At 39.3% G+C, this 288358-nt stretch overlaps 1 protein-coding gene across 3 annotated transcripts; it reads right to left on the bottom strand.

Annotated features, from left to right (window-relative positions):
• Positions 1–69633: 69633 nt before the first annotated feature.
• On the bottom strand, positions 69634–266610 carry MPPED2 (metallophosphoesterase domain containing 2). Of its 3 annotated transcripts, none has more exons than XM_060176652.1 (7): positions 266555–266610; positions 259705–259953; positions 210768–210949; positions 158854–159079; positions 77411–77526; positions 73723–73836; positions 69634–71097 (listed from the first exon to the last, which is right to left on the bottom strand). In XM_060176652.1, exons 2-7 carry the CDS (start codon positions 259830–259832, stop codon positions 70979–70981), a joined length of 885 nt encoding a protein of 294 aa, XP_060032635.1. In that variant the 5' UTR covers positions 259833–259953; positions 266555–266610; the 3' UTR covers positions 69634–70978. The 3 variants fall into 3 exon arrangements, with proteins under 3 accessions (XP_060032635.1, XP_007530563.1, XP_060032634.1); XM_007530501.3 differs by lacking the exon at positions 266555–266610 and adding an exon at positions 265847–265977; XM_060176651.1 differs by lacking the exon at positions 266555–266610 and adding an exon at positions 263936–264035.
• Between the last annotated feature and the right edge of the window lie 21748 nt (positions 266611–288358).

The raw sequence follows: 288358 nt of genomic DNA, 5'->3' as shown, positions 1-288358 counted from the left end.
ACTACTTGAAGTAAATAAGCTATAGATTGCTTAAACAATCCATACTCCCCTGTGCAGGTGTAATTAATTTTATTCAAATATTTTGCAATTGTTATTAGTACTGAGTGAATTTGTGACTGTGAGTTTATCTACTGCTGGACTTACATATTCAGAATAGATTCCTAGAAGAAAAACTATTGGTCCAAAAGCAAGTGCATGGGTAGTTTTACTAAGTATTGGCAATTTTTCAAGAATGATTATATCAATTTTTGTTCCCCCCAGCTATTGTAAGGGAGCTTTTTTCCACAGTCTTGCCAAGAAGAATTGTTGCTTATTATGCAGCTGTTAAGAACAATGAACCCACCTTCTCTGACCCTTCTTGGATGGAGCTAGAAGGAATTATGTTAAGTGAGCTAAGTCAGAAAGAAAAAGAAGAGTATGAGATGATCCTAATCATAAACAGAAGTTGAGGAAGAAGAACAGAAAGGGAAACTCAAAGCAAGATTTGACTGAGTTTGGAGTAGGGCACCAGAATAAAAATCTCTGGGTCCAGGGTGAGGGTGGATGTTCAGCTTTACTGGGGGATGGGTCGGGGAATGGGATGGGACACAGTCTTTTGGTGCTGATGGTGTTTATGTACACTCTTATTAACTTATAGTCATATAAATCACTATTTATTTAATATGAGAGGGGAAAATGTGATTGAATGTCTCAAAATTTTTAATGCACAGACCATAAGCTGAGTCTTTGAAATGCTGACTCTCTTAAAAGCTTAAACAAGGGAGAACAGAAGCAACCAGTAGTGTTACTGTATAAAATACACATATATATATACATATATATATATATATGTATATGTATAGCAGGACAAATTACGGCGAGGTCTTGTGTGATACAGCAAATCCTAACAATGGGATTTTCAAAGTCAACCCAATTGCCAAATAATTTGATTTATAGCAATAACTATCTATTGCCTACTTAGACCCTAAGACAGCAGGAAACTCCCACTTCCTCTATAAAGCCCATATTTCCCCCAGTCTTGGAACCTCTAGGGTGGGGCTTACTTTCCTGCATGCTTCTCTCAACTCATACCAAATGATATTGCATCTGCTGATCCCAGCCTAAATAATACAATGAGTACCACCTAAGCATACTTCATTTTAGACTGTGTCCAGAGATGTCAGGCATGGAATGTCAGCCCTTCACCCTCATTACTTGGGTGAGACCTTTCCTCTCATAGGGTTCTCTAATTCCATTTCAGGTGGTTGACTTCCCAGCAAAAATCCAAACCCTAGTTATAGAACAGGTCCCATGAGATAGGGCGTATGCTCACATGTATCCATAAATTAGGGCAAAATATATAACTGAGAGCAAAAGTGCCCAATAGTCTGCAGTGAGTCAGTCTATTCAGCAAGCAAGTAGAAAGACCTAAAAAGGCACCATAAAGTTCCTAGTGAAATAGTGTCTACTTAGACTTAGATACCCTCCTTACCTACTTCCTATTATACTTCCCTCAGTCACTCCAAAGCTATCCTTATCAAAGTAAGGACTGCAAAAGCTGAATAAGGGCAAGAGACTGGCATACTTTAACGATGACTCTTTAGTTACTATCAGGCTACCCCATCAGCTGGGTCCCTATTCAGGGAGTCCTGAGATTCCCAAACAGACATGATGGACATAGACCTCGAATACATCCCTCTCTCCATTGTTACAGGTCATCTCTATCAGGAAGAACACAATAGACCCCTTTATGGGCCCCCATAGGACATTGTGCTCAACTTGGATGAACAATGGTAGAGAATGTTCCATCCTCCAAAGGAAGGATGGACAAAATACTCTATATTCCACCTGAGGAAGATAGGTCCTGATATTGGGGCAGCTTGAAACATTCCTACTCATGATCACAGAATGTGAGCTCATATCTACAGGGATGCAGAGGTCACATAGACTCCTAAGCTGAATATTAGCCCTAGATGAGATCAAATCGATGGGGTTTACAGTCAAGGATATTTATATACCTTTCCCATATTTGGGAGCTATTCTCTTCCCTGATCCAGCTTTCTGGTCCTTTTTTTTCAGCCATGACATCATCTCCCCAGGCAATAACTTGGATCCACCTGCATATCAGATGTCAGGCTCAAAAAAACAACAAAACAAAAAAAACCCCACAAAAACTAGTATAGTCATGGGCACTTTGGAATATAACTAATATAGGCCTACGATCTATGTACAAAATGTAGACCCCCCAACTCTTCATCTGAACTATCTAGCCTTTAGGTTCATGATTAGTCAACAATTTGTTTGGATTATATGTTAACTTTTTTTCAGCCACCAGGTTCCAGATGCTAAGATGTTGCCAACTAGACTTCCCTGGCACATGACCCCACCAATGTGTCCTGGAGCCCTGCTTCCCTAGAGCCCTGCCCCACTAGAGAAAGAGAGAGACAGGTTGGGAGTATGGATTGACCTGCCAATGCTTATGTTTAACGGGGAAGCAATTACAGAAGCCTGACCTTCTACCTTCTGCATCCCATAATGACCGTAGGTCCATACTCCCAGAGGGATAAAGAATAGGAAAGTTATCAGGAGAGGGGTTGGGATACAGAGATCTGGTGGTGAGAATTATGTGGAGTTGTACCCATCTTATTCTTTAGTTTTGTCAGTGTTTCCTTTTTATAAATAAATTATTTTTAAAAAAGAATTATTACTTATTAATTTTCAGCAATGAAAATTAATGATAAGAAAAATTATGAAAGTTAGATATTGCTTTAATTTGCATTAACATTTTCTCTTGCAGCCTTCAGGATCCTGTCTTTATCCTTATTCCTTTCCATTTTAAATATGATGTGTCTTGGTGTCTTTAAGTCTGGGTTAATTCTGTTTGGGACCCTCTGGGCTTCTTGAATCTTTATGTCTTTGATGCTGTCTAGACTAGAGAAGTTTTCAGCTATTATGGCCTGAAGAATGCTTTCTTCCTCTCCCTCTCTTTCTTCCTCTGGTAAGCCAATAATGCGCATATTGTTTCTTTTGAAGTCATCCCATAGGTCTCTGTTGTTGTTTTCAGCATCTCTTAATCTCTTTTGAGATCTCTTACTTCTTTTTTAGTTGTCTCTAATTTGTCCTCGATCTTGCTAATTCTGTCTTCAGCCTCATTGATTCTATTCTCTCTGCCCTCTACTGTTTTCTGGAGTTCATCTATTTTGTTACCCTGTTCTGATACTGTTTTAGCTTGTTCAGCTAGTTGTGTTCTTAGCTCAGCTATTTCAGCTTTCAGCTCTCTAATAACTTTGAGATAGTTAGTGTTTTCTTCCAGAGTCTCATTTGTTGTTCCTGTATTTCTAATTACAATTCTTTCAAACTCTTTACTCACTCCTGTGATTATTTCCTTAGCTAATGTTTGGATGTTGACTTCATTATTTTGTGCTTCACCCTTTGGGGGGCTTTAGCTGTACTGTTGTCCTGGTTAGTTTCTCCATATTTCTTCTTGTTGGTTTACCCATTTCATATATTATGTTATAAGTTCCCTCTCTTAGTACTTTTCAAATTACTGATCACTATTTCCTGGATTGACTTGTGTCTAAGTAAGGTAATTAAAGGGTTCACAGTCATTTGCTTCCATCATTTTAGTGGTAAGACCTATGGCAAGCATTTAACCCTTTAAGACTTTCATATATATATATTATTATTATTTTTACCAGAACACTGCTCAACTCCGGCTTATGGTGGTGTAGGGAATTAAACCTGGGACTTTTGAGCCTCAGATGTGAGAGTCTCTTTGCATAACCATTATGCTATCTACCCCTGCCCAGAATTTAACCCTTTGAGCTTCCTTATCTGTAAAATGAGATGGTGAAACCTATCTTGTGTTTTCTGGTTTTTAACATTTGGCACTAGAGAGACATTTTACTATTATTATGTTCATCGATACATCTAATTTTAAGTGATGGTTCAATGAAAACTTCCAAATATAGAACAAACTTTTATGTTTGTTCCATATTTGAAATATAGACTTTATGTTTGTTCTTAGCACTGCCTCAACTTTATTACTCCTATAAGAGCAACAACAAAAAAATTTAAAGATTTTCACCCATTCCTCTTAGTTTGTCACTTACTTTCTCTTTGACTTCTGAAGTACTAAATGTTTCGATATGCTAATATGTCTCCTCCTTTTTGAAAAGAGTTATCTGTTTACTTATTTTTATTAGAGATAGACAGTTGAGAGAGGGAGGGAGGAACACCAGAGCACTGTTCAACTCTAACATGTGGTGGTTCTGGGCACTAAACTTGGGGCCTCTGTGGCCTCAAGTGTGCTCTTATGTTGAACTATATCCTCTGGCTTATGTCTGTGACCTTTAAGGAATTCAGAGAAACATTACAAAAATGAAAGGGCTAACATCCATGAGACAACTGAGCAAGTTAGCAGATGAGAACAACAAAGTGAGTTCCAGAAAGGATTCTAATTAACCCTATTTATTATCACCTTATCTCTCCTAAGTTTTTTCCTGCCTCCAACCCCAAGTTCAAAGTTTTGTGGTCAGTCCCGAAGGACACATATTCCACAGTACTAGAAATCTTCAGCTGACACTGGTTATTGTCAGTGCCACAAAGGTACTCAATGAATTCCTGTTGCCAAATATGCTGTGTTCTGAACAGGCAATTCCTTTTCAGTTTCCTTGTGAAATGAAACAGATGCCCATAGGGAAGTCTGATGTCATCTTTTGTTTTTCATACCATCCAAAGCAAACTCAAGCAAGACCATCCCCCTAATCCTTTGGCAGCTGCTTCTAAATTACTTGAACATGATGATGTTCCTATGGATCAGTAAGTTCATTAGGTGTGTCCTTATATAGTACAGATGTCTTACCTCCTGTGGATGGGGATGGATTTTCCTTCTAATTAGGTAATGTTTGTTTTTCTCATTGCCCTATCCCCTGCAAATGGGTGATTTGGACATAGTTGTCTTCCCACTCTTTTATAATTCCTCAGTGACTGCGGACAACTGATGTTGGCAGGAAGAGGGGAGGAGAATGAAAATGGGAAAAGAAAGATAACTTGCTGCATCAGCAAAATAGCTCACTTGATTAGTGTGCTGCTTTGCCTTGTGGGGCTTTGAGCCCAGCCTTCACTGCATTAAAAAAAGCCTCAGTGCTGTTGATTCTTTTACTCTCTTCCTCTCTGTCTCTGCAAACAAACAAACAAAAAAGAAAGCAACTGCATAATATTATTTCATTCAAATCAAAACCCCAGTAAGATATCACTTCTTACCTCTGAGAATGACCTGTAGCAAAAGGACTAGAAATAACAAGTGCTCACTAGAGTGTGGAGAAAAATTATCACAGGGGGCCAGTTGTTGGCAAACCCAGTCAAGCACACATAGTACTAAGTGCAAGCACACCCAAAAGGATCTAGGTTTGAGCCCCTGCTCCCCACCTGCAGTGGGGAGGCTTCACAAGTGGTAAAGTAGGTCTGTAAGTATCTATCTTTTTCTCTCCCTCTCTATCTTCCCCTTTTCAATTTTTCTCTGTCCTATCCATTAAATGGGAAAAAACCCAACATGTCCTGGAGCTCTGCTTCCCCAGAGCTCCGCCCCTCTAGGGAAAGAGAGGGACAGGCTGGGAGTATGGATGGACTCGTCAACGCCCATGTTCAGCGGGGAAGCAATTACAGAAGTCAGACCTTCCACCTTCTGCATCCCACAATGACCTTGGGTCCATACTTCCAGAGGGTTAAAGAATAGGAAAGCTATCAGGGGATGGGATGGGATATGGAGTTCTGGTGGTGGGAATTGTGTGGAGTTGTACCCCTCTTATCCTATGGTCTTGTTGGTGTTTCCATTTGACATGTGATATGGACTTCCTATGTTCTGGGACATTTATTTCTCCACTATTGCATTCCAAGGGCAGGAGTTACACCTTTATTTATTTATTTTTTTATTTATAAAAAGGAAACATTGACTAAACCATAGGATAAGAGGGTTACAACTTCACACAGGGGGTGAAGTCTCACAAGTTGTGGGGCAGTGCTGCAAGTCTCTCCCCTCTCTCTCTGTCTCTCTCTTGCTCTTTTTCTCTCTCCCTCCAGTCATTTATTAACTAAAAATAAAAGAAAAACGTCATCAGGAGCAGCAGAGTAGTCATGCCAGCACAGAGCCGCAGCAATAATGTTTGTGGCAAAAAGGAACTAAAATCAAATCCACCATGTGAACCAGCAACTGCACTCCTAGGTGTCTATCTAAAAATATATAAAAATATTGAATCTGAAAAGGTCTTTGCACATCTACATATATCCACCACTTGTGAAACCTTCCCTATCTGTGGTACTCCCATGTTGTGACTGGAGGCTCAAACCCTCAGCCTCACACATGGTCAGGTGTGTGCTTCACACCTGATGTAAGCCATCTCTTGGCCCCTCAAAAATGTACTTTTAACACTCTTGGGGATGCATCCCCAAGTATCTAATGATATGTGAGTGGATAAAGATGATGTGATACCTGTGCACAAAGGAATATTACTCAGCTCTTTTAAACAAAATGAAATCTTGCTATTTGTGACAACATGGGTAGAATTTGGAAATTATTTTTCTTGAACTAAATCAGAAGGTAAATGACAAATATCTCATGATGTCATTCATAGGTGAAACACAAAGTAAAAAAAAAAAAGAAGAAGAAACAAGCAAATCGGACTCTTGGAGTCTGACTCTATAACTGAAATTACCAGGGGAGGAGAGTAGGGACAAAAAGGTGGAGGAGGTTAAGGAACAAGAGACGGAGTGTTGTTGATATGTTGATGGGCGTGGTGTGGACTCCTAAATTATCCAGTGATGCATGTCAGTGTTACCCACATAAAACTAAAATAGTATAAAAAGGATAGTGATGTTTCAGTGGCATTTAGTCAAGAAGGCACCGTCCCTGTAATATAAGGTTCATATCTTAAAAGTGCCAAGGCCAGGCAGTAGCCACCTGGGTAAGCACTCACATAGCAGTGCACAAGGATCCAGGTTCAGCCCCTCCCCTTCACATTTTCAGGGGGAAGGCTTCATGAGTGATGAAACAGAGTTCAGGCCTCTTTCTCTTTCTAACCCCCCTTCCTCTTTGAATTTCTCTCTGTTTCTATCCTATAATAAATCAATAAACGTATTTAAAAATTTTTAAAATAGAGTCCAACTCTAAAGAAAAAGAAGTGCTGATTCCCACCCAAGTGGAGTGGCTTTACTTAGGACTCAGGCCATGATGCAATTTTATTGGGGATTATTCACACCACAATAGTCTAAGCATATCCATCACTTGGCAGTAAAAGTGAGAAAGGCTGTGAACCTCTTGGCAAGGCTCAGGAGACTCACATTGGGAGTAGATGATGCTCAATCCAGAGAATTCCTGGCAACATCCATTCACAGGAAAGGAGGTTTTTCAGAGTGAAAGTCTCCCCTGTGGTTTTCACCAAAACCTGGAGACAGCCTCAGGACCATGGGTAAAAAGTTCAAAAGACATCTCAGATTGACTTATTTCAGATCCTATAGTTATACTGGCTTTACATGTATGTTATTAGGGCCACTTGGTTTTAATTATAATAAATTTAATTGAAATTATATTTTAATTAAAATTTAATTTTGATGCAGTTTTCATTTAGGCGAGGCTTCTTAGCACAGGTGTATGTTATCTGTGTCTTCCACATGTTTGTTTATGTGAGTATGTAAACAATTGCTTTTCAAAAATTTTCTTATTCATTTTGGTTTTTAATAAGAGAGATAAAGAGAGAAAGACAAGAGAAAGAGAGTAGAGCACTGCTCAGCTCTTGCTTATTATGGTGCTGGGGATTGAACATGGAAGCTCAAGAGTTTCAACCATGAAATTCTTTTGCATAACATTATGCTGTCTCCCAGCTTTCTAAATAAGAATTTAAATTACCTAATATCTATGAAACTATCTCTGTTTCAATGCCCCTACTTCTCTGTAAGGGTAATTTACCATATCAATAACATAACCTGTCAGACAACCAGGATCATTATAGTAAATACATATAAGAACCTGCCAACGGTACTTCGAAAAACTGTAGAGTCACTTTTTATTGTTCTAAAAATCGAAGAGTAGTAATGATATCTATGAAGTGCTGTGGTACAATCATATATATATATATATATATATATATATATATATATATATTTGCTCATTGTACAAATGTACTCAGGTACAGAGTCCCTAAAAGGCTCTGAATTTCAAAAGTAGTAAGGGTGTTCTTATAAGGCCTAGGAAATAGCTTACCTATTAATGCACATACTTGACCATGCCTGAGGACCAGGACTCAAACTCCCAAACACTACATAGGAGCACCTTGAAAAAAAAGAAGCTTCAAATTAACACCATTAAAATAAATATACTACCCAGAGCCATATACAAATTTAATGCAATCCCCATCAAGATCCCAACCACATTTTATAAGAGAATAGAACAAAAGCTACAAATGTTTATCTGGAATGAGAAAAGATCTAGAATTGCCTAAACAATCCTCAAAAGAAAGAACAGAGCTAGAGGCATCACACTCCCAGATCTCAAATTGTATTATAGAGCCATTGTCATAAAAACTGTACTGGAACATGAATAGACATACTGACCAGTGGAATAGAACTGAGAGCCCAGAAGTAAGCCCCCACACATATGGACATCTAATCTTTGACAAAGAGTCTCTTCAACAGATGATGTTGGAAAAATTGGGTTAAAACATGAAGAAGAATGAAACTGAATCACTATGTTTCACCAAACACAAAAGTAAACTCCAAGTAGATCAAGGACTTGAATGTTATACCAGAAACTATCAGATACTTAGAGAAAAATATTGGCAGAACTCATCTCCATATAAATTTTAAGGACATATTCAATGAAACAAATCAATTACAAAGAAGATTAAGACAAGAATAAACCAGTGGGACTACATCAAATTAAAAAGTTTCTGCTCAGCAAAAGAAACCACTACCCAAACAAAGAGACACTTCACAGAATGGGAGATGATCTTTACATGCCATAAATCAGACAAGAGACTAATAACCAAAATATAAAAAGAGCTCACTAAACTCAACAAGAAAACAAATGACTCCATCCAGAATGGGGGGAAATAATATGAACAGAATATTCACCTCAGAAGAGATCCAAAAGGCTGACAAACATACAAAAAAGTGCTCCAAGTCATTGCTTGTCAGAGAAACGCAAATAAAGAAAACAATGAGGCACCAATTCACTCCTGTGAGAATGACATGCATTAGAAAAGATAACAGCGGGAGTCGGGCGGTAGCAGCAGGTTAAGTGCACGTGGCGCAAAGCGCAAGGACCGGCGTAAGGATCCCGGTTCGAGCCCCCGGCTCCCCACCTGCAGGGGAGTCACTTCACAGGCGGTGAAGCAGGTCTGCAGGTGTCTGTCTTTCTCTCCCCCTCTCAGTCTTCCCCTCCTCTCTCCATTTCTCTCTGTCCTATCCAACAACAACGACATCAGTAACAACAAAAATAATAACTACAACAACGAAACAATAAGGGCAACAAAAGAGACTAAAATAAAATACAACAAAAATAAAAAAAAGAAAAGATAACAGCTTTGGAGTAGGGCACCAAAATAAAAATCTCTGGGTTGAGGGTAAGGGTGGATGCTCAGCTTCGGGGGGGGGGGGGGGTGGATAGGACACAGTCTTTTGGTGGTGGGAATGGTGTTTATGCACACTCCTATTAACTTATAGTCATGTAAATCACTATTTAATTAATATGAGAGGGGAAAATTGATTGAATGTCTCAAACTTTTTAATTCACAGACCATATGCTGAGTCTTTGAAATTGACTCTTTTAAAAGGTTAGACTAGGGAGAACAGAAGCAACCGGTGATACTACTCAATAAGACACAGCTATATACAAATAATGTCAAAGGATATAAATTATGGTGATGTTGTGCATGATACAGCAAGTCCTAACAAAGGGATTTTCAAAGTTAACCCAATTGCCAAATAATTTGATTTACAGCAATAACTATTGCCTTCTTAAACACTAAGACAGCAGGAAACTCCCACTTCCTCTATAAAACCCACATTTCTCCCAGTCCTGGAATCCCTAGGGTGGGGCTCACTTTCCTGAATACTTCTCTCAATTCATACCAAATGATATTGTATCTGCTGATCCCAACCTAATCAACACAATGAATACCACCTAAGCATACTGTGTCCAGAGACATCAGGCATAAAATGTCAACCATTCAGCCTCATTACTCAGGTAAGACCTTTCCTCTCATAGGATTCTCTAATTCCATTTCAGGTGGTTCACTTCCTAAAAAAGTTCCAAAACCTAGATATAGACAAGGTCCCATGAGATAGGGCATATGTTCACATGTATCCACAAATTAGGGCAAAATATATAACTGAGAGCAAAAGTGCCCAATAGTCTGCAGTCTGTGCAGCAAGCAAGTAGAAAGACCTAAAAAGACACCATAAAGTTCCTAGTGAAATAGTGTCTACTTAGATACCCTCCTCACCTACTTCCTATTATACTTCCCTCAGTCACTCCAAAGCTAACCTTATCAAAGTAAGGACTGCAAAAGCTGAATAAGGGCAAGAGACTGGCATACTTTAACGATGACTCTTTAGTTACTATCAGGCTACCCCATCAGCTGGGTCCCTATTCAGGGAGTCCTGAGATTCCCAAACAGACATGATGGACATAGACCTCGAATACATCCCTCTCTCCATTGTTACAGGTCATCTCTATCAGGAAGAACACAATAGACCCCTTTATGGGCCCCCATAGGACATTGTGCTCAACTTGGATGAACAATGGTAGAGAATGTTCCATCCTCCAAAGGAAGGATGGACAAAATACTCTATATTCCACCTGAGGAAGATAGGTCCTGATATTGGGGCAGCTTGAAACATTCCTACTCATGATCACAGAATGTGAGCTCATATCTACAGGGATGCAGAGGTCACATAGACTCCTAAGCTGAATATTAGCCCTAGATGAGATCAAATTGATGGGGTTTACCGTCAAAGATATTTATATACCTTTCTCATATTTGGGAGCTACTCTCTTCCATGATCCAGCTTTCTGGTCCTTTTTTTTCAGCCATGACATCATCTCCCCAGGCAATAACTTGGATCCACCTGCATATCAGATGTCAGGCTCAGGAAAAAAAAAAAACTAGTGTAGTCATAGGCTCTTTGTAATATAACTAAACTAGGATTACTATCTACAAAATGGAGATACCCAACTCTTCATATGAACTATTCCAGCCTTTAGGTTCATGATTAGTCAACTGTTTCACTCTATATGTTAACTCTTTTCAGCCACCAGGTTCTAGGCGCTAAGATGATGCCAACTGGACTGCCTGGGCAGACGACCCCACCAATGTGTCCTGGAGCCCCACTTTCCCAGAGCCCTGCCCCACTAGGGAAAGAGAGAGACAAGACAGGAGTATGGATCAACCTGCCAATGCCCATGTTCAGTGGGGAAGCAATTACAGAAGCCAGACCTTCCATCTTCTGCATCCCACAATGACCCTTGTCCATTCTTTATCCCAGAAGGATAAAGAATAGGAAGGCTATCAAGAGATGCGATGGTATATGGAATTCTAGTCGTGGGAACTGTGTGGAGTTGTACTCCTCTTATCCTATGGTTTTTGTCAGTGTTTCCTTTTTATAAATTAAAATTTTAAAAAAGCTAAAAAATAAAAAAGATAACAGCAACAAATTCTGAAGAGGTTGTGGGGACAAAGGAACCCTCCTGCTCTACTGATGGAATGCCAATTGGTCTAACCGCAGTGGAGAGAAGTCTGGAGAACTCTCAGAAGGCTAGAAATGGACCAACCATATGACCCTGTAATTCTGTGGAATTGTACCCCTCCTATTCCTATGGTCTTGTCAATATTTCTATTTTATAAGTAAAAAACAAAAATTTTTTAAAAAGGAGGCCAGGTGGTGAACACCTGGTTGAGTGCACATGTTACAGTGCACATGACTCCCCCATCCCTACCTGCAGGGGGAAAGCTTCACAGGTGTCTCTCTGTCTCTCCCTCTCTATTTCCCCCCTTCTCTCAATTTCTGGATATCTCTACTCAATAAATAAATAAAGATAATAAAAAATTAAAAAAATAAAACAAGGAGCCCACCAAGAGTGGTAGAAGTATTCAGGCTTGAATCCAAAAGGAAAAATCTTTGTAGAAAATAATAATAATAGTACTAATAATAATAATTTATATTTGTATTCTAATGAGATGACTCTTGGGAGGAATAGAATGGGAATATAGAGATGGCTTGGGGTTAGGAGCCCTAAATAACATCAGGAAGGGCTTGGAATACCAGAAATATCAGCCATGATTACTGGGTGAAGACTTTAGGCCCTGACTTCATGCTATGCAAATCAAGAAAAGACTGTACTTTATACTGTGTTCTATATTTTAGTTGGTAATAGAGCTCATATCTATTAGCCTGCACTTGGCACATACATGGTGAAAATTGTAGTTGCAAGCATCAGATAAATTCTTTATGTTGTCTTGTGTAGCTTTGCTTAAATATTCACAAATTATTACAAAGCACTTTCCTCTTGTATGCTTTTTTTGTCACCTATGTGCCTTATATTGATATTTTATCAATATAAAATTGTGTGGCTGAAGATTATGCTATTTATGAATTTTATTTCAGAATAGTAAGAAGGATATAGTAAAACATTCACAATAAAATTGCAACACTTGTTTTAAGATGGTTGAGATTCATTAGCTCCTCCAGACAATTTTGAGAAGTTCACTGCTGAGGTTCATTTTATAGTCTCACAATGACTAAGTTACACAGCTAGTGATAAAGCTAAGGCTCAGATTTTTGCCATTTGAAGTTCTAAATTCAGTCAGAATTAGAGAACAAAGGACAGATGATGGAACTAAGGAAGAGCAGAAAAAGAAAAAATGTACATAAATTATGCAAGTCAACTTTTGTCTCAACTGTTAAATTCCTTTGAATAATCTAAATATATATGAAAGGTTCTTTGTGCTAACCAGGGCTTGATGTCCAGTATATACATTGTATATTAAAAACACAAGTAATACACAAATAATTTAAGCATAAGGAACAACTATATCCTTGAGAAACTTGTAGTTGGGAAGATAGTTTACATTTATTTTGAAAAATAGTATGATCTAGTAGAGAAGGAGAGGGTCAGCATTGTCTTCTTATCTAAATGCAAAACCAAGTTTCTAGATACTTTTTCCTTTCTCTGTCCATAGAAAAAAAAAAGGCAAGTTAAATGGTTATAGGCCCAGTGAAAACTTTATGTGATAGGCACACAAAATGACCCTTCCTCATAAAAGTTGATTCTCAGTTCCGAGGTTGACTCTAACTTGAAAAGACACAATTTGTCAACAGTTTTCCTTTCTATGGCTGATGTCTGGATAAGGATATATGGATTTTCACTGGAAGACAGTACCACAGCCCCCACAATGAGGATTATTCAAGCTGCCAGTAACTACATAAAGTTTTGTGTTACATCTCAAAGCCAGAGTCACTATAAGGTAGATGAGTAACCCACTTCCCGATTCTGTGTGATGCTACTGTTTCTCTGTTCTCTTATCAAGATGGGTCTATGTGGGATTATTCTCTTTGTCTCAGGCTGATCCTTTTCATTGGAGGATTCACAGGCAGAAACAGATTTCTGTGAAACTAATTGGGATCAAGATTCTTGACCCCTCATTTCTGCAGGTCTCTCTTAAGCCAAGATCATATGTTTTGTTATTTGCAAAAGTAAATTATAACTCCACTTAATTAAGTCCATTATCTTTTCCCAAGTGGTCTCCCTTCTCTGCCATACTGCTTTATGTCAAGATGGCATTGGAGTGGCAATGGATATATATATATATATTTTTTTAACTCCAATTAGAGTACTTGAAACAAGGATACAATTGTTTGAATGCACAATGTTTTGCATGTGTGTGTGTGTGTGGAGGGGGGCTCATGCTCAAGTTATTTTTTAAAATGACTTTTTCTTTTTTAAAAATCATTTACTTATTTGATAGAGCTAGAAATTGAGAAGGAATAGTGAGAGAGAGAGCGAGAGAGAGAGAGAGAGAGAGAGATTTGTGCTCCTACTTCAACACTTGAGAAGAATCTACCACTGCAAGTGGGACTGGGGGCTTGAACCTGAGTCCTTGCACATTATACCATGTGTGCTCAACCAGGTGTGTCAATACTTGGCGACTCAAGTTTTTTTTTTTTTTTTTAATATTTTTAATAATTTAAAAGGATTTTTGTTGTGTGGTTTTCATCAGACTTTTACCACTTTTACCACTATGTGCTAGCCCTTCCTTCCTTTCTTCCTTCCTTCCTTTCTTCCTTCCTTCCTTCCTTCCTTCCTTCCTTCTTTCCCTCCTTTCTTCCTTCTTTCTTTCTTTTCTTTCCCACCTTTCCTTCCTTCTTTCTTTTATTTGTTCTTTCTCTCCTTCTCTCTCTCTTTCCTTCTTTCTCTCTTTCCTTCCACATAACTGCTTAGCTGTGGCTTATGGTGGTACATGGGTATTGAACCTGGGACCTTGGAGCTTCAGGCATGAGTCTTTTTTCTCAAGTGTTATAATGTTTTGCTAGCCCTTAGCCTGAATTTTCAGATGAAAGAAGAGATAGTAGAGGGGTTAGAACCTGGCCTGCACAGAAGGAAAAGCAGGTAGCCACCCACCTGAGTTATCTTACCAGCCCTTAAGAACTATTGAGAGAGAGAGAGAGAGAAGCAAAATACCACTCAGCCACTTTAAAGGGTGTTGGAGATTAAATTTAGAGTTTCATGCATATAAAGTAAAGGTATGTGCTCTTTTGCTAAGCCACCTCTTCAGCCCCTTGTTCAACTAAAAATTTAAAATCTTGATTAGTATGCATCTTTTATTTATTGTAGATACATAGCTGATATAATATCAACACAAATATATAACATAACTACTTGATACATGTAGACATTGCAAAATGATCACTCACTTCTGTGCACATAACTTAGGCTAGTGATAAAAACTGTTTCCAGGAATATTCCTCTTACTGATTATGCTGGCTCACCATGTTCAATCACGTCATAAAGATATGAGACTGGGGACTATATGGCACTATAAAAGTGTCACATAGTGCCTTGAATCGGGTGTTTATAGGTAATGTTGAGAAGGTGTAAAGTGTTTAGAGCCAGAACATTCTCTGAAAAAAATTACAAATCTTAGAGCTTATATATAAAAGAAACTTACAGAGGCTTTTCCAAACTTGAAAACAATCTTAAACAAAACTTTATCGTTATTATACATCACAGCTAGTATAGCTGGAAAAAAAAAAAAAACCTTAAACTTTTCTAATCACTCAAAAATAAAAGACATTTTGATGACAGAGAAGACAAATTGAACTATTATTCTCTTTTGAGCACCCAGTTTCAACATTTGGCAGGGGTTTCCCCATACTATCTAGCAATTTTCAGCTACCATAAGATGTCTTACAATTCAACTCAATTCTGATGCCAGAGATGACTCCCCCCTCCCTGACAGTGGGGAGAGGGAGAAACTGCAGCACTGAAATTTCCTTTAATTAATTTGTGTGTGTGTGGGGGGGGATGACCTCAAACCTAGGTCACACACATGGCAAAGCAGTGGACTATCCAAGTAAGCTATTTTGCTGACCCTTGGATAATACCATATCCCACAAGTAAATTTCAGTTATAAATTGGTAATTGAACTCAACCACCATCCTCTATGCCTTCCTTGGAGCTTGGGGATTGAACTGACATTTCCAGCCTTCTAAATATCACTTAGTTCTTTCTCAGTCACCATCACGCCATCACTGAGTATATTTCAAGTAAGTGCCAGGTCTTACACAATTTGAATTGGTTGACTATTTTTCACAAGTGTTGTTACACAGGAATTGTTGTTGGGTATGGTACTGGAGAGGTATAATTAGTGATGAATTACAAGAAAATAGTTCTGAAGTTAATATAAAAATCATATTTCCATATTCTTATTCTATATTTAGAGTCTCTTCCTAAGACAAAGAGATAAGCCTGAGCTTGTTTTGATTTTCATGACAGAGGAGTAATTTAAGAGCTGTATTATCATTCAGCATGGCTATTGATGGCTGGGTTTGGATGGGCAATGCAGAACTCAGAAAGGTGGTTGGATGCAATGAACTTTTAGAAAAACTTCAATGTATTGAGGCTCTGCTTCTTCCTTTTTGCAATTGCCTCAGACCATCCTAGTACCCCCAACATTCTCTCACATTAAGCTCTTAGGGAGGGCAATGAGACAGTTGGGAGTAATGAGGGCAGAGAGGCAGGAAAACAACAGTCTTTATGAAGGGGAACTGAGGACTCTAACATGAAATTAATAGCTTCGTATGTTCAGCAGTTGAGAGGGAATCCACAGCAGAAAGTTTCTAGAAATACCTGCTACAGGCTTTCTAAAGACCTAATCACGTCCTAAGGGAAAGGCTCAGCTTCTCACTAACTATGGAGGCCCATTAACCTTTTCAAAGGGTCACTTCCACATCATGAGCCCAACACACCACTCAGAAAATGTAACTGAACATCAGTTTTGCTTTTCTTCTTGCTTAACTGTTTTAAATGTCCTTGAACTGCATTTCTCCACCAGGCTTAATTTTATGGATTGTGGATTACATTTACTGCTCAGCACTTCTTGCTCAACCCTGGACAATCGCAGACCTACCAAGTTGTTAACTTACACGGTCAGCATTAATGTCTGAGACTAGTTATGCCAAATGACTGTAGCATAGCACAATTAACACCTGGCCTTAGAGCATCCCAATGAAATCAGCACTTTGGTTCTTTTTGTTGTTGTTGTTTTGTGTCTTTTTTTTTTTTGCTTTTCCATCCAGCTAAAAAACCCAGAAGGAATATACAAGTAATGGTTTGGGCTAATTATGCTTATCTTCCAAAGAGTTCAGATTTCTACCTCAAAGTTACACATTGTATTGCCTTACTTAAAAAAAAAAAAAAAAAAAACTGTATTTGGATTACAAAAAAAAAAAAATCTCAATAGGAGATTTCCAGAGGCATGGCTGTGGAATAGCAGCAGCCATGTTTGGCTCTTCCCTGACAACTAGAAAAAGCAGTGAAAAATTACCTGAAAAATCAACAAAATACAGCCATGAAACTCCAGAAACCCATCAAGCCACAGATGAATACAGACATATGAGAAATTCCAAGTACTAAAATGTATTCAGATATGGCAAGCACTAAACTGGGAGAGTGATAGCTGAGATGCACCACTTCAGAGTCTAAGTCAAGAAATCAACTGTTAAAAAAAAAAGAAAAGAAAGAAAAAAGAAAGCCACCTAAGTCACAGGTGACTACAGATATGTTTGGCTTGTGGACTGAATGGAGGTGAGTAAGCAATTGTCAGCGCTAAAAACCAGTGATCAAGGATGGATAGCACCAAATTGCGAGACTGGTAGCTTAACTGCACCACTTCCAGGTCCAATTTTAAGCTACAAAAAACTGTTAAAAAATACCTAAAAACTCATCATTTTACAACTATGAGTTCTTGAGTTATCAATACTATTGCCCTACAGAGGCTAGAACAGCAGCAAGGATACCTTATATTGACATCAGGGACACTGACCCAGCCTGCTGACTCAGGATAAATTTTCCCTCCCCCCATCAGGATATATAAACAGGGAAGGCTAATGCCTTAGCCACAGCACCTCCATCAACAAAAAGAGCACTAAATGCAGAAATTGAGAAATACACAGACAGCAATGACAGAAAACCCAAATGACCAGACAGACACAGATCTAGAAAAAAATGACAGAGTTTATGAAACTCATGAAATCAGCTCAAGAAAATAAAGTTAAGATTCAATAACTCAGTGATAATTTTACAAAAGAATTGCAAAGTACAGGAAAAAAAAAAAAACTTTCCAAATGAACAGCTGGGCTTAAATGACACTATGAATGCAGTTCAGGTTGATATAAGAGGTTTCAGAGGTAGCCATGATCAGGTGGAGGAGAGAATATCAACATTAGAAGACACAATCAACACACTATGAATTTTAAACTCTTGGAAAGGAAAGGTTTAGGAAAAATGAAGCACTACTATCTGAAATAGTAGACTCCATCAGAAAGATCAACATCAGAGTTATTGGGATCCCTAAGGAAGAGGATAGGGAGAAAGAAGTAGAGAACATCTTCAAAGAAATTTTAGCAGAAAAATGTCCAAACCTGAACAATGTTATAGGGAATCCAAGAAGGTGAATGGACACCTAAATTTTTGAATCCAAAATGACATAAACCAAGACATATCATTGTAAAACTATCCAGAACCAGAGACAAGGGGAAAATATTGCAGGCTGTCAAGGAAAGGAACAAAGTTACATACAATGGCAGAATCATCAGGTTTTCATCAGATATTTCTTCATGAACCTTAGAGGCTTGGAGGAAGTAGAATGGAATACTCAAAATATTAAAAGATAGGAATTGTCAGCCATTAATTCTGTCCTATCTCTCTGTCCTATCTAACAACAATGACATCAATGGCAACAATAACAATAAAAACAACAATAAGGGCAACAAAAATGGGGGGAAAAGATGGCCTCCAGGAGCAGTGGATTTGTGGTGCAGGCACCAAGCCCCAGACATAAGCCTGGAGGCAAAAAAAAAAAAAAATAGAGAAAACACATAGAAGTGGAAGAATATTCCTTGTTCCTATATTGAAAGAATAAACATTATTAAAATGGCCATTTGACCAAAAACAATCTATAATTTTAATACAATCTCTATCAAAATTCCAATGACATTTTTCAAGCAATTTGAACAACTTGTCCAAAAATTCATGTGGAACCATAAAAGGCCATGAATTGACAAAGAAATTCTGAAGAAAAAGAAAAAAAATGGAGTTATCACACTCACTAACTTCAGTTTATACTAAAAAGCAATAGTAATCAAAGTAGCATGGTACTGGAATAAAAATGGACGTTTGGATCAATTGAACAGAATAAAAGCCCAGAAATAAACCCACACATGTACAACCATCTAATATATGATGAAGGGGCCAGAATCATTAAGTAGGATAAAGAAGTTCTCTTCAACAGACAGTTCTGGGAAAATTGGACCACCACATGTGGAAAAGTGAAACTAGACCAGCCCATAACACCATATATCAAGGTCAAGTCAGATAATCTAGATATTAGACCAGAAACTCTAAAATTTATAGAACAAAATATTGGTGAAACTTTGCAGGACCTTAACATCAGATATGTATTTGGAAACTTAACCCCTTGGGCATGGGAAATGAAAACAAGAGTAAATAAATGGGATTACATGAAACTAAAGAGCTTCTACACAGCAAAAGAAAATTATACAAGGATAACTAGGCAACCAAGTAAATGGGAGAAGGTATTTGTACATTACACATCAGACAAGTAACTTACCTTAAACCAATTCATACAGAATTGGTATAGATCTACAAAAGAAGCAAAAACAACCCAACTAAAAAAAAGTGGGCCAAAGAACTAAACAGTTTTCTAAAGAAGAGATAGACATGGCCCAAAGACATATGAAGAAATGCTCCACTTAACATATCATTAGAGAAATGCAAATTAAAACTACACTGAGATGTCATCTCACACCTGAGAGAATGGCTAACATCAACAAATCAGAAAATCACAGGGGTTGGAAAGGTTGTGGAGACAAGGGAACTCTCTTTCACTGGTGGTGGGAATGCAAACTAGTATAGTCCCTTTGGAAGACCGTATGGAGAGTCCTTAAACAAATAAAAATGGAAATAACTTATGACCCAGCAATACCACTCTTAGGCATTCATCCAAAAGACACTCAAACAATAATTCAGATTCATAGCTGCATTAGTCACAATAGCCAAAGAGTGAAAACAGCTTAGATGCCCATCATCAGACAACTGGCTAAAGAAGTTATGGGATGTATATTCCATGGAATGCTACTCTGCAATCAAAAAAGACAATATTGTGTCCTTTGGGACAAAATGGATGGAACTGGAAATGATTATGCTTAATAAAATAAGTAGAGACGAAAGACAACTACCAGATAGTGTCACGCATATGTGGAATCTAGAGATCTGATTTACATGAACTTGCCAAGAAAAAAAAATCCAAACAGAAGCAAACAAACTGTAAGACGTATAAGAACTATGGCAGTTATCTTTGTGAGGTGGGAAGGTGGCGATACAGAATTTTGGTGGTGGGTGCTGTGTGGAACTATACATTGCAACCTTATGGCTGTATGGAACTATACATTGCAACCTTACAATCTTGTAACAAACTATTAATAACAATACATAAACAAATAAAACAATATGCAAGGACACTGGCTCAACCACCCCACCCCACTCAATCCCTACCTGCAGGGGGAAAGTTTTGTGAGTGGTAAAGCAGCTTTGCAGGTACACTGTCTCTCTCCTTCTCTGCCACCTCCTTCAAATCTTCATTTACGGCTATCTCTATCCAACAAAAACCAAATATATAAATAAAAATTTTGAAAACATTAAGAAACTGAAGAAATTTGCCACTCCCAAACCTGCCTAGCAAGAATTACTGAGAGGAGCCAAATATGAAAAGAAGAAGCAAAGTAATTCCAACTTTGAATGAGATATTCATTATTAGAATGGAACCAGGAACACAACAACTCCAGGGAAAACCAGACACAGGAGAGGGGAGAGCAAACAGAGTGGCATGGTCCAATGTTGGTGAACCAACACCAACTTGAAAAAGACTCTTATAAATATTGTAAATTAGGCAGAATATTCAAGATGACCACAAAACAAAATATAGCACAAAGACAAATGGAACATGTATCCAGTAGCCAAGACCATTATAGAAAAACAACCACATAAAACAACAAACAGAAACAAACAGGAAATGAGTCCACAAGAACATAAAACAACCTTGAAAAAAACCAGAATGGCTCTAAGCACACCCACATTTACCAATAATCACCCTAAATATGAAAGGCTTAAATCTGCCAGTCAAAAGATTTAGAGTGACTTAATGAAAAAAAAAAAAAAAAGCAAAACCCAAACAGTTAATGGTATTCATAAAATTTTCTCATATTTGGGAGGTACTCTCACCCTATTTCAACTTTCTGGACCTGTTCTAAATTGACACCAACTTCCCAGACAATATTTTTAATCCACCTGCAGGTTAGCTGTCAGGCTCTGGCAAAATTACTAAAGTCACAGGCCCTTTGGAACATATCTAAAATAGATTTCCTAGCTTCTTCCCAAAGGAAGACCTCTAATTTCACTGTAATATTCCTACCTTTGGGTTCCTGTTTATTAAACAAATTGTCCTGCTTTATATCTTGCCACCATTCAGCCACTATCTTTCAGATGCTACTATGATTCCATCCTGACTTTCCTGGGCAAGACAACTTCACCAGCGTATCCTGAAGTCTTACCTTTCCAGAGCCCTACCTCATTAGGGAAAGATAGGTTGGGGATATGGATCATTTTTCCATGCCAACATCCATGGTGCCACGGACCACCACAGCGGATGAGCAGCAGGAGGGTCAGGGGTCTCGAAGGCAACCTCCCCAGTGGGTCGGGAGTCGGCGCGAGGGAGAACAGATAGACACCACACTCTATTGGAGGGTGAATCTGGACTCATTTTAATAGTGAAATTTTAATAGCTTTTATACTTTTTTCAGGTTACATTCAGGTTGCCTAAGCAACTAGCTCATAAGGAAGTAACAATAACAGCATAGTTTTGTGGTTTTGGTTGGCTACATGTTACTCCCCTATAACTGTAAAGAATGGTACAATACTTAGTATTGCCCTATTCTCAGGGGAGGTCATACCCAGAATTGTTTTTGACTTTTGCTGAGGGCTATTTCTATCATTAATCTTCTATGGGGGCCATACAGATCTTTGCCTAGTCGTGGACCACTGCTCATCTAGATCTGGTACAGTTTAACCATTAATCTTTCTTTGTTTCAATACATCAACTTGTACCTGGGAGGCCTCAATCTCTGCATTCTTTCTATGAGGGCAAGTCATAACATGACTTCTTTTGTCCGTCTATGTTGACCCACCTTCCCCACTTTCATAATGTAACTTTCAAATATGCCCCTGTGTAAGGGAGAGGGGGTACTTCTGACTCTCCATTCCCACCAGGCACTGCCAAAGCATTATTAATCAATTGTGACAGTATAATTATTTGTAGCAATAATGGGGGGAGAATGCGTCGACCCATTCTTGTCCTCCTGCCCAGCTTCCTTGAAGTCTGAATGCAGGTCCAGAGGAGATGACCCTGTCAGGCTCCCTGGCGATCGTGTTGGGGCACCCCACCATGGCCAGCAGAAAAGCAGTTACAGAAGTCAGACCTTCTACCTTCTGCACCCCATAAAAATTTTTGGTCCATACTCCCAAAGGGTTGAAGAATAGTGAAGTTTCCTATGGAGGGGATGGGACACAGAACTCTGGTGGTGGGAACTATATGGAATTATACCTTTGTTATCTTACAATATTGCTAATCATTATTAAATCAGTAATAATTTTTTTTTTTTAAAGCAAGACTCATCTATTCTGTGTCTCCAGGAAACACACATTCAAAAGAAAGACAAAAAGAAGCTCCAGGTGCCAGGCTGGGACAAAGTATTCCAAGCAAATAATTCAAACAAAGGGCAGGAACAGCTATCCTAATATCAATCATTAGATCAGTCTTTCAGGCAAAGAAGGTGAAAAGTGACAGACAGGGACAGCACATATTGGTCAGAGGATAAATTCAAAAGGATCGTCAATATATATACACATGTTCCCATTATGTGTGCACCCAAATTTGTAAAAAAAAAAAAAGTACTCACTAACCTTACAGGAGACATGGACATACAGCACAGTATTGGCTGGATATCTTTGTCTTTTTCAATGATATCATTTTCTCTTTAGTACTTTTTATTTTTCTCCTTTTTTTTTTTTGTTGCTATTTGTTTTTCTCATCCTTCTTATCATGTATAATACCCTGGGATTCTTTAATTTGGTGTTTGTGTTCATGGAGTCTTGTTGTACTTTATATCTCACCAAATGACCTGCATTTCTCAGAACAATAACTACTAGGTGGTTTTGCTTCTACATACAACATAAAGAAGCAAATGAATTTGAGCCACCTGCAGGGAGAATGCTTCATAAGTGCTAAAAGAGGTTTGCAGGTGTCTGTTTCTCTCTCTCTCTCTCTCTCTCTTCTCTTACCTCTCAATTTCTTTCTGTCCTATTGAATAAAAAATAAAGTAGAATATATAAAAAAAATAAAGTAAATTTTGGGGAAAAAATGGTTGCCGGGAGTCATGCATTGAGCCCCAGCGATAACCCTGGTGGCAATAAATGGATAAAATAATAAATAAATAAGAGCATAAGCACATGAACTTCTTAAAAGAAGAAGGAGGAGAAGGAAGGGAGGGGGAGGGGGAGAAGGAGAAGGAGAAAGAGGAGAAGGAGGAGGAGAGGAGAAGAGGAAGGAGAAGGAGGAGAGGAGAAGAGGAAGGAGAAGGAGGAGAGGAGAAGAGGAAGGAGAAGGAGGAAGAGGAGAAGGAGAAGGAGAAGAAAAATGTAGTCAAACCTTCAGGAAGATTTTGTGAAAACTGTGGTGGTTATTTTTGGGCGTGGTGTTGGAGAGCCAGGAGGATTAGGGAGGAACAGGAGTGTGGTGGTGGGTGCATTGTGGAATTATTCCTTGTAATCTTATAAGCCAATATTAAATAACTAATAAAAAGTTTTTTAAAAAATAGCATTTGAAAGCTCCAGGATGATCACTTTTCCTACCATGCAGGATGGTTATAGAATTCTAGAAGTAGTTTTTTATTTCTTCAAGATCACATGTAAATTTCCTAGGTTACTCTGTTTCAATCCACCCCCAACCCACCCCACTCACACACACACACACACACACACACACACACACACACACACACACACACGCTTTAATTATTTGGGAGAAATACAAAATGTTGTGAGAAGTATAAAAACTCTTTGGAATTATAGAGTACTCACTTTGAAGGGGATTCAAAAAATATTTGTTATTGCATTTGTGATGAACTTGTGACTGCATGAGTTCCAGGTGAAGCCACCTTATCTATGGATTAGGATGGAAACTTCACTCCTGCCTGATGAATGAAGCCAGGGAGTAAATTGTAGTGAGCACAACTAGTTTCTGAGGGGCACCTGAAGGCATCCCTAGTTGATAGCTAATGACTATGTCAATTTTTTTTTTTGGATCTTCTCATTTTGCCCATTCCATTCAGTGCAGCTTGTTGTTCTGTGCTAGTGTGACAAGTGTCAGGATGTTCAGGTTAGAAAATGTCAGCAGTTCTATTCAGAAGGAAGATGATCTTCAGTAGCTGAGCTCCCCCCACCCCCCAGGGGACAATTCTGAAATGTCTTTTCCGGATTCACTCTAACTGTCCCTCCCACCACTCCCACAAAGGGGAGGTTGACAAATTCCCAATATCAAAACCAGTTGTCAGAACAACATAGGGTAATAGCTGTCCTTGTCAAATGCACCAATTAATTCACTTGACTGTCAATGCTGGGATAATTGATAGACTCTGCAATCTGACTGAGTAATGAAAGTGGAAGGCATTACTGAGTCCATTTCACCTCCTAACAAGTCTTGCAATGGAACTGGTACTGTCAGAGCTGGACAACATCAATAAGCCTCTGAAAAAAAAAGAAAAAAATGTAGCTTGATTATTTTTTTAATTATTTGTGCAAACAGGGCAAAGAGACTTCCTAATAAACTGTGTCTATTACTATGCAACTGGGTTCCTAAGAATATTGTCAGAAAATACTCAAAGGAAAACATGGCAGATAAATAAACAGGTGTATGGTTTATTGCTGTGTTTGTTTGCATATAAACATCTTGAGGCTTAGGGACTTAAAGATTGTAGTCACCTGGACTTTTTGTATTACTTTGAGAGTAGAGGAAAATTAACATTTAGATCAATAGCAGTCTAACCAAAATAATATCTGGTAGGGAATATCGCTTGTCCTTATGGTTAGATAATCAAAGGCTACCATACAAATATGAACATGCTCTCATAAAATAGAGATTTTTGTTGAATCACAAAGCATTATAGAATTCTAGGGTGATAGCCATGGTTAAATAGTTCTGCGGGAGGGGGGAGGGGAGAATAAGGTACCAAGAAAGTTAAAGATCTGGTAGATTCTAAGAAGTTAAAAGTTGTTCCAAAGAGGCTGACAAAGAAGAGCCCCACCCCACTAGGGAAAGAGAAAAACAGACAGGGAGTATGGATTAACCTGTCTATCCCCATGCTCAGCTGGGAAGCAATAACATAAGCCAGACCTTCCACCTTCTGCACCCCATGATGACCCTGGGTCCATACTCCCAGAAGGATAAATAGGGAAGCTATCAAAGGAAGGGATGGGATACGGAGTTCTGATGGAAATTGTGTGGAGTTGTACCCCTCTTATCCTATGGTTTTTGTCAGTGTTTCCTTTTTATAAGTGAAAATTAAAAAAAATAAATAAAATAGTACATATATTAAACAAACACTGAAAAAAAAAGAAGTTAGTATGATAGATCAAGGCAGGCAGCATGTCAAAAGACCAGATATATACATGAAGTCAGACTGTAATATGTAGCATGATGGCTATAGTTAATAACTCTATATTGCACATTTTAACATCACTAAGAGAGCAATGTTTAACATTTTTCATAAGAAAAAGTCTAATTTTATGTGGTGACAGATGTTAACTGGATATACTGTGTTTATTTCCTAATGATACAAATATTATTCTGTACATTGGAAACTAATATAAAGTTATATGTCAGTTATACCTCAATTTAAAAAGTGAACTATTGGGAGACAGGCACATCTGGTTAAGTACAATAGTCCTGTTGGTATGCTTCTAAATTCTGCTTATAAGACCTTCTGTTTTGATCATCATGTTAGGTTCACTTGTATTACTTAACTCTGTGGTCTATTTACATAATTGTTGTTTTCATTGGTTTAAACCTCACTGGTTGGCTTTTTCCTTCTCCCCACCCCCTATCCTATGTACTTCCTCTTCCTGACACTTTCGCCTCAGAAGATATATAAGGACAGGATTGTGATTAGAGCTAGCTAGCTTGCACTGCATGCCCGCTCATCAATAAAGATTGAACTGCGTCCCACTCACCCATGAGTCCATGGTTGTCTCTCTCACGCCTGCGAAGCTAGACCGGCAACTGGCACCTGAAAAGGGACCCGCAAAGTCCCATGTACAAGAACCTTGCTTCCAGGCCCCATGCCCCACCTGCAGGGAGATACTTCAGGAGCAGTGAATCAGGTCTGCAGATGTTTTTCTCTTTCCATCTCTATTTCCTCCTCCCTTCCCAATTTTTCCTCTGTCCTATCCAATAAAATAGAAAATTTAAAAAAAAAAAAAGGGAAAAATGGTAGGCTGTGGGCAACAGTGAATTCATAGTACACAATAACCCTGGTGGCAATTAAAAAATAATAATAAAATAAAAAGTAGACTGAGATAAAAAAAAAAAAAAGCCCTATATTAGTGAGCAAGAGTCAACCCGGGCCTATGCATTCTAACTTTATATCAATTTTCTAACACTAAAATTATTTTTAAATAGTATGAGCATGTATCATTTATAGCTGAGTTAATAGTAGCAACAAGAATACAATATATTGAACATTTCAAGTTAAAACACCTTGCTTTATTTGTATATGCATTATTTTATTTGATTTTCATAACAGTCTTAGGAGGCAGATATAACTAAGTAAACATTTTAATGTTTGAAGATTTCAAGCTTTCCACAAAGAGATATATAATTACACCTTAATTTCTCCTATCTTACAATGTGGGAGACTTTTCTCACTGAAAAGATGGCTAAACACTAACTATAAAAGACTTATAGTGGGGGATACTAAGGAAAGCTGATAGAGATGGGGGGTGGCTTAATTTTCCTACAATATTTGAGGAGACTCAGAGGAGCTGCAGAGAATTTAAGTGGGTGGGAAAATATAAAGACTGTAAATATTGGTGGACCAAGTATTTAAATTCTCTTTTATCTTTAAAAAAATTTTTTTGTTGTTTTTATTTTACCAGAGCACTGCTCAGCTCCAGTTTATGGTGGTGCCGGGGATTGAACTTTGAACTTCAGTGCCCCAGGCATCTTTGCATAACCATTATGCTAACTACTCCTGCCCAGTATTTAAATTCTTTACAAAGTCCTTTGAAGGATGCCAGCAAAAAGTGAGATATCCTGTCAACTACTTTTGAACTGTTGGAATCAGTGCTTATTACACTTGTGACAATGCTCTTTTTTCCATTTTTTTATTTGTGATTAATAGTCATTTACAATATTGCAAGATTACAGGGTATAGTTCCACACCACACCCACCACTGAAGTTCTGTGTCCCCACCATGCCACCTCTTAAAGATAACTACCAGAGTTCTCACAAAGTTTTAGAAATAGTTTGTTTGCTTCTGTTTTTCTTTTTTCTTCTTACTTCATGTGTATTGGTTCTATAGATTCCACATATGTGTGAAACCATCCAGTGGTTGTCTCTCATCCCTTTACTTATTTCTCTAAGCATAATCACCTCCAGTTCCGTTCATTTTGTCCCAAAGGACACGATAATGTATTTTTATTGCAGAGTAGTATTCTGTGGAGTATATATCCAATAACTTCTTTCTTTCTTTCTTTCTTTCTTTCTTTCTTTCTTTCTTTCTTTCTTTCTTTCTCTTTATTTTCCCTTTTGTTGCCCTTGTAATATTCTGTGGAGTATATATCCAATAACTTCTTTCTTTCTTTCTTTTTTTCTTTCTTTTCTTCCTTCCTTCCTTCCTTCCTTTCTTTCTTTCTCTTTATTTTCCCTTTTGTTGCCCTTTTTTTTTTAATGTTGTTGTTACTGATGTTGTCGTTGTTAGATAAGACATATAGGAGGAGAGAAAGACACTTGTACATCTGCTTCACTGCTTGTGAAGCGACTCCCCGGCAGGTGGGGAGTGGGGGCTGGAACCGGGATCTTTAGGCCTGGCCTTGTGCTTTGTGCCACGTGTGCTTAACCCACTGCATTACCGCTCTACTCCCTCCAATAACTTCTTTAGCCAGTCATCTGTCAGTGGGCATTTTGGCTACTTCTACTATGGCTGTTGAACATAGAGGTGCATATGTCCCTTCCAATTAGTGCTTGCATGTCTTTGTATAAATTTCTTAGAGTGGCATTGCTGAGTGCTTGTGTTACATCCTGGTTTGTAATGGTAATGTATCTGAATAAACTAGTGAAGGGAAATGTCCAGTAATAGTGAGCAGTGAATCCTAGACAGGCTGGTACAGGCATACCAGTGTTAGAGATTAGCTTCCAGGGAGGCAGTCCGCAATTTGGATTTGTCAGGATCAGAGAGATTTGCTTTCTTCCGTTAGTATGAGGCTCAGAGTGTAATGTTTGTTCACCTTGACTATATTCTTTAAAGTCATGACCATGTTTCTCAAGCCACCAGCTAACAAATACATAGATTAGTATGGTGTCTTCCAGTGGAAGTGGTTTCTCTTGAAAAAAAAAAAAAGTAAAACATATTTTTCCTTTCTCTACTTCAGCTGGCATGATGAGATAAAAAAAAACAAATAAAGGAAAAAAGAAGAATAACAAAGATCTTTCTTGATTTCTCCTTCAAGAATCAGGCCACATGATCTAATTGAACAGGGGTCCTCAGAGGGATAAAGAATAGGGAAGCTTCCAAAGGAGGGGATGGAATACTGAACTCTGGTGGTGGGAATCATATGGAATTGTACCCCTCCTGCCCCACAATCTTGTTAATCATTATTAAATCATTAAAAAGGACTATAAAATTTTAGTGATTTATCACTCATTTTATGAAATATTTAAATAAAATGACATATCAAATTCAAAAAAATTAGGTATTTGGGGCCCAGTAAATATATCTCTTCTCCCCCATCACCCCAACTCAGGAAGTTTCCCTTCTCCTTTATTTATTTTTACATTGGCCAACTAAAGCTGTCATGTTCAGCTAAATGTGTTGTCCTGCGTAGGCATCACATCCATCAATTAACGTTTCTGCCTTCTGTGCTAAAGGAATTATCTCCGAGTTCATCTTGATGAATTTTCTCTCTACCTCATTACCCAGGCTAGACACAGTAGAGACTTTTCATGTTTAATGGCAACTATCTCACACACATTTTGATTCTTTTGAATGCACACATGACTATTTATAGAGGCCCAAAAGCATCCCATTGACTATTTCTGCATTAAAAACACTTAAATTACTATAGCCATGCAAACCCCTTATAAAATAAAATCAAGCATTATAGACATGTTTTTTAAAAAGTGAAATTTCTTGAATAGAATCTCCATTTAATGTACAACCAAAAGGCAAATCATGTGTGTGTGTGTATGTGTGTGTGTGTGTGTGTGTGTGTGTGTGAGAGAGAGAGAGAGATTTGGTTGTTTTTCTTAACCATTTTTAAAATCTGAATTAGTGGTAGTAAGATAGGCATTAATAACTGACAGTTTTCTTTATACCTTTTATTACTAAAAAAAAAAAAGAAAGAAACTCTTACATTTTTAGAGTGCACTTAACTTTTACAACACATTCACATTTAATGTCTTCACTGCTCCTTAGGTGAACCTATGAGGTTTTATTAGAGAAAACCCTTAACCACAAAGATTCCTGAATTAGTTCCTCATACATTTTTCTGTTTACTCACTTTATTTCTGTTTCTCATAGCTGAATGAAAATATTGTGAGTGTAAACAAGTTATCTATATGATGACTGATTTCTCCTGGGACAATATGTGCTCACCCAATGTTCGTGTAAAAATAAATCGTAAGTACTCTACCCTAAATAGTTTTATTTCCTAGATAATTGAACTTTTTTGAAAACAGATAAATAAATCATTTTATTTAATAACTGAAAAGATAGTCCACAGGGAAAGATGTGTGCCTTATCATGCACTTGGCCCCAGTTCTAGTCCAGCTCTACGTGGAAACATTACAGCACTGGAAGTTGTAGAGTCTCTCCCCTCTCTGAATGAAAAAGTTAGCCAGAGATAGTAAAATTGTGAATTTTCTTGACCAAAATAAAAAAAATAGAAAAATTACATTTATTGTTGAGATGTATGAAGATCTTTCTTGATATTTATTTATTTTTGCCACCAGTTTTATTACTGTCTACATGTCAGTGTCTACATGGAGGCTTCAATTCTCCCAGAAGTCATTCTTCTTCTCCTCCTCTTCTTCTTCTTCTCTTTTGATAGGACAGAAAGAAATAGAGGAGGGAGAGTCAGCAGGGGGAGGGAGAAAAGCGAGAGAGAGAGAGACAGGGGGAGAGAGAGAACTTCAGCACTGCTCTGTTGCTTGTGAAACTTCTCCTTTGCAGGTGGAGACCAGGGACTTGAACTGTACCCAGGTCCTGGTAATATGGTAACTATCATGTCCTTCTTCTTTGGTCTTTAATATAAAACACAGCCTACAATGTAACTATTTCTTGGTGCCATATGATAATTCTTTAGTTGTTGCCAACAACTTTACTATGTTATCATCACAATTTTAGAGTTCAAGACATCTCAGGTGTTTTGTCTCTACTTTAGTTGGTTTAGGCATTGATTTCATTTATTTGAATTTTTGACTTGTCTAAGAAACAGTGAAGAGGACATCACCTTCATTTCAGCAAGCATGTATATTGGATGTCTATTATAGTCCAGATTTCATAATGATTACAAAAACAAAGACAGAATTTCAATACCTACAGGTCATGGATGCCATTTTTTAGTGTCAGGGCACAGAAATCCTCATCTTGGTATATACTGTATACTGTTAGTCAGTGAGTACAGCAATTTATAACCAAATGTGTTAGCAACATGTATGAACGATGATAAAGTAGGTGTAGAAATAAAGCAATCTTACTGGTATTTCCAGGAGATCATGTATATGAATTTTTTATCTAGCTCAAAGTTTACAAAGGACTTTAAAAAATTGATTCTCACCCATATTTATGGAAACTGAGTTCTCTTTGTATGTGGAATTATACCATCTCCAAATGACAGAAATGAAAAAGAGACCTGAAAGAATATATATCTCCTCTAAATTTGCATTGCTAGCTAGAAATAGAAATAAAACAAAACTTTATATTTCTCAGTGATTCTTTATTCTCCCTACCAGACCAGACTGATAGGAATTTGCTAGAGTGGTAAGCAGTGGTGTTAGCCTTGTATACATCTCTGTGTAAATCTCCCTGTAGTTTTTCAAACTAGGAGATGGGAGTCACTTCCCTTCTTTCCTATCAGTTGTCGTATGTGGATCTGTTCATTTCAAATTACATGAGAGCAGGGAGTTGGGCGGTAATGCAGCAGGTTAAGCGCATGTGGCACAAAGCACAAGGACTGGCATAAGGATCCCGGTTCGAGCCCCCAGCTCTCCACCTGCAGGGGAGTCACTTCACAAGTGGTGAAGCAGGTCTGCAAGTGTTGAAACAGGTCTGCAGGTGTCTATCTTTCCGCTTCTCTGTCTTCCCCTCCTCTCTCAGTTTCTCTGTCCTATCCAACAACGACGACATCAAGAACAACAATAAAACAACAAGGAAAACAAAAGGGAATAAATAAATAAAAAGTATTTTTAAAAGAATTACATGAGAGTAAGGAGTAGATGTGGTTTTTCCATGTGTGTCTCAGGAACTGGAAGTTGGGGGAAGGGAAATAGCAATAGACATATCAGCAAGTCAAAAGACAATTAGGCATAATCTCTAGCTATTTTCAAAGTTTAAGCTTTTAGGCTTTCCTACGGTTTTCATTTAGATGGAGCAAAAGCTTGTCTAGAATGCACTGCCAACACACTTTCACTTCATGTGAGTTCATCTCCAGCACAAATTTTCCTTGAATGTCTCTTATATATATATATATATATATATATATATATATATATATATATATTTTTTTTTTTTTTTTTTTTTTTTTTCTGGAGCTGGGTCTCTTGTGGCTCACGCTGCCTCTGTCCTGGATTATTCTTGGTAAGTGGAGGCATTTAAGCTGCCTAATGCTGTGATGACTGTTCATGCAAGTATACTCTTACTCAGCTTAGTAGCCAGAAGCATCTTCCCAACATACAAATCAAATCATCCTTTTGGCAATGCAAAACCTTCTACTATCTTTCTATGGCAATTAGAATCTATGCTAAATTAAAATTGGTGGTGAGGAGGACATGTTCATATGTATGTGCATAAATGTGGGTCAGGTGATGGACGTGGTAATTATTTAGAAAGAATGCTTTCACAATATGAATATGTAGTAAATCATTATGTGGGGTACTGGACCAGATGGTGGTGCAACTAACTGAGTTCACACTTTCCCATGCACAAGTATCAGGTATTGAGCCCCTACTCCTCATCTGCAGGGCAGAGACTTCACGAGTGGTGAGGCATATTTTCACCCTCTCAATTTCTCTTTGTCCTATCAAAGAAAACAGAAAGGGAGTAGGAGAAGGCCTCCAGAAATGACAGATTTATAGTGATGGTACCAAGTCATAGTGATCACCCTGGTGGCAACTAGAAAAAAACTAAAAGTATTATAATGTAGTTAGTAAGACCTACAATTTTATTTGTTTGTTGTATCTCCATCAAATTAAAAAAAAAATTGACTTCCTAACTTACCAGTACTTGCAAGTTTTCTGGTAATTTAGCACTGTCTTTCCACCTCTGTCTTTTCTTACCACTATGCTCTGGCTACCTGGCCTTTGTTCTGCTCTTTCTTTCTAGAAGCTCTGTGCTTGCTGTTCCCTCTGCTTGAGCAGTTTTCTCCCAGAACTTGATGTGGCTGCCTTGTTCTTATCACTTCACAAAGGAATTTTCATATGAGAACTTTTTCTTTGGCTACTCTCCTAATGTCACCCACCCACCTAACTCAGTTAATTTCTAAAGGCATAAAAGTTTACAGTCAATAATATTTATACACCTTTTCCATATTTGAGAGCTATACTCTTCCCTGATCCAGCTTTCTGGTCCTTTTTCCAGGCATGACATCATCTCCCCAGACAATAACCTGGGTCTATATGCATATTAGATTTCAGGCTCAGGAAAAAGAAAACAAACAAAACTAGTATAGTCACAGGCCCTTTGGAATATAACTAAAATAGGCCTACTAGCTATCTACAAAACAGAGACCCCTAACTTCATCTGCACTACTCCAGCTTTTAGGTTCATGATTACTCAACAACTTGTTTGGCTTTATATGTTAACTCTTTTCAGCCACCAGGTTCCAGATGCCAGCATGATGCCAACCAGACTTCCCTTGAAAGACAACCCCACCAATGGGTCCTGGAGCTCAGCTTCCTCAGAACCCTGCCCCACTAGGAAAAAGGAGAGGCAGGCTGGGAGTATGGATTGACTTGTCAATGCCCATGTTCAGCAGGAAAGCAATTACAGAAGCCAGACCTTCAACCTTCTGCATCTCACAATGACCTTGGGTCCATACTCCTAGAGGGTTAAAGAATAGGAAAGCTATCAAGGGAGGGAATGGGATACGGAGTTCTGGTGGTGTGGAGCTGTACCCCTCTTATCCTATGGTTTTGTCAGTGTTTCCTTTTTAGAAATAAAAAAATAATTTTTTTTTTGTCACAGGGTTGATCACATTTGGACTTATGCTTATAATTTATACTTTACCATTTCCCTCTCACCCCCAAAGGAGTCTTAGTTCTACAGGAACAACGACATCTACTTTTTTGGCACTAGGCTTTGCACTTACACAATTACACTGCTCTCAGAAGACACCCCCTCCCGTTTTTTAAGTTTAGAGACAGAAAGAGAGAGAGAAAGAGAAGCACCACAGTACCACTCCACTGTTCACGAAACTTCTTTTGGTACCATGCATTGTGCTCCCATATGGTGCCAGGAACAGTGGGTCTTTGTTTATAAATAGTGTGTACTCTACTGGATGATCTGTCTCCCAGCTCCTGGATGGGTTTTTGTTTTTGTTTTTAATTTTTATTATCTTTTATTTATTGAATAGAAGCAGTCAGAAATTTAGAGGGAAGGGAGTGATAGAGAGGAAGAGAGACAGAGAGATACCTTCAGCCCTGCTTCACAACTCATGAAGCTTTCCCCCTGCAGGTGGGGACTAGGGGCTCGAACCTGGGTCTTTGCAGTACACTGTAATATGTGAACACAACCAGGTGTGCCACAGCCCAGTCCCCTTCTCAATGGTTTTCAATTCCTGATTTACTGCTCCCTTCCCAGAACCTACTGCATAGTCTGTAATTTCCTCACTCTGAATTTGGATTGTGAATAGCTTGCAGAATAATAAGTCTTGAATCAGGGCTTTTGCTGTCACCACTGCCTGGTATATCCTTTATCTTGACAGACCTCTAACTTCTGGACACTTTCCCTTTCCAGTGATGCACCCCCTTCACATTTCAAATCCCAGCTCCAGAGTCAGGCTTTCTCTGTAACTTTGCTGTCGGAGTTATACAGAACTCCAGTGAGGCCCCGCACACTGTGTTGTGTTGATGCCTCTGTGGTCTGCCCCACTCACTCATCCCCTTCTCCACACTGAAATAACTGACCCAAGGGCTACTTTCTGTATCCCCCACCTCAACACAGTGCCTGCAGAGTTGTCCTCAGTGAATGCTTATTGTCTTGAAATTGAAGTTAATGAGGTCAGAATTCAGGGAGGCAAAGTTATTCAATATGATTTATATTGTAAAGCGCTTAAAGATATATTAAGTGACTCAATTTGGAAAAACATATAGGGATAGTAAGGGCTCCTAATTTGATTGTTGAATAAATGAGTGAACAGAACACAGATTAATGAACTTCAGTGACTCTCCTCACTACTCAAGTACTGCTCTCAAGCTCATTCACAGCAGTCAAGTCCCTCTGATTGACTGTGCTGACTTACAGTCAATAATTCTTGTCTGTATTCGCATCAGTTAGATCATGTGAGAGGTCATACTAATAAATGCCTTTATGGGTCACACACATAACAACAGCAAAAGTAATAATAATAATAACAATAATAATAATAACAGCAACAATGCTGTTACTGAGAATGTGCCAAATACTGGACACTGAACCTTTTACACAATGACATACTGCCTCTAGTTTGTTGACAAGTCATTTGTCTGGAGCCCCAGTGGCATAATCAGTTAGCACATGGTACTTGTACAAAAGGCATGTGTCCTACTTGGTGAGATCTCTATCTCTCTGGCCACTATACTTTTTTTTTCTATTTTATTTTTTCCTCTTTTACTTTTTCTTTTTTTAAAATTTATTTATTTATGTATTCCCTTTTTGTTGCCCTTGTTGTTTTATTGTTGTAGTCATTATTGATGTCATTGTTGTTGGATAGGACAGAAAGAAATTGAGAGAGAAGTGGAAGACAGAGGGGGAGAGAAAGATAGACACCTGCAGACCTGCTTCACCACCTGTGAAGTGACTCCCCTGCAGGTGGGGAGAGGGGGCTTGAACCGGAATCCTTACGCTGGTCCTTGTGCTTTGCGCCACGTGTGCTTAACCTGCTACGCTACCACTCAACTCCCCTCTTTTACTTTTTCTATACAACACACACACACACACACACACACATACATACACATGGGGGGCAGCAAGGGGATGATAGAGAGGTAGAGAGAAAGAGAGATACTTCTAGCACTGCTTCATCACTTATGAAGTTTACCCTCTGCAGGTGGGAAGCAAGGGCTTGAACTCCAATTCTTGAGCATGGTAGCATGTTCAGTCAGCCAAATGCACCATCACTTGGCTAGCCCTCATCAAAGTCCTGTGAAGAAAGTGGTGGAATCCAGATTTTACCAGCAGGATAACAAGGCTGCATTATCATCATGTCTCTAATTTACCTTCATACTCCCATGTTCCTTCCAGCAGGCTTACCAATGCTTATTGAGAAACACCTACCCTAAGAAGATCTGTTGTCAGGAACTGGTGACAAAAGAGGTTTTCAGGGAGGCACAGAAAAATGAGGGTAGTCTCAGAACTGCTGACCCCATGAGTCTGGGCAAACACTGTCCCCTTGCTCAGCTCCAGCCAGCAAGTGACCTGACCAATTGTTGGGGCACAGTGTAGGACACACCCCAGAACAATGGAGGGTTAGTTAACTTCCTTTTAGGGAATTCCCAGTAGCTTGCTAAGCATGTCAGTTTCTTTTGGGATTCCATCATGGCCAACCCCAACCCCTTTCCTGTTTGTAGTGAACAGTCTAATCCGCAGAAGACATTTTCACAGTGTTTCCCTTCCCACCCCTTTTCATCAATTCAGTTCATTGGGTCACAGTGACAGCCCTAATACCAAGCAAATACCCAGACCTGGCCCTTTCATAGTTCAGAGGTGGGGCCCAGGGGGAGGGGCGGCCACGTGGTGTCCTTGACAGATGCCCAGCATTGATGTGGGCAGAGGGCTTTGTGGGAGGAAGGTGGGAGCCCGGGGTATGCCCAGCTGGAAGCCGCCCGTAATTTAACACTCGCAGATGGAGACTGAGGGTGATATGATACCCCCAGCTGTCTGCCTCTGCCTCCTTCCAGGCCCCCCTCGGCTGCCTGGGACTTGGGATGCCTTGGGAAGGGCCTGGTGCGGGTGGGGGCGGCCTAATAAAGCAGCTGGTCTATTAGAAGATAAGCTTTGTGGAGAATCACACAATCATTCCGAATCCCCCTAATCCCAAACTTTATTGCCCTAGATAATAAGCTTTGGTGGTGACGCTGAATTGAAATATGGAATTGTCTGCAGGCTGGAGGCACCTGCTGTGTCACTCAGCTCTGGGCCTGGCAACTGCAGAGCACAATTCAGGGGCAGGTGCATGCCTGCGTTGACTCCCTGGGCTCTGGGCTCCCAGAGGGAAGGGGGACAGCCAAGGAGGCCAGCCTGTCACACTTCCACTGAAGATTCTAAATATTCGGTGCCCAGGACACCTGGATCAAGCTTGAGAATGTACTCTCTTGTGCATTACACTATCTGGGGGAACTTGAGAGTGAGAGAGAAACATTTGTCTTTGGGGGACACTACGGCTTAGCAACCAATGTTATTTACAGACCGTGATCGGGCTTAGTCTCTCCCTCCATCCTGTGACCTCTCTTTGCAGTTGCCTGATGTCCCCTGAGTATAGGCGACTTTCTTTTCTGATAAATCTTTGCCTTCTTACCTGATGGCCACCTGATGAATCTTTGTGTCCCCTGCTGCATGATGTCTTCTATTCCCATGCTAAGAAAGTGTGTCTTCTGTTTGTCTCTACTTCTTGATTTGTGCATACAGTATTAACTAATAAACTCAATTAACTACTTCTATGCCTGTCTTGTTCATTTGACTAGAAAGTTAGAGCATGGAAAATGTCTTATTCAAATTTTTGTCTTCTCTTTCTTGGAGATGCTTAAAGAGTTTTTTTTTTTTTTTGTAAAAAAGACTGATAGCCTGAATGCATATAGAATGGGATACATTGTAGTCACTAAAAATAATGAGGTACATTTATACATACAAAGAATGGCAACCAAATGTATTGTTGAATGAAAATAGAGCGAGGTGTCAAATATCGCCAATAATGATAATGGGGGAAAAAAGATTCTGGTGACTATGATTCTGTCTGAAAATGTTACTTGGAAAGGGGCTACGATGGGAGAAAGGGAGACTTACAGAACACTTTAAACTCCTTTCTAAAACTGAAAATTCTAGAATGTGTGAATATTAGTTAATTGTGTCTTTTTTAATATATGTTTTTAAATTATTACTTTTAGGGCAATGCCAGGGTCTCATACATATACGAGTTCACCCCTCCTTGGCCAAAGTTTTCTCTTTCCCTCTTCCCCCTCACAATCCCCTTCAGAACACTGCTCAGCTCTGGCTTATGGTGGTGCAGGGGATTGAACCTGGGACTTTGGAACCTCAGGCACGGAGCCTCTTTGCATAACCATTATGCTATCTACCCTAACCCTTGGCCAACTTTCTTCATTTAATTTATTTCACATAATGAGGGAGACAGAGAAATGAGAGACAGTACTTCTCTTGGTTCTTTCTCAGGTGCTGTAACAGTGCCCATGTGGTGTGAGGGTTTGGGCCTGGGCTGTGCTCAGGAGCAGGCACATGTTCTACCAGGAGGACTATTACTGGCCATGAACAGTACCTTTTTAAAGAGTAGAAATGAATCACTTGAACTTGTTGAAAGGTATCTGTTGAATGCAGGACAAACAACAGTCCATGCTTACGTTGGTTTCTCTCCTCTTAGTTGTTCAAATAGGATCTCAAACAATGAGATGTGCCTTCCCAAAGGGGTTTGTAACAGATAAAAAAAAAACCATACAGTAAGAGTTCCCTCAATGCAGAGGAACATTTTTGGCTGGAACAGGAATTTGTCGGTTGCCTTCAAGGAGCTGAGAAGGTATAGTTGAGAAATTTGGGAAACGAAGGAAGAGCTCTTTGCTTATTCCAGAAAGTCCAACTACAGGTGGGGAAGACCAAAGTAGCATTTAATGAGGAATAATATGTCTGATAGAAAGATCTTAAAAACAAAAACAAAGCAAAACAAACAAACAAACAAAAAACAAACTGGGAGTCGGGTGGTAGTGCAGTGGCTTAAGTGCACATGGCGCAAAGCATAAGGACCAGCATAAGGATCCCGGTACGAGCCCCCGGCTCCCCACTTGCAGGTAAGTTGCTTCACAGGCTATGAAGCAGGTCTGCAGGTGTCTTTCTCTCCCCCTCTCTGTCTTCCCCTCCTCTCTCTATTTTTCTTTGTCCTATTCAACAACGACGACAATAATAACTACTATAATAATGAAAAACAACATGGGCAACAAAAGGGAAAAAAAAACAAAACTACCCACATTTCCTAATTGCCCTGAAAATGACAAAAAAGTTCACATATTCTGGGGAGAGGGCGATAGTGCACATAGTGCAGAGTGCAAAGATGCCAGTTTGAGCCTCGGGCTCCTCACCTGCAGGGGGGGTCACTTTGCAAGCAGTGAAGTAGGTCTGTAGATGTCTCTTTCTCTCCCCATCTATGTCTTCCCCCTTCTCTCAATTTCTCTGTTCTGTTCAACAACAGTGAAAAAATGGTGCCAGTGGATTCATAGTGCAGGCACCCTAGAAACAAACAAACATGAAAGAAAGAAAAGGAAAAAAAAAAAAAAACCACATATCGCTTTATCAACATTTTCACTTCTCCCTCAACTACATTATAGATGCCCTTTCTAGCAGGTCTGCCCTCTTTCTCATGAACATTACCTAACTTATTTGACTCCCTCTCTTATGGTGTATTGATTACTTTGCCATTCCCATAAACAATCCCTTGGCACCTACCCAGGAAACTGCACTAGATTAAATTAAGAGCAATCTTGGCTTTTAACAGGACCTCTCCACCAAGCAGTTGCCTTGCAAAAATAATTCATTGTTGTATGCTTTACATTGGGTAGTTCTTCCCCGCCAAGAGAATTGCATCAGGCCTGCTTGGCCCCACCCCAAGGAACCCCGAGAGAGGGTTCCTGAGTCCGAGAGTTCCGGAGTTCCTGAGTTCGAGAGTTTCAGAGTTACAGAGTAAGAGAGAGTTCCACAGTTGAAGAGTTTCAGAGTGCCAGAGTTGGAGGGTTCCTGAGTTCCTGAGTTCCTGAGTTCCAGAGTAAGAGAGAGAGTGCTTGTGCCGCCACAAAGAGACAGCAGAGTTCTGTTTGGTGATTAGTTTGTCTTAGTTTATGAATCGTTGTTCCTGAATAAAGAAATACAGCTTCCCTGCCCAGCCGTTGTCTCCGCGTCTCTGTTACCCGCCCGTGAAGCTAGACTCGCCTGGCAAGAGCTGTCCGAAATTTTAACAACAATTCATGAATTTATTTTGTCATCTAGTGGCCTCTGTAAGACTGTTTCCTTTCTCCAACACAGCCCTTGGTTACATAAACTAAATTTGGGGTACTCTGACTAATGTCAGGTATATTTCCAAAGCAAAAGTGTATAAGAACAAAAATAGTATGTATGGACACCCATAGGAATGAATTTAGAGCTCTACTTAGGCTAGAAGTAGCTAATTCTCACCTTGTAAAATGACATTTTGGACACTGTCCTTTCTCTGTGGGTCAGTATGCAGTAAGATAACTTTGCAATGCCGCCACTAAACTGCTGTGATAGGTAAAATGTCTGACTGTAGTCATGATTCTGAAGGGCAGATGTTTAAGAATTTCCAACTTATTTTTCTTAGGTGGGATTGAAGGTGAGTCTCAATTGGCTACTGAAAATTTTAATCACCCAAATTGGCTTCCTTTATGTATAGCTTCACTTTTTCTAGAAGAAAACCTACTGCTTTTATACTTCCTACTGACTGACTTTAGTCTTCTTGACTAAGCAGCATCTGAGAGGTTGATGTGGTTGTTTGTTTTTATAGTATCCAACCTGTGTATCATAGCTCCAGAATTTCTGCAGCTAGCTTTCTTCCCCAAGGAGAGGATAGTATAGTACTGCAAGTTAGAAATATCAGGGTAGAAGGTAGTGACTAGAGACACAGGGCACACAATGTACCTAAACTAGAACTGGGTTCCAGGTCCTCTACCTTTTAGAAGGATTCTTTAACTGATTCATGCTTAATGATCCACATTAGACATTTTGTACATTAAAGTTGAAATGCAGGCAACTGCTAAGTATTAATTTTTATTTTCAGTTTTAAAAAATAGGGGTAACACATCCAGCAGAGGGTGCATATTACCATGTATGAACCCAGGTTCAAGCCCCGGACTCCACCTAAGGTTTGAATCATCACTTGTGGTGGAACAGAGCTGCAGATGCCTATCTTTCCTTCACTCTCCACTCTTTATCTCTCTCTCTCTCCTACCCTATATTAAAGAAAAATAAAAACAAACAAGCAAAAACAGGACCTTGCCCTCAACTATAGAGCAGTAATGGTAGGAACTGCCCCACTTTCCTAAGGGAGGCTGGGTCAACCTACTCTGCCACTCAAGGAAGACAGGCTATAATTGTGCAGCCTAGAATGTTCCTAGTTGTGACCAATGATTGCAAGCTCAGAATGACAGGGATACAGAGGTCACACAGGCTTTTGTGCTAAATAGGAAAATACATAGTCCCTACCTCAGATCAGTGGGGTAAATAGTCAATGGTATTTATATATATTTCCTCATTTTGGGGAGCTACTTTCTACCCTAATCCAGCTTTCTAGCCCTATTCTAAACTCTCATAGCATATCTCCAAGCAATATTTTTAGTCCACCTGCATGGTAGCTCTCAGGCTCAGGCAAAAATTAGCGAAGTCATGGGCCCCTTGGAACATCCCTAAAATAGACTTCCTAGCTTCTTCCCACATGAAGACACCTACTTTCATCTGTTCTATTCCTATCTTAGGATTCTGCTTTATATCTTACCACCTTTCAGTCACCACGTTGTAGGTACTACCATGACACCATCCTGACTTCCTTGGGCAGATGAACTTAGCAATGTGTTCCAGGACCTCACCTCTTCAAAGCCCTACCCAACTAGGGAAAAATAGAAACAGACTGGGGGTATGGATTGACCTGCCAATGTCCATGTCCAATGGAGAAGCAATTACAGAAGACAGACCTTCCACCTTCTGCACCCCATAAAACATTTTTGTCCATACTCCCAGAGGGATAAAGAATAGGGAAGCTTCCAATGGAGAGAATAGGACATGGAACTCTGGTGGTGAGAACTGTAAGGAATTGTACCCCTGCTATCTTACAATCTTGTCAATCATTACTAATCACTAGAAAGAAAAAAAAAAAAGACCACCAGGAGCAGTGGAGTCATGCAGGCACTGAGCCCCCGTGATAACACTGGTGGGGAAAAAAGGCCAATATTTATTTAACAAATTTCAAGTATTATCAGACTGTTAGTTTGGGTACCCCATGCATGATGCCCAAAGTAGAAAAGTATCCTAGAACTATTCTTTGTTATCTGGAGAAGTTTTTGGTAATGGAGGCAGAGTTCCAGAAGATCATTTTAAATGACTGAACAACAGCATTCTTTAAAGTATCCTAGGCAGTATCTCAGCCAAGAACACACACATTGTTCTAAACTTATATTTTTCCCCAGTCTTCACCATGTAACAAACTAGCCCAAAGTGTGGCTGAAAACAATGATTTAATTGGTTGCCAGGGCCTGCAGCCAATTGTGATGGGTTCATCTGCCCTTAGGCAAAGGATCAGCTGGGGTCAAAGAGCAGGATGGTGGGCCCCCTTTCTTGTTAGGTACTGAATGCTAGGTGTTGGGTAGGATGTATCACTTCTCTCTTATTTGGCCTTTCATCTTATGGAAGGCTAGGTGAGGTTCTCCTTATCGTAGTCTTAAGGCAGCAAAGAAGTCACAGCTTAAACTTCTAGAAAATGGGATGATCATTGTATCTATTCTAAGTTTTAATGATGTGTATGTTAGCTTATATGTGGAATTAATGAGGTACTTTGCTTCAATATTTGGCATTTGTCAGGTTTGTTTTCCAAAGACGCAGAAGTCAAACTTAAAGAGTTATATACAATAAACATCATAATACATATGTACAGAACTTATAGGTATTAAAAAAGTTAGTTTCCCTGGTTACTATGCCATTTAAACATAGTAGTCAGGTCAATCTAGGCTTACTCATTTACTAACTGTATAATCTTGAGCAAAATGCCTCTATAGGCTTTAGTTTCTCCATCTGCAAAGTACAGAAATTATAGCACACACTGTTACATCAAAGTAATAGATGTGAAAATTAAGGTAATTTATATGAAGTTCATAGGTGTTTATTATTTTTGTTTGTTTTGTTTTGCTTTGTTTTACTAGAGAACACTCGTCAGCTCTGGTTTATGGTGGTACGGGTGATTGAACCTGAGGCTTTGGAGCCTCAGGCATGAGAGTCTCTCTGCATAACCATTATGCTATCTACCCCCACATAGGTGTTTAAACAATAGGTGTTCAAATGGGTGTTCATAATAGGTGTTCAGAATAAACTAATTTTTCTTCCATGGTTTGAATTTCTAATTTCCCACTTGAGTTCAGATAACAAATTCAACAATATTTTTTGAATACTGGCAATTAGAAAATCTGACTGACTTGACTTTGGGTACACACACACACACACGCACACGCGCACACACACACACACACACACACACACACACACAGATATACAGTTTTGGAATCTTTGCCCAAAGTCACAGAAAAATTATCTGGTAATGTGAAATGTGCTTTTGTCCTTATTGACTATTCTCACTGTTCTCTCCTTATTTCTACTATATTTTTTCCATTTGTTGTGGTTAATATTGGGTTACAAAAACTTAAGATTACAATGTCCACACTATGTCCACCACCTAAGATCTGTATTCCTACCCAGTCACCTCCCAAAGAAAACTACTATAGTTTTCACAAGGCTTAGAAGCAATTTGCTTGCTTCTATAGTTTTTTTTCCCCTCATGTGTATCAATTCTCTAGATTCCATGAGTGAAACTATCCAGTAGTTAGTTGTTTTTCATCTTTTATTTTGCTAAGCATAATCACCTCCAATTCTGTATTTTTTGTCCCAAAGGACACAATATAATAGTTTTTGATTGAAGGGTAGTATTTCATGGAATATATATTTCATAACTTCTTTAGCCAAATCTGCTGATGGATATTTAGACTACTTCCATTCCACTCTTTGGCTACTGTTTCTATGAATGTAGGGTTGTATATGCCCTTTCAAATTAGGATATGAGTATCCTTTGGATAAGTGCCTAACAGTGGTATTCATAGGTCATAAGGTAATTCCATGCTTTTTTATTATTTTCATTGGAAGGCTTGAGGTTTACAGTACAGTCGTTGACACATAGGTACAATTTCTCATCTTACCAAGTAGGTGTCTACAAAACACTCTGCTCCAAGATTAAAGTCCCACAAAATTTCTGTAAGAGAATAAACACTATTAAAGTTATCTGAATCAGAAAATGCCAAGATAGCCAGAGCAATATTAAATAATAGCAATAATAAGAAGACTGGAGGCATCACGTACCCAGTACTCAAACTATATTATAAATAATAAATTGTAATAAAAAACTTCCTGGTGTTGAAAAATATATAGACACAGTGATCAGTGGAATATAATTGAGAGCCCAGAAATCAGCCTCTATACTATGGGCATCTAATTTTTGACAAGGGACACCACAATAGTAAATGGTGAAAGAGTCTCTTCAACAAGTGGTGTTAGAAAAATTGGGTTGAAACATGCAGAATAATGAGACTGAACCACTTCATCTCATCATGAGCAAAATCACATTCCAAATGGATTAAACACTTGGATGTTACACCAGAAATAATCAAATATTTAAAGGAAAGCACTGGCAAAACATTTTTTCAATCTAAGTTTTATCGGCATCTTCAATAACTCAAATCCATTCACAAGGAAAACAAAACAAAAAACAAACCAATGGGATGACATCAAATTGAAAAGCTTCTGCACAGAAAAAGAAGCCACCACCCAAATAGAGAGACTATTCTGTCTCTTTAAAGAAAAGACCCTGAACAGACTGCTCACCCCATTTATACTAAAGGCTGTGAGTTTTTCAGTTGTACTGAACTCTGCATGACCCTCACAGACAACAATTGCTTTAACATAGGATTAGGCAACAGCAACAAACTTGTCTACAAATAAGCCAAGCCTTAAAATACAACTTAACCTGAGAGATTTAAGTAGGTATGGAAGATGGCTTCTCTTCGGAATTGCTTCTTGATTAATCACTCCATCTGAGGCCACTGGAAAAATGACAGTTTTCAAACAGGGCTTTTAAATGTCTCCTGCTCCACTTTCCCACGCTGGCAGGAAGCCAGGCCCTGCAAGCTATTGGTTCTTAAAGGGGACAGGGTCCTTTGGATTTTCCTGAGCTGTAGCTCAGGAAGAGAATGAAATAGAAATGGATACACTGATGGGGAGTTGGGGTCCTGATTTAAGGATTTTATCTTCAAGATAAATTCAATGAACAGCTATTGAATTTGGGGGAAGCAACATTTGGAGATGAAGTTGATGTTTTCAGCTATGCTCAGGTTTCAATAGGTCTACTAGCTTTTTGTTCCCCAGTCACATGAAATAATCCCATACCATCTATAGTTTAGTCCTGGGATTTTATTGACTTGACCTTACTCCGCCCTCTGACTCTTCTGTTGACCTCTACCAACAGTAGTCCCCAGCCACTTCTCTGAATATTCAGGCCTTGGGTTTATGGAACTTTGTCAGTGGGGACTAGGGATCACCTCCTGCCTATAATGGTTTCTTTCTTTCAAATTAATGATAAATCATTTGGACTGGAGTCTTACTCCTCTCACACTTGCTCAATTGCTGGGTACCCACAACAGCACTGAAAGACTGCAGTGGCCAATCTTGTTCCTTCCAAGGCCTTGCTAATGGATAAGCTAACTTCTGCTAACATGAACATAATATGCGATCTTTAGGTGATTTTGGTCTTATCTATATCTCCAGTTGATGGGATTTTTAGGCCTAACTTTAATGTTGGTCTTGGTTAGAACTGCAGTACTCAGGTGATAGTCATCTTGACCCTATACCAAATAAGTCCTTGATAGGGATGGACTGACATAGCGGTCATTACACTGCACTCTGACCCAAACCCTAGGGTTTGGGTAATCTTTCAATTCTTCCATTCTGATAGTGTTGTATATTGTATTAGAGTTCTACCTATGGTTTCCTCTTTTGTCTGTAACCTTCATCTCCAAGACATTTGCATAGCTTGTTCCTTCTCTTTATGTATTTGTATTCCACAATGACCTTATATAAAAATTACAAAACTTCCCCAATTTCCTATTTTCCTTTCCACAGTACTTACACCACTAGACATACAATATAGGTGTTATTTAGCATGATTCAGCCCTCCATGAGTTCTTGTTGTGCCTAGTACTTCACCCGCTATATTTAGGACGATGTGGGCAACATAAAAAGAGATCAATCAACAACTGTTCAGCAAATGAATTAATTACACTTACAGAAAGCGTTCTAAGGTGTTGTACCTATCTTAAGTCAGAATAATTTCCTAAGGAATTTTTTTTAATTTTTATTTTAAGAATGAACATATCTTCTTCAGTCTGACATTTTGGGAGACATATGGTTTGGTGAGTTTTAACACATGTGGGAATTTGTGTAACCACCACTCCCAGCTGGGGGGAAGCAGTTCTGGAGTTGTAGTTTTTCCCTGGCCTCCATTTAATTTATCCATAATGTCTTTTGGAGTCACATATTTCCCTTATCCTACTCCACTAATCACTACAGTTTTGTCTTTTTGGGTTTATTATCTAAAGGGAATAATAGTCTTTTTTTTTTTTCTTTTCTTTTTTTTTTTTACCAGAGCACTTCTCAGCTCTGACTTGATGGCTGGGGATTGACTCTTAGAACTTCGGTGCCTCAGGCCTTAAAGCTTTTTTTGTATAACCATTATGCTATCTCCCAGCCCTGAGATTCTTTTTCTTTCACTCAGCACAATGCCCCTGAGATTTATCCATATTATGGCTTATAATAATATATACACAAATAAAAAAGAGTGATTCTCTTTACTGCAAAGTAGGATTCTAGTTTGTAAATGTAAACTAGTATTCTACCATGTGAATACAATGCAAATTGTTTATCCATTTCACCATTAAAGGATATTTGAGTAGTTTGCAGTATGGGGTAATTATGATAAGAGATGCTATAAACATTTGTGTGCATGTTTTTTTTGTTTTGTTTTTATGAAACTGTTGTTATTCTATGGTACATACTCAGGAGTATAATTGCTAGATTATATGGTAAATGTATATTTAGTCTCATAAAAAGCCACCCAATTATTTTAGAGGTTGCTATACCACTTTGCATTCCTATCAGCAATATATGAGCATTTGAGATGTTCTATAATCTTGTCAGCAGTTTTGTTGGTTTTACAATCATTCTAGTAGGCATGTAGTACTATCTCACTGTGCTTTGAATTTATAAGTACAGTAGCAGTATTTCATTTCCCCAATGGCTAATCATATTGAACATCTTCTCTGGAACTTATTTATAATCCACATATGCTCTATGCCAGTTAGCCTTGGCTGTTGGTGTTACTGACAGTCAAGAGTAGAACATCTTGAAGCAAGTTCTATGCACTACAGTTGTGCTATCCCCTGGTACAAAACTTTAGAATTTTAACAACATGCTTAAAGCTTTACAGTTAATGAAACAGAACCATAATTAAACCCAGGTCAAATGGACCTTCAAGCTCATGGTTTTTTGCAACATAAAAAGTCCATGTCAACTTGTCTGGATTCTAGTGTAGAATATGTTCCTGGGAATAACTCACATGCTCTGTTGGATTTGACTGTTTAAAATAATATATGCTAAATAAAACACTCCATTTTAGCTTCCTAAAAGTATTTTGTCCTCATGGTCACACTGATGATACATACCTATTAATAAAGCCTGAATAGGTTTGGTTTGGCCTCTTGAAAAACAGTGCTGACTTAATAATCTAAGAGGAGATTGTCACCCTGGTACAGGAAGATAAATAATCAGGGATTTTAAGTCTTTAATTTAGTATAACTTATTCTCATTAATTAAATGCCAATTACCAGCTTGTCTTTCCTGGGGACTGGCCTTTGCCATCAATCTCTTCAGAAACATACACACATGCTCACAGAGGTATTAATATCACTCTCAAGATTTACAGGCACTGGACTCCTTGGCTTAAACCATCTTCAAACATTCTATACTGTAACCACAGATAATCGTCATAAATTTTCTGATCTTTGACCTAACTGGTTCTTAAATTTCCATTCCCTAACAGGTTTGAGAAGTTCATATTTATCACACTGAGACTGTTACTTCTAAGGATTAACGCATTCCTACCAGCAAAACTCTGGGTTTCAGATCTCTGTCCCATACTCTTACAAGTTTTTGCTAGTCACAACAGATGTGAATCCTTGGGGACTAAAAGACTACTATGTCCTATCACTCCCCTGTGCAAATCATTCACTTATGTAGAATATAACTTCACAAAGTACCTTGAGCAACTTGACTCCCAGAAGTTTTTTGAATACAAAACCCCGGCACTGACTTAAGCACTCAACAGCAGTGCACACTCACTGATGAAAATATTGCCATTCCAACTTTTAGCAGGTGGTAGTGTGAACCTGTAAATTTTACTCAATTTCTTATTCTTTAGACTGTTTATTACTTATACTTGTATCTAACCATACATTTTATGACTGCTATAAATTTTAGTCTTGCATGTGGTTCATGGTTTCTACTGTAGACTTGGAGTCTGGAATATGCGGCTTCTAGTTTCTTATTTTAGGTTAAAAAAAAAACAAGGAGATAGAAGAGGGAAAACTGAATTTATGGAAGCAAATGCCAGTTTTTCTTGCAAGTTCAGAGTCACGGATTCTTACTACTCTTAGCATTCTTCTACTCTTAGCATTTTGATCTGCATGTCCAGAATATAGTTATCTCTATCATGATCATTAGTTGAATGTTTTCTTTTGTTTAAAACATTGGAAGTTAGGATCAGGGAGAGACTTTGAATGGCAATGCATCATACCTGCATGAGAAATATCCCAGGTTCAACCTCTGGCACCACTAATAGCCAGAGCTGAACAATGCTTTGGTCTTTTTTGTCTCTCTCATGAAAATGAATAAGGTGTTTTTTTTTTTTTCTAGAGCTTTCAGTTTCTTTCTTTATTTCTACTTTTATTGGGGGGGGAATAAATGGTTTAGAGTCAACAATAAAATACAGTAACAAAAATAAAACACAGTAGTTTGTACATGTATAACATTTCTCAGTTTTCCACATAACAATTCAGGCCCCCTCTAGGTCCTCTCACATTATGTTCCAGGACCTGAACCCTTCCTCCCACCCCAGAGTCCTTTGTTTTGGTACAATACACCAAACCCAGTTCAAGTCCTGATTTGTGTTTTCTTATTTTTCAACTTGGTTTTTAAATTTATTATTAGTGATTTAATAATGATTGACAAGATTCTGGAATAAGAGGGGTACAATTCATACAATTCCCACCACCAATGTGCCATATCCCATCTCCTCCATTGGAAGGTTCCCTATTCTTTATCCCTCTGGGAGTATGGACCAAAGATCTCTAAGGGGTACAGAAAGTGGGAACTGTAGCTTCTGTAATTGCTTCTCTGAGGGACGTGAACATTGACAGGTGAATCTATATCCTCAGCTTCTCTCAACCTTTCTCTAGTGAGATAGAGCTCTGGGGAGGTTGGGTTATACAATTCACTGGTCATGGGGCCGGGTGGTGGCACACCTGATTGAGTGCATGTATTACAATGCGCAAGGACCCAGGTTCGAGCTCCCAGTCCCCACATGCAGGGGGAAAGCTTTAGGAGTGTTGAAGCAGGGATGCAGGTGTCTCTCTATCTCTCTCCCTCTCTACCAACCCCCTCCCTCTTGAATTCTGGCTGTCTCTATCCAATAAATAAAGATAATAATAAATTTTAAAAAAGAATTCACTGGTGAGGTCATCTGCCCAGAGAAGGCAGGCCAACATCATGGCAGTAATTTTCAACTTCTGTCTATAAGAGCATCCCATTTTCATCCTCTTTCAGACTTATCTCACTTAACATGATTCCTTCAAGCTCTTTCCCAAATAAGGTGAAGAAAGTAAAATCAACATTTTTAATAGCTGACTAATATTCCATTGTGTATATATATCACAATTTTCTCAACCACTCCTCTGTTGTTGGATACCCGGGATGCTGGCAAGTTTTGCTTGGTAACATATGCACTTAACTAGGCGTGCTACTGCCTGGCCCCTGCTTCCAGGTTTTGGCTATTACAAATTGTGCTGCTATGAATATAGGTATACACAAATCTTTTTGGATGGGTGTGTTGGGTTCCTTCGGATATATCCTCAGGAGAGGAATTGCAGGATCATAGCTTAAGTACACTTTGAGTCCACTTCTGAGAGTTCTCCAGACTACTCTCCACAGGGGTTGGACCAATTGATATTCCCACCAGTAGTGCAGGAGGGCTCTTTTGTCCCCACAACCTCTCTGGCATCTGTTGCTGCTACGTTTTCTGATGTATGACATTCTTACAGGGATGAAGTGGTATCACCATTGTCTTAGGCATTTTTCTAAAGACAGAGAGGGAGAGTAGCAGAGGGAGAGAATGAAAGAAACTACAGCACTTTCCACATTGTTGTGGGCGCCAGGCTCAATATTAAGCTGCATGGCAAAGCCCTACACTTTCCAAGTAAGCCATTTCCACCACTCCAATAAGCTCTTTTAAATTATCACTTGTTTATTCTTTTAAGTTTTTCTTTATTTTATTTGAATGGACAGAGAGAAATTGATTGGTGAGAGGATAATAGAGAGATAGAGAGAAACTGCTTTACCACTTGTGAAGACTTCCTTGAGGCTCAAGGGCTTAAACCTAGGCTCAATAAGCCAGTTTTTACAAATATAAATAAGATTATGTTGCATTTGCAAAGTGGAGCTTAAAAATAGAAAAGTCTAAAGACCACACTACCATAAAACAAACATTTGAAAGGTGCAAAAGGTCTCTATATTAATAAATAACTTGATAATGGTAGCTGATACATGACATTCACCATGGCATCCATTTTCTTACTGAAATCATTGGCCTTGTGTGACCAATTCTGGTATTTCAATGATGAGAAAATCAAAGGTCAAAGAGACTAAGAAACTGGATGAAAAACTCACAGCTACTGAGTGGTGGAATCTTATCTTGAACCAAATTAGCTTGATCCCAAACTTCATGTTCCAAACAGAACAAAAAATGTGAGTTATTCACTATCATAATTTATGCTAATTTTCAACCATAATTGTGTGACTATGTTTAACTATATAACACAGTCATGGCCAAACATCTTGCAAGAGATAGTTTTTGTGAACAACTCACTCAGTGAGTCTTATCAATTCATTTTTCCAAGTTGGAAAAGACAGAGGGAATTAGGCTGAAGAATTCTTAAAAGATCATTACTCTGGGTTTCAGATATAGCTTACCTTAAAGAACACATAATTTACCATGTGTGAGGATCTGGGTTTGAGAATGACACACAAAAAGAAAGTTTCCTCACCACTTTCCCACCCCTGTCTTTCATCCCATAACTGGAAGAAATTAAAGATATATATATATATGTATATGTATATATATATATATATATATATAGAGAGAGAGAGAGAGAGAGAGAGAGAGAAAGGAAGAGTGACGGTGTGTGTGTGGTGGAGGCTTGGGGTGGGGTGGGGTGAGGTGAAATCAGACTTGAAGCCCCAGCAAAACTCTAGTAGCAAAATCAAACAAAGTCATTATAGCAAGATGGCACTACTGATTCCCATAGCACATCCAGGGCTATGAAATATCATAGCTCTGCTCCTCCTCACCTGTGATAGATTTGCTTCCAGTCACTTATATTCCTTCAACCAATCTTCAGTCATACTGTGGGATTATTAGTATTAGTTTCAGAGGGTATAATGAGACTATGTGGGGTCTGGAGACGAAAAATTAGTAGTTTGTGAGGCTCACATCCCAGTCTTGTCCTCATTAACACACTGCTCTCACCTAAATTCAAAGAGCTTATTTCTCTAAGGGGGTAGCAGTAGATTTTATAGAACTAGTTGCTGCTGATTAAATCAGGGATAGACATGTAACTCAGAGCACCAACTCATTGATTAAGAAGAAGATGATCAGATGCATTAGATAGAAAGTTCAAGGAAGGGGGTCGGGCAGTGGTGCAGTGGGTTAAGCGCATGTGGCGCAAGGCGCAGGGACCAGCATAAGGATCCCAGTTTGAGCCCCTGGCTCCCCACCTTCAGGGGAGTCGTTTCACAGGCGGTGAAGCAGGTCTGCGGGTGTCTATCTTTCTCTCCCCCTCTCTGTCTTCCCCTCCTCTCTCCATTTCTCTCTGTTCCTATCCAACAATGAACAACATCAACAATGGCAATAATAGTGACCACAACGAGGCTACAACAACAAGGGCAACGAAAAGGGGGGAAAAGTGGCCTCCAGGAGCGGTGGATTCATGGTGCAGGCACCGAGCCCAGCAATAACCCTGGAGGAAAAAAAATAAAAAAATAAAAAGAATAAAAAGAAAGTTCAAGGAATACAGCTGCTGAGGTACCTGGCGATTCTTGACTTATTTTTATTTTGCTTATTTCTTGCTATTATGCCCTTATCACTTAATAAACTTTTTTTCCCCCCTTGAACACATTTCAGTACCTTGAAATCAAAATATCTCCTAGGCAAAAGAGATGTTCTAAACTTTAAAATTCAGGAAGAACTCTTTGATAGTCTAAATGGGTGAATGTCCATCCGTTTCAGAGGAAAGAGTTAGCTTGCCATAAAGAATTAACGGAGCAACCTCCTTCTCATTAGTTGGGCTCAGATTAATTTTGGTTAGTTACAAATGGTGTTTTATTCAGGAGGCATGGGACATATGTGATAAATGTGAGGACTGTCACGTGCTTGTTTGTGGAAGATGTTCTCCCAGTGACACACACACAAGTCTGATGTACACAGGCTGGTGGCTCGTCACAATCCATTACAACATCAACCCTTACACCAGAACATAATGTGATAAAGCTGAGTTGTCTTCTCTGACCTTGGAAAGATCTGGAAACATTAAGAAAAGATCAAATACTCTTTTTTAATAAACAACTTTATGAAGCCTTAATCACCCCGCATATTAAATTTAAGCACAGGACTTATAAGCTTACCATTTTCTCATTAACATTGTTGTTAATTTTTCATGCTGCATCCAATTTTCTCCATGTCTTAGGCTAATCACTTACTCTAATTTATTAGTTTGAGAACTGCCGAGTTACAAAGGTAAGAAAAAATGGTATGTTTAGGTATTTCTCCAGAGTTAACTCTCATCCCAAGAAATTAGAATTCTTCATTCAAGAAATAATTTCTTGCCACCCTTTAAACTGATATTTTATCAAATCTCTGGCTTGGGAACTGCTGGCAGGGTATATAACATATTATTTTGTGCCTTTGTAAAAGTCATTTTGTGTTTATCTTCAGAATTACATTATCAGTTTGAACAGCTTAACATACCTACTCATGTGTAAATGGACAATGTGTGAATATTAGAGACATCTTGTAGTGAAGATTGCAACAGAATCTTAAAAATATCTGAACTGGGGAGTTGGACAGTAGCGCAGCAGGTTAAGTGCATGTGGTGCAAAGCGCAAGGACTGGCATTTAGGATCCCGGTTTGAGCCCCCTCTTCCCACCTGCAGGAGAGTCGCTTCACAGGCGGTGAAGCAGGTCTGCAGGTGTCTATCTTTCTCTCCTCTCTGTCTTCCCCTCCTCTCTCTCTTTCTCTCTGTCCTATTCAACAATGACGACAACAATAGTAACTACAACAATAAAACAAGGGCAACAAAAGAGAATAAATAATTAAAAAATATCTGAACTGTCAGAGATTATAAACTGTGGATATAAAATTATATGACTGTAATCTCTAGCCTATAAGGCATTGATTCTAGACAGGACAGACAAAATTTATAAATAAAATTAGTAGCTACCTTGAGTTTAAGACAGACTCTTCTAGACAAAGAAGAAAAACAAAGAAGAAATTACTGAAGAAAATGGAAATGTAATTGAAATATCAAGTCATAATTGAAAGATTCAAAATGTAATCGAGATGTCGAGCCTTGTTTCTGGTATCTTGTCTTCTATTATTGAAAGTAGGTATTGAGCTATTTTGATTTATGTGTGAGATAAATGGAGGCTTTAGTGATGAAAATTAAGGTACTTACTGTTAATTTAAAATTGAGAAACTTTTGAATAAGCATGCTTTTAAAAAAGTGTACATAAAAATAGCAGTGTGCAATTGATATATGGCCACAGTAAAATATTTGAAGAAAAAAAATTAGTATACATTAAATAGATATCTGTCTATGTCTACGATAAATCTTTACATGTTATCCAGATATGGTAGAATTCTATTACTGTGATCAAACAAAAGTCCTGAAACTCATTGTCATAGCAACTTACTTAGTATCTTGAGTTTATAGAAAATTCTCTAATTAGAGAAACAGTAAGTGGAGAATCCCACCCCCCTCTTCCTGATTTTGAATGGAGACATCAAATTGTAGGACATTTCAGGAACTGTCTGAGAGGTGCTAAGTAGTCAAGGTGCTGGTCTATAGGAAGCATATTCCATTATTAGCCGAATGTCTATTTCAACATCACTTTGTAGAGGTCAATGTTAATATTGACCCAAGAAGTTCTGAATCCTTAAGGGATAGAGAGTGTATTCATTGGCCTTTTATTTTTTCAATTGGATAGTGACAGAAAGAAATAAAGAGGAGAGTGGGGGAGAAAGAGAGAGATCTGTAGCACTCCTTCACTGCTCACAAATCACCCCCCACCCACCCTACAGATGGGTGCTGGGGGCTTGGACCCTGGTCCCTGTGCATTGATTATAACATGTGTGTCCAACCAAATGCACCACTGACTGGCCCCATATAAGTCTTCATGCATAACAATCATGCACCCCCTAATTACCCCCTGTAGCCAGTTTGAGCATGTATACTCCAAGTAGTCAGTGTTTAAAAGGTCTAAACTTTAATTTCTGAGATTTAACATTAGCCAGACATCTCTGACTTATAGATGTAGATTCCTAACTATACTGTATAAAGGCCAATTACTTTGTATTCACATTCATTTATCCATTTTTTAAAAAAAATTTCATTGCCATCAGGGTTATCACTGGGGCCCAGTACTGCCTCCAGTGGCCATTTCCTCCTTTGTTTTTTCTTTCTAATTTTTTATTAGATAGGACAGAAAGAAATTGAGAGAGGAGGGGGAGATAGAAATAGAGATAGAAAAAAAGATTGAAAGAAAATAGAGATAGAAAGAAAGATAAGGTTAGGTTTTATAGTACAGGTGGAGATAAAGGGGCAGGTCCACTGATGTTCTTATAAGTTATTTAGAGGAAAATACTCTTAATCTAGTCCAGTTGTGATTCACACTCTTGAAAAAGACTTTGGAGCCTCTCTAGTCTAACTCTGACCAACTCTTACACTAAATGGAATTCCTGATATAGCATGGCCACTTGATAAATATAACTACTGCTGAATGGCTACAGAGGTACATGTTTGCACCCTGGATGACAACCAAATATTAACTCAGTTCCACTAAAACACTTAGAATAATCAGTGGGTGTTGTTAACTTGTATCCAAACTTCTTTTCTAGAAATAGGACTAAAACAGTTTCTTTCACTTTGGGTGATTAGTAGCTATATACATGGACTCAGCTGTAGAATGACAACTGTAACTTTACAAAACTTTCAGACAAAATGAACCACAGTTAAAGGGGGAAAGTGGCTGATATTTACCATCTTCCAGAATGCTTCTAAGTCAGCCATAATTATATGGAGGACTATGAAGGGAGAAAACCTCTACTGAATTGCCTTTGACATTGGTCCAAAGTGGTGGTGTTAAAGGGGTTCTTTATGTAACTTTGAGCTTAAAAAACAAAACAAAACAAAAATAACAGCAACAACAACAAACAGGTGATGTTCTCAGCATCCCAGTAAAGCTAGTCACTGCAAATAATACCAGTAACCAAATCACCACTGACTTGGATATAAATATTCTCATCAATAAATGGAATACAGTTGAAACCACAAGTATAGCTGGAATAACTTGCATATTGTCACTTCCACCGTAGATAAATACTTTATTTGGGGGGAAGTCTGCTTTAAATGTCACATCCTTAGCCTGGCACAATAGCTCACTTGGGTAGTTTGTTGCTTTTTTGCATGTGCATCTTCTTCTTCTAGCGTTTGCCCTTCTTCCATAGCCAGTCAACAGCATCAGGTTGAGCCTGATGTTAAGTTTCGAGAGCTCCTTTGAATCTGGAGAGGTGGCAGTCGTTGACTATGTGGGTCATAGTCTGTCTGTAGCCGCAGGGGCAGTTCAGGTCGTCTCTGGCTCCCCAGCGATGGAACATAGTGGCACACCGGCCATGGCCTGTTCGATACCTATTGAGGAGGGCCCAAACATAACGTGCTAGGTCAAAGCCGGATTGATGCTAGCAGGGGTCTGTGATGAGGTGTTTGTTCTTTACCTCAGCTGACTGCCAACTCTGTTTCCAAGAGTCTGGAACAGAGAAGTTCAGTGTAGGCGTAGGGGACCAGATTGGGTGATGAGACGTCAAGCGTTGGACAGGGTGGGCGAAGATATCCACGTATATTGGCAGGTCCGGTCTACCATAGACGTGGGAAATGAACTTAGATGATGCCGCATCCCGACGAATATCTGGCAGGGCGATGTTGCTAAGAACTGGCAGCCATGGAACCGGGGTGGAATGGATGGTTCCAGAAATTATCCTCATGGAGGAATATAATTTGGAATCAACCAAGTGGACATGGGGGCTATGGAACCATACTGGGGCACAGTATTCTGCAGTGGAATAGCATAATGCCAGAGATGATGATTGCAGTGTGGAAGCACTCGCCCCCCATGAGGAGTTGGCCAGTCTTGCAATGATGTTATTCCTTGCGCCCACCTTTGCTGCAGTTTTTATGAGATGTTCGTGAAATGACAGAGTGCGATCGAGAGTAACGCCAAGATAGACTGGCTGGGCTTCATGCCGGATTCTCGTATTGCCAAGCTGCACATTAAGCTCACGTGAGGCCAAGGCATGGTGTAGATGGAAAACAGATGATACCGTTTTTGCAGTGCTAGGGATTAGTCTCCATTTTTTACAGTAATCAGATATCAGAGACATGTCTTTCGTGAGTGTTTCCTCGAGGATGTCGAACTTGGATACCTGAGTTGCACAGCAGATGTCATCTGTGTAGATGAACTTCCTTGAAGAAGTTTCTGGGAGGTCATTGATGTAAATATTGAATAGCGTAGGAGCCAGAACAGAGCCCTGGGGGAGGTCACTTGAGACAAGTCTCCATCTGCTAGACTTGTCACCCAGATGCACCCGGAATCTTCTGTTTTGGAGAAGAAACGATATAGTGTTGGCCACCCATGGAGGCAGACATCTTGAGATCTTGACTAGGTGCCAAACCATGTCATAGGCTGCTGTGAGATCAACAAAGACAGCACCCGTCTTTAAATTCTTCTGGAATCCATTCTCAATGTAAGTTGAGAGGGCCAGGGCTTGTTCGTAGGTAGATCTTCCTGGGCGGAAACCAGCTTGGGCGGGTGATAGGAATTTCTCTGTAAAATGAGAAATATGTGACAGAAGCAGCCTCTCGAGGAGTTTGTAACACACGGAGAGGAGAGAAATAGGTCTATAGCTGGCAGCCAGTGTTGGGTCTTTCTTTGGTTTCAAAACCGCTATAATCTTCGCGCGACGCCAAACTTTGGGCATAGACTCAGATTCCAAGATGTGGGACAGGAATGAAGCGAGCCACTTCTTTGCCACGGGACCCAGGTTAAGAATGAGTTCTGGGGTGATGTTATCATAGCCAGCAGCTGTTCCCGGTTTAACCCTCTTCAAAGTGTCTTCCAGTTCAGACAGTGTAAAGGGAGAGAGTTTTGGAGATGGACAAGATAACCAGAAGTGGGATGACCACTCATGGGAAATTTCTCTTTTCCAGACTGGGTCGATCTTAGCACGTCCAACTTGAGTTAGGTGACTGGCCACTGAGTTTGGAGATACGGGAGGATGGGAGATGGGAGGGGGTTGGCTACCGGCACCCAGTCTGTGAAGAAGCTTCCAGGCCTTCCTGCTTGAGTGGGTGAAGTTCAGACTTTCCGTGAGTTGTTGCCAGCAGGCTTGGCGTGTTGCATCCAGGGAGGCAATGAGATGGTCAGCCACATCTGGGTCGCCCGACTCATCATACTGCTTTAGTAGTTGCTCACATTCAGCATCAAGACAAGGCGTATAGTTAGCACGTCTCCCACAAGGAATGGCTTGGGAAGCTGCTTTGAAGATGGCTTGGCGGAAGCGCCTGTAGAAATCTTCAGAGCGGATAGAGTTAATTGGAATTGCAGGAATAGATTTGTTGGTAAGATCACTGAACAGACGCCAGTTTGCTCTCTGAAAGTTCCATCTTAGTTTCTCCGAGCACAGAATCAGTGGGAGCTGGAGACCAATGTGGATGATAGCTGGGCAGTGATGACTGTGCGGGAAGATCTTGAGAACTTGTCTCATAGTGGGAAAGGCTTGGCCGTTGACTGTGCTAATCCAGCACAGGTAGGGTGACGAGTCTTTATTCCATCTAGCACTGTGAAAAGAGCCTGGCTGTTTGGGATCGTATAATAATGCATGTGCATGACTCAGATTCAAGCCTAGCCCACACTGCACTTAGAGGAAGGATGCTTTGGTGCTGTGGTCTCTGTCTCCTCCCTCTGTCTCTATTTAAAAGAGAAAAAAAATCTCATGAAATACTCTCTCACATGCTCCATTTCTGATTGTGCTGGGTAATGCCCACAGAGAAAAAAAAATGCCCGTCGAGGCAAGTAATGCCCCCCAGAGGCAAAAAAGGTCCCCCTCAGGCCTTCCCTTGGCAGCACACTGGTTCTTGTCTTACATGGTCCTCCATATTTGTGCCAGTTTCTTTTTTGAAAATGCCTGTACGATATAGGTTTCTGTTCACCCCACACCCCTGATACTGTGGTCATTCATCTAAAAAGAAAAGGAGGAATTGTTGGTATGTTTCATATTGGTTTGGTCTCGCTCTCCCCCAGCCAGGAGAATTGGCTTGGCCCTTGCTAGTTTCGTGGGCGCCCTTCTCCCCACCCCCGGAACCCCTACAGAGTGCCAGAGTGCTTGGTGCGGCCGGGTGAGGAGGAGAGGCGGGACAGATCTGTGTGGTGATTAGTTTAAGGGTCTCTCTCTGCCGCCAGAGCAGAAAGACAGGAGCGCATGTTTGCCCGCTCGTGAATAAAGCTTCTCTGCCCAGCCGTGTGTCTCTGGTCATCTCTGTCTACCGCCGCGAAGCTAGCCCGGCCTGCTGGAGCCCCGAACGTTAATGACAATTACTTATCTTTATTTTTTGTTGTCACTGCAGGCTTCACTACTCTGGGTCAACTTTTAAAGACAGAAATGAAGATAGAGAGACTGAGGGAAAGAAGGAGAGACATCACAGCATCCAAGCTCCCCAGTGCTGGGGAGAACTAGGCTGTGCACCTGGCGAAGTACACATCCTCTCAGATGAGCTATTTTCTTGGCCCTACTTACTTTCACAAAATCATCTTCAATAGTTTTTCTCTGTTAAAATGAAAAATCAATCAATCAGTCAATCAATCTATCTATCTCCAGGGTTATTGCTGGGGCTCAGTGCCAGCATTATTCACTGCTCCTGGAGGACAGTTTTTCCATTTTTATTGCATAGGACAGAGAGAAATTGAGAGAGGAGGAGAGAGAGGGAGAGAGAAAGATTAACACCTGCATACCAGCTTCACTGCTTGTGAAGTAATCCCTCTGCAGGTGGGGAATCAGGGAATCCTTGCGTAGGTCCTTGAGCTTCATACTATGTGTACTTAACCTGGTGCACCACCATCTGTTTTTGTTTGCTTGCTTGGTTTTTAAAAAAAATTTATTTATTTTTATTTATTCCCTTTTGTTGCCCTTGTTTTATTGTAGTTATTATTGTTGTTGTTATTAGTGTCATTGTTGTTGGATAGGACAGAGAGAAATGGAGAGAGGAGGGGAAGACAGAGGGGGGAGAGAAAGATAGATACCTGCAGACCTGCTTCACCGCTTGTGAAGTGACTCCCCTGCAGGTGGGGAGAGGGGGCTCGAACTGGGATCCTAAACGCATGTCCTTGTGCTTTGCGCCAAGTGTGCTTAACCTGCTGCGCTACTGCCGAACTCCCTGCTTGCTTGTTTTTACCAGTTATGCACCTCTGAAATTTTTTTTTCTTTCCTCCCTTCCTTCTTGTGCGGAACATAATCCTTGCACATGAATGGTTCCACTGATCAAGGGCTGCTGCTTTTTTCTTACCCAGACAGAGACAGACAGGTGGGTGGGGAGACACTATTACACCAGAACTTTCCCCATTGCAATGGCATATCTCGTGTGTAACAGGGCTGGAACCTGGGCTGCACACACATGGCAAGACATGTTTTATATGTCAAGTGAGTCATCCTTTTAAATATTCATGTATTTCAACAGAGAAAAAAGGCCAGAGCCCCTCACCAGCATATGAGGAGGTGAGAAAGGAACACAGGAGCTCACACAGGTAAGCCTGGTACTTTACCTGCTGACTTATCACCCCAGACACAAGAGAAATACTTATATTTTTCTTTTTTTTTTTTAAATAAGGACTAAGAAACCAAGCTTGGTATTTGAAATCTTGCCACATTTATGAGAGCTACAGACAGTGTTGTTTCATAATACTATGCTTAATGCACCAGGATTCCTGTATTATTATACTTCTAACCTTTTATCTTCATTAATCATGAAGATTAAGGCAAAAACTTAGTGGAGTGGCCCCTTAGTGTTTGAGTCAATACCAGATCTTACTTAAGAGAAACATACTCTCCATTCTTTCAAGGAGACTTAAGCAGACGAAAATTACCTTGATGCTATGATTTGTCTTCCATTTCTGATTTACTCTGAGGGTGTAGGGTGTAGGTAATTCTGACATGGAGAGATGAAGAGATGGAAGTGGGACAAGTTGGAAAGAAAAAGAAAAGGAACTTCATTTATATGTAACATCCCTTTACTTTCCGTTGAGTGTGAATTCAAGAGTTCATAGAGGCAGTTTCATTGCTTGTTCAAATACTCACTCACAGGAGCAATGGCCAGGGCTCCAGGTTCACAGCCCATAGTGCCTTCATGGTCACATTCACAGGTAGACATACCATTTGAGAATTACATACCTTAACAAATACTGGACCAAGAAAGACTGGTGTGGAGTCTACAGCGCAAATCAGGTCAAAGTTACCTTGCGGTACAAGTTCAGAGGAGCATAAGGAGGCATATCCTTGGGCAGTATTTCTCTAGAGAGTTATTTCAGATTCCACATAAGAATAATGGTGACTTTGGATAAATCATTCCTCTTATTTATGTGCTGAATAGGAGAAAACAAGTCAACAACTGATGCATGCAAAAAGCATTTGGAGGTGATGAATGAAGACATTATGGTGCATTTCGTCAATGGCATGCCATTAGAGAAAAGCATTTCATAGAGTAAATTAAGAAAACCAACCAACTACATGACACACTTGGAACTGCCGCTGGCTAGACAGGATTTTCTTCTCCAGAAATGAAGCTGCATTGAATTGACATGGTCATCACCCTGCAGGCTCCCTTTCCTGGGTTATCTGCCTCTCTGACACATACACTCCCAACTCAACCCTCCGCCCCCTTCACCCCCATAATGATGGTTACTGCTCTAACTGGAGAAACTTGTGTATCACAGACTTCAGTATTTCTTTAGTGCTACTTGGAACTATTACTTAAATCCTTTAGTGATATCTAACTTCATACGCCAATATCTTATTGTTCCATGCCCTCCCCCCAACTTGTAGTTCCTTCCTTTAAACCAAACATGTCTTAAAAATAAAGGCTATTCAGTATGGTATTTGTAAATATTTGGCATATGGTGTTTGTAAATATTTGTTGATTCTATCAGATTACTGATATACCTGGTCATTATCAGTCAGTCATTGGCTAATTCATTAAGAAAGCAGTTTCTGGTCTGGATACTGGACTGCAGAGACAAAGACCTGGTCAATGACCTCAGGGAGCTAGCAAACAGATAAGAACCAATTAGGATGTGATGCAGGTGGCAGTTAATGTGGAGCACCCAAAGGGAGTGTTCTGGGTGGGTATAGGCAGAGGGATTCACGAGAGAACTTCCAGGAAATATGAATGCCTTGCAAGATTAGGCAGTAGCTGTGTATTACAACTTATAAATACAAGGACATTTTGGTGAGTCCAAGCATGGAGCAGATAGGTTTGATGCCATTGCTATTTTTGGAACCTTGACAGAAAAATTCAACCTATTCCCAAGGTCATCCACTAAGGTCAAAGCAAAAATGGGCTACAAAATCACAGACCTTGTCCCTTGATGAAAAGGCTCTGAGAGCATTTGGATGCACCTCATGGTAACTGTGGCTTCATAAAAATTAAGGCTGATTGATGGGAACAGGCTCTCTGCTTTCATGTGTTTAGTCTACTAGTGCTTTTAGTACTGCTGTGGCCATGTTCTCTAATGGAAATACATTTCTCACTCTTACCATTACTCAAGATATAGATGTTCTCGGATATGAAAGCTCTTTTACCTCAAGATTTTTTGTCTTGTAAGGCATGCCTAATTCAGGAAGGAAATGACAAGGGGGTCAGAAAAAAGCACCACAAATGTCAGGTAGTTCAAAGAGAGACAGAAATTTAAAGAGCTCAGTTTATGTATAGTTTGGGTTTGTCCTTACTCTGACTCAATCCAGTTCAAGGAAACTGCTTTCTCTTATGATGAACTCTAACAGAAAAATAAGCTAAATGTCTCTTATTCACTTAAGAAACTATGAATGACAATAATAAAGTGTTGTCCTTGTTATAATAGCTCACTAGACCACTTACCCTATTGATGGCAACCTAACAAACCTAACAAATTTAAGGTCGGTTATTATCCCTAATTTCTTTTTAAAAATTCTATTAATGACTTCATATTGATTTCCAAAATTTCTTGTCAACAGAGGGATAATTTCACACTATTCCCACCACCAGAGTTCTTAATCCCCAGTCCCTCCATTGCAAGCCACCTCAATTCTCCTAAAGTTTGCAGATTTGGGTTAACTGTCATCTCTATATCAACTATCTGTATATATTTATACACCATTGCCTTCTTTTTCTTCCAGGTCTAGTCCTCTGTTCCCCCCCCCCAAGCCACTCATGACACCATTACTACATCCAAATGTCCCTCCCTTTTTCCTCCTCTCTCCAGCTCCTGTTGGAGCTGGAGTTCAGTCCTCTTATCCTCTTCCTCCTATTACTTCTTCCCTGCTGGGAATATGGATCAAAATTGTTTTGAGGTGCAGAAGGTAGGAGTTCTGGCTTCTGTAATTGCTTCTCCACTGGACATGGGTATTGGCAGGTCAATCCATACCCCTAATCTGTTTCTACCTTTTCCATAATGGAGTAGGACTCTGGTGAGGTGAGGTCCCAGGACACTCTGGTGAGGTCATCTGCCCAGAGAAGTCAGGATGGAGTCATGGTAGCATCTGCAACTTGGTGTTTGGAAGGTGGCAGGACATAAATTGAGACAAAATGATTAATGAACAGGAACCAAATGGTAGGAACAGAGTAGATGAGAGTACTGATTTTAGGTTGGAAGAAAGCTAGAAAATCCATTCGAAGCATATTTCTAGAGGCCCCTGATTGTGGTAGTTTTTACTTGAGTTTGATAGCTAGCATGAAGTTGGATAAAACCCTTGTCTGAGAAAATGGTGCCAGAGCAGAGGAAAGGGCTAGAAAGTTAGATTAGGGTAGAAAGCAGCTCCCATTCTTGGAAAAATTCTATGGACAAAATTAATTACCTCCATCCACTTGACCCAGGGCCCATATATACCTTTATATTTAGCACCAGAGCCTGTGTAAACTCTCTATTGATCTGAATTCACAGCTCATGGTCATATCTGGAAGGTTGCACTCATTTCAGGACCAGTCTTCCTCGAGTGGCAAGGCAGGATGACCCAGCCTCCCTTGAGACTGGGGCAGTCCCTACCATTGCTACTGGTAAAGGCAAGGTCCTGGGAAGGCCCACAAGAGGGCTTATGATGATGTTCCTGAAGGAAGTGACCAGTGGTGGTGGAGAGAGGGATCCAATAGCGGTCTAAACCCATTATATTTATGTGGGAATCCAAGGATTCCCTGACTATGGCTCCAGATGATGAGGTGGGTTTCCTATTTTCCATGATGGGCTCTGAAGAGAAAAAAGTTAATGTAGCATGTTCGATACCTTGACAGTGAATAATATAGCTGGGATATTTTATAAAAAGCATTCTGGAGTTGTCTCATTACAAAGGTTGGGATCAATATCTTTCCTACTGGGTATAAATATGTATGTCAGAGAGTGGACAGATTTCTCAGACAAAAAAGGCCCAAATCATTGAACCACTGTACCCATTGCAATTGTAGGAGGAGAAAGTAGATACTTCTCAGAGCTACTGTGAGGAGAAATGATTGAAGAGAAAGGAAGCAGACCCTTATAGGAACTCTCAGGGATCAGTTATAAAGATTCTTTCAAATAATTTAGTTAATAATAACAAGTCACAGAGATATGGCTGCTGACAATCTCTGGACCTTTCTGGAGAAAGAAGAAATACACACACACACACACACACACACACACACACACACACGGGGGGGGGGGGGAGGTATGGGGCAAGAAATTTTATTACATTTTTATGGAGAGAAAAAAGTTTTGTTCTAATAAGCTGACATCTAGCAATGGGCCTGGAGTCTTAAGTTACCCATTGAGGCTATGTGGAACCCTCCCCACATCTTAGTGTCTCCTGCCCTGTGCCTCAGCTCATGGCCTATTTCTTTTCTTTTCTTTTTTAAATGTTTTTAATATTTATTTGTTTTCCCTTTTGTTGCCCTTGTTGTTTTTTATTATTGTTGTAGTTATTATTGTTGTTGTTGTAATTGATGTCGTTGTTGTTAGATAGGGCAGAGAGAAATGGAGAGAGGAGGGGAAGACAGAGAGGGGAGAGAAAGACACCTGCAGACCTGCTTCACTGCCTGTTAATCAACTCCCCTGCAGGTGAAGAGCCAGGGGCTCGAACTAGGATCCTTACACTGGTCCTTGCACTTTGTGCCACCTTTGCACTACGGCCCGACTCCCTGCCTGTTTCTTAAGAACAAAGCAGAACTTAATTTGCATTGGCTAAATAATTCAACAAAAAATTATCTTAAACAGTTAGAAAAGTGTATGGAAGGGCATGAAAGGACACGGGAAAACCAGAACAATAAATAGATGTCAATAATGCTGAAGCAATTCATCTTTGCTGGGACAGGGAGTGAGTGTTACTCTGGGCACAGCAAGTGTTTCATCTGCAATTGACAAATCCCAAATCCTCCCAGCTTCTGTTTCTTCCTACTTAAGACCTAGGTCACAGTATTTATTTACTTAAGTGATGGAGATAAAGGCAGGCTTAATACTAGCCACCTGTCAGAATAACAGAGACCTGTCTCTAAGGGGGATTTCAGCCCTTCCCGCCCCATCATTATAGCACACAAGGGGATTGGAAGAGAATTACCAAGAAATCCACTAATTGAGCTAGAAAATGGTGACATGGGATGTAAAAACTTCAAGGGGAAAGAGATGCTGTGAGATCCATGGGGGCCATTAGCAACTTGAATGAGCAGATTCTTTCCTATTCTGAGATTAGAAGGGGTTTTGCAAAAAAGACACCCAAACTTTTCAAAAAGCCAGACTCCTTTATCTGCCTCTAAAGAATGCCCTTGGGTCTCTTCATGTTCATAAGAAGAGGTTTATTAGTTTCCAAGGAAGGCAGATGTTCACATCCCTGGAAATTATGCTTGGGAGAATGAGTCAAGGACATCTTGTCTAGAGAATGCAAAGGCAGACTCAATGACTTTATTGATCAAACACATATATGTCACTTACTAGGTGCCTGGCAGTGATCCCCAAATGTTAGCTCACGCACGCAAGCCTTTCAACGTCAGCATCATCACGTTACTGTATAGAGATTACCGCATGTTAAACGCATGAGTGCTAGTCTAGCATTCAGCCTCGCTCGCTCTAGGTTCAGGTTCTCACCCACCACACTGTGCCAACAGTAATGAGCAGAGATGACAACTTGATGTTATCATAAAACCAGGTATCAAGGAATTCCAGCAGCCTCCTCTATAAGAGACAGGAAATAATGAAGGTCCACCAGGGTTGTTTTTTTTTTTTTTTGTCAGCTCTTGGAAAGTGACAACTTTCCTGGTCCAAAGGCAGGGTAGTGAAAAGGGCATAGGCTGGAGAATCAAACAGACTTGGTTTTGAACCTTCCATTTTCCTGGGGAAAGTAGTCAAACTTCTAAAGCCTTAGTTTCCTACCAAAAAAAAAAGTCAATTTTTATGTGATTTCTCCCAGGATTCTCAGCAGCTTGCTGGTGATGTAAGGATAGAAAGTACCCAGTTCATTTATTTCTAGGTATTTTATTGATTTTGCTGCAACAGTGAATGGGAGTGATTTCTGGATGTCCTCTTCTTCAGATTTAGTGTTTGCATAAAGAAATGTCACTCATTTTTACACTGATTTTGTAGTCTGACAACTTGCTATATTGCTAATAACTTCTAGTAGTTTTCTACTGGATTTCTTAGGTTTTTCTATGTATACTATCATGTTATCTGGCAATAGTGAGAGCTTGACTTCTCCCCCTTCCAACCTGTATTCCTTTGATTTCTTTCTCTTGCCTGACTGCTATGGCAAGAACTTCCAATACTATGTTGAAGAGTAATGGTGATAGTGGACAGCCCTGTGTAGTCCCTGATCTGAGGGGGAATGCTTTCAGCTTCTGTCCGTTTAGTATGTTGGCTTTAGGTTTGCTATATGTGGACTCCACTATCTTGAGGAATTTCTTGTCTACTCCCATTTTTTGTAGTGTTTTGTGCATGAATGGGTGTTGGATTTTGTCAAAGGCTTTCTCTGCATCTATTGAGATAACCATGTGTTTTTTGGTTTTGGTTTTATTAATGTGGTGAATGATATTGATTGACTTACAGTATGTTAAACCAGCCTTGCATTCCTGGGATAAATCCCACTTGGTCGCGATGAACAATCTTTTTGATATACTGCTGCATCCGGTTGGCCAGGATCTTGTTTAATATTTTGATATCTATGTTCATCAGAGATATTGGTCTGTAGTTTTCCTTTTTTTGTTGTGTCCCTATCTGCTTTTGGTATCAGGGTGATGTTGGCTTCATAGAAGGTGGAAGGGAGTGTTCCTATTTCTTTCATCTTGTGGAAGAACTTTAGACATATAGGCATTAACTGTTTCTTGAAGGTTTTGTAGAACTCATTTATAAAGCCATCCGGTCCAGGACTTTTGTAGTTGGGAAGATTCTTAATAACTGTTTTTTTTTGTCTGTGATTGGTGCATTTAGGTTTTGTAGTTCTTCTTGGTTCAGTTTTGGAAGGGCATATATTTCTAGGAATGCTTCCATTTCTCCCAGATTCTCTAGCTTGGTGGCGTACAGTTCCTCACAGAAGTTTCGCATAGTATCTGGATTTCTGTGATGTCAGTTGTGATATCTCCTCTATTGTTCACAATTCTATTTATTTGAGTCTTCTCCCAGGTTCCTACTCATGACCACAGAATGTGATCTCAGATCTACAGGGATGCAGAGGTCACATATGGGCCCCAGATAACATCAAATCAGTGGGTTTTAGAGCAACAATATTTGTACACCTTTCCCATATTTTTGAGCTACTCTCTTCCCTGATCCAGCTTTCTGGTCCTTTTTCCATCCATGAAATTATCTCCCCAGACAATAACTTGGATCCACCTGCATATAAGATTTCAGGCTGGGGGCGGGGGATTAGTGTAGCCACAGACCCTTTGGAATATAACTAAAATATGCTTACTAGCTGTCTACAAAATGGACCCCCCAACTCTTCATCTGCACTATTCCAGCCTTTAGGTTCATGATTAGTTAACTATTTGCTTGGCTTTATATGTTAACTCTTTTCAGCCACCAGGTTCCAGATGCTAGCATGATGCCAACCAGACTTCCCTGGACAGACAACCCCACCAATGTGTCCTGGAGCTCCGATTCCCCAGAACCTTGCTCCACCAGGGAAAGAGAAAGGCAGGCTGGGAGTATGGATCCACCTGTCAATGCCCATGTTCAGCGGGGAGGCAATTACAGAAGCCAGACCTTCCACCTTCTGCATCCTACAATGACCTTGGGTCCATACTCACAGAGGGTTAAATAACAGAAAAGCTATCAAGGGGGGATGGGATACAGAAATCTGGTGGTGGGAACTGTGTGAAGTTGTACCCCTCTTATCCTGTGGTTTTTTCAGTGTTTCCTTTTTATAAATAAAAAAAGAAAAAGAGAAGAAAAGAAAGTACCTAGTTTGTAAGAGCTATGTCAAATGTTTCAATGAGCTAAGGCTAAGAAGACAAAGCTTTAGGCCTTTCTGTGGCAATCCTTGCCCAACTGTTCTGTTCCCACCCTAGCAGTTTATTCATCTAGAATTACCAACCTGAACTGGCTGAATGAAACTCTGTCCAAGAGCCAGTCTACCCCACAGATCTGGAAGGCTGGATGGCTTCCTGCCCCCATACAATGGAATACAATTTTAGTAAATGCTTATCTTAATTAGCTTTTGTCCAGACATGCTCTCAAGGGCTGTGCATGCACACTTGTCATCATGATCATTCACCTTGTCTCTGGAAAGTTGGAGTCTGGCTCCCAATACAGTAAGCAGATGATGTTTCCATTCCATTCCATACTCCATTTCTCTTGCAAGGGGCTTAAAACACCCTCTTCTACGGATATTGCAAGTGGAAGCGGGCTTTTCACTTCTTACTGTGTTTCTTCTGCCTTCCTTCCTTCTTTTCTTCCTTTTTCTTTTTTTAATCAACTATGGTCATGACCCACATTCAGTTGGGGGAGGTGGAGCATTCTGCTCTGTGATGTTCTACTGCAGTCTTTGAGTGACACTGGAGACACTCAATAAGTAGCAATAGTCACAAAGACCCAAGATAATTTTATGTCTGCTTGAGCTGAAGTTCTGGTTTAGGATATTTTCTTTCTTTCTTTTTTTTTTTTTTAATTTTCCCTTTTGTTGCCCTTGTTTTTTATTGTTGTAGTTATTATTGCTGTTGTCATCACTGTTGAATAGGACAGAGAGAAATGGAGAGAGGAGGGGAAGACAGAGAGGGGGAGAGAAAGATAGACACCTACAGACCTGCTTCACCGCTTGTGAAGTGACTCTCCTGCAGGTGGCGAGCCGGGGGTTGGAACCTGGATACTTACGCCGGTCTTTGCGCTTCATGCCATGTGTGTTTAACCCACTGCACTACCGCCCGACTCCCTGGTTAAGGATATTTTCTCACCTTGTTAGTACTGAAATCAATAATTAATTTTGGGAATGAATTCAAAGACTCCACAGTGGGTAGGAGGAAAGAAAGATGTGTCTAAATATAGTCCAATGGGCATAGGAAGATAGATTTTGGAGTACACTGAAGATCCAAGACCATGCTATCCTTTGATGGTTCTTTCAGAGAACAAACAACAACAACAAAAACCAAACAGCTCCTTATACCCCCCCCAAACAAACAAACAAAAACAGACAAATAAAACCAGAACTTGGATTTGCCTTCTTCACTATGTGCTGGTTGGTAGCTGCCATTGCATTTCTTTAGTAGTGGACATCATTTAAAAAGTAGCAAGAAAGAGATTGGGAACTGTGTTTGGGGGAAAAAATGTAGTGGTCACTCTATAACTTAGTGGTTCTTCTGAATACCACACGTATGTCCACAATAACATCTCCAGCCTCCATTGCCCCATCATTTTGTCCTGTAAAAATTACAATAGCCAGAGACCTGCTAAAATCAACAGTGAGAGACGACAGTATAATGGAAAGAAAAGGGACAGTGAGTGCCTTATTGACCTACTTGCCAGTCCATGAATGGTGGGCAGTAGAAACGTATTAGAAATAAGAAAAAGTCATTATTCTGATTCTCCTGATAGAATACCATGTTCCACATAAAAGTCTTTCTCCAGGATGAAAGCCATCTTCCCACCCTATCCACCAATCTTCCCAAACAGCACAAAATTAAAAATCCTGCAATTTTATTTGCATATAAAGGCCGCTAGATATAGAATATCACAATAAATTTAAAGAAACAACTGCTTTCCTAAATTCCATTAACAAGATAACATAAAATAGAATAAAGCTCAACAGCATTTACAATGGGAAAACAGAAATGACTATTAGCGACAATATTTTGTGCTAGCGAAGATTGCATCGACACACAGTGCAAAATGGGGGGGGGGGAGGAAGTAAGAAGACAGTTCAGGGTATTTAAATATAAAGGACAACTAAGCCTTATTTTAGTTAGCTCACATTGCATTCATTTAAGTCTATACAAGCCGGTAACTGCACCTAGGTTTAACTCAAGTTCTTTGAGACCTTGAGTTCTTAGAAACTGTGGCAGCTCCTTTGAACTTCTGATGCCCTGTTATAAAGCATCCCTTTGCAGTTGTACTGTCCTTGGCAATATCACACTCCTAACTTAGTCATAATACACAAAAATATTTATATATATAAACCATATTGAAAAGGAGTCTGCATGTTCTTTCTTTTTAAAAAAAATGGCATGAAATACCTGTTTTTGACAGATTCCATTTCCATATTTTTAAAGCTAAAATAATTTAAAAGATACAAATAAACAATGAGACTTCATATGACACACTATGGATCTCACTAAGCTAAGCCATCCTTTAAAAATGAGAGTTATCTTCTTCCCTAGGAAAAGCTTTCTTTAACATGAGAGTGAAGAGAAGTCTTTTCCATACCCACTTTCATTGAGTAGGTTGCTATAAATCCAGACCACATCAACACAAAAGAAGCATTACCAAGAAAAAAACAATACTAACAGAGTATCAAAAATAAAATAAAATAAAACACTTAAAATAATATTCAAATAGTTGTGCAAATCTGGGTGGTTTTTTTAAAACACTGCCTGCCTGTTTCATTATAATTTTTTCCTTCCAGCTTAAAGCATATTAAAATAAGATTTTCATCACCATTCAAAAAGAAAGCTTGGCTGTCCTTTGGCAAACACTAACAATTTACAATGGCGTGGCCTTTGACAAAAACAGAAGTTATTTTCTTTTTTTTTTATAAATTCACAGTGCTTCTTTGATTTCAAATGGGTGCTCCATTTAAAAAATAAATAAAGAAGCACAGCCTCTAGTGTCATTTTGTTCCAGCAATTAAAAAAAAACCAAACCAAACCAAACCAAAACAAAACAAAACAAAACAAAAATACCCCACAACCAAATAAAAAAACTCACAGGATTTAGAAATTAATGAGTACGGGAGAATGTAAGTTTATAATTAGAAAAATGGCAGTTTCTAGACCTTCGATCACATTTCCAATCTGGTGTTTGGAGCTTCAGGAACCCTGTGGGTTTGGAAGGTCAAATATAATTGGAGGGTTGGTGGGTTGAAAGCTGACTGTACACGTTGAGGCATTGATGTATGTTGTGTAACCGTCGGTCATAATGCCGTAACCTGTGGAGACAGAATGTCACACTTACTGTAATATATACAAATAACAGTCACTCAGTACAGGGCTCTCAGGCCAGGAAAGCAAAATAAAATGAAAATCTCTGCCAGTGGACAGTGAAGTGTGTCAGTTGAGTCACTCCAGATAGCAAGCTTTCAATAGCTACCTCCCCATTTGATGCCACGTTCTTAAAAGGAAAAATCCTTTTCTTCAAAGAAAAGTAGTTCTCCCTTTCCCCCTTCCATAAATACTAGATGAGAAAGAAAAAGAGAGGGGCAGGGAGCACTGTGATTTATTAATGAGAAGAAAAAAAAATTTCCCTGATATTTTTAAAATACGATTTCCATTTTTAAGGCCTGTATTAACTATTGAGTTCTTGGCAATTAAGTGAATAGCAGGAGAAAGGTCTCAGGATCACAAGCGTGCAAAAGGCAAAGGGACTTCTGGATAGGTGTAGGGGAAAAAGTACTGCACTGGGAGTTGGGAAGTGTGGGTATTTGGTTTTCTTATCTGTGAGACATCTCTTAACTGTATTGATGAGTTAACAGGAAGTGACCTTATCTTACTTGGACTCTTATGTGGAGTTCCATTCATTCAAAAAAAGAACTAAGTCATTAAAATGTTCATATGGTTTGTAGAAACATCACCACAGATGCTGCTTCCTCAGCTCACCAGGACATTGGGTCAAGCTAAACCCTTCCCAAATGCAGTGTAAAACTCTTTGTTTCTCTGAGTCTCAAGTATGTATGTTCCTTCTATCATTTTTAACATATTGATATTTCTAGCATGTTTGCAAATTTGCACATTTTCCTGGATACCTTGTGTCTGTCTTTTAGCCTCTGCAATTAAGACTAATTCTATGTTGCCATCAAGTTCTTAGGAGCATAGAAAATATGCCTGTGAAAAATACAATTACCAGGATTTATAGAAAGAACTGATAAGGTTTTTTTCTTCCATTTGCTAAAATATCCCTAAGTAAGCCTGTGGAGAGCTTAATGAGGGTCAATGGTAAAATCTCTTAAGAAAAGAAAAGAGGCATTAAAAACTTGCACTGTTTAGTTCTGAGGTCATAAAGTCTTGTTATCTCTCTCCATCAGGAGGTTGGTATTTGCCCTCTCTTTGCCCTCTTCAGTTGTCTTACTCGAATACAAATGAGACAAGTTTATTTGAATATGATCATCTTACCTTTTAAGAAAGTTTATTATTTGGAAACTTAGTAGAATTCCCCAATTGTTTGGCTGGTTTAAAGCTAATTGAATTATTTTTTTTGAAATGCCAGCTTATAGACTTGCTATAAGAACTGAAACCTGATAACTGTCTCCCCCAAATGCTGCTCAGATATGAGGTCCCCATCCTATCAATAATTCTCCCTCAGATTCTAGCATGTCTTAAAGAAGAGTCTTCCTTTCTTTGGAGCGTGGCTCAGTCAGAGCAGGATCCTAAAGGCTGCACCCCTGTTCACCTATATTCTACTGGTATCTGCACTTGGAATGGGTAATTATTTGTCCTCAGTAGGATAACTTTCTATATGTTCCTATACATGCCTATCCAGAAAAATCACTGAGTTCTTTAGGTTTTGAAAAACAAACTTTGTCCTTTGGCATATATGCCATCAGGTATATAGTCTAACCAAGTCAACTGCAGACTCATAAAAAACTCTAGAGAGTAGCTATCAACAGGGAACGATGTGGGTATGGCAGCTGCTCAGAATACAGTGGCTGTCTAGGTAAATATATAACAAACATACGTAACCGGTATAATCCAAAGAATCAATGGCTGCTAAAAGAGGGTTTTGTATCTGCTCAAATGTCTAGTTAACTAGCCTTAAAGGGAAAAAAAAAATAAAGAAAAGAAAAAATAAAAAAAGAAAAAAGGGTTAGTAGAGGAAACAGTATCCTATAAAAGTCCTTGTAAGACTTTCAAGTTGTATGAACCTGACTCCAGCTGAAAGGCAGAAAATGGCAACTGGACTGGCTCCCATTTAGGAGAGATTTAGTCACTTTCTTAAAGCTCAGCATGAGCTAACAATGCTGATGGTTTCTGGGAAGTTTGAAATGGTTTTCTGAAGTTAGTAAGGAAATAGTTATCTACAGATGTACAAGGTCCCATCATCTCTGTTTTATCTTTCACAGTACACCCAAAATTATTTTTCAGAGAATATCTTATATTCCTGGGTCTTTGTGTGCATTCTGAAACATGATACTTACATGCAGGAAGGGAGTGGAAAAATGACTTAGTCTAATTTCCAGGTCATTTATCCTAACTCTGTTGGAAAGAATTTTATTACTATTATCATTTTTACCTCAGGATTGCTCTATGATAATGATTATCAAACATTTCTCATCAGAGACCTGAGACTATAAAATTCCTAGGGGAGTGTTGAGTTTTCTAACAGATGAGTTAGACTTGGGTTCCAATCTCCACTTTGCTCAAAAAAGAGTGTCTCTGCATTAAAAAAAAATGTGTATGCAGCTATTTCACCTAACAACTAAACCCTTTTAAAAGGATTCCACCAGTAAAGAGAAATTGAATTCCACAGCTCCAATTACTTCCAAGGTAGCTAAAATCCTTACTGTGGACTGAGATCATGGCTGTGACTCATGTTGTGACTTCCTTTCTTTCAGTCTTACCTTCATGGATCCCACCAAACACATGGAGCTTGGGCCGAACTCTTCTCTGGACTGTATTTAAAAGCTCCACGCAGCCCACTCTTTGAAGCTCCTTTGGAACCCAATCTCGAAAACCTAAGGGCAAAATGCAATCAATACTCTTAATTTTTCTTCTTCAGGTAAGGTTTCATTTAGACTTTCAGGAAGCTGTAACTCATAGAACGTTTATTACATTATCTGTAATCATAACCTCACCATTAACGCTCACAATGGCTTTTAAGGAACTTTTCACTCATCACTTTGTCTTCTTTAGGTATTCAGTGTGTGTGTGTGTTTCCATTTTTTTCTTTCCTGCTAATGAACTTTTTTTTTTCTCTTTTCTATAAGGGATTTGATTTATTTGGCCACAGGTTCCAAATCTTTTTCATGGGCCCAAAGACATTTATTCCCAGCAGTCCCATAATATCTCTTTCTTTTTTTAATTCAGTTACTTTTATTATATCTTTCTTGTAACAGTTTAATTCCAAGATAGTTCAGAGAAGAATAGCTAGGTGGAGCTGTATGTGAACTGGCCATAAAAATCCTGGATTTTCTATGATCCATCAATTCTTAACCCTTGGTGGTTCCCAATGACCAAAGCCTGGCAACACCAAATTCCTCCCCTGAAGCAAGAAGCAACTATTTGACCTCCTGGTGGCATCCAGCAAGCCAGGGCTAATTGACTACTTTCAAAGTAAAAGGCACTTATTTTCACAGTTAATGCAGAAAAATCCATAAAAACTGACATCAATTAGAGCAAAAGCCAGCTATCTGGATGATTATGGTCTGAAATGGAATCCATACGCCTCAGCAGGATGGGGTATAAAGAAGACAGGTATGATGAAAGGCTAACTTGTTGTAATCAGTGGGAACCCATTCCATGATTCTATTAGGTTATTTCTACTATTTGAAAATGATCAGGCAGAGAGGGCAAGATGAGCTTACTCCACTCTGTTTGGCAAAGAGATGAATATTTACTATCTTGGAAAAGACATGCTAGCTGGGGTGTGTGGAAGGGACAGAGTCTGGGAAGAACATTAGATGAAAGTGGAAGCCCTAGCAAAAATTCAACCTGGGGCTTCAAATCCTTGCTAATCAGAGGGGGAAAATTCTTAATGCATAGTGATTAGCATATTCCCTCATGAATGTGCTGTTTTTGACAGGAGAAGATATTTAATTTCTTCCATAGTCACCTGTGAAAGCATTTTATCCCTATCATAATAGCAAAGTCCTATGGCACTGTGGCTTCCTTTTCCAGTAGGGGAAAATTCAAGGTCATTCCCCATCCCCACCACTCTAATCTGGCATTTCCACAAGAATTCCGATAACTGCCTACATTGGCTAAGGTTCAACTTTTCCATATGAAAACTTTGTCTGACCTTTTTCTTTGAAACTTCTTGACATGACTATCACTCTGCTGTATGCAAAGCCTGGATTATTTCATCTTTACTACAAAGAGATGGTGTGGTAGCTTTCCTATTAAGAGCTCCTAGAATGCCTTGAATTCTTTGGAGACTTCTGATTACTGCTAGTCTTACATCAAATTAACGATTTGATGAAGTCTGTGAATTAATTGTTCTGCTTAAGGTTATTTTCCACGTAGCATTTCAGTTATGTAAGTGTCTCTATGCTGAGGATACCTTCATGACTTACAATAAATAACCCAAGGGAAACCATACCTGCATCCAACTAGGCTGCTCACGGTAAGAACAAATTGGTGGGGATAATCTCTATAGGGTCTCACTAGTTAAATTTTGCTAATCAGAATATTAAGCTAGCAACTTAATAATTTAAGACTTCAGTGACTTCAAAATCAATAAATTCCTCAATTATGACATGAAAAGGGTTGATGATAAGTATAATCTTTTAAAACATGTGATGGGGTGGTATGCTGGCAAAAAGCATGGAGATGGTGAATCTGAATGAAATAGTGATAAAGTCAGTAACTGTTGCTCCTACACAAACTTCTTTGCAACAGAACCAGTTCCCTTCAATTACTTTTCCATCATTAAAATATATGACAAAGTGAGGGTGGGGGGAGGAATGCAGTTCATGGAGTGCATATGTTACCATACATGAGGACCTGGGTTCAGGTCCTCAGTCCCCCCTGAAGGGGGAAAGCTTCACAAGTAGTGGAGCAATATTGCATTGCTTCTCCTCTCTTAGTGCCATCTATTTATCCCCTTACTCTATCAAAGAAAAAGGAAAAGAATAGCTGTCAAAAGTGGTGAAGTCCTAATGGAGACATCATGGTGAAGTCTTAGTGGAGTCACCATGGTCTTCCTTTCTGCTGATTTTTTTTTTAAAAAATATTTTTTAAAATTTATTATTGGATACAGACAGAGAAAAATTGAGAGCGGAGGCAGGGCCAGAGAGAGAAGGTAAGAGACAGAGAGACACCTGCAGTGCTGCTTCACCACTTGTGAAGCTTTCCCCCAGCAGGTGGGGACCAGGAGCTTGAACTCAGGTTCTTGCACTCTGTAATATATGCATTTAACCAGGTATGCCACCACCCCCTCCCCCACCCCTTGGTTCCTCATAACAGCAGACCATTTCCCTGGGAAGGGGTGGGAAGCTCTAAGTGACCTGAAGGGTAAACTATCTACAAAGCTACATTCACATTAGGGTATTAGTTGAGTTTTTAAAATATTTTTTTTCCAGGATGACAGGAGAGTGACATAGTCAACAACTCCAATGCAACAGGAAAATCACTAAATTCATTCAATTTTTTGTTTTTAATTAAGTGTTTGGCCCCTCTCTCCAAATGAAGATAACAAAGAAAAATCTTCCAATAGTATGTACTTTAAAACTGCTTGCGAGTAGATTCCAGGTTAGGAGCCTTTTTTAACCATAAAAAGTATAAAAATAAAACTCTCTCTCCTACCAATTTCCAGAGCAGCCTTTCATAGGAGTGGGCCTGGAAAAACAAATAGCAAGGAGATGGCAGATCAAGGTGGTAGTACGGTTTGAAAAATGCTCTATGGTAAAGACAGGCAGATAGCAAGCTCATGCATAATTAAAAGATAATTATATATCAAATAATCATCTTCGGGTCCATCATTTGGGTAGCTAAAGATAGTGTTAAAACACAATGCCATTCTGAACTTGGATGCAGGTTCAATGTATCTGCAGGATATACATTTTAAAGTAACTTTTAATATCAGATCTACTTAACGCCTTCGCTTAAAATTTTTTTCTCGTATAATCAGTTCAAATGTTAAGCTTTAAAGAGCTCCCAGGCTCTGCTAATAAGTGGGAAAGGAAAATGAGCTCCTTTGAACAAAAGTTTTCATTATTTCATTGCCATTCAAAAGCCCTGTGATTTGGGAGGTCTGTGTCTTTCCCTCACACCTCATCCCACCTCCCCTTGCTCCAAAGTGAAACAGTTCTTAAAATAAATTATCAAGCTCAAAAGACTGTGGTGCTCCACACTCAATTGATTTTCCCTGACTCGACCAAATTAAAAAAATTAATTTTAAGAACACCTGTAAACCCAGTAGAATTGCTGAGTTTAATTATCATACTGAGTTTCTTTAAAGACACCTGGTTTTTCATTTCTATATTCACACTCTTTTTGAGGAAAATTATTGTCCCTAAAGCATCATCATTATGCCTGTGGAAAAAAAAAAGGCATCTCATAGGGCAAAAGGACAACCTTTGCCTCACTTACCTAGAGGAGGTCCATGTGTCATAAGTAGGTCGATGCCCTCAGGGATGAGGTTCCACTTGTCCAGCAGAGACTGACCTCTGGGTAGGTTAAAACCCCATCCGTTAAACCACGGGGTCCTTTGGGGGAGATAATGCACAAGGTATCAGGCCAGTGGAGCTACATTTCAGCTCTGCAATATTTTCTTTCTTTCTTTTTTTTCTTTTTGATGGCTGGCCCTGGCAGCAGGATGCTTTTTTTGTTGAGTGCTTCAAAACCAATCCACTTGAAAGCAAGCATGGAGCTTATGAATTGTTCAATTTGAGAAGGGCACAGGAACCTTTACAATGAGACTCTCCCAGCAGACCACTATCAAAATCTTAACAAAACTTTTGTCTTCTCCCAAATCTTAGTGCAGCCCAAGATGCTCAGTCTAGATCCAAAGTATTTCTCTCTTTCTCTGAGTGCTCAGAGTTCAGTAGTCCTCTCTCCTCCACACTTTACTGTGGAATTATTCTGCCAATTTTATTAATGTCCTTGGAGAAAAGGAGAAATGTTCTGAAGGCAGAATAAACCTCTGTGCATGAAGATGTTTTGAATACCATAGCCTGAAAGGCTAAACAAATAGAAAAGAATCAGGAAGGTGAGAAGGATACAGACAGCAAAAAGCAAAATGTGGAATTTGCTCCTGTCCCAAAAAGAAGGTGCTGGGGACTTCTGGACCATTTTAGAATCTAATCTCCTAGCAGTTGAGTATAAATTTCCCAAGTTCATAAGAGTTTCTGTTTGAGGATGGGTTTCTGAGATTTATGCTATATGAAGAATGCATAGAGTATTTGTCTATTCAAGGAGCACTTCTAATTGGTACTAAACATGTCTTTACATTTGTATTAATGCTCAGTTTTTCCTTACAAACACAGCAGGCTAAAGGCATTAGAACAAAGTAGTCTTCAGTGTTGTCCTATTCCTACTCACCTAGATATAAACACTTACCCCACCAAAAAATGAGTTTCTTTTGTTCTACAGGGGAATCCCCACTTGCAGGTACATGTAAAGGCGAATTGGTCAAATTTTCAGCTAAGCCCAACTTTCTCCTTCTGTCTAAACTGCCTCTTTTTTTTTTTTTTTGTCTACTGAATGATATAATTCTATGGACAAAGCCACCAGCCTTGGTCACAGTTAATCGGACAGTCTGAAGCCTTATTTGGTTGTTGTGTCTTATTGATAATATTTTTATTTATCATTTAATCAATAGGTCTTCCACAGTCACACTGCCATGTTCAGTTAAATGCAATGCTCTGAATTCCTCTGGAGCAAAAGATAGAGCTTGTCTTCTAAGCTCGTCCTTGTCTTCCAGGATTCCCTACTTTCAGAAACTGAATTTTGTTTTTTACTAAGAATCTAAAATAGGACCATCCCGATTTGGGATATCCATTTTACAGTGAACCATTTCTAAGGTTTGTCTTAAAAGTAAAGGGTAAAAAAAAAATGCAAGTTCTGATCCCAAGGAAAACACAGTGAGCATTTGGCATGAGAGAGAAAAATAAGCAAAAACATCTGCTTTCCTAGATTTTGAAAACAAGCTTCTGGGTCTGTTGGTTCCTGTCTGAATGGCAAATAAAGAAGGGCTTGACAGAGTCCCAAGCACACCCAAGTAGTTGGTACAATGAGGGGCTCTGATTTTCTGCCAGTCTGTCTGAGAGCAGTCAGCTTCTGAACCTGCAGCAGATCCCAGGGGCTTCCCGAGTCAAAGGAATAGGACTTAATTTTCTGTCGTTCCAAGTTTTTCTTCACAGAATTTTCTCTTGGAAACTCCAGTCCTACTCCCCTAGGAAATGCTCAGCTTTATAAGTCTTCTGTAAAAGATTAAAACAAGCTCATGGCATATATAGATACCCCAACTTTCATTTGGTTAATGTCAAGTATGTGACAAAATCCAGAAGTTTCCAAGTTAAGGCTAAATTAAAAAAATATATATGGTTTTTATTTTGACTTAAACCTGTATGTGTATGACAGCAAGGGTAAATTATAGGAAAAGGAATACTTATCGGGTCACTGTTATCTTTTACATAGGGGGCAGGGGTCTTACAGACTATTAAACTTAATTCTTCACAGCAATCTTTGTGCTATCTATTGTCAGCTTTATGTTGAGGTTAAAAGCCTGTGCCTCAGTGATAACAAATACCTTGTCCACATTCCCAGGACTGGTAAGTAGTGAAACCAAGATTTGAAGCAAGATCTGTTAGTTCTGCATTTCTTTTTTTGAGCAATGGTAAACTAAAACTTTCTCACTCCATTTTGGCTTTGGCTCTCATCTACATAAATTAAAAACAAGACTGGTCTATACAGCCTCAGACAGAGGCTGTGCACTCTACGATACCTGACACTCATGTGACTGAGATGGCCCTTAGTAGAAACAGAATTTGATGTCAACAGTGCTGATACGGCTTTTTAGGGAGTATGTTTTCTGTTCCTCTAGATCCTCCAGATAAGGTCTTTTCCACAAGGAGTGGCCAGACAATGGGAAAAGCTGCTCAGTGATGAGTTCCAGAATTATGCTCAACATACTTTAATAAGTGGTGCCTACAGATTTAGCAGGTGTTGTCTGCTAATTCGCATTCTTACATCAATTCACTCATTCATGTGGTCATTAGGTAAGAGAAGACACATCAGAGGGCCAATTTCCTCATCTGGAAAATCAATGTGTCTCCCTTTGAAAAAGCATTGAGCACTGTTTAGCTCTGGCCATTAGTGATATTGGGGGCTCAAGTCTCGGACCTCGGCATACAAGTATGTACTTGTGTTAAACACCAGCACTGTGTTAATCCCAGGCCTTGAGAAACCAATGACTGAATGAATTTAATAACTGGTTTTCAAGATTGTTTTTAGGTTGCTGAAATCTTAGCCTGAAATAGAAAACCCCAAGAAGGTACATTTAGGTCTGTTTTTGACTGGGGACTGGGAGACTGGGGTCCCAACTTGTTTGCCCAGACTTTTTCCTGACCTATGCCTATGATTACAGATGGCAGGTCCTGGCACTTGATCTATGATCGAGAAAATCAAAGACCTTGTAATTCTGTGCAGATGATCACCTTTCTGAGTAAATTCTGTGACTTGCTCTCTATGAATTAACTACATTGCTTTTAAGGGCCAAAGTCCACTGTGGGAGAAATACTGGGTTGTTGGACAAGTCAGGACATATTTTTCTGCTTTTTCCATGCAAAAAAAAAAATGCATCATGACTTTTCCAACAACCCAACATTTCATGTATGAAGTGAAGATGGACTTTGTCAACATCGACGAATAATGCCTGATCCAGCTGAATTTCAACCCGAAATACCAAACCCCAGCAGTGAGTCAATCAGGAGTTCACTGGGAAATATGTGCACAGTCCATCTCCAGAGCCTCACAATGGGTTTTGTTCTATAGCAGTGGGGGGCAGTGGGGAAGAGGAGGAGGGAGGAATTCAAGGGAACAATGTCTACTGCATAGGCCAAGGACTTAATAATTAGCTGTGACTAACAAATACCACATGGGAACCGACTTGTAAGAAACTGTCCCACAAAGCACCCTTCCGTGAGTGGTCCAATCTGAATGTGCAGCCCACCCCCTCATGGAAAAGGATTAGAAAACCCTGCAAGGGAGGAAGGGGGGCACTTGAGCTGCTTAAAACCAATGGACCAAAAACTCAGCTGGAGGGAAGCTGCTTTCAAGGCTCCTTCCCTGTGTTGCTCTCAGAATTAGTGAGATGCACTTGGCCTCTATGGGTTGAAAGTCCACAGGCAAGCAATTATGGAGTTAACATAGAAATTCTTTCCCAAAGAATGTCAACACAAAATGGGTTTTCTATATGGAACCAGCCTGAGAAGAAATAGCTGCAAAGGTCATCTGTGTTTGCAGTACACAGGGCTGTGGTGCTGGTGAAGGAAACACCAGACCATAAATCGGATTTTGGACAGGTGAATAGATGTTTACTCACCGTCAACCTGAGTAGGGGCTGGCTGTGCCTCAGGAAAACAAAATTTGGAAATGAGAAATTGGTCCAGATAGGCTACATTCTCAGTCTCAGTGCTGGTCACTGTCCATAAATTCCCCTGGGGGTAAGACAGGTCACAGAGGCTTGCATTCATGTGGCTGCTACAGAGGTGAAGTGGGAATGTGCAAGGGCTCACAGGACACCCAGATTTGAGGACCAGTATGTTGGTCAGGTCACTTACAACTTGAGAATCTAGGGGTCCTATGAAAATTGGCATGCTTGCTTTGGAAGTAGTGGGTATGAGCATGGATTATGGAGCCAAAACATATCCAGGCTCAAGTTATGTGAATATATATAAAACTTGTTTTTTAATTTATGAAATAAAAATTCAACAAGACCACAGGATAAGAGGGGTACAATTCCACACAATTTCCACCACCAGAGTTCTGTATTCCATTCTGTCCATTGAAAGCTTTCCTACTCTTTATCCATCTGGGAGTGTGTACCCAGGGTTATTATGGGGTGCAGAAGGTGGAAAGTCTGGTTTCTCCACTGGGCATGGGAATTGGCAGGTTGATCCATACTTCCAGTATATAAAACTTTTGACAGAGTATAGGTATTGAGTATTATGTGCAGGTTTGAATCGACAAGATATATATTAGCAGTATGCACACAGAGAGTTTCTCATGCTAAATTTTTCTCTTTAGAGTTTCCTCAGCTATGCTCATCAAATCATAGGCTCTTCTGCTCTGACTCCTGAAAAGTCCCCAAGGAAAAGCTAGCACTTCTAGATGACTAGGTAGAGCCAGGTTTCCTCCAGCTGATTACTTATTAAAAGGCGCTTCCTCAGCGCTCACTTTTGAGTGGAAGTTTTTCAGAAAGGCACTCAATCGCTCCCCTGCTCAGTCTTGCATAGACAATTCTATTGGAATGTGCGAGCACAGGGCAAAATGGTGAGTCAAGGATGCTTAGTCGGCTAGCACAGGTGGTTAGATTTTGACAGGATTTCAAATTGGGGAAGTTCAAGAAAGGGGCTTACTTTGGGTCCTTGGACTATTTATAATAGGGGACTCTTCAGGGTTCATTGGAGGAATCAACAGGCTACTAATTAATGCCACGAGAGCCGCCTGGCACTTTTATGAAGCAAAATTCAGGAACCAGGAGTCACTTTTCACATACACTTTCTTTCCTCTGTGGTGGCACTTCTGAATTCCAACATTCTCAGGCTTGGCACTCCAAGCCGCCATCGGTCCCTCTCTGACTACACATCACACCAGGTCCAAGAGAAGCTAATTTAACCACTGCTGGTTAAAAATCACACCACACTTCACAGCGCCTTTCACATGCCATGAAGCTGTCATGATAATTCTTGATCTCTAACTCACCTGACAGCTCAGCCCTCCCTTGACTGCAAAGTCAGTTAGAAACAGCAGTTTCCCTGGCACCAGATGTGTCATCCTGAATATTCAAATGAAAGGCAGACACCTGCCCTGCTCCCTTCCTTGCCTCCTCTTCTCTTCTTCACTCTGCATTTTTGCTTAAGAAAGCCAGACATACCTCCCCCCAAGTCCCTGTACTTGGCAGCCTGGAAGTCATTTTTTCCTGCAATTAAAAAGGTTTGCCTTAGCCCACTGGGAACTTCACACCTTGCACAGTGGAAGAGGCACAGTGACTGACATCTTGAGGAGAGGGAGGAAAAGCTTAGCTTCTAGGTAGTATTTACACCTCAGTGCAGCTGCCCAGGAAGCCTGCCATCCCCACACCATGAACTCAAGACACCTCTAAAGGGCAGAATTCACTTTCTTGGACCTTATACCTGGGCCCAGCTCTTCACTATGCTTTTGTAGTTTGGTCTTTTGTGATGATGTCTTAGGGATGAAATACTGATCTGACAAAGGACTAGGTAGATGTGTGATCTATGCATGGTCAACAGGACAGGAACAAATCATAGCTGAGGCTCCCTAACTTGAACAGGGGCTTTGTAAACTACAGCATGCCCTGTAGTCTTTGCCAATACACCAACAATGTCCCCTTAATTCTAACAATTAGAATTAAGCTTCTGTCACCCATTTTCCTTCTCCCTAGAGAGATGGTGTTAAGCAGAGTTTGCTTTAGCTATGAAAAGAAAAAAAAACATTATGACCTGTTTTCAAGTTTGCTGTGTCCTGAATTATTAAAAATGTCACAGTGTCTGCTTGGCCCTCCTAGACCTATCTGCCTTGAATCTTATAAATAAGTTCACAGAAGCAGGAGGGTGGTTTAGAATCCATTCCCTGCCAGTAGGGCAGTGAGGGAGACTATGCCCACTCATCATACAAAAAGTCTGATAATGGCACAGCAACGACTGGCAGGACTTTTTGTCTTGGTGATCAGGTGAAGTGGATTTTGGACATGCCCTGGAGCTTCTAGAAGTAGTTCTTTGCTTTGTGGCTGAAAAAAAAAATCAGAGATCGTAGTGCTCTGGGCGGAGGATGTAACTGGAAATGAGCAACCCCGAGTGGGACTTGTATTGCTATCTACTCCCCTGCTGTGTGATATTCCTCAAAAGAGGAATGTCATAGCTTCCATCATCCAAACTGGACAAAGGCTCACTGGGTTGAGATAAGCAGAACAAGTGAAGCAAGAGTTATCTTTTAAATGATATATATTTTCGTTATGGTGAAATATGTATAACACAAGACTTCTAAGTTCAAAATTCAGGGGCATTCACTAAACTTTCATCTAAAGAATATTTTACCATCCCAAGCAGGAATTTTGTCCCTGAACTCAGGCCTCAGCAATAGCATTTTAATTTCTGTTTAAGAATTTGACAACTCTAAGTACCAACTGTAAGTGGAATCAAACCATATTTGTCCTTTTATATCTGGTTTATTTCACTTGGCATATGTGTTCAAGGTTCATCCCTCAGGTCACATATGGCAGAATAGTATTGAATTGTATGGAGATAAACTTTTTTTTTTCATTTTGAAAACCTAATATGTGCCAGGTGCAAAGCCTGACAGTAGAGAGCCACAGATGATGTGTCCCAGTCCCTTCTGCATGAAATAAATGCCCAGTTACTGGGGGTAAAGCCTGCTGAGAATGGACTCAGTATGATTCCTGGATCATTTACTCATTAAAAAGACAGAACCTGGATGCTTGTTATGATTCTGATTCTGGCAAGATTCTGTGAGAACACCTGAGTGAATTCGACTTTCGGGATAAACCCATTGATTGTCAATTCAGGGGAAGCTTTTCTAAACAGCTAGACTCATTCTAAGTCATCTAATTTCAGAGAAACTTGGGAAATAGCAGGCTCATCTTAAAATTGATCATGTAATTCCTAATGTAGACAGGGTCCTAGGCCAGGAGGTGACCTAAGGCATAATTAGCAGGTCTCCCTATTTCTTCTTATTCACTCTTTAGCAAGGCTCTGCAACTGAGACCAGGGCCACAGACCACAAACTTTACATCCTACCAGAGACTATGCTGGGAGGGCAACATGTGTCACATGCCTGGCTGCTTCCAAAGCACAGGCTGAACAGGACAAGGAAGGAGGAAGGATGACAGGCAACTTGACAGAGTACCTGCACCTCCTTCCCCTCCTCCCACCATTTCCTGCTCATGGACATGTTACTGACAGGTAGAGTGTTTTCTAACTTAGATTTCTAACTTACTCCAAATGAGTAAGACAGAGACAAGGGCTAGCTGGGCTTTTAGCTTGCTACACAATCAACTCTTAAGAATGAGCATTAGCAGAGTGTGTTGAACTGATAAAACATATATCTGGGGGTCAGGTGGTAGCACAGCGGGTTAAGGGCACATGGTGTGAAACCCAAGGATGGGCGTAGGATCCTGGTTTGAGCCCCCACCTCCCTACCTGCAGGGGGTCGCCTCACAGGTAGTGAAGCAGGTCTGCAGGTGTCTGTATTTCTCTCCCTCTCTGTCCCTCCTCCTCTTGCAATTTCTCCCTGTCCTATCCAACATCAACAACAGCAATGACAACAATAATAATAGTAATGACAACAACAAGAGTGACAACAATGGCAACAAAATGGGAAAAAAATGGCCTCCAGGAGCAGTAGATTCATAGTGAAGGCACCGAGCCCCAATAATGACACTGGAGGCAAAAGAAAAAAACCAAACATATAACTACCTTCAGTTCAAGGATAAGACAATTTCCTTATGTCTGTTTTAGGTTAGAATGTGACTAAGTGCTCTCATACATTAATGATGCTAATGCTGCTTTCTTTTTATACTTTTTTTTTCATATTCTGGGGCACCAGAGGCATATGTAGCTGAGGAGGAATGTGCTACTAAGAAAGCTGGCCACTTAAACAAGAGACTCAGACAGATTAAGAGATAAGTGAACAACAAAACACAATGGGGTTATTTACTGAACAAAGGAAATTGGAAGTTCAGTCTAACTGAAGTTAAGAATAGCTAGCAGTCTGGAGAACCTAAGAAAGCTAAAAATGGACATATCTTATGACTTGGCAACTTCTCTCTTATGGATATAGCCAAAGGAATCCCATCCAAAGAGATCAGTGTATACCTATGTTCATAGCAGCACAATTTGTAATAGGAAGGAACCTAGGTTTCTAACAACAGAAAGTTGTGATACACACATACACATACACTCTGCTCAGCTGTTAAGAATGATGAATAGTCAGTTTCTTCAGCTCATCTTGGATGGAGTTTGAAGGAACCATGTTAAGTGAGATAAGTGAGAAAGAGAAGGCTGAATATAGGATGATCTCATTCATGGACAGAAGTTAAGACGTAAGAACAGAAAAGGGAAACACAAGTAGAACTTGGACTGGTGTACTGTACCAGAGACTCTGGTTGGGGAAGAGATGGGGGAGTGGTTCAGGTCTTGATGCATGATGGTGGAGAAGGACCTAGGCTAGGAGTGAGAGTGCTTTGCAGAAAATAAGATTTTTTTACACAAGTATCAACAACTGTACTTACTGTAAACCATTAATCCACCTAATTAAAAAAAAAAAGACTGGTTGACAAGTGTGTCTCTAGTATCTGGTATCGAGAAAACACATATGTTCATGAAGCTTATCCCTAAATGGGAAAGATGTGTACTTCTTGATCAGCGAGAAAAGCGAAGTGTAACATGATTATTTGTATTACTTCAAGTATGCACAAAGTGCTTAGGAAAAGAAAACAGACCAGCTGAATGGCTACATCAAGCATAGGAAAGCTAGTGGTGATTTTCCCTATCTTATTTGTCTATTGTTATCTCCTTTCTCTAAATAGTATTATTATTATTATCATCATTATTATTGGTCACCGTTGTGGTCTCAATGCTCTGGGCCACCTTTTCCGGATAAAAAAGAAAGAGGTAGAGGTGGGGCGGGGTGGGAAAAGACACTACAACACTTAAGTTTACCCTACATGCAGTAGGGGTTGGGTTTGAAACTCGGTCACATTCACGACAAAGCAAGCATTCTTATAGGGGAGCTAGCTTACTGGCCCTAAATTATCATTTGAAAATTTAAAATATACGACGAAAACATTTGATATAGCCAAATATCAAACTGAAGGTGGATGGAGGGATGGCTAAGTAACCTGCATAGCTAGTGTGCTGTTTTGCCATGTGTGTGACCCAGGTTCAAGCTTGACGCTCAACACCAGTGCTGTGGTCTCTTTCACTCTGTCTCTCTCTGCTTTTATGTCTCATCTATCTATCTATCTATCTATCTATCTATCTATCTATACATACATACACATGGAATAGATACATATATAGATGGAAATATATACATATATAGATATACATATGTGCATATATGTACAATACATATGTATGTATACAAATATGTACAAATACATACATATATAGATGGAAAGATTTGAAAAATCCATTGAGTACTTAAACTCTTCTCTTTGACTATCAGGCAGTTTCCCTAGGGGAGGAGAAAGGAGTACATTCAGGGGAGATTTTTGCTCAGGAAGCCAAATTAAAGCTTGTCTTCTCTCTGAATTAGAACTTCTCTTTCTTCCCTAATGCATTTGTGGAAATAAAAAGGCTGAAGACACCTTCTGGCTACTAGAGATGTGTCTTTAATTCATTCAAGTAATTTAATATATTTATTGAGTACCTGGTGTGCCAAGCAACACTGGTGATGGTGGTTCACTTTTCATTTTACTGAGGACTTCAATTTAAATGAGATGACATTATATATCTGCACAGAACTATAGTTACCAAAAATCATCTTCACAGGAATAGGGCTGTAGCACAGCGGGATAAGCGCACGAGGCATGAAGCACAAGGATTTGGGTTCGAGCCCCCGGCTCCTCACCTGCAGGGGAGTCGCTTCACAGGCAGTGAAACAGGCCTGCAGATGTCTCTCTTTCTCTCCCCTTCCCTGTCTTCCCCTCCTCTCTCTATTTCTCTCTGTCCTATCCAACAATGATGACATCAATAACAACAACAATAATAACTACAACAATAAAAAACAAGGGTAACAAAAGGGAAAATAAATATTTTAAAAAATCATCTTCACATTTACTTGTTCACAGTAATCCAAAGAAGTAAACAAAACATTAATTTTAGAGAAGACAATATATAGAAATAGGAATTTCAGTGGCTTGTTAGAGGCAACCTACCACTAAGTGGCATGAACATAACTTTGTAGGGCAGGGTAAAAAGTTAAGACTGATTTTCGGAATTTATGTTCCTGTTTCACCTGCTTCCCATTTCTCAGGTTTAGAAATGTAAGCACCAAAGAATCAAGTGAATCGATTTCAAAAATAAGTGATGGGACTCAGATAGGGGTGAAGACACTTCAGAACATGGGCGGCACAGACCTAGAGTTAGAAAAGATTCTGTTTCAGGCTCTGGAAACTTTCTGGATGCAAAGTTTTGAGAAAGTAACTTCTCTGTTCTCCTGCTTCCTTAACTGTGCAGTGGGGGTGACAATTCCTATGAAACTTGCCAGGTGGTAACTTCTAATGAAGTGTCATCTTTTAATTCCTGTCATTATCTGTCTGAGCAGCCTGTTTAAAAATTAAAAAAAAACACCCTCCAATTCTTCATCTGTACTACTCCAGCCTTTAGGTCCATTACTGGTCAATAATTTGTTTGGCTTTGTATATTAACTCTCTTTTCAACCACCAGGTTCCAGCTGCTAGCATGATGCTGACCAGACTTCCTTGGACAGACAACCGCACCAATGTGTCCAGGAGCTCCGATTCCCCAGAGCCCTTCCCCACTAGGGAAAGAGAGAGACAGGCTGGGAGTATGGATCGACCTGTCAACGCCCATGTTCAGCGGGGAAGCAATTACAGAAGCCAGACTTTCCACCTTCTGCATCCCACAATGACCTTGGGTCCATACTCCCAGAGGGTTAAAGAATAGGAAAGCTAACAGGAGAGGGGATGGGATACGAAGTTCTGGTGGTGGGAATTGTGTGAAGTTGTATCCCTCTTATCCTATGGTTTAGTCAATGTTTTCTTTTTATAAATAAAAAATAATAAAAAAAAACCTCAGAACAACTGGAATCAGTGGCAAGTAGGCCAGATGTAAGTTAAGTGTAAGCCCTCTTCTACCATTTGGGCTCTAAATGACTAGTTTTAGACCAGGGCGATTTAGTACACTGAGAAAATGGTGACTGAAAACTGGCAGTGCATAATCAGAGTGACGAATGAAAAGCTTCCCTGTCTATTGAGAGGTTAAAGCGAGAAGGCAGACTCTGGTCTCTATCACTGTAGTCCAGCAGGCAGATACTATTAATTGTGCTCAGCAAACAATATTGAGCATCTTTCATTGAGAAGCTCTGGCAAGGTGCTTCCCGGGGTGATCTCAACATAGTGAAAGACCATCCCAACCTGCCATCTGGTTTGGCTAATGAGACAGACGCAGACAAAATTGTTTTTCTCTCTTCACCAGTAAAATGCTAAGCCCTTTAGGCTCAACTCATATTATTCCCCAAGGAGCTTCCTCCCCACTGCTTAACAACCGTCAAAGCAGCACACTGTTCAGGTGAGCTATTTCACCAGCCTTTACTGGTGCACTTTCCACATACGAAGTGCTAAATGCTTGTTGACTTTACATCTTTATTATAGACATTAGAGGAGTATCATTATATACTTGATCAAGATAACAAAGTAGAAGGGTGGCATCTACCTGCACCTAACATTACATTTGTACTGGGTCACTTGCTTTCAGCTTCTAGAATATGTATAGCTATTGAATTTATTCAACCAAGGTTTCAGCTTCATTTTTAATGCCTTGAAGGGTGATGAAATTATAAATGCTCTATATAATGTGATAGTGAAATAATTTAACCACAGAATTATTTAGGTCTGCTGCCTCTCACTTAGCAGTAAAACTTTTTTTTTTTTTTTTTTTGCCTCCAAGGTTATTGCTGGGGCTCGGTGCCTGCACCATGAATCCACTGCTCCTGGAGGCTATTTTTTTCCCTTTTGTTGCCCTTGTTGTTTTATCGTTGTTGTGGTTATTATTATTGTTGTTACTGATGTCATTGTTGTTGGATAGGACAGAGAGAAATGGAGAGAGGAGGGGAAGACAGAGAGGGGGAGAGAAAGATAGACACCTGCAGACCTGCTTCACTACCTGTGAGGCGACCCCCCTGCTGGTGGGGAGCTGGGGGCTTGAACCGAGATACTTATGGTAGTCCTTGTGCTTCGCACCATGTGCGCTTAACCCGCTGTGCTACCTCCTGACCCAAGGCAGTGAAACTCTTATTATAAGAGTCAGGTTGTACTCTCATTTCAAATTCCACTCCCTCCACTTCCCCAGCATGTTACTCACTGGGTTCCAAGCTACTCAGTCAGAATACTATGCACAAATTTTCAATCTCCAGGTGACCTCCAATTAGTCAAAACCAAAACCAGGCCAATTGTGGTATTGTTTCTTTAAGATCTGCTAATGAATTCAAGAAATCTTGAAAAAGAAACATTTCTTTTCTTGATACTCAGTTCTGCTCTTTCTCAAATAAAAAACCAAGTAAGTTTGTATGAAAACAGAATCTTTGTTTTATAAACAGAACATTGTTCAAGGTTTTAAAGAGGTGTCTACTAAAAATAAAGAGGCTATAGTTTTCTTCTTTACAGGTTTCAAAACAAAACAAAACAAAAAAGACCGAGCCTAATTGTAAGTGTTATGTTTCTGTTTTGAAAGGTATCTTTATGTGAGCCAGACTAGTTTTCTTAAAATGAAATCCCCCTTAAGTAGATTTCCTATGTTTGTGCAAGGTGTACTTATGTAAAGACTCCATAGCGTTTTTTTTTTTTACATCAATGGTTTTAACTACTACCCCCAAATGAACACAGCTGAATGATGTAATAATTTTATTGTACAAAGTACATTATTCTTTTTTGAAACTGGCTTATTTTCAGGAGTACAATACAGTACTTCAATGTATATGTTCTAGGTTATTTCCTCATAAATATAAAAGCATTGTTTGAAATTAAACCCTTTTGTCCCCAAATTGTGAACTGACTGTTCTGAACTGTTTCTAGGTTGTGTGGTTGGAGCTTGTTAGTGTCCTATTGTGGAAACAATACCAGGTTGCTAAGCAAGTCCCCAGGAGCCAAGCAAATTCATATGATAAGTACACAAGAGACAAGGCCCTACCACTGCCAGAACAATGTGAACTTGGGGAAAAAGACAGATTTTTCAACTCTGGAGGTTCAGGGTGAGTCTTTCCTGCCATGATGGGTCAGAAACTCCACAATCTCCAGTTCAGTGGTGACACCAGGGGCATAGACACAAGCCACTGATAATGCAGGGACAGGGACTGTAAGTGGGAAGGAAGTGAACAGAGGTTAAGAGATGGACAAATATTCGCTGTTGTCACTTTCCAGGCACTATCTATCACACCTTGTCCTGCAGGCCTGATCTGAGAAGACTGTTTTGAAACTTGAGAGATGCTACTATTTCCATTCTATCTCAAGGGTATGAAGTGAGTACTTATAGCAGTGAAGACTGCAAATTCTGCAGCAAAGTCATCTGTTGGACCTGGAGGTAGTGCACTTGGTTGAGTGCACATGAGTGGACCTGGGCTCAAGCCCCCTTCCCCCCTGCTTCATGAGTGGAAGCCATGCTGCAGGTGATTTTTTTTTTCTTTTTCCTCCTCCAGGGTTATTGCTGGGCTCGGTGCCTGCACCATGAATCCACCGCTCCTGGAGGCCATTTTTTTCCCCCTTTTGTTGCCCTTGTTGTAGCTTCGTTGTGGTTATTATTATTGCCCTTGTTGATGCAATTCGTTGTTGGATAGGACAGAGAGAAATGGAGAGAGGAGGGGAAGACAGAGAAGGGGAGGGGAAGATAGACACCTGCAGACAAGCTTCACCGCCTGTGAAGCGACTCCCCTGCAGGTGATTTTTTATCATGTCTGCAGGTACACACGTGGGGTGGCTCTTCCCCCTCTATTTCTTTTTTAATTAATTAACTTATTTATTATTGGATAGAGGACAGAGAGAAATTGAGAGGGGATGGAGAAAGAGACAGAAAGGTACCTGTAACACTGCTTCACCACTCATGAAGCTCTTCCCCTGCAGGTGGGCACCAGAGGCTTTAATCTGGGTCCTTGTGCACTGGAATGTGAGCATTTAACCAGGTGGACCACCACCTAGCCCCGCTGTAGATGTTTATCTCTCTCCCCTCTCAATTTTTCTTTACCTTATCAAATATAACAAAATAAAATAAAAAATAAAGCAAAATTTTTAAATATAAAAGTCTGCAGAATAATGGTGATAGTGGACAGCCCTGTCTAGTCCCCAATCTGAGGGGGAATGCTTTCAGCTTCTGTCCATTGAGTATGATGTTGGCTGTAGGTTTGCTATATATGGACTCCACTATCTTGAGGAATTTCCCATCTATTCTCATTTTTTGTAGTGTTTTGAGCATGAATGGGTGTTGGATTTTGTCAAAGGCTTTCTCTTCATCCACTGAGATAATCATGTGGTTTTTGGTTTTGCTTTTATTAATGTGGTGAATGACATTGATTGACTTACGTTATGTTAAACCAGCCTTGCATTCCTGGGATAAATCCCACTTGGTCGTGATGAACAATCTTTTTGATATACTGCTGTATCTGGTTTGCCAGAATCTTGTTTAATATTTTGGCATCTATGTTCATCAGAGATATTGGTCTATAGGTGAGACCTTTCCTTTCATGGTAGTCTCTAATCCCATTCCAGGAGGTTCACTTCCTAACAAAGTCCCAAAACCTAGATATAGGCCAGGTCCCATGAGATAGAGCATATGTTCACATGTATCTACAAATTAGGGCAAAATATATACCTGAAAGCAAAAATATGCAAGTCTTTAGTGAGTCAGTATCAAGTTCAAAATGAAATAGAGTCCACTTAGACTCAGATACCCTCCTCACCTACTTCCTATTACAGTTCTCTAACTCACTCCAAGGCTAACCTTAGAAAAGCAAGGACTGCAAAAGCTGAATAAGGGCAAGAGACTGGCATACGTTAACAAAGACTCTTTAGTCACTAGCAGGCCATTCCACCAGCTGGGGGCCTAATCAGGGAGTCCTGAGTCTCCCAAACAGACTTGATGGGCCTAGACCTCAAATAAATCCCTCTTTCCATTTTTTCCAGTCATCTCTATCAGGAACAACAAAATAGACCTTTTTGTGGGCCCCCATAGGACCTTGCCCTCAACCTGGATCAACAATGGTAGAGAATGTTCCATCCTCTGAAGGGAGGATGGACAACATACTCTATGATACACCTGAGGAAGATGGGTCGATACTGGGGCAGCATGGAATGTTCCTACTCATAACCATAGAATGTGAGCTCAGGTCTAGAGGGATGTAGAGGTCAAAAAGGCTCCTAAGCTAATTATGGGCCCCAGATCACATCTAATTGATGGGGTTTACAGTAATGTTTATACCCCTTTCCCATATTAGGGAGCTACTCTCTTCCCTGATGCAGCTTTCTGGTCCTTTTCCCAGCCATGACATCATCTCCCCAGACAATAATTAGGATTCACCTGCATATCAGATTTCAGGCTCAGGCAAAAAACAAACAAACAAAAAAAACACTAGTATAGCTACAGGCCCTTTGAAATATAACTAAAATATGCCTACTAGCTATCTACAAAATGGAGGACCCCCCCCCCCAACACTTCACCTGCACTATTCTAGCCTTTAGGTCCATAATTGTCCAACAGTTTGTTTGGCTTTGTATATTAACTCTCTTTTCTGCCACCAGGTTCCAGATGCTAGCAGGATGTGACCAAACTTCCCTGGACAGACAACCCCCCCAATGTGCCTTGAAGCTCCGCTTCCCCAGAGCCCTTCCCCACTAGGGAAAGAGAGAGACAGCATGGGAGTATGGATCCATCTGTCAAAAACCCATGTTCAGCAGGGGAGCAATTACAGAAGCCAGACCTTCAACCTTCTGCATCCCACAATGACCTTGGGTCCATACTCCCAGAGGGTTAAAGAATAGGAAAGCTATTAGGGGAGGGGTTAGTATGCAGAGGTCTGGTGGTGGGAATTGTGCGAAGCTGTACCCCTCTTATTATTGACTAAACTATGGTTTAGTCAATGTTTCCTTTTTATAAATAAAAATTTAAAAAAAAGAAAAATCGGAAACACTTGATAAAAAAAAGAAAAATCAGAAACACTTGATATAGCTGAATATGTTTCAAATATAACACAGTTCCCTATAAATCCTGTTTTGACTTTTTCTACAATGCTACTAATAACTAGCATTAGTGTAAAATTCCTGATGTATCAGATACTGTTTCAAGTATTTTACATACGTAATTAGCATGTCTTTGAGGTAGGGACTAAGATTAAAATTGAGGCAAAGAGAGCTTAAAGAGTTCATAGTCTCAAAGAGACCACACATTTAGCTGACATACCAAAAAGAAACTTGCAAACTAACTTTCTTCTAAAGTTTCTTTAGCAAATGCTGTTCAAAGGGCAGTGCCAGGTCTTCCCAATAGTCTTACCACCTCTTTTTCCTCTTGCGCTGATCTTTTACTCATGTTCCAGTCCATGAATCCTCTCTAATCCTCTGAAGCTGGGACCCAGAAAGTTTATGACAATTTTCCCCTTTTGTCAACAGAGTAAGCCTAAGAATGGGCTCTCCTACGCATAGACTCATGCACGCACACACGCACACACATGACAGATTCATCTACATTTTAGAGAAAATCTGGTTTACTTTTTCCTGATGTATTAGCTGTTATTGCTGCTGTAACAGAATGCCATAGCAATGCTCGAAATAATATAGTTTTCTTTCTTTCACAGTTTTATCAGTCTCCCATGGCTAACACTAAGTGTTGGGTGTTGGTGGGGCTGATTTCTTTTGGAGGTTTGAAGGGAGAACCTGTCCCCCTGACCCAATCAACTTCTAGACGCTGCCCACATTCTCTGGCTCCTGGTTTTGCATCAGTAATTATCCAGCACCTGTGGCCTGAGGCGATGTCCTAGGAACCTCCAGTCTACAGCTAGTGGTCAGAAGCTCAGGTAATTAAGTTTGTGGCTGATTTGTAAAGTAGCGGTCTGTTTTGGGGAACTGAGCCCTTCTTCATCCATGAAACTCTTTCCAGGAAGACAGTGTTAAAATTGAACTGAGTTATCAGACACAGTGCTGGTGTTTGAGAACCACTTGGTGAGAATAAACCTTCACTGCCCTGATGGAGTTGGGTCTGGAAATGTCACAACATATATGGTGGCACTGATAGGTCTCAGGGATTAAGGCATGGCTATTCTTCCAACCACAACCTTGAGTTCTTTTTTTTTTTTTTTAAATGAACTGAAAAGAGCTGGGATATGGAACAGGAGACGGTGGGAAGAAGGGAACAAGCTTATTCCTCTGGACCTCCCAGCTCCCACTGCTGGGGAGCAGACAGAGATAAGGTGATGGGCTTCTCCTCTCCTCACCAGCCCCTTTTACCATCACCAGCTCAGCTGCCTTGAAAGGCAGCTCATGCAAGTAAGTTCCCTACTTGGGAATCAGATCAGAATGGGAAATTCGAGCCATGAGACCACCAGGGAGTGGTGATAGCCCCCAAACAGCAGTGAACAGGAAAGGCAGGCTGTATTTCTTAAACAGGTGTGTGTAACCCCTGTAGAACAGGCTTGTATGTTGGGGCAACTTGAATCCAGAGTTCACCCTGCTTTGTCAACTTGGAACAATAAATTTTCTTTAAAATTATGATGTTTTAAAAAATTCAAATCATAATTTTTATATCCAAAAAATAGGTTGGTTGTTTTTTGTTCTGTTTAAAAACAACACTCTTTAAAGTATGAGGGAAAACAAACCTATACCCAGTGGTGACAGTACTCAAACACCTATGAAATGCAAACCAATGTCAAATCAATATTAATAAAAATGCATTAAAAAAAGAAATGTATGTTCATTTAGGTCAGCACCTGGCACACAGAAAGAAGCTCTAACCTAGCCATCTCATCTGGCTGATAGGTCACCATTACTGAAGCCAGAATACTGCCTGCTGCCTGCCAGATGCTTTCAATCCCTTAGCTCCGTTTAGTCTTAGAAGATTCTGATGAGATGTACATGTTCCCCATCCTGCCTTTTTATAGGTGATCAGATAAGGTGTGGCCTTCAGTGCTGAAATAATTTGAGTAGGATCACATATCTGACTGGTAAAAGTTGGGATTCAGATGTCTGGATCTAGTTGTCACCATAGACTTTTTTTGTTTTTCCTCCCAATTTGCTGCGCAGGTCCCTATAGGGTCAGCAGTGTATGTCACTATCACCAGTTAAATCACTTAACAGAGATGCTGTGAAGATTCCTAAGGGGATCTTGTTTGCAGGCATCCCAAGTTATTAATTATAGGAAGAAACACTTTCTGTCTGGTGTCATTTGCAGCTCTTCCTAAAACTGAACTTCCTTGGTTTTCTGAGCTAAAATGTAATGGGGGGTTGAATTTCTAACTCTGCCTCTCCCAACAGCTGTCTATCTCTCCCTGACAGTCCATATGGGGAGAAGCTTAAGTGGCAGAGCAGGAACTTGGTTTCAGGTTAGCCTGTCTATAAACTCCCCCCCACCACCTTTGTTAAGATACAGGGTGAAGCTCAGGAAATAAGGTTAAGAGTAGCACAGTAGAATGACACTGTGATCAGGAATCAAGAGGCATGGGTCTGAAACTCATTTCTAAATTAGAAAGAGTTATGTCAACTCAGGTATGCTGATAAATTGTTCTATGTTCTGTGCAGCTGTTCCTTTGCTCATCCGTGGATAGCAATATATGCATATATATTGCTGACAACATAATCTGCTGTCCTGAGATAACAGCTTGGCATAGAAGTTACTTAATTTTCTTTAAATTAAACACTCTCTAAGCTGTAAGCCACACAAATGGAGCAATTTTGTCTTTAGTGTTGTACTAACTATTCCTGTCCCTTAGTAGGCACTTGATAAGTATTTGTGGGGTTCAAGAAAAAAATATGGAGAAACAGCAAATGTAATGCAGTGGCTCTCAGACTTTATAGAGTACACAGAAACCACTGGAAAGGCCCACTCCATTCTGAACTTCTGGAGACTGGGGGGGGGGGGTATCTCAGAATGGCCATTTTCTATCAAGATCCTAGTTTTTATTACTGATGTGGACCTGGGACTAGAGTTTGGGAAGACCTGGTGTCTGTGGCACACTTCCCTAGCTTCAGCTCTTGTAGTCCCTTAGTCCCAGTCCCATCTCAGTGTGTTTTGCAGATGAACTTTCACACCTCTAAGCATGTAGACAGCAACAAAATCTAACACAGATGGTTCTTTGATGTAAAACACTTGTGAACAGGGCCTGGTGTTTCATCAAATAAGGGCTTTGCAACTACTCTTATAGGTAGATTTTCCCCTCCTGCTTTGAAGCTTTAGTTCATCTAGTTCTTCAGATAACAAAATGAGTATGGAGAGATTGGAAATCCTGGACTTGACTCACATTTCTTCTTATAAGAACTGAGCGCGAACTGATTGTGCAACTGGAGTATTGAGCTCACATTTCTTCCATTAAGAGCTATGTCACCCATCCTCAAGCCCCAAGAGTCATTCTTGTAGATTTTGGTCTTTGCTAAATAACAGAAAGGTTTCTTCTTACTAAGTCAATGTACCTGTAGACTTTTAAGGCAAGAAGCTATATTTTCCAAATCAGGTAACATCTAGGTCCCAGAGATAAGTAGAAATGTCACCTCCTGCTTACAGAGGGTGACCAAGATGGCCTTCTCTGCGTGGTCACAGCAATGGTATGTGGCACCTCTCTGAAACCGCCTGGGCTGGCAATGGGAGAGATGCAGAAAGCTCCCTCTATTTAGGCTGAAGGAAATTAGCAGTGAAACAAATTAAAACTACAATCAGATTTAAGTGGCCTCTATCAGGAAATTAACTTTAATGGATGTAGTCATCACCAGGCCTACCTCAGAGTTGCTGGGCTCACAGCATTGGGAGGCAATAAAAACCGAGGACCTAAACACTGAGTTATCCACCCACAACTCAGAATGGATTTTCTTTCTTACTACTTTGTTTGCTTTAATATGTACCTTTCTCTGCTCATTCAAGCTTTTCTATGATTCTATTAAACAGATCACCACACCTTTGCAAATGATTACACCCCTTACCAGAGAGCACAAATGGAGACAGGGGGATGGATTCCTCTGTTCTGTTACTTGGTCTAAAGTGAGATCAGAATGCTTTCCTTTCCTCCATCAAATTTCAACTCTAGAAATAGTGAGCAGACTTGGAAGGAACTGCTCCCAGTCTCTGAGTCCTTTCCTTGCAGGAGAATAAGAACCTCTCTTGCTAACTTGGTATGGGTAGCCAGCCTCGAGTTCAGGAACAACACTTACTTGACTTGTAGTCTGAGCTATCTTCAGGTTTCCTACAAGCAACCTCCCCTTATTAATTGAATTATCTGTGGAATAAAAGTTTTGGTCTGAGGTTCAACTGTCATCTTTGCATGCTATACTGCAGATCCCAAGTATAAGAAGTTAAGGTCAGGGGCTGGGTGGTGGCGCACCTGGTTGAGTGCACATGTTACAGTGTGCAAGGACCCAGGTTCAAGCCCCTGGTCTCCACCTGCAGGGGAAAACTTCACAAGTGGTGAAGCAGTGCTATCTTCTTCTCTGTCTTCCCCTTCTCAATTTCTGGCTGTCTCTATCAAATAAATAAAGTTTTTTTTTTTTTTTAAAGAAGAAGTTAAGGTCAGTGCAGGGGAGACAAAGAGAGGGAATCTGATTTTATCAGATTAACAAAATGAGCCTCTGGGCTCAAGAAGCAGCAATCTTGCAGGAGGGTAGGGGAAGTTCAGGGTAGGGAGGCTGGTCATTTAGTGTGACTGAAAGCAACACATAATGGGCATGACTCTGGAACCAGTGTGTTAGGTTTGATTCTTATATCTACCATTTACTAACTGTCCATCAGTTTCCTCATTTGTAGAACTGAAATAACAATAGTTCTTCTGCCTTGTTAGTCCTTTCCAGAAGTTCACAGTTGAGTAAAGGAGACAGACTTGAGAAGTAAGTGGTATAACTGTGTGTTAAGTATAACCAGAGGATCACTTTAATAGCTTCTGTTTACTGAACACACATTAGGCACTTTCCTTATCTGTCCTCTACTGAATTCCTCTAAGAGTTCTGCAAGACGGGCATTATGGTCTCAAGGTCTCTGTGAAAAATAAGGTTTAAGTTACTGAGCTCAGAGTCACAGCCAAGGGGCTGAGCTGGAATTTGGAGAAAGAGCTGCCAGACTTCAAAGTTCATGTTCTTTACTTGGACTAGACAAAGAAAGAAGATACTTAGAATACCAGGCGCCACATGCTGTGCATCCCAGCAAAAACAGGCAGGGGTTTTCTTTTCTTTTTCAACCCCTATGTAACTGGGTTGTTGTCCCACTTTTGGACTCTAGAGCACTGACTGAATGATGGTTATCAAGCAAGTAATAAAGCAAACATGGCTAGGGCAATATATATATATATATATATATATATATATATATATATCACTGCACAGTTGTTCATGAATGAAAGCCCAGCAAGGGAGAAAGATTTAAGTAAAAAATGACTAAGTGTGTTCAAAGAGCTCAAAGAGGAATATGGGGTTTATTGAAACTAGACAAGTGAAACGGAAATGAATTAGGAAAGAACTGTTGTCTGGTTCTGAAATGTCCCAGGTTTGGATAAACTCAGGCTAGGTCCCTGCACTTCTAGATTCATAAAAGAACACACCCCTTATCCCAAACTCCCAAAGGTTTGCCTATCACTAATTATATGGCAATTATTCTATTTTGGGCTTTTGCTAATGAGATCTGGGAAGTGTCTTAATTACCCAAAATTATGAAAATAATTTCAAACTTGACTCTAGGGCTACTTTTACTCCACTTAGGAAGCAAAAACACAAATGGATGTACAAGGGGTTATTTTTTATTAAGAAATCGTCTGAATTTGTTGGAATTCCAAGCTCCTATTATAAACTCAAGTAGCACCCTGACACTTTAATATGTGAAGTTCCAGGTACATTTATGGTGTCACATAATGTTCAATTGATTGCTGGCAGATTTTAGTAATTTCCAGAAAAAGGCAACCTTTTAAAGCTGTTTGGCGTCCTAGAAATCACTACTGAACAAGGAAATAAGTATACTTTGCTTAAGATCAGTACTGGATATAGAATACAGAAGTGGGAGCATATTGGATAAGAAGGAATGGCAAACTTCTAGATAATGTACATTTTTCCTCATGAATGACCCCCTATAACTCAAATAGAAAGGGGTTTCTTCAAGCAATGCTACATCTTGCTCGTATGTTGTGGTTCCAGACCACAATAAAGTGGCTATTGGCTATCACAATAAATAAGGCAAGTCACAGTTTTTTTTTATTTCCCAATGCATAAAACTTTCCTGTTTATTCTACACAGTAAACTGTTAAGAATGCACTAGCATTGTGTTTAAAAAGTATACACAGTTCAATTTAAAAATATTGCTAAAAATGCTAACCATCCTCTGAACCTTCAGTAAGCTGTGACCTCAATGAATGCTGGTGGATGGTTATATAAAATATGCAGTATCTGCAAATTAAAGTGACAAATGTCCATGCCTTTGTAATTTAAGACATGATTTGTGATACAGTATTGGCAAAGAAGTGTAGTATTGAAGATAGAAACAAACTTCTTGATTATCCTTATAAATTATACTGTCTCAAGCAAGTATAGTACAATTTTTAAGTACTTAAAATATAGCACATAGAGTATCACAATGTTCCTCAGTTTCTTTGGGTATAGACATATTGGATGCCTTTTACTTTTTTTTTTTTTTTTTACCAGAATACTGATCAACTCTGGCTTCCGGTGGTGCTGAGGATTGAACTTGGTATTTTTTGTGCTTCAGACAATAAAGTCTTTTTGTATAACCATTATGCTAATGTATCTGGTCAGAGACATATTAGTTGTATTACCCATCAGAGTTAGTGAGAGATAATACTGTAAAGCATTTGGCCAGAGTTCAGCAAACTATGGACTGAGGGTCAAATTAGACTTCTGTGTATTTTTGTAAATCAAATTTGATTGGGATAGTCATTCACATTCATTTGCAAGCTTCCTGTGGCTCCTTCCATGCTGCAATGGCAGTGTGAGAGTTTAAGTTTCACAAAATCCAATATATATACTCTATGGCCTTTATGGGAAAAGTTGCCCCGCTTTTAGACTCTAGAACATTGACTGTATGGTGGTTACCAAGTCAGAATAAAGCAAACACTGATAGGGCCTCTTGTGGATAAATGAGTAGCTCAATGGTGCTGTTATCTTCATATTCTTTAGAACCAACAAACAAAAAGCCAAACAAAGTCAGACTAGCAAAATAGATAACTTGGACAGTGTTATACTTTACCATGTGTGCAATTCGAGTTCAAGTTTAGTGCTGCACTAAGGAAAGATCTAGTGCTGTGGTTTCTCTCTACTTCTCTGCTTCTATCTTGAAAAAAATACATTGTCAAAAATGTTAGGACACATTTTTGCATAGAAAAGTAGGAAAACACATCATGGCTTTTCTGATAACTCAACACACACACACACACCCTTCATAAAAATAACCAGAACACTATTCAGTGGTGCAGAGGACTGAACCAGGGAGCTCTGAACCTCAGGCATGAAAGTCTTTTCTATAACCACTCAGCTATCTCCCCAGTCCCTGGGGCTAAGTTCTTTATTCAAAGTAATAGAGAAGGTCACCACTATCTGAACTCTAAACCCGGTGTTTCTACCACTGCACTACAATGACAGGCTTATTTCACTCAACAATCAATCAGGCTGAGCTTGCTTCTGACTTCTGTATAAGGTAAGCCTATGTGTAGTGCCACAAGGACACATCCAGAATATTTTTTTTTTTTTTAAAAACTACTGTAGCCACATTTTCCATAGTGTGTTCTGTGGAATGTTAATAGGTCTTGGGCTAAGAATACAGTGCATGTTAGTGAAAAGGCAAATTAAAGAGGTGTCATTAGTAGGGCCTTTAGAGTTTTTAGGGTATCTTTTAAAAAATTTTTTCCCTCTTTTTGTTGCCCTTGTATTATTATTGTTGTTGTTATTGATGTTATTGTTGGCTAGGACAGAGAGAAATGGAGAGAGGAGGGGAAGACAGAGGGGGAGAGAAAGACACCTGCAGACCTGCTTCACTGCCTGTGAAGTGACCCCCCTACAGGTGGGGAGCTGGGGGCTCGAATTGGGATCCTTACGCCGGTCCTTGCGCTTGGCATCATGTGTGCTTAATTCGTTGCACTACTGCCCGACCTTCGCTTTAGGGTATCTTTTTTTTTTTTTTTTGGTTTTTTTTTTTTGCCTTTTTTTTTATTTAAGAAAGGATTAATTAACAAAACCATAGGGTAGGAGGGGTACAACTCCACACAATTCCCACCGCCCAATCTCCATATCCCACCCCCTCCCTAGTAGCTTTCCCATTCTCTATCCCTCTGGGAGCATGGACCCAGGGTCATTGAGGGTTGCAGAAGGTAGAGGGTCTGGCTTCTGTAATTGCTTCCCCGCTGAACATGGGCGTTGACTGGTGGGTCCATACTCCCAGTCTGCCTCTCTCTTTCCCTAGTAGGGTGGGTCTCTGGGGAAGCTGAGCTCCAGGACACATTGGTGGGGTCTTCAATCCAGGGAAGCCTGGCTAGCATCCTGATGGCATCTAGAACCTGGTGACTGAAAAGAGAGTTAACATACAAAGCCAAACAAATTGTTGAGCAATCATGGACCCAAAGCTTGGAATAGTGGAGAGGAAGTGTTAGGGAGGGTACTCACTGCAAACTCTAGTATACTTCTGCTTTCTTAGTTTGGTGCCCAAACTCAGTCAATTTCTGCTTTGCGTTTCTACTTCTTTTTTTTTTTTTTTTTTTTTACATACATAACATTCCCCAGATTCCCATTTAACAATACAACCCCCACTATTTCATTCATCATTTTTCATGGACCTGTATTCTCCCTACCCACCCACCCACCCACCCACCCCCGAGTCTTTTACTTTGGTGTAATACTCCAGTTCCATTTAGGGTATCTTAACAGACCATATTGCGAATCACTAAGAGGATACAGTGAACAGCATGTCCAAACCAATGTCTTCCCCTCCCTCCTTTCCCTCCTTATCTATGAACTACCTGGTAGGTCTGGTGGTATTCAGAACATTCTTTGGGAAATAATGTTTCTTGTCTCAGAAACTGTATTTCCTTGCTTCTAGAAAGGGACTGTCCCTCCTTATACCCACATGATATGTTTTTTAATTAATTGGAAGAAATTAAAACCAAGGAAATGCCCTTTTAATTACAACTGAGGCATTTACTGACCAAATAGCTCCCAGGAGTTATTACTAGAAACACATGCTTTCCAATGCTGCTGAGAAGATTTAAGTAGCAGTTTATGCTCTCTGTAATCTTCCCAGGCTTTCATAACTCTGAGTTGACCAAAAGACAATCAAGATAATCTGTTCCACTTTGGAAAGTCAGAAATAGAACAAGTGAGAGATCATACTTTTATATAACATGTGCCACAATCCCCTTCCATGAAACTGATCACACTTAGAAACATCTGTAATGTATGAATGCAATTGCTACAATCTTGTGGTAACAGCTTAATTATGCCTCCAAAAGATGTCCCCTTATTCCAAGAGCCTGGCAACAGATCTGTAATCCTGTGGTTCAGTCTCATATTTCTCTCCAATTTTGTTCTTTAATACAATCCCAACTATAAAAGTGGGAACTATTACTGAAGCTGTGGTGTCCAAATGTTCCAGAGGCATGAGGCTGCAATTTCGTGATTGCTCTTTCCTTTTCCCATTGTTTTTCCTCATTTTTGAGACCCAGTGGAACAAGTGCTGTGACCTTATCAGAGTTTGTGGGAGCCTACCCTTGGGAGAAGTTAGGAAGTTCTCTTATTACCGATTTATCATTCTGAAGCATGCGATATTTATTGGAGTATAAGTCTCATGACTTAATTGGTTTTGTTTATCAGTGGATCTTGCCAGTCTACTCTAGCATCTGACACCTAGTAGATATCAAACAAAACTTCCATTTATTAATCTCTGGCTAACTGGAAGAACTAACTCAAAGAAGACAAAATGAGAACACTCCGTGTGTTTTCAAGGTACTGGGTTTAAGAAGAAATACTACAACTGTTAGAAAGTTGTGAAAGGAGGTGGCAAGTAGTGGAAAGAAGTAATTCTCAAGCACGGCAGTTTAAGAAAAAAATTCTGAGATTTGCAAAGAAGAGAAAGACAGAGGAATAGTCTCCAGATAGAAATGCTTAGGGGATGATTTAGAGAACCAAGAAACAGAGCCCAACTAATTAAGATCTATCATATGGGTATTCAGTCAAATAAAATACATGAGTGTTTAGAGAACTGTCTCTGATACAAAAACAACACAGAAACATTTGCTGATGCCTATGATGTGTGAAGAAGTACATCGGAGTATTAGAAAGAAAGAACAGGCTAGATATCACTTGAATCCAACAACTGTCATAGTTAATAAAAGGAACCAAATGTGAAGTATTTTAAAACAATGTGAGAATTTTGCTGTTTATTTATTACTTCATTCACTCAGCCACACTGAACTTCTCTGTTCCAGACTCTTGGAAACAGAGTTGGCAGTCAGCTGAGGTAAAGAACAAACACCTCACCACAGACTCCTGCAAGCGTCAACCCGACTTTGACCTAGCATGTTATGATTGGGCCCTCCTCAATCGGTATTGAACAGGCCATGGCCGGTGCGCCGCTATGTTCCATCGCTGGGGAGCCAGAGACGACCCGAACTGCCCCTGCGGCTACAGACAGACTATGACCCACATAGTCAACGACTGCCACCTCTCCAGATTCAAAGGAGGTCTCGAAACTTTATATCAGGCTCAACCTGACGCTGTTGACTGGCTACGGAAGAAGGGCAAACGCTAGAAGAAGAAGAAGAAGCCACACAACAAATACATAGTGTCACACAGAGGTCAGAGTAACATCTCATTTGGGAAAGGCCAGAGTATTAATGTGAGGTGACATTTCAGCTGACTGTCAATTGAGATACGCCTTCAAAACTTATCATTATTAACTTTTAATTTTAATGTTCTGAATGAATCACATTAGAATGTTTTTGGTTTCAATCAATTATGATTCCTCTGTTCAGAGAAACATAGTCTCCTGAAACCCATACTTCATACCTGCTTGCTTATCCACTCTGCTGGAGACCTCATAGGAAATAACACGTTTTAAAGAGTCATAAAACAGAAACAGAATTTATAGTGAGAAGATTGTAAAAATAATAGCAGTTAACATTAATGGAGCTTCCTCTGTGCCAGGCAGTAGGCAGAGTGGCTAACATGGTGGACTTATGGTTACTTTTCTAAAGAATCTCTATTGGTTCTATTTTTAGCGGAGGTATCTGAGATTTTAAATATCTTGCCCCAGTTCACTCAGTACAGGAGAAGCTGTGGTCTGCCTGACTTCAGGGTATATGTCCCCGGTCTGGTTTCACCGAGTCCTTTCATATTGTAGGACGGAAGAGGGGGAAGGAAGAGTCCCAGAAGGTGACAAGGAAAAGAGGGAAGGTGGAGAATAAAAAGAGTTAAAGAACATAGGTCAGAGAGAAGCTGAACTTTTCCAAAAGAAGCTGAACTTTTTCCAAAAAAACTTTTCCACTTTGATAAAAGTGGAAAGCACCCAGACTTTGTAGTTGAGAGAGGTCTGAGTTCAAAGCTTGATCTGGCAAGATGGATTTAGGGAACAATCAATGTTTTGTATGTATTTTGAGGTAATAAATAATAGACTGTTCCTTCAGCACCTTCTAGATTTCTGTCAACTTAAAGACACTATATGACTAAGTGAACTCACCAGAAGGAAAAACGAGTCTATCTGTACTTCTTAGCAAGTAGGGGCTTGGAAATATGCTTAGCTCTCAGTTTATATTTGATACATAGCTGAATGTGAGTTACTAAAGGACACAGGATTGGAAAAATTACTATTTCCACAGCCAGAATAAACATCTTTTTTGTGTCCTTGCCATCTTGTGACAGTGAAAGCAAAAACAATTATTTTGAGAGGAAACTAATTGAAGCATGATGTCATAAATAAGTAAATAAAAGGGAAAGTAAGAAAAAATAAAAGAAGGTAGAATTCCAGCCATTAAGTAAGAAGTTTTCCCTTAATACACTGAATAGTGGAGTATATGAGATTGAGAAAGGCAACTGATGAAAAGTGATTTGCATTCCACTATAGTTGTGAAATAATGAGCATAAAACCATGTGCTTGAGGCAGATCTGTCACTTTCAATCGTTCCAAATTGTTCTGCTTATCTCACAAAGTGCTTCAAATATATCAAATGCACTTGCCTTTCTGAAGAAGTGGTCCATAACAAGACTGGAAATTAATAGTAGTTTCTGAATTACTCTCAAATACACAAATGTCATGTTTTTTAAGAGACAGGACACATTTTTCCAGGAGGACCTAAGGCCATAATGGCAAAATCTATTTAAAATAAACATCTCAAATAAACTCACCTCAGTGCTGATGCAAGAAATAAAACATATTTACCATTATCACAAATAACTTTGTAATTCTTTGAAAGAATAAATAAATTAACTCACTTAACAAAAGACTATTTATTATAATTGTGCTCCATTCCACTTTTTCTTTAGTTTTTTTTTTTAATCTGTCCTTTTGAGGTTGAGTTGGCTTGTTGGAATTTTACCTTGCTGTTTAATTTTATCTTACTAGAAATGTTTTAAGTTATTCAATAGTGCAACAAAACATTTTTAAATATTGGTAGAATCATGACAGCATCACTTTTCTAAATGCTCATAACTGTGTGACATAGACCAGTTCTTGGACTACTTTAACTATGTTTTTGCATGTCCCTCTGACTTTATTCATTAGGATTCCTAGAAATCAGTCATCAACCTCAATGGAATAAAAAAAATTTAAAAAAAGCAAGACTCACAGTAATTTCTCAATTGCAACTACATTAATTTTTACCCTCTTTGGGAAATGTGAAATTAAGTTGGGGGGGCAGGGATGAGCAACCCATTGGAATTTCTGCCTTCTCTTTCCTCCCCCCCCCCCCGACCCCTGCCCTTGACAACACACCCAGTTTAGGTGTTTGGTCACTGTCTGAATGACCTTTGACAAAGAAAAAACATAGATAAGCCAAAATCAGGTTGGCCTCATTAGCTGTCCAGGGGGAGAACTCAGTAGATGAGAAAGGGCTTTGGTGGGCAAGGCTGGCAAAATGGGAATTATGTTCAACTCTCTCGTGTCATAGATAGCAAACAAAGCTCAAAGGACAAATGTGACCTTGGACTAATACATGAACCTAGATTTCATACTTTCTGACTCCTAGACCACAGATCTTTCCATTCCATTAACAGACTAAGACTCAAGAGACGTTAATTCTAGTTCAATCTGTCACTAATTAATGTGACCTTTTAAAGTTGTGGTAAAAATATACATAATTCACAATAATAACTGTAAGTGTATTTGGGTGGCTTTAAGTACATTCACACTGTTGTGCAATCATCATCACTTTAAGAGTTTCTCAATCGAAGTCTGTGACTCTTCATTCTTTTCCCTCTCCCCAGACCCTGGGAACCACCATTCTACTATCAGTCTTTATGAATTCCACTATTACAGGCATTTTATGTGAGTAACATCACATAATCTTTGTCTTCTTGTAGCTCTCATTTTACTTAGCATAAAGTCTTTAAAATGCATCTATGTTGTAGCATGTGTCAGAATGCACTTCTCTTTAAAGGTTGAATTATATTTCATTGTGTGCCTATATACACAAATGCAGTATATACACACATTTTGTTTATCTGTTGATACTTGAGTTACTTTTACCATTTAGTTACTGTGAGTAATGCTGTTATATATATAATATCTGTGTACATACAAATGCTGTGGATACACAATACTTGCTCAAGCTATCTAACCATTAATCAGTCAGTTTCTAAGTATCCTACTTGTATCTCTAAGTATCTCTAAATTATGGTAGAAGAGTGTGGAGCTACTTAAGCTACTCCATTTCCTACTAGTGTCACCATTTTTTTTCACTGACGACACAGTATTTCACTGAAGCTACTACCACAGCCCAAATGTAGACTGATAGAAAGTGAATAACGTTGCAGTCAAGGTCAAAAGTAGCAGAGTTCCTCTCAGGCTCTGGGAATTCCAACTGTGTACAGAAAGAAATGGGACATGCTTGAGGAGATTGGTAAGTTTCCTCTCCTAGTTTATATCCATTGGGAATTCATCCTGCATAAAGACTCAGTTCAGCTGAATCTGACAACCATTTATTGAATACCCAGCAAGCACACAGTTCCTTGCTAGGGCTATACTAGCTTGATCTTGGCATCACTGAAGACATTTTTCTTTTGGAGATATTGTAGTGGAAAGGCACAATTTAAAGAGATAGTTATATGATACAATTTAAAGACAGTAAGTGAACTCACTGCAATGGGAAAAAAAACAAGTGTAAGTAAGTAGAAGGGACAAACATCCTTCCATCTCCTCGCACCTTTGCCCATGTTTGCTTGCCCGCTGCAGCCTCCATACTGTGTTCGCCAGTTCCGTTCTTCCTTGCAGGCAGGATTTAAAATATCTACAGAGCCTGCTCTGAAAAGCAATTAGAGAACTCCTTATATATTTCAATCTGGCTAATGGCTTCCCAAGCCATTCCATCGCTAAAGAAGTGCTTAACAGCAGCAGCAGCTGAGCAGCGCCCCTCTCACACTCACATAATGGAAAACAAGCAGCCCAATTTGTTTGCCGAGACTGTCGGAGTCCCCAATGCTGTGCTCCAGTCTAAAATGACTTTTTATGTCCAAGTTACCGATTTCCCTGAAAACAGCGATTTATAATGGAAATGTGGATGTTTAACTTGAGTGCTCTTTTATAATGGCTTTGCATTAGTGTTCCGAGAGGGAAAGCAGCCGCAAAGTTAACATATTGTGTCTTGAGCAGGAAGGGTGGGAAAGAAAAGCTGCTGGAAACAAAAGGTCATTTTATTTGATGCCACTAAAGGGATATCAGATTTGTACTCTATAAGCTGGGCGGCATTAACAAAGGGTCACTCCAGGTGGACAGGGTGGTCCTTAGTCAGGTGGGTGCTCCCTGCATTGTCTGGTGTTTAAGTCCTATCTGCATGTGACAGGACCCACTGAACCAGAAGATGTCTTCCTGGGCTACTGCACACCACGGGATGTTGTACAAGTTTGGAACTTCTGACAGCCTGATCTGATCAAAATCCTGAAGCGACAGTAGCCCATTATGTGGGCAAACTATTCATTTTATATTCACCTCCTTGTCGTGTTAGTGCAGAGGTCATCTAAAGAGGAGGTCTAATTAATCAAGCTGTCAGAGGCAATGAGAAGGAGCATGTTAATAGGACTTTTATTTCACCCAGGAAAGCAGCAGCCTGACAGGGACCAAAAAATATGGCCTTAGTGTTGCTGTTTATTAGCAATGCTGAGATCAGTGGTAATAGGAGCCAAGCAGTGTGTGGTTGATAAAGTGTGGTGTGTCAAGAAGCAACAGCAACTCGAAATTAGACTGACAAGAGCCAGCACTGGCTGTAATATTGATAGCTAGTAAATAGGAAGCCCGGCACAGAGGGGCATATAAACGAGGTGGCACAGCCTGTCTACACTGAGAGTCTACACTGTCAAGTGGAGCCAGAGGCACATATTTGGGAGTCTGTCCTCTGCTGGTGGCTGGAAGCTTCTGCTATAAACTGACTTTTTACCCAGCAGTCTTGCTGCAGAAGCTGCTCTGACTTGCACTGAAGCAGGACTGGGGGGTGCCAAGATGCACAGGACAGAGAAGTCATCCCTATGGACAGGCTTATGATATGGGGGAGCAGACCCTTCAGGAATATGGAGGAAGTTAATAGACGCTCAAAAGAGAAAAATCCACATTTATGGCAAACACACGAACTTAAGTTGAACTTTCCGTGTGTGTGTGTGTGTGTATGTACGTACTGAATTCCTCTCAGGAGTATTTTCAGACAGGGTACCCTGACTTACATTTCTTCATCTGCTGGTACTGTCTGCTATTAATGGGTCATTTCTGTCAGACATGAATAAATACCATTACTGGAGAGAATAGGTAAGATAAGAAGGGCATTATTTTCATAACACCATTTCTGCTGAAAAATTAAGAGTGTCTTTATATCACTCACACTGGACCCAAATTTTTTATTAAGAAATGTACAGTGTGTATGTGTATGTGTATATGTGTACAGAAACCCAGGTCATCCCATATGCATGTGGGTATTCTATTGCTGATAGGTTTTAACATTCAGCTGAGTTTGAATGTGGATTCATTATGCTATTCCAAAATATTCACAGAGCATCTATTACTGCCAGGTCTTGGCAGATCTGGGAACTGAGATCAGGGGATGTAGATGAGCATAAATAATGACCAGAACAGTATTAGTGACCATAATATTAAATTGTTCCTGTACTTCAGGCTGTAAAATGTAGTTTGAACTTATTACCTCACAGACGCTCATAACTATGTTATAAAGTAAATGCTTTATAACATAGGTATTGGTTTCATTTTACTGATAATTTTTTCTTTCTCGTTTTTCTTTTTCTTTTTCTTTTTATTGCCACCAAGGTTATCACTGAGACTCAGTACCTACACTATGAATCCATCATTTCCGGAAGCTGTTTTTTCTTTTCTTTCTTTCTTTCTTTCTTTCTTTCTTTCTTTCTTTCTTTCTTTCTTTCTTCTTTCCTTCCTTCTTTTCTTTCTTCTTCTTTCCTTCCTTCCTTCTTTCCTTCCTTTCTTTCCTCCTTTCTTTCTTTCTATTTTATTGGGTTGCTGGGAAAGTCTTAACACCTTTTCGCATTAAAATGCATAGGAAAATATCTCATGACAATTCAATATTAGGACACAGAAATTGAGAACGAAGGGGGAGACAGAGAAAGTGAGATACTGAAAAACCTGCTTCACTGCTTATGAAGCTCCCTCCAAAGGTGGGAAGCAGGGACTTGAACCCAGGTACTCGAGCATGGTAATGTGTGTGCTCAATTAAGTGCACCCTTACAGGTGAATTTTACAGCTGAGTGTAGGAGAGGCAAAGTAAGCCTAGAATGGCCAGCAAGGAGCAAACGAGGGAGCCGGGATTTGATGACAGCTGGGTCTGACTCCAAAGTCTGGGTTTGCAGAGTCAGCAGTCAGGCTATACCCAGGTGCTCCCAAAACATTCAGAAAACAGACATAGAAAATAGTTTATATGTCAACTTTCTTGAGTTTCTTGAGTCCTCTTCTGCACCCAAGCTTTTACAGTCAAATGCTTAAAATCACATATCTTAATGAAAGTTTTCAGCTTGCAAAAAAAACTTCCACACAAAATAACATATTTCATTCTCAGAGAAACTGTAAGGCAGTGGTGCACCTAGTTGAGTGCACACATTACCAGATGCAAGGACTGGAGTTCAACCCCCCCCCCAAACCTGCAGGAGAGAAGCTTCATGAGCAGTTAAACAGTGGTGCAATCCCACTTTTTCCATTCCTGCTTCCCCCCACCCCTCTCAATTTCTCTCTGTCCTATCAAATAAAAAGAAAGCGATAAAAAGAGTAACTATAAAAAGGAAGAAAGAACACTGGTCCCTTTTTGTAGAAACACAGACTCACAGATAGTATGGCCCAGAACCACACAACTGGTAGCACTGAAGATGCAACTCTCTCAATTCCTAGTAGCACTGGATTTCTGCACTTAAAGGGTTCATTTATAAGGGCTGTGAGGTAACACACAGTTCATATATTCACCAGACACATTCCCATGCTTATGGATGGGAGTTAACCTTGACACCACTTGGGTATATTTGCACAAGGGCAAAACTTCATAATGCCATGGTGCTTCACCTTCTCTTTCTCTCTATTTCAACCTGAGATTAAAAAGAAGAAAAAAATTCACTGGGAGAGTTGGAATTATGCAGGTTTGAAGACTGAGGATTTGGGGGGAGTAAAGAAAGTAATAAGGGATTCATGCAGCAGCTGGGGTAAGGAGATGGCTAAGTAAGAAGAGCAGAGAATTTGTATGCCAGAGGCCCTGGGTTCAGTCCCTGGCACTGCATATGCCAGTGTGGATCAGTGCTCTCTCATATATACATAATAAAGAAATAAATCATAAATTAAATAAGGGGTCACAACTAACACAATGGATCTCTGGGAAATAACCTGTGAACTGCACAGTTTTTTTTTGAGACAGCCAGAAATCAAGAGGGAAGGGGGTGATAGAGAGGGAGAGAAACAGAGACAGAGAGACACCTGTAACACTGCTTCACCACTCGCAAAGCTTTCCCCCTGCAGGTGGGGACCGGGCCCTTGAACCCAGGTCCTTGCACATTGTAATACATGTGCTCAACCAAGTGTGCTACCACCCGGCCCCAACTGCACAGTTTTATGACAGCAGGAGCTTGAGGTGGAAGCAAGAACCACCTGTACTTTTCCTTCTGGCCTCACTAATAACTGGCGCTGGGATGGGCAGTCACTTCCCTCTGAGGGTCTTGGCTTCTTCTCCTGTAAAGATGACAGGGATGGTGGGCTGGGTAACAGCATAATGGTTATGGAAAAAGGTTCCAAAGTCCTAGGTTCAAACCCAAGCACTATTATAAGCCAGAGCTGAGCAGTGCTCTGGGGGGGAGAAAAGGGGTGGGGGAATGGAAGGAGACCCTGATGACATGATCTGCAAGTCAATTTCCAGCTCAGAAACTCAGTGTGAAGTTTCGTATCTCACCCCTGGTGGTTTCCTTCTCCTTGTAGGTGATTTTTCTTCTCCTCAGAGCCTGGTTTTATAACATTCAGAAATCAGCTGTGAGAAAGCTTGTTCCCTCATGACTAAGGACCATGGCTGTCAGGCTCAGAAACATAATTCCCACTAGAAGACCTGACCCACTTCAGTTTGAAGCAGGGACTCAGAGTGACAGAGGTAGGTTTCACGCTCCAGCAGGGAGCATTTGTGATGATGGATCATAGAAATTCCACTGCCTAGTGTCCTCATATTTATCACTTAGTGCAGAATCTTAGCAGGTACCCCTCCCATCTATCACGGCACAAGAGAAGCTTTATTAATGTTCACAGGAGTCTGTGGCCACTGATGTTCATTTAAGTTGTACTGTTTTCATGAATGCTTCAATAATGTTAGTGGTGCTTTCAAAACAATAAAATCGCTCTGTGAAGTGGGTCTCACTATCATAGAATTTCAGGGGGCAGGTGGATTTCCTCTTCCTCCTCCTCCTCCTCTTCTTTTTCTTCTTCTTCCTCCTCCTCTTCCTCTTCTTCCTCCTCCTCCTCCTCCTCCTCTTCTTCTTCTTCTCCTCCTTCTCCTTCTCCTTCTTCTTCTTTTCCTTCTCCTTCTCCTCCTTCTTTTTTCCCATTCCCAACCAACAGCTTGCAGTAGGGGCTGCAGTTAAACATCTGGGGATAGGAGACCACTGTCCAAATAAATAAGTGATAAGCTTATTTTGATAATGTTGATAATGGCTTATTTTATCTATTTTATCTTTTTTGTGCTGAGAAACTTAATTCCAGCTTCCCAAATACCTCAGTGCAAATGAGGGGGAGGTCACTGCTGCTTCTTTTTCTTCTTCTTCTTCTTCTTCTTCTTCTTTTTTTTGTTAGCAGAGTACTGCACAGCTCTGGTTTATGGTGGTGAACCTAGGACCCTGGAGTCTCAGGCATGAAAGTCTCTTTGCATAGCCATTATGCTATCAAACCCTGCCTGGGAGGTCCCTTAACCTTAATTTCTTAGTGTGAGAATGAAGTCACACCCATCAAACCAGCCTCAAAGACAAAGTGGGGAGTACAAGGTGGTTCTTATAACCTGCCCCTTCTCATTCTGCCTTTCTCCTCACTTAATGCTGCTTAAAATCACCTCAGTTGGCAGCTATAGAATGAAAAGGGAAATCGGCTCACTTCTCTGCCTCAGACTTTTCACTGCCTAAGAGTAAAAAGAACCCCTCAGCCCACCCACTCCTACCCTTTACCTTTTTACCTCAGCCTCCTGGATCTTGTCATTTCCTGTTTGGAAGGCCTCTCTCTAGTACTGCCAAATAGCCAAAACTGGGTTATCCATTAAGATCTGGTTGGACATATATGTCTGTGGAACTGCCTAGACTGTCTGGCAGCTTGAGAATCACCTCTGTTACCAAAGAATAGATCTCCATTCAGAGTTTCTGCAGCACTGTAATTACTGAGCTTTCTGGGTCCTCCTCACTCACGCTATCAGTATTTCTCTTGTAGTTATTGCACCAGAATTACCTAATGTGCTTGTTAGGAAAGAAGAATCCTCTTGTCCCACTCAGATGGACCCATTCAGCCAGAGACATAGTATCTAGAGAGCAACCAGCTCCTCCTGCTGGAAGCACCAAATAGACCAGTCTATAAGCCCTGAAATTGGGGTGTGATTCCTACAAGTTCAAGAACTGCAGGAACTCATGACCATTTCAGTGGCAAGAATCATGCCCAAGTCACAGTGCCTCCACACTTGAATCCAGCACCTGGAACATGATAGGCACCAGCATAGTAGGGCTACACACACACACACACACACACACACACACACACACACACACACACACACACACACATATTTAAAAAGTTTCTCAGCATGAAAAAGATAAAAGAGCATCATCATTTTTTTAAATTGCCAGCATTAGTCTATGTGAATAAGAAAAAAAAAAGATGGTGAGCACTTATAACAAAAATAAGAGGGCAAAAGACAACATAGTGCTTATACAAAATAATTTTTATGCCTGAGGTTCCCAGATCCAACGTTCAAATCCTGGCACTACCATAATCCAGAGCTGAGTAGTGTTCTGGTATAAATAAATAAATATAAGTAAAACAAAACTTGAGAAAAAAGGACTGTGGCTCCAGATGCAGACCTTGTGGAGAGGACTTCCTAGCTAGCAGATCCCCAGCACAAATCATAGCTTGTCCAGATGTGATTTTCTGGTAAAGTACCCAAAAGTATCCCTTGTAAGGATATTCAATTGAGTTATGTGCTGTGGGCACTGAAAAAACAAACAAACAAACAAACAAACAAACAAAAAACCCAGCCCTTTGACTCTATCCAAAACATTAAGTAAAAATAAAAGACTAAACTATCAGTATCTAAAATTAAGCCTCGAGGAACACCAAAATAGATGTAGTGAATTTGCTAAAACATTTTCATTGATAGAACAAACATTTGCTACTCTTCCAAAAATGTCCTGGCTAAAAGTTTTGTTTGTTTGTTTTTTCTTTTCTTCTCTTTTCTCTTTCTAGCACTAGGGATATCACTAGGGTTTGGTGCCTGCCTGTGTGATAAATCTACCACTTAGAGGCATTTTTTCCTCTTTTCTTTCTTTTTATTTGATAGGACAGAGAGAATTTCGAGGTGGGTGGAGTATAGAAACAGAGACCTGCAACACTGCTTCACTGTTTGTGAAGCTGCCCCTTGAAGGTGTGGACCTGGGGATTGAATTCTGGGTCCTTGAACACAGTAATGTGTGCTCTACCAGGTGTACCACCACTACCAGGAACCTAGAAGTTGATTTCAAAGGAAGGACCCTAAAAGCAGAATGGTGACTGTCCTTAAATAATGAGAAAGGGGATATGTAGAGGGGTGTCTTTAGTGTAATGACATTGAAACTTTGGTGATGGTAGGAATGGTCAGTCTTATACATACACATGCACACGTACATGCACACGCACATGAACACGTACATGTAAAACTACATTAAATACTAAATCAATACTAAATGATAAGAATGATAAGGGCATCTCTTAAGGAACAGCTAATCAGTGAAGAAGGCAGAATTTGAATCTACATGCCCAGTTTTGTAACTGACAATACCCTTTCTTCTTCCCAAAGTCATCTGCCTTAGTTAAGCTATTTAAAAATGATGTCAGGGACAACATGGTGAATTACTCAGACTTTCTGGGTCTCTCCCATGTTTACAGGAGGTATGTATACATGTTATTAATACATTTCTCTTTAGGTTTTCTTTTATCAATCTGCTTCCGGCTTGCTTATGTGTCCATTCTCTGAAGAATCTAGAGGGATACAGGATCATTTATTTATCTTGCTCCCTGATCTAGTCACATCAAGTCTCAGCTCCAGTTTGGGAAGCATTCACAGTTCCCGAAGGAGGCAGAGAGCCCACAGAGGTGGATGAGCTGCCCCAGGTTAATCATTGCCCTCAAGTATCTTTTAATTTAGTCTCTTCAAAACCTGTCTTTCATTTGAGGCTTTGCAGGGTCCCTAGCAAAATGAAATGGAAACCATTTTATTTTATTTCTGGGACAATCAAATCCTCTCCAATAGGGCAATTTTGAGACTGACTATTTTTTCTAAGTAGTGTACTGCAGCCTCAATAGTAACACTGCACTCTACTTACCTGCTTCTGGCTCCACATGGCGATGTTCTCACTGAATTGGTTTCCTTAGGTATTAGGAAAATTACTGATTTTCCCTTCCCATGGGGAAAATTGAGTGCACCAAAATTTCTCGTTATTTTCTACAGTTTTCTCAGTGATTTCAAAATGGCAGATTTCACTGGCTACTGATAAGTGCCCCAGTCAAGACCGGTTCTTGTCCTCTGAGCTACCCCACTTGACTCAAAAGGACAAATGCTCCATCTGCCACATCTTAACTTGATCACTCCCTTCCAAGGTTGGACAGGATCTCAGACTTGTCCTCTTTGGGGCTGGTTTTGTCCTCCCCTGCCCCCCCCAAAAAAAAAGAAAGGGAGGGGGGAACAATCACATTTACATCAGCAAGAGTCAAAAAAGACACGTCCGGTGCACTCCTATACAAAAGAGGGTCAGGGAAATGTCATTTCTATCTTAAAGTGGTCATCTCTGATCTGAAGCCACACAGCTTTGTTTCATGCATTTCTTTGAGCAAGCAATAACTTCTTCAAAAGATTTCAAAGAAAAGGAACTGATTTTTACCTTAGCAAGACTATTGTTGCCGGAAAACAAAAGGAATCTGCACCTTAATCCCAATGACATTGCCATAGGAACCTTATTTACAGTATGACAAAAACCGTTCCATTCTTACAGCCTCATTAAATCTAAGCCTCATTTAACTAGTAGGACATTTTTACAATGGGTTTACTGGCGTACTGTGATAAATGGCTGTCTAACATCCTTCAACAATAGCCGGGCTACCGCCATAACCACGATGTGTATAAACACAGCATCAGTTTAACAATGCACGTTGCTGAATAGCAGGAAGTGAAGGCAAACATTTTCCCTGGGCATTTTTTTTGTATACATGTGAGTATGAGACAGTGCTCGCTAAAAGGAGAATTTATCATTTTTTAAAGCAAGTTTAGTGTTTTTGCTGAGGAATATAAAGGCAACCTTTGAAATTTATAACCTAGTTTTTTTTTAAGTTTTCTGAAATTTGATAATTTGATCCCTGAAAGATAAAAGGACTTGGCAACAGAATGAAAATGACCCTGTTCTCTCTCTTTTAAAAAATTCTATATTTAAAAAAATGAATAGAATGGCTTGTGAATATGTGCACCTAACCCATATAGGAGCTGAAGCCCTACTTGATAAATTAAGAATATGGGTTAGGTTAGCAAATCAAAATAACAAGTGGCAGGTCAGATGCTGAAAACCAAAGCACTTTAAAAAAAAACAGAGGTTTTATGAATTCAGTAATTTTCCCCTGTGACAAAAAATCTAACCACTGCATTCATATTTAAAACTATTGGGGTCTTTCCAGGTGCTGTGAAAAGTCAAAGGATGGACAAACACAAGATTTCCTAAATTAGGGGAGAAACTTAAATGGACTCAACATATTTAGATCCTACCAGGATTTTCATCGGACTCTGATTTAATTTCATACCAAATGCTATTGCATAACTGGACAGAGCAAAGCTTCTAGTATTTACACTGGAGTCTAAGGTCTGACATTCTGTCTAAATGAAATTTCCCAGTTGTCCCAAGCAGTTTTTATCTTGTTTCCATGACTGCAGTTTGAAATGTCACTATATATTGCTCCAGTGACAGGTGAGCAAAAGCCAAACCTGGCTTGGCTGACGCTCAGAGCAGACAGGCCTGGGAACCAGTCTAGTGTCTTCCCCCTGGAGCTCTGTCCCACCAAGACATACTGCCAAAGAAGTCCCCAAACTCTTCAATGACCCTACCAAAAGGCTAAATTAGAAAAGACTATAAGCAGATGTTCCCAAAAAAGAAAGGATACACAGTGCGCATGAGCACACACATGTACATGTACGTGTGTGTGTGTACGTGTGTGTTTCTATGCTTTAGGAGTAATGGTTAGCTTTGCAGTGAGTTTTGGCAATAGTTCTATTTGTATTGTTAGAATATATATGCAAAACAAAAAACTAGTTTTCTATAAAACTAATTTTCATAGTGTTAGAAGAAATTAACAAGCCAAGTATACATCTTTAAGATACTCCAATGCCTTGATTTTTCTCCTTTTTATTACCATTAGGCAGCTTCTACCAACGATGCCTTCCTCCCCATATGGGAGGAGAAGTAATCAGAAGGCATGTCTGTGTAAATCAATTAAGAACCACTAGTCCCCCTCCAGGAAAGCATCCCTTTGCATATCAGCCTGGCTTGACATGATGAGATCTGGGATCTTCTTCTCACAAAGGTAAAGATTCCTCACCTGGCCTGGACAGTCCAGCCAAGATCAGAACTGCCTTTGGGCAATTCCAAGAGCTTGACTGGCATTTTGATTCTTCAACCAAGATCATCTGTGACTCCATTCTCCCACTTGAGCAAAGGAAAGACATTGGTTTGGGCAATGTTTCAGCACATCTTGAATTCAAAGCCTATTATGCCTTCCTGTGAAGTAGAGCATAATTTCTAAGCATCCAAAATTCCCCCCAGACATGGCTTTAGTATGATCAGCGGCAGGAGCCTTAATTCCTTAAGTTGTGGTTGTCATTTGCAATAATGAGGAACAAATGAGGAATTGGGAGCCTGTGGGGGTTTCATCTGGAGAAAAAAACATCTTGAAATTCTAGAATCTTAAAAATCAAATGAAAATGGAAAGCCTAGCCTCCACTTTCTGTTTCCACAAGCACAGTATATCTGTTTTGGGCCTTTGCAATTTCTTAAATTGTACTATTACAGTTTCACCTGCAAGAAGATCCTTTACAACAAATGTCTTTCCAAGAGGATTAAACTAAAAGCACTCTGTGAGCACTAATTATTAATACAACCACAAAGATACCAATATAAACCCAAACTGTTTATAGACTGACAATACACAGCAAGAGGGACAGATTCACACTTGGACAAAAAAATGTGATCTAAACTTTCATTAAAAATTAATGCTTCAGGAGTCGGGCTGTAGCACAGCAGGTTAAGCGCAGGTGGCGCTAAGCTCAAGGACCGGCGTCAGGATCCCGGTTCGAGCCCCCGGCTCCCCACCTGCAGGCAGGTCCCTTCAGAGGCGGTGAAGCAGGTCTGCAGGTGTCTGTCTTTCTCTCCCCCTCTCTGTCTTCCCCTCCTCTCTCCATTTCTCTCTGTCCTATCCAACAACAACGACATCAATAATAACTACAACAATAAAATAACAAGGGCAACAAAAGGGAATAAATAAATAAAATTAAAAAAAAATTAATACTTCAAGCGAGTTACAGAAAGCAAATTCAATTTCTAGCAGGAGTCAATCTTCTTAAGTCTTTGGTAAATTTTGTTCTCTGTTCTTTAACCAGAAAGAGGTTACTCACATAGTATCAGACTAAATGTCAAAACTACTACAAAGGTTCAACAAATGACACTCAATGCTTAAATGATTGGGAGAAAGTCTAGGCTCCTCAGATAAAGAAAGGACTACAAAAGCTGGATGAGGGCAAGAGACTGGCCCACTTAATGGCCCTTTTGGTCAATAGCACGATACCTCATCATCTGGGGCTCTAGTTAGGGAATCTTTGAATTCCCATGTCAATATAATGGGTCTAGATCTCTAATGGATCCCTCTCTCCACCACCACCAGTCACTTCCATCAGGAATGTCATCATAAGTCCTCTTGTGGGCCCTTCCAGGACCTTGTCCTAACCATAAAGCAGCTAAAGCAGTGACGGTAGGGATAGGCCCAGCCTTGGAAGGGAGACTGGGGGTATCCTGCCCTACCATTTGAGGAAGATTGGTTCTGAAATCAGTGCAGCCTGAAATGTTCCCAGATGTCACCATGAGCTATGAGCTCAGACCAATAGGGACTCAAAAGTTATACAGGCTCTGGTGCTAAATATAAATACACGCCCCCGTGGCACAGCTATATACAAGATACTGGGTATTATACAGCAAACCCTAACAAAGGGACTTAACAAAATTAACCCAATTACCAAATAATGTGATGGTAACAATAACTATACATTGTCTTCTTGAACCCTAAGACAGCAGGAACCTCACATTTCCACTCTATATTTCCCCCAGTCCTGGAACCTTAGGGTGAGGCCCATTTTCCTGCATGCTTCTCTCAATTCATATCAAATAATATTGCATCCGCTGATCGCAACCTAATCAACACAACGAGTGCCACCCCAGCATGCTTCGCTTTAGACTGTGTCCAGAGACTTCAGGTATGTAATGACAACCCTTCAGCTTCATTACTCGGGTGAGATCTTTCCTTTCATAGTATTCTCTAATTCCATTCTGGGTGATTCACTTCATAACAAGTCTCAAAACCTAGATATAGACCAGGTACCCTGAGTTAGAGCAAATGCTCACATGTATCCATAAAATAGGGCAAAAAATATGCCTGACAGAAGTACACGAGAATCTGCAGTGAGTACCCCCCAACACTTCATCTGCACTATTCCAGCCTTTAGGTCCATAATTGTTCAACAATTTGTTTGGCTTTGTATGTTAACTCTTTTTTCAGCCACCAGGTTCCGGATGCCAGCATGATGCCAACCAGGATTCCCTGGACTGAAGACCCCACCAGTGTGTCCTGAAGCTCTGCTTCCCCAGAGACCCACCCTACTAGGGATAGAGAGAGGCAGACTGGGAGTATGGATTGACCAGTCAATGCCCATATTCAGCAGGGAAGCAATTACAGAGGCCAGACCTTCCACCTTCTGCAACCCATAACAACCCTGGGTCCATACTCCCAGAGGGATAGAGAATGGGAAACTATCAGGGGAAGGGATGGGATGTGGAGATCTGGTGGTGGGAATTATGTGGAGTTAAACCCCTCCTATCCTATGGTTTTGTTAATGTCTCCTTCCTTAAATAAATAAAAATAATAATACAGGCCCCCTGGTCAGATGTATGGTGATAAATAGTTAATTTTATCCACAGATTTTTTTTTCAAGAATGGGAGCTACTCCCTTCCCTAATCCAACTTTCTAGCCCTTTTCTCTACTCTGACACCATTTTATCAGACAATATTTTTATTCAACCTCAGACTAGCTATCAAGTTTAAGCGAAACTATCATTAAGTATGTGCCCCTAGAACATGCGTAAGATGGACTTTCTAGCTTTCTTCTAGCCTAAAATCCCTAATCTCCTCTGCTCTATTCCTACTTTTTGTTCCTGTTCATTAACCATTTTGTCTCAATTTATGTCCTGCCACCTTCCAGACACCAAGTTGCAGATGCTACCATGATTCCATCCTGACTTCTCTGGGCAGATGACCTTATCAGACTGTCCTGGAATCTCACCTCACTAGAGCTCTGGCCCACTGGGGAAGGGCAGAAACAGATTGGGGGTATGGACTGACCTGTTAATGTCCATGTCCAGCAGAGAAACAATTACAGAAGCCAGAACTCCTACCTTCTGTACCCCAAAATAATTCTGAGCCATACTCCCAGCGGGGGAGAAGTGCTAAGAGGAAGAGGTTAAGAGGGCTCTAGACTCCAGCTCCATCAGGACCCAGAGAGAGAGGAGGAAAAGGAGAGGGACATATGGAGGTAGTAATATTGTCATGAGTGGCTTGGAGGGGAAGAGGATTGGATCAGAAAGAAAAATAGGGCAATTATGTGTAAATGTAGACAATTGTAGAGATGATGACTGGCCCATGTGGTGGCTTGCAATGGGGTGACTGCAGATTCAGAACCCTAGTGGTAGGAATGGAGTGGATTTATACTCCTTTTGACATGTAATTTTGTAAATCAATATTAAATCCCCAATTAAACAAAAAACTACTACAAACATTTTCGGTGCAAATTGACACACTATGAGAAAGCATCCCACTACTGCTCCTCAAACAAGTTATACAGAAATGCTGTGAACTAGAAAAAGTGGGACACAATGCTAGGCTTTGTGTCCTGGTCTGTGACAGATTCCCCCAGGGGCTGGATTCTTAATAATGACATGAATCTATACGTAATAAGAAAATTCATAAGAATTTTCTCACAAACACATTAATCTGGCATTCAGACCTTTTTCCTTTTTTAAAGAAATGGTTCTGGGGGCCAGGTGGTAGCACACCACATTAAGTGCAATAGTACAAAGCACAAGGACCTGCTCAAGGATCCTGGTTCAAGCCCGCGGCTCCCCTCCTGCAGGGGGGGTCACTTCACAAGAGAAGAAGCAGGTCTGCAGTTATCTCTCTCTCTCCCTCTCTATCTCCCTTCCTAATAATGCCAAGAATTAGTGAAAAGATTCCAAGGAAGGAACCTACATTTATGTGTTGCTCACTAAATTCTACAAACTTTTAATATTATTATTATTTTTCATGAATAGGATAGAGAGAAATTGAGAGGGATGAGGGGGGCAAGGAGGGAAAGACAGAGATAGCAGCACTGCTGCACCACTTGTTTATCCCTGTGGAGTGAGGCCAAGGGTTTGAACACACCACTGCCTGCCCCCACTAAGAACTTCTTAAAAGTGATACTACATTAACATATTACGTAAGTTTCAGATGTGTATCACCTTAAATTAACATCAATAGATATTACTTTTAAGTTCCCACTAAATGTTCAGTTCTATTTTATACCATATAATTGACCCTATTTACTTGATTTACTCAAGCAATCTTTATGTGTAGGACATTTAATTTTTTAAAAAGTTATTTCACAACCATTATGTGGATGAGGCTCAAAATAATCCCATGCTGAACCAATTCTAAATACAGCTTTAAGAGCAAAATCATACATTTCCCAATATATCAGAGAGTCTTCATAATATTTTCAGTAAATGCTATCTTGGCATTTTGGAGTTATCAACAAAAATCATGTAGGGTTTCCTTATGAATTGCCAGAATCATATTTGGGGTTTAATTCATATTTGAGAGTTCTCACTACATTATCTTAAGTGAATATACAACTTGGTGAGACAAATAGAGAAGTGTGCACTGATCTCACTCACAGGCAGAAGTTGAAAAACAAGATCAGAAGAGAAAACACTAAGCATAACTTGGACTGGAGTTGGTGTAGTGAACCAAAGTAAAAGATTCTGGGATGGGTGTGTGTGTGTATGTTTGGGGGGGAGAGTTCATGTCCAGAAACAGGATGGCAGAGGACCTAGTGGGGTTGTATTGTTATGTGGAAAACTGGGAAATGTTATGCATGTACAAACTAGTGTATTTACTGTCAACTGTAAAACATTAATCTTCTAATAAAGAAATAATAATAATAATAAAAGAAAATCAGCACTAAATATCTAATTTCCAAATGTTTAGTACAATCTGCAATACTGCATCATCTAATTGCAGGTATTCCTGGGCTGTGAGAAGTGGAACCACTCAAGCAACAGGCAGTTCAGATCACTGTGGAAGGAGTCCAAACTTAGAAGCCAAAAACTTGGCCAAAGCCAAAGTATCACCTCCCATCTGCTTCTTAGTCTTCTACCTCTTTTGTTAAATAAAAAATTAGGTTGTGAGAAACTCAAAGGTCCCTTCAAATTTCATGTAGGAGAAATGCTTTGAGGGTGGATGAGAAAATATTAAAAACTAAAATAAGATAATTTTAACATCATGGATGGAAAGAAGCTGAGAGATCAGTTTAAATAATATATATTTTTCTTTTTAAACATTTTTTTATTTATTAGGGGATTAATGTTTTACAGTTGACAGTAAATACAGTAATTTCTATATGCATTACATTTCTCAATTTTCCACATAACAGTACAACCTCCACTAGATCCTCTGACATCCTGTTCCAGGACACCCCACCCACCCACTGCAGAGACTTTAACTTTAGTGCAATACACTAGATAATATTTTTTTATATATGAGGAAAGCAAGGGTCAGAGGTCAAGGTGATAATCAAAATTTCAAAACTAGGAAGTGAATCCTGCAGATAATTAGGGTTCCCCTAATCTCATGTCATCTTTCTACAATGCAAAGCAGAATGAGCTTTAAGTGAAATACATCATTAAGGAAGCAATATTAAAAATCTGTCAAATTCACAGCTTGATTTTAATTTACTTCGCCTTCTACCTTTGCCAGAGAGAGGCAGAAAGATGGCCTTACTGGGAATTAATTTGCAAGGGGCAGTTTTAGGAATCAATGTACAGTCAAAGCAAGCAGCAATGCGTCAAAACTTGTTCTTACATTTTAGTGAGTATAACAGTCACCCTGGTGCTAAAGAGCAGATTTCCTGCACCCCATCTCCGCCCCAGGTTCTGACTCATTCAGAAAGTAGGTGCAGGATTAATGAGAACAGGACAAGGCTGAACCCCATTTTCAAGAGCCTTAAGTTCAAGTGTTAGATAAATCGGGTCAATAACATAGTCTCAGTTCAGATCATTTTGAGACACTCGGAGATCCTGCACTAAACTTCCTGGTAAATTTTTGAACAGTTCCTTAAGTGAATGCATTTTGTTGAAGTCTGTGACATTCACATCTTCCCAAACACTCCATCCACCAAAGGTGCCTGTTTATCAGCACTATGCTATTTTCTGTGCACACAATGTCAGCACATTCATAAATAAACCCAATTTCCTAGAGTGGAACTTTTATGGGTCTGTGGAACACCTCGTTTGAAATAGACAGCCACTATGACAACACTAATTTTATAATAAGAAAACCTAGGAACATCCCAGCAGAGAAAAATAAAACCTAAACTATGGCTTCTGAAATCCTTTATCTCTTGAGGTTTCTCTGCAATTGGAAATGTTCAAGTTGTCATAAGAAGCTGTGGCAGCGCCTTTAGGTCACATTACAAGAAGACCGTTTGACAAGAGGATCATAAAATATTCAGTATAGCCCTTTTCAAATCCACAAAGTTTCACATAGTAGCTCTTTCTCTGGGTCACAGAATTCCAAGATGTGTCTGGACTTATCAGAGGTACATGATATGAAGTAAAGCTCCTAGCTCTTTCTTCCTCTCTCCTCCCTCCTCCCTCCTCCTGACCCCTAAGCCTCCTATGCAGCGTGGTTAGGTTGGATTACATTATCAAACAGTTCTTTCTCTTTGGAAATCCTAAGCAGAACATGTGTATTGTGACAATAAGTGTTGCTCAAGGGTGGTAATGTTTTCAGAAAGCCAAACTGACACTCGTTTTCCATAAAAATGAGAAGACATGGTTTGAACTATCTAGAGGCAAATGACAGCAAGTAGGCCATTTGAGAATCAGTCTGTTCCACTTTGCAGCCCATGCGGACACTCGTGTGGAAAACATAAACACTGGGGACTCAGTCATAATGGAAGCACATGAACATTTTGTACTTGGCAAGGCCAAGAACAGGTGTGCCTATACAATGAAACAATGGTGGACAGAGGAGAGCTTTATACCGTGCTTATAGCATTTTCTGCTTAAATCCAGAGAATCCTGTGTTCTTTGTGAAGGCTGGCTTTTTCTTCACTGTATTTGTTATGGCATTGTGTTAATTTTATCCTCTTTTCATACGTTTCTACTTCCAATTACTATAATATAAATGTGCAGTCCAATTTCCTTTCATTCCCTACCCTGCAGACATGCCCAAATGGAGCAACACCTTCACTGACAAGATTCATTCATCTCCTATTTTGGGGGAGTAGGATGGACTGTAATTGTGTCTGGAAAAAAATCAGGCATGTAAACAAACAAACAAACAAACAAATCTGATGGGTTGCTGGTGGAAACATATAATGGAGTAAACACTGTGGAAATTGGCATGGTAATTCCTTCCAAACTCAAATTGAAGAGTTATTATAATCCAGCAATTCCACTTCTGTTTATATACTCCAAAATAAGTGAAAGCAGGGATGCTACACCCATCTTCATAGCTGCATTAATCATAATACTCAATAGGTGGAAGTAACCCAAGTGTGCATACAGATGAATGGATAAGCAACATATGGTCTGTACATACAATGGACCATTACTGAGCTGTAAAAAGGAAGGAAGTTCTGACACATGCTACAACACTGATGAGCCTTGAAGGCATTATGCTAAGCAAAACAAGTCAGACATAAAAGAACCCATATTGTATGACTCCACTTACAAGGTACTTAGAATGGTCAAATTTGTGGAAATAAAAGGTAGGGTGGTGGGAAATACTGGCAGTTACTGCTTCATGGGACTGATATTTGGAATGATAAAAAAGTTCTGGGTGGCCCAGTTGTTGCTCATTTGGTAGAGTACACATTAGCATGTATAAGAACCTGGGTTCAAATTACCAGACCTCACGGTCAGAGGGGAAGTTTAAAAAACGGTGGAACAGTGCTGCTGGTATCTCCTTCCCTCTTTCTATCTTTCTTGCTCTCCCTCCCTATTCATGTTTTGCATCTCTATCAAGAGAGAGGTGGGGAGGGAGTGGGAGGGGGGAAATGTCACCGGAAATGGTGAAGCCGTGCAGGCAATAAACCCAGTCAATAACTCTGGTAGAAGGAAGAAGGAAAAGAAAAGGTTTAGGCAGGGGAGACAGTTCAGCCCATTAGAGCACAACCTGCACACACCCAAGGCACCACAGGCTCCAAATTCAATCCCCAGCACCACTTGACATCATAGCTGAGCAGTGCTCTGGTCCTTTCTCTCTAGCTTCTCATTCTTTCTCTCATAAAAGTAAATAAAGAAATAAATATTTTTTAAATGAAAGGAAAAAATTCTGGGTTTCAGTGGTGGGGATGGCCAAAGAGAATGTACTTAACTGTGCACTTACAAATGACTGAAGTTCTAAATTGTGAGTTATGCATATTTTACTACAAAAAAAAAAAGAAGAGAAGAAAAGAAAAAAGAAACCCCGACAGGATAACTGTGATTTTCCTTCAGAATGATATGAACTGCTATAAAGTTGAGAGCCAGCAAATCAAATGGAGACTATTCCTTCTGAAACTCACACTCCAATTCAGAAGGCATCCCAAAGACTTTGTGGGGCTGTCTGAGGATAAACAAATGGATGCACAGGATCCTATAGTACAAAATCTAGTACCCTGAAGCATGCATATTATGAAAAAGACTTACAAAGAGAATATGTCTCCTGGAAGCTGAATAAACTGTTTTTTTTTTAATGAAAACCAACTTTTAAAAATTTTAATCTTCACATATTCAAGTAAAAAGAATCTTGATAATTTTTTTAAAAAATTTTTTATTAGTTATTTTCTCTTTTTTGCCCTTGTTGCTTTATTGTTATTGTAGTTATTGTTGTTATTGATGTCGGCTTTGTTAGACAGGACAGAGAGAAATAGAGGAGGGGAAGGAAGAGAGGGGGAGAGAAAGATAGACACCTGCAGACCTGCTTCACCACCTATGAAGCGACTCCCCTGCAGGTGCGGAGCTGGGGGCTCAAACTGGGATTCTTGCACTTCATACTATGTGCCCTTAACCTGGTGTGCCACCACCCAGCCCCCTGGTAACTTAATTTCTAGAACTTTTTGCCTCAAGTCTACTGTCACATTCTGAGGCTTAGTGCCATCTAGTTTACGTCAATGAGAATTTATCTGCATTAGAAAAATATCCTATGTAAATATTCATGCAGAGATGCTGAGCTCTCACTGTCTTGCATACATTCATCCAATCAACTTATTAATTATAATTCAACAAATGTTCATGCTGACAGGTGGTCTGGGAAGTGAGGTGCCAGGGAAGACTAGTGGAAACATGGCAGTTTCCAAGCCAGTCATTTGTACTAAAGAATGTGAAGGTTTTGCCCTGGTTCTAGGCACATTTTGAGAACATGAAACTGAAAGCTCACATTCAACACCTGTTCTTCATTAGCCCTGCTTTCCAGGATAAAGATGCCCCTGTGAGACTAGGGAGTAATCAAAGATATAAACATCCCTTTATCCTAACCATAAACTGAGAAGAGCAAAACCAAAAAAGCAGAATGTAAACAAAATAAACTTTACAATCACCAATCTCCAGCATGAATTCATTTGTGTTATTCTATATCCCATCTGGGAAGACAAAAATAAAATCACCCACAACCTACAGATTCAACTTGGGCATGAACGTATCCATAGACTTCCATATATGCTCTGCAAACTATAAATCATTGCACAAGTAATGGGAATAATTTTAAAATAATGTAAAGATACTAGGAATCTTTTGGAATTGTGTTCATAAATATTTTTGAAAAGGAAGGAGGAAATTAGTCTCATTTTAGTATATTTTTAAAACAATGACTTCCTTCATTTAGGGGTGAAAAAAATTCTGCTTCTATTTCTGGCCCTCAATCTATTTTCCTGGACTAGATCTTGAAGAGAAATTTACTAATGCCCAACTACTTGCAAACAAGTAGTCCAAGAATATCCCATCCCCATTCACTCTATTTCACATCCCTGATTAAATAAAAAGTCATTGTAGTATGTTTAATTGATGGAAACTCAAGTAAATAGATGTATTTGTTACCCACATGGCAAAAAGTATGGAAAAGGGCAGAGTCCCTGTCATCTGGTATTTATTTGATGAATGGAAAGTTTAATAAGTCCAAAACGGCACACATGATGAGATTTTCTGGAAAGAAAAGAGCAAGACAGAAGGGGGCCAGTTGGGGAAAGTGATATTAACTTTTGGAGGGAAGAAAAGAATGAGCCTTCCTAATGAACGTGTTGTTCAGAAGAAGAATGAAAAAAAAAAAACCACAAAAGTTAAGAATACGTTGAGGGGCAGGCGGTGGTACACATGGTTAACTACACATGTTACTGTGTGCAAGGACCTGGGTTTGAGCCTAAGTTTTCCTACCTGTAAGGGAAGACTTCATGAGGGGTAAAACTGGTCTGCAGGTGTCTTTTTCTCTCCCTCTCTATCTCTTCCTTCTCTCCCAATTTCTCTCTGCCCTATACAATAAAATAGAAAGGAAAAGAAATGGAAAAAATGACCACCTAGTGTGATGGATCCATTCTGCCAGCACTGAGCCCCAGGAAACTCTGCTGGCAATAAAAAAAATTTAAAAAAAGGAATAGTTGAGGGCAAGAGACTGGCATACTTTAAAGATGACTCTTTGGTCACTACCAGGACACCTCATCACCTGCGGCCCTAGTCAGGGAGTTCTGGGATTCCCACACAGACATGATGGGCCTAGACCTCTAACAAATCCATCTTGCCACTGTCACTGGTCATCTCCACCAGCAACAACATAATGGACGCCTTTGTGGGCCCCTACAGGACTTTGCACTCAATGTGGATCAACAATGGTAGAAACTGTTCCATTCTCCAAAGAGAGGGTGGGCAACATACTCTTAACACTCAAGGAAGATGGGTCCTGAAAGTAGTGCAGCCTGGAATGTTTCTAGCTGTAACCACAGAATGTGAGTTCATACCTACAGGGATGCAGAGGTTACATAGGCTCCTGCGCTGACTATGGGTCCCAGACCAAATCAATATTTTTCTCATATTTGGGAGTTATTCTCTTCCCTGATCCAGCTTTCTGGTCCTTTTTCCAACTACGACACCATCTCCCCCAGACAATTGGGTCCACCTGGATGTTAGCTGTCAGACTCAGGCAAAAACTAGTAAAGCCATGAGGCCCTTGGAATATTTCTAAAATAGAAATATTCTAGCTTTTTTATTCTACTAGCTTTTTCCAAAATGGAGAACCTCAAATATTCATCTGCAATATTCCAGCCTTTAGGTTCATGATTAATCAACAACTTGTTCTGCTTTATACCTTAATTCTTCTTCAGCCACCAGGTTCCACCAGGTTCCAGATGCTACCATGATGCCAACCTGATTTCCCTGGGCAGACAACCCCACCAATGTGTCCTGGAGCCCTGCCCCACTAGGGAAAGAGAAAGACAGGTTGGGAGTATGGATCAAGCTGTCAATGTTCAGTGGGGAAGCAATTACAGAAGCCAGACCTTCCACCTTCTGCACCCCATAATGACCCTAGGTCCAGGCTCCCAGGGGGATAAAGACTAGAGGATAGGATATAGAGTTCTGGTGGTGGGAATTGTGTGGAGTTGTACCCCTTTTATCCTGTGGTCTTATAAATATTTCCATTTTGTAAATAAATACAATGTTTTTTTTTCAAAAAGAAATAGTTAAATGAATTTTGAGTTGAGTGTACCAGTTTTCATTCAAATAATCTTACAAAAGGGGAAAATGGTGAAAAAAAATTCCCGTAACCCTTTCTTTGTACACATTTTGGTCTGTAAAAATGGCTTCTCTGCTGTCTATTGTATATACTTATGAAATGTCAGTTACAATCTAACACTGAGAACTACTGAGGAGAATAAATACCAAGTAACTGTAAATATGTAAAGGAAACTAGCTTCAAAGAGGAGCTGTCCATTTCCTGCTCCCAGTAAACAGCTTAATATTTTTCCATGCTCATATCTCCATTTCCTCTTCCCCACAGACCTGGCTTCCATTCTAGAATCTATGCAAGTTGCACTGCAGGACCAGAAATAAGGCAAGTCTTAAACTAGACCCAGACCATCAGAGAATCTCATCCCTATCCCTGTGGTGTTGGCAAATTGTTTTAGGGTAGAGAGAGATATGACTCAAGACATCAAGCAAGATGGGATTTAGGATATTACTTTGTCTGCCTTTCCTTATTGACAGTCCCTCCCTCTCCCCTCATCTCCCACCCCACACCTCTCAACGTCACTGGTAGCCATTCAGAAACTAAGAGGAGACAGGATGTCTGAGAGTGGAGCCAACCTTTATGAAATGGAAAGGGAGAAGCAGTGTCCCAATCACATGTTGAATGTCACTTAAAAACCCCCTCTGAAGCAATACATACCTGCAGTTTTCAAATATGTAAGTCTTTACATTAATTTCATTTTAAAGTCAGTTTGGGTGGGCTGAGTTTTTTTTAAAATTATTATTACTTTGCAGCACAGATATGCTTACTGATATACTATGCCTAAAACGTTACATTATTTTTGTTACATAATTTTAATATAGTAAAACATAATTCTTTTGTATCTGGCTTAGAGTTTTAGAAAAAGCAGTTAAGGAAGTCAAACCATACAATGTCTAGAAAAAGAAGAAAGAGAACATTTAAATTGTTAGACTATAAACTAGTACACAGTAAACATTCAATAATCTCATTAATTACATTGATGGCTATTTAAGATAACAATTATATAGACACTCATTACAGGTAAGTGAAACGATAAACTCACGATTAGCCTCAATGATTATTTGGCATGATTTTTTAAACTACCAACAGGGTTACTGCTGGGGTGCAGGGTCTGCACGACAAGTCCACTCCTTCTGGTGGCCTTTTTTTTTCTTCTTTTTAATAGGAAAGAGAGAAATTGAGAAGGGAGAGGGAGATACACACACACACACACACACACACACACACACACACACACACACGGGGGGGGGGTAGTTGAAGCACTGTTTCACGTCTTGAGAAGCTTCCTCCCATAGGTGTGGAGGTAGGGACCTGGGGCATGAACCTAGATCCTTGAGCACAGTAACATGTATGTTCAAATAAGTGTGCTACTGCCTACACTCATCCCCCACCCCACCACAGTGAGAATTTACCAGACTGACAGATAAGTAAAATTTCAAGGGGTATTTTAGGTATGAATAAGTTAATTTTTATTCTGTCACAAAAGGATACTAAAGCATAAATATGCACATACTTACTCACACACAATATACCACACTGCTATCTACTACATTTCACTAAAAAATAAAGATGGAACTGTTGGAATTAAAATTAAAATGTAATCTTAGAATAAAAGACGCATATTTCACATGGAAAGAAGATGACAACATACAATAACAATGCAACCCATAAACAGATATTGTCTTCTTTATCACTTCATTATAACAAATGAATGTTTATTTTAAGTTTCTTGGTGTAACTGATTAACTCATTCTGAAATCCAGATTTTTCACTAATTCCTATGGGCAATTTTTCAATCATCTGAATGAACTGTTCTTCGGATGTCTATTCTATGCCACTGGTTAGAAACCTGATAATTTAAGGTTATTTAGCCCCAGAGTCTCTGATCAAATTAAGAAGAAAAATACCTAAAATATTACTTGTTACTTATCTTCAATCTACTGTCATGGTTTGTGACTTTTATTATGTTTTCCTTCTTATGTTGGGAATTCAAAGATTTAGACAAGTAGTTTTAGAAGAGCTTATTAAGTTTGGAAGCCAACAGTAAAAACCCAGGAGACAACTGGTAACTCATGGGCTCTTTGATACAATTCAATTCAGCTAAGACCACCGCTTTGGTATTAATCAGACTGAACCCAATACCTGTTTCAACTACTCAACCAGACTTACCTAAAAGCATAAGGTAAATCATATCAGGATCTTGGCTGGGTGTCTAAAATCTCCACTTCACCAGAGCCATTACTGATAGACTGACATTGTCCTTAAAGGAATGAGGTATAAACTCAATTCCTGGAAATCCTGACCCAAATTATGTGACCACTTCCCACGTCATATCTACTCCTTTTCCCATACCCTGAAAGGACACTTTCAAGGCTCCAACATTTAATATTGAGTAAGGAATGAATGGGAAATTTCTAAACTGGCTGACAGTTCTTTCCAAGGTATCTGTCAACACGTGATTCATCACTGTGTGAACATTATAGGGTGTAATTAAACAAGCCTAGAAGGATATAGCCTAGGCACACCTGCTAAAGCCTAATGGGACCATTTCAAAATCCTTAGAAAATGAAACTTGGATTCAGCAACTGTAGGATGTCACTGTCCACCCTGGGGTTGGAGTGACAATGAGGAAGTACTGTTGCTAAAAGCCATGACCATAGTGGCCAGATAAGCAGAAGCTGGGTCCACTGAGGAAAGAGCTCTCAGTGTAAGCCAATTTTCACAGCCCTGATGGAGACCAGTGAGAAAAGGAGCATGGGAATCCTATTGGTAGACATCAGTCTTCCCTGTGATACAGAGAACAGCCGGACAAGCGTGAGAGATGAATCTGAATGTAAAGTGTAAAAGATTATCATAGTCTCTGGACTTCCTTCCTCCCTCCCTTCCTTCCTTCCTTCCTTCCTTCCTTCCTTCCTTCCTTCCTTCCTTAAGATTTTATTTATTTCTGAGAAAGGAGGAAAGAGAAAGAACCAGACATCACTGTGGCACATGTGCTGCCAGGGACTGAACTCAGACCTCATGTTTGAGACTCCAAAGCCCCATCACTACATCACCTCCCGGACCATGTCTCTGGGTTTTCAAACACTGATAATGGTGGGAAAAATACACACATGTATATATGTTTACAAATTTAACTGAAATAGTACTAGTTCAGCCCCAAATACCTACTTCATTCTTGGGACACAATCCCTTGGGAGAAATAAATATTAAATCCTATCCAGCTATGACATTCTAAGTCTTTCAAGTCAACTCTTTGTGGAAATAACAGGAAATTGTATTTAACTGTCTACTTAACTGAATACACATCTGAGTCTCTGAAATGAAAAGTGCCAATGTGATAATGTAATAAAATCTTTAAGCATATAAACATATTTCAAGTTTGTTTTTTTAATTAAAAAATATTTATTTATTCATTTTTGTTGCCTTTGTTGTTTTATTGTTGTAGTTATTATTGTTGTTATTGATGTTGTTGTTGTTGGATAGGACAGAGAGAAATAGAGAGAGGAGAGGAAGACAGAAAGACACCTGCAGACCTGCTTCACTACTTGTGAAGTGACCCCCCTACAGGTGGGAAGCCGGGACATATTTCAGGTTTTAACCTCAAACCTGACAGAACAGTTAGCTGAAACATTAATCTGTGTGATTTGCTTGTTTTTCTCTCCCTTCCTTCAAGAAGGCCACTGTGTTCCTTTGCCTCAAGTCTGTTCACGTACCTTGGGCAAAGTAGAAATTGCCAGAAATGTCTCCACACACCCACCCCCACACCTTTTCTGGCTTTTACTTTTTGCTAAGGGCATGAAGCTAGGTACAAACATTTGAGAGATAGAAGAGTTCTCTTGGAGATGGGGAGCTGGGGGGCACCCCCAGAAGGCAGAGGGGTAATTCCATACAGTGAAATGTAAGGCCCGTCTGAAGTTGTGCAGACTCAACTGGCAAGGGGGCAGCCTGAGTGGTGGAGTGACAAGTCCTCAGCAGCTGTGTGATGTCACTCTGGGGGTCAAATCATATCCTCACTCGCAACTTAGGCAGAGATACCCTATAGTCTAAGTCAGTAAACAAGAGAAAGGACGCATCAGCAGTAAACCAAAGTCCAGAGGAGTCATGCCAAATGACCTGGATTCCTTTTGGCCTGGGGTTGAAGGTCAGGGGAACAGGGGCAGGAAGGAGAGACTTAATCAGGAGTGAGATCTCATTTCTTCCCATGCTGAGAGGTGAGGGCTCAGGTTTTGATTCAATTCAGCTCTCAAAGCAAACTCTTAGTTGATGTGAAATTTATTGCATCTGTGTATCATAAGGAACTGATATTCACAACTGCTACACGTTTCAATGTTTTAAAAACTCAAGCTGTTGGTATAGTTACTGATCACGCCTTGGGTTTTCATCAATAGATACAGCTGTGGAATTTTAGGTGCAGGAGTGGGTTGGCAAAAGTCGGAGTTCTTGTTTCAGAAACAAAGTTGTTGACAATGGGATAGAACTATGTAAGATGGTATTGTATATCCTTTTAGAGATCACTTTGGAGGGAACAACTCCCTCATTTTACAGAGAAGGCAACAGAGCTCCCCAAACTCAAGCAAAAACTTTAGTGAAAGATGGGATGTATTACAGGACTGTTCCCAAGCTTCAGTCCTCATGTACCAGAGTCACAATTCATTTGTCACATCTGTGTGCCACCTGCACTAATATTTACTAAATATCTCTCTACATATGGACTCACTTTCATTGCTTAAATAAATTTATCGTCACCCCAGACAACAATGCCCATGAAATCACAAGTTTGGTGTTCTGTACACACATACATTTTTCAATACGCAAGTAATAAATACAAAAAAAATGACTAAGGGACGTCATCTGCACTGTCTGAGACTATGTTATGCTTCACTGAGTAGAAAAACTTAGCACAGTTTGGCAAATTGTTTCCCTGTATCCCATGTATTTCTGTTCACATTTCCTCTTCCATAGACTTCCAGCCTCCAACTACTGACAATCTTCTGATGATGACTAATCTTAATAATAAGAAGGGGTCAAATATGGAAGATGGAGCAAGGTCTGGAGGAGCATGAGGAGAAAGAGATGAAGTAGTGAGAAAAACAGAAAGAAGAAAGGAAAGAGAAAGAAAAGATGCCTAGGTAAAAGAGCCAAAGAAACGGTATAAGGAACTTGTGTTTGGATTGAGCTATGAAATCACAGTAGGAAAAACTATGCATAATTGTTACCTCATGAAGAGGCAGTATTTCTTAAGTAGTGAACAACACTGACCTCAAGTCGAAACCTGAAAATAGGAAGCGGTTATGCTCTAATCCTCCAGATTCTTCCAAAGCCCACTTGTAGTTCACCTTGCACTTGATCTTTGCCTTTCTCCTCTCTGGAGACTGAGAATTTCAGCCCAGACAGCCCTCCCCTACATCTTCCTCACTTACCTTCCTTATCGGCCCAGGAAGAAATTTCTGCAAAACTCTTCCTCTGGTCACTGATATCTCTGGGAACCAAACCAATTAAGATATTTTTGATCCTTACTCATGCTATTTTGAATGTCTGGTGTACAGGAAGGAACCGATAAAAATAGAATTACAATGCCCTTACTGCCAAAGTAGCAAAGGGGATGATTAAGATTGATGGCTGAATAAACATACAATAGCAGGCCCTACATTTTAATAGCCTTTGATGGAAGCAAAAAGGAGTGCAGTTTTCACTGGCTGAGTGCAGATACATTTCTGTTCTCTTAATGTACACTTTTTTTTTTTTGCTAAAATGATCCCTCTTCTATAAATAGTAAAGCTCATATACATAATAATGTTAATAGCATAAAATAAGGGCTGGTATTCATTGAAAACTTACTAGATGGTAGTAGGCATGATTTTAAGTTTACCAAGTATTAACTCATCCAATCCCTACAACAAACAGTCTAATCAGGATGCCTGGATAGGGTTAGTCTGTCTTTTTAAAATATTTTTTTTAATTTTTATTTATTTATTATTGGGTAGAGTCAGAGAGAAATTGAGAGGAGAGGGGGAGAGATAAAGAGGGAGAAAGACAGAGAGACACCAACAGCACTGCTTCACCACTAGTGAAGCTTTCCCCCTGTATGTGGGAGCAGGGGCTTGAACCTGGGTCCTTATGCACTGTGATGTAACCCAGGTGCGCCACCGCCCGGCCCTATTCTGTCTTTTATAAGTGAGGAAACTCTGAGTCAGAGATGTAGCAATAATATATGAAATTCAAATCCAGTTCCCTCTGTAAACAAGTATATTACCATGGGGGGCATTACTTAGTATTTTTTAATAGCAAGAGAGAAGGCAGAAAGACAGAGAGAGAGAGAGAGAGAGAGAGACCACAATATTGGTTTCCTTCAAGGGGGTGGGCTGAAACCTAGGTTGATTGCATGACAAAGCAGCACACTATCCAAGGAAGCTATTTTTGCCAGCTCTGCTTAGTACTTCTTAATCTCAGTTTTCCCTTCTATAATTTGAAGTGCTCATTCCCGTTTGCCAGGAATACTAAAAGAGAGGCAGAAAATCCTTCCAGAGACAGTCTGAGGCAGAGGTTCACAAACAAAGCATCATCTTCACCATCATCTTTCTTTCTTCCATATCCTCCATGGACTGACTAGAAGAGTTCTCATTCACTCCCTCTCTTTCTCCCATTCTATATGCTGATATCAAAAATCTGAATTTCAGTGAAAAGAAAATGGCCGAACCCTTATGATCACTCCAAGGATAAGAGCTAGAGTTTGTTGTCACTGTATCTGGGAGGGTACCCAGAGAACTCTGAGGAGTGCCTTCCACCCAACCAGAACCCTATTCTTTGACCAGTGTCATTCAATTAGTTAGCAGCTACTTCAGCTTAAGAGCTCTGCCTGCCTGTGAGTGGTTGGATATGTGTTTGGCAACTGAATTATTTTTGTTGTTCATTTTAGTCATCATATCCATTTTTTACTTAACATTTTATTTTGCATAATTAGTTTTGTGCCTCTAAGTTTGCAGTGTGGGGGACCGAAATCAGGCTGTCATACATGAGAAGCATGCACTCTATTGCTGAACTACTTCTCGGTATCGGTCCTTAAATTCATTTATCCTTCTACTTTTTAAAAATTCATTTATTCCCTTTTGTTGCCCTTGTTGTTTTATTGTTGTGGTTATTATTGATGTTGTCATTGTTGGACAGGACAGAGAGAAATGAAGAGAGGAGGGGAAGACAGAGAGGGGGAGAGAAAGATAGAAACCTGCAGACCTGCGTCACCATTTGTGAAGTCTCCTGCAGGTGGGGAGCCGGGGGCTCGAACCGAGATCCTTATGCCAGTCCTTGCGCTTTGGACCACGTACACTTAACCTGCTGCCTTACCGCCTCCCCATCATCTTCCTTTTAAAACATAAATGGGATGATCTGTCCTGAAGTAGACAGCTGGGTAAAAAGTACATGAGTCAAATACAAAGTTTAGAAATCTCTACGTATTACTCATCCTATTGGAATAGCATGCTAGTCCTTTATCTTGATGGCAGCCACAGCAGGATAGGAGTGTATTTTCTATTTCAACATAGGCTGAGTCTTTGATATGTTGACTCTCTCAAAAGCCTAGACCAGGGAGTCGGGTTGTAGCGCAGCGGGTTAAGCGCAGGTGGCGCAAAGCACAAGGACCGGCATAAGGATCCCGGTTCGAACCCCGGCTCCCCACCTGCAGGGGAGTCGCTTCACAGGAGGTGAAGCAGGTCTGCAGGTGTCTATCTTTCTCTCCTCCTCTCTGTCTTCCCCTCCTCTCTCCATTTCTCTCTGTCCTATCCAACAACGACGACAACAACAATAATAACTACAACAATAAAACAACAAGGGCAACTAAAGGGAATAAATAAATAAAATAAAATATTTTTAAAAAAAGCCTAGACCAGTGAGAACAGAAGCAACCGGTGACACAGCTATATACAAGATGCTGGGTATTAAACAGCAAATCCTAACAAAGGGACTTTTCAAAGTTAATTCAATTACCAAATAATGTGATGATAACAATAACTATCCATTGTCTTCATGAACCCTAAGACAGCAGGAACCTCACATTTCCACTATAGAGCCTATATTTCCCCCAGTCCTGGAACCTTAGGGTGGGGTGCACTTTCCTGTATGTCTCTCCCAATTAATGTCAAATAATATTGCATCCGCCAATCACAACCTAATCAACACTACAAGTGCCACCTCAGCATGCTTCACTTCAGACTGTGTCCAGAGACTTCAGGTGTGGAATGACAATCCTTCAGCCTCATTACTCGGGTGAGACCTTTCCTTTCATAGTATTCTCTAATTCCATTCCAGGTGGTTCACTTCTTAACAAAGTCCCAAAACCTAGATATAGACCAGGTCCCCTGAGATAAAGCATATGTTCACACGTATCCATAAACTGGGCAAAATATTTACCTGAAAGCAAAAGTACACAATAGTCTGTAGTGAGTAGCCCCTAACACTTCATCTGCACTATTCCAGCCTTTAGGTCTATGACTGTTCAACAATTTGTTTGGCTTTGTATGTTAACTCTCTTTTCAGCCACCAGGTTCCGGATGCCAGCATGATGCTGACCAGACTTCCTTGGGTAGACGACCCCACCAATGTGTCCTGGAGCTTTGCTTCCCCAGAGCACCACCCTACTAGGGAAAGAGAGAGGCAGGATGGGAGTATGGACCAACCAGTCAACGCCCATGTTCAGCGGGGAAGCAATTACAGAAGCCAGACCGTCTACCTTCTGCTACCCACAATGACCTTGGGACCATACTCCGAGAGGAATAAAGAATGGGAAAGCTATCAGGGAAGGAGATGGGATATAGAGATCTGGTGGTGGGAACTGTGTAGAGTTTTACCCCTCCTATCCTATGGTTCTGTTAATGTCTCCCTTTTAAAATAAATAAATAAAAGAATAACATTGCTTCACTAATACAAAAATCTCAAAATATTTATTTTGTAAAATTTAAAACCAAGAAAAGTATATATATATATATATATATATATATATTGATGTGTACATGTTAATACAAATGTAAATAAGGAACTTGTAAAGACAAAATTCAAATACATTCTTGAAAAAGGAAGGGAATAAAAGAAGGGAAAACAGAAAATACAATTTATTAGTAGTGTTCTAGTTCTCGTGTGGATTGATGAATATTCACTGCATTCTTTGTAGTTTATATCATAAATAACATAATAATAATATGGGCTGCATGTAGACTAGTAGTTTGTTGTAAGTAAAAGACCCTGATTAACTAAATTCTGTCTGTCGAAAAAACAAATGTTCAGTGTCCACCTTTCATTTCCAGATTCCTGAAAGGTCTTAATACCCAAAAGGTTCCGATTACTCTAGTTCCATAATCTATAAAATTTATGAGATTCACTTATACATAAAATTTATAGGCCATTCAAACTTAGAATATATGATAATGATGAAAAAGAAAAAAGAAAAAACTTAAATACTATTATTATTTTGAATGAGATGAATAAAAGGACAAAGCTCTGTATGTATATTTATTCATTGTTTTCAATCTATAAAGGCATTTTGAATGAGATTGGGAAAGTTCTGAAGGCTTGGAAGCAAGGGGGAAAAAGAGACTGAGTGAAAGAAGGGTAAAGCATTCTCAAAGCTTCAGCTTACATGTCCAAAAGCAAGCCCACGTGTCAAGGACCATGGGATATTTTCCCAGAGGGGACTCCAGACAAGAAACCTCTCTGGTCTTGTTATCCTAAAAGAGGCTGAACGGAACACCAGGGAATATGTTGAAGGAGGGAATTCACAATGGCCAAAGGGGTGGAAAAAATGATGCAATCAGAAAGTTTTCCCATCTTTAATTTTGTGAATCTGTAAAAAGTAAGAAGGATGCAAACCACTTCAAAATATGATCACTGCTGACCTGGCTGGGAAGACTAGATCCTCTGAGAAAGAAGTTTATAAAGATTTTTTTTTCCTGACTGACAGTCACATTCAAAACATACCTCTATTTGACCTTTGCTTTGTAGCAAACATAGTTTCAAGCAAGCAAATGCATTCTCTGAGAATTAAGAACAGAAGGGGGTGGGGGAGTCGACAAATAATTATCATTGTGAAGTAAAGGCTTAAATAACAAAAACTTGACATATGAGGTCCAGTGTTTTTCTTTATGGGATATTTAAAAGAAAAGTTCTCTTCTTCCTGCTAGCTATCTGGTTTGATTTTAAAGCACATGCACAGTCAAAGGCAGAGTGCTAAAGAAAAAAAAAGATCTTTCTTCTAATTTAACGACATAATAAATTTTACATATTTTCCCAAGTTAATGAAAAAAGAAAAACTATACTTAGTGAAGGTATACTTTTTGAAAAAGGCACAGAAACTTGTTATTGTCTAGTCAACTGAACACCAGCAGCCAATGGGTGTGATGAACTAGGGCTTCTTTGGGGAAAGGTAATCCAGATTCCCTAGCAAGTTAGAGAGGCACCCCAGTTATAGTAGCAGATTCTGATAAGATATGCAACAAGGGAATCGAGTCTGGACTGTTTCAACTGGGAAGAGTGTTGGTGTAATGTTGGTATTTAGCTTCGATCTAGAGGCCAGGGAAGGTCAGGTTGGATAAAGCAGAGCCTAATGAAGCTGCTAGTGTCTGGGGGTGAAAGAGCCACAAAGCCTTTCAAATTAGCAGCTGAATCCTGACACTCATTAGTGATTATATATTTAAGGGCTGCAACTTAAGCCCCAACCAGTAAAACAGCCTAGATGCTCTGCATATACACAAAGGAAGTAAAGTATGTACAAAAAATAAAGAAGTAGGTCCTTTTAAATGTCTTTCCTTTCACATTTGACATTTCTTTCTTTTTCTTTTCTTTCTCTTTTCCATTTTAATGACAGGACTGCAGTGTGCTTACGTTCCAATTTAGTTACAAAATAATTACCACGGAGACTAAAAAGAGACTTTCTTCTTTTTTAATCAAGGAAGGTCTAGTCAGAAATTGCTTCTGTTAAGTTCTGTACAAGACATAATATACTTTTGTTAACTAACAAAACCAATAAATCAAGCTGAAGCACTTTATTAAAGTATCTCACAGCACTAAATTTATCACTGATGACAAATTTAATTTGGGACTGATTGTTTCTTGCATATACTTCAACAAATTTCTTTTATCCATTTCTTTGTAGGGGGGAATGTTATTTCACAAGCTACAAATGTTGAAATTTACTAGAAATCTCTAGAGCTTGAAGAGATAACTACCAAGAGAAGACTGGTTTTCTGACAATGTCACTGGAAAAATTTCTGCATTAAAATTCTTTGCTAGCGATGCTATCCTTCACACACTGTAGTTAGCAGAATTTTAAAAATGGTGATAATGAGCATTTTACGAAGCAATTTATAATCATCACTCAGTTAACCCACACTCTAGCTCCACAGTTAGGTCAGTACATGTCCCTTGATAATGAAGATAAGAAAATTGAGATACAGTCTCCCTAACAGGTAGAATAATTTTAATATGTGTCGAGATCATTTAGCACAAGGGAAAGTGGAAAGGGAAAAAAAGGGGATTCACAAAATTATGTTGGGTCTTCTTATAATTACTCCATACAGTAGCTACAAGAACGATATTCTTACTTTAAGTATCAAAAGAGAATTACATTTTAAATACACATGAAATTATTAATATGCAACCTCTGCTCGACACCATCCTTCTAGACTAGCATGCATAATGCCTTATTTTCTGTTCCTGTCAACTACACTCTGCAGTGCACTGTACAACACAGGACTACACAAGTTATATTTCCTATAAACTTTTTATCTCCCTAAAATATAGCCCTAAAATCCAAAGGTAGAATATTCTGGGGCTGTCTTTTCAGTGTTTTCTTTCTTGACAGTTCCATCAGCATATAAAAACCAGATTTCTCAGCTTGGTCCAGTTTAAGGCAAAGAACTACAGCTTGACAAGGAGAACACATTAAACTCTGGAACAAAAGCATCCAAGTCGACCTGTTTTGCAGACTGATTAATAGAAACAAGCTCCAAGGACTAATCACAAGTCGAGCACTGTTTTGCAGATTAATAGAACAAAAACACATGACATGAGAGGAGGGGAGGTTACAGCACTGGAATACAAATAAGCAAAGGTAGGCACCAGGTTTTCCTCCACTCAAATCAAATCACATCCTGTAAAGCCAGACTCTGAGACTCAAGTCCGAAACAGTCACCTCCAGGAAAGAATCCAACTGCAACAGCTGAGGACTGGGCTCTATCTGTCACCTCAACACTGAAAGAGCCAACGAGAGCCCTGGCTTCTTTAGAGAGTCTAAGCAAGAATAGGCATCAGAATGATACTTGATTACAAATGCTTTGGGGAGATATTTCAATTTCAGCACTTGTTGATTAGGAAATACCCCATCTGTTGCAATAGCCTGTCAAACAAGTAATCTAGGAAGCATGTACATATCTATGTGGTCACAATATGCAAGAACTATGCAACTGATGATAAGCATAAAGCTAGAACAACAGAGACCATTTCCAAATTATCCATAGAAACATGCCTTGCAGTACTAGAGAAGGCAGACCTTTTTTTCCCCTGACTGTAAAAATGTAATTTATTCACTGAAAGATCACACAAAGTCCTAGGAAAGTAGAATGAAAACCAGGAAAAAAAAGTTTTTATAAGAGAAAAATCACTGTTACACTTGTGGTGTATTACTTCTCAGTTTTCATTTTCTCTGCATATCTCTCTGTCTATATTTTTTATTGCTGTTGTAGTTATTATTGTTATTGATGTCATCACTTTTGGATAGGACAGAGAGAAATGGAGAGAGGAGGGGAAGACAGAGAGGGGGAGAGAAAGACACCTGCAGACCTCCTTCACCATCTGTGAAGCAACTCCCCTGCAGGTGGGGAGCCGGGTGCTGGAACTGGGATCCTTATGCCAATTCTTGCACTTTGTGCCATGTGCACTTAACCCAGGGCACTACCACCTGACTCCCATCTCTCTCTATTTTTATAGTATTATGATTCCTCTGTCTATTTTCGTGAGAATACAGCTTTTGAAATGTTTATTGCTAACCCGTAATATCATTGCTTTCTACAACACAAGCCAAAAGGCCAAGCAGCAATGCCAATGCTTTCTGATGTCTGAAGCTAATTTTAAAATGACAAAAATCAGGTGAATGTATGAATTTTCATTGGAATTATAAAATCCTCGCCCATGTTGAGTATATGCTTTATTAAAGAGAGCTTACACAGCTTGGGAAAGTAATCTTTAGAAACTGAGACATCTATTTTGAGTGCCATTTTTGTCCTTGAGGATTTTGAACATTTATTGTTCTCTCCTTTTAACTTTTATTTTTTTTCATCTTCCTTGCCGAAACCCAGAGAAACAAAAGCCTTTTGGTTTCATTCAGAAGTGTATTTGCTTCAATGGACAAAGCAGCTGGATCTTATCTGGCAAATCTTTATTCTGCTTTATCAATAATCGAAATATTTTGTTTACTGCACTATGGACAAAGTGAAAGCACGCATAATGAAAATCCTAAATGTCCACATTTACAAAATCTCATTGCTGACTTGAGAACATAGTGTGAGTCTGTGTTTTACAGCCTAGTCAGACTTTAAAAATAGCAAGGGGAAAGCTATACGAGCGGTGAAGCAGGGCTGTAGGTGTCTCTCTGTCTCTTCCTCTCTATCCCAACCTTCCCTCTCGATTTCTGGCTGTCTCTGTCCAACAAATAAATAAAGATAATTAAGAAAAAAAATTTAAAAATTCCCCACCCCAAAAAAAGGGATGTTATCCCACTTAGGCATTTCAGATCAGAGTTCAAACTTAGCAGAAATTAATTTCTATAAGAAATAATATTCAAATCCATATCCTCCTGGACATCAGCTCTCCCTCTTCATCATAATATTGAGCACAACATAGTTGCTTTTGGTACTCTGGAAATTCTCTCAACCCATCACAAGTCTGCATAGAAGCTCTGAAGCTGTTGTGCTAGCCAGCATCCACACAGAATTGGCCTCTAGTTAAGAGTTATTTAAAAGTATGAAGGTCAGGACCAGCATTAAGCACACACACTTAAGTTTCCCATTTTTTTCCTACACATTTTTCTGGACCAACAGACAAGTACTTCTCCTTATAGAATTAAGTCTTTAAAGGACAGACCAATTTTGGATACAAAAAGGAAGTAGTCTTTACACTTTTATCTTTAAAAAAAAAGGAAGAAAAAAGAACTAAGGAATGCTGCATAACAGGCAACAAGAAAGAGCAGAGCCTACAATCCTCAGTCTCAAAGACTTCATCTGTTTTAACTTATTTAAATAATATAAATGCAAACTCCATACGTGAACCCTATGAGTTTTCTAAATCAATTTCCTGTACAGCTTTTCCTCTCTTTTTATTTTTATTTTTTGAGTCACAACACAGGAAGAAAAAGAGTGGGACAGTGACTCATCATAGCCCAATGGTGTATTTCCAATCAGCTTTGACACCATCAATTTCTGAGGTTTTAGCCTAGTATCTTTCATTTCAATAATATCAAGGCAAGGAGGCTTTGTTCCACTGATTTCTAATTAAAAATAATATACATAGAGGATCCAATTATGGCTGGTGTTCTGTGGTGCCATTTTAAATCAAGGCAAGATATTTTTCTTTTTGGGTGTCTGTCTTTGAGAACCTTTTTTTTTCCCCCCTGTGGAACCATGTATGCCAACTTACTCTCCACTGTACAAGAAATATCACAAGGCATGAAAAAAATCAGTACATTACATTAGATTCAGTGTGGAGACTGATACGTTTCTTAACTTCAATATATGTAGTAACTTGGGAAGCTGTGAGAAAAACAGTAATCTCTAGTTATTAAACCAGGCAGGTATCAGAGAGCCTATTTCATGTGCAATCATCCTGCATGTTCCATAGGAGCACTGGATAACCCACTGTAGGAAAGAGTGGAAAAATCAATGTGTTGACTCTGACTCTGACATAGTATCTATTTTACCTAGTCTTCTTCAATGCTGATTTACTTTGGTTCATATAAGATTTTAGCACCACTGGTTTTACTGTAGTCCACTCTAAACCACCATGCCAAAATACTAGAAAAGTATCTATATCGCTGGTACCTTCAGAGGATGTCTTGGAAAGTTTTAACTCCCGAGTAGAATTCTATTTAGGTTAGCTCTTACTAATTTTCTCTAGCAGGTGTTTCTTTTGGTTGCCTTTTCATATTTTCCTGAAAAGTTTTCTACCTACCAGTAGCAACTTTGTGTTTTGGGGGGGGGCAGGGGTGAAATCTATTGGCAGATCTATTCCTGGATCGTTTCATGGTCTGGTGCCCTGGATAATCCCTGCAAGTCCTGCCTCACTTAAGCGTCAGAGCACCAAAAGAGTGTTTGCCTGGATTTCTGTATGCCCTTTTCACAATTAAACTGAAGCACTTACATCTTCTAATTGGCCATTTCCAGAGTAGATAGGCATCTGTGGTTTCCAGGACACCTCCAGTTAAAGAGCTTACCAAAAGGGAGTTGGGTGGTAACACAGTGTTGGTTAAGCGCCCGTGGTGTGAAGCACAGGGACCGGCATAAGGATCCTGGTTCAAGGCCCCAACTCCCCACCTGCAGAGGAGTCACTTCACAGTCAGTGAAGCAGGGCTGCAGGTGTCTATCTTTCTCTCCCCCTGTCTTCCCCACCTCTCTCCATTTCTCTCTGCCCGATCTAACAACAATGACATCAATAACAAAAACAATAACAACTACAACAACAATAAAAAACAAGGGCAGCAAAAGTGAAAATAAATAAATAAAATATTTTAAAAAAATAAAAAGAGCTTAGCAAAGGAAGGTTGGATTCTAGTCCTATTTCTTCTAAGACTAATTTTGCAACTCTGGCAAAGTTACCTTCTGAGTTAAAAATGCTATTTTGGTCTCATCTGCCAAAAGGAAGCTGTATAGTATAGTGCAGCACCTAACATACTAACACTTTTAAACATAGAATATTAATAGTACATATCATTAACATATTCTTTACTGATTTTGATTCTTTGAGACTTTTTTTCTTCTCAGTGCTGACACTATGAATTCACCACTACTAGTGGTCATGTTTTCTTTCTTCCTTTCTTTTTTTCTTTCTTTAATCTTTGTTTTTTTTTCTTTGATAAGACACAGAGAATCAGAATCAGTAAAGAATATGTTAATGATATGTACTATTAATATTCTGTGTTTAAAAGTGTTAGTGTGTTAGGTGCTGCACTATACGGCTTCCTTTTGGCAGATGAGAAATTGAGAGAGAAGAGGGAGGTAGAGAGGAGAATTAAAAGATAGGCCTGCTTCACTACTCATGAAGCTTTCCCCCTGCAGCTGAAGAATGGAGGCTTGAACCCAGGTCCTTGTGCATGATAATGTGCGCACTCAATCGGGTGCCTATTACTGGGCCCACAAGACATATTTTAATTTAAATCTTATTTGTGTTTAATTTTGAATTATTTAGAACTGCAAAGACTTAATGAGAGGACACCCATGAAAGTTGTAAACAAATATACCATCAGAATGTAATTTTACTATTGCCATTTGTTAACTGAATCTGTCTCTTGGTGGACACTTATTATGCTAATGATTGATATTAAGCATAATGAATGAATGTGAATACTTTTACAGCTGCCCCCTCCATATCCCTCTATGCAAACACCATCAAGACATCAGGTGAAGGCACCACATTGGCTTTGAAGGTGGAGCAGTACAGACGGGGCAGGCAGCTGATCCCACATTATAAGCTCTGCCTTAACTGGTCTTTGAAATGATGTTTACTGATGTGCCCTGCAATGGGATATAGGCAGCCAAGTGACCAGTTTTGCTTTCTCTTCTTTCAAATAAACAGGGCAGTTGTTAAACCAGAAGTGAGTCTGATCCTGTGAGGCTTTTAAAGCAGCTAGCTGCATTCTGAGAAGGGCAAAAAATGTAAACAGAGCCTGTAACTCTAGATCAGGACTGAACAGCCACAGGTTCCATAATGGGAGAGAGCCCATGGGCCCCATGCCAAGAAAAATGAAATGTTAGCCTGGGTCTTTAAACAGAATCATGTCAAAGCAGAGTGCATATTTGTTTAACACACACACACATGCAGGACCTTTTTCTGTGCCAATACCTTTTTGAACCCTCCCAAATAAAAGCTGGAATCCCTGGAAGCATGGTACAAAGCCAACATTGTTTGTACACTCTTGTTTAGCAAGAAATGAAAGCCTTTAGAAGGAGGTGTTTCTCCTCTCTTTGCCCAAGTTAATTACAAAATATGACAGTGAAAATAAAATAAATGAGCCCATTCTACCATCCCCATATCTGAATTCTGTAGTATGAATTGTCAATTGGATTTCTAATCCTCTCACTCAGTATCTGCTGTTAATTTGTTCTCAGATTCAAGAACTTAAAGACTGTCAGCAAAATACATGATGCATTACAAAACTTATAATTGGAAATAAAAACATCTGAAGCTTTTCTGACAGGATAAACATGAAGTACTACTGCACTGATCAGAATAAGGAACCATGAGAAACCTTGTAGTTATCTGTTTGCAAATACTTATAAATGTTACAGAGTGTAGAATCAACACTTAACTCCCACTTTGAAAAAATGTTGAGAAAATTCTATCTAAATGAATCAATGAATGAACTTAACATATTTATGATCTGAAATGAGGGAGGGGGTAGGGAGTGTCCTGCTCACACGTGCTTTAAAAAGTGCGACTCATGGCGTATTGCATCAAAGTAAAAGATTCTGGGGTGGGTTGTTGTTAAAATTCGGAGGCTCTTGCCGGCCGGGTTGGCTTCGCGGGCGGGTAACAGAGACGCGGAGACAACGGCTGGGCAGGGCAGCTGTATTTCTTTATTCAGGAACAACGATTCATAAACTAAGACAAACTAATCACCAAACAGAACTCCGCTGTCTCTTTGCGGCGGCGCAAGCACTCTCCCTTACTCTCGAACTCAGGAACTCTCCAACTCTCGTACTCGGGAACCCTCTGAAACTCTGGCACACTGGGACTCTCTCTTACTCTGTAACCCTGAAACTCTCGAACTCAGGAACTCAGGAACTCTGGCTAACTCTGGCACTCTCGAACTCAGGAACCCTCTCCCTTACTCTCGAACTCTGAAACTCTCGCACTCTCGCACTCTCGAACTCCGGAACTCAGGAACTCTGTCACTGGGGAACTCAGGAACTCTTGGACTCCGGAACCCTCTCCCAGGGTCCCTTGGGGCGGGGCCAAGCAGGCCCGCGAAATTAACAGGACTCATCCAATTCTCTTGGAGGGGGAGGGCTAGAACAAGCCAATGTAAAGCATACGACAGTGGGTGGTGGTGGAGGGGGAGAATACAGGTCCAAAAAGGATGACAGAGGACCCAGTGTGTGTTGTATTGTTATATGGAAAACTGGGAAATGTTATTCAAGTACATATTATTGTATTTACTGGTGAATGTAAAACATTAACTCCCCAATAAAGAATTTTTTTTTTAAGTGCAACTCAATGGGATTTCTCTTCCTATTTCAGCCACTTAAAATTGCACTGCCTCCAGAAGTTAAGGCAGTTCTTCCACAGTTACTCAGTCTGACAAATTACACCTGGGTCCACTCTAGCGTGAGAAAGTATGCTCTTTGTTCCTGACCCCTTGGTCAGCAGAGAGATCAAATTCCTGGACATCAGAAAGCCCCACTCATATTCATTAAAATCCACAGGAAACCAGCTCTGCATTTCCTTTCTTAAGGGGAACTAGGTGCAAGCTACTACTGAACAATGAAATTGTTCAGCTTAGATCTGAACATTATCAACATTTTACATTATGCAGCTTGGTTACAGATCAATGGGTTACTTGTATTTATTTCTACATAGCATCTTAGCATCAAGAATAAGTGAAATAAAAAAAATAAGAAGAAACTTTTAGGGAGTCGGGTGGTAGCACAGTGGGTTATGAGCAGGTGGCAAAAAGTGCAAGGACTGGCATAAGGATCCTGGTTGGAGCCCCCAGCTCCCCACCTGGAGGGGAGTCACTTCATAAGCAGTGAAGCAGGCCTGCAGGTGTCTATATTTCTCCCCCCCTCTCTGTTTTCCCCTCTTCTCTCCATTTCTCTCTGCCCTATCCAACAATGACATTAATAACAACAATAATAACTACAACAATAAAACAACAAGGGCAACAAAAGGGAATGTATAAATAAATAAATATTTTAAAAAAGAGACTTTTAAGTGCCAGGTCCCACGAGTATATGAACAAACACCTGCGTATACTAAAATCCTGGATATATATCTAGTAGCCAAAAACACAAAGATGATTTCTACATTTTACCTCTTTTAATCCTAATAAACTTACAAAAATTAGTTAACTACAAATGGTGAATATTTGACAGGTGCAAATGTTGTCCTTTCTAATCATGCTTGCCCTTTGCAAAAGACATCAGGAGGCAGAGTGTCAAAAGGAAGGGTGTAAGAATTCCCAAAGTTTTCCAGTAGTGAGATCAAATTCTAGACTTACCTGTTAAGACTCTCCTCCTCTGTCTTTCAAAAAGGGAGAAAAATAATGACAGTACAAGTCAAGCAAGGCTGTAACTGAACATGTCCTTCAAATGACAATATAGCCTTCACGATTTAGCTCTTTGAGATTCTTAGAAGAAGGTGATAAAGGGATATTGACAGAAGCCACAAAACTTGCCACAAGGTTCCCAGTGTATGGTAATCCAAGGAACCTGTCAAGTCTTGCCCTCTTTTTGAAGAAGCTCCTTTCTTTCCAGAACGAAGTACACCAACTTATAACTTCTTTAAAGTGGACCACTGAATTTTCCCAGACTGATCAAGCCATAGTCAGTTTTCTCTCTCGGTACGCAGTAAGTGTCAGAGAACACTTCAGTTACAACACATATGAATGCTCTGAAAAGTTATATACTGCTTTCCACATTCAAGTTTCTGCTAAATTATAAATTAGGAAGCACTGATTTCATTGTATTTTGGAATTTTTCAACTATGTTACATATTATAAACAAGTAATGAATATGGGCTAATATTCCTTTCTACAGCAAAACCAAATCACAATCCAAAATGTTTTTTAACACATACACTTGCTACGGCTACCTTTCTGTTGAACTGGCAAGTACTTTTGAGAAGTACAGAAATATTGAGTGTCAGGATTCTTACTGGGATTTTGGCTTTTAAATAGAACCACCAGCAACATCAGCAAATCAGAACTTAATATTTCCTCCAGAAAAGTCACTGGAATGCACAGGAATCAAGCTTTATCATTTGACAGCTTTTTGGAATGAAAATATATATTAGGTGACTAAACAAATATTCATCAATGGTATCTCAAGAGTAGAAAACAATGACTTCTTTTTAAAAATCTTTATTGGGGGATTAATATTTTATGTTGAACACTAAGTATAATAGTTTGTACATGCATAACATTTCTTAGTTTTCCACATAACAATACAACCTCCACTAGGTCCTCTGTCATCCTTTTTGGACCTGTACTGTCATCTCCCCCTTACCCACCCCAGAGTCCTTTACTTTGTTGTAATATACCAACTCTAGTTCAGGTTCTACATGTCTTTTCTCTTCTGATCTTGTTTTTCAATTTCTGCCAGAGAGGGAGATAGATCATCCCATATTCATCCTTCTGTTTCTGACTTTTTCACTTAACATGATTTTTTCAAGCTCCATCCAAGATCAGCTGAAAACGGTGAAGTCACCATTTTTTATAGCTGAGTAGTATTCCATTGTGTATATATACCACAATTTGCTCAGCCACTCATCTGTTGTTGGACACCTGGGTTGCTTCCAAGTTTTGGCTATTACAAATTGTGCTGCTAATAACATATGTGTACACAACTCATTTTGGATGGGTGTGTTGGGTTCCTTTGGATCTATCCCCAGGAGAGGAATTGAAGGGTCATAGGGCAGGTTCATTTCTAGCCTTCTGAGAGTTCTCCAGACTGTTCTCCACAGAAGTTGGACCAATTTATATTCACAACAGCAGTGCAGGAGGGTTCCTTTGACCCCACAACCTCTCCAGCATTTATTGCTGCCACTTTTTCTGATGTATGGCATTCTCACAGGAGTGAAGTGGTATCTCATTGTTGTCTTTATTTGCATTTCTCTAACAATGAAAGATTTGGAGAATTTTTTCATGTGCTTTTTGGCCTTTTGGGTCTCTTCTGTGGTGAGTATTTTGTCCATGTCCTCTCCCCATTTTTTGGATGGGGTCATTTGTTTTCTTGTTGTTGAGTTTGGTAAGCTCTTTATATATTTTGGTTATTGGCCTCTTGTCTGATGTATGGCATGTAAAGATCTTCTCCCATTCTGTGAGGGGTCTCTTGGTTTGGGTAGTGGTTTCTTTTGCTGTGCAGAAGCTTTTTAATTTGATGTAGTCCCATAGGTTTATGCTTACCTTAGTCTTCTTTGTAATTGGATTCATTTCATTGAAGATGTCTTTAAAATTTATGCAGAAAAGAGTTCTGCCAATATTTTTCTCTAAGTATCTGATAGTTTCTGATCTAACATCCAAATCCTTGATCCACTCGGAATTTACTTTTGTATTTGGTGAAATATAGTGGTTCAGTTTCATTCTTCTGCATTTTTCAACCCATTTTTTCCAACACTATTTGCTGAAGAGACTCCCTTTTCCCTATTTAATAGTGCGGGTAGGCACCTTTGTCAAAGATTAGATGTCCATAGGTGTGGGGCTTACCTCTGCGCTCTCAATTTTATTCCACTGGTCAGTGTGTCTATTCATGTTCCAGTACCAAGCAGTTTTGATGACAATGGCTCTATAGTACAATATGAGATCTGGGAGTATGATACCTCCACTTCTGTTCTTTCTTCTCAAGATTGTTGCAGCAATTCTAGGTCTTTTCTGGTTCCAGATAAACATATGTAGCATTTGTTCTATTATCCTAAAAATGTGATTGGAATCTTGATAGGGAGAGCAATAAATTTGTATATGGCTCTGTGTAGTAAAACATTGACTTCTAAAGGATAAACATGGTAACTCTGATATAAATCCCTCCTAACTTTGCTTTCCAGTCAAATTGTTATTAACAGTGAAAAAAGTTAAAATGTTACAAGCTACTAAAAAGATGAAGCACACCTCCAATTTGTATTCTCTTTGAAAATTATAACTTTGGTAAGAATTTACGTGAGAGGTGTGTACGAATGAGAGAAATGAGGGTAGATCTCATTTGGTTCTGTTTTACAAATAAGAAAAGTTAACAGAATTCTAGTCATCCAATCAGCAAAGATAAGCACCAATCTCACTTGACTGTGAGAGCCAGATGTCGCCTCATCACCTCTTCTGACTTCTCGGACAATGGTCTTCACATGAACTTTGATAGAATATTAAAGTTACAATGGAAACATCACTACTAAAGCAGGAGTAGAACCTGAAACTTAACAAATGTTTACTCTGTGTTAGGCCACGTTCTATATGCCACTGATGCTTTTGCTCACTTATGCTCATAAGAAGCAGTGAGGGAAGTAATGTTGCTTTAGCCCATTTGATAGATGTTAAAACAGAGATAAAGAAATGTTCAGAAACTTTAAGGTTCCAGGGCTCATTTAGTGGTAAGACTGGGAAAATACATCCATCCTGTACTGAAATGCTAATGTGAACATTCTTAATGCAATGCTGAGGCCGGTCTTCAGAAGTCCTAGGTATATTAGACTTAATAAAATATTTGAGCAGTGAGAATCCTTTCAAAATATATGGTGAAATCAAATTTTCCCATTGTCAACCTGTGTATTCTTGGTCAAAAGACAAAGTACCAACAATTCCTATGGGCGAGGCCAATTCCACCTGAATATTTCCTTTATTCTGAGGGGGTACTATGTAGGACATGGTTCAGACTTTCTGGAAATCCCACCAAATTATGTGTAAAAACAACTTCAGGATATCATTTCAGTTCTTCTTCTTCTAGCGTTTGCCCTTCTTCCGTAGCCAGTCAACAGCGTCAGGTTGAGCCTGATGTAAAGTTTCGAGACCTCCTTTGAATCTGGAGAGGTGGCAGTCGTTGACTATGTGGGTCATAGTCTGTCTGTAGCCGCAGGGGCAATTCAGGTCGTCTCTGACGCCCCAGCGATGGAACATAGCGGCGCACTGGCCATGGCCTGTTCGATAGCGATTGAGGAGAGCCCAATCATAACGTGCTAGGTCAAAGCCGGGTTGACGCTTGCAGGGGTCTGTGATGAGGTGTTTGTTCTTTACCTCAGCTGTCTGCCAGCTCTGTTTCCAAGAGACTGGAACAGAGAAGTTCAGTGTAGGCGTAGGGGACCAGATTGGGTGACGAGACGTCAAGCGTTGGACAGGGTGGGCGAAGATATCTGCGTATATTGGCAGGTCCGGTCGAGCGTAGATGTGGGAAATGAACTTAGATGATGCCGCATCCCGATGAATATCTGGCGGGGCGATGTTGTTAAGAACTGGCAGCCATGGAACCGGGGTGGAACGGATGGTTCCAGAAATTATCCTCATGGAGGAATATAATTTGGAATCAACCAAGTGGACATGGGGGCTACGGAACCATACTGGGGCACAGTATTCTGCAGTGGAATAGCATAATGCCAGAGATGATGATCGTAGTGTATTTCTCCTCTTACAGAGAAATTCGTATCACCTGCCCAGGCTGGTTTCCGCCCAGGAAGATCTACCTGCAAACAAGCCCTGGCCCTCTCAACTTACATTGAAAATGGATTCCAGAAGAATTTAAAGACGGGTGCTGTCTTTGTTGATCTCACAGCAGTCTATGACATGGTCTGGCACCGTGGTCTCCTAGTCAAGATCTCAAGATGCCTGCCTCCATGGGTGGCCAACACTATATCGTTTCTTCTCCAAAACAGAAGATTCCGGGTACATCTGGGTGACAAGTCTAGCAGATGGAGACTTGTCTCAAGTGGCCTCCCCCAGGGCTCTGTTCTGGCTCCTACGCTATTTAATATTTACATCAATGACCTCCCAGAAACTTCTTCAAGGAAGTTCATCTACGCCGATGACATCTGCTGTGCAGCTCAGGCATCCAAGTTCGACATCCTCGAGGAAACACTCACGAAAGACATGTCTCTGATATCTGATTACTGTAAAAAATGGCGACTAATCCCTAGCACTGCAAAAATGGTATCATCTGTTTTCCATCTACACCATGCCTTGGCCTCACGTGAGCTTAATGTGCAGCTTGGCGATACGAGAATCCGGCATGAAGCCCAGCCAGTCTATCTTGGCGTTACTCTCGATCGCACTCTGTCATTTCACAAACATCTCATAAAAACTGCAGCAAAGGTGGGCGCGAGGAGTAACATCATTGAAAGACTGGCCAGCTCCTCATGGGGTGCGAGCGCTTCCACACTACGATCATCATTTCAATAAATTCATGCTTCCTGTTTTCTAGACTTTACCCACCCTCTCCAATATAGCAGTAAAACAGTTTTGAATGGTTATCAGTCCAGTCTAGATAAAATTTCATCCCAAGAGTACACAATCACCAATACCAGATTATATGTTATCACACTATGTATTTCAATTACTCTTTTATTTTAATTTTAAATTATTATCTTTATTTATTTATTGAATAGAGACAGCTAGAAATTGAGAGGGAAGGGGTGATAGAGAGGGAGAGAGACAGAGACACACCTGCAGTACTGCTTCACCACTTGCAAAACATTCCCCCTACAGGTGGGAACCGGGGGCTTGAATCCGGGTCCTTGGACATTGTAACTAATGCGCTCAACCAAGTGAGCCACCACCCAGCCCCTTCTCTTTTATTTTAATGAATTTCGTGAGATGCTGCAGGAGCCACAATCACTCACTCATTCATCACTGGCATAGTCTGTTTTAGCCAAATCCTATCCTAAACAAAATTGCCTCTGCCTAGATAATAGTGCAAGTGGCTCATGTCAGCAACTGTCAGGATTTTTCAGAGGCCTGTTTAAGAATAGCCTTATATGTTCCCTGAAGTTCAAAAAAAATGTTTTAAAATCATCTTAAATTATTAAAAATGACCTTAATTTAATGGCAAGTTTCTCTTTCAGAGATCATTCCTCAACTACTGCATAGACTTAGAAATGGGTGGTATAGTTTTTTAAAAAATCTCTCCGCTATGTTATGTGTGCATAGTACCAAGCGCAAGGACTTATGCAAAGATCCTGGTTCAAGGCCCCACTTTCTCATCTGCAGGGGGGTGACTTCACAAGCAGTGAGGCAGGTCTGCAGGTGTCTCTGTCTCTCTCCCTATCTCCCCTTCCCCTTTCCTATCCAATAAAATGAAAAATAGCTGCCAGGAGCAGGGGATTTGTAGTGCTAGCACTGAGCCCCAGTGATAACCCTGGAGGTCAAAATAAAATAAAACTCTCCCTCCTAACCTTAAACCAGAAACACTAATATTGACATCTCACATTACAGTTTTGGGATTACAGTTTGATAAGACTAATTTTTTCTGTTTATTCCCTTGCCCTTTATCACCCATTCATGTAGAAAAATATTAGCTGGATGCATTAATAAAACTGGATATAACTATGAAGATCATAATTACTGATTACCATACTGCCACTACCACTACCTTTCAGTCACACCATGTACCCTGAAGTCAGATGCAAAATAGGAAGCTATCACAAAGGCAGAAAGAAAGACACCAAAGCACTGAAGCTTCCTTCAGGGAGATGGCAGCAAGGCTCAAAGTTGGTTCTCATTCATGGCAAAGCAAGCATAATGTCCAACTAAGCTGTTCTGTTGGCCTCCAGGCCAACCTTTTAAACTCTTTGTAATGTAGAATTCTTAGACTGGAAGATGAGACACACTGAGGCTTTTAAACAGGAAGAGCATTTTTATGCTAGCAGGCACAGTGGACTTGTGTCCAAAAAACTGGGCCACAAATATTGTGTAGCTTTGCTCTTATACAGTTGTCTTTTCTCATAGAAAGTCACAGCAACAAGCTTAAAGGGTTTATTTTTCTTTTCTACATAAAGATAGTACATTTTGTTTTGCTTATCAGTGGGGTTTGCTACCAGACATTTAGCAGCTAGGGTAGCAGACTCCCTGGCAGATGGCCAAAGTCAAATAGATTAATTTTAACAGAAAGTCTAATATATGCTGTGTTCTTCTTATTCAGCTCGAGATGTTAACCCTTAGCTTCTTTCTTGAGATGTTAACCTTTAGCTTTTCTGCCTCATTTTTACTTCTGACAGGGAGAAAAAGAGAAATGGAGAAACACCATAGCCCTGCCCCACTCTGCATGGAGCTTCCCCCTGTGCAATCCATGGTGCTCCCATGTGGTGCTGGGGCTTGAGCCTGGAACCTCACATATGTAAACATTCATTCTAACCAATGAGCTATCTCCCTGTCCTAGTTGTATGAATTCTGAGCAAGTTGCTTAAGCCTTTCTTTGCCTGAATTTTGTCATCTGTGAGAATCATTAACAGTGCCTACTTCTCTTTCTCTCTTTTAAAATAGCAATAAGAATTTATTTATTTATCATAGGTAACATCAAGTGTAGATTTCAAAATTGACCCAGCATTCAATTCAACAACAATTCAAGTTCAAATTCTGCAAGTAGGTAGAGCTTAAGCTTTCAACTGGGATTTTGAGACAACTAAAGTATCCTTAAGGTAAAATTCACTACATTTCCCACCATTTATTGTTTGGTTACTCCTGATCTTCTACATATCTATGCATATAAAATAATATATTGGGGGCTGGGCGGTAGTGCAACAGGTTAAGCGCACATGGCGTGAAGCACAAGGACTGGTGTAAGGATCCTGGTTCAAGTCCCCAGCTCCCCACCTGTAGGGGGGATCTCTTCGCAAGCCATGAAACAGGTCTTCAGGTATCTATCTTTCTCTCCCCCTCTTTCTTCCTGTCCTCTCTTGATTTCTCTCTGTCCTACTCAACAAAAATTCAGAAATAACAACAATAATAATAAACAAGGGCAATAAAAGTGAAAAAAATAGCCTCCAGGAGCAGTGGATTCTTAGTGCAGGCACCAAGCCTCAGCAATAACCCCAGAGAGAGAGAGAGAGAGAAAGAGAGAGAGAGACCTGCAACACTGTTCCATCCTTTGTGACGCTTTCTCCTCTGCAGGTAGTAATCAAGAACGTGAACCCTGGTCTTTGCACATAACATGCAGTAATATGTGCACTGTACCAGCCTGGCCATTGTGCAGTTCTTCCACTTTAGGTTCAACAGAGGATAAACTGAACTGTGAAGTGACGTTACAAATCTAAGTTAACTCTTTTTTTCCCCTTCCAGTCCAGTCTGCAACCCTTAAGGTAGGACTGAGAGTGTTTTCTTTCTTTCTTTCTTTCTTTCTTTCTTTCTTTCTTTCTTTCTTTCTTTTTTTTTTATTTTTTATTTAAGAAAGGATTAATTAACAAAACCATAGGGTAGGAGAGAGTGTTTTCTGAATAAGTGTGTTAGGTCTCTATATTATACTGCCTGTAAGAAACAAGCACAATTAAATATATGTCTCCTCTAATATTGACCTTCTGGTCTAACACTTCCACTTTAAAGATGAAAAACTGGGGGCCGAGTGGTGGTGTACCTGGTTCAACACACATGCTACAATGTGCAACGACCCAGATTCAAGACCCAGGTCCCCACCTGCAGGGGAGAAAGTTTTGTGAGTGGTGAAGTAGTGTTGCAGGTGTCTCTCTTCCTCTCTATCATCCCCTTCCTTCTCAGTTTCTGGCTCTCTCTATCTAACAAATAAATATATAAAGATAATATTATTAAAAGTTTTTTTAAAGATGAAAAACTGGTTCTGGAGGCTACATGACTTGCTTAAGTTTACACATATACTTACTATTAAGGGTCTAGGCTAGAAAAATGATTATCATTACACTAAGCGAACTACCAAGAAATCTTCCAAATCCACTCTAAACACCATCTGATTTAATCCTCATCACAGTTTTCTGAAGTTGGGGGTCACATCTGACCTCTTAGAGATGTAAAACCCAAGACTCAGGGAATGTAAAGGGAATTCTTAAAACTAATGTAAGAATCAAGTTGTTTTTTTTTTTGTCTAGACCCAGAGGATATGCACCTGCTTCAAGTTTTGCAGAGTTCAATATTAACAATTCCAGTACAGAGCTCTCGGAAGATAAGTTTCAAATCACCTGCATATCAGCCTTCTCTAAGAAGCTTAAAAAAATAGACTGCTAGACTACATCACAGGAAGGAAAATCAGAAGTAGGAGGCAGGGGTTAGGACTTTAAATCTGTATTTCTTCAGAGCTAGTCAAGTAATTCTGACATGTAGTAAGACCTATAGCAAAACCTAATCTAGACAAGATATTTTATGACTACCTTCCGTGCAAAGTGAGAGGGAGATGAGTTACCTAAGGCTGATGGAATGTTCAGCCTTAGTGGTTGGACCTGTGTCAAGGGTGATATAGTGACCTTCTCCCCAGTCCTTCCATATGCCACAGTCATACTTAAGTAAGCCCAATTACACAAACATAAGCATCATGAGCTAAGACTATACCCACTGATCTTGCATAACAAAATCTACATTACAATGAAAACACCAAGAGCTGCACCTTGCAACAGTGTTCAGTTGGACATCGAGCAAGGGTTTCTTCTGCCTTAACCCTTTTCATTGAAAGCACCTGAGTCTGTTCCATAATTTCATAGCACTGAAGTGGAAAAACAAAATGGAGGGAAAACAGAATGAGCACTTACCAAGGTGCACCGTATATCCTGAATCCCTTCACTGTTACCTCAGAGTCTTGTAAGTAAATACTGTTTGTCAGGAGGGACTGAACGTTGTCAAAGTCCTCTGGTTTCAATTTGGACACAGAGGGGAAACGGTAGTAGTCCTGTTTAACAAGGTCTGCCATGAATTCTTTATCAAATGTCAGTTCATGATTTCCAGCAATCACTATTTTATATTCATATGGAAGGTTTCCTGAAATAAGAAAGAAAAAAAACACCAATTAGCATGTTCATTTCCCATCATGAAGTACAACAGTCGAGACTGTGTGATTAGCACAGCACAATATACGGAAATGAAATAGCTCATGCATCCCTTTAGATTCCCATGGGAACCAAAATTTATAACTACGCTTTATGTTAACAAAAAGGACAATAACTAGGAGGTAGGAAGCTACTAAAGCTAAAAAGCACTAATGTCATTAAGTTTTCTAGTTCAATTTCCTTCTTCTGTATGCAGCAGATTCACTGTTATGAATCCATATTTTACAATTATCTAGTAAAGAGCACTTTAATTACAAACCTTAGAAAAAAATGTCTGAACTTGGTTTGGTCAAAAAAAGAAGTCAGTCCAGTATCTTAGAAGGAAGCTCAGAAAACTGGTATATATATATGGCCTTCACACAAAAGACTTGCCATAGCTAAGCATTCCATAATTTATATAAATAAAAGGAACTATGTAGTACAATTTTATATTACAAGTTACAGTTTACTTTCTGGCTTGTGAATTAAAAAAAAAGTATTAATGGTCCCCTGATTAGATAGCTAACTTTCTTCCCACTGGGATGTGAGAAGAGACTATAAAGCTTAACCCCCCCTTTTAATATTTATGGTATGGAAATGTGAGTTCTCTGTGTGCACTTTTTATGCAAAAGTTTCCCGATCAAAATGAGATAATTCTGGGAAGAAGAATGGAAGCTATAAAGGAAAACCCAAACACCAGACTTTTGCATAGATTTATAATGTTTGAATAAAGTACAGATCATACATATTAATAACTCACCGCGATGTTATAAGAACCAAAATCCAAAGGGAGATAGTGCTGGGCAGCTGTCCCCATCTTGAAATTAATGCCCTTTTTCTCTTCTTTGTCATCATCCATCCCTCAAACCTCACTGCTGGGCTGCTGCTTGTTTCAATTCAGTTTATTTTGAAGGGATAAAGAGTGGGCCAATGTTGTCTACAATTCTGAGACTCCTGAGTCCAACAAGAACTCTGTTTCCTGCTATTCCAGGAAGAGTGGAAGCCACACTACCAGGAAATTTGATACAAGTTTTCTAAGAATCACTCATTGCTGGCAAGTCAAAGTCAATGGTTCGATTAATAAAGCTTATAAGGGAGAGAATTGGTTTTGATGGGTGTATTTATTGTCCCCAAACCCAAGGCTTGACTGGATTTCAGCAATGCAGAGATTACATTATGAAATCCACAATTGGAGCAGCATGTTGCAAAAGTACCTGCTGATACTGAAGCAGTTTGGAAGATGGTCAGAATGGCTCCTAGTTGCGGGTTACCTCTTTAGCTTTCAACCTTTAGGTTTCTAACAGTAATATAATGGCATAGATAGCATATTTATTATTGGGGAAACTTAAGAAACAGAGGGGGGAAAAAAGTAAAAAAAAAAAACTAACAGTGAAGAGAGGCACAATAAAAAAGATCATGGCAGGCAGAGGGTAGATAGCACAATGGTTATGCAAACACTCTCAAGCCTGATGCTCCAAAGTCCCAGGTTCAAGTCGACCCCCGTACCACCATAAGCCAGAGCTGAACAGTACTCTGGTAATAAAAAATAAATAAATAAAAATAAAGATCATGGCCAACCACCAGTGAATACACAAGACCACAGGACCACAATGCTGTGGGAAATACCTTTGGCCTCCGTTAGTTTTGCCAGGCTGTAGCAAAGAGTTCACAAAACCAGGAAGTCATTTTCACATGCCTGTGCCTACAAGTATGGTTTATAATTTGCAAAAGATTCTGGGTGAGATGCATGCTGGGACAAATTTGGCAAGGATGATGTTGCCATTTTTGCACAAGTCTCTACACTCAAAGAGTTCAGGTGAAAGACAAATTTACAGGGTTGAAAATTACCAGCACTAAACTGGAGATGTGAGAAGCTGCCCTGATACTGTACCCACAGATTTACCTGTGTTACCAAGGCTGAATGACTTAAAGTATTGTCTTGTGTGAACATCTGTTCCAAAGCAGGTCCTACGTGGGTGAATCCTTGAGGAAATCTATTTGTATAAGTCATGATGTACTTGCTCGGTTCTTTTTTAATCATTCATGATGATGGACCTACAGTACACCCCTTTATGCACCACTGCTCTTGCAAGATTGTTCAACTTCTCAGTTTGTCTCTTTTAGATGTTTTGAGTCAGCACAGGAGAGACTGAGAAACATGGTAAAGTAAGCATAATTTCCTCCATATATATATGCAATGCAAAACTGCTGGAAAGTAAATCTGCCTTAGAAGACAGACTCCTTCAATGTCTTTTAAAAAAAAATTTGGAGACTCAGAACAAAGAAGTGACCACCAAAATGAACAGCTTCAGAAATAGTGATGATATTTACACAATGCCAACAAACTCATCTCTTCCTGAGAATCCAATAGTAGTTTCCAATTCTTATCCACAGGTACCTACATTATGAGATTGTCTGAAATCTCTGACATATTTTTTCTTTCTTTCTTTTTTTTTTCTAAACTGACCTTTCATTTATAATCTGCCAACCTTTATGTTTTATATGAAAAGTGTAAACAGGGAAGCTGACAAATCTCCTGTTACTTGATGGCATTTTAGTTTTTCCCCAGACTAGATTAATTTGGAAGGCTTCGCAGTTAAGCTCTAAACTTCTTGGTATTCAAATAGCATCATTTAAAAATTGTCAGACAAAGAGGTGCCTGTCTTTATCCATTTTATTCAGATCAGGCCATGGAAGCTAAACTGCTTGAATGAAAAAAAAAAGGCAAGGTCATATATATAGTTATTCTAAGACAGAAAAATTCTTGCTCTGAATGACCTAAAGTACTCTACTAACTGCCCTGTTCCATCTATCCCAAGACATGGTATATGTTCTACTACTAACATACAAAATTCTTTTGTGTGAAATAGAGATGAACTTTTAACAAAATGCCACTTTTGTATGTTTAAAAAATGCATATTTGGACAGCAGATGCAATACTATATGGTGTCTCCCTTTTCTACTATTCATTTCTGTTTTGTAAAGTACGAAATGATTCTTACAAAGCCAATGTGCAAATAAACAGTATAGATTGCTAACAGATATGGGTAAGTGAATAAATGAAATGCGAGAAGCCAGCCCATCAACTAGGGATATGGCTGGACACTATAAACTCTTGGAGTTAACCATTAAGTCACAGTTGAATCTATAGTTTCTATAACTAGTACTGCCATGTAAACAGATGCTCATTTCAAAACCAAGGAACAACTGACAGTCCTCACGGTTCCATAACAGTTCTAGTTATTCAACACTCACTGCCCCATTCCTTGTCCTTGAAGCAGTCATCACTGAATTTTTCCAAATTCGTCTCTTGCTCTCAGATTCATTTTGAGCCCCTACTCTGTATAACGAGTGTCTCTGAACTGCATGAAGAGAGGCACTCACTTTCTCTTCTTCACTTTCCCAACACTCCATCACGTGCATTATCTCATCTTTCTAATAACCAGCTTATGTTGTTCCTTCCACTTCCATCGGCACTTTGTTTTTCCAGATATCTCTTTCATATTTCTTATTTTGCATCCCCACCCCCCCCACACACACACACACAGGAAATCCTCTTCCTGAGTTATTCTGTTTTGGACTCTAAGGAAACAAATTAACCAACAACAGCCTTTCACATACATGCATGCATACATACACACACACACACACACACATACATACACACTTCACACCAATCCTAAACTATCTCAGCTTTTATTTATCTTTGGGATGCTTCCTCATTTAACCTCTAAATTTCTGGAACAGTATTCCAGAAGCTGGTAGGTCAGATTCTTTCCACAGATTCAACATTGTAGATTTCAGTTGTGTATTAAAATATTAATATAGCACTCAGAAAACAGGAAAGATTTTTTTTTTCAAGATTTTTTTTTTTTGGACAATGTTGCTGTTGTTGGATAGGACAGAGAGAAATAGAGAGAGGAGGGGAAGAACGAGATGGGGAGAGAAAGATAGACACCTGCAGATCTGCTTCACCGCCTGTGAAGCAACTCCCCTGCGTGTGGGGAGCCAGGAGCTTGAACCAGGATCCTTATGCTGGTCCTTGCGCTTTGAGTGGTCACGTGTGTTTAACCCACTGTACTACTGCCCAACTCCCCCATAATTTTTTTTTTTTTTTTTTTTTTTTACAACCAGAGCACTTCTCAGCTCTGGTTTATGATGGTGCAGCGAACTGAACCTGGGCCTTTGGAGCCTCAGGCATGACAGTCTCTTTGCATAACCATTACGCTATTTATCCCAGACCCCAATACGTTTTAAATTTACTTCACTTATTATTGTTTTTAATTGGGGGGACTAATGGTTTATACTCAACAGCAAAATGCAGTAGTTTGTACATGTGTAACATTTCTCAGTTTTCCGCATAACAATTCAACCCCCTCTAGGTCTTCCTCTGCCATCATGTTCCAGGACCTGAATCCTTGCCCCCATCCCAGAGTCTTTTAGTTTGTTTGGTTCAGTGTACCAACTCCAGTCCAAGTTGTGCTTTGTTTTTTCCCTTCTGTTCTTATTTTTCAACTTCTGAGTATGAGTGAGAACAACCCATATTCATCCTTCTCTTTCTGACTTATCTTAACATAATTCCTTCCAGTTCCACTTACCTCATTTATGCTGCCTGATCATCACTCTATTATAAAATTAGCAAATTAGATGCAATGGTTACTCCAAATTTACCCAGGTCATCTCATTTTTGTTTCTGTTCTGTTATAAAGACTCCCTTGAATGTTAATAACTTCCTAATAGTCAAACCCAAGACTTGTTATTAATTCTCAACATGACTGGTCAGACCAGTGACACCTCTACTCCTGACTTATCCATTGTCTTCCTTCCTGGTGCTAAACTCCCCAGTATTCCCCCTCCTCCTGACATTTCCTGTTCTCTCTCTTCCTTGTCTTCAGCTCTCTTTGTATTTCTGTCTCTCTCATTCTCAGCTGACTCCACTACATGTTCCATCACCTTTATTATAAATAGTATTCAGTATTTTCTTACTGTACTTCACATTGCTTTGCTTCATGATTCAATCTTTAAGCTATTAGCTTTAACTCTGAAGGCAGACTGAGGCTAAGAGCAAGAGCTCTGCAGATCTCACCGACTGTTAGTTGAGTGATCTTAAATAGATCTTGAAGCTTATGTCCTCTAGAGAATGCTAGCAAAATGGGAATGTCAATTAGTTAGTTCATAGGTGCGGTTAAGATAAAGTGAGATGAAACCACTAGTGCATACGTACAGTATAAAGTAAACAATCTGTGCTTATTTATCACTTTCACTCCAGTTTTTTGTTTTGCTTTTTGCCGAACTAACCTTGCCTGCCCATAGATTTCAAAGTCCTTGAAACCAGAGATAATGGTTTGTAGCTCCTTGTTTCACTCAAAATATAGTTAGCTCAATACATTATAGATGTCAGGCACACTGTTTTAATATTTCTTAAACAACTGAATAAGTGAATGAACCTATGTAAGACTGGTCAGAGGATATTAAGGAAAGTCCCAAGAACTAAGCTTATTATTTTGGATGATGACAATGTTTAAAACCAATGTCATGGTGTCTGCCAAGTTTAAAACCTCCCAAGGTGTCTTACTCTCTAACTCTAAATCCAGTCTAAGTAATTTCCAAACCATTTGTAGACTGCAGTTATCTCAGATATAAATAGAGAAGTTAATAATAATATTGCTAAAGTTTGGCACATATTAAACAAAAAACTATATAAACTGTACAGCTTCTAACACCACACAGTCACTCAGTAGATTCTATCTGTAACCATGGTTATGATGTCTACCTTTCCTAGTTGTTATCTAATAAAATATTAATTTACACACAAATTGGATCATTCCTGGTACCAGGGTGAATGATATTTCTCTGGAAAAAAAAAACACATCAAAAGATCTTTAAAAAAAGACACTTGGAAATTGATATGGTGTGTCCTTCAAGTTAATAAAAGTATTGTTAGAAATATTTAGGCGTCTGGACGTAGAGGTGGTTATGGGTAGGCCTATGAAAGCTTTGAGTTGTACAAGGTGCAACAGTACAAACAGTACACAGTGCAGCCCAGCTGCCTCTGTCATGCACTTTTTGTCCAGAAAACACCAGGTATTATCAGTCACACACTATGCCAACATGAATTCAGGCTTATTTAATGCATTCTTTGAATGCTGCTGCAACTGTGGGTGTAATTTCTTATCTACTAGGCCTTAGGAGATTTTGAGAAGGGAAAGTTTCACATTCTGGGAAGGAGAAGGGAGAAGCATTCTTTTGCCCAACTTTATGCAAGACCCCAGAATTTAAAACCTTATTGGCTAGATTATGAGACCTAAGAAGAGATTCTGACAAGAGAAAAAACCTCAAATGACTACAGGGACTGGAGAGAAAAGCAAAACAAAACCAAAAAAAAAAAAAAACACTGTAAATTGGAAGTAGGGTGAGGAGAACAGACAGTGGTAAAGACTAAGTGTATTATCATATTAAAATGAGAATACAGAAGGGCTGCTCTGAAAATCATTCAGTACTTGCTAGATAATAACTATGTAAATAGGGTGTCCTTCTGATTAGTTGGCTAAGGTGAATCCCTAGCTTATGCTTATTATTCCAATGTAATCATTTAGAGTACACCTCATTCATAAAATTATACCATCAGTTAAAAAGATAAAGGGCTTTACAGTCAACAATATTTATACACCTTTCCCATATTTGGGAGCTACTCTCTTCCCTGATCCAGCTTCCTAGCCCTTTTTCCAGCCATGAAATCATCTCCCCAGACAATAACTTGGGTCCACCTACATATCAGATGTCAGGCTCAGAAAAACAACAACAACAATAAAGCAACACAAACAAAAAACTCGTATAGTCATGGGCCCTTTGGAATATAACTAAAATAGGCCTACTAGTTATCTACAAAACAGAGATCCTCAGATCTTCATCTGCAATATTCCAGCCTTTAGGTTCATGATTAGTCAATAGTTTGTTTAGCTTTATTATTATTTTCCTTTTTTATTTATAAAAAGGAAACACTGACAAAACCATAGGATAAGAGGGGTACAGCTCCACACAGTTCCCACCATCAGAACTCCGTATCCCATTTCCTCTCCTGATAGCTTTCATATTCTTTATCCCTCTGGGAGAATGGACCCAAGGTCATTGTGGGGTGCAGGAAGTGGAAGGCCGGGTTTCTGTAATTGCTTTCCCACTGAATATGGGCATTGGCAGGTCGATCCATACTCCCAGCCTGTCTTGGTTCATGATTAGTCAGCAACTTGTTTATATGTTAACTCTTTTATCAGCCACCATCTTCCAGATGCTAACATGATGCCAACTGGACTTCTCTGGGCAGACAACCCCACCAATGTGTCCTGGAGCCCTGCTTCCCCAGACCCCTGCCCAACTAGGGAAAGAGAGAGACAGGCTATGGATCAATCTGTCAAAGCCCATGTTCAGCGGGAAGCAATTACAGAAGCCAGACCTTCCACCTTCTGCATCCCACAATGACCCTGGGTCCATACTCCCTGAGGGTTAAAGAATCAGGAAGCTATCAGGGGAAGGGATGAGATACAGAGTTCTGGTGGTGGGAATTGTGTGGAGTTGTACCCCTTTTATCCTAAGGTTTTTGTCAGTGTTTCCTTTCTTATAAATAAAAATTAAAGAAAAAGATAAAGGGTGAGGAGACACAATAAGAGGTATGCAAACTATTTTCAATCCTGAAACTCTGGGGTCCCAGATTCAATCCCTAGTACCACCATAAACCTGAGCTGAGTTATGCTCTGGTTTTTCTAAAACTTTCATATATATATATCATATATTTTACATATATTTATAATATATATTTATAATATATATTTAATATATAATATATATATTTAACATATATTTTCATATATATGTATTTTTTTACCTCCAGGGTTATCACTGGAGCTCAGTGCCAGGACTATGAGTCCACCACTTCTAGCAGCTATTTTTTTCTTTTTATTATTTTTTTTGTTTCCCTTTTCCATTTTATTGGGTAGGACAGACAGGACTCAAGAGGGAAGAAGAGATAGAGAAAGAGAGACACCTGCAGACCTGCTACACTGCTTGTGAAGAGTCCCCACTGCAGGTGGGGAGCAGGGGCTTAAACCTACGTCACCCAGTCAAAGAAAAAAAAAATTAAAGCATTGCTCTGGTCAAAACATGATTCCTCGGTAGCTTTTCCCCAACCCCACTATCCACAAAAGTTTGATTTTATTCCAAAATAAGTAGCCTATAGTTATAGTCTATTTTCCTCTTACCGATCACTGCCACATGTATTCCTTTAGAAAATTTAAGACTAGGCTAAACTGAAATCCAAGGTCAATTTCAGACTATTCACTTTTCCTGGTCTTCCTCCCTGCTATGTGATAGGCTCTTGCATCCTCCCTTTCATCCATCATGAATGGGGAGTATAGGAAGCAAACAACCTATAAATTTTTTGATACTACAGAAGAATGGAATATGTTCAAATTCTTGATGTCTCTTTATTTCACTGAGGACTGAATCAGAATGACATGGACTTGAAAATGGGTTAAGCGGAAAATTCTGCAGGGGGATGAAAGGGAAAAAAAACAACAAAAACAATACCAGTGGTTATCAGGATGGAAGTAGTATGAAATTCTGAGGTAGACTGAGGAAACAGATTACTAAAATTCCTTCCCTGGAGATTATTGGGGGGGGGCTGACAAAGGACAAAGAAGAACAAGGAATTAGTCTAAACTGAAAGTTGAGAGAGGGCTCTGTTCCACCTTTCTCTGAGCAAATATTCCCAGCACTGAGAAAAGTATGTGCCTGGTCCTTAGTGGGTGCCCAATGCCTATTGCTGATCAATAAATGAATGAGAGAATGAATGAATGAATGAATGAATGAATGAACCTCCAGAAGTCCCTCATTTTTTGCACTCACTTGCCTCAGCTGCAAAGCCACAAGAAACATTCAATCAGGGCAAGCTCCGGCTCTGACCTCAGTCTGTCCCCCGTCAGGCTCCATTAATTTTCACAAGTCCTGACAGCTCTAACGTTAATACTCACACTTGCTGATGGAGCCACAGAGCAGGTTCAGACTGCTACCTTCTCCTCTGAAACTCATGCATTACGGTTTCTTCCATGCTTGCAATGGGAAACCAAGTCTAAGAAATATTAAACACAGAAAACTAGATTACAATAATGTCCAGGAAGAGCTGAAACCCAGGAGAAAGTAAGGAAAGTAAGGAGAAAGTAAGGAAAGCCTGGTGGTTTGCTGCAGGAGTCAGGGTGATAATGAGAAGTCACAGTTGAAATGCTTCTTCCTCTCCTCCAGACTCCTCCATAAAAACAATCCCAAGGCAGCAGGAGATATTATACAGCTTAATTTAGAAGTCCATACCCCACCCAAGGAAGCAGACATTCTTTGGACCTGCACAGTCACCAATACAGAGCAATAAAGGCACATAACGTACAAGTACAGGGTTAGGCTGTAAGCAACCATAATTACTAAGGGGGAGGGAGTAAAGTGGTTCCAAGGTTTGATTGCTGCTGAGCATCTAGTTTCTTTGTCATGATTTCCTATTCCAATTGAAACTTATTTCTAACAGAACTTTTTTCTAATTTACACACAACACACAGTCACTCACACATACCATTTTTGTTTTTCTTATGTAGCACAGGGCAGCAAACTCACGCAGGTGAAACTGCTGACCCATCTCCTGGTTCAACATGTATACTGAATTACATATATATACTGTTTTTATGTGAGAGAGGAGAGGGTAGAGGTATCAAAACACTGCCTCTCCGTCCACAGAGTTCCACTTATCTTTGTCCTTGGTGCCTCATGGGTATGGTGTGGTGAGTGAGCTTGGAAGGCATATGCCTTTCTCTGAGCTACCTCCATGGCCAACATGCTCACATACTTCTTAATGAAAATCTCAAGGTAGAAAAAAAAATAAATGGCACTACTGTCTCTTTCTTAGCAGGGTATCTCCCATTTGATACCCAGATCAACATGGCACATTCTACATAGTAGTAACTGCCTATTGAAAGATGGCTCCAATTATACTCAAATATTATCACTTGGCTGGAAACTGGGAATATAGATTATCTTATCATTATTTATTTTTACCCTACCTCTTTAAAGGAAGGAAGATTTCTACCACAGACAACATTCAACATTTCTCCCCATCTCCTTCCCCTCCCCCTCTTTAAAGACAGAGTCCGAGATAGAGAGGATGAGGGAAAAACAAAAACAGGAGAGACACCACGGCATTGCTGCACTACTTAAAAGCTTCCCCTTTGCACAATGTTTCCATGTGGTGGCCGGGGGCTAGAACCTGGGATCTTACTTATGGTAATATGTACACTCTACCAGGTGAGCTATCTCTTGGCTCGCAAACATACTATCTATCATTTGGTGGCCTTTTAATCTACTCCCTAAAACTTTAGGAAAATGGATCCCACTAAGCAATCCCAGGAGAATTAGCGAAAACATTGTCCAACCTCAACTCATCCTGTTGTGCATATGTTTATATTTGACACTTCCAGGTGTCAGATTGCAGGGATGTAGGATGATAGAAAGACTCTGGACTGAGCAGACAAGCTTGAAATCAAGTTTCTGATTCAGTTGCCTATTACCTCTGACAAGCTACTTAAAATTTGTATTATTCACCCTAAACATGGGAGGATAATTTAAAATCTACATTAAAAAATGGAGAAGCAAAATTCACGAGCTCAGTTAAAGGAATTAAAAAGAACCTGACAGAAACAGGGTGATTATTTTTATTAACACTTGTTTCCTATTTTCTGAATTACACCGTCCTTTCACTCAGGATAGGGGCCCATCTCCTGCTTCCTTCTACCTTGAAAAGTATTCAACAAGGGTTTTTAATAAACAGTACTGATAAAATCTAGAGAGTGGAATAAAATAATAGCTTGCTATCCCCCCCCCACAAAACCTTTAAAATACAACTTAGAAATAAAAGTGCTCTTTCCAGCAATAATTATCAAATGGCAATTATTCTATTGAATAATTAGAAGAGAAAATGCAAATTCTCTGTGCTTCCATTTTAAACCACTAAGCACAGTGAAAATCGAATTAAATAAAAATAACGCAAGGTATAAAGGCCATATACTTTTTAAAGTACCAATTTTAGAGGCTTTTTAGATTCCTCTACCTTATCCCTACAAATACTAATAAAAACTCTTTTTTTTGGAGTATCTACTACTGTTACTGTATGCTGAAACAACATTTAAGTAGATGAATGCAGGATTTCAGTGTGCAGTGATTCCAAAGAAGCCAGAATAGAGAGTTGACAGTGGAAATAAAATCTCTGCCTTAACAGCGCCACTGGGGCAAGATGAAAATGGTCTTCTAGAACTTGATTAAAGCTAAATTGAAAAAGAACATATTTGGCTAATATTGCATTAGACTAAAATATAGAAATGAACCCTAATACTCTCAAAATCTAATAAGAAAAAGCCATCTCAATTTCCAAACTTTCACAAGCATCTCCTTTAAATGCATCACAGATCAATTTACATGGTACTTTTGCCAATAAGCAAAACCAAATCACAGGTTTCAACTGGCTTATATTGGAAAGTGTGAGAGCAAATGCTAGAAAATGCAATTACTGCAAACAAACTCCATTTTCTCCCCTCTGAAGGGAATTTCAGAGAATATTTTATTGCCATCAAATAATATTTCTGAAGGCATCAATACACAATTCTATTTTCCTTTCAGAGTCCCTCCTCACTGTATAATCTAATCCTCTGTATAGATATCTTGAAATTTAGAGGGGAGCCTACGAAAGGGGGTATTATCTTGCACATGCATCTGATGTCAATTTTAATAATTTGCTCTCTGGACAGGCTGCCACTGAGAGCAAAATCTTAGATCCAGTAAAATTGACTTCTTCCATTTTATACTAAAAATTTTGATGAAGCGTTTCTAATATGACATTTTAAATAAAATGTCTTAGGGAAGACTATTCCATTTGATAGTAAAAGTGATGGGATTGATAGAAAACAATTCCGTGGGGGAAAAGAGGATTTCTGGAAAATCCTCCGTGGTTCCCAAAGTACATGATGAGTTCAGGAAAGGGAGGCATATTTTCCTTTTTCCATTTTCTATACTTTTTCTATATGCTATAAAACACGCTCATCCTTCCAAACTTCATGCTAAATGCATCAAACTTCCCAGTGTCATGGCATTTGGAAGTGGACTCTCTGGGAGATGCTTAGGCCACGGAAGTGGATGGGATGGGATTGAGCGTCTTTACAAGAGAGCTGACAAACCTCCCTAGTTTCTTCTACCATGTGAGGACATATCAAGGATGCACTATCAGTGAAGCAGAAAGAGAACACTCCCTAACCACAATCAAAACTGATACCGAAGTGTGAACTTGCCAGCCTCCAGAATTATGAGAAACTTCTCTTGTGTAAAAGATGTTCAGTCAGTGATAATTTGTAATACTCTGTACTAAGCTTTCTAGTTTCTTGGGTCCAGTTCCCAGTGTCTCAATATTATAGCTCAAAACAGAAATGTGGAGCGGTGGGCGGTGGCGCAGAGGGTTAAGCGCAGGTGGCGCAAAGCGCAAGGACAAGCGTAAGGATCCCGGTTCGAGCCCCCGGCTCCCCACCGGCAGGGGAGTCGCTTCACAGGCGGTGAAGCAGGTCTGCAGGTGTCTATCTTTCTCTCCCCTCTCTGTCTTCCCCTCCTCTCTCCATTTCTCTCTGTCCTATCCAACAACAACGACATCAATAACAACAACAATAAAAACAACAAGGGCAACAAATGGGAAAATAAAATAAATTTAAAAAACATTAAAAAAAAAACAAAACAGAAATGTGCACTCTTGTCCTAAATCGATATTCCCTCCTAAGTAGCATACTTAAGGGATGGTATTTTCTTTAAATCATTCCTTTAAAATAACTCAATTAAATATTTTAAAGAACCCAGTCCACAGCTGAAGCACATAACCTGTTTGCTGAACACTGTCTCAAGAAACACAGTGATATTTCCAAAAAGAAGGCAGTCTGAGAGTCCCTGCTCCTAACATTTGAAGTCAGTTAAATACCACTGGTGCCTCACATTTATCAGGGAAGAGCAGGAGTGTTCAGGGTAAGATGGCCATAGAAACACTGTTCATTGCTCAACAATTTGTTTGGCTTCGTATGTTAACTCTCTTTTCAGTCACCAGGTTCCAGGTGTCATCAGGATGCCGGCCAGGCTTCCCTGGACTGAAGACCCCACCAGTGTGTCCTGGAGCTCCACTTCCCCAGAGACCCACCCTACTAGGGAAAGAGAGAGGCAGACTGGGAGTATGGACCGACCAGTCAACGCCCATGTTCAGCGGGGAAGCAATTACAGAAGCCAGATCTTCTACTTTCTGCAACCCACAATGACCCTGGGTCCATGCTCCCAGAGGGATAGAGAATGGGAAAGCTATCAGGGGAGGGGGTGGGAAATGGAGATTGGGTGGTGGGAATTGTGTGGAATTGTACCCCTCCTACCCTATGTTTTGTTAATTAATCCTTTCTTAAATAAAAAATTAAAAAATAAAGAAACACTGTTCATTGAAACACATGTCAATTTATCATGCATGTATATTCACGGCACTCTGATGAAGCAACAATTTCCCCTACTATTTGATTTGAAGCAAATTGAATTGTATCCCTCTAAATTTTATAGAGTTTTGTTTTTTTTTACTCCAAGTATCTGAAGTATGTAACTATTTGGAGAGGAGTCATTAAAGAAGGAGACTAAATTAAAATGAGATTTTAGGGATGGGCCCTAATCCAATCTGGCTGGTACCTTTATAGAAGAAAAATACGGACACATTTTTTTTTCTGACAGAATGTGCACACAGACAGAAAAAGTCATATGAGGACATAACAAGAAGATAGTTATTTTTTTTAACTTTTTAAAATATGTATTTATTTATTTTCCCTTTTGTTGCCCTTGTTGTTTTTATTGTAGTTGTTGGATAAGACAGAGAGAAATGGAGAGAGGAGGGGAAGACAGAAAGGGGGAGAGAAAGACAGACACCTGCAGACCTGCTTCACTGCCTGTGAAGGGACTCCGCTACAGGTGAGCAGCAGGGGGCTTGAACCGGGATCCTTACGCCAGTCTTTGAGCTTAGTGCCACGTGCGCTTAACCCATTGTGCTACCGCCCGACTCCCAAGAAAACAGTTATTTATAAGAAAAGGAAAGAGGAAGCAGACTCAGAATACTTTAGTCTTGTTTGTTTTTTTTTTGAGAATATATATGTTTTTATTTTCATTTTTTTACAAAGGTTATCTCTGAGACTTGGTGCCTGCGCAGCTCCATTGTTTCCAGAGGCCATTTTTTAGTAGAGGGTGAGAGACAGATAAAGACAGAGAAAGAAGGAAGGGAAGACACTATAACACTGCTCCACTGCTTGTGAAGCTTCCCTTCCTGCCCATGGAGATGGGGACTTGAACCCAGATCCTTGGAGATGGTAATGTGTGCAGTAAATGTGTGCACTCTAATGGGTGAGCCAACACCTGGCCCTGGTCTTGATTTCTAGCCTCCATAACTGCAAAGAAGTACATTTCTATTGCCTTTAAGTCATTCAATCTGTGGTTTGTTTGTAACACTAAAAAATCTTTAAGGACAGATGTTGTTTAATCCATTCTACACTCTAAAACCTGGGGCTGCCATATCAGACTACAAACTGATCATACATATCCCTGCCAGAGACTTACCTATTCCCTCTAAAACCCTCCTACCCTTCAATATTGCCTAGAGATAAAAGAGAAAATTCTGTGTGTTGTGTGCAACACTTTGATATGACCCATGCCAGCTACTCCTCTCCTGAAATTTTTGGCACTGAGCTCACTAAGCACCTGCAGTTCATAGAATGGGAATTTATTTCAGAGCTTCTCCCTCACTTATCTAAGGACCTCAGGAAAGACCAGACTATATTCTTTTCCTAGCAAGCTCCAACAACTGTTTATCAGACAACGAAGAATTTTTATCCTAAGAAACATATTATTATTACCAGCTAATACCTCATTTTTCGATGTCAGATAAAACTTCTTTAAAGTATTACCAATCATACTTTAATTTTATCCTAGAAGTCACCGATTACACACATCAGAAGTTCATTATTAATTATTAAACAGCTAAGTATGATTTTTAACATTTATTGTAAGGGAGCCTTTATCTGTTGGAGAAGGAAGATGACAGAAAAAGAGATGGGTCAGCATTCAATTCTGTTGAATGACTGAATAAATAAATTGATAAATAAATATGAATGAGTGAACTATACACAACATACATACAGTGTGTTGCAATTTCAAAATGTTAGCTGAATGGCTAATAATTCTCATTTAAAGATAATGCCAGTCTTTGTTCCTGGGATTAAGTGGTCCAGAGGAGAGAATCGATAAATAGTTAATGGAATACCCATTCATTATTTGAGGACCGTGCCTGTGCCTATAATTTTTCTTTGCTGTATCCCTCCATCTGAAAGTTTTTTTTCCTCCTAGTCCTTTCAAACAAATCACTGCTGTTTTGACAGCTGGCTTTTCAGAGACTACACTTTACAGATGAGCCTATCACCAAGGCCAAATAGGACATGTGTGAGCATCTTCTCAGGCCCCCAAGTCACTGGGTCAGATGAAAGAATTCATGCTAACATATTTCCAGGGTGTGCTTTTCTCCTTTTGCTTTCAGCAGAAAAATTTAGAGGCAGCAGGATGCTCCCAACCTTTCTTCCTCTAGTTCCAGGCTCAGTGTAGCTGAGCCCTCAGTGATTCAAATTATGGATTCTATGGAATGAGAAACCAAAAGCCCCACAAGGATAAATTTCTTCTCTGGGTTACCCAATAAACTATCAAAAGATTCAATAAGGGACTGTTGATTTTTTAAGGGTTTTAATTTATTTTTATTCTTTTTTTTAAACATTTGTTTCCTTTATTGGGTGATTAATGTTTTATAGTCACCAGCAAATACAATAGTTTGTACATGCATAACATTTCTCAGTTATGCAATGAACTCTTGATTTTGCAGACCCTTTCTCTCCTCCTCTACTGTAGCATGAAGTTAAGGAGAAAAGACTCCTTAAGCTAGAGAAAAGGTTAAATATTTTGGTCTACAGATCAGGAAATGTAGATTCAGAGAAAATGAAAAGGTTTTTTCTGACAACTGTGCCCACGATCATGAATCTTGACTCCTCAAGTAAATGTACAACTACCTGTGAGTACCATCTAGTGACTTCCAGAGCATATGGTCACTGATTTTCTCATACCCCAAAGAGAGATAGATACTTGGTATTGCCTAACATTTGGTAATGGCATACTTTTTCCCATTTTGTTTTAAATCTCTACAGTTATGTTTGAAGACCAGTTTTCTTTCATTCAAATTCTGAGCTTCAATCACAGCATAATAAGAAAATACAAACAGACTCTGTGGGTGCACCTGGCACATTTCCAAACCTGTCTTCTATTTTATCTGAGGCACTATTACTGAGGTGCCCTTGATGAGGCCAGTGGTAAAGATGTCACATGAGGGTGTCACTGGGGGCACATCCAGTTAAGCACACACAGAACAAAGTGTTAAGGACCTGCGCAAGGATCCCAGTTGGAGCCCCCAGCTCCACACATGCAGGAGAATCGCTTCACGATCTGTGAAGCAGGTCTGCAGATGTCTATCTTTCTCTCTCCCTCTCCATCTTCCCTTCCCCTCTCAATTTCTCTCTATCCTATCCAATAAAACAGGAAAAAGAAAAAAAGGCCACCACACGCAGTGGATTCTTTTTTTAAAATATATTTTTTAAATTTATTATCCCTTTTGTTGCCCTTGTTGGTTTTATTGTTGTTGAAGTTATTATTGTTATTGATGTTGTTGTTGTTAGATAGGACAGAGAGAAATGGAGACAGGAGGAGAAGACAGAGAGGGGGAGAGAAAAATAGACACCTGCAGACCTGCTTCAATGCCTGTGAAGCATCCCCCTGCAGGTGGGGAGCTAGGGGCTTGAACCTGGATCCTTATGCCGGTCCTTGTGCTTTGTGTCAAGTGTGCTTACCCCACTGCGCTACCACCCAACTCCCCGCAGTGGATTCTTAAGTGCAGGCACTGAGCCCCAGCAATAACCCTGGAGGCAAAAAAAAAAAAGATGCTTCATGATCCTCACAGCTTGATTTTTACTTTTTTTCTCTATTAGTATCTTAGAGGCAGCATATGTTTATTCAGAATTCACAGAATGTCTTTTTATATAAAATATTAATGTGGCTTCTCAAGGTTCTAAGTGGAAGACTTTCTAGACTGATGTATTTAAAAAAAAACTATGCTCATCTTAATTTTTCTGAAATAACAGCTTTGACTTTTTGTGAGGATCATTTTTTCTCAGATTTGGAGGTGAGGCCAGGATCATTGATACTGAAAGGCTGAACATGTGAATGGTGGTCAACATTTTTTTTTTCCCTAATGATCACTTGTCACATACATTTTAAATTACTTCTCTTGAAAGGTTTCTAATTGGAAACTTGAGATTAAACAATACAAGTAGGAAAATAAAGTATTTTTGCAAAGTCTAGCATTAATTAGTCTTCACAGCTGATAACTCCCAAGAGCTTCTATCACTTCTGTTCAAATCCACTTAAAGCTTGTAATTTTGATTCCTTACTAGAGAGGTTTGATCATTCTTTGGGGGTAAATTGTTCTTACTTTTTTTTTTTTTAATGGACAGTCAACACAGCACCTAAGTTTCCCACAGTGCTGCAGTACTCGAGAATAGTGTGCCAAGGATTCAGTAATGGATGTGTGTGACAGCAGTGCAGACATTCTAGCCATGTGAGTTATCCCACTGTCCAAAAGTTTTCCTGTATTTATTTATTTATCTATCTGTTCTTGTTTCTAAGTGTCATGTAGCTTGCCACTTTATACTCCAGTCTCCAAGTAACAGACTTTATGTTTTCCTTTCCTTTCTTGCTCATTTTCAGACTCCTAACAAAGTTTGATCTCAAGCTAATTTTCTAATCCAGCATTTTTGGGGAAAAGAAATTCTTTTAGAGGGTGGGGGTATAGCATGATGGTTATGCAAAAGAAGCCTCATGCCTGAGGCTCTCAAGTCCAGGTTCAATCCCCCACACTGCCATAAGCCAGAGCTGAGCAGTGTTTTGGTAAAAAAAAAAAAAAAAAAGAAGAAGAAATCCTTTTAAATCCCATCAAATCCCATTAGATGCCCTGACTCTCTCAAAAATCAGGATGTGATCTGGTAATGAAATAAGGTTTCAAAATAGACAGGCAAAGATCATAGACATGCTGTAACATTCAACAGCTATTACCTGAGGGCCTGAGGGTGCGATAGGCAATATTCTTGGTGTTAGCTGGGCACAAAATAGAAAAGAGTTTTTATGGAACTTAAAGTCAGCTGGGAGCCAAAGGCACCAAAGAAGTCCATAGGTACTAATAATACTCAGATGATAACAAGTGCTAGGAATGGCACTCAGTACTACAAAAGAGGGTGACAGCGATAAATCTCCGATTTGGTGATCCAAGATCAATATTTTCAGTCTGACATTCTGAATTGTTACATAATGTTGTTTCATTCACTGGTCGATAATAGCCATGTAACTATGGCTATTATCTGAGGTTCAGACCAAATGGACTCTATTCTAGATGATCAGTAGGCTAGACTGCAATCTAGGAAAATAGTCGGATACTCTTTTGAAGGTTCTGTGCAGATATACTTCATAATTGAATTTACAAAGCACTGATGGCCTGCTCACATCCTCACCCCACTTTTCTACAAAAGAAGGCCCTTGGATTTGTTCAGGTGTTTATCTCCCTCAGGAAGCTATGTATTCAAGAAAATTTCATAGAACAAGGAGGGTGGATTTTGACTAGTCAGGTAATTCTACCACTTATTGTTTCAAGGAATGCATGTCATTCAGTTCTAGTCAACGAGACACAAGGGGAGGTTTCTGGGAAATGATCACTGCCTATATAAAAGGACACATTAAAGGGAATGGCCTTTTATTTTTTTTAACCCTGAACATTGTCATGTCTTCAAACTGTAGTTGGAGCTTCAGCAGTTACTACTTAGCCTCTGTGCAAGGACAATATTTGTGAATAGCGGAAAGCACTACCAATAAGTATATTGATTTCTGTTACCATCACTGGATCACTGAAATATCAGAAACTGAAAACTACTTTACTCCTAGCTTCCTGTTATATGAGGTCATAAGCCTTTTACTTATGTTATTTTCTTTCTTTCAGTCTTTCTTTTTTTTTTTTTCTTTTTGTTGTCACCAGGGCTTCACTGTTCTGGGCCAAGCTTTTGGAAGAGAAAGAAAGAGAAAAAGAAAGAGAGAGAGAGAGAGAGAGAGAGGAAGGAAGGACGGAAGGAAGGAAGACAAAGGGAAAGAAGGAAAGACACAATAGCATGGAATCTTCTCCCAGTGCAGTGTGGAAGGGGTAACTGGAACCTGGGCCACATACATGACAAAAAAACAAACAAACAAAAAACCACTTTTCCAAGTTAGATATTTTGGTGGCCAAAGTCACTTTTGTTTCTTGCAACCAAAATTTTACTAACTGATATAAATCATTATGTTTACACTTCCACAAGTATAACTGATAACATTTTCCCCCACAATATGCTATTTGTATGGTTTATTTATTTGATAGGGCAGGGGGAAAAAGAGAGGGGAGGGAGAAGTAGAGAGGAAGAGAGAAAACTAGATACATGCAGACCTGCTCCACTGCTCAGGAAGTGTCTCACCTGAAGGAAGCAAGTGGGGGCTTGAACCCAGGTCCTTGTACATGGCACTGTATTCACTCAACGGGGTATACCAGTGTCTGGCTTCCACAACAATGTTATTTATATTCCTTCTACTCCTTATAACTGCCTGGGAAGAGACCTTGATTTGTGATTTGCTTGAGTCAGGCAAATTCCTCTAAACAAAATCTAATGAAGACGACAGTTCTGGGGCTTAAAGTCAGTATAAAGAAGACTTAGCCTCTATCATTCACAGTCCTTCATACATTAGCCTACTAAATCCTTACAACATTTCTCTAAAGTAGGAATAATTATCCTCTTTTACAGATGGGGTAACCTTAGTACAGAGAGGTGACAACAGAAAAAGAATGACCTTACTAAGGGTGATGAGAATATACAGAATATATCCTGAATTTGGCAATTGTTCAAAGTCGGAACAATGACAGTGAATGAGCAAGAGAGCTACGTATGCAATCAATCTCCAGTTCTTCTGATCCCACCAGTAGAGAATCTGATTCAACAGGTCTGAGCTAGACTGCAGGAATTTAATTTTTAACTACCTACCTGGGACATTCTGGTAAGCAGTAAGGTTTAGGAAACTGAAACTCGAAACTTGAGAAAATTGTACTGCTCAAGATTTAGGAGACATAATGAGATAAAACAAGTCTCTATTAACTCTCTTTCTGCTGGTTATACTAAAAAGTTTCAAAGTGAACTCCCAGTATAGTGGTTAGCTAACCTTACTCCTTTATAGATTAGCATCACAAACTAAAGTTAATTTGTTTCCCTGAATCATGCAAACAACTGCAGAAGTGATTTGTCTTTTGACTGCTTTATTCATATGACAGTCTAATATGCCTCACAGAGAGACTAAGAACCTCCTACAATAGACAGGGAACAGCCCACAGTGTGAAGGAAAATTCCAAATGCCACCAACGCAAGGTCAGAGTCATTTTGGAAACTTCCTAATATTAGAGATACTCAGAAGTCTGTAGTGGCATAGGGAGTTAAATATAAAGCAGGCATTCTTTTCTACTATAGCAATTTTCTTCCTACAATGGTCAGAGGGCATGAGTAACCAAAGACAAGGGAAAATAAGCCAGGTACTACAAAAGCATACTATGTGAGAATCTACCTTCAGACTACAAGAAGGGAGACATTACTAGTAGTCAGTCATAATGTCACTCTCACTGAGTCTAGATATGACATGAAGATCATGATTTCTTAACAAATTACTTCAGGTATTTGCCTTTCCCTTCTTGGCCTGTCTCACTGAACATAATGTCTTCAAGTTCTATTCAAGATGAGGCAAATGAGATATACTGAAGGATCTAACTTATGGATGGAACTTAAGAAACAAAGACATAGAGAAAAAACACAAAATGAAACTTGAATTGAGTGCGGTGTATTGTACCAAAGTAAAGTACTTTGGGGAAGGAGAGGAAAAAGTGGGGCTGGAAAGGGCCTTGAGGATCAGATGCATAATGATGGAAAAGGACCCAAGTTGAGGGTGAGAGTTTTCTGCAGTCACCTTTCACAAAAAGATGAGGAACTGTACCCACGTGTCAACACCTGTACTGTAAGCCATCAATCGCCCATATAGTGATTAAAATTTTATTTAAATATAGTTTGTAAGGCTGATAGTTTAAAGACAAAGTGCTTCAATTCTGGAACACCCTAAAAAGATGAACAGAAATTAAAATCTCCAACTACCATAAGGAGTAAAAAAAAAAAAATTCTGTGTTTACTTCTGAGATATTCTGGTACCTCCAAGTCTCATTACCCTTTATTTCTATAATTTATTTAGTGTTCATTAAAAAATGTAGATAAATGTTTGCTGAATTTAATTTCATTTTTTCTCCTCTTACAATTCTGGCCAATTAAGCAGTAAACTCAGCAGAGCACATGAAGCCCTGGAACCAAAACAGTTAATTAGCAAGTCAAGCAAGAAGGAGGCGGCAAGGCTTAGGAAGCTGCCTGTTTTTCTTGTAATGAAGAAAATAAAGACAGCAATTTGAAAAACATTTGTGACCTCCCCCCTCCCCCCCACCTGCAGTATGGGGAATTGCCATAAAAAGTGGGTCTGTCAATCTTGCATGAGCATAAGCTACTGCATCTTGGTTTTCAATGGCACAGTAAAGTCCATGATACTGCAATGAAGTGCTTATGCTGGGGTCTTGAGAATCAAGCCCTGTGTCCAGCTTTTTAAATTTTTTTTATTTTTATTGTTGTAGCTATTGTTGCTGTTGTTACTGATGTCATCGTTGTCAGATAGGACAGAGAGAAATGGGGAAAGGAGAGGAAGACAGAGAGGGGGAGAGAAAGAGAGACACCTGTAGACCTATTTCATTGCTTGTGAAGCGACTCCCCTGCAGGTGGGAGCTGGGGACTCGAACTGGCATCCTTAAATGGGCCCTTGCGCTTTTTGTGTCCAGCTTTTAAAAGAATCCTACTCTCAGTGGGTTCCTGCCTAGAAGAAATTCACTTTATGATAAAGAAAACAGTAAGAAATAAAAAAAGGAGGCATTCAATTGAGAGACCATTTTCTTAACTCATGATAAGATAATCTCTTACATTCACCAGCAATTTCTCCAACGGATGGAACCACAGGAAGAGACTTTGTATAGTTTGGTTGTATGCTCCATTCTACATTGGTGTCTGACCTAAAATAATGGAATGGTGATAAAACAGAAAGAAGAAGATAGAGAGAAAGAGAAAGAGAGAGAGAAAGAAAAGCTATAATAGTCAGGACATGCCACCCAATTTTAAATTGAATTACACAGCCTACTAATCTTTATGATGGAATTTTTTTTTTCACCATTATATATTATACTAAAATTTGCAGCATTTCCTCCCCCCTACTTCTTGAATGTCTACCCCTACACACACACACACACACACACACACACACACACACACACACACACCTTCCCAGTGATAAAGCTTCTTTTTGACCTCACCCCCGCCCCCCACATAAAAAAAAAAGGGGACTGTTTCTGCTGCTGGCAAGGCAAGCCAGAACCTGTGCAAGATTTCATTTTTATAGCTATTGTTAGTCAGTGTGCATCTATATTTCACACTAGGGCATACATCAACAGTATGAATAGTGTGAACATATTTTCCTAATGCCACAAGTGCATATTTTGATAAAGGATGGGTTCACACACATACAGTAAGTAATTTTGAAAACCAATAATATGAAAGATCTTTTCTCAGTGTTAAAAACGTATGTACACCATATCCATAAGTTAGGGGGAAAGTGTATTCATAAGTTAGGGGAAAATATCCATCTTAAAATAAAAGTGCACAACAGTTTGTAGAGTGACTCAATAAGCGCAGCAAGCAAGCAGAAAGATCTAAAAAAAAAAAAAAAAAAGACGCCATAAAGTATTTAGTCAAATAGTTTATACTTAGACCTACATACCTTCCTCATCTACTTCCTATTTCACTTCCCTCAGTCACTCTAAAGCTAACCTTGTCAGACAAAGTAAGGACTACAAAAGCTGGAAAAGGGCAAGAGACTGGCATACTTTAATGATGGCCCACTTCATCACTACCATGCTATCCCATCATCTGGGGCCCTAGTCAGGGAATCCTGGGATTCCCACATAAACATGATGGGCCTAGTTCTCTAGCAGATCCCTCTTTCCATATTTTCTGGTCATCTCCATCAGGAACAGCATTATGGGCCCGCTTGTGGGCACTGACAGGACTTTGTCCTCAATGTGGAACAAGATCGGTAGGGAATGTCCCCACTCTATAAAGGGAGGCTGGGTTAATGTACTGGGTTGACACTGGTCTTGAAATGAGTGTAGCCTAGAATGTTCCTATCTATGACCATGGAATGTGAGCTCAGACTGACAGTGATGAAGAGATTACACAGGCTTCTGTGCTACATGTGGGCCATAGATCAGATCAATGGGGTCTACAGTTATTTATACTTTTCCCATATTTGGGAGTTATTCTCTGCCCCGATTTATCTTTCTTGTCATATTCCCAACTCTGACATTATCTTCCAAAGCAGTGCTTTTAGCCTACTTGCATGTTATCTGTGGGGATCAGGCAAAAATTAGTAAAGTCTTGGGGCCCTTAGAATATACCTAAAATAAACTTTGTAACTTCTTCCAACATAAAGACCCCAAATCTTAGTTGCTATATTTTTACCTTTAGGCTCCTGGTTGTTAAACAATTTGTATTGCTTTATATCTTAGTACTTTTCATCCACCAAGTTGCAGGTGATACAATAACGCCAACCTGGAGGGCGGAGCCAAGATGGCGACCGAGATGGAGCTACTGGCCTGAGTCCCGACAACAGCTGCTGGAAACAGTAGGATTTTTCAGTAGGACAATAAATTCGGGGTCCTAGCTGTGACACCAAGGGGGTGAATATAGCTCAGTTAGGGTTAGAATATAGAGGAAAAAAGAAAAGAAAAACTTTTTATTATTCCTGAAGGGCACCCCTGCCCCCTGCCCCACAACCATACCCTGCTCCTAGCAGGCTGCTCCTAGCAGGCTCCTAGCAGTCTCCCCTGCTGAGCTTATTTCTTTAAAAAGATTCCTGGCCCAAAAGGGGTTCCAACAGAGACAAATGGGATGATCTCAAAAGAAGTAACATTCACATAATTGGCCTGCCAGAGGAAGAAAGAGAGGAAGGGGAAGCAAACATTCTAGAGGAAATAATAGAATAAAACTTCCCAGACCTGAATAACAGAAAGGACATCAAGATTCAAGAGGCCCAGAGAGTTCCAAACAGAATCAACCCAGACCTGCAGACACAGAGACACATAATAGTACAATAAGAAGAAGTAAGGATAAAGAAAGGATCCTAAAGGCTGCAAGTGAAAAACAAAAAGTCACATACAGGGGAAAATCCATAAGAATATCAGCAGACTTCTCCACTCAAACTCTAAAAGCCAGAAGAGAATGGCAAGATATCTATCGAGCTCTGAATGAAAAAGGGTTTCAACCAAGGATAATATATCATTCAAACTAGATGGAGAGACCAAAACCTTCTTAGGCAAACAACAGTTGAAGGAAGCAACCATTACCAAATCGGCCCTGAAAGATGTTCTAAAAGACCTCTTATAAACAAGAACTTCACTATAATACTTGCCATATATCAGAGCAAATAAAAACTCGTTGAACAATGGCACTACAATACATTAAATCCATAATACCAATAAATATCAATGGCTTAAACTCACCCAACAAAAGGCACAGAGTGGGAGGATGGATCAGAAAACATAACCCAACCATATGCTGCTTGCAAGAATCCCATCTGACACAACAGGATGTTGTATGCTTTACATTGGGTAGTTCTCCCCCGCCGAGAGAATTGGATCAGTCCAGTTAGTTTCATGGGCCCGCTTGGCCCCGCCCCTAGGAACCCCAAGAGAGGGTTCCAAAGCGCCAGAGGGTCAGAGTTCCTGAGTTCCGGAATTGGAGAGTTGCAGAGTTAGAGAGAGTGCTTGCGCCGCCGCAAAGAGACAGCAGAGTTCTGTTTGGTGATTAGTTTGGTTTAGTTTATGAATCGTTGTTCCTGAATAAAGAAATACAGCTTCCCTGCCCAGCCGTTGTCTCCGCGTCTCTGTTACCCGCCCGTGAAGCTAGCCCGGCCAGCTGGAGCCATCCGAATTTTAACAACAACAGGATAAACACACACTTAAAGTGAAAGGATGGAAAACTATCATACAGGCTAATGAACCACAAAAGAAAGCTGTAACAGCCATTCTCATCTCTGACACAATAGATTTTAAATTAAATAAAGTAATAAAAGATAGGCAAGGACATTACGTAATGATTAGAGGATCAATCAGCCAAGAAGACTTATCAATTATTAACATCTATGCACCCAATGAGGGACCATTTAAATACATCAAGTACCTACAGAAAGAACTTCAAAAATACATCAATAGTAATACAATAATAGTGGGAGACTTCAATACCCCACTCTCACATTTAGACAGATCAACAAAGCAGAGAACCAACAAAGAAACAAGAGAATTAAATAAAGAGATGGTCAGACTAGATCTTCTGGACATCCTCAGAGTTCTTCACCCCAAAACTGGAATACACATTCTTCTCAAATCCACACAACACATACTCAAGAATAAACCACATGTTAGGCCACAAAGACAGCATAAATAAATTCAAGAGCATTGAAATCATCCCAAGTATCTTCTCAGCCCACACTAGAGTAAAACTAACATTCAACAACAAACAGAAAATTAATAAAAGACACATAATTTGGAAACTAAACAACATACTGCTTAAGAACCACTGGATCTGAGAGTCACTCAAACAAGAAATTCAAATGTTCCTGAAAACAAATAAAAATTAAGACACAAGTTATCAAAATGTTTGGGACACAGCTAAAGCAGTATTGAGAGGGAATCTTACAGCCATACAATCACATATGAAACAACAAGAAAAAGCTCAAATAAATGACCTTACTACACACCTCAAGGAATTAGAGGAAGAGGAACAAAGGAACCCTAAAGCAACCAAAAGGACGGAAATCACTAAAATTAGAGCAGAAATAAAAAACATCGAAAATAAGAGAACCATACAGAAGATTAATGAAGCCAAATGTTAGTTCTTTGAAAGATTAAACAAAATAGACAAACCCCTAGCCAAACTCACTAAAAAAAAAAGGGAGAAGATTCACATTCATAGAATTGTAAACGATAGAGGAGATATCACAACTGACACCACAGAAATCCAGAAAATCATGCGAAACTTCTATGAAGAACTATATGCCACTAAACTAGAGAATCTGGAAGAAATGGAACAATTCCTAGAAACATATGCCCTTCCAAAATTGAACCAAGGAGAACTACAAAACCTAAGTGCACCAATCACGGGCAAAGAAATTGAATCTCCCAAATAACAAAAGTCCTGGAACAGATGGCTTCACAAACAAACTCTACAAAACCTTCAGGAAACAGTTAGTACCCATACTTCTAAAGCTTTTCCATAAGATCGAATAAACAGGAATACTCCCTTCCACCTTCTATGAAGCCAACATCACCCTGATGCCAAAAGCAGAGAGGGACACAACAAAAAAGGAAAACTACAGACCAATATTTCTGATGAACATAGATGCCAAAATATTAAACAAGATCTTGGCCAACCGGATATAGCAGCATATCAAAAAGATTGTTCATCATGACCAAGTGGGATTTATCCCAGGAATGCAAGGCTGGTTCAACATATGTAAGTCAATCAATGTGATTCACCACATTAATAAAAGCAAAGCCAAAAACCACATGATTATCTCAATAGATGCAGAGAAAGCCTTTGACAAAATCCAACACCCATTCATGCTCAAAACTCTACAAAAAATGGGAATAGAGGGGAAATTCCTCAAGATAGTAGAATCCATATATAGCAAACCTACAGCCAACATCATACTCAATGGACAGAAGCTGAAAGCATTCCCCCTCAGACCAGGGACTAGACAGGGCTGTCCACTGTCACCATTACTCTTCAACATAGTATTGGAAGTTCTTGCCATAGCAATCAGGCAGGAGAAAGGAATCAAAGGAATACAGATTGGAAGGGAAGAAGTCAACCTCTCACTATTTTCAGATGATATGATAGTATACATAGAAAAACCTAAAGAATCCAGCAGAAAACTACTGGAAGTTATTAGGCAATATAGCAAGGTATCAGACTACAAAATCAATGTACAAAAATCAGTAGCATTTATTTATGCAAACACTAAAAGTGAAGAAGACATCCAGAAATCACTCCCATTCACTGTCACAGCAAAATCAATCAAATACCTAGGAGTAAAGCTGACCAAAGAAGTGAAAAAGTTGTATACTGGAAACTATGAGTCACTATTCAAGGAAATAGAAACTGCTACCAAGAAATGGAAAGACATCCCATGCTCATGGATCGGAAGAATAAATATCATCAAAATGAATATTCTCCCCAGAGCCATATACAAATTTAATGCAATACCCATCAAGTTCCACCAAGCTTCTTTAAGAGAATAGAACAAACACTACAGTCATTTATCTGGAACCTGAAAACACCTAGAATTGCCAAAACCATCTTGAGGAAAAGAAACAGAAATGGAGGCATCACACGCCCAGACCTCAAACTTTATTATAAACCCATCATCATCAAAACAGTCTGGAACTGAATTGAAAGCCCAGAACTAAACCTCCATACCTATGGACATCTAATCTTTGATAAGGGGGCCCAAAGGATTAAATGGAAGAAGTAGGCTCTCTTCAATAAATGGTGCTGGGAAAACTGGGTTGAAACATGCAGAAGAATGAAACTGAACCACTTTATCTCACCAGAAACAAAAATCAATTCCAAATGGATTAAAGACGTGGATGTTAGACCAGAAACGATCAAATACTTAGAGGAAAACATTGGTAAAACACTTTCCCACCTAAACCTCAAAGACATCTTTGATGAAACAAATCCAACTGCAAGGAAGACTAAAGCAGAAACAAAGCAATGGGACTATATTAAATTGAAAAGCTTCTGCACAGCCAAAGAAACTATCACACAAAGAGACCCCTCACAGAATGGGAGAAGATCTTTACATACCAAACATCAGACAAGAGACTAATCACCAAAATATACAAAGAACCCAGCAAACTTAGCACCAAAAAAGCAAATGACCCCATCCATAAATGGGCAGAGGATATGAACAGAACATTCACTCCAGAGGAGACCCAAAAAGCTAACAAACATATGAAAAACTCCTCCAGGTCACTGATTGTCAGAGAAATGCAAATAAAGATAACACTGAGATACCACCTCACTCCTGTAAGAATGGCATACATCAAAAAGGACAGCAGCAACAAATGCTGGAGAGGCTGTGGGGACAGAGGAACCCTTTTACATTGCTGGTGGGAATGTTAATTGGTACAGCCTCTGTGGAGAGCAGTCTGGAAAACTCTCAGAAGACTAGAGACATGGACCTTCCATATGATCCAGTAATTCCTCTCCTGGGGTTATACCCCCAAGGACTCCATAACACCCAACCAAAAAGTGGTGTGTACTCCTATGTTCATAGCAGCACAATTCATAATAGCTAAAACCTGGAAGCAACCCAGGTGCCCAACAACAGATGAGTGGCTGAGAAAGCTGTGGTATATATACACAATGGAATACTATGCAGCTACTAAGAACAATTAACTCAACTTCTCTGACCCATCTTGGTCAGAGCTAAAAGGAATTATGTTAAGTGAGCTAAGTCAGAAAGATAAAGACGAGTATGAGATGATCCCACTGCTAAACAGAAGTTGAGAAGGATTGGGAGAAGCGTACGGCAAAGTGGGCCCTACTCTAGGGTCCCAGGACTGGGGGAAGATTAGGCTCTATATTGGAAATGTGAGGTTCCTGCTGTCTTAGGGTTCAAGAAGACAATGGATAGTCATTGTTAACATCACATTATTTGGTAATTGGGTTAACTTTGAAAAGTCCCTTTGTTAGACATACAATCAATTTTCCCCCTTCTCATATTAATTAAATAATGATTTATATTACTACAATTTAATAGGTGTGTACATAAACACCATTCCAACCACCAAAAGATTGTGTCCCATCCCACCCACCCCCATCCCTGGCCCCCTGCCGACCCAGGAAGCCACATGCATCCACTGATCACAACCTAATAAATGCAACGTGTGCCACCTCAGCATGCTTCACTTCAGACTGTGTCCAGAGACTTCAGGTGTGGAATGACAACCCTTCAGCTTCATCACTCAGGTGAGACCTTTCCTTTCATAGTATTCTCAAACTCCATCCCACTTGGTTCACTTCCTAACAAAGTCCCAAAACCTAGATATAGACCAGGTTCCAGGAGACAGAGCATATGTCCACACGTATCCATAAACCTGGGCAAATATATACCTGAAAGCAGTAGTACACTAGAGTTTGCAGTGAGTACCCCCCAACACTTTATCTCCACTATTCCAACCTTTGGGTCCATGATTGCTCAACAATTTGTTTGGCTTTGTATGTTAACTCCCTTTTCAGCCACCAGGTTCCAGATGCCATCAGGATGCTGGCCAGGCTTCCCCGGACTGAAGACCCCACCAATGAGTCCTGGAGCTCTGCTTCCCCAGAGACCTACCCTACTATGGAAAGAGAGAGGCAGACTGGGAGTATGGACCGACCAGTCAACGCCCATGTTCAGTGGGGAAGCAATTACAGAAGCCAGACCTTCCACCTTCTGCAACCTTCAGTGACCCTGGGTCCATGCTCCCAGAGGGATAGAGAATGGGAAAGCTAGTGGGGAGGGGACGGGATATAGAGATTGGGTGGTGGAAATTGTGTGGAGTTGTACCCCCCATCCTATGATTTTGTTAATGTCTCCTTTCTTAAATTAAAAAAAAAATACCAACCTAACTTCCCTGGGCAGAGAATCTTATCAATATACCCTGTAACCCCACCTCTCTAGACCTGCCCCACTAGGGAAAGATAGAAACAGGCTGGGAGTATGGATTGACCTGCCAGTGCCCATTTCCAGCAGAGAAGCAATTATAGAAGCCAGACCTTCCACCTTATTCACCCCCATAATGATTCTGGGTCCATACTCTCAGAGGGATAAATAATAGGGAAGCTTCCTATGGAGGGAATGGGAAGCACAACTCTGGTGGTGGGAATTGTGTGGAACTGGTACCCGTCTTATCCAACAGACTTGTCGATCATTATTAAATTTAAAAAAAAATGGATGTGCACAACTTTCCATGCTGTGTGTCTGGTGAAGGGAGCATATTCCAAAACTCTGAACTACAAACCTAGAAGTAGTACAGCCTGGGTGTCTGAATTGCCTCCCTCCTATTTAGTGTGTTTCTCTCACCCCTTCTTTTTAGATGGATGCAAGGTTACTAATGAGACACTAATCTCAGATGTCAACCCTGCTAACCTTGATAAGGCAACTACGAAGGAAAAACAAACTGATTTAACACAATCCCTGATGGTTCCTTCTTCTGCCACAGGAAGAAGAATTTCCACCCTCACCTTATGAAGCACATGTGTAAAATATTTCTCAGAGGCATGGCCTTTCCTAAAATGTAAACTCTTTCCTGATACTGTACACTGTGGATCTTATTCTGCAATGCATTTTGGCTTATAATAACAATGTAAGACATGCCCATATCTTTGTGAAGAGATTATGGTTTCCTATCACTGAGTTATATTTGACAAGTTTTTTTTTTTTTTTTCCTCCTCCAGGGTTATTGGTGGGCTCGGTGCCTGCACCATGAATCCACCGCTCCTGGAGGCCATTTTTTCCCCCTTTTGTTGCCCTTGTTGTAGCTTCATTGTGGTTATTATTATTGCCCTTGTTGACGCAATTCGTTGTTGGATAGAACAGAGAGAAATGGAGAGAGGAGGGGAAGACGGAGAAGGGGAGAGAAAGATAGACACCTGCAGACCTGCTTCACCGCCTGTGAAGCGACTCCCCTGCCGGTGGGGAGCCAGGGGCTCGAACCGGGATCCTTACGCCGGTTCCTGCGCTTTGCGCCACATGCGCTTAACCCACTGCACCACCGCCCAACCCCCCATATTTGACAAGTTATATGACTTGTCTTTCTCTCCTTTTCCAGGGCAGGCAACGAGAACATCTATATGAAAAAATATATAGATCTTGAACTGAGAATGAAAGAGCTATCGAAAATTATGAGCTACAGACAATTCCCAGAAATCAGTTTCTGTGCCAGATCTTTTTAGATATTTTAGACACTCTTTTCCCTAACATACACAGTGCCCAATGTGAGATGACTAATGACAGTCATCTTCTAAAAATTTCTTCTACTCACATGTGGAGTACCCCCAAACCATGTTCATTTATCCTTAAACCAGCTTATACCAGCTGTACTTCTTTTTTTCATTACTTAATGTAATTACACACTACTTAAAATGTCTGCTGGTCAGGCAGTGACTCACCTTGTTAAGAGCACACACTACAGTGTGCAAGGCTCTGGCTCAAACCCCTAGTTCCCACCTGCAGGGGGAGAGCTTCATGAGTGCTGAAGTAGAGCTGCAGGTGTCTTTCTGTCTCTCTTCTTTTCTATCTTCCTTGTCTCTCAATTTCTCTCTGTCTCTATCCAATAGTAAATAAATAGATAAATAGATAAATAAATAATTAAAAATGTCTGCATAGATGTGTTGGTGAAAAAGGAGTAAATGGCATCACTTTAAAATTAGGGTAAGGGGCCAAGCAGTGTGCTTCTGGTTCACTGCACACACAACTATGTACAAGGATCCAGGTTCGAGCTCCTGTTCCCCACTGACAAAGGGAAGCTTCACAAACGGTGAAGGAATGCTGGAGGTGTCTCTCTTTCTCCTCTATCTCTCCCTTCACCCTCATCTTCTTTCTGTCCTATCAAATTAAAAGAAAAAAGACAGAAAGTAAGACAGAAAGAAAGAAAGAAAGAAAGAAAAAAAGAAAGAAAGAAAAATATGGCTGCCTCAAGAGTTGGATTTGTCATGCAGGCACTGAGCCCCAACCATAACCTCAGAGGCAATTCTAAAAAGTGGAGTGAAAAGCATCCAAAAATCTAGATTCTGCACTCAGATGCCTTCATCGGCATCATCTTCTAATTCACTAATCAAAAAAAAAAAAAAAAAAGCACAAATGAAGCAAAAACAGAACTGATTTCCAATCACAGTGCCCAACCATATTCAACAAAAAGGCACCGGCATATCTGAAGACAGGTCAAAGCATGCACATCTATATGTTTAAAATTAAAATAAAAAGAACTTTGGGTACATGCTGTTTATTATCATAGTTTCCAGCTCTTGCTGACTCTTGATTAACTGTACACTTTTTTTTTGTACACTGGACAAGAGACTTCAACAGAAGTAGGAGTTGCATATGCACAAAGCTGTGAAAACAGATGCCTTTCACCATCTCTAGCCTTTGTGTGGCATTTGCAAAGAAGAAAACATACAGAAAAAAAAGCTATGTCCTCATTATAAGAAACATGTTTTTGGTTTCTGCTTTTTGTGTGTGTGTAATGTGTATTAGTTTCCTCACTTTTGAACACTGTTGAACAAATGTAAGGATTTATTTGTTAATTCCTCTATAAGTCATTTTTTAAGCTTTGGGGTAATATTGTTTCCTGAATCCACACTTTCTGTAAAAAAAAAGATTCATAAAATGAAGAATATGCAATGAAAATGCAGTTTCCTAAATCTAGAAAGAAAAGACTCATAAACCTCAGCTAACTAATCCAGCACTCTGACTTACAACACTAATCCACCACTCTTAGGACTGTAACTTTACCCTCTTTGTTGATTACTACTTCCAAATTAAGGTGATAATGGATAATCAGAATGGAGGGCTATTGTACTATGGACACTGAATTCAAAATGAGTGTAATATGAAATAATCAAAATCTATAAGCAAAGAATAACACAATCCTTTTCTCAATGTTTTATAGAGAAATCAGGTTACATATTTTATAATCAGATGCCTGCTTTCATAGTCAATTTAAAATAAAATAAAATAAAATAAGTTTTACCTCTCAGCCATATTTAAGAGCAAAGGAAAATGATATGAGTGAGGGTCATGTAAGAGGCTGGGGTAGAGGAGACAACACAGTCTAACTGACATTACACTGAAATTAGAAGGGAAAAACTGCTACTTCTTTCTGGCTTGTGAAATTTGAGCAGCATTTAAGAAACATGGGGAAAAGAGTTCATTTCAGTTTTATGAGGCAAACAAAACTTGCTGCAACAACCTCTAAATCTGGTAAATCAATAATGCATGTTATAGTTAGCTGCTTAATTATTCATTTTCAATGTACTAAACAGAATTTTAAAATAAATTCCAGATGTGAAGCACTAGGAAACACGGGCAATGTAATAAAAAATAAAGTCTTTTTTTTTTTTTTTTTTCACAAGGCAAGGGTATCCACTCTCAACAATTCTATTTAATTTAGCATTACATGTCTTAGGCAGGGCAATGAATCATGAAGAAGAAACAAGAGTCCAGATCAGAAAATAAGTGAAACTGTCATTATTTGCAGATGGCACACTAAGCTACTTAGAAAACCCTAATAATTTTTCCAAAATACTGTTAGAAGTCATAGGTCAATACAGTAAAGCAGTAAGCTACCAAATCAATTACAAAAATATGCTGTGTTCCTATATGTAAACAGTAAATAAGAAAAATAAATTCAGAAAACAAATCACATAAAAAAATATTAAATATTTAGGGGAAAGGAGGCTAGAAATCTATAATGCAATAAAGGAGGTTAAGACCTATACAAGAAGTACTATCAGACATTGTTAATGGGGTCAGGTGGTAGCACAGCAGGTTAAGCGCAGATGGTGCAAAGCACAAGGATGGGCATAAGGATCCCAGTTTGAGCCCCATCTCCCCACCTGCAGGGGAGTCGCTTCATAGGTGGTGAAGCAGGTCTGCAGGTGTCTATCTTTCTCTCCTACTCTATGTCTTCCCCTCCTCTCTCAATTTCTTTCTGTCCTATCCAACAATGAAGACATCAATAGCAACAACAATAATAACTACAACAACAATAAAAAACAAGGAACAAAAGGAAAAAAAAGACATTGTTAAAAGATATGGAACAATAGAGATATAAAGATGCTCCATGTTCACGTAGGGGAAAAATTAAGATAGTCAAAAATGGTCATTTTACCAAAAAGTAAGATACAGATTCAATGTAATTCCAATCAAAATCCAATGACATTATAAAGAAAACAGAACAAAAATACTAGACTTTATATGGAAGCACATAATATCCAAAATAGTTAAAAGCAATCTTGAGATAAAAGAAATGGAGATATGAAACCTAAATTCTAATTATTAATATAAAGTCAGAGTAATTAATATAATATAGTATTTGAACTAAAACAGATATCCTGATCAAGTAAGTAGAATCAAGAGCCCTGAAAAAAAACAAAAAAACTCGCACATACAGTGAAATTTAATCTATGACAAAGAAACCAAGACCATACACTAGAGAAAGAGAAATTCCTTTAATGAATGACATTGAATAAAGTAAACAGCACAAGCAAATGAACAAAACTGGATTACTCTTTAATCCTATACAAAAACATAAATTCAAAATATACAGAAGACCTGAATGCAAGACCCCCAAATAAACATTTCATCGAACAAAACATAGGTGATAGGATCAATAGGGCATGACTTGCCATGCAATCGGTCCTGGGTTTGAATATTGCCATGATTTTGGTAGTACCAGGGACAGCACAAAGAGAGTTCCATAGATAATGGAGTGGTGATGTGGTGTCCTTCCTTTCTCTGTATCTCACTCTCTACTATCTACATGTCAAGGAGGATAAGGAGGAAGAGGAAATGAATGAGAAAAACTGGGGCCTGCTGATGGTGCATCCAATAAAGCACACCTGTTTCAGTGTGCATGGAACCAAGTTCAAGTCCTAGTCCACATCTGTAGTGGGGGAAGCTTCACAGAAGTGAAGCAGTGCTATATGTCTCCATATCTTTCTCTTTTTCTCTCCCTCTCAACTCCTCCTTCCACCTGTTTCTCTTTGTCTCTATAAAAATAAAATGAAATATTAAAAATAATTAATTAAAATAAAATAATGGGAAATTTGACCTGGAAAAGGCCACTGAGCAGTGATACCATGCATATGCAAGAACCTAGAACCACAATAAAAAACTGGTAGTGCTTCCATAATATCAGCAGTAGAAAGGTCTCTGGAGATTTGATCTCTATAGGAAGAACTGAAAGTAAAAATAAGCAACTGGGACTACATCAAGTTAAAAATTCCCTTCCCGGGGGAGTCGGGCAGTATCTCAGCGGGTTAAGCGCACGTGGCGCAAAGCGCAAGGATAGGCGTAAGGATCCTGGTTCGAGCCTCCAGCTCCCCACCTGCAGGGGAGTCACTTTCTGTCCTCCCCTCCTCTCTCCATTTCTCTCTGTTCTATCCAATAACAGCAATAATAACTACAACAATAAAACAAGGGCAACAAAAGGGATTAAATAAATATTTTTTTAAAATTCCATACTGTACAGGGCCAGGAGCCAGGTGGTGGTGCACCTGGTTGAGCACACATGTTAACAGTGTGCAAGGACCTAAGTTCGAACCCCCAGTCCCCGCCTGCTGGGGGCAAGCTTTGCGAATGGTGAAGCAGGGCTGCAGGTGTCTCTGTCTGTCTCCCTTTCTATATCCCCCTTCTTTCTCAATTTCTGCCTGTCTCTATCCAACAAATAAAGATTTTTAAAAAATTACTACACAGTGAAGAAACTATCAGCAGCACAAAATGACAGCTTACTGAATAGGAAAAACATTTATGCACATATTCATTGAAGTATATAAAGAAATCATACAATTCAGCAATAAGCAATCCAATTAAAAACATGGACAGGAAAATCTGCATAGACACTTCTCCACACTTCTCCAAATAGGACATACAGATGGTCAACAATCAAATAAACAAGAAGTTTATCATCATTTATTATTAGGGAAACACAAATCAAAACCACAAGATATATCTGTGGAGATGGCGTCTATCACTAAAAAAAAAAAAAAAAAAAAAAAGGGTAACAAATGTTTTCAAGAGTGAGGAGATAGAGGAACATTGTTTTGGGGAATGTAAATTAGCACAACTATTTTAGAAGACAGTGTGGAGCTCAGAAAAGCTAAAAAAAAAAAAAAAACAGAGCTACCATGTGATCTAGATATTGATCTAGGTATCTATCCAAAAAATACAAAGTCACAGGCTACTTTGCCTTGTAGGGTATGCACTTGTCATGTATGTGTCCCAAGTTCCAGACTCAACACCATACTAGAGTATCACAGCACTGAAGGAAGCTTCTATGCAATGGTATCTCTTCCTCTCTGAATGAAAAAGCTGACCTGTAAGTGGCAATATTATACATGTCTGAAGAACCGGGGTGGGGGCGGGGGCAAGGACTGGGTGGTAGCAGAGTGGGTTAAGTGCTCATGAAGTCCAGGAACCGGAAGGAAGGAAGGAAGGAAGGAAGGAAGGAAGGAAGGAAGGAAGGAAGGAAGGAAGGAAGGAAGGAAGGAAGGAAGGAAGGGAGGGAGGAAGGAAGTTCTTAAATGGAATAACTGTGGTATATTACTATAAACAAAATTGCAAGGGTTAGTTAAAAACACTAAGAAATGGGAACAGGGTCTGGGATAGCACTGACTCTGTTGATCATACATATTATGTGTGTGAGACTCAGGTTGGAGTCCCTGGTAACCACATGGGAACACCCATACAAAGGGGAAGCTTCTCAGGTGGTAAAGCAGAACTCTGGTATCTTTCCTTCCCTTTTGCCTGACTCTTAGTCTCTCTGTGTCTCTGCCTCTCACCCTCTAACTAAAATAAATACTGAGTTCAAAGGAGAGGTGAAATTATGCAGGCATAAACCCTAGCCATAAGTCGGTTAGCAAAAAAAAAAAAAAAAAAGATAGTCACAAATATCATAATAACTAATGCTAGCATAGTAATGTTACTGAAGATATGTAACAAAAAAGAAGAAGAATTAAAGAATGATCGAATGATCAGTTTTGGGAAAAATCAACATAGATAAACTGGAGTTTGCTACATGTGGTTGCAAAGACTGCTAATTGTACAAGACAGTAACTAAGGCAGTGAATAGAAATTCTGTCATTTACAAGACATGTATCCACCAAGCCCAGAACAATCCTTTATATATTTATAGAAAACTATCACAGGGACAAAAAAGCAGTCGTATTTAGGAATAACATGCTGGAAAAAATGAAAAAAAAAAGAGCATCCAACAGTATAAAAAAGACCAGAAAGCATAAGCAAGTGTAGGGATCTGTCAGCTGCAATCTGAATTCCTTCACCCCAAAGTTTTAAAACCAATTAGGGATGCCTACTAATCATCAGTATTTGATGGACCCTCAGTCCACAACTCTGAAATATGCTTCCAAGTTTCCACAAGGACTAACCTGGGCCAGAAACACAAGAGTATCTAAGCGTGAAAGTTTCCAGTACCTTCAGCCAGGTTATCAAGGCTCTTTTGATTTCTTTACTTGTTACATTTTGATAAGGAGCCTAACAGCTATTAAACAAACCAAGGTAAAAATACTAACTTCACAGATCCAGTTTCCGTTATAATTCCTCACTCTTTAAAGAAGCTGAAAAAACACTATTTCTACTTCATTTGATTTGGTCTGGCCTGACAAAACAAATTGCAGAGCATGATTCTGGATTGGAATCCAGAATAACAAGGCAAAACCCAAAAACACTGTTAGAATAATTGGCAAATTAAAAAAAGTCTTTAAGTAGAATTTAATTTGATTTTGAAAATTATACATTAATGTAAATGAATATTCATGTTCTTGGGGAAAAAACACATTGAAATATTTAAATATTTCAATAGGGTAAAAATTTTAAATAGGGTAAAATCAGCATGATGCTTATAGCTTACTTTTAAGTGTTTCAGGAAACAACAACAACAACAGCAAGAACAATAAACCAAGATAGAACACAGCTATACAGAAAAACATATTTACAGATTAGAGGATCTAGAACTGGGGTATTCTTCTGTTTTCTTGCAACTTGCCTGAATTTGCTATTGGATTTAAAATAAGTCCAGAAGTATTTATTAAAAGTAGATTGAGTGATGCAGATGTTGGGTTATAATGCTACAATCCTGAAACCTACATAGTGATATATTATAATGTTCCTTTAATAATAAATTCCTTTTTTTAAAAAAATGATATACTGACTAGGAGGTCTGCCCATGGCCAGGACTCTACATTGTGCTCCCTACACTAGTGGTCTGCCTGGGAGAGGCTATTCCGAACAACATGCACAGTGTGGTAATTATGTTCTCTTCTTTTCCACCTGTTTTGCACGACTTCCAGTGAGCAACTGCAGGGTGAGCTAATGATGTACCACATCACTCTGATGAGTACTATATTATTTGCATCATAATATTTTCATTTCTTCCCCGTGAACATAATGCCATGTTGATAGCGGGGTCAGTTAAGTTACTGTAAGGGTTTTTTTTTTAATGAAAACAATTATAAATTTAAAATAACTGTGTTTAAAGCATTTAACAGTCACTAGGGTCAAGTGATTACAGCAGTTACAAGACCCATGGGACATGTTCACACCAAAACAGAGTGAATAAATTACCTCAGCTGGCGCATGTAATCACTAAGTGACCACAGGGGTCAGGCAGAGTAGAACCCTGAAGACTTTCACACAAAACCAATAATGAAATTTATCAGTCAAAAGTGGGAGGAGGGTGTAGGGGGGGTATGTCAAGAATTAGTGAGTCACGGATAGACCAGGAAGCAGAACCAACTCTCCATGCAGCTTGAAGGGCCAGAAAAGTGATGTTGAAAAACCAAGAGGTAAGCTGGAAGCTAGATTCCAGAAAACAACACAGTGTGGGAAGAGGTAAAAAAAAAAAAAAAAAGAAGCTAAAGAAGTGAGCTTTCCACAATCAGCAATTTCAGAGCCAAACTGAGGATCACTTTGTGTGAATAAGAATGATTGTCCTGGGGGATCAGGAGATCACCAGGTCGAGTGCACACTAACAGGCTCAAGAACCTGGGTTAGAGTCCTTGGCTGCCATATGGGAGCATCATGCAAAAACTTCACAAGAGAGGAAACAGTAATGTGATGTCTCTCCTTCCCCCCACCCCACCCCTCTCTTAACAAAACAAAACAAAAAAAGTTTGCCAGGAAAAAAGGAATCATGCAGGTATAAAATCCCTGGCAACAAAAGAATGACAAGGGAAAAGAGAGAGAGAGAGAGCAAGACAGAGTGAAAGTGAGAGCAAGAGCAAGAATGCTTCTTCTAAAGAAACCTGGGTCAGTGTCTGGGAAAGAAATACAACCAGAGATGGGGGTGTCAACAACAAAATGACTATACCCTTAACATTTGTGTGGCACTTGACACCTTCCAAAAGTTTTCCTCAAACTTCACCCTCACAACAGACTGTTGCTTCTCCCAGTTGTGAAGAAGAGGAAAAGAGGCTGCAGTCAGGAAAGCATAGCATTTTGTTCATGAGAGTACAACTAAGATGTGAAGAAAACCAAATATTTAAGAAAGAGTCACTGTTTGCTAAAAACTCCACTGGGTGTTTGCTCTCAGGAAAATCATGATTGAAAGAGAAGATCAGAAGTCTTTAAAGTAATGTGTGCCAATTATCTGTACACAGAATGGAGGGGAGGAAGGAACAGAGACTAAAGGGAAAAGTATGGTCAGCTTTGTAACAGAGGTTGCCTCTGAAATGGGTCTTAAAGAGAGTAGGTGGCTCATCTAGTAGAATAAACAGGTTACCATGATTAAGGAGCTGGGTTCAATTCCAGGATCATTACATTAGGAGCACCTTCAAGGGGGAACCTTCAAGAGTGATGAAGCAGTTGACGTTTCTCTTTCCCTCTATCTCTCTCTTCTGTCTCTCACACTCTACCCTAAGAAAAGAAAATAAAAGATGACTGAAAGGGGTGGAATCCTGCAGTCACTGAGCCCTAGTGATAACCCTGGTAGGAAAGGAAGGAAGGAAGGAAGGAAGGAAGGAAGGAAGGAAGGAAGGAAGGAAGGAAGGAAGGAAGGAAGGGAGGGAGGGAAAAAGAAAGAAACTTTTAAAAAAATGGGCCATAAAGAATTATCAGTAGTTCATGAAAAAGAGAAAAAGGGGAACAAGACTGACAAAATAGGGAGCTTAATCAACTTGTGCAAAGATTGGTACTCAGCAAATTTTATTGAGCATGTATTATGCTGAAGGCATTGAGCTTTTAATCTCATCAAAAGGTCAAGGGACTAACAGTCCCTGTTATCTTGGAATTGATCTCATTCATATGCCGCTTCACTCAGTACACATACAATAAACAGACCTTATGAGTCAGGTTCTGTAGTAGGAATGGGGGATATAGTACTCCGTAAGGGAGTCCAGGTTCTCACAGAGTTTATCTTCAGTGGAGGAAGACTGGCAGTCAGTAAGAAGACACAGGAGGGAGGAGAAACAAGATTTCATTGAGACAGTGGCATTTGAACAGAGACCCAAAGACTAATGATTAAATGGTTAAGCACAAAGGTTCAAGATGAGAAAAATTTTAGGCCAGAATGATGCTACAGATGGAGGAGAGGGAACAAAGTAGAAAACTCCCAGAGGTAAATGCAAAGAACAAAGGAATGAGTAGAGATACACGTGGTAGGCAGTGAAACAGGAAAGACAAATGAACTAGCTCATGAGAAAACCAGAATGCCCCAATAGTGATACAACTTTTATAGAGCAAAAGCAAAAAAGATTCATCTTGTTCATAAAAGTGATTACCTGGTATTTTCTGATAAACTGATGAAATAATGGCTACATTTTTCTTGTCCCTGTCCATTTCCCTTTAGAAAATAGTTCAGAAAAAGGAGAAAGCAAAAAGCTTTAGAATTGAAGGCTGGAAGAACAGAGACAACATCAAGTGACTTTAGCTTTCATTCCATCTCTCATTTAGGCTTGCATTCTGTGATGAGCACAGAATTCTATTATTCCCTTCCATGAGCAAGAAGGGAATAATACTGTCTTCTCATAGCAACTTCCCTGGACTATTCTAAGTATTAATGATCTAATGTACTCAAAGGTACTTTGAGTCATTTAGAGGAAAGGTGTCATATAAATGAGAGGCATCATAATTAATGTAATTTCAGAAAATGATTGGCCACACCACAGAGGACTAGGTTCACACAGATCACAAATGACCTAGTCATCATGCCCATAGGTCATTAATGATGTTTTCTGATGGAACAAAATCCAGTCTTACTTATTTGATCTTACTTATTTCAGGTGTTCTGTGTTTGGGTTCAATTTTTTCCCCAAGTAATTATCTCTCTAAATTAAACAATATTCTAAAGTGCATTTTGTCCTTATTAAGAATACAAGTTTATATAAGAATTAGATCATCAAATAATTTACTTCAGAGTAAAAGATTCATCAATGCAAAGAAAAATAATGAAATAGTGAACATGAATAAGTGGTTATATGGATACAATAAGTGTTCACACAACAGGGAAGAAAATATTCTGTGTTCATGGACAGAATAGGCTATCTAGACAACTAAGAGACAAAGTCACATACTAAGAAAAAAAATCCTAAGTGAACTGATTAAAATAGAAGATGAAACTCTTAAATCTATTATAATTCCATGATAGTTATCAGTAAAACCACAATATGAATCAAAAACTGAAAAATCCTACATCTACAATATCATGCATGAGAAAGGTAAAAAAAAATACTTTGAAACTAAAACCTAAATTAGATTCAGATTTTATGCTCTAAGGCACATCATGAAAATGCTTTTCTATCAGTCATAAGGAAAGTCACCATAAAGCCTCAAACCTCAATCTCTTTATCAGATATGGATATTAAGTATTCATAAAATTATACCACTATAAACATTTCAATGAGGCTCCTCTGCTCCAATCCTGAGTCTTTTGTTTGGGACTTGTACCTTATTAGTCTTGTCATTATGTCATACTAGTGCTTTCTTATTCAATATCTCCACCTGTCCATTTCACAAAGTCTATGTACTAATAATTATATATTGTTTCAGGAAAGTCAGATGCCTTAATTGTACAAATTATGCCTATGATATATTATGTATAAGTAGCCCAGGGGGTGGCCCAGTGGATAAAACAATGGACCCTCAAATAGAAGGTCTGGAGTTCAATGACTGGATTGCATGTGCTTTGGTATTCTCTTTCTCTTCCTCTCTCTCTTTCTCTCCTTCTCTAGAACAAATTGATTTAAAAAATTGTGTGTACAAGTTTGAAAAATAAACTGAACCCACATTGGTGTGCTGAAAGGGATAGTTTCCTGAAGCAAGGCTGGTGGGCCAGATTAAAGCTGAGAGACATAAAAGAGATGACAGGGGACTGAAAGGAAAGGCCTGTCGCTCCTCCTTCTGAATCACACATGGAGGTGATTCAGAGGTGAACCAGAAGTCTATGTGTGGGTCATCTGGACAGGAGGCAGTGCTATTTCAGCTGATCAGGCAGAGTCACCAGGTTTACTCTTTCTTTGCTCCACAGGCAGAGTGGACCAAGAGTCCTTGGGTCACTGTGGTACAAGAATTGAAAAATCCATTTTCCTTGAAGTTCAGATGCCCTATGAAGTGGGAAAAACTCCCCAACAGAATGGGGAGAAGTCATAAAGTAATAGTAGCAGATAACATTTCCTGACTCTTCACTACCTGTATGTGTCAGGTAACCAGTGACTGCTAATCTCACAATAATACTTGTAGGCTAGATGTACTAAGCATTTAATGATGTTCCTTTCACAAATGAATAAATTGAAGATCACATAATTAACAATGATGAAGCCTAAATACATTTTAAAATATTTATTTATTGGGCATGGAGTCCAATACAGTGTATGTGATGCTAGTAATCAAACTCAGGGCTTCAGGCTTATACTTTCTGTGCTCTACCAATGAGCCACCCTACCAGGTGCAAAATCAAAATTTAAACCTAAAATCAGATACATATGCTCTTGATGTTACAGCACATTGTCTTTTTATACATCAGCATGCATGTACATCCATACTCCACACAAGAGGATATATGAACAGCTGTTAAAAATAGTTGTCTATGAATTGTATACTAATTGTTTTTATCCTGTATTATTATCTACATTTTAAATATGCATTTTGATGAATATGTTCACATTTATGGAACAACAATTTTACTACTAGGAGAGAGACAATGAATATGATTAAGTACATTTACAAAGAAAAAGCAAGAATGATATTCATCTCAAGAGTGCAGATAAAAGAATGTCCCAGAACATGATGGCAGAGAAGGACCTAGCAGGGGTTGAACTGTTAAGTGGAAAACTGGGGAATGTTATGCATGTACAAACTATTTTATTTTACTGTTGACTGTCAACCATTAATCCCCCAATAAAGGAATTTAAAATAAATAAATAAATAAATAAAAGAATGAAAGCACCTTAGGTGACCTGTAATAAATACACTAGTTAAAAAATTATAGTGCACATATATAACACAGTGATATTCAGCAAAACTGTTTCAAAAGACATGGGTTACATAATGTGCACAGTTCTATTAGTTAAAAAAATAGCACTAAATAAAAATCCCTTAAAAAGATGAAGACTTGCACTGCTATTAAGAATATCCAAAACAGAAAAAATATTTCTCCAACACTACACACCAAGTAGTAATACTTTGCAAATAGGATTACAAAGAAATGGCTATTTTCTACTTTGCTCAAGATGACTACCTGGATTTTTAAAATACAAGTAGCTTATTTATATTGAAAATACTTTTTTATGGGTAAAGTGCTTTAGCCATAATAACCTATGTGGAAAGCTGTGGTACATTGGGAAGACAAAAAAGCAGGCTACAAAATAGTACCATTGTATGCTCTCACTTTTGGCTGTGTGTGTGTGTGTGTGTCTGCACATGTGTGCATGCGCACTCATATATATAGGTACCTGCACACGAACAGAAAATTTTTCTTATAAAGCAGCATGCTAAAACATTATCATCTTTGGCATAGGCAATTTTGTTCTTTCTTCTGTAATCTCTATTTCTATTTATTTGTTTATTTATTTATTTTTTACTCCAGGGTTATTGCCGGGGCTCTGTGCCTGCACTATGAATCCATTGCTCCTGGAAGTGATTTTTCCCATTTTGTTACCCTTTTTGTTGCCCTTGTTGTTATTGCTGCCATTGCTGTTGTTGTTGGACAGAGAGAAATCAAGAGAGGAGGGGAAGACAGAGAGGGAGACAGAAAGACTGTGAAGTGATCCCCCTATAGATGGGGAGCCGGGGGCTCAAAGCAGGATCTCTACGCTGGTCCTTGCGCTTCATGCCATGTGCGCTTAACTTGTTGCGCTACCGCCCAGCCCTTTATTTTTAAATCATCAAGAATCACTGTGGTGAAGGAATAAAATTTTCATACAATATACATAGTTCAGGCTGTACATGCTTTTCCTAAAGATCAGCTCCAAAATGTTAAGTCAATAGCACTATCACTGAAAAAGGAACACTGTTTCCCAATATGATTATTCTGAAAGAGACTAAATTGATTTGTATGTCTATGATCTGGGATGTCTGCTACAGTCACACTTTGTTATAACCGTGCCTAATACAATGTTCCTACAAATATAAATAACCCTCTCCATGAGAAGTTCCCTGGAAGTATTCTTGTTCTTTCTTTTATGCCTACAGAAACTGAAATTCAGAGCTATTAGATGACAACTAGAAAAAGAAAGGCCTCTGACATTGGTGTTATGTTAAAAAGGATTTTAACTGAACAGATTGTTACACATAAAAAGTTTTGGCTCAGAGATTAAGCCACCCAAGAACCTTGTCTTTCTAATTATAATGCAGGAAACCTAACAACAGCAAACTCTTCTGAGTATTCCGCTAGTGATATAGGTATCACTAATAAAAGCCAAATGGACATTATAAATACCTTGAGGAGAAAAAAGAAAAGGAAAAGAGAAGGATAAGACATCTTGCACACAGTAATATGTAAAGTATGAGCCAAGAGTACAGGCTGAAAGTGACTTGTGTTCATTGATTTGTTTAGTGATTCAATAACCATTTGTGCCTATGGACTGATTTCCAGGCTCTTCACTCAGAACAGTGTGTATGAAGAACAGTGGTTAGACATAAACAAAAGGGGAGGAAGCAAACAATTATGTAGCAAGCACAGAAAGGGCTGCACAGATGCCTAACCAGTGTGTTAAGGAAAGCAACTGACTCTGAAAAGAGAATCGATTATAGGGGGCTGGTGGTAGCGCAGCGGGTTAAGCGCACATTGCGCAAAGCTCAAGGACTGGTGTAAGGATTACTTTGTGTAGCATACAAAGACATAGGAGCAATATTCAAAAGAAGGCTACTGTATCTGGGGAGGTGGCTCAATGAGTATAAGCCACATATGTTTCCATGCCTTGAGGCCCTGGGTTTGATTCCTAGCAGCACATGGGAGTACCATGACTGGCACCAACAGAACTCCAAAAATGGTGGAGTGGTATTTAGTGGCTTCTCCTCTTTGTTTTTCTCACTCACTCACAAAAATAGATATTAAAAATTGAATCATAAAAGTGGTTAAATGATACTGGAGAAGTCCTGCGCTCATTCCCAGGCAGCATATTTAAATGAAAGAAAGGAAATGGGTGAGTGGCTAGGATTCCGGCTCAGTTAACCAAAGTGTATTCCTCTGCAGGATATCTAAGAGAATATAGCAACAGGACACTAGGATTTAGCCACTATTTGAAGAAAAAAAAAATATATATATATATCTGGGAAAGACTGGTGTCACATTTCCCACAGTTTCTGGCAAGAAATTGCCACAGATTTCTCTGATGCTGGGAGACAAATCTATGGGGAGCAGTAGGGTGCAGAGAGGGGCTAATTACTGGAATGGCTAATCATTGGAATTTCTCACCAGCCAGACTGCAGAAAGGTGGAAAGCAAGGATTCTGATGGTTCCGTCTGAGTGGCAGAGATGGAGCTTTAGTTTCATTCCTCAACTCCTGGCATAGATTTTAGGGGGGAAAGGATACTGAGGAGAAGCAGAAGTTGTTCAAAAAAATCTGTTATCTGTAACTTGAGTATTGGTAAGTGAGAGACTTGCCCACAAAAGAGAAGATAGGCAGACTCCTATTCATGGCTATTCACTTTAAGGACTGAAAGGAGTGTAGTGAAATGCTAATTCCAAGGGGTAATCTAGACTACTCCTTGGAGTCTACGGAAATAGGGGAAATAGCGAGATCTTCAGTGTTCTTCAGGGATATTTGCAACTCTTCACTGGAATGGTCTATACCAAGTCATAGGAAAGTCTTGCCATCTCCCAAAGCCTCTACAGAGGCTAACTCACAGATACAGGAACTGTGCTACAAAATGCTTTATCATGACTTAATCTCATTTTGGACCCTGAGAACACATGCCTGAGAGTCTGTAGAAAAAAGAAGCAGTTAATTCAAAGAACTGCAGTTTTACCCCAGATACATTCTCTCCACCAGTGATCCCAGTCCCACTTACTTTGTTCTTTCTCTACAGGAAAATAAAGGAGAACATGTCCAGGAATTGGAGTCTGAGGGACTCATGATGAAATCCCAAGGTCACCTAGTTGTGTGATCTCGAGTTAATGAATGTCACCAAACCTCAGTTTCTTACTTCTAAAACTTAATAAACAGGGACAGGGATGGAGAACACAAATGTGGACTGGGCAGGGTGTATTTGCATCAAAGTATAGAACTTAGGAAAAGGAGAGGGAGAGGAGGAAGAGAACTGTGTGGTCCTGATATAATGAAATTGTACTCGTATATCTATGACTGCACTATAAAGCATTAACCAATTCTTGTCTATTGTGCCCATTATTTTTCCAAGTAGTTCTAAGTAATTCACTTAATCTCTCAGGCTTCAGTTTCTCCTTCTGTCCAATTAGGGGGTGGAATTTCAAGATCTCTTAACATTCCCAGTATTCTATCCATCTGGTGTAATTGTTAAGAGGAAGGCTTGCCCGCAGCCTTAATTATTTTTTTTTAATTTTTTAATTTACTTATTTTCCCTTTTGTTGCCCTTGTTTTTTATTGTTGTAGTTATTATTGATGTTGTTGTTGTTGGATAGGACAGAGAGAAATGGAGAGAGGAGGGGAAGGCAGAGAGGGGGAGAGAAAGATAGACACCTGCAGACCTGCTTCACCGTCTGTGAAGTGACTCCTCTGCAGGTGGGGAGCCAGGGGCTCAAACCAGGATCCTTCCGCCAGTCCTTGTGCTTCACACCATGTGCGCTTAACCCACCGCACTACCACCTGACTCCCGCAGCCTTAATTCTTATGCCATAGCTTTACTCCAACTACACTCTAAATTCCTCTTTAAATTCACAATACTAGTTCCTTCTAGCTGTGCCTTTGGAATTCTATGCTGCTCCTTCTATACTATTCATTGAAAGTCTGTAGACCAGAGGCTTTGTTAAAAATGGTACAAATTTGGAGACCAGGTGATAGTGCACCAGTAGAGAGCATATGCCAGGGACCAGGTTCAAGCCTCCACTCCCCATTAGCATGGCAGGAAACTTCAGGAGCAGTGGAGAAGTTATGCGATATTGCAGGTGTTTCTTTCTCTCTCCCTCCCTTCCTCCCCCTCACCACTTCCCAGCCTCAATTTCTCTTTGTCTCTATCAAAACAAAGACAGAAAGACAGACAGACAGACAGACAGACAGACAGACAGAAAGAGAGAAAGAAAGAAAGAAAGAAAGAAAGAAAGAAAGAAAGAAAGAAAGAGAAAAGGAAAAAAGAAAAAAAATGGCTGCCAAGACCTAGGCATTCATCATGCAGGCACTGAGCCCCAGCCCCTTGGCGGCAAAAGAAAAACAACACAAGTTTTATTACAGAACATAACCTTGGGAACAGCCATGATGTGTAATATGATTATTGTTGTTGTTTGTTGTTATTGTTAATGACAATTACACACATGAGGAAATACTCCCCAGTCTTGATTTCTTCATTTATAAAATTCAAAGTTGGCTGGCAATCATTATGATTTTCAATCATTTGCACTGAGTTTGAGTTCTCTCCTCTAATGACCATGCACTGTGCTATTTCATCTAATAAATTACTTTGCATTCATAACACCTGCCAGGTGACATTCTGTACATATTAACCAGGACCCATCTGATCTCTGAATCAACAAGGAACTCATGACAGGATGCTCAGTCCCTGCAGCTAGTGGACCAGGGTGACATTCCAGATGAGCGAGGCTTAAATACATCTTTCAAATGATACTAGATGGTCATATTGCTACTAAACTGACACATGGAGAAGAGGGTAGCTACAGTCAAGCCTAAATTCTGTGAGTGTCCCAGCTGCCATAAGCCCACTTATAACATCACAGAGAAGGCTGTGTATTCGGGTAGACAACTAAGCCCATGTTTACCAGTCAACTGTAATTTGGGTGGATTGCTTAACCTCCCTAACGTTTGTTTTCTTATGTTTGTTTGTTTTGTTTTCATCTGTCAAATAATGGTTAAAGATAACTCCACTGAACTTGAGTTTCCTGGACTGTAAAATATTAGTAATCTTCAAGAGATGGTGTAAATAGGAGTGCCATAATCATGGGAGCTTAAACTACAGAAGATACATGGAAATTAGATTGAAGGCTCACTGATTTTCCAGTACCTGTCAAATATGTTAGGACTCAAACTAGTGAGAGTTGTAAAAACCTTAAACTGATTTGAACCTTGATACCAACAGCCCACATGCTTGGAAGCTGTTGCTGAGATTTTTTTTTTTCAGGTGAGACATTCCTGATTGGGCCAAGTGACCCAGCTCTCACCTCTGAGCACCATGAGGTTGCCTGGGTAACAGTGAGATATTCTGGGCTTTCCCTATTGGGATCCCAATTTTTCTACACATACCCATAGGACCCCTTCAGCCACAGACTCTGCACCCCCTGCTGAGATTTCTTCCAGTCGCAACAAGATCAGAGAGAAAATAGGAAGAGAAGGAACTGACCTTGCAACTGAACCTGGGCATTTTATTTCCTTATCATTTTCTTTCTTTAGTTACGGCAGATTTCCATTTATGGAGTACTTTCCTTTATAAAATCTCCCAGTGTTTACTTCTAATCTACTTAAATAATTCCTATGACCTCTTCTTGTTTTTACCCTTTAAATATCTGTTGATGGTTCATTCACTGCATTCCCCATTTAGTTATTAATGGCCCACAAAAGCTTACTAGCAGCAATCATTTACTGATTAATCTGCACAACAATCTAGAAAGACAGGTAGTATTAATCCTTAGTTCTTCAGAGGGAAGTCAAGGGGAAAAGAGAGGTTAACTCAGTTGCCCAAGGTCAGTGGCTAAACAAGATTTTAACCAGGATCTATCCTGTTCTGTACTTGCATAAACATTTCTGACAGTATCACTCTTTTCTTCACATATCAACCTTGTCAGTGCAGGTAAGTAATTCCTGTGTTGAGTTACATAAGTTATAGAAGAGACTATAACTGTCGCAGTCCCACTCTCAAAATTCTTGCCTGCCAATAGTTTATAAATAAAAATTGTTAACCTGAAAACAAAATTTCCAAACATAAATAAGTAGAAAATGCCAAATGATAGCTGAGGAGAGCCCATCACAAGGAGACTCTATGAAAACCACTGAACTTCTCCACATCTGAGTTATCTGTAAAAATGAGAATAGGCCAAATGGTATTTACTGTATCTTCCCTACAAAATTGGATGACTGAACATCTACTAAAAACAGCACAAGCTATAAACACTTAATAAATAGCTAAAACAGATCTTGGTAAATGTATTGAATTCATTCACTGTTAAGATTAGGTACATAGCTGAAACCTCTCCCTTAGAAACATGATGTAAAATATGTAACAAGGACCATAAGGAATTTCAAGTCATTTAGCTTAGTAATATAACTCTTACACAGTATTTTACCCTAGGAAATAAGTCAGTGGAGGTAAAAAGTCATATACAAACAAAAGTGCACATTTCAGTGCTAGTTGTCAGAAGAAAAAATGCTATCAGTGTATGCAAATGCATGCATTTTTAGACGAATGTATTATTAAATAAAAGCATAAAGCAATGCAAATTCCATGCTTTAATAAAGAGGACTAAATGAAAATTGTGTCAAACTGCTTAAAATCTTACCAATACTAATAACTAAAAATAACTAAAAGTTGAAAATCAGGTATATACTCTGATACCAACTATCCCTATACAAAATGTGGCAAAATGTGCAGTCACATGAAACCTCAAAATAGTTCTGTTGTTAGTTAAGCTTATTTTTTAAAATATATTTTAAATGTTTTAATAAATGCCATGTTTTCATTAATATATATATTTGATCATTAAGTATTTTAAAAATTTCTCCAGCTGTGCTTTAGTCTGAGAGAAAGTCAATTAAGTTTTTACCTAAAGTTGTGTTGGCTGGTGTATTCATGACATTATTCTTCCAGGTTTATTTCTGTTCTTTGCTATGTAATCCATTCGTGTCTTTTGAGACTCCAAAAATCTCAGGGCCCTGGTTTCTTTCCCTCACTTAAAAAGGTTCTTAAAAAGCTCTGGCATCTGATCTATCTCTGAATAACCCTATGATTACCTTGTAATGTTAACATTCGGCAACTACCTAAGGTGCCACTACAGAATGGCTATGTGTTCAAAGGTTTGGGAGTTTTATATAATGACATTCTATCTTTTCAGGGGCTTTGGGACACCCTTCCAGGTTAACGCAGCAGGTTAAGCACAGGTGGCACAAAGCACAAGCCCCCAGCTCCCTACCTGCATGGGGGGGTCACTTCACAAGTGGTGAAGCATGCCTGCAGGTGTCTATCTTTCTCTCCCCCTCTCTGTCTTCCCCTCGTCTCTCCATTTCTCTCTGTCCTATCCAACAACAACAATAATAACTACAACAATAAAACAACAAGGGCAACAAAAGGGAATAAATAAATAAATGTTAAAAAAAAATCTTAAGAATACTTCTTCCAAATAGCACTATGCCAGGACCCTCCCTCCCTCATATAAGAAATTTCATACCCTTCTTCACCTTCTTCATTTCTTAAAAATGTTCTCTTCCTAGTGGGTCATTTGTATATCTTTGTTCATAATATCTGGGAACAACTACAGAGCCAGTGAATTAAAAATATGATTCTGAGTCTCATGTGCGCCAATGAATGCCCTCATTAAAGCAGAATGAGTGAGATGAGATCGGTTTCAAAGCTTTCCATCCCTTTGCCCCAGAGCCGCGGAGGCCAGGCACTGAAAGGATACACAGTAAAATTAAATATCTAAAAATTCATCTTTAATTAACAGAATTGGATTAAAGGTAGACACCACTACATATCATACTAGAAATGGCTGAGCTGGCTTCCAAGTGCTCTAATTCAATTAGGACGCAGTGAGTGACACTCGGACGGGAAAGGTTAATTGGGAGCGCCAGAACGCAATCATTCCTTACCTAACCAGTCATTAAACTTCTTAACCTCTGAGGGCAGTCCCAGCTCGGTGAAATCGCCTGTGTGGAGAAGGATGTCCCCATAAGGCATCTGGATACCATCTGTTCTGGAGTGTGTGTCTGAGATGCAGACAAACCGCGTGTGGCCCGCTGGTTTTGGAGTGTCATATGGGATGGGGTCGACCCTAAAGTAGACATAACAGATCCCATAACAGTTAAACATATTAGAACCCTCATATTTGTCACCGCGCAAACATACAGATCCCTGAAAATACCCAAACTGACACAAGGCAGAAGAACCCACTGTAACCAGGAGCACTTCTGAGTAGAAAGGAGACAACATCACCCACCTACAACCCCACTGGGAAAATTCAAAAACTCTTACTTACCTGGGAAGGAACATTAAAAGGAACAGCTTCCAAGTGCAATCAGAAATAACCCAGGAAACTGATAGAGTGATTAACTGTGAAGTTTAGGGGATATTGAATCCCAACTAGGGAAGCCAAAGTGTGAGATTTTTCTCTCTCATCATGCTCCAATTGATCCCACCACTCACTAGGAAATGGATAACTAATTTATTCCTTCTTAAACATGCATAACTTGAGCAATGAACTAATTTATGGAGAACAGTCTGCACATGCTTTGCCAACTGATATGTAAAGAGACTGTGACGGCACTTTAATTTTCTTTCCACTTTCCCATGACCATTCAAAACCTGTATCTTTATGTTTTTTTAAATTTTTATTTCTAAAATGGAAATATTGACAAGACTATAGGATGAGAGGGGTACATTTCCACACAATGCCCACCCCTAGAGCTCCATATCCAATCCCTTCCCTTGATAGCTTCCCTATTCTTTATCCCTCTGGGAGTATGGACCCAGGATTATTATGGGGTGCAGAAGGTCCACCTTCTGTATCTTTATGTTTGAGCAAAGAAAGTCACAAATTAAGTTCTGGGGAGTAAAGGCAATGCCCAAAACAAACAAACAAACAAACAAACAGAAAGCTTTAAAAAATGGTTGTCTAAAAGAACTTATGGGGTAGGGACAGGGACACAGACCTTTGGTGATGGAAGCGGTAAAAAAGAAAAATGTAGAAGAAAGAACTTTCTCAAGGTCTTTCTTCACCCCCAGTGAAGTCTCTGTAGGCCAAGTTACTCCTTGGGATACTAGGAAAGTTCAGTGCCTTAAGCAATGATTCTATGCAGCACAAACAATAAGCCTTTAATGTGTATGTACAGGTTTACATACACATTAATATATGTATAGTTTTAGAGACCTAAAGACTGTGAAATTATACCAGGGCATGAGAATCAAAAAAGCTAAATGATCAACCCAAAGCAAAGACAATAAGACAGAACATTCTCCATTTAACTGAGTGTAACAAAGTATGCTAAATAAACTTGGTAAAGAAATGCAAATTTGACTCCTCAAGCATACAGTTTTAATTATTTAAAGCGTTTGTAGCAGTTAAAGATGCTTTAACTATATTAACTCTACACTGACAGCTTCCTTTAATTTCCTTGTAGGAATGGTCACTTATTTAAAACCATCAGCATAAAGAAGCAGTTACAAATGCAAAGAGCAGGTCACAGGAGGAGCAAGTATGCAGTGCAGAGATCAGAGTGTGTAACATTAAATAAGGAATAATACTTCTTATCTCAGCCCCACCCATAATAGTTAACATGCAGCAGAGAACACCCTCAAGGCTCACATAAGACTCCCTCACTGTGCATAGTGCCGCTACAGGCTTTTAAAAATCTTTTTCTTTTATTTCTTTTTTTCTTTTTCCAATCTTTTCTGTTCTTTCTTTTCTTTTCTTTTTTTTTTCCCCTAAAGAAACTATCTATTTTAACAACGACAATTTAGGGAGGGAAATAAATACACTGGTATACAATTAGGATAGTCTCTTGTCCTTCTTTAGTGATGAGTGTTTCCTCTGTGATAGTTAAATCTTTTCATTTTATTTTATCTTTGTCAGAGAAGGAAAAGAAGAACTAGAGGAACTGAGAAAGGCGAGGAAAACTATAAAGTGGCTAAAGCTTTGGATTTAACTGTAAATCCCAAAAGACACTTTTTCTACAAAAAAAAAAAGATTTTTCTTTTTGTAAACCTTAGAAATTAACAGTGCTTTGTGCATACAGGAAACTCACAAGCTCACTGATATTTCATGAGCAAACTGATTATTTCCAAGGTTGATTTTATGTACATATGACATAATGTCAGGTATCTTCCTTCCCAACATGAAGACTCTATTATACTCAATCTCCTGGTTCTACTGCTATTAAAATCAACCACTGAACCACTAAATATATAAGCATATACAACACCTTTATAATATATATGACATTTAAATCATATAGGCACACATACATACATACACATTTTCCTCCAAGTTCTCATTCTAGTATAAACATAGCTCAGTTCATCCTTACTATAACTCAACTATGCTGTGGACACAACTACATCAGAATTCTTGACGAGCTCATTTAGATTTAACAGAGGGACATCACAATCATCTGTTTGAATTTATTAAAGAGAATATCATACATATGGAAACCCTCGACTGTAAACAGTTCTCTTTCTGTGAATCTACTCAGCTTGGAGAACTGAATCATCATATGTCATCTAAGTTGTTTTCCTATTTTAGCGTATACTACACAGTGACTTTCTCATACAACTGAACTCCAGGTCAATTTTTAAAAATGGCTTCAAATTTTTTCCCTGCCCTCCTACCTTTTCCAGAGAAACATTAAAATATCTACTGAAAGGACACCATTACTTGCTTAGTTAACAATAAAACAAAGGCCAAGTAATGGGAAAATAGAGGGGACAAAGAAAAACATATTCTCAGCTTTGAACCGAAATAAAGTTAAGTAAAATACACAGGACAACAGGAAACCACAGATGAGTAGCAAAGAAGGTTCAACCGGGGGACCTGGCAGTGGCACACCACTGTACACACCTTGTACTAAGCACAAGGACTAGCGCAAGGATTGCAGGGGGGAAAGCTTCATAAGCCTGAAGCAGCTCTACAGGTGTCTAGTTTTCTGTCTCCTTATCATCTCCCTCTGCCCTCACAATTTCTCTCTGTCCTATCCAATAAAATGGGATAAAATGGCTACTAAGAGCAGTTGATTCATAGTGCCGACACCAAGCCCCTGGAGGGGGTGAAAAAAAAAAAAAGGTTCATCCATCAACACCATCAGCTGATGCCATCAAAAAGGGATATTAGAAAGCCATATTATATTTTCTTTGTTTTTCAGTGCAAAAAATGTGTCATGACTTTTCAGACAACCCAATAATTAGTAGACATTTGGGAGAATCTAAAGGATTAGCTCAAGTCAGAGGATTAGGGAAGAGAGAGAAGGATATAAATGCAGAATGTATATACATCCTCTGATCCCAGAGATAATGAGGCCTTTTGTTGCACATGGGAATAAATAAAGTCAAGAGATGGTTTGGAAGATGAGCTAGGACAGCCTCTCAGCGCCATACTACAAGAGGATATGCAAACACCACCTGAGGGTGTGTGTGTAGGTATCATACAGATGGAGAGGGGAATCTGAAAAAATAATCTATCAAAGAGGGGAATCTGAAAAAAAAAACAATAAAGGGAATCTGTTTTCTACAGGAAGGTCTACCTTTTCACATCTTATGAAGGCTCTCATGCTATATTTTCCCTCTTAACCACTGTACTGCTTACTGTTTATACCTTTGACTTCTCAAATGACCTAACATTTCCCCTAAGACATGTCAGACAGCCTAGCAAGTGAGTCTCTCCCAAAAGCAATTTAACTCCCAGAGCCAGATTCAAATATCATAGTGAGATTTGCACATACATTTCAGTACACCCTGGAGAAAATAAGAGATGGCATGGGAAGATGAGAAGAAAACACAACATCATAACATCTGGACCTGGACTAGACCTTAGGGGGCATCAGGTCCAAGGCTTTATATGAAGCTTGAGTCACCTCTACTCCCTTCCTTGCTTAACTGATATAAATTATCTTTATAGTTTCCGAAACAGGGGAGTTCCTGAGACCACTCTCTCTATTCCAACAGAGCCCATTACTATTTTGGAGAGCTCTGTTTGCTAGAAAGTTTCTGATCAGAGAAAGCTGAACATAGTCCAAAAAAACTTGGTCTATAGCCTGAAGACTGAGTAACTATTCTTGGCTGAGTTAATCTGCTTTGAACAAGTTATTACATTCTTTTTGTTTTTACCAGAGCACAATTCAGAACCGCCTTAAGGTGATGCTGGGGGCTGAACCTGGGACATTTGGCATAAAAGTCTTTTTGCATAACCATTATGCTGTCTCCCCAGCTATTCCATTCTTTTGGGATTCATCTGTGCCTCATCTGTGAAAGAGGAATTTTGATGCCTAATTGGCTATGTTGCTATGAGGCAATTAGTCATTAAGCACTGGGTCTCGGGGTCTGGTTGTGGCACATCTGGTTGGGCACACACATTACAGTGTGCAAGGACCTGGGTTCAATTCTCTGGTCTTCACATATCAGGAGAATGCTTCACAAGTGGTGAAACAATAAAGCAGGTGTCTTTTCCTCTCCCTCTCTATCTTTCCTTTCCCTCTCAGTTTTCTTCCATCTTGAGCCAAGATAAATAAAAAATAAATACAATAATAGAAAGCACTGGGCCCGGCAGAGAGCACATGCTCAGAATGCCAAGAAGCAGGGTGGCACAAGAATGAAGCAGGTTTAGCTACAAAGACATAGTGCCTAGTTCATATATATATATATGAACTATATATATATATATATATATGTACATATATATATTTATTTTTCCCTTTTGTTGCCCTTGTTTTTTATTGTTGTAGTTATTATTGTTGTTGTTACTGATGTCGTCATTGTTGGATAGGACAGAGAGAAATGAAGAGAGGAGGGGAAGACAGAGAGGGGGAGAGAAAGACTGACACCTGCAGACCTGCTTCACTGCCTGCAGGTGGAAAGCCGGGGGTTCGAACCCGGATTCTTACACCGGTCCTTGCGCTTTGTGCCACGTGCACTTAACCCGCTGCGCTACCGCCCAACTCCCAAGTGTCTAGTTCTTAATTCAGCACTACGAACACTGTAACACCAAGCTTAGTTTGTGTGCTTCACTCCTGTACCTTGGTTTTTGCACCAGTGAAATGTATATCAAATAGTAGCTATCTCAGGAGACTGCTGAGAGGGAAAATGTAATCAAGGCATTTAGAACAGTGCTTGCTAGACACAAACAGTAAGTGTTGGATTTTTTTTTTTAACTAGTTAGGAGTACTTTTGCTAGTATTGTTATATAATATATATAATTTCTCTCTTTTCCATCATTTCTTTTACTACATAGAAATAATGGCAGCTATCATACATGGACTTGCTGAGAAGTTAAGATCATAACACAGCTCTAGGCATGCAATCCACAGTTAATAAAAACATTCAGTTTCTCCCTATCACTTCCTTTTTATCCCTAGTTCTGCAAGCATAACAAGAGAATAAAAATTCAGTCCCTGGTCCATTTCAATTTTTTTTCAAATATTTAAGGACATGTACTGTAATCCTCTGAAATATTTTCTAACTAGTTAAAGTTCCTTCAACTTTTCCTTCTGTGATCAAGAGCTCTCAAAATCCAGGTAACCACTTCCTAAACATGGCCAAAACCCTGCAGTGTCAGAATTCAGGGTCAATGTGAACTCAGGGACCAGTGGGGTGTTTATAAAAGATAGAAGCTACTGCACAGGCATGGAAAAACAACAGAACTGAATACAGCAGTGGACTCACCAAGAGAATCTGCTTCCTAATAAAGTCTCCAAATTTTATATCAAAACACAAATCTTGTTCTTGAAGCTTGGATGACAAGAATTTATATATTTTATTGCATATCCAAACAAGCTAACGTTTTCATGTCTTCCAACATTCTTGATATCTTTGGGGTTTTTACTGACAAAACATAACAGTATTGCTTCCATTATTGAGACTTTATCTGCCCACATCTGTTAGTTTGTGCAACAGTAGATTCATAAAGTGCCATAAATCACAATGATAGAGCTTCTAAAAAACTGTTACTATGTGTTGCATTAGGACATGGATTTCTTCTCATGACCAAAGCCTTGTGTACACAATTAGCCTACAATGCAGTGTTAAAATGGCCTATTACCCTTAAAAAAAAAAAAAAGAACATTTTAATGTCATTTTAACAGGATTTCAGTGTATCTACAATCTCCATTCCACTTGAAAATTCTATTATGTTTAGAAATTCCACTAATTTTATCTCAAAAAAGTTTTAATGCATAGCATTAAAGCTTTTGATTTTACCCAGAAAATTTTAGGTAGAGTAAAAGCTAGTTATGGCTGTAGTGTTATATATTATACCCTGCACATAATGTTTTATAAGAATATGCAAAAGCCACAATCAAGGCAGTAAAAGAGCAGGGCTAAGTTAGTATAGTCACAGAATTTTTATACTGGATGAGACCTGGTTTCTTTCTTAGAATATCCTGTTTTACTTTACTACAACTGAATTTTTTTTTTGCTGTCTTGCAGCATTTGCATTTTTAAAAACTGCTTCAAACAATGTCATCTATAAACTTAATGAATTTGACATGCTGGCTTTATTTTCAATGCATACTGAAGTAAATATATAACTACTCAAATTTTACAGCTTTGTTCTTCATTGTAAAGAACTAGAACTCAGTCGTTTTGATTTTTAGTCCATTTCTTTTTACCCACTTGTAGTTGAAAGTTAGAAATATGCCTGCATTTGGAGAATAAAAATAATACAAATCATCATATGCCAGCAAATCAATCCTATTAACTCTGTCAGCCTTTAACATCTATGGGTTGTCAGAAAAATCATGACACATTTCTTCTGTGTTTTCCTATGCGAAAATGCCTCGAGACTTTTCAGACAACCCAATAGATTGACTGCCCAAAGTCATTAGGATTCTCTGGAAATACACCCAAGGTTTGCAACTTTGTATAATGACACCTCATTTCTCATGTAAATTATCGTCTAAAGTAGTTTCTTAAAATTTCACAAAAAATGTCCATTTTACAATTCAATGTATATGGTGGGGGTGAACAATGTGAAATTTTTATCTTCAGAATATTGGCAAAGATTTTAAAAATTGTTCCTCATTCTCACAGACATCAAGTCATATATTTTTTAAGGGACTATTTGAGAGACACATCTCATTAAAGAGATCCCTGGTTGTGGAGGCAGGTACTGTTGTTATATTTGCTACTAATTAGCTGTGTGATCTTGGGCAAGTCATTTTATTTCTGTCATTTCTGTTCTTTAAATGCTAAAATGTAGAGGTGCGACCAAATGATCTCCAAGTAGCTGCCTGGTTACTATGCCCTATTAACTTGTGAGAGATTTTTTTTAAAAGTCCATCTCTTCAGTAGTTTACAACATGTTTTTTTCACTTGGCTACTTTATTTCCAGCTTTCCAGACAACGAATGATAAATGAAGTCCAGATCTATCCACCTATCATTGGAATTAGTGGGATGTTAACAGATCAAGTACAGCAAAACTGCAATTTACAACTGTAGATAAAGTCTCCAGGTATGCCTTATGTAAAAGCGAACAAAGTAGTCAAAATTTCAGTTACTACAACAAACCAAAAATTAAAGGAGATGTGAGTTAACTAATTGCTTCAGATATGGGGCTGGGTTCCTTTTTCTAAAACCATAAACTAGTGAAATTCTCTGGGTTTAGCCTTCTTGCCCCAAATAGGAACCATGCTGAAACACACTAAGTAAGCATAACAGAACCAGATGTATAAATATATTCACATTTGTACCAAGGGCACTGCTTTCCGTTAACTACTGAACTGCTGTATCAACACTGTTCTATCACCAACCAATTATAGCTAACAAAGCCCAATGCACGGAGTGTGTCTCGTCTATTTTTTCCTAGTACAAAAGTACAGTGCTGACATTCAATGAATATTAAGTGGTAACAATTTAATTCCTCATGCTCTGTATGTGATATGAATTCATGGGTCTTCTGATAGTACCATTCAAGGTATTTTAATGCCAGGCAAAGGGGTGTGATTCACAGAAGCCTCTCCGGTGGCATATTACTGGGTCATAAATATCTCACTGGATATGGACTGTGGGGGTTAAATGTATCTCACTCTTAACAGAGTGGGGTTAAATGTATCTTCCTCACTTAATAGGCAAATTCACCACTTTGAGGACTGGCCTGTCATTTGACAAAAGAATGGATGGGATATAAACTACTGAGTGTGTATTACTCCACACATTTGACCTGGCGGTCAGTGAACAGCCATTTCTTAAGTCCTATCTGTGCACCAGATGCCATCAGGTAGGTGCCGGGAGGACAAGGAAATATCAAGTGTGGTGCCCTCAAGGACAAATTAACTGAGGTGCAGGGTGTAAGAGTAGTTGGGATGTGGAGAGAAAGGCTGAAAGTAAGGAGGCTGGCTTAAAATTAACCATAAAAATCTAGGAATATGGTGATAAAGCCAAGTCCAGTTGAAATGAAAACAGACAAGGGAGGATGAAAAGGAAAAGAAGAAGGGGCTTGCTCAGAATAAAATAAACAGAAACCATTATCATGACTATGCCACAAATGAGATTCATAAAGTGATAAGAATAAACTATAGCATGCTAATTTTAAGTTCCCACTAACTGTGCTGTCCACATCTCTATCATTGATCTAGTGCTATAAACTAAATATTTGTTTCTTTCACTAATATTTCAATGATGAGGTCCCAACCTCCAACTAATACTAAGAAGTAATATTTGAAGGTGGAGCTTTTGGGGGGGATAATTAGATAATGACAGTAGAACCATTTAAATAGGATTATAAATGCAGGGGCAGAAAGGAAATTCCTCCTATCCCCACCTTCTTTTCTTAGGTTCATTGAACAATCAAGTTAATAGGCAAATGAGAAGGAGAAAAGAATACATTTGATTACACATGGTTGTAGATTCTAAAATACATGAGACAAAAATAGTGGCCTAAGCTTCAAGGAAGGAGTAGGGGACACACATGACAAGGAGAGGCTTTGCAATTAGATGTTTGTCCTGACTTACAGACTTCTCTGATAGAAAACTTATTTCTTACCATAAAGCAATGATGGTAGGGATAACCCCAGTCTCCAAAGGGAGGCTGGGGGTATCCTGCCCTGATATTCAAAAAAGACTGGTCCTGAAATAAGTGCAGCCTCAGATGTGACCATGAGCTATAAGCTCAGACCAATAGGGACTCAGAGGTTACACGGGCTCTGGTGCTAAATATATATACATATACGTTTAAGTATGTGTATACGTATACATACACGCCTTGGAGCAGGTAGATGGAGGTAAATAGTTAATTTTAGCCTCAGATTTTTTTTTTTAATAAAAATGGGAGCTACTCCCTGCCCGAATCCAATTTGCTAGGCCTTTTCTCTACTCTGACACCATTTTCTCAGACAATATTCTTATTCAACCTCAGGCTAGCTACCAAACTTAAGCAAAACTACATAGCTGTGTGCCCCCCAAAACATGCCTAAAATGGTTTTCCTAGCTTTCTTCTACCCTAAAATCCCTAATCTCATCTGCTCTAATCCTACTTTTTGGTCCTTGTTCGTTAACCATCTTGTCTCAATTTAGGTCATTCCACCTTCTAGACACCAAGTTACAGATGCTACCATGACTCCATCCCGAATTCTCTGGGCAGACGACCTCACCAATGTGTCCTGGAACCTCACATCTCCAGAGCTCTGTGTAACACACAGATTTTAAATCAATAATTACAAGGTGTGTATAGTCACAGGACTATACATGATTATATACATGTTCAGTATTTGATTATGTGTGTATGTTTATGTGTGTGTGTTTTGCGTGTGCATGTTTGTGTGTGTGTGTGTGTGTGTGTGTTGCATGTGCATGTATACTAAAACTCGGCCAAAAGAAATCTACTTTCTCTCTACCTTTCCAACTCATCAAAGCCAAGTTTCCAAAGCTTAATGTCTCACTAGTGGCTGTTAATAAATTCATTGTTAAGTTAATTGTGCTTATCAAAAGCTCAGGTAACTTCATATTTGCATGGCTAATGGGCCTTCTTTAAAGTGTATGGCCATTTCAGTTGGGTTTTAATGGTCTATACTGCTTTTTTACCAGCTTTGGGCTGAGTTGATTGACTTATTTTCAAAACATCAGTTATCATGCCTAAGGCAAAGAGACCATTTTTCACCTACATCTGAGACATCATTTAAGTCTATTTGAAGACAAATGCTTTCAAGACAAGGCCACTTAATGCAATACTAACATTTAAAGGACTTTCAAAATTACTCCAAGGCAATAATTTTCAAACTCAATATATGTTACTCTGGAGACTATTTTCTGACAATAAGGAAAACCATTTTACCCCACATTTTTATTCCTTGCTGAAATAGTTGGTCCAGTGCCCAACTATAAAATTTACACAGTTCCCAAACAACAGGAGATCTTTATTCCCTTTCTGGGAATGAATACTTACTGCCATGGTAGACTACTTCAGTTTACACTTTTCCACAGTCATCACAGGTTTAGTGTAACCAATCTGGTTGAGTGAGTTGCCCATGACCATCCATTAGTCGGTGGTTCAGAAGTTAATTAAATCTAGGTCTGACTGTAATTCCAGATGGTGACTTACTTTTTGAGCAATAACAAAGAAAGACACTACCATATTGACTTCTGATTAGCAGTGGTCAAACTCTTTCCAGGTTTTCCCTTTGAGTAACACTGGTATGGTCTACTAATAGGAATAGAAATTAGTCCCCTACCCAGCCTTCTGAATTAGCTATTTCATTCAATTAGTCCAAGCCATCAGCAAAATACAGCCCATAGGCAAAATACAATTCAATGTTAATCTTTATAAGGAACATTCTACAGGAACACAGCCATGTTTGTCTATTGTCAATGGCTGTTTTAAATTAGCAAAATTTATGCTATAGGTCATATCTTAAAATTTTTAAATTGTTTACAATCTGAACCTCTATAGGGAAAAATTTGTCCACTCCTGATTTTATCATTCAGCAAACATTTATTGAAAAACAACTATATGCCAGACATTCTACTGCTAATAATAACACCTGATATTTAGCAGATATCTTCTCTGGCAGAGGGGCTTCCCTTAATGGTATTATTACATTGAACACTCACAAGAACTTTGCGTAGTCTTCAACACATGCTTTTTGTAGTCTTCAAATTTTATTTAAGGTTATACATTAAAGCTTAGGAGTTTAATTTTTAAGCCTGTCTAAACCATAACCACACACAACTTTATTACACAATACTATATTCTAGAGGTATGTGAAAAATTATGAGGACAATAATATGGAAAAAATAGAACTATATTGAACTTTTAGTGGTAAGCCTAACTTAGTAAATACTCATGTTGCTTCTTAATGATGCATACCTGAAACATTTAAAGTTATAATACATTGCTACTTCCAAATGGAAAAAAAGACAACAATGAGAATCACTATTTTGTCACTGTGAGGACTTCACCACTCTGGGGTCACTTTTTCCAACAGAGAGACAGAGGGGAAACAAATGAAAGCACCAGAGTTATCAAAGCTTCCTCCAGTGCAATGGGGGGAGAAGTTCAAAACTGGGTCCACAGGAGAGACAAAGTAGGTGCCCTATCCAAGTGACCTATCTTATCAGTTTTGAATCCGAATCCTTTTCATAGAAAGGTGAAGCAACTAGGATTATCTGACTGGGTTTCTTTGCAAGTATGTAATGAAAGCAATGCAAATCATTCTTTTCTACAGATAAAGTAAAATTCTATGCACTGTCTGTTCAACTGAGTCTCCCTCTAGCCTTGCATCAATCTATAAATTCATTTCAGCATTCTTTTATTCCATATAAATATCTGGTTTACCTATAATCCCACTAAAATAAAGTTATTGGTTACCTCATTAATCAATGAGTTAAATAAAATGTTGTGTTCATTCTACATTGTTTCTGGCTTCGTATTTTAAAGACTTATTAGTTTATTTTATGGCCACTGGGGCTATCCCTGGAGCTCTGTGCTGGCACTAAGAATCTAGCACTTCTGGTGGCCATTTGTCTTTCTTCCTTTCTCCGCCCACCCCCCCCCCCGCCCCTTTTTCTTTCTATTACATTTGGTAGGACAGAGAGGAGAGGAGGAGACAGAGAGGGATAGAGAAAGATCCCCCACTCCCACAAGTGGGGAGCAAGGGTTGGAACCCAGGTTCTCGTGCAAGCTCAAATGGGTGTGCCTGCCACCTAGCAGTCCCAAGAATGACTCCTTTATGGGGTTAGTAGCCATTTTACCATCCTGAATCTCACATTTTAGGTTGGATGGGAACTGATACCAAAGTGGAAACAATGAGACCATGATTTTCAAAGGAGGAAACAAAGAGATTAAGGGGTCATACCTTTTCTTTTCTTTCTTTTTTTTTTTCTTTTTTGCTTCCAGGGTTATGGCTGGGGCTCTGCCTGCACTAGAAATCCACTGCTCCTGGAGGCTATTTTTCCCCTTTTGTTGCCCTTGTGTTTTTTTTTTTTTTATCATTGTTGTGGTTATTATTATTGTTGTTGTTGCTGCTGTCGTTGGATAGGACAGAGAGAAATAGAGAGAGGAGGAGAAAACAGAGAGAGGGAGAGAAAGACAGACACCTGCAGACCTGCTTCACTGCCTGTAAAGCGACTCCTCTACAGGTGGGGAGCTGGGGACTCAAACTGGGATCCTTATGCTGGTCTTTGTGCTATCTTCCCGCTGCACTACCGCCCAACTCCTGAACATTGCATTTTTAAGGTGACTTGAATTTTGTTTGAAAGTTGTTAGAACTTACTGCACTCTACCGTACAGTTGCATAAGCACCACTAAAGTTAAATAGGAGTGTGTTAGTCAGATAGTAATTTCCATGAAATCCACTACGCATCAGGTTCAGGTAATTCATAAAGAGCAAGTATTTTTATTTCAGACTTCATAGAAACAACAATAACAAAGTATTAGTTAAGAATGACGGAGCTCAAGGTCCAGACTACAATTTGTACAGGCCAAACTTTATGCAACGTATTTTAACATTTAGCTTGGCTTCGGTGCAAAGATAGAGAGGAAGGATAGAGAGATGGAGAGAGAGAGGCTGTTTTATGCACTGACAAAATTAACACAAAAATTCAATCATAGCCTGATTCTTATCTGGCCCGGATCACGTCTGCCTGTTTTCCCAGTGTCTGATAACAACACCACTTCAATATTCTTTTACTAAACTTATGACAGTCTGCATATAAAATTACCTTCCTCTTTTAGTACACTTGTGATAATTCCAAGTTGTGTCAACGTATGCAAAAAAGTCTTCTAGAAAGTCTTCATCTACCCTGTTAGCAGAATTCTGCTTGTGTACCTTTTCACACAACCCTCTAACTGCTAAAGTGAAGAGAGTCACTATCTTAAGTGTGCATCCTGCAAAATTGCTGGCCTTAGTGACCCAGAGGTCTGCTAGGACTCAGGCATGTCAGCTATCTTTCTTTCTGCAAGAACAATAATGGGAAAAATAAAAGAAGGTGAGACCACTTTGGTTTTCTGGCAGGAAGATAGCATCCAAAAAAAAAAAAAAGTCTCCTCCTTTAAAGGGGAAAAAAAAAATACCTTACAGGTACTCCCTGTGCTTTATTATTAGATATCATTCCACCCCCAGTCTCTGGAGGTTCTGCTGTATGATTGTTTCAAATGTTCTTCCTCATGAAGAGGTGAACACGTGACCACCGCCATCCATAAAGGCTGAAGTGAGTGTACTTAGCTAAAGGGCATCGCAATAATTTTTCTCTTCCATGTGAGAAAGTTAGCCTTGAAAAATTCTCTGGCTTGCTGCCTGTTTTTAAATCATCTTTTAGGGAGGGCTGGCCAAGGAGACATGTTAAGTTGAACCAGTACCTTTCCCACTCCCATTATCAATTGCTCTTTAAAACAACAAGAATGAGAATAATATGAAGGTGGTAGCCCATGTCAAGTCTTCAAATCCGCTTACAAGGCAAAGTTTTAGTCTCATCATTTTAATTGGTGGTGCTTCCAAATAGGCCAAGAGATTAAACTTGGTTAGCATTGGGGCTGGTGATGTTCTCTACCAACAATATCATTTCTGTTAGGTGAATGGTAGTCTGAGAAAGTTATTTAAAAATTTTATTTATAACTCCCACCCACAAATCAGGCTCTAGCACCAAAGATCTAAGTATGTCTTCTCTCTCCATGTTGCAACACTGGGAAATTGGTGAGATTCACAATCCCATTTCAGTAAATGCACTGGGACTGGAATATAATTTCTCTTTATCCTGACTCTAAAACCTTGCTATGTAGGAACTTCTTAGCCAGGCAGTGTTCCCATTACAGGCCCTCAGAGGGGATGTGAAAAGAGCCAGGAATGTTGATGTGAGATTGCCAAAGGAAAACTCTGCTGAGTGCTGGTGGTCATTTAGCACAGGGATCGTGGTTTTTCTTTTTCTTTCTTTCCTTCTATATATATATTTTTTTTTTTTTTTTTTACAGCATTTGGCCTTAGGCATATGGCAAACTCACACACATCTATATTTGATTCTTCTAGAGCTTCCAGAAGTGAAGAAATGGACCCTTACATTACTCTTCTCACTCCCAAGTGGAAGAGGTAAACCCCAGCCAGCCAGTCAGAGAGGTCTCGAATAGCTAGCACCAGTTGATTCAAGTGGGGGTTGGGCAGGAAATGCAGTAAGACCTCCCTCTCTCAAGGTTCAGGGCTCACCATTTCTTAATGAAAGACCAGGACATGAGAAGTGAAAAAAAGTGTTGCTTGGTTTCTGGGTTAAAGCTATTTTTCCCAGGAGATTAAGTGCAACTCACTCAACTTGTTCTCCAAAAACTGGACTCCTGTGGGAAAATCCCTTACAATTTTAAAGCAATTAAAGTTAACTACTTGAGCCCTCTGCACTGCCGTTATTCCCTGCATATTCAGTTTGAACACTGGGAGAACCCTTCAAAGTTTTTCAAGAATCTGTCTCAGATATAATCTGATTTCATCCCTACCTTATAGGTCAAAAGGACACTGTTATTACTTCCACTGAGAAGGGGTGAGTGATTTGCTCATGGTCAATGTGAGCAGCATAACTGGATCCAGACTCCATACTTTCCAGCTCTTAAGTAATAAAAGTAATGGCTGCCATCAATGGATACTATTAACCACACATTGGGCACTGTGCCAGGCACTTTAAGGACACTGCCTGATCTATACCATGGCAAGGTCCTTATAATGTGGGTATTATTAGTCCCATTTTACAGATGATAAATACTGGGTTTATGAGGTTAAATAATTTCCCCAAGGTCAGAGTTGCTATAAATGGTGAAGCCTTAATTACAAGGGGAATCTGTCAGACTTCTGGCTTATTATCTGTTATACTGCCTCCCAGTTCATTACTATTTTCATATGCAAATGCAGTGTCAAACTAGAGAAATATAAGCTTTATCTGAATCTGAAGATTTCAGGTATTATTCTTAAATGATTAGCCACTCCTAAATAGCAAACTTTTGAGATTCTAATTTTACTTATTTTGATATTATCCAAGACTACACTAGAAACTATAAATTTCTTTTGTCAGTTTGTTTCTGCTATTCCAAATACCATTTGAGGGCTAGGAATTAGCCTACCCAAGCAGGGTGCATGCTTTACTACACTTGGCACCCCCAATTCAAGACTTGGCACAACATGAAAGCACCAAGGCAAGTGGAAAGGCCCAGAAATTATGGAACAGTACTGTGGTGTCTCTATTTGTGAATTTCCCTTTTCTTATCATTCTCTCCCTCTGTCTCTTTAAAATGGAAAAAGAAAATTTTTTTAATTGGCTCAGGAGCAATGGAATCATGCGCATGAGAATCCAGCACCAAACACCCTTCACACCCACAAGCACACACAAATACCCTTTCCTTCCACCTTTCAGATTATTTAAAAGAGCCAGATGGTTCTTGTATGAAATTTACTAGAATCCTCAGAAAACATTATGAGCATAGTAAATTCTCAATGCAAACAGTATGGATTCAAACTGACAACCTTTGGAATTTAAGCAAGCTACTGAACTTTATGTTTTAGTTTTCTCACATTTGCATTACAGGTAAAAATACTTAGCTTGTAAAGATGTTGCAGGGAAGTAATGGGGTTGATCATGGTGTCAAGAAGCAGTAATTATTACAATTACTACTATTTCATTGTTTCTATCTCTGCAAAATTTCACAGGAATATCCTAATTTCACAAGGGTGACAAAACCTGAGTATTCTTAAGGAAGTGTCCCAAATGTAGCTCTTATATTAAATATCAGATATTAAAGCACACCACAGTCTAACTGGGAAGGAACACACTGTTCTATAACTCATAATTCTACTTTGTCTCTTCAAATTATTACTCACCAAATACCATTAAAAATGGCAAGTATGGGGGTGGGTGGCAGTGCAGTGGGTTAAGCACACATGGCGTAAAGCGCAACGACTGGCGTAAGGATCCCGGTTCGAGCCCCCGGTTCCCCACTTGCAGGAGGATCACTTCACAAACGGTGAAGCATGTCTGTAGGTGTCTATCTTTCTCTCTCTCTCTGTCTTCCCCTCCTCTCTCAATTTCTCTGTCCTATCCAACAACAATGACAGCAATAACAACAACAACAATAAACAACAAGGGTAATAAGGGGGAAAACAGCCTTCAGGAGCAGGAGCAGTGGATTTGTAGTGCTGGCACTGAGCTCCAGCAATAACCATGGAGGAGGAAAAAAATTTAAAAAGGCAAGTATTCTGTCTTACTTAGTACTTGTATCAAATAGGTGTTATTCTTACACAAAATGATGTGTTAGTTCATTCAAATGAGAATCACCTGAGAAACCAGAATCATAAAGGACTATTGAATTCCCTTGTTCTACAAAGGAGTGTCCCCATCCCCCCCAAGACTGAAAATTATGTTTTCACTGGAAAGTGCTTTTTCCTTCCTAATTATAACATATGTGCTTACTAAGATTAGGAAAGACTGACATTAGTAAAATTTTAAAGATGTATGTATGTAAAAAGCAAGGAAAGCTGAACCAATATCCATCTACCCAGAGATAGCTACTAACTCGTAACATGTTGGTATGTTTCCACTTTGTCTTTCCACTACACATTTTTAAGGTATAATTAGGATCATTCTGTATTCAAAATGTTATATTCTGGGGTTTTTTTTGCTCCACTTAAGTCATTATAATATCAGTATTTTCAACATTACTGAAGATACTTTATAAACATTTTCACTGGCTATGGGATATTTTACAGGTTAGTTTTGTCATAATTTGCTTAACTGTTTCCCACTGCTGAATTCCTCCCTACCCCCAGGGCTTTTAAACTGTCAAGCCCAGACAAGATTTCTTGACACACAGACCTAACAATGGGGCCTGCCTATGGTCATGAAGTGGGCCATTTGGAGAGCCAACCACATAACTGCTCACTCTGAGTGAGAGACACCTTGGATTCTGTTCTTCAAATGCCAACGGAACAGGAGTGCAGCGATGTGTAAACCCCAAATGCCAGCAGTTTTGGGCAACAATTATAGCAACTCCTTGAAGATAAATAAAAGAAACTTGTGCACAGCTTTGGTCACCCATAGTGAGCACAGGGAAGCACATCAACAACTCCCACCTTCAAAGCACACATTCAGTGCAAATGGGCAGAGACAGATCTAGTTTCTTCTTTCCCTATACAGGTTAGGTCTAAAGAACTCTCTCCATTGCCATTCATCACCACTCCCTGCCAAGAACACCAAAAACTCTCTTTTAAAGTAATGTACCTTGCTTGATTTTATATATAAAATGATAAGAATGATAAGAAAAGGGAAATTCACAAATAGAGACACCACAGTACTGTTCCCTCATTTCTGGGCCTTTCCACCTGCCTTGGTGCTTTCATGTTGTGCTGAGTCTTGAACTGGGGGTGCCAATATAAATATATAATTTTTTTTTTTCAGGAAAAGAGCAAGCAGAGGCTGGGTGTGGTGCACATAGTATTATGTGCAAGGACCTGGAAAGAACCTGGTTCAAGCACCACTCCCCACCAGCAGCTGGGAAACTTAAAGAGCTGTGAAGCTGGTCTGCAGGGGTCTGCTGTGACACAGCCCCTTGAATAGGACTTTAGGACTTGATCATCATACAACTGAGGCGGAACTGAACTGTGAGAATTAGTATACTGCTGAAGTCAGATTGACAGACTTATGTAAGCAAAATTATTTAACTTCCAGGTGGCTACAAGTCTGCCTCCTTTTTTTTTCATCTCCTTCTCCTGCTTCCCTCAGGCCAGCTCAGCTTCCCAGGACCCGCCAAGCTGCCTATGCCAGCCTGGAGCTAAACTGTGGTAACTTATGGATTCACGGGCCTAGTCTTCTCTTATTTCTGCCAGTAATTTCCTATCTTGCTGTACCTAAGATACACCGTTCCGTACTACTATTCCACCTTGTAATAAACCTTGACTGTTTTAAACCCTGTCCAAGCCATGTTCTCACAAAGTCCTTTTATGTTTTAGTTATAATAGGTTTCTATCTTTATTTTTTCCTTCTTTATCACACCCTCCCCTCTCAATTTCTCTCCCCCATTCAGTAAAATGTAAAAAAAAAAAAAAAGGAAAAAGGAAAAAATGGCTACCAGGAGCTGTGGTTTCATAGTGCTGGCTCACAGTCCCAGTGATAATCCTGGAGGGAAAAAAAAATAAATAAAATAAAATTTTTCAAAAAGGCAATGAATAAGAGCTATGTAAAAAAATAAAAATAAAGAAATATACCACTGTCGGAAAACACAGTTAGGGTGGGGGTAAGCATAATGGTTATGCAAAGAGACTTTCATGCCTGAGGCTCTCAAGACCCAGGTTCAATCCCCCACCCCACCATAAGCCAGAGCTGAGCAGTGCTCTGATAAAAAAAAAAAAAAAAAAAAAAAAGAAGAAAAGAAAAAGGAAAAAGAAAACACAATTAACCAAACCACAGCTACTCCCTTCTATCTCCTAAGGCCTTTATCTTAAGATTTAAAATCCATCCTGATTATTAAATAACATGTTCTGTGTTGTATGCTTTACATTGGGTTCTAGTTCTCCCCCGCCAAGAGAATTGCATCAGTCCTGTTAATTTCGCGGGCCCGCTTGGCCCCGCCCCTAGGAAACCCGCCAGAGTTCCAGAGTGACAGAGGAAGAGAGAGTTCCTGAGTTTGAGAGTAAAAGAAAGAGTGCTTGCGCCGCCACAAAGAGACAGCAGAGTTCTGTTTGGTGATTAGTTTGTCTTAGTTTATGAATCGTTGTTCCTGAATAAAGAAATACAGCTTCCCTGCCCAGCCGTTGTCTCTGTGTCTCTGTTCACCACTGCGAAGCCAACCCGGCCGGCAAGAGCCGTCCGAAATATTAACAACAAATGGCGCCCACGTGGACCTGACCTGCGCATCTCTCAGATAAGTAAAGACAATTTGGCTACCTATGCACTATGGCCTTCTCTTCTGCTTGTGAAGAGATCCAAAGGCCTCTGCTCTTTCTTCACGAGACTGTTTTGCTGTTTCTGGAACATTTATCTCTGGACCACTCTGTGGTTTCCACTCGCTCAGGCAAACTCAGAACAGCCAGCGGGAAGAGCCAGCGGGCGGGAGGCGAGGCACGGAGCTGCTGTTTCCACCTGGTTAAACAGCCAGCCAGCCGGCTGCGCCCAGACAACCCCGCGCACCGCGCCCGCAGCCCCGCAGCCCGCAGGAGGCCGACGCCAGCACACAAGAGCCCCTGGAGCCCAAGGCCAACATGCAAGAGCCCGAGGCCAACATGCAAGAGCCCGAGGCCAGCCCACAGGAGCCGGCTCTCCACCGAGTGGCGCAGGGCACTGGACGCATGATCTCTCCATGCTGCTCGGCCACTGCGAACAGGGCAGCAGACATGGCAGGGCCATGGGGCAGGGCTGCGGAGGCCTATCATGGCCGCCACCCCTGGGCACCTAGGCCCACGCCTTCTACAAAACTGGCCTGCCTGCCCTCTTTCTATGAATTCTGGAACCATCCCGGGCCTCCCGGACCCCCGGGCTCCCTGCCGAAACTGGGCACACGAGATCTCCAGCCGCCGGTCCAGTCTGAAGGCAGACAAGCTGGAGTACGCAGAGATTTGTGCAGAGATCGCAACCTGCAATTCCTAAAAGTGAAGCTGCGTGGGAAGCCACCTCCGGATGGTGAAACCCCCCCCACAACAACTAAGACAGTACAGATTTAAATTCGTGTTTAAAATGACATGTCTTCGTAACAAAGGTTTCTCTCCTTGTGTATTAATGACCATGTTTATGTGTATGTTTAAAGTTTGGTAAACAGTAACTTTAAGGCTAAATTCTTACTAGTCAAAGTTAAATGAAAAAGGTTTTCAACATAATTCTCATAAAGATAAAATTAACTTACATTTAAAGTCTAAGGTAAAAATTAGTTAACAAGCAATATATTTTAACTAAGTTGGTCTAAACAAAAGGTTAAATAGACTTGTTGATATGTAAAACTCTCCATTACCTTCTCTATTAGAAATGGTAGATCGCACAATGGCTATGCTAATTATTCTCATGCCTGAGGTTTCCTCTCCAGCCCACACCTAGGGTGTGTCTCCATCTTGAATGGGTGTAACAAAAGGTTAAAAGACGTTGTTGATATGTAAAAGTCTCAAATTCCTTCTCTATTAGAAATGTTGGATCGTGCAGTAGATATGCTAATAACAAGTTTTGTTTCATAGTAAGTTGCAGCCAGCTGCCTTTGGGACTCTAGGCTGTTCCCCGCCCCCATGCAAATATCAGTCGAAGAAAGTACGCCCCCCCCAGAGGCAAGAAATGTTTTTTTTAAGCTGATAAAGTTTAGTTTGTGCCAGTTTCTTTTTTAAAAAATGCCTGTACGATATAGGTTTCTGTTCACCCCACACCCTTGATACTATAGTCATTTAGTTAAAAAGAAAAGGGGGAATTGTTGTATGCTTTACATTGGGTTCTAGTTCTCCCCCGCCAAGAGAATTGCATCAGTCCTGTTAATTTCACGGGCCCGCTTGGCCCGGCCCCGCCCCTAGGAAACCCGCCAGAGTTCCAGAGTGACAGAGGAAGAGAGAGTTCCTGAGTTTGAGAGTAAAAGAAAGAGTGCTTGCGCCGCTGCAAAGAGACAGCAGAGTTCTGTTTGGTGATTAATTTGTCTTAGTTTATGAATCGTTGTTCCTGAATAAAGAAATACAGCTTCCCTGCCCAGCCGTTGTCTCTGCGTCTCTGTTACCCGCCTTGAAGCTAGCCGGCCGGCAAGAGCCTACAAATTTTAACAACAGTTCTGCTTTATATCTTAGTACTTTTCAGCCACCAAGTTGCAGGTGCTACCACGATACCAACCTGACTTCCCTGGGCAGATGACCTCACCAATGTGTCTTGTAACCTTACCTCTCCAGAGCCCTACCCCACAAGGGAAAGACAGAAACAGGCTGGGAGTATGGGTCAACCTGCCAACATCCATGTCCAGCAGAGAAGCAATTATAGAAGCCAGACCTTCCACCTTCTGCACCCCAGAATGACCCTGGGTCCATGCTCCCAGAGGAATAAACAATAGAAAAAACTTTTAATGGAGGAGACAGGATGCAGAACTCTGATGGTGGGGATTGTGTAAGAATTGTGAGGTATCCCTCTTATCCTACCTTCTTGTAGATCATTATTAAATCAATTTAAAAAAAAAAGATCTGGGGCTGGAGATAGCATAATGGTTATGCAAAGAGACTCTCATGCCTGAGGCTCCAAGGTCCTGGTTCAATCCCCCCCAACATAAAACCAGAGCTGAGCAGTGCTATGGTCTTTCTTTCCTCTCTCTGTATCTCTCATTAAAATAAAATAAAAAATGTTTAAAAAATCTAAAATTCAGAGCTACACCTTTCCATTTAGGAGGGAGGGTGTGAATTACATTTGCATTTCCCACACTTAAAATAGGCATGGATTTTTGCTCTTAGTAATTAAAGGTTATGAAAGAAACATTTGTAAATTTCTGGGAACGGTAGTAGAAATTCAATATTTTTTTCATTATACCTGCTTAAAATCTGACTAAGAATAGAAATCTATCTTGGGGAAATGTACCTTGATGACAACTGTCCTGTAAATCATATTCCCACAATAAAGTGAAACTAAAGTTAAAAATTACATAAATAAATAAAATTTTACATAAATAAATAAAAGCTAGTTAGTAAAATATAGCCAAAGAAGAATTAGTCTTGAATACTAACTCAAGTCTCATAAAGAAAGGAGAAATAGTTACTGCAAAGGAGCCTCTGAGTATTAAATACAGTATCTACAACACCAAACACCAATTCTTTTCTTTTTTTTTTTTTTTTGCCTCCAAGGTTGTTGCTGGGGCTCAGTGCCTGCACTATGAATCCATGCTCCTGGAAGTTATTTTTCCCCCTTGTTGCCTTTATTGTTTATTGTTGTTATTATTGTTGTTGTTGTTGTTGCTGTCACTGCTGTTGGATAAGAGAGAAAGAAATCAAGAGAGGAGAGGAAGACAGAGGGGGAGAGAAAGACAGACACCTGCAGACCTACTTCACCGCTTATGAAGCAACCCCCCTGCAGGTGGATGGGCCAGAGGCTCCTTGCGCTTTGCGCCATATGTGCTTAACCCACTGCGCTACCACCAAACCCCCCACCACACCCAAGCACCATATCTGACACAAAACAGGTATCTCTTCTGTTGTAAGGATTTCAAGATTACTAACAAAAAAAGGAGACATTACTGCAAGAAAAAGGAAATTCGTCACCTTGATAATTTCTGACTGTAAATAATCATTGAACACAACATTAAAGACCCAAAATATGAAGAAACTGAGGACTACTTGTTTTAACTCTATGAAATGAACTAAGAGAAAGGAAGAAAAATGTGTATTCTTCCTAGACTTCTTGACTCATGGGTGATGAGAGCAGCCTGAACAGAATCTTCCAAGCCCTTTGTGAATATCCAGCCAGCCAGCACAGAACAGGACTTTAAACCCCCATGTCTGTCCTCTATGCAGTACCCCATGGCAGCTCCATGCCCACCATTCTGCTCAGCCCAGCTTACACTGTTAAGATGAATGTAGTGGTCATTCTGAAACTACTGACTTCCTGACCTGCTTTCTTAGTCTTCTGTCATATTCTTACATGAACAGGTCTATCAAACTAGTGAGAGAAAGAAAACCTTAACATGCTTCCCTGGGACCTCACAATTCTTTACTCCACTCCCAATTTCTATATCCTTACTTAATGTATCAATGTTAAAGCACTTTGAGAAAGATTTCCTTCTTCTATAGGATTCCAAACATACCTGGAGGTAAATAGAAGTCTTCTCCTTAAATTTTGCCTGATAGCTAAATGAGTTAACAGACTGGAGTATTCCCTCTGGGATTCCACTACCTGTAACTGTGATGTTTCTATTTGTAAACCTTTTCTTCATTACCTTCTAATTCCTGTGATCTTTGAGTGGGAAGTCCAAGAACAAAAAGAAAAAAAGAAACAAGATATTTTCTGTAACTTGAGCCTAAAAATCCTAAAATGTTTGAATTACAAGGATCTTAAGATACCATCTGCTCTAACCAGTCAATTTCAGCTCTATTTTACAGATGAAGGAACTGAGTTTTATGCCATTTGCTTCTCTGCCTAATATGCATTTCTCCATGAACCTCCCCCCTCCCAACACCTCCCAACCTATCAATGAATTCCTTCATATCTGTGTTTCTATCTGAATGGAAAAGCTATCCTAGGTCATGCTTCTCTACAGAGCCTCAGTCAGTGGAATTATTCCCAAAAATATGTTTGTGAATCTGGGTTGTATTTATTTCATGTTTCTTCATAACTTCAGTTCCACATGATTTTATCATGAGCATTGTTTTGGAAAAGAAAATAGTCAAAATCTAATTCTTGGCTGACAGCAAGCACAACCTAAAGACTCAGGCAAACTTACATCCCACTAACCAGCTAGTAAACTCGGGACTTGTTTTCTCACTTGATAAAAAAGGGAATAATAAAAAAAAAAAAAAGGGAATAATAATACCTACTCCTAAGGCTCACGGTGAGAATTAAGTAAGATGGTATATTAAGGAAATTACTACCTTGGTACACAATAACCTCATAAGATGATGTCCACTATTTTAGTATGAATACTATTTTTGTGACTTTTTTTTTTCTTGGCCTAACTGGTTGTCTCTTTTTATTTGGTTTCCTTGGTCTAATCTAGGCTATATGGATTGTTATCTGAAGAAATCCAAGCTACACTAAAGGAGCGAGACATGGAGTTCCCTAAAAGTGTTTAAGAATTGGAAATGGTCATCACAATGAAAAAGATAATCAGAATAATAGGACTCAGTTTTATATCCTAGGTTCTAACAAATTCTATGTCAAGAATGATACAAATCATCAGTGAGCATTACACTGAATCATTTCCTCTATAATAAATTTATGAGATAATCATTTCAATTTGTTAAACAGTCCCAGACATGGGCAGTCTGTGTGCCTGAAACATGGGGAATTCAATAAATATTTGAATGAGTGAATGAATAAAAGAATAACTGTGCTAAGTAAGCAAATATATGAGTATGTATATATGTATATATACATACTCTGAGACAGATGTATTTACCATTACAAGGTTAAGTAAGCTTTGGAATATTTCACCTTAACTAGAGTTATTAATCCAAACTTCCTGATGGAGGCAATGTCTAATTTTGTATAGACAAAATAAAGGAATTCAAATGTACTTTTTTAGAAATATATATATGTATTTCCATATGTAAATTTTCATAGAGCCCCCCCCAAAAAAAGCAGCCATTGTATCAAACAAATTATTAGCATCCATGATGGTATGATAAGCAGAACTACAATTCATTATCCATTTGAAAATGTTGTTCCATAGTTACCACCATGAAATTCAGCATATACCTAGTTGGATAATCTATTGTTAATTGAGTTAAAAAGAGAGAGAGAGAAATAACTTCTTAATAAATAGACAACCCATAAACAGATCTAAGCAGTTATCTTAGTTAACAAAGCATACTTTTTTTTTTCTCCCACTAGGCTGAAAGACTGTTATTTCTTATTTATATAAGAACATTCAGATTAGCTTTTCGATCAGAATTCAATCCAATACCTTTGTGGACAAATAGAAATTGCTGTAATTGGAGAATCAATTATAGAAGCCAGAACTCCCACCTTCTGCACCCCATAAAGAATTTTGGTCCATATTCCTAGAAAAGGAGAAATGTTAGAGGAAGATCACAAGAGAGCTCTGGACTCTAATTCCATCAGGACCTATAAAAAGAAAGGGGAAAAGGAAGGACATTTGGAAGTAGTAATAGGTATAGGTGTGACTTAGGAAGAGAAGGAAGAACTACAGAAAAAGAAATGGACAAATATATATGTGTAAATATAGATAGTTATAGAAATAATAGTTAACCCGTATCTGACCTTGGGAGAACAACTGTAGTTTCAAATGGAGGGAATGGGGACATAGCACTTTGGTGGTGGGAATAGTGTGGAATTATGTCCCTGTTATCTTGTAGTTTTTGTAGAAAAATATTAAACCACTAATAAAATAAAGGAAAAATAGCGGGGGGGGGGGCAGAGAAAGAAATTGCTGTAGTAATAGTTTATTGGAACTCTTCATGACAAAGACCAACTGACAAAGATACTTAGCCTGATGAGTCTACAGATCCCTGTGGACAAAAGAAAAAACTCAGCCATGAGAACTCATTAATGAAGTTTATTCCTTGGGCATCATAAAAGCCTCACCAAGAAAGTAGGAATAAGGATGTGTGAAGGTGATTTCTATTGTTGGGAAACTAACAGAACTCTATTTGAAGCCCATAAACTGGATTGAAATATAACTCTAGAAAAGATGAATCGTTAACTTTTCTCAGCAATGCAGACTTGTAGGGCTAAGTGATCACCGCTAAATCGAATACATACATGCTATTTGATCAATCATGGTAAATTTATTTTCTTTTTCATTTTTTAATCTTTATTTATTTATTGGACAGAGACAGCCAGAAATCAAGAAGGAAGGAGGTGGTAGAGAGGGAATGAGACAGAGAGACACCTACAGCATTGCTTCACCACTTGTGAAGCTTTCCCTCTGCAGGTGAGGAACAGGGGCTCAAACAAAGGTCCTTGTGCATTGCAACATGTGCCCCTCAACCAGGTGCACCACCCAGCCTCATAAATTTATTTTCTTTAAATAAGAAGTCTGTATTGATAGTTTATTGTTACATTCCATATACAATTGAAGTTTTGGGGTCATCCTCTTTCACTTTTCTCCAAAGCTATAGTCAAAGTAAACTAAAAAAATTAACTCTCTTACATACAGACACTTATACACTCCTTTTTGTCTTTCCTTCCTTTTTCCTCCCTCATTCCTCATTTCCTTCCTTCTTTTTTTTTTCCCCTTGGGAACACATCAAAATTAGAAGAAGGAAAAAAAAATAGAAAAATGCTTTACAGTCACAACCAATTATTTTCAAATAGCTAGCAAACCTGGTCCTCTTCATTTAGACAATTACAGCCAAAAGAAGGATCTAGTTTCAAAGTGCAGCTGCTCATTTGAAGTGGGATAAGCATGGTTAATTTTTTCAATGAGAAAATGGTGATGAATGGGAAGGAAAATAGAGATATCTTTAAAGCTCAACTAAAAAAAAATATTTTAACTCAAGAAGGTCATCCATTTAGAAATGTTATCCAGAGAATTTTTCATCTCACAGAGAGGAGCTTTCAGGAAATCTTAAGTGACTACAAATGAAAAGTATGCCTTGGAGACCAGTTTAAATAAAAGTCACAGTAGTCACACATGCAACTCTAAACCTGGCAACATCCAGCTGCAGAGGAATCTACAGGAGGCCGCTGGGATCCCAATGCACACAATTATTTCCTTTGTGAACCACACAGCAACAGTAACAAAGGTCTCCACAATTTTCATTAATAAAAGTTCATTGTAGACTGCAATACTATTTAAATTCTTATGAATTTAGAATACCATTTTGCAAACTAAAACCAACAAATGATCTTTAAAATTACATCCTAAGACACTGGCCATGCAAGTATGTTCCCTCTGTGAAAATTCACTCAGTTGAATACAGTTAATTTTTTTTACACGTCTCTGTCTCTATGTGATGTTTAAATTAAATGTTTACTAATTAAAAAGAAGCTGCACTTAATTCTCTCATTTTTCTATATGAAATAATTTGCCTTAACACATTGCAAATATATATATATATATATATGGAACACATCTACATAGATCCTTTAAAATTTTATTGGAAAAAGTGGCATTTTATAATGCTAGCATTTCTTCTTCATTTATTATCTTTAAATTTTCTTTCCTCAGATTATTTCCTTTCTTTTTATGAGAGAGAGAAAAAGACAGTGATCAAAATCACTGCCCAGCTCTGGCTTGTGGAGTGGTAGAGGTTGAACTTGAAGCCTTTATTTTATTTATTTATTTACAGTCAACAGAAAATACAATAGTTTGTACATGCATAACATTTCTCAGTTTTCTACATAACAATATAACCCCACTAGGTCCTCTGTCATCCTTTTCCAGGACTTAAGTCAAAGAAGTCCTCTGCTCTAATGCTAAGATTTTTTCCTAGTTTTTAAATCTTCTCATTTGATATGGAAAAAAAAATACTACATGATCATGTTTTAATTCCTCATTCATTACATGCAATTCTTCCCATTTCCTTTTATTTATTTCTTATGAAGCATGTTAATTTAACACCTTTCAAATAGCCAAAGATCATCATTTGTTATCAAGCACCTGTACTGTGTTGGTAATATCACTCTAACTGGCATGTTGTTGTTTTTTTCTCTTTGAAAACAGTCTTCACATTTAACAAAGGGCATAACCAGCACTATAGCTGCATGCTGCCTTGTGGGGTTTTTGTCAATAATGTAACTAATAAAAAGAGGCTTGCCAATAACCACACAATGTTACAGGTTATCTAACAACTCTTATCTTTTCTTAGACTTCCAGCTTAAAAAAAATTCATGAATTAAAAATACTGAGTAGAGAGGGGGCGTAGGTAATTAGTGAAACAGGACAGTCTCATTTGTCACTGAAACTACTGACTTTTGAAGTCAGTAATCATTATTACTATGTTAAATTATTTATTTTGAGGAAATAGCTGGGAACTCTCAAAATCACTTTTGAGTCATCTGTTTTAAGATTACCTTTAAAACTGAGATATGTATTTTACACCAGAGGACACACACACGCACACACTCTTTCTCTCTCTCACACACACACACAAAATGGCGATGAACTCAAGGTTTTGCTTTTGTTTTTTTATGTAAGGCATTTTCTGTAGCCAAGTGCCTGATAACCTTCAGATTGCTTGATATACTGCCAACCAAGAGTGACTGGCATTTACTCTTAGTAAGCAGAAGTTGTCACAGACGACAGAAAGTGATTAGCAATCACTTACTACACAACATGTACTAGTCTTAAAACTTCCATTTACCCCCTACTGAACCAATATCTTAGCTCATCTTAGAGGGAGAGAACTGGTATTTCTCGAACAACTAAAGTGAAAATATGATCCCTAGCTCTAGAGAATGCAACAAATTTGATCACAAAGGAAAATGAAAGCAAGCACCCTAATACTACTTTAGTTGTAGAAAAACAGCCTGCATCCCATAACATTTTATGATACCAAATGAGATGCAGGCAATGTAATTTCACTTATGTGATTCACTTACAAGCCATGCAAACGCAATCTTGCTGATTACATTTAAAACAAAAGACTGAATTTGCTTATTTATAGAGCAGACCCGTAGTCATGCAAAAATCATACTACCTCCCACCCAGTGGGGAACAAAAAGAAAACAATCTGACTGAAGACCTTTTCATCTCCACAGAAAGAAAAATGATGTTAACTTGAACCCCCATTGACCCAGTGTGCTTAATAATGTGGATTCTCTGGTGCTCTCAACAGAAAACAAGGTCAGTTGTCTGAGCAATCCCTAACTGAGGTGTTCAGTCCACAAGTAAACAATGCCCAGTGTTTTCTCTGATTTTCAGACAGTTACAAGAAGTATTCAGAAAGCACTTTCATGTGTGTTTTAATTTAAACCTTTTATCTGTATATATGCAGATGCAGATATATACACATGGATTGTATATACACAACAGAGACACCCAATTTCTGCAGAGAAATATAGAATATTACAACAAATATGCATTCACTCGCTAGACTAATCACAATGCATATTTTGTAATTTGTCTAGTAAGTTGGAGTCTTGAGAATTCCAGCATTTCTCATTTAAATCATCACCAAAACATAGGTGTCATTAAGGAAAAAAAAATCCTACTATAAAATTGAGTGGGTAGAAGTGAATGTAATAGCTGAGCTAAATGCCATCTTGAACCTCTCAGAAAAGCAAAAAATCAGGGAGAGTGCTCCTATTTTCCATGGTGTACAATGTTCTAACATTCTGATAGGTACTTCTTTCTCAGCAACCAGACCCATGTTCAGTTACCAATAAAACCATCAGCATCACAGGGGCATTTGGCTGGAGTCTGATTGACTGTTAGATCTGCAACACCCTAGGCAAAGAGAATCACAGCCAAATTCAATCTGGGCCCAGCTACATTTTTTTTTTTCTGTTTTGTGTTGTTTTGATTTGTTTTACTGACACCACAAAAGCACCATCGCTAGCAGCCTTTTTTTTTCCTCTCTCTTTTCTTTTCTTTTCTTTTCCTTCCCCTTCCCCTCTCTCTCTCTCTTTCTCCATTCCCTTTTATTTGATAGGACAAAGAGGCACAGGTGGAGGCCAGGGATTTGAACCCAGGTCCTTGTACTTAGCAACATGTATTCAACTGGATGTGCCATCATCCGGTCTCTCCAGCTACAGTTTTAACATAAAGAAGTTTAATGGCACAGAGCAATTTCCAAGAAGACAGTATGTGACTGGAAATGTTCCTTGTGGGGTGACTTGTGGCCTCATAGTTTTCTCAATCTTAATGAAGAAGAAGAAGACACACTCCAATGGCCTACCAAGTGATGCCAGCACCAATTATGGGTAACAGATGCAATCTCTGTACAATAGCACCACTTTGCTTTAGTCAGAGACATACCTCCAAATAGTAACTTCTGGGAACTCAAAGATGGAGGTGCCTTTGAAATGACCTCTGAGATTTAATTAGTCTGGTCTCAAACTAAATAAAAATGAAACTTTGTGAAATACATTCTTTTGAAGCACTCAACCTTCCATCTTCATGTTTCCAAATAGAAAAGACCAAGAAGCTCATTTCCACACAGCACAAGCAATGGGCCAGAAACCATTTAACATGTTTGGAATGTAAACCATTATCCAATCCCATGGCATATGGCTGCACACTTTTCAACTCCTACATCCCAGGAAAAAAAATGCTATTGCTGTCCAAGTGTGCATAGTCTTTGAGCAGAAAACAGCAGTGGTTTCTGGAGTCCTGAGGTCCAGAAGATACTGCCAGACTTTAGAAGAACCAGGGGAAACGAGTGGGAAGAACAGGAGATGGTGTTATGAGATAAAAACAAGTATGACCTTCTAGAACAGAAAATAGCCAGTCCTGCTCATTTAACTTGTTTTTTATCAGCAGGTGTTTTTCCTATATGGGATCTATCTTCTTTCATGCTTGGAGTCTACCTTCTCTCATATTTGGGGAAAGAATCAGGCCTAAAGACACTCTAGATCTCCTGGGGTACATAGAGTATCTACAGGAAAATTAGAAAACATAATTGAAAAGCAATTAAACAAAATTCAGAAAACAACAACAAAAAAAAAGAAATTATTTTAAATTGAAGACAGTTTCCCCCCATTTCTGCTCAATTAAGATTATTTACCTCAATCTGCAAATTCCTTGAACAATTTCTGAGAGGCAGGGCTTTGGCACACTGGGTTAAGCACACTTAGTATGAAGCACAAGGACCCATGCAAGGATCCCAGTTCAAGCCCCCAGGTCCCCAACTATGGGGGGGGGGGAATCACTTCACAAGTGGTGAAGCACGTCTACAGATGTCTTTCTCTTTCCGTCTCTATCTTTCCCTCCCCTCTCAATCTCTCTATCCTATTCAAAATAAATAATTTTTTTAAAAAAAGTTCCTTGAACAATTTCTCTTCACTAAGTCTCACAGACACTGGATATAGCCTTGTAACCTTGTTCTCCTCAGTCAGTCAACTTCCCTGAACGGCCTACTTATTAGTCATCGGTAAAATTTCCAATACATGTTTTCCTCATCATGAGCACAGCATACAACAAGTATATAGAAATATACCTTGATATTTGTTTTTAATACTTTATTCATATATTTACTTTACTTATTTTGGATAGAGATAGAAGTTGAAAGAGAGATGAAATGGAAAAGGGGAGAGAGGGAGACAGCCACATCACTACTTTACCACTCATGAAGCTTTTCCCCTTGTAGATGGGGACTAGGAGACTGAACCTGAGTCCTCAAGTACTGTAAATGTGTACTCAGAAGGTACACTACCACCCAAAACCTATACTTTAATATGTGATTTGTAATAATGTACATCTGATTACTTCATCAAGCATTATTTAATTCAGGCACAGTGTATTATCTTCCTAAATAGTCAAGAACATCCCAGTTAGACATAAAGGGTTATTTTCAGTTCTACTGATATTACAAACTTGATTGACTGCTAGCTCTAATGAGACATTCATTTATCCTTGTCTTCTGTAACTACATATGATGTCAGGCTTTAAAAAAAATGATAGGCAATATGACCACAATCACTATTCCAATGTGCTATTTCCCATTAATACTTAACTGATACATTGATTGAAACCTTTTCAATGACACCCAAATTACTGCAGATGTCAGACTCATCCTGCCCATTTCCTTCTTGTCCAGCTTACTGTTTCCTAGACTCCCATCAAACCAAACAATTCTTCACTTTACTCAGATTTTATGGAAGTTTCAAGTACAGGTGTTACAAAAATGGAGAAATGCAAAGGTTTTCAATCACTTAGTGCCAAACTATGGGCACTGTCAACAAACCACCTTCCAGGTACTGATGAGAGTGACAGGAGGTGGCAGTGGTATCTTCATCAAACTATAAGGAGCACAGAAACAAGCAAGGTTGACATGAGTCAGTTTTTAGCGAGCCTCACATTAGCAAGAATAACTCTTTGAAGAAGACAGGAAAATATTCAGTCCAGAGATAATTTACTGTGAAGGCAAAATGACAGAGGAAATACATACTGAAGACAGTTGATTGATATGTCAAAAATATCTTCCATTACAGAGCCTGTGAGCACTGTAGGAATCTCATGCTCATGGAGCATCAGCCCAGCCCTTACAGAGCTTTCAGCCTGGGAAGGAAAACACCGATGTCCATGGCTATCTCCTATATTTGCAAAATGAAGGTAAATGATGCCAGACTGGTTATAAATTTATGTCATGTGGGACTGTGTAAGGCTGCTCTTTTGATCTTTGCCTCATTTGCTTCTCATTCGGGGACTAAGTTCTGAGAAACAACTGGGAAAAGAAGATACTCCAAACACTTTCTTCTACTCTGCTTAAAGGAAAGCTGCTTATTGCTATTTTTTACCCTTCTCCCAAGGCTGTCTGGTGGTTATTTCTCCTGATTCTATATACCAGAAAGAGCCACATGAACTGTTTCATATTTTCAATGACTTCTCCCAATCAACCCCCAAGTTAACTGTTCCCTAACATTGGCTGCCTACAGCCTTCACCACCCTATCCACATATATGCTCATAAAAGCAGTTTCTGAGTGTGTCATACCAAGTCATCCTCAGTGTCATAAAGGTCTTCAACCTCTGGCAACAGTGCTGATATACCAATATAAGCAAACACTTTCATATCACTTGCTACACCTCCAAAAATGTCCTAAATACTATACATAAATCAACTGATTTAACTCTCATGGAGTTATCACTGTGATTTGGAACTCACTCTCCCCATCATTTGCAGATGAGAGCACAGAGAGGTTAAGTAACTTGCCCAAAGTCACAGAGTTAGCAAATGGCAGATCAAGACTCAAACTCTGGGAACTGGATTCTAGAAGCCATATACTTAGTCAGTAGACTCTATTGCTTCTCTAAGTCTTATAATCAGATGAGCAAGGTAGTTCAGACCTTTAAGCATGTAGTTCGAATTATTTATCTAGGCCTTATCTGTTAATTTGACCACATTTTATCTTCTTTTCCAAGTCAGTTTTTTGAGGGAAATAATGATTTGTAAGACAAACTATTATCTCATGCCTACTTGTCATAAGTAACCATGTACCATTCCCACCACCAACTAAAGCCATAGCCATCATTCACTAGGTCCACAATCTTCTTAGTCCCCTACCACCTCTTCCATTTAGAGTCCTGAGCTCTGCTCCAGTAGACCAGTAAGTTTAAACTACATTTGCTTTGTTTATATTACCTTTTATTTATATATTTTTTATTTTTATTTTAATGAGACAAAGAAAGATACAGAGAGAGACTTCTAGAGCACTGCTCAGCACTAGTGTATGGTGGTGGTGTGGTGGTTTGAACTGAGATTTTTGGAGCCTCATCCATGAAAGTTCTTTTGCATAACCATTATGCTATCTCCCCCTCCCACCCTAAACTACATTTTCTTAATTCACTAAACAGTCATACTTTTTAAATTTAACTAAGAGCTTAAAAAGAGGGCAAGGATGATGAAAATATACCTGATTCTATGTACAAGGAACACTTCCATGGCTCCTTAGTCTTACTCCCTATGTAAGCAAATAAGATCCATAAATCTAAGTTGATTGGTTGTTCATATAAACAATTCAGAACCTTAGCATGCCTTTCTGAACTGAGTGCAATTCATCAAAAATATAAGAGCAGTTTATATACGGCACTCTCCATTAACTGAAAAACACCAATTTTCAAAATGTAGGACTCAGCACATATATGTGTTGTGTATGTGTGTGTATATATATATTTATATGTATGCAAGTGGAGAAATCCCCACATATATTACAAACTGCGTGCAGCTTGTGTCTCCTCTGTGTAGTCTGGAATCATGCATAATGCAACGCCGCAACTGCTAACAGCAGGCGCGCACCAGATAATTTACACTTGTTTTTATGGACACAAGGAACTGATCTTTGAAGCTGTCCCTAATGAGATTCCGCTTGGCCCTAACAGCATCCTGAGAGAGTGTTCAGGCTTTCTACTTGGCATCCGGTGCATATTTATAATGCAGAATACAAGCTCATTTAAATTGCACATGTGGATTTTGGTGTCTTCCCTATTTTAAAGAAAGATTTTCATATACTAAGGAGCACTGACTCCTCAATTACTAAACCGTACTTTACCTAAACTATGTCACTGCTAGTGAGCTATAGGTATTTATCAAAGAGGCAAGTTCATCAAAGGGGCTTCTACCTGCAGGGCAAAAAGTCCCCCACCACCACTACCAAGTCTAGTCCAGCTCTCAACTCCAAAAACTCAATTAGAGCCCCAGCCAAAGGGCATCTCCAGAAAACCTCATTAGATAATACTTTCCTTAGCAGACACAGTCACGGGGACAGTAGGGAGAAAACCTGAAGTCAGTCACCTAAAAAATCAAACCTTCCTGTCCCCAAAAGCTTGCAGTGCAAGTCTTGTTTCCTTCTATACTCCTTCTACCCAATGTAATATTCTTTCTTAAGGTTGGCACTTCATAGCAGGATCTTTGTTGATCATTCAGTTTTTTAAGAGATTTACAGCTACCCATAATCACAACTGCATTACACATTTACTTTGAATTTCATTTGATCTTCAACTCAAAAAAACTGCAAGGGTTTCAGTGGCTATATGACACCATCGTTGTTATGATGGTATTATCTGTAAGTAATAGATACCTCTGAAAACAGTTAATCTATAGAAGCCTGAAGAATTTACTGTTTAAAAAAAAATAAAGGCAAAAGGACTAACTGGTGGTACATTCAGTTGCTACCATGTACAAGTCCCTGGTAGCCATTTAATGGAGGTGGGGGGATGGGGGGCAGAAGCTTCCCTTGTGGTGAAGTACTACTGTAGGTGTCTCTTTCTTCCTCTATATCACCCCTTCCACCTCAGTTTCTCTATCTAGTAAATGAATGAATAATCATATTAAAAAGTAAAGTTGTTAAAAAAAAAGCACAGAATTAAACAGGTTCACCTTATGCAAAATGCGTTATTCCCATGACAACAGATGACCTGCTCTGAGTGTCTTCATTTTAGGTAAAAGCCACGTTTTAGGGGCAATTGTCATATCCCTGGTAAGTGGGCTGAAATATCCTAATTAATCTTATATTCCTAGTCAATAATTATTGATGACAAATAGAATCAATGCATGAGCGTTTCAGAAGGAGTTAAATCAATACACTTGCTAATGCATCAGTTTTTAAGTTAGAGAACAATTAAGGAAACCCAAACCTTTGGGGTCAACTTCAAAGTGAAACTTTGATATTTTTCCTTTGTTAGAAATGAGAGCTTATTACTGTCAAGTTAACCATCAACTGAAGGCAGGATAGATTATTACATTCATGTAGGAGTATCAAAAATACTCACTCTGAGTTTCATCCAGCTCCATCCTGAAAAAAACACGGGAGACTTAAATAAGTTACCCTTTTTAAAGCCAAATTATCCATCAAATCTAAGCATATGCTGTCAAAATCAGTGAATCTTTACAAGGCAGCATAAACTTCTTGGAGGAAGCACACAGAAAGAGAATACCAGATCCTTGCAAACCCAACTCTCATTCATTCATTCAACAGGTATTTGGAGAGTGTCTAAAAAAGATTACTTTGATAGCTATTGAAAATACAGGCAAAAGAAAAAAAGAAAGAAAAAAATTGCTGCCTCTGTAGAGTTTATAGCCTAGTGAAAGACAGACATTTCACAAATCATTAAAGCACACATACACACACACACACACACACACACACACACACACACACAGAGAGAGAGAGACAGAGACCAAGGAAAAACAATTTTTTGCAGCTACTCTGAGTATACATAAAAGGCCCACCTGATCCAGATAGTGGAATAGTGCCTTCTCTAGAGAAGTGACCAAGAGGGAAAAGAAAAAAGAGAATTTGGAAAGGGAGTATCAACATCATTCAGAGTCTCAAAGTTTAGAGCAATGGACCAGCCTGTTACTCTTCCTTCACCTCTCAGAGCTTCTCCATAAGGAAAAATTTTAAAAAAATTTTTTAAAGAAAATCAGAAAACATGCTTAGAAAGTTTAATGTACAATGCATTTTCCCTTTAATGCCAGCACCAAGTCTAGATTGGACTGAAGACCTTGGGAAAAAATAGGTGGACAGATCACCAAAGCTGGCACTGACTGCTGCCAAATGTCTGGCTGGCACCAATGTACAGGCTAAATTGGCCATAAAAACCTCACTGTAGTCTTGCTCCTCTCAAAGGAAATCATTTTGCAATCCACAATGAAGCTTACCCAGAGGCCAGTGTTAGGGGGAGGCCTTGAATTTTTAAGCTTAACTCAATTGCACGGTTTAGGGCAAGAGTTTCATGTTTCAGATCTGCAGTCAGGTAATCTGATCCCATCAGAGTTTTAATGGCTTCTAAAAAATCCAAAGTGTTAAATCTTTTTCCCAGCCTCCCCCAGATTGGTCTGAGGGTGCTTTCCCCACCCCCACCTCCACTCCCAACCTCCATTTTTCTCCTCCCAGTCTTTTATTCTGACTGCTCAAATTGTTACTAAGTCTGAGCCACTAATTTAATACTCATTTCGTAAAGTCTAATTGATCCTATGTTCTTAAAATAGTGTACACACACATATTCTACTCCCTTTAAAATATCCTGGAAGATGTAATAAATGGATAATAGCAGTGGAAGATGCAGAAACAGTACTCTATTTCAGGGACAACTCTATTATCATAATTCCTTCCTTATAAGCCTAGGAAGAGCATTTTCTAGATCTGTGGAAACTGAAGGAAACTAGTAAATTCCACAACTACAGCAAAAGGCCCTTCTCTGAAAGGTACACTGTCCCAGACAGCTACTGGGATCTGAGATAAATGTTTATTAAGTCTCTGCCCCTATTAGTAGGTTAGCACAGACCCTAGCTCTCCCTCCCAGTGTGGGAATCCTTTGGGAATCACACTACCCTAAAAACTATAAAAGGAGGAGGTTAACCCCCACCCACCCCAGATGTCTCAACAGGAAGAAATCAGACACACCAAACTTTCAGATGACAAAAAAGTTAATGCTGTCAAATGACAGCATTAATGCACTGTTGAAACTCAAATGCTAATGTTGTAAACACACTCATGATAACACTAATAATGTGCAGTAGTATTTAGCTACTATGCTAAGTGTTTTATGAAACACCAGGCATTATCTAATATAAACTTTTTTTTTTCCATCAGTGTTACCACACAAGCTTGGTGTCTACATCATAAATTCACAGCTCCCAGGGAGCACTGCTTTCTCCATTTTCTTTCCTTTTTGATAGAGGCAGAGAAATTGAGAGGGGAATGAGAGAGATGGGAAATGAGAGAGATGGGAAAAGAGAGACCCTGCTGCCCTGCTTCACAAATGAAGCTTCTCCCCAGCAGGTGGGGAGCAGGGGCTTGAACCCACGTTCTTACATATGGGAACATGTGCATTCTACTGGGTGTGTCACCACCCAACCCCATAATCCTCAATAGTACCTATTCAATCCTATATTAGTGCGATCTCCACAGTAAAGCTGAAACACTCGTTGTAGAGTTGTAGAGAATATAAGTGAACATACAAGTGGGCTAGGGTGTGTGTGTGTGTGTGTGTGTGTGTGTGTGTATTAATTTCTCAAGTGATCTAATCTTCCATATCTAGCAACAGTCACTCCACTTCCTAACTCCCTCTTTATTTATTTATTTATATTTTTATTTATTTACCAGAGCACTGATCAGCTCTGGTTTACCACTGTAAACCAGGGGAATGAACCTGGAACTTGGAAGCCTCAGGCTTAACAGTCTGTTTGCATAACCATTATGCTATCTACCCCTGCCCCCTAACTCCCTCTTTCACAAACACTACCCCCCACCCCAGTTCTTCTATTTACTGCTTTGTTATGGCATGAAGTGCAGCACAGGCACCTACCTACCTGCAACCGATGGTCCAGCACCTCACAAAACAGCTCTATTTGTTTATAAGGTGACACAGCCTCCCCTGCAGAGACTGGGGGCATGACTAAGATCCACTAATGGTCAGAAAGCTCATTTTAATTCTACACTTGACAAAATAAACACCTCATAAAAGCAGGTAAGCAGAAGCTGCTTTTCACTCTGGACTGCTTTGTCTTAATAACCTTTGAAAAGGAAAGAATGGTTGTGGGTGGAACTGGCATTGTAAAACACACACAGACCAAAATTATGGCACCGATGACAATAAAATGAAATTCTTTATAGTTAGATTATTTTTCCCTCAAAAGGGGGTTCCTCTCACAAATACGGGTCATTGCTGCATCTGAATCCCATTTTTTTTTCCACTGCAGATCTGGTTGCATTCATGGCATCTAATAGAGAGCCTGCATGAAAAAAACGGAGCATTGGATTTCCCTAAAGCCAAGTCCCAAAAGGGCTTATTTTTGTCCAGAGAAAATGAAGCTCCTCTTACATGTTGGAGGAGATATTTCAAAACACCCCTCCCTTGCAAAGTGCAGAATTTATGGTAACAGATAATTAACAACAAATGACAAACAATCTGAGCAGCAAAGGTCTCAGTTTGGTTGCCAAGATGATGGTATCAAATTCCAAGATAAACAGTGGAGCGTGCCGACTGCCATTAACTTGCAGAGGGATGGAGGTGGAGAGATGCAAAACACACTGGCCATCTCCTACCAAGGGGCACAATGTGGAGTAAACAATCTCCCATGGGGTTCTTTCTCTTCGGGAATTCTACACAGTGTGTGTGTGGGGGGGGGGATCACTCCACTGTACTCAACAGACTACCCAAGGCTTCATTGTTCACCCAAAAAGAACATTAGGTTCTTCATTGGACAATATTTGGAAGAATTAAAAAATACTATCCTCTCAAGCCTTAATACCCCCATCCTCATCGGTTTGTTCTTCCCCAAGATTCACCCTCCTCATACTTCTTCACTGGAAGTTTGCTGAATCAAATAGGTTTCCGTGCTACTAGTTGTGCCCAGAATGGGAAGGTTAAGAAGAAAATGAAAACCAGTTAACCTGTAAAAGTCAGAATGTGAGCACAACATATGGTAAATCTAGATAAAAACAGATGGTGAACCTTGGGAAATTGTGATTTCAGATATTCTTAACATTTCTCAAAAACTGGTGCATACTTCATTATTTGACAAATAGTTTTTTTTTTTTTTTAGTATTGAAGTACAAGTGTCAAGTCTTGAATTACAAAAAAAAAAAAAAAAAAAGAAAGAAAGAAAAGCCTGACAAATTGTTCCTTTTCAAAGATCAAAGCAGGTCTGTGTATCAAAAGTTGCAAATATGAGCTGAACTCATTGGTACATAAAACTGGTCTGCTTATCCCCAGAAAGTGCAATCTGCAATCTGTCTTATCTCCATGATGACCGCTATTTAGGAATGTTGACACTCTGTTGGTGTTTGTAAAGGCCAAGGAGAGGAATACTATAGTTGCAACAAAGAGTTATGAAGTGGCAAATATATCAGTTAGGCCTTACCACCTTTTCTTTCCCCTCACCTCCTTTTACACATTACCACCCCACCTCTCATTTTTTTCTTCTTTTTTTGTAAAGAATGCATTCCCTTATTATTTTCCATGCTACCCAAGCAGGACCAGTAATACAAAAGTCCAAAAGGGAGTGATTTACAAAAATGAAATTTATTAAAATATCAAGCAAAATCTGGAGGGGTAGGTATAGTCATAATTTTTTTTTAGATGTCTAACACAGTCTGACACTTAAGAGATTATCTTTGAACTCTTGAGGCAAAGCAAAATGAAACAAAGGGAAGACATTTTTCCAAAACTCAGGACTAAAACAGAGTTGGGAAAAAGTTTATATCATAGCAAAAGGCAAACTCTTTCAGGAAATTAGGGAAACATGCTGAGGTTGCTTAGCTGGTAGACTTTTTTTTTTCTTGATTTCAGTTTTAAGTCTTTGTGCAAAAACCCATTTTAAACTACAAGTACAACACGTAGACAATTTAAAACTCGGTCTGTGGCCTAGGTACCTACAAGCAAATTTCACAAGTACACCACTTTACTTAATCAGTGAAAATGCCAAAATACTCTACCACAAGATATGAAAAGCTATTTTCCAATGTAAGATTTACCAAATCTTTGAGCTGGAAGGCTTCTGAGGCTGTCTGTACCAAGAAATAAATGAATTTAAGTTGAGTTTATGTTATGCTGTGGGCTGCTGTAATCTTTCAAGAAAACCACTACCAGCAGAGAAACTTTAAGAAAAGTTTAATTCACAGGTGAAAATTTAAAGTTCAGCAAGATTCAACACCAAAAATATGTCAATATGCTTTATTAAACGGTGGTGCTAACCTTTTTTTTAAAAAAAGAAAACTAACATTAAAAGCTTTACTATTTAATTCAAAACTGCACAAAATGTAAACCAACCAAAGGGGCTTATATTCTTGATTTGTGGTAAAAAGGAAATATGAAAAGTCTGCAACCCTGTATTTTTTCATTTGTTCACATTTACCCTTCTACAGGGACAGAAAGAAAATGGAGGGGGAAAAAATCTTCAAAGCAAAAGAGAAAATATGCTCACTCAAGTACTGTAAGGGCCAATAAATCCTTTGGTTTCCTCTTTGCAGAGTTGGTGTTTCTACATAGACAAAGCCTCCAAGTGTTCCTCTTAACATAAAAAAAATAATAAAACAGACGAACATGGTGGTCTGCAAAACTGGTGCAGTTCTGGCCACAGTGATATTGAAATAAAAGCTTAACCATGTTATGATTGCTACTGAAACGCCTTGCTTCCAGTCTGTTATAAAAGACACAACAACCCACAAGACCCTGGGTCCATGCTCCCAGAGGGATAGAGAATGGGAAAGCTATTGGGGAGGGAATAGGATATGGAGATTGGGTGGCGGGAACTGTGTGGAGTTGTACCCCCCATCCTATGATTTTGTTAATGTCTCCTTTCTTAAATAAATAAATAAATTAAAAAAAAAAAGACACAATAAGAAAAAAGCATGGGGAGGAGAAAGCTCACACTCAGCAGCACAAACTTTCCTATATGTCTTAAAATCTACATCTTTAAGAGCTCCCAAATCTCAGAATTAGATATACCTCAAGTACAAACTCCTTATGACATTACTTCCTGTTTAGTTTGGCTTTACCATTCTGTCTGTTTTTAATCTATGCATTTCAGAAAACTAGTTTCTTGTTTGGTTGGTTGGGTGTTTTTAGCTGTGTTTGACCAAGAGAAAGATTCAATCCACAAAAAGAGGTGATCTAATGGTTTCCCAGTTTCAGGATATATTCCTCCATTAATTGTGGTCACACTTTTTCCTATGTATCACTATAAATGAAGATAACGCCATCAGACTTTGAAATTTAGATAACATAGTTAGACAGGATCTCTATTTGTCAAAATTCTTTACCCCTCCACCCCCCAAAGAGTCAAACCACCAAAAAAGCAAACCACCAAAAAATTGCTACTCAGTTATACAATATAAATCTATGATTCTGAAAATGAAGCTATATGAGCAAAACTTACTTCAAATTTTAGGTGGCCTTTTTGTGCTTAAATGCAAACAAAGATATTCACAGAATGAGGTGGGGGGGGGTGGGAAGCTCTTAAAATGAAGTCAAACTGTCACGGACCACAAGACCAGCACCCTCAGGGAGTAAACAGGAAAAATAACTTATTTTAAAATGAGAGAGGAAAAGAAAAATACCCCATGTTTATATGACTGCAGACTAAAAGGGCCATTCAGCATCTCCACGATGAGTTTCAAATTGAAAACATTAACAAAAATTATGACCACGCTAATGTTGCAGGCCAGTGATAAATTTGTAATGAGAATGAGAAAGTGGCTTACCAAGAGAAAAATGTTTTCAGGCAGCTAATGCAAGTAGCTCTGTAGAAAAAGATGACTTTCTACCTTGTTAGTGAAGTGCAATTTGACAGAAACTAACATGCATTCATTCACTGATATTACTCTTCCTCCTTGGGTGTGAGCTGGGGGGGTCATTTCTCTACCACACTTCAAAGATGTCTCACTACTATATTCTTCCATACAGGACATTACTAATGATGTGGGAGTTTTTGGTCTTAATTCTAATAAGCAAAAGAAAAGATCACAGACTCCCTGATAGGAAAGAATTTTGGAAAAGCCATCAAATCCAATTGCTGGTCAAAAACTCAGAGATATCAACTTGCTAAAAGATCACAGAATTAGTGATCAAGACAGAACTAGAATACTGTTTCCCTAAAATATCTGTCAAGTAATCCACTGTAGCAAGATCTTCCTTTTCATTTATTTATTGATACTGTTTTTATAACACTAACTTCCGAAAACGAATTTGAAGACACTACTTTAAAAAAATGTTCCTTCAGGCATAGGGCTAAGAAGCAGGCAGCGTCCTCCACACTGCTCTCATCTTCCCATGCATGAGCAAGTTGAATTATCCTGAATCAATGAACAGTCTTTGGTCTACTCCTTGATTATAACATAAAACAGAGAAGGTGCCATCTAAGGAAGCAAGATCCAAAGAAAGGAAAAGATTTGCATGACAGCAGCGAATCTTTAATGCAAATATTAGAGACAAAGCAGAATTTGTAAAAAAAAAAAAAAAAAAAAAAGTGTAGATACACCATTTGTAATTCATTTGAAAAAGGCCTTTTATCAAAAATGCATTATATAGTTGCTATAAAAACAATTCAAATTATAGAAATGTATATCAAATAAAAAGTGAAAGGTTTTAACCCAACACTCCATCCCCTAAATTTATTCCCAATTTATTCCCTTAACAATCACCACTTGCGTTGGTGTTTTACCTTTACACACAATTTTGTAAATGGTATTTTTTTCTATAACTTTTTTTTTTTGCACATGATGCCACCTACTACAAGCTTGAAACACTGACTTCCTGTTACATTTTTTTTAACTTAAAAAGAATGAAACCTCAAAGCAGACTAGCAAAATATTGTAAAAATATGTCAATGAAATAATCATCAAATTACCCTGGAAGTTTCAGGTAATTTTTCATGAGAAATGCCCAAGCAACACTGACAGACGTACAACACATACAGCAAGGCAATAAGAACACAATTTAAACTTTTTAGGTCTTATACAACTAAAGAGTTTAGAAGGAAAGAAGTCAGTATTCATCTCAGGCTTACCAGTCATAAATACTACCAAAGCATTTATTTATCAAGTGCAGTCTTTCAAGCACTACATATTATACGCATCATCTCATTTAATGCTCACAGCCATCTGTCAATAGTCCCATTTTACAGATGAAAAGACAGGTTCAGTCATTTGTACATCATTCCCTAGTCAGGTCTGTCAAAGTGCCTGTACAGTAGCATTTGTACAGAAATATCTCCTTGTGGGCCACATTCTCACCTTCTATGTAAACACTGTCCTCTTCCCCAGTTCAAGCTGGGGAAATTGTATACTCAGTCCTGGTTAATTATGTTTAACTTCTGATGCTTCTGTTTTAACCACAGTCATCAATAGTGGGCCTATGCCACTCTTATGCTTAGTACAAGGATCTAAAATCAACCTAAGTTGAAGAAGAGCCTTGTGGTCCTGCAGGGAACACTCAGTTCTTGGGGTTCCTCAACATCTTAGGATGTCATTCCCATGAAGCAGTTACAGGTAGCTGAGTTTCACCTAGAGTACTTATGACTTTAACAGGTGCTAAGCCAGAATAGTGTATTTGTAATGACTTCTTGAGGAAGAGAGGACAAAAACCCAGCAGTTATTATTTATTCACCTATTTATACTCCAATCATTTTTTTAAATGAATTGAGACAGCTTAGAATAAGCAAAAACTACAAAAATCAATAAGCCAATAATTAGCCCTAATGGTCAGTGTTTATTAAGGACAGACTATGTACTAAGCATTCTCTAAGAATTTTACAAGAGCTTCTGTTTTTAACCTTCACTCACGAGTTTTATAGGTAGGTACTGCTTTTGTCATTTGCATTTTAGAGATAGAGAAAGAAGATGCAGAGAAGTTAATACATTTCTCCATAGTTGATTATACAACATGTGAGTGGTGCAACCAAATCTTATGTTCTACAGTCTAATTCACTGTATATGTCAACCACCATGCTGTCACTTCACCAAAACAAGTTAAAAGAACAAGAGTTAAGTACCACAACCAAAGTCTTAGACCAACTATATGACTCAAAAAGAAAATCAAAGTTGATTTGAGCAACAAATCCTTCAATGAAAAGTTAAGGTGCAAAGCTTACTACAGTAACCAAACATCTTAAACTAGTGTGGAACTGTGAGGTCCACTGGAACATGGGACACTCAGTGCAAAATCTGAGATGGTTAGGAATCTAAATTTTTTTTTCCACAATATCTTACTAGTCCTAAAATAATTAAAAACCTACAGAAATCCCTATGGTGTTTTCAGACCTACAATGATTCTTTCAGTTCATCTTCCCAACATCATTAAAACTAGAAAACCATTTTCTAAACATTTGAGTTGGGAAAAATGAAGGGCTTGTAGAAAAATGTACTTCTCTTAATTGTTGCTTTTCAATCATCACATCTATTATTATATTCAAGAGCCTGGCTAAGAGAAGCACACAAATTCTGGGTTAAATTCTGTCCTGCCAACTCCAGCTGTGTTTTAATTTTCTCTCTCAAGGTCATATAGGATTGCTTTCTTTGAAAAAAAAAAAACTTTCCTACACCACAGACATGCAGATCAGTGATACTTAAAAAGCTTGTTGGTTGCCTCATCAGAATGCATATGTTAAAATAAAATCAAACCAAAAAACAAACAAACAAAAACAAGTAGCAAACCTCAAAGCCTGTTGAAAGGATAGGTCTGAAATGGAATAGATTCTGAGTTTCACAAAGATGGGGACAAAGTCTTACATATCTGTGCTCCCCCATAGTCAAATGTTACAGATAAATGTCATAATGCAACCTGAACTTTAATATCTCAGAGCCAAAAAAAAAAAATCCTTAGCCACAGTTATGATGCAACCACAGCTGTTATGCCAACATAAATTCATTTAGTACAAATGTTTACACATGAATAAAATGAGATCTGGCTGAAGGTGGGTCACAGAGCAGAGCAAAGACTAACTGAACTGAATGAGAGGTGAGTTATTCCTTAATCAGGGTGAGAAAATGTTAACTACTACCATCCCTTTGCAAGAAGGAAAACAATAGATCATTTAAGGGACCAGATCTAAAACTCCAATCCAGCCAATCCATCTCAGGTATTCATATGGTTTAAAATTAGGTTAGAAGAAGGAGGAGGAGGAGTTATAAAAAAGAAAGAAGAAAAAGGAGAAAGAGGAAGAATATAAAGAGAAAGAGGAGGAAGAGGGGGGAGGGGTGGCGAAAGGGAGGGAGAGGAGGTGGTGCCATTAGAAGCCTAGGCAAAATAAATGAGCAGCTATCAACATGGAAAAGACAAATGCCTTTAGGGAGAAGAGCAATGTTTTGTCATGACATGTTGGAAATTTCAGAAAAGCTGAAGGAATTTTAAAGTAAAGATGTTATGAATATTTCCCAGCCAATTTGAGTTTCTATTTAGATTAAGGGCAATCTTTTTTTCTTTTTTAAGACTATAAGAGAAACATAACATGATTAAATTTAACCATATCACAGTGAGTATCAGTCATTGTGCAAGGGCACCAGGCCTGGGAAAATAAAGACAAGGAAAAGGTAAGCCAGCATCTTGACAATATACATCTTCATGCATTCACTCAAAATGTTATCACAGGGTAGATCCAGTTCAATGAAAATCTCCAGATCTCAACCGCAGTATCTCTTCTCAGTGCACAAGCACATCTGTGGATCAGTGAATCAGTCAGCAGTTCTGAGCCCGTTACCTGCTCAGAAGCACAACCAGAACAATGCAGTTGAAAGGATAAAATAGAAGATATGAAGACATGTACAGATGATCTTTTATCTAGCTAGCTGGAGAGAGACAGCAATAGCATTGGAGGTAAAATTACTTGATATAAATGCCAAGGGACCAGGGAAATCATGCTAGGGGATGGGGCACAATCAGTTTGGACTGTCAGAGAAAGAAGTCACAGGCGGTGAAGCAGGTCTGCAGATGTCTGTCTTTCCTCCTGTCTTCCCCTCCTCTCTCCACTTCTCTCTGTCCTATCCAACAACGATATTAACAATAACAATAATAACCACAACAAGGCTACAACAACAAGGGCAACAAAAGGGGGGGGGGGATGGCCTCCAGGAGCAGTGGATTCGTGGTGCAGGCACTGAGCCCCAGCAATAACCCTGGAGGCAAAAAAAAAAAAAAGTCTCACAGTATGAAGGGACCTGAACTGGATCTCAGGCACATCATGAACACAGCAAGAATGTGCCGTCAGCTGTGAGGGAGAGAGTGAAGCGACACTGAGATGAGAAAGGGCCAAGGTTTGCACAAGTAACACTGAATCAACCTGTGGCTAAAGCAAACGTTTAAGGTAGGAAGGAAGTTCTGAAGGCAAGTTAGACCCAGAGAAAGGAAAACTTCTGTTTCAAGATAAAAAAAGCTACACAGCCTTGCCAGTGAAAACTCCGATTTTCAAGTTCCCTCTACCTTGACAAAAAAAAAAGTTATCATTTGATCCTTGGTATATTTTCATAGCTAGATCTAAGTAAGTCATTTCTTTAAAAATAAAATCTGTATGCTTATTTCTGCCTTTATTTTGGACACAGAGCGAAATTGAGAGATAGTGAGGAGAAAAAGGAAGACAGAGAGAAAGACAAACTCCTGCAGCACTGTTTCAATGCTCATGGTCCCTGTATGTGGGGACCAGGGACTGTAACCTTTATCCTTGCATACTGTAATGTGTGCACTCAACCAGGTACAAGACCACCCAGCCCCCTAAGAAAGTCATTTCTAATGTTACATGATTTTTAACTTTTTTTTTGCCTCCAGAGTTATTGCTGGAGCTTGGTGCTGGCACTACAAATCCACCATTCCCAAGGACAGAGAGAAATTTGAGAGACAACAGGGAGACAAAAAGAGGAGAGAAAGAAAGTGAAGCATGGGAAGTGGGGGCTCAAACCGAACTTAGGTCCTTGTGAGCTTAACCAGGTGCATCACTGCCTGGCCTCTGCATGACTTTTTAAATACCTCAGTTCATCAGAAGAATGTTATGGCTACAATAAGTGAGAGTTAAGACAATTCCCCACCAGTAATTCTGCCAAAGAATCAGGGGCAAAGCAAACTTTCCTTTACCTGAAAACAAATTCTACAAAGTTCTTTACTACTGTTTACTACAAAATCTCATACCAATAAAACAGACACCTTCAAGTCCAAATGCAATAATATACTTCAGAAGAAAAACTAACAGTAGAATAAAAAGAAATGTCTGACATGAACACATATTGTTCAAGAATGTCATTTTGACATAGAGAAATCACATTCACCTTAAAAACTTTTTCTTAAAATTTTACAAGTAGATCTTCCTAAGTGAATCTACTGATTTAAAAGTACTAAAGATAGTTTAGCACTAACCACTTGCAGGATTTTCTCTCTTATATTTGTCTTCGTGTAGCTGCTGCTCCAATGTTTCTACTGTAAAAAAAAAACCCCAGCCATTGTAATTGAGTGACTCTACAGAACACACTTGCAAAGTAGCACACACTATTTACTGTAATAACCAGGAAGTCAAGGGAAAGGCCTCTGTTTAATTTCAAGATTTGAAGAGAGGTATGTGTGTGTGTGTGTGTGTGTGTTTTCAGGAGAGAGGAGGAGTCTTGCTGTTTTTTAAGAGTGTGTGTGTATATGTGTGTGTGCGTGTGTTTTCAGGAGAGAGGAGGAGTCTTGCTGTTTTTTAAATGCCCAAATGAAACAATCACTGAAAAGAGGGCTTGTGACTTGTACATGCCCTGAGTTCAATTTTGCCAGGAATGGCAAAAAATAGTCAACAAAGCCCTAACCTCCTTTCTCTCTTGGCTATACAATAGTTTTTAAAGAGGTTTAGTACTACTATGAAAGACCCATGTTAGACACTGGAAGGGTCTAGTAGAGAATGAGCACCAGGCCTTGAATAAACAAGGGAGATGGTGACCTTTTGGCCTCCTTCACCGAAAGCTCTGCACATCCTGTAGCAGAGGAACAGTAAAAAAAAAAAAAAGCTGATGTGTGTCCAGGTGCTGCAAAACCCTTGCCTTTGGATTTCTCCCCACACTTTCCTACTAAACTGCAACAGGAATTAAATAGTATGAGGGAGTGAGAGAAAAGTACAATTCCTGGAACCTCAACTGTTCCACTGTCCCTTAATCCTTTGTTCCCCAAGTTTCTGAACCCTACAAAATGCAGCACAGGTTCCACTAGCAGCAGGCGAGACAACAGATTTAGCAGTGGCCAACAATTAGTCCCAATGAGGCCGATTTCCAGCTGAATGGAAAGGGGTGCTGGAGTGATGTGTAGGAGAGAAAACTAGAGAAATTTTAAAGAAATATGTCATCCTTGGAGGCAAGCAACTGACTTGGAGACTGGGAGACTATAAAGTCTCCTGTGTGACATCACACAAATACCTTAGCCTCTCCGCAATTGTCCACAGAGTGCAGACAACCTACCACCAGCCCTCAGAGGCTTGGGTTCTAATGTTAAGTTGTGGTTGAAAGTATGCTGAAAATTGGAAATGCTACACAGATGTTGGAGATTCCTCCCAGCCAGTATCTGAAAGCGCAGAGAGCCCACATGTTTTTTAAATCATGTACTTCTTATCCTCCCTGACATTAGACAGCCATTAGTGACTTTCTTATTTTCTTTCCATTTTCTCGATTGTATGCTTTTTTCACATCCATGGGTTATACTTACATATGTACATGTGGCGGCTGGAATCTGCTCTGGTTGATGTTGTAGTGCGTGAATGCCTGGGTGGGGTTGGAGCTGTACTCATCCACCGTGACAGTAACTTTGCCTTGAGAAGGAATCCCATGTGCCATCCTTCCTCCCTATAGGCATGTGCAATTCACAGCTTTCCAGAGCAAAAGATGGAAGCAGGCATGGTGTGTGTCAGCCAGCCTCTGAACCCAAGCATCTACTCATCAATACAGCTGGTCGTTTCTGGAAAAGAAAATGATAAACTGAGAAAAAAGAAAGAGAAGGCTTACTAAGAGACATCAAATGATATGAAAAGAGCTGTGGGGCGGGGGGAGGGTCAGTGGGAAATCTTAATATGTGTTGTTGCCTCCTGGATACTATCTTTCCAGACTCTCCATCCGGCCTGCACTCAGGAGTAGAGCTTCTATTCCATATGACATAGCTGGCTGCTGGCAAATCATCTCAATGGTGCTCAAACTAAGATTTCCTCTTTAATTATAATTGTGGCACTTAATGTGAATTATGGAAGGGGCATATCCACAGTTGCCATGGTGTCTAGCTATAAATGGTTGGTGCTTGAAGTGGAGAATTTTCCAAACCTGTCCTGTTAATTGGAATATTTGATCAGTACAAAGTTGGTGGCATATAATAATCTGACATTTCAGTGCTTAACAGAGTCATACAACACAACAACAAATGCAAATTTTAAATACTGTGCTCCTAACATATATTTGTGTATTACTATGAAGTGTGTATAAAATGCACATATTAAGGATTTTTTTTTACAAAAAACTCCCTAAATCCCGTTATTCGGTGGCTGTTATATATATTTCATTATTCTATCCAAGAACTTGATATTAAGGCAAACTCTTTTTTTACTCTACTATAATTTCTTTAAGCACTCCAGTTACTCACTAGGTCTGGACTACCACTCTCCACTCCGAATGCCACCCTCTTACCCCCCAGCATTTCAAGCCCAAACAGCAAAAAAGCAAGGTGCCTTTAACATCTGCCACCTCATTTTTGTTTGGTGCTACATAATTCTCAATAGTTGATTATATACATTTAAAAATATTTTCCTTTTGTTCTGATTCTTTATACACATAATACATTATTTACATATATTACTTTTTTTTTCTTTTTTTACCAGAGCACTGAGCTGCTCTGGTTTATGGTGGTGCAGAGGACTGAACCTGGGACTTGGGGAATCTCACGCTTAAGAGTCTCTTTGCATAACCATTATGCTATCTACCCCCACTCCATTCTACAAATTCGATGCTAATAAGTAGATCTATCTGCCCATCAACTCTGATGGGCTAATGGCTACCGAATGGTCTAAGTCAGGAAAATATCTGAGGGCAAGTCCAAGCTTAGCTGACATGGACATGACATTTACCCCTGCCCTGTATACTATTTATATATGTAAATATATACAAATATATACTTACATATACACACAAATAAAAAGATTATTTGTTGCACTGAATTCAGAAGTGAATCATGCTTATTTTTATAGCAGTAGTACAAATGCTGAGAAAAGCAAATCTCTGCAACAAAACTGTTAACAACTGATCGGTACCTACAGCCTTGCATGGCACAGCCCATGGGAGGGTAACCTTTGGGGAACCTCATCCTCTTACTCTTAGTGTTCTACACCAGAACATGTTTGCCATATGCACAATTAAGCTCCAGGAACCTTAGCTGCTGTCTCAAATAAAAATATTTAGAATAATAAGATTAGATTTAAATCTGTCATGAAACACCTTAAATATCAAGCAAAAGGCAGATGGCCTGCCATAGGCCATTTATTTTATTATTTTACAACCCAGGGCTTGTGTAGTCCTCCATATGCTAGCTGGGCTAAGAAATTCCACTGTGTTCTCCTCAACTCACTGCTTTCTTCATATTAGCAAAGCAAGCTCAATAACACCCACCTTGCTTGTGTTCCTAATGTATGATCGCACTGCCAAGAAATGAATCCCTGGTGCTCTGGCATTTTAAATAAAGTGTCAGTTTGTGTTCTCTTCCTTCTTCCTGACTTCCTGGGAGGTATGAGTCCTTTAAGCACTAGTTGATAGACAACCAGGCCAGTAGGATTAACTAAATTAAAATCTTTCCCCATTCCTCTGATGTAAGATATCTATAAGAACTGCTTACAAGTCATAACATAGCAGTTTTCATACCAAGTTTGCAGCTGTTTCCTTAATTTCCCCCACAATTATATTTTACTGTTATTTTGCATAACAGTAAAACACAACACCTGCTTCAAATTGCAGTCCTGTTCTAAGTACTGTAATTCTCTTTTGAGACACAAAGTACTGAGACACTGCTGAAGCGCAAAACTGCATAATTGCGCCATGCTGAAAAGTAAATACAAATGAAAACATCTTCCTGTTACAGAAATGACTGTCATTAAAAAGAATGTTAGCCATCAAAGCACGGAGAGAAGAAAAAAAAAATACACATTTTCAGACTGTGAGAACTTTGTGTTTGCATAAATTAGAGAGTAGTATAAAAATTACATGGCAATTCTTAATGTTCCTACCATCAGTGTCTATTGTGTGAAATACAGAACATTAAGAAGCAAAAGACATAAAATTCATGTCTAGACCATTGTGACCTCTCTTTAACAATCTCTGCACCCGGTGCCTGAAACAGTTTGAATGTTTCTAGAGTAAACTAATTAAACCAAATAAAATGGCCGAGAAGTAAAATTTGCACGACTAATACATGAATATCTCTGTAAGGACCGACAGTCATTATCATTAGACCCTCCTTTTTAAAGCCCCAAGGAGACAGAAGTTTGGTGATCAACTCCTACTTCTCAATGGTCCACTGTATTCTACAGTAAACATCAGATTGCCTTTCTATCAAGTGCACACCAGTGCCTTTCACACCTTTGCCCCAGCAAGACAAACAGAACATCCTTTCATCAGTAGGCACAGGCCTCTGTAACTCTAAAGAGCTAAATGGGTGGCTGGGACTTCATTTGAATTCATCTTTACCATGTTCTCTTTCAAATGTTTTATCGAAACAGTGCACCTGCAGTGTCTATCTTCTTTAATCTGGACTCCTTTGAAGAAAATGTCAGACTGAGGCAGAGAGCTTCAAAACTTTCACAGGAACCTTTCCAGACAAGTTAAGAAAAGGCATATTTTAAAAGAAGAAGAAAAAGAAAGGCTATGCTCACTCACATCTCCAAATGAATATATCCTAAGAATACTAAACACAAACACATGGTAAAGACCTTGTGGGGTCAACTTTCAGAGACAGGGACTTCACTGCCCTACTGTAACTCAAAAGTTTGGGAAAAGCTGCATAAAGACAAAAATGATGCCACTGCCCTGCACCTACCAGACATCTGCATCACACTGCTTCAGATATTTAGGCAGTAAAACCTTTCTTTCTTCCTCTCTCTTCCCTTCTCTCCTCCTCTCTCTCTCTCTCTCTCTCTCTCTCTCTCTCTCTCTCACACACACACACACACACACACACACACACACATTGGCTCCACAAAGGAATCTAGTTACTAAATGCCAGGATTCTCATAGGGGGAAAATTTTTGAAAAGGGACTGATATTGCCAAACATTCATGCTGTTGCTAGTGTTTTTTTTTCCTTTTAAAAATACATCAGGTGCGCACATTTCTCTTTTCCTAGACAGCAATCAATTCTCTTGTCCCTTAAGCTAGTAACGTGCAACTAACAATGTTCTTTTCCAGGAACATGGTTGGAAAACCTTTTAAAGTCGACTGGCAATGAAAGGATTAAAAGCTGAGGAATTAAACAGCTGTTTCCACCTCCAAGACAGCAGCAGCATAGTGTACCAAGAAGTTTGAAAGCAACAACTCATATATGACTTCCCAACCCGTGCTCCGCTCAGCACAGCCTATGAAAAAGGAGCCTGCTATTTCCTCTTGAAATAAGGATGCTCATTTTAATCTCTTGCCTTAAGATCGCTCAGCAAATAGCATAGCCGGGCTCCGGAATTTGCTAGCTCCAACTCGACAAAATTTCGGCCTCCTCTCTCCTCTGCCATACAAATTCAGAGCTTTTTCCAACTCCTGTCTCTACTCTCTCACAAGCCCACCACCCTTTACTCCGCCCTGTATCCCGGAGCGATGCCCACACGCCTTCGCAGCGACATCTCCGCCCGGGTTTTTCGAGGAAACCCCGAAGTCTATGTGCCCCTGTGCAAACAGCGCCCTCCCGCCCGCAGCACTTACACCTGAACTTGTCTCCAACACTGTGGACACCCAGCAGGCAACATTCTTTCAAAGCGAAAGGGCAGGACTTTTCTCCCGCGCCTTTGGCTATGAGTAGTGTCTATATATGGCGGGGCGGGGGGGGGGCGCATTCTTCACTTTGGATTGGTTTGTTTGTTTTAAATCCAGGGTGGGCAGGTGGGGTGGGAGGGGGGATTCAGCAACTACATGGACACAAGCACCCACACGCATGCACGCGAACCCTCCCCGCTCACAGCCGGCCGGCGCGGCTAAGAGCACCGGCTCGCTCGCCTTACTCGCTCAGTCCCAGCCGTCGCCTCCACCGCCTCTACTGGCACTGCCTGCGCTGTCGCTCACAGCCCCGGGCTCCGCTGGGTGCCCGATTTTCTTTCTTCCCCTCTCCCCCAGCCCCAGATTGATTGATGACCACGGGCGGCCAATGGCTCTGACACCGCGCCATCCTCGCAGGGACATCACAGCCCCCACGTTCCAGAGGTCGCCCAGCCTCCTAGACGCCCTGGCACCCCGAACACTCCGTGCAGCGGAGTCCCTCCTCGCAGCCACCGCCTCCCAGCTCGCTGCCCCACAGCTGCTGGGCAGCTTCCCAGCAGCGCCGGGGAAAGAAAGGGAGGGAGCCCGCGAGTGTTGGAAGGGGGTGTGGAGGCCACGGGGTTCCACACACCTCCTTTGGCAAATCTTTTTTCTTTCACTTAAAGTTTAGTTTGCTTCTCCTCCTCCTCCCACCCCCCACCCCGACCTGTTTGTGTTTGCAGCATCTCAAATCAATTATACATTTTTTTTTTCGTGACCCACATTTGCACTTTGGTCTGTGTTGAGAGGGTAGATCTGGAATAGATATCTACACCACCGGGGCATCCTTCATTTCTTGGTGGATTCTGACACCATCCCCAATCTCCAAAAACAAAAAGAAAGGGGGGGGGAGCCCCCTTCCAACCTCTTTTTTTTTTTGCCTTGAAACCCCGAAATTCAAAGATAACCCCTGTTAGGTGTAAATTGCAAAGAAACTCCTGCCTGGGTAAGGAAGAAATGGGGAAGGGAGCATAGGATACTTTTTTCTCATTGCTCGTCCTCTGCCCCGAGCCCCGACCCCAAGTCGTGGACTAGCTCCGCCGGCTGCGACCTAGCAGAGCGAAGGCGGCAGGGGCGAGAGCGGTAGTAGCGCGCGGGCCGAGAGAGACCGAGCCGCGTGCGAGAGCGGCGCGCGCGGGCGGGCGGCCCCGGGGGCGGCCGCCCAGCTGCCTGAGCACAAAGCTGCGCGCTCGGCGCCTTCGCCTCTACCGCACCTCGCTCGGGCCGCCGCGGGCGCCCAGGGCTCGGGCCAACACAATGCACATGGGCCTAGGCCGGGGAGGCTCGAACATACAACCCCGGGACTTTCTAGTAAACAGCTCGCCGTACACTCGTCCCTAGTCCCCCCCGCACCCCCAAGCTCGCCTGCCGCCTGGCTCTAGTCGCTACCTTTCACCGACACCCCCTCCTCCAGTGAGAAAGGGGGGGAAAATCCCCGCGGAGGAGGGGGTGGGGTGGCGGGGACCCCGAGAGGTCGGGGGCCCGAGACGGGGTGGGGGGAGGGGAGAAGAGAAGAGGTGCAAGATGGGGAGCGGGAGGAAGGCAGCTTCTCAAGAATTCGCTTTCGCTCGGGGGGTTGAAAATCAGCGCCCCTCGGGTTCAGAATTGCCCGGGAAGCGCCCGCTCGAGAGAACGTCAGGGGCGCCGGGGCAGCCGGGGTCCGCAGCCTCCGAGCCCTCCGCACGCGCCTCTGACAAGGCACCTCTCCCCCGGGCTTCGCTTTGTGTGCGCATTTCTTCCCTTCCTCTCGCGCTCGGCACCGGGATCCCGGCTGCCTCCTCCCCCTCCCCCGCCCTCCGCCTCCCTTCCCGGGCGGATTACCTTTCCCGGGCTGCGCTCCGGGTCCCGGGGATGCCTTCAGCGCCCAAGGAGCAGGCGATCCATCGCCGAGTGGCCCGAGTCGGCTGGAAGCACACGGGGGGGGGGGGGCGTTTAGGAGCGGCGAGGGGCGCCGGCGGGCCAGAACCTTCGACCCCGGAGGTCCCGCCGCGGTTGGGGGGTTGGGGGCCGGGGGGTGCGGCGCGGAGGGAGGCGGGGGGAGAAAGACCCGAGCAGCCTCGATTTGGGAAGAGAACAAGCGAGGGGGGCGAGAGGGAGCGAGGGCGCGGCGAGCCGGAGGGAGCGCAAGCGGTGCAGTGACAGGGACTGCCACTGGGGTCAAAGGAGCACAGCTCCAGGAAGCAGAGCGGCTCAGGCGCCGCTTCGTGCGCGCTCCCCGCAGGACCCCGCGCCCCCGCGCGCCCTTCCTGCAGCTTCGACCCACCAGAACCCCCCACCCGCGCCCAGAGGCCGCGAGCTTGCAAAAGGAGGAGGAAGCTGAGGGCGAGGCCCGCAGCCTGCTGGTGCTCCTGGGTCAAGCAGGAGGCAGGAAGCTGAGCTGCAAGTTCATCATCTTGAGTGTGATCAGGGTAAAAATGATAGGGGATGGGAAAGGGGACTAAGGAGCCCCAGGAAAAATAAAGGCAGTTTTCCCTCTAAATGGACGTCTTCTGAAAAGAGAGCACCCAGGCCCCCCCCCCCCCCACCGACCTGCCAGTCGCTGTCTGTAGTCTTGGCACTGCTCCAGGGCGCAGAGCTCACTGCAGGGACAAGGGCACTGCTCTCTTACCAAGGAAAGCGACCCTAGGTCTTCTCTCTCTCGCCCTCTCTCTCGCTCTCTCATGCCCTCTCTCTCTGTAATGTTGTTCCTAAGAAAGAAAAGGCCAACCAGCTGATCTTTTTTTCCCCCCCGCACTTCTGTGAATTAATGCAGAATAAGGAGGTGAAAAGAGACAAGAACTAATTGTGTTCCTCTTTGTCTTTGGGACACATTTGCACCCCAAATCAAAATTAGTCCAGCTAATCAAAATCAAAATTAGTCCAGCTATTTTGGATAAAGGAAGACAAAGGTCTTTCCAACGGTATGAAAACAACATGAGGGGGGGGGGAAACACTGAAATGCTAGAAGACAAGGAAAAGGCTTTTAGAAAACTTGGTTGGCAAGACTGTCTGTGAAAGATGAGGTGGCCCTGTGATGTTATGCTATTGTCAGAGCTACAGGATTTGGACGGCAACCAGATCTAATTCCTTTCTAGGAGTCAGACTTAGAGATCTAGGCATTCTCCAAAGGGAAATCTAGTGTGTGTGCGAGAAAGTGAAAAAGAGAGACAGAGGAGTGTGCTAAGTATACTATGTGACAACTGACTAGACATCCTGACTGATTTTATATTCCCTAAAAATAAAAAGGAGCCATTTTAACCTGGTCTTTGGCCTTTTGTAGTGAAACTAATTGGTTTCCAGGGCCTGGGGAGTCGCGGGCAGGAGGGGTGGTGGTGGTGGTGGTGGTGGTGAAAGACAGAGAAGTTGGTGGGAGTCCCTATTAAAAAAAAATCAAACAATTCATTTGAAAATATTTCCCATTTAGAATAGGCTTCTCAGGCACTTGAATTATAAGTAATATATCTCATTTTCCTAGGCCAAAATGAAAGGTGAAATGGTCTTGTTAATGTATTTATCATTTTGTATAGTATACCAGAGTGTCTGTTCTTGTCAAATGTGTTGGGGTAGAAGACAGTGACTTTCTTTTCTCAGTGCAAATCACAGGGATATTGACTTCAAAGAACACCAAAGATGAAGGAGGTGAGGAAGTTTTTTGTATTTGGGGTTTTGTTGTTTTCCAGTCTAACAGAAAGTACTAGAATCCTGTTTTTTGTCTGTTTGTTTTGTTTTGTTTAAGGAGGCAAAGTGTTCAGTTTTATTCCCCTTACTCCACAAGTTAACAACATGCTCTTCTGACCTAAAGGGGCTGGGCTGATTTAATCAGTCCCCCCAAAAGGTCATCACCACGCAAATTATTTTTGTGGTTTCCTTCCCTTAAAGAAAATAAATTATCATGGTCCGGAGGTGGCGCAATGGATAAAGCATTGGGCTCTAAAGCATGAGGTCCTGAGTTCAATCCCTGACAGCACAGGTACCAGAATGATGTCTGGTTCTTTCTCTCTCTCCTCCTATCTTTCTAATAAGTAAAATTTAAAAAAAAAAAAAAAGAAAGAAAGAAAGAAAGAAAAGAAAAGAAAGAAAGAGAAAAGAAATTATCAGATAGTACCTTGAAACAGTTAAACTTGTTTGTACATAATTCCAAATCCAAATATATGCATAAGGACAATAAATAATAATGTGTTCTATTTTAGTGGCATATTTCATAGAATATTGAATACTATAAAAGTCAAATGAGTGTGCAAGGTTGATAAAAAATGTGTTTATCATTTTACGTAGTGGGGAGAGTTGAGAAAAAAAATAAAAGGACTTTAAAACTTAACTTGTAGTACAGGAAGAAATCAGCTTCCCACTGTGTCTGTACTGATGAGTTATCCACTGGAAAAAAATCCCCAAGTTATATTGGAGTTATACATATTTATTTCCATTAAACTCTCAAAAAAAAAAGAAGCTGAAGACATGCATATGATTCTAAATAATAAATTAAATGAAAAGGAACTCACTTTTAAAATAGTTCCCATTCCATACATTTGAGCATATTGTACTTTGTTTAATCACATTCTTCGCCAATGTAGAAACTTACACTAAAAGCTTGTTTAAAAAAATTTTTTTTTATGAACCGTGTCTGTCCACTCACATCAGTTTTGAAATGCCAAACCTCAATATATAAAATTTTAAATGTTGTGGACTGAGACTTCTTATATAAAGATAAGTAAGTCTAAACCTATAAGCTCCACTTTTGTTGTAGTTAAATTCAGTTTTTATTGTTTGTAATGTAAAACAAAAAGATGAAACCAAATGCCAAGTTTATGCACACATTACAGTTTACTTTTCTAACTTTAATGGAATGTAAATCTGGACTCTTTCTCCAATTATTTTCTTGAAGGAAAATAGACTTCCTGAAAGCTTTCTGCAATATCTTTTAAATGCATTTGGAAAATACATTGAGAGATAGGAGAGTGGGAGAAGACTGGGTAGAAGCTTGGCAAGTGAATGCTACTTGCCTTGAAAGCTCAATACTTTGCTTGGAGTTGATTTCCATTCTCCCAAGGAGAACATGTTTCCCCCCCCCAATACTTCAGGGAAATATGTATAACTTAGAACTTGATTACTTCTTGTGCTTTTACTTCAGAAAAAAAGTTATTGAAAATATTCATTGACATGATATACACAAACTCAATGCTAAGAGGAAATCATTACTATTTTACTTCTTTTTTTTTTTAAATCATCTGTACTTTTTCATTTCCAGCAAAGGCTAATATATTTGTTATCAGACAACAAGATCAGAAGAGAAAACACAAGTAAAACCTGAACTTGAATTGGTGTATTGCACCAAAGTGAAAGACTCTGGGGTGGGTGGGTGGCTGGGGGTGGGGGGAGAATACAGGTCCAAAACGGATGAGGGAGGACCTAGTGGGGGATGTATTGTTACATGGAAAACTGGAAAATGTTATGCATGTATAAACTACTGTATTTACTGTTGAATGTAAAACATTAACTTCCCAATAAAGAATTAAAAAAAAAATCAGAGCCTGTTAATAGAATTATCATAACAGTGCAATTCAGAAAAGGAAAAAAAAAACTAAGGTAACACCTGTACTGTAATATTAATTCCTATACATTCTATGTATTTAGACTTGTTTCAAATGTTTTCTCTTTTCTATAAAGAATTTTATTGATTTTTTAAAGATTTTATTTATTAATGAGAAAGATAGGAGGAGAGAGAGAGAAAGAAAGAACCAGACATCACTCTGGTACATGTGCTGCCAGGGATTGACCCCAGGACCTTGTGCTTGAGAGTCCAGTGCTTTATCGACTATGCCACCTCCTGGATCACTTCAAATGTTTTCATTATAACCTTCTCAAGTTGAATCACTGTATCTTACAATTCCCTCATGTTACACACACAGTAGAAATGTAGACATCTTTATTAAGAGACTGGATGTACCAATAAGCAAGGAAATAAAGAGAGAGAGAGAAAGAGAGAGACAGAGGGAGAGAGAGAAAGAGTGAAAGAAGCAACTGCTCAATAAAGGAAATCCATGACAGGTATGGAGAAAGGAAAGTGAAGTCACAAGACCAGTACTGAAGGATAAGAGTAAAAAGACTTCCCACATAGCTAATAGAGTACCTTGCAAGGGATTTGAAGATGAGATAATAAGAAAGCGTTTCAAAAGTTAATCTTCTCACAGAGAAACTGAACATTGTTATGTTATACATCCATCTAATGGTATCCTTAAAATAAATGCAATGGAGGAACGGGGAAAAAAATGCAATGGGAAGTCAAAGATACCAATCCTGCATAAAACTTTTACTTTAAATATATCAATTATGTGCCAATATGCTTGTTAGATACTTTAAAAAAATGTATACCAACAGATTTATGTATTTTTAGTTTATGTAATGAGAAAGAGGGAAAAAGAATTAACCAGAGCATCATTCCAGCATATGCAGTGTCAGGAACACAACTTAGGGTCCCCAACATACAATCCTGTGCTCTCTCCACCCCAGCAACTTTCCAAGTCACTATATATATTGTTCTTGGTATCAACTTTTTCCTTTTGGTTAACCAATAGAAAGATTGGTGGTTAAGACTCCGGAAGCATTAAAGTGATGAAATATTTATACATAAAGTAAACTTTATAGGAACTATCTTAGAAGGGCTAAATTAGCTTTCCAGCAGCTCAAATAATAAACACGAAGAAAGTGAAAAGTCTTTTAAAAAATTGCAAGCTTTAATTGTTGCCACATCTACCATATATCAATAAATCAGAACTGTGTTTATGTAAAAATAATGTTCATAATAAATTTATAAAACCAAGACAAAATATGTGTTAATGTGTTTTCTTTCCTAATAAGCTTGTATGTTCTCTGATAAACAGATGTCTGCTGAGTCTTTCCTCATATCATAGTTTCAATTTTGGAAAAACGGTAGAATCTAGTAGTGCTTGGAACAGAACTGCCATGTTGAAGAGAGTTTTCTTACTGAAGTAAAAGCACAGTTTCTTGTAGATTTTTTTTTTTTTACAAAATGGGCAGTGTAGAAAACCCATAATAACCCGATTAAAGGAAATATATGTTAGTATTTTCAAGAATTATAATTCAGTTTGATAATCTAACATAAAATATATCTGTATTTTTGTGTTAGCAACAGTTAATATAATCTTCCTTCTCATCAAAAAATAAATGAATGAACAATAAATAAATTAATAAACATAAATGCATGGAGTTAAATAAATGAATACATGAAATAAATAATGAATGAACATAAATACTAGGAAATTGAGTTTGAAAGACCAGAAGAATTCAAAACTCATTTTTCTATATATTAATGTTGTGGGTCAATTATTTAACAAGTATTTTTTAAGTTCAGCTGTATCAACTATAAACCGTGCTGAAGGTCTAATGATGAAAAAGGCAGAATTTGTTCCTATTTTATAAAGTATGTAACTATAGAAAGAAATAAAAACTTTATAAAGAGGGGAAACAACTGGTACAAGGAAAACAGCATGTACAATATGGTTTTTACCATATTCTCTCAAGTTGTGTGATGACTTCCCACATAGAGGTAGTAGATACTACAAATTAACAGAAAAGAAAAAAAAAACAAGTGCTGTTGCAAATTTGCTGGGTGAGAAACTGGATCATGTGTGCACAAGACATCTAGCTCTATCTGTAGACTGAAGCCAGAACTGTGGGGCCACATTAAAGACATTTGAAGGTCACAGCAAGGCCCTGCTCAAGATGTTTGACTTTATCCTGAGGGCAACTGGAAGCTGTTTAAGAATCTTAAGTAGAAAGGCTAACATGATTAGATTTGTGTTTTGAAAAGGTCACTCTTTCCCCAGCGTGGAGAATGGATTTTAAGGGGCTGCGGTGAACACAGGGAGGCCATTTGGGAGCTATTGTGATAATTGGATTGGAGGTGAGAGTAGCCTCCATCCCAATAGTATGGAGGAGATGAGACTTGGGAAGGTATGAATGGATAAAAGAAATTTGAATAAGCTTTACATAATTAAAGAAACAATAACACTACAATCTTAACATGCTGACTAAAGGTTTGGTATTTCTGGCTTTCTCAACCAAAAAGACTGGAAGTCAAATTTACCTAATTTTCCTTTTTTTAAACCCCACATTCCATTTACACACCAATTCTCCATGTCTCCAGGTCATCTTCATTTATGTCTATACACACCTTTTGGAGTCCTGTTATTTTATAGAGAATTGCAGCACTAAATATACTGCTGCATAAAATGCTGTTAGACTACTTTTTCTCAAACATAAAGACAGTAAAATTCTGTCCACAATTCTACACTTGATAAGTATTTCAGTTAACATACGAATCTATTCTTATTTTATATGCAACATGAACGCAGGAAATAAATGTATTTTAGCTTTCCTGTAAGTTTCTAAATGTGACATCAATTCCATGATTGTCCTCATTACAAGTTGTTCACTTATAATTAATATTCCAAGTGACATTCTAAAGGATTCTTAGTGTGTTTTTTTTTAAGTAAAATCAATCTTCAAAGAAACAAATATGCTTTCAGAGGGAACACATAGATACTGACTGCAAGTAAGAATACTATTGTCAGGAGTTGGGCAGTAGAGCTGCGGGTTAAGCGCACGTGGTGCGCAAAGCACAAGGACCGACATAGGGAGTCACTTCACAGGCAGTGAAGCAGGTCTGCAGGTGTCTTTCTCTCTCCCTCTCTATCTTCCCCTCTTTTCTCCATTTCTCTCTGTCCTATCCAACAACAATGATAACAATAATAACTACAACAATAAGGGCAACAAAAGGGAATAAATAAATTTAAAAAAATTAAAAATATGAAAAAGAAGAATACTATTGCCATGGCAAGGGAGATAATTGAATGTGTTGTAGTGCAGGTTTCATATGCCTAAGACCCCAGAGGTCTCAGGTTCAATCCCTGGTATCATTGGCATGAGTCAGAATTGAGCGATATTTTCATCTCTCACTCTCATGAAAATAGTTAAGTCTCTCTCTCTTTTTTTAATAAAATACTTTTTAATGTTTTAATAACAGCAGCTATGTTTTCTAACTTTACTCAATATATTTCTATATTTTTAAAGTTCCATTAGTTTTATCTTCTATTCTCATGATTCCCCATAGTTAGCATCTGTAAACAAAACAAAGCATTTAACACCAAAGAATTGTTACACAATTCTGTACACAAAAGAATTGTTAAATGACTAAGATCTAGGGCATATGATTTTAATAAACACATACAATAAATGAAGGTTATTGGAAGATAGTTCAAAAAATCATAACGCTATATCAAAAATGCATTTCAAACTCAGTTCAGAAAGAACATCAAATTTTCTGTTTTCCTTTTTAATTCATTATTTTGTGAAAAATGAAAAAATACAGTCAAAGAAAAAAAGATAAATTATCTTCCACTTAAACATTCAGAACTACACCTATACATTTACTTATGTAGCTTTTCAGTAAATAAATTTAATAAAAATGGAATAAAGTCAGGGATGTAGTTAAGTATGTAACATAATAACTGAGAACAACTCAAGGTTGGAATCTCATTTCTTATTTTACTTTTTCCCCTTGGATAATTTACTTAAACTTTTGTAATCTAGTTACCTCTTGTGTTAAAAGGACATATATACTTCACACAGACTTTTTAAATTAATTAATTTATTTTTATTGTTGTTGTTATCGATGCTGTTGTTGTTGGATAGGACAGAGAGAAATGGAGAGAGGAGGGGAAGACAGAGGGGGGAGAGAAAGACAGACACCTGCAGACCTGCTTCACGTTTGTGAAGTGATTCCCCTGTAGGTGGGGAGCCAGGAGCTTTAATCGGGATCCTTACAGCAGTCCTTGAGCTTTGCACCATGTGTGCTTAACCTGCTGCGCTACTGCCCAACTCCCATTCACACAGATTTTTATGAGTATCAAATAAGTTAATATTTTCTAGAGAACATAGAATAATATCTGATTGGATTAAACAATCATTATAGTTTATAATCCATATCTAGGTCTTTTCATTTCAAAATTCATACAGTTACTACAAGCAGAAGTACATTTAAAAGTATCAATAAAAGTTATACTCTTCCCCCTCATATTTCATCATCAGGATTGCCTATTCTTCCAACCAAGTATTGAAAACACCATTATATGTTATCAAGCATCTTTAACTTTCACTAAAAAGAATAAATGAAGGTTACTGGAAGATAGTAAACTGTATGTAAGTTTAGAACATCCAATAGTCCAAATTCCATTTCAGGATACTACTTACATACTTTGATCATAGAACCTACTTTAAAAGACTCTTATTTCTGAGACCTACTGGTGCTAAGCCATAATTTAAATAAACCTGTATTTGTATTTATGGGAATTATTTAACCATTCTCTGAAAAAACAATATATATATATATACATATATAGTTTAATCTTAGATCATTACATTAGTTTTCCTTTTATTATGAGGCATGAGCAATATTACATTCAAATTACATTATTTGGCTTTGTTAGCTATTGTCTATTGGCTATTCATATTGTTTAAATTTATAAACTGATAGTTTGTTGAGAAGTGATATCTAATTGATATTTAAACTTTACCATCAGTTGTTGATACAGCTATTATTTGCATACTTCAGAATTGTCTAGAATATATAATGTGATCTGAACTGTTGCGTTCATTTGACAACAGGAGGTTTAAGATGTGATGGCAATAACATCGAGGAAACTAGAATTTAAAGGAGGGAAGATTTAAGAATGCTTTGGAACTTGGCAATTCTTTGGGAAATTGTATGTCTGTTACTTTTCTATCAGCTGGGATTTTAAATACAGGGGTGTATAATATGGTCAGTGTATATCTTATCATTTGCACACGAAAGTTAAATAGTCTGTGCTAGTCCTCAGCTTTTACCATAGACACAGGCTAATCCAGTTAAAGAAATATGAATATATTTGAGTGTCAAGGGGTTGTCCTAGTAGGTTATAAGATTTTCATCTAAGTAAAGGCTGTCCCAAGAGCAACATATACTCCACAGTGACTATTATCTGGTATTTGAATATGGTGTTGGCAAACTGACTCTTGCATGTCTTTGAGGCATACAGAAATTGATGATATAAGTGTTGAGTGTAACTAGAAATATAATTTGATGAAAGCTGGATCAGTGAACTGTGAGAAACTGTTAAACCAATGTCATCATACAGTGCTTCAGAAATAATGAAACAGAACAACTAGCTTTTTATGAATAATTTTGGGTAAAAATGAGAAAAGCACGTGGTATACACAAAGAAAGCTTAAGTATATGAGGTAATGTTCTTTTTAATTAATACTATTACAAAGACCACTCCAAAAGTCTACACCCAGACTTCTTTCCATTTATCTCTAAGTAGACAATGACATCACGTCTCCTCTAAATTATTCAGACCCCAGGGATAAAATTGGCTCGTTCAAATGGGAATGCCATGTTTGGTGTTGGCATGGCACTTAAAATCTCTCTTCACATTATCCCCAAACTGAAAAGCACATTTGATGGTGGCCAAATGATTTTTTAAATTTTCCCTCTAGACTTTAAGCACTCAGAAAAACATAAAGAGCAAAAATAGAATAGCACCATAAGGTACAGTCATAAAACGTCATAGAAGGGGAAAACTTACAAGGTTAAAAATTAAAAAAAAAAAAGTGCCAGTTATCTGAAGGCTACAAGTTCATGAGGTCATTAGAAGTCATTCCATATGAGTTGAGTTTGACAAAAAGTCAGAGGTTGCTTTGTTCTTTACCCTGAGTGAAATCTAAACCTACCCAGACTCTACAAAAAGGCAACTGTGGCCCGCCTTTTCTTGCTCTGTATATACCACTAAACACACATAAATGACTTATGTTCAGAAAAGTCTGTGTTTCTGTTCATATTAATCCATGTCTGAGGTTGGCAAAATGCCTAAGCACAATCAAAGGAGGGGTAGAAGCCTGCCTTTTCAAACAGGCTAGAAAATTTGTACCAAAAGATCACAAGGCAACAGAGACAGCTGGAAAATTTGGAGCTGGGCTCTGATTGTGTGCCAGTGTTACACCTAATGCAAAGGGAATGCAGATGATAGACTGAGAGTTATGTATGTTGTGTAGTTCTGCAGAACTGCACTTACAGAGGTAAAAATGTAACATTTTAAAAGTAATGTCATACTGCCACATAAAACCAAAACCAAAACAAACAAAAAAAAAAAGAATACCAAAAAAACCCCCAAAACCCATGACTGTTACAGAGAATGAATAAACCTGCATCCAGCAACAAGTCTCTAACGAAAGAAGACAACACAAAGAAAAAAAAAAATGAAGAGCTAACTTCAAAGTTGATCAGTAAGCAAGTGTTTCACTAATATCCTTTAACTTTAATTATTAAATATCTTAATTAAAGTTGCACATGTTGATTATTGTGGGGGGGTCTCTAACAAGTGTTTGTACAGACAAGGAATTTTCTACAAGAGGAGCTGGGCGGTAGCACAACGGGTTAAGGGCACATGGCGCAAAGCTCAATGACCCGCACAAGGACCAGCATAAGGATCCAGGTTCCAGCCCTCCAGCTACCCACCTGCAGGGGTTCGCTTCACAAGCAGTGAAGCAGGTCTGCAGGTGTCTATCTTCTCCCCTCGTCTCTGTCTTCCCCTTCTTTGTCCTATCCAATAACAACAGCTATAACAACAATAACAGTAACAACCACAATAAAGGCAACAAAAATAGGAAAAATAGCCTCCAGGAGCAGTGGATTCATAGTGCTGGCACCGAGCCCCACAGAATAACCCTGGAGGCAAAAAAAAAAAATCAAAAAAGAAGAATTTTCTACAAGATGGCTTAAAATGCTTGAGTCCCCAAAAGTTTATCAAATCAAAGGTTTTGGGATATTTGTGCTTCTAAAAGAAGCATTTATGATTTTGTTTATTTGTAGTGGCAATATTCATCATGGAAAATAACAATCAAGGTACTAGGTATAATTCTCTGTATCTCTATTTGAATACATCTTTTCATTCAAGTTGCTGCTATTCAATATAATTTTGTTCAGATGAAGTGTGTCATCCAAAACTGAAACATGTATAAAATAGAGATCACTCAAAGTTTTAAAGAGATGTGTTGAGAGTCTCTGGGGTCCATGCTGATTCAGGCTATGTTTTTAGAGTCCAACACTGAGTAGCCTTTGACAGGCATGAAGAAAAGCAAGACCAAAACAGTTCTCACAACACAGCCTGTGGTCACAAAGAACAGCCCATGGAGATGTCTGTCACTGAAAAGAGAGGCCTCTGTAAGAGAACTAAAAGGAAAGGAGGTAGATACAGAGTGCGTGCAGAGATGTGTTGAAGAGTGAAAGGCAAAAATTAAATCCAGAAAACAAAATACAATCAGTGCCCTGAATCACAGGCATACAGTTTCTTCTTAAATCTCCTTAAACTTTATAGATTGGAGGGTTTAGTAGTATAGGTAGCCAATCTTACAGTCACATTTAAAAAAAAAATCTGTCAAGGATATTCTGGGATCATTAGGAAATTGATTAATACATTCTAAGATAAGGGATGAAACATTCCTACAAACGTCCAACTTATTCTTATTTCATTATTTCTTCAAACATTTCATCTGCAGTAAATTTTATCATAGTCTACATATTAATTATATCATTTGCTAGTATTCAGACTTGCTGTTTGACATTCATGTGCTCTGCATTAAAATTCTTTTCTTTTTAGGCCATTGTTTTGATGAGTAATATTTATTGGAATGGAACTTTTTATTTAAAATGTGTACACATACCCTGAAGCCTTTTTATAGGATTAAAATACTCTGAAAACATATATAAGCTCATGTACCCTTACTATGTAAAGTTTTTTTTCTAAAAAAAAAAACTGTTAAGATAAAATCAAAAGCTAGTATGTAGCTAGACTTCTGCCATTCTCTTACTACTTTTCCCCCGGTTTTCCAAATAAACAGCAGACCCTAAGGGCTCTTTGAACTCACTAGAGTGTTTAGTGCCAGCAATCACTGGTTCATGTAGCTTATCTTTTCTTGGTATTTCTACGTGATTTAATAGTTGCAGCCTGGCCAAGGGAATGAAAACTTCTGGGTCTGTTTCTGGAAGCATTGCACTCCCTATTGCCATCTGTGATAAACCAAATAACCTTTCTCTGCCTCAGCTATTTTCCTATAATCATGTCTGTTATGTAGCAATCCAAGGAAGCTTGATAAAATAGTTTTTAGTTGTATATCAGTGAAACAAACCCTTCTTGGGAGTGATGCAGGTGTGTTTAGTAATTAATTAATGAATAAGTTCCACGCTCTTGATGATGATATTAATTAAGTATCCAACATTAAGGTGGCACTTAATTGCCAAGGGGTTAATAAAACAGAACCTTACTCCATTATATTGGAGTTCTTCAGTTATAAGTAATAGAATCTGACCCTGGCAATGATCAGCAACAGGGAGTTTATTGAAAAGTAACAGGATTACATCAATTGGAAGATGCAGTGGAGTGGATTAAATTTTATGAAACTGATTGCACCAATATATGATGTATCTCAGTGTCCTTCTTAGGATATAATATTGACTAGACTCCACTGAGGTAGGAGAGATTATGTTCATGCACCTTGATTGTAGATGAAATTTTACAGTGCTTCAGTTAAGAGTGCTGTAGAGGTACTACCACTTGACCTTGGAAGCCGATCCATTAAAAGATGTAGAGTTTCTGTGTGTATGTTTTTCTCAACGTGTGGATCTCAGAGCTGCCAAGTATGAAGGCTGGCCACCCTGAAGTCACCAAGCTGCATAGATAATATAAAGATTTTGAGAGACACCCAAGGAACCCCATCTGTTCTGGTCGCCAGCTGTTCTACTCTTCCCAGACCAGGTGCCAGACATGTGAGCACGTCTTCAAATCCCATGCAAAAAAGAGGAGAGGAGAAACAAGCTGTCCCTGCTGAGCTGCCCCTGCTGATGCCTGCCCATATGGCAGAGTCTTGAGCAAAAAAAATGTTGTGGCTTTAATGCCTAAGTTAGGAGTGAGTTGTTATGCTGCTATAAATAGAACGATTGGACAGGACACAAAGATCAAGAGAAGACAGAAAACTGGGAAATCACGAACTAGAGAAATCCATTGTAGCATTAGTGGTATGACTGTGATACTGCCTTCATCAGCATGGCTCAGCTCTAAACCTGCTTAAGAGTTGAATTCCTGGAGAACACACATGGACCAAGTTTGAGGCCACAAGTACAACTCCTGCCTATACCTAAATGATGCAGCAATAGTTTGGGCGAAAAAGTCCCCAGGAAGGCAGACACCTAGATTTATCACCTCCCAGCCCCAAGAAAAACTGGAAAGACAAATAGATGACCAGAGTAAAAAGACAATGAGTTGGGAGTCAGAGTCAGGTGGTAGCGCAGTGGGTTAAGCGCATGTGGAGCAAAGCACCAGGACTGGCATAAGGATCCCGGTTCGAGCCCCTGGATCCCCACCTGCAGGGGCGTCGCTTCACAGACAGTGAAGCAGGTCTGCAGATGTCTATCTTTCTCTGACCCTCTCTGTCTTCACATCCTCTCTCCATTTCTCTCTGTCCTATCCAAAAATGAACAGCATCAACAACAATGATAATAACCACAACAAGGCCAAAACAATAAGGGCAACAAAAGGGGAAACAAAGGAAAAAAAAAAAAGCCTCCAGGAGCAGTGGATTCATGGTGCAGGCACCAAGCCCCAACAATAACCCTGGAGGAAAAAAAAAAAAGACAGTGAGTTTACTCACATCACCTTTCATTCTGCTTAAAATAATTTTCTGTAGTTTTGTATGTGGATTAATTGTAAGCAAAATGTATACCTTGTCTTAATAGTGCTATTGAATAAAGTTATTGAAACAGTCTTTAAGATAAAGTAATTTATTATAAGTTAGAAGGTATTAGATTCCTTTCCTCCTTCTTTCTACCTTTCATGGCATTTAATAATTTAGCATTTAGCACCTAGTCTATGAAATATTCACAGACAAGAAGCTTCAGATTATAAAACAACTCAGTGTTGCCTTTTTTGTTTTGTTTTTGTTTTTAGAACAAGATGAAGAATAAATAAGTTAATGGGAAAAATTTAAAAAAATAATCCAGGTTCTTTGTTTGCCAAACCATAGTAGTTTTTTTCCATTTGTATTTAATTTATACCAAATGCACATCCTTCATGCACACATACATACAATTGCTTCAGTCATTTGCAATCAGATAAGCTGTTCAAGTCCTTGAAACTAGTAAGACTCACTGATTATTTGACTGAATTAAAAAATGATTGTAATTCCAGTGGCCCCAAACATAGAAAATGTAAACGATAGTTTACCCTTACTGTCATTGTCCATCCAAAATTTGATTTGCTCTGATAATTTAACGGGGGATATTTCTTTTTTCTTTGTTTTGTTTTGTTATGTTATCAGAGCCCTGCTGGGATTGAAACTAGGAATGAACTACACTATAAATCATTAAGCTCTCAATAAGATGATAAAAATGAAAGTCTTTTGAACAACCATTCTCTGTCTCCCTGGTCTTTCTCTGTGATTTTTAAAAAGGAGATATTCACTCTTTATAACAAAATGCCATCTTTTCTGTAGAAAATTCAAAAATGTCTCATTTTTATCAGATTATATGTATTTAGATACTGTAAGCCAAAACAATACATCATTGCTAAGATAGTTGTCATCTCCTTGAACACGTATAGCGTAGACTTGAGAATATAACAAAATATGCAGAATTCCAATGAAGAGTAAGAACCTTTTATAAATTCTGATTCTATAGAAATTATTTGATTAACAGATACATGTTAGATGCATAGATGATAGACATGAGAGATATCAGACACTGAGAATTCTAAAATTCTGTTTTAAGGCATAAGTGATTGTTTTCTCTCTTTTCTCTGCTGCTTCTGCTTCATTTCTGTTACCTTGCTTTTTTCTGCAGTGAAATCAGGAATGCACCTTTGAGTATACAAAACAGTAGAAAAGTGAAGAGCATCACTGCAGTCTTTTAATGTTCTTTCAGTGTTTTGTGAAAGCAAGATATTTTGTTTGACCTCACATTATTGACGGCAGGGCTATTTAATGTTAGCCTGTTCATTGTAGGATGTGTTACATGATATCACCTCTGACTTCTTCCCGCTCAATGCTATTAGCAGTAAGTGCCCGCTGATTTTTAAATTGTGATAAGATACAGTTAACTTAAAATGTACCTTTGTATGTGTTTGTGTGTGTGTGTGTGTGTGTGTGTATTTGTCACCAAGGTTATCACTGGGTTCTGTGCCTCCATCTTTGGTAGACATTTTTTTTTCTTCCTCCCTTCCACCCTCCCTTCCTCCCTCTATCCCTTCCTCCCTCCCTCTATCCCTTCTTTTCTTCCTTTCTCAACTGAAGTATGAGAGACAGAGGAGTAAAATACACAAAGAAAGAGAGATATAGGCGGAGGCAAGATGGCAGCTTGGAGATACCAAGTGTGAGCTCTGCAAGGAAACTGCTTTCAACCTGGAATTCTTGGGTGAGGGTAGGATTTTTAGGCCAGTGGTGGATGGAGTAGAAAAGTAAAGGATAGTCAGGGTGGCACCAAAGAAGAGTCCTATAATCTACTCTTGGGATGGCAAACAGAGGCCAAATAGGACAAAGGAAACAGTGATTTGGCTGGTTTTTTTTTTTTTTTTGTTATTGTTGTGGTTATTTCTTTCTGCACTGCTCCCTGACCACCACCCATTCCCACCCCAAGACCAACCCCCACACAGGTGCTCCTGGCAGTCTTCTTGTGGATTTAAGTTCTTTATCAAGATTCCTGGCCCTGCAGGGATGCCATCCAAAGGAGGGGTGATATCTCCCTTAGCAAAGCCTTTTATATTTTCTTTTTGAAGGATTCTGGAGCTCTATCTGAGTGACAGAATACCTGGCCAATCAGGGCCTCGCCTTGCTTGAGTTAGATTACCTGTCTTTCTATTTCTACATATACTTCTCCAGTTTGTTTGATAGTTGCTTCTTGTAATTGTTTGGTTTTGCTTGATTTAAGAAGGGGACAAGACTGTGTGCCACCAACCTGAAGCAGTCTAATATGCAAACTGACTTTAGGGTTTTTTAAAATTTTATTTTACATTATTATTATTACTGTTATTATTATTATTTGCATTTATCTGTTTGCCCTCCTCTCCAGGTTGACCAAAATTAACCGTTGTTGCTTTTTCCATTGATAGGTGACTGGCTGTGCTATCTTACTATCTTGCTTTTTTCTCTCACTTTTCTCTACTTTTCTTTTTCTTTACTCCTAGCTGATCCAAAAAATCTCTTTCCTTTCACTACTTTTGTATTCTTTCTTTCTGTATTCACTGGCACTCCTTTGTGAATTATTTTGTGGAAGAACTGTGACCTGGAGTGGTCTCTCTCTCTCTCTCTTTCTCTCTCTCTGTCTTTTCTCCTTTCCTTTCTCTTCCCACTATCTCTAGAATTTATAATTGACAATTGATTTGCATAACTGTCTATTCTTGCTTTGTCTTTTTTCTTTTCTTTTAGTTTTGTTTGTTTTTGTTTTTTGAGTGGAGGTATTGCTTGGCTAACTGGTTTTGGTTGAACTGCATCAATCTTTGATTCAGTTGCTATTATTATACTTTCTGAAGTTTGTGACTGCTTTGTCAAAAGATTTTAGTTTAGTGTAGATTTTGCTCACACAGAACAACTGAAGGACAGCAGGACAGAAAAATACAAACCACATCAATTAACAAAAACAAAAGGGGGGGGTTAAATCAAGAGCAAATAAAATTGCTACCACAATGAATCAGGACAGGAACACAGAAGAAACTCCAAGTAAGTCAGAAGCAACTATATAAAAGGAAAATATTCAAACAATAATTGACCAATTAATAATAGAAAGAAGGATAGCTACTGAGGGAAAAGCTATCAGAAATAGAGAAACAAAATATGAGACCTTCAAGGAAAATACTAGCTACCTCAAGGTAATTAGAGAACTGAAAACTGAAATAGCTGAGCTAAGAAGGCAGCTGGCAGAACAAGCCAGAACTGTAACTGAGCAAGGGAAAAAAAAGCTCAACTGAAGAAGGAAGCCTAGGGAAGGGAAAGCAGATTAACAGAAGCAGAAAACAGAATTAGTCAGACAGAGCATGAACTAGAGAAAAATAAGAAGGAGCTAAAAGAGAGACTGAGAGACAATCAAAACAACAACAGAACCATATGGGATGATCTCAAAAGAAGTAAATTTCACATAACTGGCCTACCAGAGGAAGAAAGAGAGGAAAGGGGAGTAAACATCCTAGAGGAAATAATAAAGTAAAACTTCCCAGCCCAAACAACAGAAAGAACATTAAGATTCAAGAGGCCCAGAGAGTCCCAAACAGAATCAACCCAGACCTGAAGACACCAAGATACATCATAGTTACAATGAAAAGAAGTAAGGATAAATAAAGGATCCTAAAGGCTTCAAGAGAAAATAAAAAAGTTGCATACAGGGGAAAACCCATAAGACTATCAGCAGACTTCTCCACTCAAATTCTAAAACCCAGAAGAGAATGGCAAGATATCTATTGAACCCTCAATGAAAAAAGGTTTCAACCAAGGATAATATATCCTGTTAGACTTTCATTCAGACAAGATGAAGGGATAAAAACTTCAGACAGGCAACAGTTAAAGGAGGCAACCATCACCAAGCCTGCCCTAAAAGAGGTTCTAAAGAACTCCTATAAATAAGAACATCACCAAAATATTCGTGATATATAAGAGCAAATAAAAATTGTTGAATAATGGCACCACAAAACCTTAAATTCATAATATCATTAAATGTCAGTGGCTTAAACTCACCCATTAAAAGGCAAAGAGTAGGAGGATGAATTAGAAAACACAACTCAACCATATGCTGCATGCAAGAATCCCACCTGACCCAACAAGACAAACACAGACTTAAAGTGAAAGGATGGAAAACTATAATACAGGATAGTGGGCGACAATAACTATCTATTGTCTTCTTAAACCCTAAGACAGCAGGAACCTCCCACTTCCTCTATAGAGCCTATATTTCCCCAAGTCCTAGAACCTCTAGGGTGGGGCTCACTTTGCTGCATGATTCTCTCAATTCATACCAAATCATATTGCATCCGCTGATTCCAGCCTAATCAATGCAACGAGTACCACCTCAGCATGCTACACTTCAGACTGTGTCCAGAGATGTTAGGCATGGAATCTCAATCCTTCACCCTCATTACTTGAGTGAGACCTTTCCTTTCATAGGATTCTCTAATTCCATTGCAGGAGGTTCACTTCCCAACAAAGTCTTCAAAACCTAGATATAGACCAGGTCCCATGAGATAGAGCATATGTTCACATGTATCCATAAATTAAGGAAAAATATATACCTGAAAGCAAAAATACACAATAGTCTGTAATGAGTCAGTATAAAGTTCATAATGAAATAGTGTCTCCTTAGAATTAGATACCCACCTCACCTACTTCCTACTACACTTCCCTCACTCACTCCAAAGCTAAACTTATCAAAGAAAGGACTGCAAAAGCTGAATAAGGGCAAGAGACTGGCATACTTTAACAATGATTCTTTAGTCATTATCAGGCCACACTATCAGCTGGGATCCTATTCAGGAGTCCTGAGGTTCCCAAACAGATATGATGGGCCTATACCTTGAATAAATCCCTCTCTCCATTGTTAAAGGTCATCTCAGTAGACCCCTTTGTGGGCCCCCATAGTACCTTGCCCTCAACTTGGCTCAACAATAGTAGAGAATGTTCCATCCTCCATTCTATGCTACACCTGAGGAAGATGGGTTGATATTGGGGCAGCTTGGAATGTTTCTACTCATGACCATAGAATGTGAGCTCAGTTATACAGGGTCCCATAGGCTTCTAAGCTGATTATGAGCTCCATATCTCATCAAATCAATGGAGTTTACACTCAACAATATTTATACCCCTTTACCATATTAGGGAGCTACTCTCTTCCCTGATCCAGTTTTCTGGTCTTTTTTCCAGCCATGACATCATCTCCCCAGACAATAACTTGGATCCACCTGCATATCAGATTTCAGGCTCAGAGGAAAAAAAGAAAAAAAAAGTAGTATAGCCACAGGCCCTTCGGAATATAACTAAAATATGCCTTCTAGCTATCTACAAAATGGAAGTCTCCCCAACTCTTCATCTGTACTATTCCAGCCTTTAGGTCCATGATTGTTCAACAATTTGTTTGGCTTTTTATGTTAACTCTCTTTTCAGATACCAGGTTCCAGATGTTAGCATGATGCCAACCAGACTTCCCTGGACATACAACCACACCAATGTGTCTTGGAGCTCTGCTTCCCCAGAGCCTTTCCCCACTAGGGAAAGAGAGAGACAGGCTGGGAGTATGGATCAACCTGTCAACACCCATGTTCAGCAGGGAAGCAATTACAGAAGCCAGATCTTCAACCTTCAGTATCCCACAATGACCTTTGGTCCATACTCCCAGAGGGATAAAGAATAGGAAAGCTATCAGGGGAAGGGATGGGATACAGAGTTCTGGTGGTGGGAATTGTTGGAGTTGTACCCCTCTTAACCTATGGTTTAGTCAATGTTTTCTTTTTGTAAATAAAATTTTTTTTAATTAAAAAAAATTTGTGGTGCAATGGACTTTAAATTGACTAAAGTAATATAAGATAGGGAAGGTCATTACATAATGATCAGAGGATAAATCAAAGAAAAGACTTAACATCAATACACCCAATGGGGACCCATCTAAATATATCAAACACCTACTGAAAGAACTACAAAATACAACAATAGTAATACCATAATAGTAGGAGACTTCAACACTCCACTCTCACACTTAGATCGGCTAAGCAGAGAATCAACAAAGAAACAGGAGAATTAATCCAAGAGAAGGATAGACTAGACCTCCTGGACATTTTTAGAGTTCTTGACTCCAAGAAACTCAAATACACATTTTTTTTTTTAATCCACATAGCACATCCTCAAGGATAGACCACATGTTAGGCCACAAATATATTATGAACAAATTTAAGAGCATTGAAATCAGCCCAAACTTCTTAGACCATAGTGAAGTAAGCTAACACTCAACAACAAACAGAAAATTAGTAAAAGTCACAATATTTAGAAACTCAACAACATACTGCTTAAAGAGGATATAAACAAGAACATCACCAAACACTATAAACAAGAACATGAGTATAAACTAGAAGATTACAAAAATACTTGTGACATATCAGAGCAAATAAATATTGGGTCAAAGAAGAACTCAAGCAAGAAATTCAAATGTTCCTAGAAACAAATGAAATTGAAGATACAAGCTATCAAAATATTTGGGACACATTTAGCTGTGTACTGAGAGGGAAACTCATAGCCATAGAAGCACACATAAAAGAACAAGAAAAAACTCAAATAAACAACCTTCCTGCATGCCTTAAGGACATAGAAAAAGATGAACAAAGGAACCCAAAAGCAACTAGGACTGAAATCACTAAAATTACAGCAGAAATAAGCAACATCGAAAGTAAGAGAATCATACAAAAGATCAATTAAACCAAATGTTAGTTCTTTGAAAAATTTAAAAAATTGACAAACCCTTAGCCAGACTCATTAAAAAAAAGGGAGAAGACTCAAATAAATAGAATTGTAAACAACAGAGGAGATGTCACAGCAGACACCACTAAAATCCAAAAAACCATGCGAAGCTTCTTTGAACAATGATATGCCACCATGCTAGAGAGTCTGGAAGAAATGGAAGAATTCCTAAAAACATATACCCTTCCAAAACTGAACCTAAATGCACCAATTGCAGACTAAGAAATTGAAACAGTTATTAAGAATCTTCCCAACAACAGAAGTTCAGGACTTTATGGCTTCAGAAATGAATTCTACAAAACCTTCAGGAAACAGTTAATGCCTATACTTCTAAAGCTCTTTCAAAAGATTGAAGAAAAAGGAACACTCCCTTCCACCTTCTATGAAGCCAACATCACCTTGATACCAAAAGCAGATAGGGACACAACAAAAAAAGAAAACTGCAGACCAATATCCCTAATGAACATAGATGCTAAATTTTTTAAATTTAATTTACTTATTTTTTTTTTATTTAAGAAAGGATAAATTAACAAAACCATAGGGTAGGAGGGGTACAACTCCAACAATTCCCACCACCAGATTTCCATATCCCCCCCCCCATGGCTTTCCCATTCTCTATCCCTCTGGGAGCATGGACCCAGGGTCATTGTGGGTTGCAGAAGGTGGAAGGTCTGGCTTCTGTAATTGCTTCCCCGCTGAACATGGGCGTTGATTGGTCGATCCATACTCCCAGTCTGTCTCTTTCCCTATTAGGGTGGGTCTCTGGGGAAGCAGAGCTCCAGGACACATTGGTAGGGTCTTCAATCCAGGGAAGCCTGGCCGACATCCTGATGACATCTGGAACCTGGTGACTGAAAAGAGAGTTAACATACAGAGCCAAACAAATTGTTGAGCAATCATGGACCCAAAGCTTGTAATAGTGGAGAGGAAGTGTTAGGGGGGTACTCACTGCAAACTCTAGTGTACTTCTGCTTTCAGGTATATATTTTGTAGTAGTTTATGGATACGTGTGAACATATGCTCTCTCTCATAGAAACTGGTGTATATCTAGGTTTTGGGACTTTGCTAGAAAGTGAACCACCTGGGATGGAATTAGAGTATACTATGAAAGGAAAGGTCTCACCTGAGTAATGAAGCTGAAGGGTTGTCATTCCACATGTGAAGTCTCTGGACACAGTCTTAAGTGAAGCATGTTGAGGTGGCAATCGTTGTGTTGATTAGGTTGTGATCGGCAGATGCAATATTATTTGATATGGATTGAGAGAGGCATATGGGAAAGTGGGCCCTATCCAAGGGTTCCAGGACTGGTGGAGGTTGAGGCTCTATAGTGGAGATGTGAGGTTCCTGCTGTCTTAAGGTTCAAAAAGACAATCGATAGTTAATGTTATCATCACATTATTTGGTAATTGGGTTAACTTTGAAAAGTCCTTTTGTTAGGGTTTGCTGTAAAGTACCCAGTATCTTGTATATAGCTGTGCTATTGGTTGCTTCTGATCTATTTGGTCTAGGCTTTTGAGAGAGTCCGCATACCAAATACACAGCCTATATATTAAAAAGACTCAGTCTGTGTTTTAAAAAACTTTGAGACATACAATTAATTTTCCCCCTCTCATATTAATTAACTAGTGATTTATATGACTACATTTTACTAGGAGTGTACATAAACACCATTCCCACCACCAAAACACTGTGACCCATCCCTCCCACCCACTCCCACCCCCCACTGGCCCAGGAAGCTATCCTGGTTAGGTTTTCTTTTTAAAAAAA

This window comes from Erinaceus europaeus, chromosome 17 (genome assembly GCF_950295315.1).
Source record: "Erinaceus europaeus chromosome 17, mEriEur2.1, whole genome shotgun sequence".
Classification (NCBI taxonomy): Eukaryota; Metazoa; Chordata; class Mammalia; order Eulipotyphla; family Erinaceidae; genus Erinaceus; species Erinaceus europaeus.
Note: the sequence above shows the minus strand (reverse complement) of the source record. Positions and strands in the feature narration are given on the sequence as shown.

Coding starts and splice junctions, on each gene's coding strand:
- MPPED2 (XM_060176652.1), bottom strand. CDS start 259,832: ATGGCACATGGGATTCCTTCTCAAGGCAAAGTTACTGTCACGGTGGAT. Junction 77,527..158,853: donor AGGATATACGGTGCACCTTG/GTAAGTGCTCAT, acceptor TCTCCCCCAAAG/GACCCCGTGGTTTAACGGAT. Junction 71,098..73,722: donor GTTTGGTGGGATCCATGAAG/GTAAGACTGAAA, acceptor CTGTCTCCACAG/GTTACGGCATTATGACCGAC.